Genomic DNA, 263539 nt, shown 5'->3' on the forward strand with positions numbered 1-263539 from the left:
AACCCAATAGCACCCACCTGGCGCACACACACACACACACACACACACACACACACACACACACACACACACACACACACACACACACACACGCACACACACACACACACACGACAGTGGAGCTGCAGTGATTCACCCAGTTGTGAAACAACTGGCTTAAGTAGCTGGTAGAGAAAACACACACACACACACACACACACACACACACACACGAAAAAGTATTTGTGTTCTGTAGATACAATGTTTTGCTTTTGTCGTATTATGGCATTTTACAAATGTCATTACAATGAATGTGCTCACAGCTGTAACACCTCAGTTTGTCCTCAAGGGGGAGACTCACACCACATACAGTATCAGCTCTCAAACACAGCTTGGTAAATTATTGAATGGTATTCATCATGTATGGCAAAGTAAAGCCCAGTTTTATTTGTTCCTGGGGGGGGCGGTCTACGCAGAGAGAGGAAAAACTTGTCCTAGGCCTATTAGTACTATTAGTACTATTAGTACTATAAGTACTATTAGCGATACTTGGTGGTAATGATTGAAAGCCACTTAGCGCTGGTGTATTTACCAAGAGGATCAGTGGCGGCATGGTTAAACAGGCCTGATGGATTAACACACTCCAGTACTGAGACATGCACACCGACCAGAGGAGAGGAGAGAGGAGAAGAGAAGGGAGGAAAGGAGAAGAGAGGACTATATCTCAAAAAATCATTATTTCTCACGTTACAGCACTTAACTTAGTTTAAAAATATAAATATTTGAGGTATTTTATTTGTATTGGTGAAGTGGTATTGTATTGATGACTTTGAGGGGAGGGGGGGGGCGGGGTCATGTCGTACTGCTCTGTAGAAAACAGTTCAGCAGTGGAGGGGATCTATGAACTTCGCGGTGGCAGAGGGCAGGTGGACACACGAGATCCTCGTCGTCACAGTTGATCCTGGAACACGTGCTGCTCGAACGTCTCGGTGCTCTTGGTGTCGGGCAGGCAGGTCCCGAAAGCCTCGAGCAGCAGGTTCTCCTCTATCACCGCCTTCTTGAAGTCCTTGAAGGACACCCTGCCGTCGTGGTCGTAGTCCATCTTCTTGAGCGTGATGTCCACCAGGTCTTTGATGCCCTCGTCCGGGTCCTCGTCCGTGGGCTGCCGGATGAGGCTGTTGTACAGCATGATGATCATCTCGTCCCTGGAGATGAAGTTGTCGCCGTTCAGGTCGTACACGTGGAAGCAGTATTTGATCTTCTCCTCCAGGGTCCCGCGGAGGAACACGGACAGACCGTCGATCCACTCCTTCATGCTCACAAAGCTGTCGTAGTCCTTGTCGAACGTCCGGAACACGCCGTCCATGATCATGTCGTCGGTCATGCCGAAGATGTTGTGCAGGATGCTCATGAACTTGGAGCGGTCCAGGCCGGGGGCCGCTCTGCCGTGGGCCCCCGGCTCCCCCTGAAAAAAGTTGTACTCTCTGATGAGGCACTCCACCTCCTTCTTATTGAAGTGCTTCACTTGCTTGGAGATCTTCTCCGCCAGAGTCTGTATGGACCTTTTGTACACGGCAGACATCTCTGATATTTTGAGGGCGCGGGCGGCCGGGGTGAGGTACATATCCATGTTGGCTGTGTGTGTGTGTGTGTGTGTGTGTGTGTGTGTGTGTGTGTGTTTGTGGTCTTGTTCTATGAGACACTTGTTTGAAACTCTGTTAAACTTTAAAACTGCGGATTAGAAAGGTGTTTCGGTCATTGAAGAAAAGGGAGAGTCTCATGTGCAGAGTCCTACATACTCTTTGATATTCAAAGGAAATTCAAACATCAAAGGGAATCATAAACCCCGCCCCCAAACAGCGATTGGATCGTCGCATCCAGCGAGAGTCGTGACGGCGGAAGTCCAAAAGGTCTGCGCGTCACGTGACTCATGTCGACTTCATCTGGTTCCCGGAAGTTCTTGGCACATAATTCGAATCCATTATTCAGACAGACAGAAACCAGATTTTTGGGTAATTAGTCATCATCAAGTGTAACGATTGTTACGCAACCAGCGTAACAGGCGCATTATCGGAACCTTCTGCTCCAGAGTTTTCCCTTTGTCCTCTTTTTTTATATTGTAGTGCTTATTCGTTTTCATAACCAACATATTGTTCATTTTGATAGGTTAGAAAAAAGTTGTCGATTGATGTTAAAGCTACAGCGTGTAATATTGAGAAGAACTTATTCACAGAAATGAAATATATTATCCATAACTGCGTGTTAGTATGATAACCTGCAACAAAGAACCGGTGGTTTTTCGTCAACTCTGAAGGAGTTAAATATAGTTCCATGAGGTGGACCCGACCTCCGTGCGAGTCGCCATGTTTGCTACGTCGTGTTGAATACGTTTTTTTGCACACAACGGTCCAGAATACGTCGCATTCGCTTTGAATTTTCAAATGCTAGCGGAAACCGGAAATGGAATCAGGTTATTAAATGTAAATATTTTGCCACTTAATTTTCTATTTGTAAATTTTTTTATGAGAAGATGCAGATTTTCAGCCAGTTTTTTTTTATAAAGACAGTCACCAACAAATAAAAAAAATAAAAAAATACTCAACACTGATGTTTTTACAGAGGGGTGTTTTAATGTTTCACAGATTTTCTTTATTCCTTAATTTCTGGGATTGTTTAAAAAAAAAAAAAGTAATCTGTCAATGTTCATATAGAAGTCGTATGTTACATTTAAAATAAAATATACTGCATGGTTTTTTCAAAATATTTCTTGATAAATTATCTGTTAATTTGTTCACACTACCTTCTGTTACGCTTCACAATCATCCGGAGAATCTAATAATTCTAATCTCAAAAATAAAACCATTTCTGATAAATATAATTTCCGCAAATACTTTGTTATACAGCTATGAAGCCAACGAGCTATTTCTAACAAAGATTCAAATCTAAAGGTTCTCCTCAGCTTTGATCATAATTTATGAGTGACACGTAAGACGTTCACCCAAACAGAAGAATTCTGTCATAGCTCTGCAGTTGTAATTACTTTATTTATGTTATTTGACAGTTCTTAGAGATTGAACTGGTAACAGTTCTGTTACGGAGACAAACACAGTATAACCAATGAGATGGTATTTCTTCCGAGTCCAGTGTATATTTCATTTGATCTGTGGTTGGTTCATTAGGAGGCGCCGGTGGCTCGGCACTTCGGCCTGGAGTAGCTGCTTTGGTTGATGGCGTTTTTGGCTGAGAGTCTGACGCAGTAGGTGGTCCAGGGCTTGAGGTCGGCCTCTAGGTAAAAATCACCTTCCACGGTTCTCACTCTCGCCGGCTGATTGTCCTGCTGCCCTCTCTGCTGCTCCTCCTTCACGACGAGCGTGTACTCGGTCGCGTCCTTCACCGTCGTCCACTTCACGTACAGGGAGAGTCCGCTGACTGTTACATTCAGCACCTCGGGAGCCCCCAGGTCTGAGAAGGAGAGAGACGTGTGGGTGATGACTGTGCAGTTGTTTTACAGTACAGAGCTATATCACGGATGATTGACTCGATTTAATACAGCATGTAATATGTAGTGACGTTATAGTTCACCTCCGTCTAAATGGGCAGAGATTAGATTGGACCGCAAATCTCTTCTTCTGCGGGATCCTACTGGACCTGAGGGGGAGGAGAAACGTGTGTTACGAATAGTTTTCAAAACAAACCTACGACAAACTTAGCAGTCAACAAATGTGGAATTGAATCACGAAGAGAGATATTTTTGCAGCGCCTGACCTGTCATGATTCCGTTCGGGTTGCTCTCGCCCACATCGTTGCTGGCCGTCACTTCGGTGGCGCTGGAGTTGAAGTTGGTCAACTGGCAGGAGAGCCCGGTGGTGTTGCACAGCTCGGCGCGGCCTCCTCCCGATGTGCTGTAGACGGCGTACGAGGTGGCGAACACCGACGCGTCCCAGGACAGCACGGCAGCCTGCGCGTTGCCGCCGTATTTCACGTTCTTTGGAGCGCAGGGGACTGGGAAGGAAACGGTAAAAACACTGTTAACACAGGGACAAGTGAGTGTTATGTTTAAAATATGTGTGTGAATCAGATGTTTAGCTCGTTTTTAACTTTAAAGTGGCAATTACTTTTATATTTGTATTCCTTATATCTGTGTAGTTTTGCAGTATATTCTTCTATCTATCTATCTATCAACATTGATATATATTCAGTATTATGAACTGGATGTTACTGCTAATAACAAACCAAACATTACCTACTGCTGCAACTTCACATTAGAAAAAGAAAAAGAATTTAACTGGTGGAACAAGAGTTTATTGAAGAAGTCACAGGAACAGTTATGTGTGTCTCAGTGGGCTTATCATTTACCAATATTGTGCGTCAAAAATGTGTCCTCGAAACAAGACAACAAATTTTTTTCAGCCAAGAAATTGCAAATGATTTGCAAGGATATATTCCCTTTCCTCTAGTGTTTCATACAGTTGTTTTGTCACTAAAAACATCCCCTTTGAGTATAAAGTCATGGGTGAGCACTGTGTAAAGTCACCTGTGACTCCGGTGAGGGCACTGGAAGGTGCGCTGACGCCGGCTGAGTTCCTGGCGCGGACGGTGAGGCTGTAAGCCGTGCTGCAGGGCATAGGGAACTCAAAGTACTTCCTGGGCAGCCAGTAGGAGGAGATGTCCATCAGCGCCCGTGGGTCGTTTTGGATCCGACCACTCATCTCCGCCATGTACTCGACATCGGAGCAATTGACGCTGCCCCACGACGTCATGGCCCAGTAAGTTTGGCCTATTCTCTGCATGCGGACATTCAGAGAGGTCGGAGGACACGGAACTGAGGAGGACACAGACGGTATTTTACTCCCCAGTGGAAGTAAAACAGTTACATTTTTTTGGGCTCTTGAACTTCAGGTGTAGTGGACCATCATACTACTATGAAAATTTGAAATGACAGGGTTCTAAAAATTACTTTTTCATTAAAACAAATACAATTCTTGCAAGTATGTGCGACTATTTCCTCTCAACACTTTATTTTTCACAAATTATGTTCATGTAAACCAAGATATTTCTGCACAACGAACTTATCGGAGTGTTTCTATACCAGCATCCTGCATTTTTTATTTATTTTAGCCCTAATATTTACCTGCTCTCGCCTTCAGAGGAACGCTGAACGAGCTGTTGCAGACGCCGTTGGAGGCTTCCACGGAGAAATTGTAAACGTCTCCGCATTCCAGCCCTTCGAAGGTGCAGAAGAGACCCGTGGTGTCACAGCAGAGCGCGTCTCCGTCCTGGGATCGGGCGGAGCCGTAGTACTTCGCGGCGCCCTCGGTGGCGTTCCAGGACAAGACGGCGGATTTGTTGTGACAATGGATGTCCACGGCGAGACCAGAGGGCTTACAGGGCACTGAGAGGAAAGAGATCCAAGGGGTGGGGCGGGAAACTTCAGAAACCTTTCATTTGTTTTGTCCGGAAAAAAAACAACAAACACGTGAAGTAGAAAATCTTCATATCTGAAACCTGTAACTTATTATTTATCCTAAAAACTACAAAAAAACAGAGGAAACAGAGAATAATTATGAAAGCGAATCTGTCTCACCAGACTCTGAAATTTAAAAGCTACTGAATTTTTTTTGCATTGAAATTATGTACCTGAATTTTTTTGCATCTGAATTCAACCCTTCAAAATTTTAATAACTGATTTTTACTGTTTTTCAATGTAAAAAAAAAATGAAGTGTAACATTTTTAAAATTTTCTTTTCTGAAAACTACTAGTGAAAATCAGTTACTGAAAGTTTGAAGTGTTAAATTCAGATACATAATCAATCAGTGGCAGAAATTCAGTGCCTATTATTTCAGAGTCTGGTGAGACAGATTTGCTTCCATAAACAATCATTCATTCATGCATACGTAAACATTATTATCATCAATTATTATTACAGTGTTTCTGTTGTTAAATGAATATTAAAAGCCTCTTGAAATTCCTGCCAAGAATAAGTAAAAAACAGGAAATGTCTCATCTGGTCTCCACCTGTCCTGAAGGATGACGTGCTGGGCATGCTGGTGCAGTTGTCTCCGCTGGCGGTGATGCTCACGTTGTACGGCTGGCCGCAGTGCAGCTCGGCCAGGGTGCAGTTGTTCACCGAGGTGTTGCAGCTCGCCACGTGTCCGTCCTGTCCCGTGGCCGTGAGCTGGTAGGACGTGGCCACGGGGGAGCGTCCCCACGTCACTTCGGCCCCGTTCTCCTCACATAACTGCGCCACGGTCACATTGTGTGGTGCACAGGGAGCTAGAGAATTCCCCCACAAGCGTTGAGTGAGTTTTGGTTCAAAAGAAACTATCGTATCTGTGAGGTGGTTACTTCAGAAAGCAAACAGCAATACCTGTTTTAATCTTCTTCGGTGGACTTCTGAGGTTGCTGCACTTGTCGGACGAAGCGGACACTATGATGCTGTAGTGCATGCCACAGCGGACGTCCTGCAGTTCGCACGAACTGGAGGAGCTGTTACAGGAAATGAGGGTCTGGTCGTGACCCTCGGCGGTCACCAGGTAGACGGGTGTGTTCACTGTGTTGTCCCACTCAACCAGGATGGCGTCACTGTTGCACTGTGTCACCGCAGTGACGGACGTCAGAGCACAAGGACCTGGACGATGGGGCACATACGATTAGAACTTTGCTCTTGTAAGTTGTTCTTTTTTTCTAAAGATTTCCAAATCCCAAAAATTAGACCACACTTAATACTTTAATTTGAAATCCAATAGTGCTACTTTTATCCAATACGCAGATGGAAGAAAACTTCTAGATTTGAAGTCTTTGACAACTTGATGTTTCCAATATTGAATCGTACGCAGTTTATTATTTAGATCAAAATAGGAGCTCAGAGTAAATCCTGTATCGCAGATGATGATATCAGCAACACCAAAAAACTGGACAGGTGTCCGATCTAGTGGCTCCTCCTGAGTGGGTCACGAGAAATATATTGTTTGACAACGAAACCAAAATTACTTTGTGTCTTCTTTACTTACTCTCTGGAGAATTACAGAATAGTTTTACAGCAAACAATTATTGAAATACAACCATCTGAGATGTTTTATCATGGGAAGTCACTAGTACAAATGCAAGCTGTGATACAGGGTCACAGCTAAACATGGCTTCATTTTAAGGGGGCACAAGCCAGGAAGGTTGGTAAGAATGACACTTATGATGTTTAATGTTTAGTTTATGCATTAATGTGGTAAAATGCTTACGACAAAAGTGACATTTCAAAGATTGTTAGTACACCTGTCTCTAGGTCAAAGGTGGTGCTGTAATTGCTGTTGCAGTGCTCGTTGGTGGCAGTGACGTAGAAGGTGTAGTGCGTCCCGCACATCAGGTCCGGGACTTCGCAGGGAGAGGAGGCGACGGTGCAGCTGGAGTTGTGTCCGTTCGTCCCTTCGGCGAAGGCAAAATAGCTGTGGGCTCCCTCCGCCTCATCCCACGACACCCAGGCGGCGTTGGACACGCAGTCCAGATGGCCCACGGGGTTCCTCGGCACACACGGAGCTGCGGAGGAAGAAATGACCATGTAGACTGGGTACTGTAATATATAAACAGTCATATTCAATTTTTTGAAGCTTGAAGTTTACCTGAGGAGGTCTGTACCACAGAGCTCAGTTTGCTTTCACAGCCATCTCTCACAGACAGCACCGTAACGTTGTAGGTCTGTCCACATGGGAGATCGTTCAATGCGCAGGTGGTGCCGCTCGAGTTACAGTAGAGTTTCGCCCAAGTGTTGCTCACCGCCGCCACGTGAAAGTACTGGGCGTCGGGGTCGGGGGACCAGGACACGGTTATGGCGTCTTCGTCACACTGTGAATTAACGGTGACGTTCTGGGGTGCACACGGGGCTGAGGAGGCGGAGGACAAGACAGGCAGGTGAATACAGGAAACCTCTCCACCCATTTAATTATGACGATAATAAGGTTTTCTCAGTACCTGTCCGCACGTATGACGTGTTGCTCTCCGCGCTCGAACACGACTCGTCCTGGCCGAACACGCTCACGTTGTAGGTCTGTCCGCACCGCAGGTCGTCCAGATCACAGTGGGTCAGCGTGTTGTTACACTCGCTCCGGTGACTCCCGTCCGCTGTGACGCCCACCGCGAGATAAGTCTCCGCTCCGCTGGCTCGCTCCCACGTCACCGCCGCGGAGTTCGAGTGGCACCGCAGCGAGGCCTTGACATTGGTGGGGCTGCAAGGCACTGGAAGAGGGAGGACAGACAAGCGGGACGTTAGACAAGATACTACTGCTAGATAATGTACATAACGTACAGGAGAGATTTGACAATTCACATGTCAGCACCACATTTGAATCAGTCATTAGAAAGAAGAATTTAACCGAATTCTAACTAGATGTCAAACAGCCGTGTTTGTGGTTTTAATTAGCTTGGCGTAGTCAGACTAATACTCCAATGCGTATTAGTCTGGGACCTTTTCATTTTTCAATTTCTAAGCGGCGTTACCAACGGACGCAGACCAAAATGCCCCCGGACGCAATTGGATAGAGCAACAGATCATGTGACATCTGTTGAGCAACGCAAACGTGTCATCAGACGAGAGCGTGAAGAGAGGAGATGTGCATTTAGTCAAATGCCCGTTCATCCACGGAAGCCATCTTAGTCGTTTACAAAAGTCACTTCTCTCCACGTCAAGGTATAAACCCCGCCCATTATCAGATCATGGGTTGTGATTGGACCGGCAAAATTTCTGCCGGAGTGAAATCCCTTTACAATGGAGGGGATCCAGAACGTAGTCTGGCAGAGCAATTGAAATGAGCTCCCAGAATCCATCTGGGTCCCAGGCGACAGGATTTTCTACACTTACCTGACTGCAGGTCGAGGTAGGCGACGCTGTTGTCACACTCGCCGTCCTCAGCTGTCACCGTCAGGTTGTAGCGCTGACCGCAGTGCAGGCCGGGCAGCTGACAGCTGGTGTCGGTGGTGTTACACTGAGTCTTGTGACCGTTGGGGCCGAAGGCTCGCACCGAGTAGGAGGACACGCCCTCCTCTTCCTCCCACGACACCACGCCTGTGTCGTTGCTGCAGACCATTGCTGCCGTTACTCCCTGTGGCACACACGGCACTATACAGACAGACAGACAGACAGAAGCTTTAATATAACCTGCAACAAGTCTTACAGTAGCAACTTTATGAGAAATTAAATCTTGACTTTACATGTGTTGATGTCCACCGCAGAGCTGCCAGCGCTCGTGCACGTCTCGTCTGACGCAATGACGCTGATGGAATAGTTGAGGCCGCACAGCAAGTCCTCGAACAGGCACGTCGTCACGCTGCTGTTGCAAGTTGACGCATAGCCACCGTTGCCCTGGGCAACCGAGGTGTATGACGACGCCCCTCTGCTCGGCTCCCAAGAGACCGCCACGGCGCCGGACTCGCAGACCACCCGGGCCTCCACCTGCCGTGGCACACAGGGCACTGAACGGACACGGAGAGAAATATTAATCGTGCATAATGATCAATATTGGTCCAATAATCATCCGTACAAGTAGAGAACCATAATAATTATTGGCAGAGAAAGCACAACAAAACTATATTGCTTAAATCAGATTCATGATGCGCTCTTCAACAATATCTCCCAATCGAGTCTAAGCGCCAAAAAACTGTAAAATCTGATGTAAATAATTATTCTTCATCGACTTCAAGTAAAAACAATTATCCGTACCGGCTTGTAGCTGTTTGATGTCACTCTGTGACACGTTGCACACGCCGTTGGTGGCTATCACGCTGACGTTGTAGGTGAAGCCACACAAGAGGTCCGGGAGGACGCAGGAGCGCGAGGTCGTCTCGCAGCAGGTTTCGTCACCTTTTGTGGCGAAGGCCTGGACGACGTAGGAGTCGGCCCCCGTGCTCGCTGTCCACTCAACCGTGGCCGTGTTGGTGGCGCAGTCCAGTAGGGCCACGACATCCTTGGGAGGGCAGGGCACTGGTGGAGGGAAGAGAGAGTCACTCACCACTGGGGAATGTTTGCGATCGGCGTCAAGCGGATAAAGTTGTGTACTTTATAGAAAGGGAAAGCTTCAGAGAACATTGGATGCTGCATTCATGCTACAGCAATGAGTAAATATATTTTTATATATATATCATTACATTTTTAGGGTTTTGACTGACCTCTTCTGGCCAATAGTCTACTGTATCTGTGACCACACTAAACAGTTTGTATGTGTGAGGTCTGACATTTGTTTTTATTCATATTCATCATAAAATAGTCCCGATCTTTTAAAAGGAGCAGGTCAGTTTAAACTGAAAATCACAGCAGACATCATCTTCGCCAATCTATTTTATGTGCTTATAATTTATATAATCTATTATAATCTATGCATTTCCTGTTACAAAAAGACATTTTCCCACTATACTATTGCTAAAGGTAATTTGGGTCACATGAAGTTAAGCAAAATCACAAATAAGCTAGAATCTGAAAACTTTTCATATTAATAAAGATCAAAATTACAAAATAATGAAAACGTTTTAGGTGGGAAATGTGAAGTTAAAACGATGAGCTGTTGCTGGTTTGTACTTGTTGAACACAACAGTGAATAAGAATGATGTCAAGTATGTACTGAATACAACCTGTCACTGCAGCAATAGGAGAATTTCAGCCACTATGATGTCACAGTAGTTTAAATCCTGGCACCGCAAACTCTAACTTGAATTTAATAGAAATCAATTAATCAAATGTTGTTTTTGAGACTTCACCTGATTCCAGCTGCAGCCTGGTGCTTGTGGGACTGTCGCATTGCTCGTTCGAGGCGACGACGATGGCGTTATACGTCTGGCCGCACTGCAGGTTCTGCAGCTCGCAGTTGGTGAAGTTGGTGTTGCAGGTGGACACGTGGCCGTTGGAGGAGCGGGCAGTTGCCGTGTACTCCAGGGCCCCCTCTGCGAAGAGCCAGTCCAGGAGGAAGGTGTTGGTGAAGCAGTCCAGGACCCCTGAGGCATTTTTGGGTGTGCAGGGAACTGCGCGAGGGAGGAAAATTGAGGAGAAGTCAATGACACGTTCAGGTGTAAACACTGCAAATGAAATGATGTTATTCCAGTTGTCCTACCTGATTTGAACATTGTAACAGAGCTGGGCAAACTCGAGCAGATATCGTCTTGTGCCACCACCTGGACAGAGTAGGACCGACCGCACGTCAGGTTGGTCAGAGTACACTGTAGACCCGCCGCCTCACAGGAGGAGAGGTCTCCCTGTGTGCTCTGGGCCGTCACCGTGTAGGACAGAGCCCCCTCGCTGGCACTCCAGGACACGAGCGCCTGGTTTGTGGAGCAGGCCACCTCCACATCCACATCAGTTGGAACGCAGGGCACTGGAGAAAGGCACGGGGGAAAGTAGACTGTTGTAACGAGGAGGATCATAATATTATCAATCTGCAGGGATATCAATGTGTGTCAGATTCAAAATACTCTGAGCATTAAAAAAATAGCCTTCCCCCATTTATCAGTTCCTGTAAGACACCTACTGCTTTAAGATTAATGCTAAGACAGTGATCAAGTTTTATTTGAGAACAATTACTCAAAAAGATCTGTTTTCACCAGTTCTTGACTTTTGGGAATTGTAAGATTAGATGATGAGTGAATATCTCGTTTAATTTAATTTATATTACACATCTTTGAGAGATAAAAAGTATTAAAGAGGTACAAGGAGAAGAATGTATGTAACCCACCTGACTGCAGGGTGTCGGCCTCGCTGGGCTCAGAGTTACAGTTCTCGTTGGATGCGACGACGCTGACCGTGTAGTTCTGTCCACAGACGACGTTGGGCATGCCGCACTGGTCGCTGTCCGACCAGCAGCTGATCGACTGGCCGTCTTCCAGCGTTACCGTGGCGGTGTAGAACTCTGTGCCGGCCGAACCGGTCCACGACACCAGGGCGATGTTGGAGACGCAGTCCATCGAGCTGGAGACGCCGGTGGGTGGGCAGGGCTCTGAGGGGGGAAGAGGGAGAATAGGCTGGATTGAAAATGGGGCTCAAAAATTTGAAGTAATATATGACCTGTAGACACATTTGAGATACGCAGATAAACTTGATATATGTAGTGACTATAGTTCAGCAACAGCCTTCATTATAATGTTTTGTATTAGCTGATTTTACTTTCAATACTTTTTATCCAAAACATTATTATGAAGGCTGTTGCTGAACTATAGTCAGTACATATAATAATAAGAAACGAAAAAAAGAGTTATTGCTTTTCAGGAATATTAACCAAATTATTAAAAGCCAGTTTTAAAGAATATGAATAATTAAAATCATTGAAGGAGATAAGAATGTAGTACGTCATCAAATAAGCTTAGATTAATAAAATATAAAGTAACCTTTAAAATTAGGATTTGGAAATCAATTTTTTTTTCAGGGACCAAAATAAGTACGTACCCGATTTGAGCTTCGACGGCTGACTGGGTCGGCTCGTGCACTCGGAGTCCACCGCCCGGACAGACAGGAAGTAATCCTGGCCGCACAGGAACTCGGAGAAGAAAGTCCAGGTGTCGTTCGTGCTGAGCTGCACCGTGTGGCCGCCGTTGGTCTCCGCGGTCACGATGTAGAACTCCGCTGTGTCACTGGCATTCCAGCTCAGTGATCCCACCTGAGGAACCAGATTACAGTCTCATTTTAATCCTGGTTTATTACATAATGAAACTGCCTCAAAGAGTAAAAAAAATTAGACTAATATCTATAATTTGAGACAAAACAGAAGAAAAAAAAAGGAATATTCACCTTTATTGTGCAGTTCAGAGATGATTTCAAGTCCTGGGGTATACATGGTGCTAAAACAGAAGACAAAAGTTTGCTTGTGATTAAGGAAGCAAATATGATTGTTTTCATAATCGAGTAATCTGCCGTTCATTGTATGTATATAGCTATGAATCATTTGATTTATATACAGTGTCAGAAAATCAATTGTTTTGTTTTGTCGTAGCAACAGTTCATCACTTCTTTTGGAGGAGCTAAAACTAAGGAACGTTTGCCATTTTTGCTTAAAAATGTCTTAAATGATTAATCGATTGTCATAATTGTTGCAGATTACTTTTCTAAAAGATTGACTTCGTCTTGATTCATTCTAATCCAACATCTCTAATCTTTAAAATAAAATTCTATAATCTTTCTGTACTGAGTCTATTCATTTCTAATTGTGACCTATAATGTTTCCCTTAGACACTCCAGGTTTTCACTCAACATTGAGGGGAAAAGTTCGGGGAAAACGTTTACCCATCCGTATTGAGGTGTTATTGCTTGGCAAGCTGCTGCACAGGTAGTCGTTGGCGATGACGTGCACGGTGTACTGCTCCCCGCAGTGCAGGTCGTCCCATGTGCAGCTGGTGGTGTCCGTGGCACACGTGTGGGTGTGGCCGTCCAGTCCCGTCGCCATGGCCAAGTAGGATTCGGCCCCGTCGCTCGGGGCCCAGCTGACCGAGCCCAGACTGTCCTCACAGTGGGTGTAGCACTGCACATGCTCAGGGACGCAGGGGCCTGAGGAGGGGGGGGGGGGTAGATCTGTTCATTATCATGAACCCACTGACCAACCCATTCTAGCAGACCAAAAATATAAATGAGTTCACGTTACCTGTCTTGAATGCTTCAGGCAGACTCACGGCGCTGTCGCATCGATCGTCCTGCGCTTTCACAGTGAAGTTAAACAGTTGCCCGCAGGGCAGCTCCGCTTCTATCATCGTCCCGTCGGTTTGGAATGACGTGACGTATCCCAGGTCGCCCGTCGCCGTCACCACGTAGACCGATGCTCCCGCCGCTGCCGACCAATCCAACACCACCGTCTCGTTGTAGCACGACCCCTCGACCGTCAGGCCAGTCGGCTGACAGGGTTCTGGTGAGGGAGGAGTTGGATGCACGTCACATGGTTACACAACATGGCTTCTTCATTGTACCGCTGGAAGTAACTCGATTACATTTTAGCGTAATCTGACAATTATTTTCTTGATTGAATGATTAATCATCAGTTCAATAAATTGTCAGCACAATTTCAAAAAGGCTCAGTGGACATTTTCCAACTGCTTGTTTTGTCCAAAAAGAGATTTCAAAACCCAGAAGTTGAACGAGACGTTAAATGAAAAACGTCATCAGGTTCAGCTTCACTCAATTTTGCTTTTCTTTTTTAATCATTCAACCCAAAACTCCGATCCAATTTCTTGGATTTATTAATAATTGTTGATTGATTCACCTGTGCTTCAGTGATTATTCACTCCGAGTATGAATGTATTACACAGCGACTGCATTGAGTTGTGTGGACAGACAGCGACTTACAGACAAATTAATAAAGAATAAATGAAGTCAATATGAAATGATTAAATCATTTAATTTGTTTGTTCTGGTCTTGTGCCATATTTGGTCCGCTGCATGATATATGTTAGAAAAGCTATCCATTACAAAAAAAGGAACCAAATAAATTACTATTATATCGATAAAATTAGACGTAAGAAAAATGTATTAATTTAATCAGTCATCCAATGACCAAAAGCCCAAACTCCTTAACTGGTTAATGAGTTGACGCCTCGTACCTGTTTGAATCTCCACAGTGCTGCTGGTTTCACTGTAACACTCGTTACCGTATGCGGTAACAGAGAATTTGTAGGTTACCCCACACCGCAGGTCCGGGAACTGGCAGGTGGAGTTGGTGGAGTTGCACTGCAGCGTTCCCATGCTGCAGGTGGCGGTGGCCAGGTAGAGCTCCACCCCCTCTCTCTCCACCCAGTACAAGTTGGCCGTATCGGTCCCGCACGGCAGGTCCACGCCGACGTGCACAGGTTTACAGGGACCTGAACGAGACTTTTAGTTTTAGTATCATAAATTGCGAAAAAAACAAAATGTTTGGCAATGCAGAGAAATGTAAGATCCTTGTTTTGTTTTTTTAAATACAGAATATATGCAGGATCGGCGGGACGAGATGTTGCTCCACTCACGTGTGCTGAAGGTGACGTTGCTGTGTCCCTCGGTCTGGCATTGGTCGCTGACGGTGGTGAGGCTCGCGGTGTACGTCTGACCACACTGCAGCTCAGTGAGTTCACACTGGAGCTCGTCTGTGTCGCACACAGCGCGGTGGCCGTCGGTCGCCACGGCCGCCACGGAGTAGGAGTCGGCTCCGCCGGCCGAGCTCCAGGAGACTTCGGCCGTGCTGTTGTCGCAGTCCACGTCTGCCGCCAAGTTTCCAGCTGCACATGGAGCTGCGAACAGAAGGGGCGGGAGAGACATTGACATGCGGGACATAGATCCAGTTTCATTATTGACACCTTAAAGCTGCGCTGATCTTCACTCCGACAGGTCCTTTGCTCCAAATCAACGTTACCATTTGAGAACACTTAAATTTGAGTACAAACAGTATTGCTCTCCATCTTAGAAGGTAGCCTATGTTTACTAGAATATACTGTACTTTCATCAAATTTCATATGCGTGACATCGTTGTGAATAGATTTGCCTGTTAAAATGTCTGTAAAGACATCCGTGTAATCCCTTATAAATACAATGGAATGTTTTTGGGCTTCCAATTTATTTGGACAGAACATTTTCTGGGTGGCGTAGATGCATCCATACCCATTATCAGAATTTAACGGTTATCTAAACGTCTCCATATTCACAGCTTTTTTGCTCCAAAAGGCTTTTTAGGTGTGCTGAGTGTATTTCAGTTGCAAAGCAAATTAGTTTAAAACCTGTGTTGATTATAGAGCTGCAACAGTTGATCGATTAATCGATTCGTAATCGACTGCTAAATTAATCTGCAACTATTTCGATAATCGATTAATCGGTACAAGTAGTTTTCATGGGAAAGAAAGTCAAAATTCTATGATTTCAGCTCATGTTCATGACACGGGATGTTTTTTTTCTAGCTTTTCAGGAACTCAGCACAGAAAAAATACATTTTGCTTTATGTCTCATATTTTCATATTATCTAATATTTCTCCTTATAGTACCTCTTTGAAAGATTAAATCCGACATCTTCATTAAACTGGAGCAGCGACTGAAGGTACAATACCTGCGACAATCAGAACAGTGCGGGAAGCGCTGCTGTTGTGTGTCTCTCCGACGGCAGAGACATCGGTGTAGTAGACGACTCCGCAGTGGAGATCTTCTACGTGGCAGAAGGTTTCATTGGTGGAGCAGTACAGAGAGTGGCCATCGCGCCCGGCCAAGTGGGCCACGTAGCCCACCGCGCCGAAACTGGCCTCCCACGACACGGTTCCCACGTCGTTCTGACACTGAACACCGGCCTCCACGTTGTTGGGAGGGCACGGCTCTGGGGGCAGAACAGAAGAGGCAGGGCAGGGTTTTTTAATGATGCAGATGTATGATGAATGAAGGAGAAAGAAAAAAAAGGTTCACCAGTTTTCTCACCTGTTGTGATCGCAACCGCTTCGGTCGAGGTGGACACGCCTCGGCACACGTGGCTGTCTGCCGTGACGCTGACGTTGTACGACTGGCCACATTTCAGGGTGTACACTCCACAGTAGGTGTCACTGGTGACGCAGGAGACTGTGAGGCCCTGCTCCGTCACCCCCACCACTGTGTAGTTATCGGCACCGGCGCTCTTGTCCCACAGCACCTGGCCGATAGATGGGCTGTAAAGAGCGGTGACGTGTTCGGGGATGCACGGCCCTGGAGAGAGGACGGAGGAGAGTGATTGGGGGAGTTAACGGAAACCGTGAGAGGGGAAAACAATCCGCAGGTCTCTGAAGGTTGAACATGGCAAATTTGTCTCTCATGATGAGTAAGACGTATGGTTTTAGGCTCCAATGGACTCTCAGGGAGGAAGGGATGGATTATTAACAGATAAATAGAACGTGTACTATGTGAAGATTCAGGATAATTACATATTAAAAGAAATTTCCTTTTTTTTAAATCATTGTTCAAATATAAACAACAGACAGGGAAGAATTAAACACAAGGATGTATTCACAAATTACTCTGGTGTCGCAGTGGGAGCTGAGCAGGTTCTGCAAAATTATCCAGCAATTTTTTTTTTGTCGGAGAACCCTTAAAGCTGACGATGAATAAAAGCCCTCTCACATTCAAGTACATTTTTCCTCAGCTGTATTTTTTTTTTAAACAAGGAGGAAACATCAGTAAAAGTACAATACAATAATTTCAAGCTACTTCAAACACAAACCATGGTGTTTTTCCTGAATTTTCCAGAATCAAATTCTTTTCTAGCATATCAAACTACCTATCAATCTATATTGGATTAAGATACTGACACTCAAACAAGTTGATTTGAATTAGAAAAAGGTAGAAAAATATTCAGTTTTAATAACATTGGATTTTGGCGACTCATTAATGGAAAAAAATTGACTTGAGTACCTGAGTCAGACATTTTCAAATTCCACACAACGTGGTGTCAAGTTATAAATATACATGTAAGCATGCACGCAGCACAGTTTAGCTCATGTATCGTCGCTCACCGGTGACCAGCTGTTCCGTCATGTTACCGACGGTGCTGCACGTCCGTCCCACGGCTTGGACCCACACGGAGTAGCTCTCGCCGCAGCGCAGCCCTTCCAGGTCGCAGGAGGTGTTGTTGGTGGTGTCACAGGTGACGTTGTGGCCCGAGGCGGCGGCGGCGGCCGTCAACAGGTACGACACAGCTCCGTCGCTCGGGTACCACGCCACCGAGGCCGTCCCCGTGTAGCAGTCGAACGCTGCCCTGACGTTTGTCGGCGCACAGGGAGCTGAGAGAGGGACGGATGAGACAAGATGACATGAGTCATTTCTTTGATATGCTTCAAATATATTTCTACACTCAATTACAATCTTGTAAAAGTAAATGCATATCGTAGCGTATTATTAAAAGTTTAACATGAAAACAGTAGAAGTGCAAAAAAGTGAGACTGCAATATCAGTCTTTTACAATTGACATTGAGATATCATAAAAAAACTTATGCACATATTGAAAATTTGATTTAATAACAAGAACTAGAACTAGCTTTTAAGGTCAAAATGCATTTTACCTTGTCCAATAAGTTGTCATAATCCTTAAAGGTTAAAAATCCCCCTTGAAATCCCTTTATTTTGAGGTTAAAAAATGAAAAACAATAACCATATAAACATCTCGACCAACAGAGGGCGGTTCTCAGTTAAGGTGATCGTTCACGATGGTTTGGTATCCGTTACAATTGTGCATTAATTCCCTCTCCATCTCTGTACAAAACTATTCTTTAATTTACAATCTTCCTTCACACATCTGTCACTTGGCTTCTCTTTCCCACCTGCAGCCGTGTCAACTTTGGGAGTGGGCGGGCTGTCGCAGTATCCATCGGAGGAGACCACAGAGACGTGGTAGACCTGACCGCAGCCGAGTCCCGTCACGCTGCAGGAGCCCTCGGTCGTGCCCTGGCAGGTCGTGGTCTGACTGTTGCTGTCCTGCACCGTGGCGACGTACGAGTCGGCTCCTGGACTCTCGGACCAGGACACGATCAGGGAATTGACATCACAGTCCACCGTGGAGGAGACATTAGCAGGCGTGCATGGCACTGGTGAGGAGAGGTGGAGAGGAAGATTAGTCTTTATCATTTTTGTTGTCATAGCTGAAATTTTATTTTGGGAGACTTATACCTGGTTATATTTACAGAAACAGCATCGCATTTAAAAGAATTATTCCTTTTTCTGCTGCGAGTTGGATGAGATGATATCAACAACGGCCAGTTAGCTTACAACCAGAGTATCTGCTGGTTGACTACCGTCAACAATTTGTTTAATTACTCAAACAAGCTATAACCAGCTTTACCATTAAAAATATAAGGGTGGTATCCATCCTCTCATTAAACTCTTTGCAAGAAAGAAAGCAAGAAAAGTTCCCAAAATTTCTAAACTATTCCCTAAACCTGAAACCAAAACAATTTTCCTTTAAAAAAAAAAATTGATTGAAAATTTAAAGTCAGCACATACCCGCCTTGATCGTCACGCTGCCGCTCGGTTTGCTCTCGCAGTCAATGTCCTCTGCTGTCACAGTGGCTGTGTAGTGCTGTCCGCAGTGCAGGTCGGTCAGATCACACTGGTTCTGATGGGAGACGCACTCGACCTCGTGGCCATCGGCGCTCACCGCTCTGACCCGGTAGAGCTGGCCTCCTCTGCTGTAGTCCCACGACATGGAGGCCACGTTGTCGCTGCAGCTCACACTGGCACTGAGGTTCTGAGGAACGCATGGCGCTAAAGGGGGAGAGGTCAAAACAGAAATTATACTTCTGCATCCTGATATTTAAGCACTAATAGTTCTATTTTATTCTCTGTCCCCATTTTCTTGGGACAGGAGAGTGAGTGACATGTACTGTATATACCGTACCTGTCCTGGTGAAGTCCGCCTCGCTCTGGGAGCTGTTGCAGACCCGTCCCTCGGCGGTGACGTGCAGGATGTAGAACGCTCCACACGGCAGATCGGCGATGTCACAGCCGTTGTCCGACGTGGTGCAGCAGCTGGTGTTTCCGTTGAACTCCTCCAGAGTGGCCGTGTACGTCACCGCACCGCGAACGGCGGACCAGGCGATGCTCATTGTGGCGTTGTCGCAGCCCACGGAATTCAACACGTCCCGGGGGGCACAGGGAGCTGGGGAAGGAGAAACCATTTTTGAGATGTACAATTTTTAAAATGAGGTTCCTACACAAACAAACCTCAAATGTTTTCTTTAGTAATTAGAAAAGTAGAGCTGTTGGTACCCCACATCAGCTTACTGCACAGCCAAGAAGGACCCCCAAATCAAAAAAGGGAGCTGCAGTTATTCATTTAAACTGTTCGAGATTTTATTTGAAATTAACATCTCTAGATATTCTAAACACTTTAGCTTCTCCTTGGGAAAAAATTTACACAATACTGATTAAAACTGGAGCAGTAAAATCAGCCATTTCAGGGTGTGTGGTAGATATGGACGGAGGAATGTATTCCAGTCCACCATAGCATCTGTTTTAGTTTTTCAAATTTTACACATAATATTTTTACAGATTCGAAGCATCATGTTTTTAATAATGAATAGATTTTTGGCACAAAAAAAAGTCAACGAACAAAAAGCCATTAATAATGTTTGGAAGAAAAAATAAACACACACTGTACACACTGTAAAGTGACAGTAGCAACACTTGCAGCAAAATATATCTGTTATAATTGCTGAAGGTGTTTTCTTGTTTTCAAATTCATGAATAATAACTGTTGAGATTAATTTCTGGTTGTAGTTTTTCTGTGTATTTATATTTACCCGTCTCAGTCGTGACAGCGGTGCTCGGTGGACTGGAGCACTGCTGGTCGTGCGCCTCCAGGGTGAAGGTGAGGTTCTCGCTGCACTTCAGCTGCGGCACGGCACACACGCCCGCCGACACGGCAACGCACTTGAACGTCTGCACGTCGCCCTGGCTGTCTGTCACCATGGTGACGTAGGCCTCGGCCCCCGCGGGCTCCTCGAACATCAGCCAGGTTGAGTTGGTCAGGCAGTCGATCTCCACCTCTGAGATTTTCGGTGTGCAGGGAACTGGAGGTGATCGGGGATGGATCAGAAAATGTTAGGTACATACATATATATACATAAAAACACGTGCTGTGTGTTAAAATAATGACCAAATACTTACAGAATTCAAAATGCTTAGTAAAATGGACGGTGCATTTAGAGTTACGTCTACGGTCACTATCATTATGAGTAATTTATAATCATGAACTAAAATCACCAGATTGTAAAATAAGGAATTGCCCTTTTTTTAAATATATACATACATATTTAAATATATACATTTAGAAATCAAATAAATGAATAAAAGTTTTTAAAAAATATTAATTAAAGGATAAAACTGAATAAAAAAGAAAAAACAAGAGTGTTAAATAACAGTATTTTTACACCAAAAGGTTTACTGTGGTGTCTTTGTTTCAGTAAAACCAAAACATTATTGATCCTTGCCTGTTGTGATCACTTTCGTGGGGCTGTCTCTGCCCAGACATCCGTCCCTGTACGGCGCGATGGTGACGTTGTACCCTGTCCCGCACTCCAGCGTGCTGAGGTCACAGCCCGCGTTGGTGCCGTTGCACGTGTGTCTTTGACCCGTTTTGTCGACCGCCGACACCGTGTACACGACTCCCGCCGCGCTGCTGTTCCAGGTAACAGACACGACCCCAGTGCTACAGTTGATGGCCTGAAGGAAGGACGGCAGAGGGCACGGAGCTGAGCGGAACAAGTGTGGAAGAAAAAGACAAAGAAGGAGAGGAGTTAAGGTGACGATAAAAGATCACAGGAGAGTAATAAATAATGTGTAACGGCACACAAACCTTTCCACACAAGAAACTGACAGAAATTAGGAAAACAATCCGTAGACGTTCAAAGACAGAATGTATCTCCAGAACTATTATTTTTCTCCAGATTATGAAGAAGATAATAATTGCTTCATTAATTTAAGAAAAACTCTCTGTCCATTTAAACCACTTTCAAATTTGAGTGGATAAGCTCAAACACGCATGTTGGCCAAGGATCACACAGTTTTTAATGTTTTGATTAAAAAGCTAAATTCAAGGTAGCAGCATTTAAATAACAAACTCTTCATACCTGTCTGTTTCACGTCAGATGTACTGTAACTATCACGTGCTTTATATACCTGTGAGGACCTGCTGCGTGGGGCTGTGCGAGCTGTTGCAGGCGTCATCTTCGGCCGCCACTGTAACATCGTAGGTCGCGTCACACTGCACGTTTTCCACCACGCAGTGATGCTTGTCCGTCGTGCAGGTGCTGATGTGACCGCCACCGCTGCTCGCCACTGAGGCGCGGAACCGCACAAAGGAACCCGTCGACTGCCAGGTGACATTGAGGACGCCGGCCCGACAGTCAAGGTCGTTCTGTATGTTCTGCGGCACACACGGAGCTGAGGAGGGAGAGAGAGACCCACCACAGGCGTGTGAGTCCTTGAGGAAAACACTGAACTGTTTGTTGCTTACTTGGATGAACTTCAGATATACTCGAATTAACTACAACTACAGATAGACAAAACATTTGACATTTTATATACTCATTATATTCTCTCTATGGACAACATTGTTATGTGAATTCCAAATTTTATATTTACTTACTAGAGCCCTACAGATATGGATTTTTGGGTTAAAACATTTCCGATACTGACATATTAGCCAACATATATTTTAGAAAAAGTTTCAGATTCCCAACTTGTTGTCATCAAAGCCTTATGACAAAGAAATGTATTGAGGCTTGATATTTTAAAAGTTAAGAGTAAACTTTAAAAAAAAAACACATGTAGAACTTCATGTAATACAGGAAGAAGATGTAAATTTGTAAATGAGTTGTGTCTTGTAATCCCAGAAGGGTGTGTGCCAAATGCAATGGCATGAAAAATATCTGTGAGGAAAATATGTGAACATGTTACAAAAGAATCAGGCCAGCAAGTTTGCAGTAAATGTACATCAAAATTTGAATCAATAACTGATTACAGACACAATGTGCTTTGCAAAATGCTAGCTAATCTGATTCGACATTAAATACACACTGAAAAAAAACAAACACTGAATTTGAGGAGAACATTTCTTAAAGGTGAAATTATCTGTCCATGCAGCAAGATGATTTTACTTGACAAGAAATCTTAAAAAATAAGACAATTTAATCAAGTCAAGAATATACCATGATTTCAAAGATAGAAACAAGTAGATAACCTTTAAAACAAGATAATTAATCTCATATTTGCATGAACAGAACAATTTGCAGTGGCCAAATGTGACTTAATATGCGTTTGAGTGCCTACCTGTACGAATCACCTCAATGTTACTCTTGGCTCCAACACAGTTGTTGTCAACACCAACCACGTAGACCTGGTACTGCTGTCCGCAGGCCAGTGCGGATACCTGGCAGCCGGTGCTGCTGGTGTTGCAGGTCCACTGTTGGCCCTGTGTGTTCTCGGCCACAGCCATGTAGGAGAAGGAGCCCTGCGACGCCCGCCACGACACCAGGATATCGTTGGACTTGCAGGAGGAGTTGACCGTGAGGTGGGTGGGAGGGCAGGGAGCTGCAGGAAGAGAAGAAGAAGAATGGTCGGTCGGGTTATTCACACGCATCGACAAGTTCTATTAGCAAACTTCTTGTATTTCACGTACCCGTGGTGATTCGTTGCCAGTCCTGGGCTGGACTGGGGCAGTTATTTCCCTGGCCACTGACGCTCACCCTGTAGCTCTCCCCACAGCGCAGAGCGGTGATGTTACAGGAGGAGCCGTTGGTGGAGCAGGTCTGCTGGTGTGTTACGGGAAAGGCGTCGGCCAAGGCGTTGTAGGAGCGAATGCCGCTGCCGGGCGTCCAGGTCACCGTGGCTGTGTTGGTGTTGCAGTCCAGCGTTGTCTTCAGACCGCTGTGGGGACAAGGACCTGGACAGAGAGGGGAAAGTAAACACAGTGTCTTTAGTTCAGTTAATTTTGATTCCTGTTTGGATTTTAAATGCACCCAATGAGCTCTTGACCCTTTGGACGCTTTAAAAGGTGAAATTGTCTCTTAACATTTAATATAAATCACAATCCCACTGTAGCTTATTGTTAATAACTTAAGAGATATGACAGAGACTGCATATCTACCCATGGCAAGTGCAGTTCTACACCATATACATAACGTAACTGACTGAAGTGGTGTGACACCTCTAGTACGATGAATAAAACCCTCAAAGTTTGACCTTCTTTCCTGGTCAATGGCAGCAATGAGGGTTTTTCCTTAAAGTTTCTTTTATGTGACTGACGTCATATATTGCTTCCCTGTCCAGGAAATGTTAATCTAATTCTGCATCAAGGAAAATCTTTTCAAATTCAGAAGCTCCCTCTACAACTATCATCATTTTCATATGGTTCTTTTGGGTAAAAAATCCAGTAAAATGTTATTTTTTGCGCGAGGCAGGTGCTGTTGAAAGCTCTGCTTCGTTTATTTTTCCCAAATCTCTTAATTTTTCTCAAGAAAAAACTGACTTTGGTGCTGCTCCAGACCTTCAGAGATCTGCAGATATTGGTGGGTGTTACCTGTGGTGGCAGTGACGGACTCGCTGACCAGACTGACGCAGGAGCCGTGACGGGCCACCACTGTGATGTTGTAGTCCTGGCCACACGCCAGGTTGGAGAAAGCACAGTTGGTGTCCGTGCTGTTACGTTCGGCGTTGTAGCCGAGGCTGCCCCGGGCGTAGGCGGTGTAAGATGTGGCGCCGCGCGCCGAGTCCCACGTGACCGAGGTGATGCCAGTCTGGCAGTCCGCTCGCGCTGCGAGGAAGGTGGGAACACACGGAGCTGGAGGAGGAGAGGAAATTTTTGGTATTCACAGCGTTTTCTTTACCAAACCTCTTAAGCGTTGTAGGCCATTTAGTCAGTAGACATTTTTTGCCCATTTTTTAGAGCCCGACGGATATATCGGTTGGCCGATAATATCGGCCGATATGAGCAGGTATCAGGGCTTATGTTTACCGATATGAAATCTTTTATTGTACAGAGTAGACAATGCAGAAAAAAGTCATTTATGTTCATATTTTAAGTAAAATTTATTATGTTTATATTCTTAATTCAAGTACTATATATTTGGTTGTATTTGCGTTTACTTTTTATTTATAGTTATTTATGATTACGTTTATGGTCAAAATATCAAGCCTCAATTACATTTCTTCGTCGTAACAGGTTTGATAATGACATCTTAGGAATCAATGACAAATAAAATATATATATCAGCCGATGTATCGGTATCGGAAATCTTGTACTCCCCGATATCTGCCGCCCAAAAATTCGTGGCTCTATTTATTATTATTAGTTGACGCTACCTGTGTTGAGCTGCTGGGCAACCGACGGTTCACTGCTGCATGAATTTGTGTGGCCGACCACACTGATGACGTAGGTCTCGCCGCAGGTCAGCTGGTCGAAGGTGCACATGGTGCTGCTGGAGTTGCACGTGGCGATCCCTCCTCGGCTGTCCACCGCCGTCACCACCTGAGTCTGGTTCGGGCCCGAGTTTCCCCAGGTCACCGACGCCACGTTAGTGCTGCACTGCAGGTTCACCGAGACGTTGTCGGGTTTACAGGCGGCTGATGGTTCGAGGGGTAAATTACAGAGGAAGAGTGTTTGATTCATTAAAAGTCATGATCACAAACGACGAGACGTGAGTTTCGTCAAGGGAAGTCGGTAAAAGTAATTTGCAATATGCGAAGCAGTGATTTCATGTCCCCTTGCAAACTATTTTATTCAATATGCTGTAACTCAAGAGGACAACTTTTGTTACCTGACTGCATGCTGTAGTCGGAGCCCTCGATAGTCCCACAGTTGACCGACGATGTGGTGACGACGATGCTGTAGGTGAGGCCACACTTGAGGTTCGCGATGGTGCAGTTCGTGCTCGTTGAGTTACAAGTTGCGCGCGTGTCGTCGCTGCCAATGGCGATGGCAGTGTAAGACCCAACATTGCCAATGCTCCCCCTCCACTGCACTGCGAAAGAGTTGACGTTGCAGTCCAGGTCGGCTACCACCCTGTCAGGCAGACAGGGCGCTGCGGGAGGCAGAGGACACAGGGTCATTTATTCAGTGTGAGGTTCAAAACCAAAAAGAAAGGTTGAGAGTCCAATTCAGACAGTTGCAGGGAGAGAAGCAGGTTTCATTTACCCGAGTTAAACGTCAAGGCGGCCCCCGCGCTGCTGTTGCACGTCGCACTGGAGGCGACCACGACCGCAGAGTACTGATTTCCACAGACCAGCTTCACCGAGCATCTTGTTGTGTTGGACGAACAGGAAACCACGTGGCCGTGGGAACCGGTCACCGTCGCCGTGTAGGAGACGGCGTAGGTGCTCGGCGCCCAGTTCAGCGTTCCCAAATTGGTGCCACATTCGGCACTGGCAGTCAGATTAGTTGGTGGACACGGAGCTGGAAGGTAAGATATCATCATTCGTACATTTTTGCTGTTTTGAAGACCATAAATTATTAATCAATGAAATGAGAGAATAATATGTCAGCTGCTGCCTCAGTCAGACGGCAGATGAGAAACACAAACATTTCCAGATATTAACCTGTTTCAGTTTGTATCGTCTTGCTGAGGGCGCTGGTGCACTCAGAGTCCCTGGTGGCGACCATGAACGTGTACGACTCGCCGCACTGCAGCCCGGTGATCACATGGGACGTCTGCGTCGTGGAGTAGTTGGCAATGGCACCGCCGTCTTCTTCTCGGGATCGCAGGAAGTAGTTAACGCCACTTTCGGGACTCGGGTCCCAGCTTACTGTGATGTTGTTGTTCACGCAGTCTGTCACTCCGGTCACATTGGTGGGAGGGCAGATGACTGAGAGGAACGAAGAGAGGGACATTTTGAAATCATTGTAAATTGAATTAGATTTTTTTGCACATATTCAAGATATATTTCTTTAAAAAAAAAATGGAATTCATCATAAGTAAAACATTTCAGTTACCTCGGTTGATAAGGTTTTTATTGACAATCAAGATAAAACACTAGTCTAACTCTTGGTGCATGTCATTATACCTCGGAACTCGGAATAACCGACCTCCGAGGTGGAAGTATTAACTAATAACTAACTAATTTCAACACGGAAGGTCGTCGGAGGAACTTCCCCAACCCTGACTTTAAAATCCAAGATGGCTGCTCCCTGTGAAAGGTGTAGTTTTTACTGTTTATTAACACCTCTGTCTTATTTGTGTCTCATTAAATTTGTCGTTCTTAACTGTAGTATTGTGCTACTGTCTGTGGGTGTGTTAATATGGCGTTACTATGCATTAAATGCTGCTAAATGCCTTATGATGAACTGGTTTTGCTAACAATGGGCACCAGGCGGCCATCTTCTTCTTCGACTTCAGACCAAATTTGCAAACTGGAACACAATCAACTCTTGTTATTCGGGTGTGACATCATTCCGAGCTCCAAGCTCCGAGGTATAATGAAACGCAGCATCAGTCCACAACTCAAAAATACACATGCAACCACCCCTGACCTGATTGGAAAGTGAACGGCAGGCTGGGTTTGCTCCTGCAGCCCCTCTCGACGGTGACCACTGTGACAACGGAAGCCTCGCCGCACTGGAGGTCCGTGAGGTTGCAGCTGGTTCCGTTGGAGGTGCAGGTGTGGTTGTGTTCATCCATGGCTGTGACCACGTACATGTCCGCTTGCAGGGCAGGGTTCCAGGTCACATGGCCCACGTTGCCGTCACACCGCAGGGCCACGTTGACACTGGTGGGAGGGCAGGGGCCTGTGGTGAAGGAAACACGAGGGGGGGGAAAGTTAGACATATATACAGTTTTTAACATCTAAAGTAGAGCTTTCAAAACCAGCATCTAGCACCTAGCGCTGATTACACACCATGTATTATCATCTTTAGTTAAATACACCAAACTACAGATTTGAAAGAAACCTTGGTGATTTTCTTATTGCATTAAAACATTTACTATTAAATACAAAAAAATTGTTGCCTGACGAGAAAGTGTAAAATGTTAAAGGGGAATTATAGTGGTTGTCCACACCTGCAACGAAGTTGTGCGGAGCGCTGTCGACACCCTTGCACGGACCGGAGAACGGCGTGAGGGTGATCATGTAGGTCTGGGCGCAGTGCAAGTCGGGCAGGTCACAACTCGTGTCGTTGGTGGTGCACTGTTTGACGTCGCCGTCTCTGCCGAGTGCCGTCACTTTGTAGGAAATTGCACCGGGACTTGGTTGCCAGCTCACTGCCGCCGTGTTGTTGTCACACACGAGGGAGGCGCTGACATTCGTGGGAGCGCAGGGGGCTGATGGGAGAGCAAAGAGGGGAAATCAAAGAATGTTGCGGGAAAAAAAGCATCCAAAAATGAAGGGATGTACTGCTTGCATTCAAAACAGGTCAGCAAGAAATGTAAAGGGTTCTTGATCTGTAGTCAAGAAGAAACTTGGTTACCACGTATCTTAGGTTGAACTGACTCTTCACCCACACACACACACACACACAGACACACACACACACACACACACACACACACACACACACACACACACACACACACACACACACACACACACACACACACACACACACACACACACACGACAACCCTCTCTTACCTGTCTGTATCTGTGTCACCCCAGGGACGCTGCTGTTGCAGTGGTCGGCCACGGCCATCACTTCCACGTCATACCTGCGACCACAGAGCAGCGAGGGCAGGGGGCAGTTGGTCTGACTGGAGCGACATGAGGCCGTGTGGTTTCCCGATCGAACGGTGGCGTAGAAACTCTCCCTGCCCAACGTCTCGTCCCAGCTCAGTAGGCCGATGCCAGTCTCGCAGGAGTACGTGCTCTCCACATTTGCCGGGGCACAAGGTGCTGAGGGAGAGAGAGAGGAGGACAGTCGGTTACTAAACACGTAACTTGCGAAACTCAAGATTTTTAACATTGAGTAATGTAAAGTAAAGACAGGTTTAAATACAAACTTACCTGTGACAATCTGAAACGTGCCGCTGGGTTCGCTCGAGCACGGGATTCTTTGTGCCACCGCCTGGACGGTGTAGGTGTGTCCACACTGCAGTGCGTCCAGGACACAGCTGCTGTTGGTGGAGGAGCTGCAGGACGTCGAGTGTCCCAGGCTTGAAGTGGCGCTGAGCGTGACACTGGCGGCGTCCTCGTCCTCGGCCCAGCTGACGGAGGCGTGGTTGGTGGCACAGTCCAGAGAGTGACTCTGGATCACTGGAGCGCAGGGAGCTGGACGCAGGATTTTGTCACACGTCACTCATTCAATTTTTCCAGCATTTTTCTTTTTCTTTTGTGGCGAAGGGCTATCACAATTTTGTATGACCGTGAGAACTTGTTTCTCGCTCATCACTTCTACCATGGTCTTTTTCAAAAACTATTTTTTTTTACCTGTGGTTATATTCGTTTTGGCGAGTATGGAGCTGTTGCACTTCCCGTCCCCTGCAAGTACGGTCACGGTGTAGTCCTCCCCACACTGCAGCTGGGTCAGTTCACAGGACGTGCTGGTGGAGGCGCAGGAGTCCACGTGTCCGCTGGCCTCAGCCAGGACTTTGTAGTGATTTGCTCCGGCGCTGGTTCCCCAAGTCACCGTCGCAACACCAGAGAGGCAATTCAGCGCAGCGGTCACGTTTGTGGGATCACAGGGCGCTGGAGAAGGACAGGGAAGATGAGCATCATCACCGTGCTTATTTTAGGACTTGATAGAAATTATTATTTTCAACTCATGGAATTCAGATTATATGGCATTAAATAAACATCCATGAAAGTGCCAGCAAAATTTAGTCAAACCACTTGTGAAGTTTTGCAGTTCTTATATTTTTCTACATTTGTATTTCTTATATTTTTTATATTTTGTATGGTGTGTTGTGGGCTTGAATGCTTGATGACACATAACTATAAGATAGATTATCAATACTTTATAATTTTCTATTTTGGTCTTGTTCTGTCAATAATAAGAAAAACACAGGATATTATCGTCTCACATTAGCCAAAATGCACATTTACCGGTTCTCGCTGGGATCGCGGCGCTCCGAGAGCTGTTGCACCGGTCGTTGAAGGCCGACACACTCAACGCGTACGTCTGAGCGCACTGGAGGTCAGGGAAGAGGCAACTTCTGTTAGCCGAGGCACAGGAAGTGGAGAACCCTCCTGCTCCCGTCAATGTGGAGATGTAGGACTCCGCACATGTGGGACACACTGCGTCCCAGGACGCTTGCAGCGTGTGAGTGGAACAATCCACGACGCCTTGGACGTTCACGGGAGTGCAGGGAACTGAGAGAGACGTGAGGAAGTAGAAAAAAAGCAGAAAACTGTTTAAATATGAAGAGGGAGATCATGTGCAGTAAAGTTGATTTCGCTGGATTTTCTGCGTTTACACGAAAACACCCGACAAACTTACTGGAATTGACAATCTGCGGGACACTGCCGTGTCCTTCACACGTGCTGCTGATGGCTCTGACCGCCACGGCGTACTGGACTCCGCACTCTAAATTAGACAGCGTGCAGCTGGAGCCCTCTGTGACGCAGCGAAGGGCGGTTACATTCGCGTTACCGCTCCGGGCGGCGGTGGCGGTGTAGTTCACTGGCATGGATCCGGGCGTCCAGCTGATAGTCAGTGTGTTGCTGCTACAGTTCAGAGTGTTGAGCACATTCTGGACAGCACAGGGGGCTGAGGCGGGAGGCAAAGGAGCTGCAGTTAGTGGTTGTTCGATGACAAATGTTAGAACAGAGAAGTGTAGGAGCTGCTGAATCACTTTAAACTACAGTTGTTGATGTTTGTCTACCACTAGGGGGCACAATAATTCCACAAAATACCAATAGATACACTGCTGAAACCATAATTATCCACTTTTTTTTAGACATGTATGAATAAAGAGTGTTTTTTCTGTTGAGACTGATCATTTATTCTTCACTTTGACAACATTACTTGGCAAAACAATGCACAAAAAGACAAAGTCCTTTTAGTAGCTGTTCTGCATAACTGTGTCTTCCCCAGCAGATGGACTTTGCCCTTTCCAGAACAGCTACCAAAAGGATCTCATAATAATCTTTTTGCCAACTAATGTCTTTTGGCTTTGTTGTTTCTGAGGAGGACGAAAGAGATGTTTTTATATATTTTAGGGCACGGGATGCAGGAAGAAGCAAAAGTCCAGGATGAGAATGGCAAAAGGGAGATGGCGACAAGATGAGAAAGAAAGGGTTTTTTTAAAGGGAGTATGTGTAAATAAAAAGAAGTAAAGCGGCTCTCACCAGTGTCATGGACGACGGGCTGGCTGTCGGGACTCTGACAGTCGCCGTCTGAGGCCGACACGGCGAAGGTGTACTCCTTGCCACAGCGCAGACCCTCCAGTCGGCAACTTTGCTGCGCTCCTACGTCACAGGTCACATTGTGTCCGTCTGTGCTCACCGCCTTGCCGGCATAGGACACTGCGTTGGGGCTGCTGTTCCACGTTAACACCGCAGAGTTGGTGCTACAGTTCGCTGAGGCGGTGAGCTGAGAGGGAGGGCAGGGCGCTGCAGAGGAAGGGCACAGAGCATATTAGAGGATAATGATATATATATATATATTTTTACAGTTACAAGACGCAGATTTCTGCTCGTATTCACCTGTCCGCCGTGTCACCGCAGGGCTCTCTGGGCTGGTGCAGGCGTCGTCCACGGCGACCACGCTGACGTTGTAAACCTGGCCGCACGTTACACCCTCCAGGCGGCACGACGTCATGTTGGACACGCATTCCAGGCGACTGCCGTCTTTGTCCACGGCGACGGCGGTGTAGTTTTTGGCTCCGCGACTCGCCGCCCACGTCACATCCACAAAACTCTGGCCACAGTTTCTCTTCGCCACCACGTTAGTGGGCACACATGGTGCTGGGTGAATGAAAAGATCAGATCAGATCTCTGTGTTTAGTTTTAATCTGTTATATTGTGAGTAGCACAGAGAACTGCAGTGCATCGATTAGAGCTGCAACAATTAATCGATTAATAGATTAGTAATTGACTACTCAATTAATTCGCCAACTATTTTGATAATCGATTAATCGGTTCAAGGAGTCTTTATGAAAGAAAAGTCAAAATTCTCTGATTTCACCTTCTTAAATGTGAATATTTTCTGGTTTCTTTGCTTCTCTATGACAGATAACTAAATATATATACATCATCATCTTGTGACATTTTATGAAACAAACTAAGTAATCGATTAATCAAAAAAAATAATCGACAGATTAATCAATAATGAAAATAATCGTTAGTTGCAGCCCTAGCATCAAATGTGGTATAGCTTAGAAGGTTACACCAATGACTTTGGTCCCGGTCAGGGCATTGCAACAATCCATTGTGGGCCCTTAATGCTACCTGAATACCTCTGATATGAGTTGTTGTTTTTTTTAAATCAATGATTATAAGACACTTTGGACAAAGGCGTCAGCAAAATTTATTTAATATGAAATATAATGTGATATCAATTGTCTACACATCAGGGAAATCAATTATTCTCAATTTACAAACCAAATAAGTTTTGCTGTCACAAATAAAATCAATTTTGTCATTATGAATACCAGTGTTAAAAATTTAAGAAAGAATAAATGCAGAATATATATCGAGATATTTATCCCCTCACTGGCCCATTTTGCCCCCAATGACATAACCAGACTGGTGTCAGGTGAAAGACAAACTCACCTTCCCTGACAGTTAAGACTGAGGGGAAACTGACGCAGGAGCCATTGAAGGATGTCACCTTCACCGTGTACTCCAGTCCACAGTCCAGAGTGCCGACGCTCAGCCCCGGCAGCGTGGTGTTGTGGGACGTCCGATTGTTGCCGTCTGAGATCACCGTCATGTAGCCCTCGGCGTTTCTGGACGCGTTCCAGCCGATGGTCAGTCCGCCCGCAGCACAGTCCACGGTGGCCTGCGTGTGGGCCGGCCCACAAGGAACTGGACAGAGAGAATACGGTTTTGGATGAAAATTGGAAGCTGAGAAATTGACTGGCTGTTCTGGCAAGGTGAACATGTAGATCTCAGACTCTACACAGGTTGTCCTAGACATTGAGGTGAGAAAAAAATTGAAATTTGTTAGCTTCAGCCTGAGCTCAGCTTTGACCTGAACACTAACTACTTCAATATAAATTCAATTCAGGGTCAAGATACAGCGGTAATGCAGGGTTGATGTTAAAGTGTCAGTTCACCCACATTGGTATCTTGAAATGATTAGATAAAACTGAAATTGTCTTGGAAGGCTGTTCAAGTTCGCTGGGGTTTTTTGATACAATTTTTATTATCAATTTTTTTCTTGATATCTGCCTGTAGATGCCAGTGGTGGTACTTGATAAAATATTGTCTATTGTGATTTATTTGAACTGTCCCTGGCATTGACTTCATTTTATTCAGTTGGCTTTAATGTTGTACACAAAATATACAATCAAAACGTCTATAAACCCCAAAAATGGCACAGTGAGTTTTTTCTGGGCCCCTGGGTGTCTGAAAGGCCACATTCTGAATTATTTGTACTGTTTGTAGCCTGTAAGTATTTTTAAAGGACATAATCAAGTTAAAGAAGACACAGATGACCAGCAGACAAATGTTCCTACCGGACTCCAAGTAGATGGCTTCCGAGGGGATGCTGGGGCAGATGCCGTCGTGGTGGCGGACAGTGACAGTGTAGAGCGTGCCACATTTCAGGTTCGGCACCCTGCAGCTGGGTGTAGTGGAGCTGCAGCTGAGAAGACCCTGGTCTTGGTCCACGGCGGTGGCGGTGAAGGAGTTCACGTTGGACTTGTCGTGCCACGCAATCTGGGCCTCGTTGGCGGTACAGTCCAGGGACGCAGTGACATTATCCGGTGGGCAAGCAGCTGAAATGAGACAAAGGGAAATGAAGATGCTATTAGGACACATAATTAAATTATGGAAGTCAGAAGCTCGAAGTTTTAATTTTAAAAGCAGGATATCTTGAAAAAAGGCTCTGATCTCTCAGATTTGTTTGTTCGATCCTTCCAGATAAAGATATTGACGATTTAATCCTTAATAGCAATGAAATATGCATATCCCTCCTTCCACCTGTTGTTAATTTGAAAATCCAACCCTCACAGTGGAATAACCCATAAGAAGTAAAAGGAGCATCCTCTCAGTACCTGTCTCTATGGTGACCGTCTCGCTCACCGAGCTGTTGCACATGAAGTTGGAGGCGATGACGGACACCGTGTAGTTGGTGCTGCACTTCAAGCCCTGGATCTTACAACTCAGATCCATGGCGTTACAGTGGTGAATGACGCCGCCGCTGTCCTTCGCCACGGCGACGTAGAAGATCGCACCGGCCGTCATGGTCCAGCTGGTTGTGATGGAGTCTGCGCCACATTCCTTCACAGCTGTCAGGTTCTGAGGAGTGCATGGGACTGACAGAGAGCGGGGCAATTTAAAAATGTATTATGATGTAAAAAGCAGCATTTGAGAAGCTAGAAACAGTTTGCTTGACAAATGACCGGAGTTTCCTCCAGCGGGACTAACGGCGTTCCCTCACCCATCTCAGCCACAGGCCCCAGCGACCTCGGGCTGGAGCATTCGTCGTCGGAAGCTGTGATGTAGACGGTCAAGTACTCTCCACACTGGACGCCGTGTATAACGCAGCTGTTGGACAGCGAGGTGCAGCTGTAGGAGTCGTTGTGTCCCTTGTTGCCGTAGGCCTCCACGGTGTAGCGCAGGGCCCCCTCCGCCAGGTCCCACTTGCTGAGCAGAACATCTGATTTGCAGTCGGATGACGTTTGCATATTCTGGGGAATACAGGGCGCTGGAGAGAGGATAATTAATACAACGATTATGTAATGTCACATTACTTTATTTAAAAAAAAAAAAAAAATCTGCTTATTTTTATGTTTTTATTTGTAATGTCCCAGGGAAAATATAGTTAATTCTACCGTCAATGCCAATTTAGGAATGAAAATGTAAAATCGCTGACACATTTATTGAGTAATTTACTCCTTCGACAAAAGTGTGGGAATAACCTTCATCACATTCTGAATTTTAATTTCTTAGATTAGCAATTAGGGATTACATTAAATAAACAATACCAGTTTTATGCCTGTTGTTTGTAACCATAATACCGTGATGTGAAAACCTCTCAAATGTTTATATCAAATGCTTGTATGAAATATTGCTTTAGCTAATGCTCAGTATTATTATGATGTACTGGTAATCTTACTTTGTACAGTCGCTCAAAAAAACTGTTTGAGATGGAGCGTGTGCATCTAACCACCTTCAGAGACCCTGCAAGCTCTCCTAAATATAAGACTTTTCTTATGTCATACATCTGTATAAATATCTTAGATTCTTTATCTTATTCTTTGTTCTAAATTTTTAAGCTTGTGAATAGGAGTAATAAAATTTGATAAGTGAAGACATAAGCAGCCTGATGGGTTTTCAAATGTTTCCAGCAGAGGGCACTCACACTAAACTGGACAACTAAAGCTCAGTCCTGTATCAGACATAAAACTTATAGACTAAGTTTCAAACATTTTCTTCGAATTAACAAAACATATGGCCCTGATTTAGCTCCATAATAGATGGGTTTTCTTATCAATGACAGGTGGAAAAGAAATTTGTGAAGAATGCTGATTCGAATCTGGATCCATTTTTTAAGGATGTGAGAGGCAAAACCCAACATTTTGCTCTTTGAGTGCTCTTGTTATGGAAATGATATTATAGGATATATAACTCAAAGATAAAAACTCATAATCCCGTAGGATACAGCTGTGTGCTGTAGATATAGTGTGTGTGCGATCATACCTGTGCGAATGTCAACAGTCGAGCTAATCTGGCTCTTGCACTCGCCCGTGACCGAATACACCGTGAAGTAATAGTGTCGTCCACACACCGTTTGTGTGAAGTGACACGAGTTGTCTTCGGTCAGACAGTCCTGGACCACTCCCTGGGTACAGAGGGATCACACAATGTCTTCACATTGAATGTCTTCAATGTCTGTAACTGTACAACACGTACCGTGTAATCTCCAAAATGCAATACATTTTTTTAATAAATTCATAATCTATTCAGCGATCGATGATAAAAAAACAAAACTGTTTAATGTGACCAAAAAGATTTTAATCCCCTACACTAAACCTTCTTTCCATCTCCAATCGCGTAAATCTGCAGCAAGGAAATGAATAAACACATATCCCAAAGAGTAAAACTTTGAGGTCTCTTACAAATAAATGAATTTACATTGAAAAATGTGTCAGAGAAAACATTTTTTGGCGCCAGAATACGATACCTTGGAGTCCACTGCCCTGGCCAGGTAGTAGTCCGTGTTGTTTGTGTGCTCCCAGGTGAAGACGATGACTTCGCTGGAACAGTGTCGCTCCAACGTCAGGTTCTTGGGAGGACAGGGGACTTGAAGAGAGAGAAAAAAGATGTTTTATACATTAGTTGTATGATTCAAAATGTGTGTAAACCTGTTTTCTAAATACCCTCTGCACCATCCATAATCAGAGAGAAGGATAGATAGATGGATAGATGGATGGATAGATAGACAGATAGATAGATAGATAGATAGATAGATAGATAGATACTGTACTGTTAAAAACTAGATAGATAGCGGTACAAGAGAGGTAACAGAAAAAAGGCAAATGGGGTTAAATATCAACATTAAACACAAGCGTCTCAAATCCCGTTTCAGGTTAAAACGCCCTGATACTGAAGATTACGCTCCAGTGTTGCTTTTCACTCTATGAGGTTTCAGGTTCAAACACGAACACAGGCTCATTCTGAGCGGCCCGAACACAACACAATGCGATAAAGACAGTGGCGCTCAATAGACGACCCAGTTTTCAAAGGGAGACACCTAATGATGCACTCGAATAAACGTGTGAACTTTCAGACGCCAAACAAAACCAGGAAGGGGGGGGGGAAATGTTGTAAACAGCTACTCCCAAAGGACTTCTGACTAATCACGATAATCCTTATCCTGGGGTGAAAAACGAAACAAATAGATTTGAAGTGAATTGAATTATAATGAGAAATATGAATGTGGTTATTTTGCCATATTTCGGTTCTGAAAGCTCAACAACAGGCAAATTATTACCATAATTGAAGAAAAAAAAGAATTATGCCCTTTCCCTGTTCCTGTGCCTTTAGGCTTTTCCATAGAGGTCTTTTATCACCAAAGAGTTATTTCAGGTGTTCGCCTCGGGTATTAAATGGCTGTATACTTGACATTCAACGATCACATGTCTTGAAATCTTATTCAGCATCATCCAAGTCATAACAGCTTTAGCGGTACACAATGTGGGCCCCCGTTGGGCGGGGTCGGACAGAGAATCTCCGTCAGGCCCTTTCGAACAGAACAGACCGCTGTTACGTGAGATGAAAGGATTAACTGCCTGCGCAAAATAGACGGCAGGGTGGAGCGGCGAAAAATGTTTGTCATACATAAATTTAGATTCAAAAGTGAATCCTCAGCTCGGTTTGAGTTTGGCTCCTTTCGGTTTACAAACACAGGAAACATTTGATTATTATCTATAGAGAGTTTAGAGAGCTTGGCCAACTTTTCTTAAAACCTGGTGGAGTGGAGTGAATCTTCTTGTATTTACTTTGGGAATACCGGGATTTAATTTATGGATAAACAGTCGGAAAACCACGATCATGATGTGGCCAAGCATTTTTGAAGAATTGAATCAGGTTATTGAACAGTGGGAATAAATGAAAAGCCTGATTCTGTCAGTCAGGCACTGTGATTCAAGGGCGCTGTAAACTGTAGTGGATGCTTTGCGATGCCTTTCAAGCAAAGACAACAATTTGCTTTTGTGCAACAGAGGGTTGAGAGCCACTGTTGCAAACTCCCAATGTGAAGTTCGGACGACGTGAGCATTGATCGGGGTGGTTAGGTTCTAATTAAAGATGTTATTTGATAATATGGAAAATGTGGAATCTCGAAGACCTTTCAGAATATCCCAGCCTCTGCTGCATATGATTAGTTTCCCAACTTTGTCTAAGTGAAAGAAACATCCCCCAGGAGGTTACAAATATTTTCAGTTTGCCTTCCTGCTCCATTTGTAAGATTTTGTGATCCCGTTTTTTTTCCTTCTTTGTCGTTTTCCTTTGTGATAGTAACTTTGTCTCACCCGTCTGAAAAGTGGCCGAGGTGTTGTTCATCATGTTCCTGCAGTTCTCCGATATGGGCGTCACGTTCACCACATAGTTCTGACCGCAGCTCAGTCCGGTGAGCCGACAGCTGGTGCCCTGGCTGGTGCACGTCAGCTGCATGCCATTTTCGCCCATCGCCGTGGCCTTGTAGGAGTCGGCCCCGTACACGGCCGACCAACGCACCGTGGCGGACTGACTGGTGCATGTGTAGTCCACGGATACGGATGAAACTGGTGACAGCTCTGCAGGCGACACAAGCAACACGGATCATTAAAGTATATACTTTGGTTCAGTTTTCACTTGCAGTGTATAGTTAAGACTTGGCAAATGATATCATTGACCAAAAAGGGTTCAGATGAAAAGATAATAATAATAGACTAGTCTACTTTAGTTGCAATAATGTGAATGTGTAAGTATTCAATTGTTAGGGTGGTGATCGGAGAGTTCACACAGACTTTACTATTCTCTGGTTAGGAGATAATAAACATTATTTCTGATAGGGGCTAATACACTGGGAACAGATACAAGTCATATTTCACATAATTAATATACTGTAAAAGGACCAAAAACACCATTGAAAAACATTGGTGTTTTTTCTCACATTTATGTTTACACGACAGCCTCAACAACAGGTGTTTGTCAGGGCATCTGAGTCCTCCCCCCACCCCCCCGAGGATCATATTTTGCGTGTCTGAAAGGAGCGCCTCGGAGAGAATAGCTAAGTTACTGATAATGTTTTTTGGCTCCGCCGACTCACTGTTGGTGGTGTATGTGTAGTTCGTGGGCTCGCTCGGCAACAGGAACTCGCTGAGCGAGGACACCGATATCAGGTAGGTGGTGCAGGGGAGGATGCCACTGGCGTCCATCTTGGTGTCTGTGACGTTGTGCACCGACGGCTTGCTGGTGGGTTCATCGAGGTTCTGGATAACAACCCGGTATATGAGGACGTCCTCCACCGGCTGCCACATCACCCTCGCCGTGATCCGACCAGTCTGTTCGGCTGTAATGTTCCACGGAGGCCGCACCACTGAAAGACACAGACATGGGCACTTAGTTAGAATTATACTACACGTTTTTTTTATATATAATTTGATAACTGTAATTTCTGTATGAAGCAAAGTAAAAGTTTCAGTTTCCAACAAATGTCCGAATACTAATACAGTAAGTGACATGCAGTATGTTGAGCTAAATCACAAAATGCCTCGGAGGTGTCTGGGTTTTGATGTAGTTGCTGCTGCTGAACCTTGTGTTGCCGACATAGTACAATGGAGATGAAAGGAAGCGTGAAAACTGAAAGTAAATAATATCACAAACAATGTAGTCATTTACCTCGCTCCAGTCAAGTTTTTTTTAAGGAACTATTTTCTTCTTAAGAAAGTAGTTCCAGTGGAAACGGGCCACAAAAAAATCGAATAACAGACAGGTAGATATTTCAAAACCTAGACAAATTATCCCAAAACACTCTGCGTGCATTGAACTTAACACTAACACCAACTTACGTAGAGTGAGAGATGAGACACAAGATGGTTGAAGATTGTTTGCCAAAGAAAGATACTCTCATGTTTTACACTCAAAACAAGGTCTACATTTTGAGGAGCATTTGATACCAATATTAAACAGAACTTAAAGATGAATTCGTGTCACTTGTAATTGTAATTGAAGCCTAGTCACTAACAATGCAATCTAAAATAAAACATTAAAATGTCTTGATTGAGTTACTTGACGTCTTGTAGCTTCTTTGGACATTTAAGTTATTATGTGACTAATATTTAAATACTAATACAGACATATAACATATTCTAAATCCATATTATCCACATAACGTTAGTGAACATAAGCAAGGTTTTGGTGTTGAGTGTAGTTGGTCATGTAGGATGCTACACACTGTTTTTGTGTCACTTACGTGTCGTGATGGTCCTCACTTTGCTTGCGCTACCCAGGCCGGCCCGGTTAGCTGTGTAGACGTAACAGTCGTAGTTGGTGGAGGGCTGCAGGTTTCCCACCGCAGCGCTGGTGATGGTGTAGGTGTAGGTGAGGTTGAACTCCTGTCCGGTGCTCTCAGAGCGCACCAGCAGGTAGTAGAGATCCGCCGAGGGCACATCAGTCCACTTGAGAAAGACTGCGGTGCTCGACAGAGGCATGCCGACTGTTATCTGCGCTGTGTCGGGAACTGAGAGGGAAGAGCACGGGAGAAGGCATTGTTCAGGATGCGACATAGCTGTTCCAACTATTTTGATTAACGATTAATCGATTCAAGTCGTCAAAATTCTATGATTTCAGCTTCTTAAATGTGAATATTTTCTGGTTTCCTTGCTCCTCTATGACTGTAAGCTGGATATCTTTGGTGTGTGGACAAAACAAACCATCATCTTGGAATTTGGGGAACACGATTTTCACCATTTTATGGACCAAACAACTAGTCTATTAATCGGGGAAACAATCGACGGATGAATAGATAATTTATTTAATCGTTAGCTGCAGCCCAAATTCCATGACACAATTTGACCCCTGAGGGCACGATAATAACAGTAACTATCACTTTATGTAAACGTTGCTTTCTCCTTTACCTGTCCACGCCGTAGATGTATTCACACACACCATAAAGTAGAACTGGAAGACTTTGAGAGTCACACTATACTCGGTTCCTGGTCTCAGACCCTGGACATTCTGCTCGGTCGAGGCGGCCGACAGGGTCACCACGACCGGCGCAGAATTCGTTTTGTTTTTCACCCGCAGGTCCAAAAAATAGCTCGTGGCCATATTGCTTTTCTGCCATTTCACCAAAATCGACGAGGGGCCCGTGGCTTTTGCTGACAAAATGTTGCACCCTGTAAGAGATGGAAATACGTGGCAGTGAAAACAGCAGTTTGGTTTGAAAGAAGAAACTTTGATATCGAACAGTTTATATTACTACATAAAGAAAAAAAACATAAAAATGATATTAGTAAGTTATCTAAACAAGGACTTACATTTTGTGTGACGTGTTTAGCTGCAGCGATCCATTTTGATTTATACACATTCAATAATTCATTACTTATTTCTTAAAAATAAATAAACTTATGATACTTCAAACAATTTATTTAAAAAAGACTTATGCAGACACTTGTCTGTCAGGTTGACTTACCTTCTGCACTATGAGGTATCTGTAAATAACAAAAACAATATAATCAATATAACATAGTGGAAATATCCTGAGACTACATCACATCCATGTTCTCAATCAGTTGGGGACAAAAATATATTTACCTGAGTCAGAGATACCAATGCTAACGAAAATCCTATGGCTCCCAACAATCCCATCTTTGACATTGACTGCAGGCTTACATTTAGTTAAGTATACAAGGGAGTCGAAGACAAAAGGTGTTCGGGATTCTTTTGAGCTTGAGCCCAGAGTGCGTTGGAACCAATCAGTGTTGCCTAAACGAGGAACAGGCTGTCCCACCAATGGCCACAAGGCAGGCAAGGGCTGCCCTGAGAACACGACGGGAGGGAGGGAAGGAGGGATGGACCGACGGATGGATGAGAGTGGTGTATTTACCTGACGTGAGGATGAAAAAAAAGGTCCCTCTTTCTTTCTACCCTTCTCACTCACACACACACACACACACACACACACACACACACACACACACACACACACACACACACACACACACACACACACACACACACACACACACACACACACACACACAGTTAGTGTAGGGCTGCAACTAACGATTATTTTCATTAATCGATTAATCTGTTGATTATTTTCTCGATTAATCGATTAGTTGTTAGGTCAGTAAAATGTCATAAAATGGTGCAAAATGTTGATCGTGTTTCCCAAAACCCTCAACATGATGTTTTGTCCACAACCCAAAGATATTTAGTTTACTGTCATAAAGGAGCAAAGAAACTGGAAAATATTCACATTTAAGATCTCAAATCAACAATTTTGCACCTTTTTTCCATAAAAACTACATGAACCGATTAATCAATTATCAAAATAGTTGCCAATTAATTTAGTTGTTGATTCCTTATCAATTAACTGTTGCAGCTCTGTCAGTGTGAGAAGAAAAAGAGAACAAAGAACATTATATTGTATTGTATTGAAGTCTGAGGTGATCCACTTTAAACTTCTGTTCAAACTGAACACAGTTGCCTGACCAACATCGATCTTATCGCAGCAATGCCATTGCTTTTGTACCCGGAGGCCACAGTTTACACGCAACTTGACTTTACTGACCTACTAACACGACATCACTCGCACTCGCAGCGTTGGCCCGAGCAGCGGTGTTGCACGATTACCGTCCTCCATTCGTTTTCTCTCCGTCTATTTGTGATTGTTCACAATTGGTCCATAATTTTGTTTCCTCCTCATCCCACCCTTCCCCTCATCTGTAAGTACATACTATACATATAAAAAAATATGAAGGCACATTGCGACTCCACACACGGAAATGTTTCTGCGTCAACTGTTTTTTTGTTTTTTTCCATCCCTGTAAACAATACATGAGAACACAGAACACTGAATGACCTGAACCGAAGAGATAAAGGCTTGGGAGGGGCCTTCCAAGCAAGTGCCACTGAAACCAAAGTCAAGAAGGCAAACTTGGGAATTGGGACTTGATCTAAATTGGATGTCCTGAGAAAAACACATCGGGTTTCTGAGCTGTTACTAAGTTGGGTCTTTCTTAAAAACGGTTAGCTTTGGGTGGTTTAAAGGTGCTTGGTGATTGGATATTTGATGAAAAACTAAGGTATGTTTCCACATAGAGAGACTAATCCCTGAGCTGGCTTTATGTAGGCTACATGCTGGGCTGAAAGGGATCTTTTATCACGGGAGAATAAAGGGCGATCACCTCCGAGTTGCTCGCCGTGTAATAGAAAAAAGGAAGTCAACATGAAAGTGGATACGGGCCATAAAACCTGGCAGGAAACTTTAGCCGCCTGGCTTCAACAATAAGAGCAATTTTGAAGCGCGGTGAATAAGGACAAGCGATGCGAACCACCTTGGTATTTCATTGTATTTTTCATGCGCCTGCGATATTGTCCTGAACTAGACACTGTTACAGGTCACAGGCACTGAACGTCTTGTGATGCAACTTCCCACAAAAGAAAGTCAGGTAAAAGACGCAGGGTCCTGCGCCTGTCGCTAAAAGTTACGTTACGACAAGACACTGAGCTTAAGTCGTATTTTCCTGCTGATTCATTTTGAGGTGTTCTGAGAAAAGACGTGAAACATTATCTCCCAATGCCCGAAGAAGTGGCGAGGCCGAGTGCTCAATCAGTATCACAAGTCATGCGTTCAGAGAATTTCGAACCGATGAAAAAGACAGCGGCAGTATGGCGTTATAGTAAACTCAAAATAAGCACTGTAGAGGAAGATAATATGTCAGTGCGGATTTGGTGTACTGCATTTCACCTTTGTGTACTTTAGATGCTGATAAACTAATGGTTACATGTTACGGACATGTCTAAACATACACACTGATTTTTATTCGACCAAATTTTATTCGTCAAATCACCAAATCAATGCTTGAATGGTTTAGTTCTTATGAAAGTTTTATTCGTTTTTCATGCACGTGGGCATATTTTCTTTTTGAAGGTGCTACATTTGATACAGTCCACAGGTTTCTACAGTGTTTCCTTTCTTTTAATACATTGTACATAGGTGGTCTTTTATATATAGTACACTATTATTATTTTTTATATATATCCCCAATTCCAACAAGTCCTCCAACTCATACGGCAAACTATGTCGTATGTTTTAAAAACAACCATATCAACCATTCCATAAATTAGCGCCTCTACAGGTGATAGGAGGTACGCCGCGATAACTTTTTGCCTCAGAGCCTTGTGGGTCTTTACTGGGTTGATGAGCTTATAAAGGTGTGGGTTACGGTTAGGGATAGGGTGACGTGGTAGAGAAGCAGATTATTTTACAGAATAAAGGCAAAACCATTGAAATACACAAACTTGACGGACTTACCAAGGTCCACCGCTGTTGGTTGTTAGGTACTGTATGTGACCGCTAGAGGTCTGTCGTCATCTGCTCGTTTTTTGGGGATGAGAACAGTCTTCCCTATTCATATTTTTTTGGGGAGAGGAAAATGGGGAACTTGATTGAAGATGCAATCTTCTTCAATTTGATCCTGGAATGAAGAAAGGAAAAGACGGGAAACATAAGCAGGAGGGCAGTTGGATGGCCTGCTCCTCTTTGGGACTTCTTCATTATGTCACTTATCATATGATATCACATGATGGCAAATTATTTTCTGATCATTGTTATTAGTTTTGGATTTTTGGACCCTTCTTTGTTGACCTTTGTTGACACACTCGGTAATGAAACTCAAAAAATCAGTTCCCTCTTCTTTTTTTTCCTCCACAGGAAGTACGTCAACATGTTCACACCCCATTAAAAAATGTGAATGTGAGAGGATCCATCTGATCAGATTACTTATTATACTGTTACTGAACAACTTGCATGGATCACTATGATTCCATGAGATTAAGGCAGATACCTCCAATGAGCCCTCAGGAAAAACTGTGATACACTAGTCCAAAAAAAAAAAAACATACGAAAAAGTTCAAGGGTCTTTGTGTGGTTTACAGTTACATCTTTTGTATTTGATGTTATTTTTGTTGTTAAGCAAAACCAAAAATCATTTTTCTCATTTTTTGTAAAATCTTTTTTGCAGAAAAGCAGAGACTTCACAGAATAAAAAAATGTCTTAAAGGAGACATGTTATGCTCATATTCAAGTCATACAATCCACGGATAAATATATACAAAGTACGTTTTGTCACAAAAAACACGCGAGAATAAGTGACACGGGAAAATTACGCGTTACGCGCGCGAAACAGGAAATGGTTGTCACTTCCACGACGACCATTGGATGAATGCTTATGGTGCGTTCAGGTTCACACCGGACGCGGCGCGAGTAGATCACATACAAAGTCAATGCAAAGACGCAACTAGACGCGAATTTCGCGGCACTGACACGGGCGACGCCAATGGTGCGATGTGCGCGATGCGAATCAGGCGAAAGTCGCGGGGCGTCCGTCGCTCGAGTTGAAGTATATGAACTCGGGCGATAAATTCGCGACGCGATAGCCAATGAGCGTTGAGATCCTCCCTCCGTCACCTGTCGTCAGACTGTCTGTCACTGTATCATGATGGAGGATCACTAGTATGTATGTGTGTGTGTGTGTGTGTGTGTGTGTGTGTGTGCGCGCCAGACCGGGTTGATATTTGCATCGTGGCCGGTTGAAGAAGGACAGGGCTCGGCAGAAAGTGAACGAGGAAGTTGGACACTAGATAGCTAGCTAGCTAGCACAACCACTTTGTGTAGCTTCCCCAGCGGCACTCCCGTCTGCCTATTTCTCCTTCAACAGTTCATGTTTACCTGCGCGCGTGTGTGTCTTTGACTGTATGAGATTTGTCGGAGAAAGTGGAAGGGATTCAACGGGCAGACTTTCGCGCGAGCGACACTAATAAGCACAAATGTTTACTTGCGACCAAACTCACGCGATGCGAACATTCCCGCCGCAAACATCAAGTGGGCGTGGTCTTCCTGAGTTCTTCGCTGTTCCCGATCAGTCTCGTTAATCTCCCGCGTTAAAGCTGTGACTCGTCGTCACGTTGACTTGCCGAACTCACGCTGCCTTGCTCCTGCTCCTCAACATCGCCACCCTCCGTCCTCACCCTCTATTGCTTGGAAAATTATTAAATCTAATAAAAACCATCATTGAGTCTGGTCGTCTGCATTTTGGGTCCAAATTCTAGTTCAGGCCTGAAACACTTTTAATTACAAGAACAGACAAACTGCCCCTGAACTGTCAGTCGCGAGCTGACAACATGATGAACACTGTCCGCTATCATGAGGTGATACAAGTAGCCAATGTATGCACATTATTATGCACCATCCAAGACCGTCTAGGTCTGCCTTTGAGTTGCAGCTGCAAAATGATTTGAAAAAGATGAAATTATTCTTAACAGTTCTCGTAAGCGTAATTAATACATCATTCATATTTTTTATTATTATAACTTGACGAGTGAGCGGAAAATCTGTCTTCAAATAGACTGTTTACAAAAATCATACTGTATCCGTTTGTATCACTGGGTCTGGAAAATGAAGGTAATGCAGAAGTGCCTGAAGCCTGTATTCTCTGGAATGACCAGCAGAGGGCGACTCGCTGGTTGCAAAAAGAAGTCTATGAGAAAATGACTCGACTATATAATAGCTATGGGGAGAAATAACCAAAGTCAGAATTTCAGCAGCACAAAAACAGAAAGAAAATATGCAATAATTATGACTGACATTTATTTTGTAAAAAACAAAACAAACCAAAAAACACACACAAATGATGCTGGGAATTTTTTTAATAGCAGAAACGTGGTTTACACAAGCGCAGTGACACATGATTCTGAAACGTTTGATTCATCCTGAGAAGGAGCAACAGCGTCAGCCACTAACCGTCAGGAGGCTTCTAACTTCGGGTCGGAGCTACGACTTTTATTATAATTTGGTCAATTCTCAAATTAATACTTCTTAAAAAATAAAGGGGCAAAAGGTTTCATGAAAGATGTAGAATGTTGGTTGGGGCAGTGTTACTGTTTTTACTAATTAATTTTCGTCAATTAGATAATTCATTTGTAGTTTGGGGATAAAATCAACTTAAGTCAGTTCATCAGCACAGAATGTCAATTTAGTTTTTTTTCTTTGTGAATAAAATTATTATTGAAAAGAAGCTTTTTCACTTTTACCAAATTCATACCATAGTTTTGTCTTTTTTATTTAAATATACTCCTGTTGTCCGCCTGTCCTTGTTTTTCTCATATTTTACTTCTTCATGTCTGTTTAGGGCACAGCAAAGTTTTTTTCCGGGCCGTCCTACTTTGCTTGAACATTGTTTCAAGGCAGGCGAACACTGAACAATATCGTAAAACATTAATTTCATCATCACTTTATATCTTGGCCAAAAGACAGACGTGCTTATTCTTGGTTAACAGTCGTTCTTCTATGTATTGATCAGCTTGACGAGCGAGGATGAATCGGGAGGAAGTGGAGGATGGAGAAGATGAAGATGGAACGTCTGTGCAGAAGAGGCTGTGAAGACAAAACAACAAATTTCACGTCAAGTTTTGCTGGATTCTTATGTTCAAGGTAGGACATTGACTTAAATTTGACATTAAAACCGCAAAGGGCTCTGCTGCTACAGGACGCTGTTGTAAAAATGAATACGCACTCTGTTACAGTTATTTTAATCATGAAAAAAAGATGGAAAAACGGTCTCACCATGAAAAACAAATACAAAAAACATATTTCTTAATGTTTATACTTTCTCTCTTCGGTCACACACTTAGGTTGTCATGCACCACATGTTTCCATTACTCCTCGGGTGCAAAGATTTTTTTTTATTTTTACTCACCAGATGCTAGTCCACACTTCTCTTCCCTCTGTAAATGACTGAAGAGATTGAAGTGATATTAGAAAAATAAACCATTAATATTAGCGTCAAATAATCAAATAAGTCAGGTTAAAGTTAAACGTGGTAATGTACTCACCTGCGCCAATGTTGCTGTTGGAGCAAGTTACTACAAGAGCAGAGACAATGACACAGACAATAAATAAAATGTAATACAGCTTCATTACTGTGTTTCTGACCATGTCATTCCTGGTCATCTAAAAATATCAAAACTCTTCTGCCTCCGTCCATCGTCTACCGCTTTATCCATTTAAGGGTCACGGGGGGCAAACAACCTTTCACTCTCACATTCACACCTACGGACAATTCAGAGTCTCCAATGAACCTAACCCACATGTCTCTGGACTGTGGGAGGAAGCCGGAGAACCCGGAGAGAACCCACGCACACACGGGGAGAACATGCAAACTCCACACAGAAAGGCCCTGGTTGGTTTGAACCGAGATTCGAACCCAGAACCTTCTTGCTAACCACTACACCACCGAACTCTTCTGCTTGTGCTATGTAATTATTCCAAATAAAAGCCAATAAAATGGAAAATTCCAACTGCTGCACATTTGTAAATCTAATTTTTTAAAAATCTCTTCACAGCATAAATCTGAGTTTTGACTATAGGTTCAATCAGAGATGCAATACATCCCCCATCACCCGACTTCACTGTAGGTCTCCACCGGCCTACCTGAGTACATCCTCTGAGGACAGAACATCCCTTTGCCGCCCTCTGGTGTGAGCGGGGCCACCACCACGTGGTAGATGTCGCCGCACTGGATGTTGTAAACGTCGCAGCTGTTTCCGCCGGGCGACACGGAGCAGGTGTAGTTGCTGCCGCCGCCGCTCTCCACCACCTCTGCGACGTCGCCGTGGCTGCTGCCGGAGCTGCGCCAGGACACCCGCATGTTGTTACCGGCCATCCGGAAGAGCCTGACGCCCGAGGGACAGCAGGCACCTGACAGACACAGAGAGACACAGCAATGAAAAGATTGAAATAATAAATGTATGTGGATATATATAATATAAGGAATCAAAAAATAAAATATGCCCGCTGTGTACATCACAGCCTTCCACAATATGATAAACATTATCCATCTGAAAAGGAGTAGGAGAAGCAAATAGTGGTTTTAATAATACTGATAATAATCAACAAAGATGTTGGAGGATAATTGATCAGCAATGTTTCATTGAAAAGAACATTTCATTAATAATAACAATAAAAAGATAAATTTAGTTGTGTTGGAATTCAAAATATTCACAATATGCTTTTGTAATTTGAATGTATAAGAATGAGTGAAACTTGAATTCTCTGGACAATGATTGAGAATGTTGCTCAAAAATTTTTAAATTTTAAAAAAATTGAGGAAACAGTATGTATGTATGTATTATGTAATAATTAAGCTATGATGATTGCTACTGATTAATATAATTGTAAAAAAAAATAAAATTGATTTGGTTCTGATTGTAAAGAAGAAGGAAATCTATTAAAAAAAGGGCCATCTGTATTTATGTTATTTATATGAAACGGGCATGTCTCTTAAATAATAAGATATTTATTTTCTTCCTGCTCCTTTTCTGTTCATGGAATGCGTATAAGTGTGTTGTTTTGTAAAATAGTTTTTTGATCACCCTGAAAACAACGAAATAAATGTTTACGAAATGAAATGTGTAAGAACTCGACTTTGCATGTGGGGGTACATCTTAGAAAACATCCGCACTCACTGGACGAGAAGCCCTGATAGGTGCAGTCGGCCTTGCGCCCGCTGCGGCTGAACGCCTCCATGGTGACGGTGTAGTTTGTGCCGCAGGTGATGCATCCCATGAGGCAGTGGGAGTCCTGGGCGTGGCAGCGGGCGTGGCCGCGCGGCGACGTCAGCGACGTGACGAACGAGTGGGCCCCTTTGGCGTGGGACCACGAGACGTTGGTCATGGCCTGAGTCACCTGGGCCACCGTCAGATTCAGCGGGCAGCACGGTTCTGTGAGAGAAAGCAGGTAAACGTGGATGCACACGGTCCACAACTGTAGGACCACGGCACTTAACATGTACTCTCTTCTAATGCTTGGATCAGACTTCGACTCAGCTGGCTCCATTCAAACCTTTTATCGCTTTTCGCTCACCTGTCTCCAGAGTTTCAGAGAAGCTGGGTAAACTCTGTCCGGCGGCGCCGCTCGCCGTGACGCTGACCTCATAGGTGGAGCCGCAGGGCAGGTCGGCGATGTCGCAGCCGCTGCCGGTGGTGGTGCACGTGTGTCTGCCGTCGTCTCCCAACGCGCTCACGGTGTAATTGGCCGCCCTGTTGTTCGCCGTCCAGCTGACACTGACGCAGGAGGAGTTTCTCGGGTTCAGCACCAAGTTCGCCGGCATGCAGGGCGCTGGTGGGGCACGGAGGAAAGGAGTGGTCAAAAAAGCTGACTGAGTTTACGGAGTATGTCGATACCTATGAGGGTCAGATTGACATGTTTTCATGAGATAAACAACCCTAATAAATTGCAAATGTTCAAAACTGTCATGTTCCTGTAATCGAATTATTCAAATTCACATTCTATGCCTTTTATCGAAGGTCATCACAAACACATTCATGTAGATTCATGTAAAATCTTCTTTTATGAAACTTAGCTTTTTTCTTTTTTCCTGTTTGTTTATGTTGACAGTCGAGAAAGGCCATGATTCTAAATTGTGTTCATTATTTACTTCATATTCGTTGGTCGGCGTTGTACTGAACCGGAAAAATATTTTGTCCATACGTCCATTAAAGGGGCATAATATTAAGAAATATCTATGGTTAAAGTCCAGTACCACAGCACCACCCCCTACAACCTCAGTGATAAGCATATAGTAGAATTACAGTAGCACCTTCCTGACGGTGTCAACAACAAAAAAAGAGATCATTTCCAAGGTTCGTAAAAGTAGATTTTAAAGCAGAGAAATAGTAATGCACAGGTGTACCTAATAAACTGTTCAGTGGGTGCGTAAAATGCAATAACCCCCAGCTTCTGCCACATACTGGTATTAGGTATTCATCTAGATTACGTGAAATCATTAGTACAGTAATGTACTTCATGTTAAAGTTCCTGTGAGGTTTTTTATAAAGGACTCGATGTTTTTAAACCACTTTTTATGTGAAGCCCAGTGCCAAATGGATTCGTTTGGGGCACAAATGCACAAGTGAGTCGAGGGCTTTTCCCACCCGTGTCTCTGGCGTGAGGTTTGCACGCGCGGTTGCAGCCGCTCACGTCGTTGCAGGGCGTCACCACCACGCTGTAGGCACTGTCGCAGCTGAGGTCAGAGAGGGCGCACACCGGCGCCGTGTCGTTGCACAGCACCACCTCTGCGCTGTCCGCGGCCCGGGTCTGGTACAGCTCCGCCCCCCGCGAAGCCGTCCACGTGATCTCCAGGGTGTCGGTGCTCACCGCCGAGACCGCCACGCCCTCTGGACAGCAGGGCACTGAAGGCGAGACACACGTGAACGCATGATGATGATGATGATGATGTATCGGAATATCTTTCGTGATGACTGGAAATCCCCAAAAAAAGTGTCACCGGTGCTGCCACTTACAGGTGGTGTAGTTGAAGTTCTCTCCCGGAGGACTGGCGCCGGCCTGGTTGAACGCGAGCACCGACATCACGTACGTGTAGCCGCACCGGCAGTGGTAGGTGCAGTTGTTGCCGGTGGTGTTGCACGTCTCCTCGCCGCCGTCGCTCCTCTTGATGAAGGCCATGAAGCCGTCGGCGTGGGGCACCGCGTTCCACGCCAGCGAGCAGTTGCCTCCGGTCGACTCCGCGAGGGCCAAGGACTCTGGTGGGCAGGGGACTGGCAGCACAGGGCGGCAGCGAGTTCAGTTCAGGGCCCCCGGACCACATGGAGGGTGTGGTGGGGATGAGTGTGACCTTTTTGTTTTGTTTGTGTTACTTTAAGATCAAAAAAACTTCAGGATATACTACGTGTTCAAAGACTGTCTGTCATTCCTCTCCATAATTCACTTGAACACTTTTAAGTGCAGCGTTCATTTCATTTCTGTTCTTGTTCAAGTATTTATATTTAAATTTATATTAAGGCTTCTGGTACCAACATTTTTTTTTAATTATTTTTACATCAAAACAAATTCTTGTTACATACCTTATTGCTTTTTTTATTGTATTTTTGTATTGATATGGATCTGTATTTTCTCCTATTCACTTTGTTTCTGTTAACACCCAAATTTCCACTTTGCGTGTCGAATAAAGGAATATCTTATCTCATCCTATCTTATCTCATCTTATCTTATAAACACAAACTATTGAGTTCAATCTTCAAACATACTGGTACATTCCCACGTTTATCACAATAGTAATGTTTTTTTATTAGATGATTAAAGTGTGATAAAAACGTCTGTAGCTAATTATTGTATGTGATAAAAGTATATATTATTGTACTGTAGTTATTACAATCTTCAATTTATGGAATTGATTCAAAATAAAAGAGGCAGCAGGTGAATTTATCTGCTGAAGCACTAGAACATGTTTCTAAAATCTTCATATTGACCAAAAAAATGATTTTCTCATTGATTGCCCATTATACTTAATATTACCTTGGTGGAAACAGAATCCGTTTAGTTTCTAATGTGTCTGTTGTCTGCTGTCATCTCCCAATGAATCTGACTTTTGTGTAGCATTAAAATCCAGATAAGTAACAAGGAAAAAAGAAATTGACAACAGAAAATACCAGCTGGAACTGTTTGGATCTGAATCAAAGCAATTTCTCTGCTACTCACAGGTGATGAAGACTCTGGGGCTGGACGGGTAGCTGGGCCCGGCCACGTTGGAGGCGGTGACCTGGATTGCGTGCACCTCGCCGCAGCCCACTGGAGACAGGCTGCAGGAGCTGGACGTGGAGTTACAGGTGAGGTTCTGGTCGCTCCACACAAGATACTCGACGGGCCCGTGGGCGCCCGGGTCGAGCTCCCAGGACACGGAGAGCTCGGCCACGCCGTCGCCCATCGCCACAGAGACGTTGACGAGAGATGGTGTCGGAGGTCCTGTTAAAAGACACGGACGCAGTGATGCACTAAGAACATACAGGAACACGCGCAAACACCCACTTAGCCAAAACCTACGGAACTTCTCCACTGCATTTCTGAGGATAATATTGTATTTATCATTTATCATATTAATGCTTGGTGGGTTACACCGTTTACTTTGGTACAGAAGGTCAGGGTCCGATTCCAGGTCATCCCAGTGTGGGCCCTAAGGCAAGGCCCTTAGTGCTACCTGCCTCGATGATGCTAAGTCCCTTTGGACAAAAGCTTTAAAAATATATATATATAGTTACAAATAACTTCTTTAGATTTAGTTGTTTTTTTTTACTTAACAGAACATCGATAATTTAATAATTTGAGGATGGGATTTACACTGGGCACTTTTACTTGAAGGCCCTATGTCTCGGATTTATTAATAAAATTGTCTTTCCTCTGATGGTGTAGCCTTCATAGCTACATGTTGCTATCAGCCAGTTCATGTTAATGTCCCGATGTGTCTAGTTTGATCTGTTTGCTAGGAGTCACCAAAGTCAGGAATGTTTTTATTTTAAATTCGTGATTTTAATGTCTCAGGATTCTCACTGACTGGATGCCACAGTTTAGCTGCTCTCTGCGGCTGCAGTTACAGTCAAGCAATTTTTATATTTAACATAAAACACAACACATATAAATCGACAATGTCACACAAATAAGAGCCGTCTGAATCGTGGATGCAAAACTATAACCCTTATTGGGTTTTTTTTACATATCTCTTCATGTGTGATATTAATAATATAATGATGGGTTATGGCGGCAAATCACTAGACACTTAAAGTAACAGCGCCTGTGTGTCCTTACGCGTTGTCTGGTTGATGTGTAAACTGGCCTCTCCCTTTCGGCCCTCGGGGTCCCAGGCGACGCCACTGATGACGTAGAGTGAGCCGGCGTCCAGGTCCCAGATGGTCAGATTGGTGTTGGAGGTGTTGTGCTTGGTGTTGATGTTTGAACCGAGCTTGTACACGGACAGCGTGTACTGGACAGCGTGAGCAACGGGAGCCCAGGACACAATGATGCTGTCGTTGCAGGGAGAGGAGGCGGCGAGCTGAGGAGGAGGCAGAACTGTGGAGGGGGGGAGAGTTTGACAAGTTTTACATCCGTGATGCGTCCTGAGGGGTGAAAGACCGTACCAGTCTGCTATACACACGCCACGATTGTTGCATCAAAAAAAACCTTGAGGGGTAGTTCTCGGATGACAAATTACTCCACAGGGTTGTAAGTGAAGAATCCCTTCAAGGTCCATCCAAGATTATTTGTGTCTGGACGTTATCCCAGTGAAAAACAAATGAACACACACAATGCCACGTTTGTGGATCCTGGTAGAAAGTCCCTCAGTCAACTCTTCTTTAAGTCGAGTCAGGTCACAAGTTTTTTTTAAGAGATGCGAGATGCAAGTCTTCCAGCTCCCTGAATGCCGACGATTAAAATGACTGTAATATTGTCATTTGCATCTCTTAGACCAAGGATATGCTATTTTTCATTGTTCCAGTATTTAAATGAGTCAAATTCTGAGACTTGAAAGTCTTTAATTCAAATTAAAGGCCCTATAATTTTCAGATTTTCCTCAATCGGCCTTTTACTTGTTGTTGAGGTGTTTGGTCCCCAGTTTTCGAATTTGATCAAATCAGACCAGATGAAGCAGATTGGAGTTTTTGACTGTAACTTAAAATCCCCCCCAAAAAAATCCTTGAGGTGTTTATTTACATTAAATTGTTGCTGAGTCACTTGTATTTAATGTTTTAGAGAAAGTTTCGGAGGATTTGAGATTTCAGTCAAGCAGTGTTTCGTCTCAGTTATTTGTGACTTAAGTCTGACTCATGTTTCAGGGTTATTGCCCCAAGTACAGTTATTATTTTCAGTCACAGAGTCACAGAGACTACAAGAACAGAGATTCAGCCACAGCGCCTCCCATGATGCAATTCGTTTCAGACACCCACTGTATGAATATCACCATTGTCATGATGATAACTGACTGACCGGGAGCATTATACCTCTGATGTGTGAACTTAAATCCAATAGCTCGTCCCTTTTTTTCTTAACTGCTATTTCATGGTCTTTGCAATTTGTCATAATGCCTTTAATATCTTATGTAAAGCCCTTTGAATTTCCATTGCTGTTGAAATGTGCAATACAAATTAAAACTGCCTTGCCTTTTATAATTTGAATGTGTACTTTGAATTTGCATGTACGGTATGATATGGTAAAAAAATGAATCAAACATATTAATATAACAATAATTCTTTTGGCTGGTCACTTTAACATGTGTGCATAACAAATGACAAATCATATGTGGGATGGAGATAATTGCTCTTGATCTGTTTTTCTTCCTCTTCGGTCTGTTTCATGAGCAATCAAATCATTGTGTCTGTTGTAGCTAGATTAGTTGGTGGATAATTGATTATATTATTAACACTTCTTAATCAATAATGATAATTACAACAGGCCATTTTGAAGACTAAGTCAGTACCAAGTTTTTACATGTTTTTTGTGAAGACCCTGTTGACAATCAAACTTTTTTAGCTCATGAGGATCAGATTTTCCCCCCGAGGAGGCAGCGGAGGTCAGAGGTGACACCTTTGTTACTCATGATGAGGTCGGCTCTTTGTGTTCGACGGGGTCAGGTGTAGTTACCATACAGGGAGAGAGACCCCTGAGGGACCCTGCTGCATTTCTTTAGAGAGGCAAACCTGTATTTGCACAAACACTGAGAGCGCATTCGCCTGAAGATGATGAGTGCATACATTCACTGACAGCACCGTACATCGTGGCGCTGCAATGGGACAATGGGGCGGATCGGTTGACTTCTGCGGGGCATGGGGAATCGATGACACGAGTGTCCCATGTCTCTCGGAGAATGTGTGACTCACTTCTACACATAAACCAGACCTCTGGTGTTTTTTGGGGGGTTTTTTACCGTGGAATTCATCTCTGAAGGAAAAATACAGAACGCCCCTGGAGAAACAACAACAGTACCTGTCTTTGCCGTCTCAGAAGGGGACGGCTGGCTGCGGCCTCCGCCGCTCACGGCCATGATGCTGAGCGTGTACTCGCTGTACGGCGTGAGGGACTGGATCTCGGCGGGGGAGGAGGACACCGTGTCCTCTCTGAGGAAGCCATTGGAGTCCTGGACGCGTACGATGTAGTGCGTCGCGCCTGTCTTCGAGGTGAACTCCACCATCAGGGTCCTGCTGTCCTTTGGCTTCACTGTCTGGATGGGATCCATCATCTCCGGGGCTAACATGGCGGCAAAATCATTACATTGAGTAGTTCATTTCAAAGTCAAACACAAAATACAGCATGAATTTAATTTCTATCTATCAATCTAGTTTTTAACAGTATCTAGCTACCATCTATCTATCTATCTATCTATCTACTGTATATATATCCATCTATCTATCTACTGTATATATATATATATACATCTATCTATCTATCTATCTCTCTACCTATCTATCTATTTAAATATCTATCTATCTATCTATCTATCTATATATAGCTATCTATCTAGTTTATATCTATCTATCTATTTATCTAAAATATCTATCTATCTATCTATCTATCTATATATCTATCTAAATATCTATCTATCCATATAAATACCTTTCTACCTATCTATCTATCTTAATATCTATATATCTATCTATCTATCTATCTAAATATCTATTTACCTATCTATCTATCTATCTATCTATCTATCTATTTACCCATCTATCTATCTATCTATATATCCATCAATCTATCTATTTATCTATCTATCTATATATCCATCAATCTATCTATCTAAATACCTATCTATCTATCTATTTACTTATCTATCCATCTATCTATCTATATATCCATCAATCTATCTATCTATCTATCCACAGCTTTAGACCAGGTGTCCCTCACCTGTCGACGACTCAACCGTTGCATGGCTCAGTGTTTCCTGGGAACTGCCCAGAGCGAAAACTGTGAACACATAGTCGACGTTGGGGGACAGAGAGTTGATGGAGCCCATCACTATGTTTGGGCCAAACTGTGCAAAAGCGACGGGGCTGCTCGGTGAGCTTTTGGGGGCAACGGAGATCTTGTATGAGCTGGCTCCAGAGACCCTGGTCCATCTCAAAATCATGGTCTTGGATGTTGATGAGAACACGGACACTTGGAAAGCTGATGAGAGGGATGAAAGAAATGGAGACTATTACTGTACATTCTAATCAACCTGAGACATGGATCTTTTACACAGAAGTGTATGATAAAAATCAAAGTTTTGTGCTCGTTCATGCTCATAAATGACAGTGATATTCAGTGGAATTGATGTTAACAGAGAGCATACAGTACCTGATGCAGTCACAGCCTGCAAATATAGAAGAAAAAAACATTATTTAACAATAGTTTTATTGAATTAAATAAAATCCAACTTAATACAGACTTGTTTAATTATTTGGAATGACATTTTTCAATTGCATTATCCTGGTCCTATTTTCCTAACACAATTTCAGTGTCTGAAATTTCAATAAATTCATTTCCATTACTGTACCTGTGAGCATATGCCCAGCAAGACAAACATCGCCAGCCACTTCAGAACGCCCATTCTTCTCGTCTGTCTCTGGAAATACTACTCTCACTGTTCCTCACAGTGTGCAGCTTCTCTTAGATGTTTTTTTTATTTTCTAGACTGCTTCACTCTTTTCTGTTTTATCTTTTCCTTGTGTGTGTGTGTCAGTTGAAATACCTGCATCTGGCCCCTCCCACTGGTTGCAAATGTCCAATCACAGAGAGGCAGAGAGATGTAAGGGGGGGATGAATAGCATGAGAAGGAAACATCTGTAGCTAACGGCATGTTACTCTATATTCAAGGATGTAGTCAAGGAGAGAAAAGTGGCACGAACAGGAGTCAGGATTTCCCCGTGCAGCTAGAGGGCTCGATACAAAACCTTTTCACACTGATATGTTCAGGGTATAAATGTATTTTATAAACTTCTAAGTCATTTTCTTGTTAGACATTTTACTAAATACCAAAGACATAGCCTACAACATGAATCAAAATAACTTCTTCAGATGCTTGATCATATAAATATGAAAACACATTAATCCCTCCGGTGGTTGTGATCTCAGACTGGACCAATCAGAGCAGAGCTTGACAACACTGTCTGATACATGGGACAGTTCATACCTCTGTGGAAAGGATTAAATTTGTATTAATACACAAAACAATACTATACAAGTACATATCATATATAAGGCATAAAAAATTGGTTCAATGTAAAGTTCAAATTGCTTAAACCATCTGCGACTATGAATACTAAAAGCTATACGATTTGAAAACAAAATAACGACACTTAACCTATTAAGTAGGATAAATAGTTACTACTGAGTTTAAATTGTGACAACCTAATAACTGTGATCTAATAAGTCATAAGCCCCCTAATATCTCAAGTATTAGAATATATTACCCAAATTATATCTTACTTATCATTTCATACTTTTGACTAGGCCTAACAGCAACTCCATCATGCAACTATTTTTGAGAATCTGATGTTACAAATGGATGACTGGCTATATCATTTATACCCTTTAAGTCCTAAAACAAAACAAGTCCAATTCAAAATTCCTAGCAATTATCCAACAAGTGAATTGTGGGATTAAATGTGGATCAAATTATTCGCTGTTTTTGTGATACTAAAATCGAAACTAGCCTAAACAGATCATTTATTTTCCCTACTGTACGTACCTGTAAGCTGCTCTGCGATGTTCTGTTGGGAGATCTGTACGTACCTGTAGCCTGCATGTTCTGTTGGGATATATGGTAGGAGGCAAAATCCACTATCTTTGTTTAATAAAATCTCAGAGGACAAAAAAAAGGGGACTTGTGGAGGAAGACGGAAAAAGGATCTTGTGGACAGTCAGTACACGCAAAACCATAGACTGTATAAAAAGGTTTCATTTATTTATTTGTTGGTTTTTACTTTTCATTTGATACTTAATGTATTTAACTGTATGTTTTACTAACTGTTTCGTTATCATTTAAATAAGTCATTTGTACCTTGATATTTGTGAGTGAATCATATTCAAAAAGCGTCGCACACTTGCTGACGCCGTTGACGTCAGAGTGCGACGTCACGCGACAGGAAGAGGTGCGAAAGAGAGAGAGAGAGAGAGAGAGAGAGAGAGAAAAAAACCCAAAGATGGCGGCGGGTTCGGATTACGGGCTGAAGAAAATAGTTTGGAAAAGTAAGTAAAAGTCTGAGGACAGAGGTTTAATTATCCGTTTGAATCAGCGTAACGTTTCTTTTTCAGAAGCGAAAGTGCTTAAAAGTAACGACGAGCTGTTTTTCACGGGTCGTTTCTTCCGCTTTGACTTTTGAATCTTGCGGCCGTCGTCGCTGTTGTTGCCGTTGTTGCCGTTGTCGTCGTCGTTGTTGTTGTTGTCGTTGGTTGTTTGGCGACAGGAGTTTACAAACGTGGATTTAAGGGAAGTGTCGCTGGACGTGACAACCGCAGAATTCACTCGGGGTTAACACACCGCCAGAGGTGTTGTTGACCAACCGCAGCCCGCAGCCCGCAGCCTGGTACGTGCGGGCTTCCGTCCGTCGACACAACCGCCGGTTCGCGATGACGCACCGACACGGACCGAACGTCAAGTCGTGTGTTTCCCCGACGACCGAGGCCATACCTTACCAACCAGGGGAGGGCTACGCTGGGCCACCTGGGTCCACTACTTCCACACCATTCAGTCATAAAATGTGTCACAGATGTCCACCGACGAAGAAGAATAGCACTTGACACTATGGCCTTGTGGTGCTGCAAGAGTCCTTATCGCTGTTTTACGTTTACATTGAGTCGACCGGGTCATGCACTTGAAGTTGATCTCGACTGAAGAGTGCAGCCACCGTGTGACTTCTGCCAAAGTGGCAATGACTTTTTTTTTTTCCTTCTTCTGGTGTGAGCAGTGTTGTTGCTCATGACTCACTCTCTGCGTCTCTTACAGGAATAAAAGAAACCATCATCGCAGACTGCAGGAAGTCGGACGTGTGGAAGGTGGGGACGACCGTCGGCGCACAGTCATTTGATCGCAACTAGGCCTGTCACGATAATCACATTATCGACTGATCGTGCGATACATGAATATGAAATCAATCGTTTTTACTGACCTCAATAACAGCAGTTGTCATAAGAACGAATGTCAATAACAGTCGTTAGTCTCCCTTCTGTCCTCTCGTCTGTTCTCGCCGTATGATTTATCTTTTACTGGTTTGGTCTAGAAAGTGTCAGAAAACATGTTTTTTCCTCAGTATTTCACCAAAGGCAACTTGCTTGTTTTGTCTGAGGCCTAAACACAAGTCTAATCTCTGGATAAGATTTCTCTCAGCAGCAACACACACATCGTGTAGGAGTTGTACCAATGGCCAAGCTCACATGATTCAGGGTCAAAAAAATGTTCTTAAAAGGACGATAATATTGTTAATTGCAATAACTTCAGGGACAATATATCGTGCATCAAAAACTAGTTGTCGTGACAGGCCTAATTACAACAGATCCGACATTTTCGTGGTTTATTCCAGTTGTGCACAGATACTCAAAACATTTGAGGTTCCACACTTCTTTTAATGTGGGGCTCCATTTTGACTGTTCAATCACTAATGATTCGCCATCTTTACAGATATTGATTCTGGACCCTTTCACCACCAAGCTGCTCTCATCATGCTGCAAAATGTCCGATCTGATGTCAGAGAAAATAACAAGTAAGCCTTGTCTCCTATAACAGTGAAACGCATGTTTATTTAGACCCAAGAGTCTGCTAGCTTGTCTGTGTGTGGATGCTTGCTTTTAAAATGAATGTCTTGTTTCAACTTTGTAGTTGTGGAGGACCTTTACAAAATCAGAGAGCCTGTTCCAGAAATGAAGGCCATCTACTTCATGCCACCAACCGCTAAGGTTTGCTATTATAACTCTGTAATGGTCCTCTTGCATTTCCATTCTTTAAAATTGGTTTTCATTCTTTTTCTAGTTTAATCACAATGGGGTCTTTTTTCTGCCAAGCGGTTTTCTGTTATTTTCAAAAAATTACATTTCATTCCCTAGTGTGTGGATGCCTTTATTGCGGACTTCAAGACCAAACCCAAGTATAAATCAGCTTGTGTTTATTTCACAGACTGTAAGTAACTTAACAAACTCAAATCCACTGCGGTAGCCAAATAACAGACAAAAAAAAGACTCAAGGAGACAAGATCAAAATGTCATTGATGTTTCTTTCTTGTCCTGCAGACTGTCCCGATGAACTGTTCAACAAAATGAAGCTGTACTGTGCAAAGTACATACGAGTCTGCAAGGAAATCAACATGTCGTTCATGCCGCAAGAGGCGCAAGTGAGTGGTTGCAGTGTGTGTACTTTTTTCAGAATTCTGCGTTTACTTGGTAGTGAAAGGAAAATCCCCTCGTTTTACTGTTTAAGCACATGTTGTTGTAGACAGGCAGAGATGTGCAGTGTTCTGAGTGCATCTTTAAATGGGTGTAGACTGCTGTAAGCTGTGATATAATCACCTTTCAAACTATGTATTACTGTGGCTTATTATTATTATTATATTGTGGACTATAACCAGTTATTAGGGCCTGAGCGACTGGTGGTGTAGGCCCTATTATAACTGAAGGATTTTATTTTTTTCCCACAATGAATCACAATTCTGAGGGTTTACACATGCTCTACGCGTTGTATAACTTTGCACAGAATTCAAAGGTGGTGGAAATACAGATTTTACGGTGTTCGCTAAATGGGCGATGCAAACTGGCTCAGCAGCGCACCCTAAAGTTGAGCACCTAAATTTCATTTACACCATATTTATATACTTTGGGAGGCAGATGTCTCATGTCCAGACCTACAAACAAAAGCCTCTGGCAGCCATTACCTCATCACCTTTAGTGTGCAAATTTGTAGCATTTTTTGACATTTTGTAATTCTCTTTTGTAACCCTCCATTTCCTCTTTATGCTGTTTCTGTGGTTACTTGGTAGGTAAAGGAAAATCCCTTCGTTTTGGCCTAATGTGTTTTAGAACGTGTTGTTGTAGAGAGGCAGAGAGTTGCAGCGCTCTGAGTTCATCCTGAATGGGTGTAGCCTGCTGTAAGCGGTGATGTAATAGATACCACTTTTATTTTTTACAAGGTTCCCATTTATTTCTATATAAGAGACTAAATAGACCCACATGCTCCTTTTTTTCCATTACATTACTGATTTCTCACAATATTTCTTTTTTTTCCCGCTGGTGTGTTGAATTCTTTTCAGGTGTTCACGTGTGACAATCCCGGAGCTTTCCAAAGCATCTACAGTCCAAACAGTCAGGACAAAAAGAAGACACTGGAGACACTCGCCGACCAGCTCGTCACACTCTGTGCCACGTTGGATGAGTATCCAGGAATCAGATACAAGAAGTAAGCCAGAGAAGATTCAGTTTCTCAGCTAACAACAGTCTTCATTTGACCCTTGTCTAGTGTAACAGGTTATAGATTAAATGCAAAGCCACATAAGAGCAGCCTTTAGCTTTTTATATATTTACATGAAACATGATTTTCTGTTGATTCATCTTTGTTTACATGAACCTCAGCTCAAGTATTGATTCCATTTATTTCCTTGATACAAGCAAGTTGTGTACATTATTTTTTAAATATTAAAGATTATACACTCAGCCAGCCAGGTTGTATAATTCTCCTTGCAAATGGCTTGATTAACTCGCACCGCTGTTGGTGAGACCTCTGTTTTAACACAACTGTGATAATGTCACAACTAGAGACGCCAACATGGAGAACGCAAAGACTCTCGCAGAGCTGGTGGACAACAAGCTGGCCCAACACTACGAGCTGGACGACAGTGGCAAGAAAAAGGTGAGACTCCTGTCGGCTTAACAGAATATATCAAAGAACATGCCCTCTCCTTTGCCCTTAAGCAAATAAAAGTGTTGTTTCCCTTCACCCGAAATTTGAAATGGAAAACGTTTGCAGTTGTTGCTCGTTAGCTGAGCATTATCACGGAAAGCGAAGAACAACGTCAAATATTGTCGTAAAGCAGTAACCATTGTTTTTATAATGTAAAACCCATATTATACAAAGAAAATGAATGTTCTAATTTGTGTGCTTCCCCCCCATCACCAGGGAAAGACCCAGGCCCAGCTGCTGATCGTGGAAAGAGGTTTTGACCCAGTCAGCCCCATCCTACACGAGCTCACCTACCAGGCCATGGCCTACGACCTCATTGATATCCAGAAAGACACCTACAAGTAACACAAGTGCATTTCTACGTATTTTGCACATACATAATAGGCTCATATTAGTTTTTCAGATTTACGCAATACTTTTCTATTTGAAAACTCATCGTCTGGATTATTTTTTGTGGCCAGGTACAAGTCTACAGATGGCACGGAGAAGCAGGCGCTGCTGAACGAGGACGACATGCTCTGGGTGAAGCTGAGGCACAAGCACATTGCTGAGGTCTCGGAGTAAGTGTGCAAAGATCCGAAGGATGGATCGTGTGTGACCCCGTTCATCATGTCCTCCTCACCCCGAACTCCCTGACCCCTGTTTTTTTTTTTCTCTCTCTCTTTCATAATAGACAAATCCCGAAGATGGTAAAGGAAATATCTGCCAGCAAGAAACAACCAGATGGGAAGGTACGATAAGTGCTTTTGTTGATCTCTTGGAACTGTGTGTTTTCATACTTGAAATTTAATTTCTTAAGCATACATTTTTTTGTTTTTGAATTTTCTTTCTAGATCACAATTAGCAATTTGGCCCAAATGATGAAGAAGATGCCTGCGTTTCGTAAACAGCTCACTGAGGTATGAAGTATTGCCCGACCGATATATCGGTTCTCTGGGAAACTTTTTGGATTAAGGACTGAATGTAGCTAACATTATTTGCTCCCTCCCAATGATTACAGAGCTAAGTGATCATTACGTTGCGGTCGGGTGTGGTGCGGTGTTTCAAAACCCTGTTTTCACGTGTGGTTTAAACTAAAGCATGTTTTTTTTAGCAGCACAACTGAATGGAAAGTCTCATTATTCTTCTTTTAATTTTTTATCAAATCATTTGAGACTCCAGTAACAATACGTATAGATTATTAAGCTGATATTTTTCTCCGCTTTTTCTGTCTTGTGTTTCGAATTCTAGCAAACTGTTCACCTGCAGCTGGCCGAGGAATGCATGAAACACTTCTCAAACAACGTGGAGAAACTCTGCAAAGCCGAACAGGTCCGTCTGTTGTCCGTCGTTTGTTTGTTTTTGTGCCGGACATTTTTTTAGCACTTGCTTGTGCCGGTCAGTAGGTGAGGTTTTTGTTCATTTAACAGGTAGGAGGCCTCATGAGTACAAGCAGATCGGCCTGAATGAAGTTTTTTTTTTTAAGCCAGAGAGTGTGATGTTTGTACTGGTCAGCTGGAAATAATGTGGAGATCTTTGAATCAGGGTTCCTACGCAGTGTGGAATTTGATTTTAGTAATTTCCAGGTCTGGATAATTATGGAAAAGAGAAAATTTCCAGACTGAAATCTAAACAGATTTTAGAAAACTAACGATTCCGTCTCAAGTTCACGTGTGACCGCGACAGGTGGAAGGATAAGTCGTTCCTATCAACCGGGCATTATTTAGTTTCCCCTGTTGACGATAAAATACACATTCACCGCAAAATTACTGAGTTTAAATATCAATGTTTAAATATGAAAATCAGTCCTGGAACTGGCAACGTAGGAATTGGAAGTATCAATATTTCAATATCAAATTGCACGTGCATGACACAATCAACTTTCTGTAGAAACCGTGACCTACTGTGTATGAAGTGCAACATAATACCAAACACAGTCAGAATGTAATATGTTAACAGTTGGATTTTAAAATGATTCATTTACATACTATTTACTTGTAGAATAACTTGTAATAATAATTTAGATGATAATTAGAGCTGCAACAATTAATCGATTAATTGAATAGTAATCGCCTAAATGAATCCTCAACTATTTTGATAATCAATTAATGGAAATCGAAATTCTATGACTTCAGCTTCTTAAATGTGAATATTTTCTGGTTTCTTTGCACCTCTATGACAGTAAACTAAATATCTATGGTGTGTGGACAAAACTAAACATCATATTGAGGTTTTGGGAGACACGATCAATGATTTTCACCATTTTTCCGAAATTTTATGGACCAAACAACTAATCGACTAATCGAGAAAATAATAAACATATTAATCAATAATGAAAATAGTCGTTAGTTGCAGCCCTAATGATAATATTTACTTAAACATCTAGCCATTTGTACTCGGACGTCAAATATGGTCTGAAAAATCTACAGAGAAGAAGTGAGATTTGACTCTGGAAAATCTGAAAGTCTGGAATTCTGAAATGGAAAATGTGTAGGATCCCTGACGTATTTATTCCCTGCCTAAACGAAAGATAAACAACGTCTTGTCGTGTAGGATCTTGCGGTGGGGTCGGACGTGGACGGGATGAAGGTGAAGGATCAGATGAGGACCCTGCTGCCCGTGCTGCTCCACCCGTACAGCACCCACGAGAAGGTCCGAGCCGTGCTGCTCTACATCTTCAGCCTTAACGGTACGATCATCTCCGCCACAAGCAGATCAGTCTCCTCTCGCTCTCTGTGCCTTAGCTGTGCTTGAAGTAGTCTCTCTTGCTTTTCTTGTCACGTATTTCTAGTGACCAGAGTTTCTCTTGTTTGTCTGGTTGTTATGTGCAAACAGGAACAACAGACGAGAACTTGAACAAACTCATCCAACATGTCAAGATCGAGGACGAGCGAGAGTTTATCCTGAACTGGAAAGAACTGGGCGTTCCCATCATCACAACGGTACGTGCAGAAGGAGGAAAAGGTCGACCGATCTGATCTTTTCGATTGTTTGGATGAGTTTCTTTATCCTGTGTGTCATTGTGTTTCTCGTTTCATTTCGTTTCATCTGCTCATTTCTGTCAGCGGCTGCATCCACCTCAATATTTTCTCCTGCTTTTTGTTTCCAGCCGAGTCTCTTCTCTCGCAAACCCAGCAGACGGGATCGGTCCCAGGATCAGACGTACAACCTTTCCAGATGGACTCCCGTCATAAAAGATGTGATGGAGGTCAGTGAGGGGGAGATTACCCTGTAGCATAATTTATTCATAAATTATCATTTTGGGCCTCGTCATGCAGCATTTATACTTTGATTTTTATATGCCAATTTATTGGTATGTAATTTAAAGAGGGTATAAATGGGATGAAGGGTAGGAAGGGAAAAGAAAATTAAGTCAGACATGATGTAAGATATTTCTTGCAAACAAGAGTGTTTCAAGGGACCTTGTCGGCCCCAGGCAAAAGACACCTGGGGGCCCTACATGGAACTACCCGAAGTTGAACACCCTGAATTGCGTCCAGGGGCATTTTAGTCTGTGTCCGTTGGTAATGCCTCTTGGAAATCTGAACTGAACGGAGAGGTCCTCGACTAATACGCATTTGAGTATTAGTCTGTTTACGCCAGGCTAAGAATTTAAGGGGGTTAGAAACAAAATTGTCGTTACTGTGGAATAACGTGTGCCGCCCTGCTTACATATCATACATCCAGCTCAATCTAGGTCACTGTGCAGCCACAGTCCCCCGACAATGGAAAATCGTGAGAAAAATGAAGAACAGAACTGTGAAAGCCCCACAGAAAGATGTTATCAGATTCAGGTCTCCCTACAGGCAGCGTTACATATATGTGTGTGTTGTTCGGTACTGCTTTATCCATTTGCAACAGACAGCATCATATATAAGGCACAGCCAAACCACTTGTGTGTTGATCCCCAGGGACGATCCCTCTGTCTCATCATTGTACTGTTTGTACTCGAATACTTATATTGTTTGTTATATGCGTTTCCACATAAGAGGTCAACACAACAAGGTGAGATTATGTTTTTTGTCGATACAGGCAGGATGTTCCAGTCACCTGCTGCATTGTTGAAAGCTTGTACTATAGAAACGGGGATATGTTGAAAGTGGAGTTCTTGCATATTGTGTTTTCAAAATGTTTGCTTGTTGTTTTGAAGCTGGAAGCTGTTGTGTCCGTCTTTCAGGATGCCGTGGAGAACAAACTGGACACCAAAGACTGGCCACACCAGTCCGAATCTCCTGCTGCCTGGAATGGCTCCGGGGCCGTGAGGTAGGTTGTTCAGTGTTGACCCCGACTGCTTACTGCCAAACAATCCAGATTATGTAGAGAGACGATTTATTTAAAAGCCAATTTAAAATGTATTTCTTTGTACGATCAGTTACTCATAAGGAACGGGCGACTGTTGTTTCACTTTCATCTGACAAAATAATCCCAGGGACTTGTTCTACACACTGAATCTCCCCAGTTACACCAGTGCAGACAGTAAGAGTGTGATGAGTTGGCGCCCTCCAGTGATAATATGAGCTACTGCATCTAACTCCTTCTTTGTGATGTGTTTTTTTAACAGGACTTTTTTTCCCTCCATAACTTGAACATGCAGCCAACCGTTATAGTTTCAAATGTGTTGCTTCCCTCCTCCCTCTGCTCCGCAGTGCCCGTCAGAAGCACAAAGCCAGCTCTCAGGACGAACGGCGGAGCGGCTCGCGCCTCATCATCTTCATCATCGGAGGAATCAGCTTCTCTGAGATGCGCTCTGCCTACGAGGTCACCCAGGCCGTCAAGTCTTGCGAGGTCATCATAGGTGAGAATTAGTACCGAGATTAACAAGGGATTATGAGTCAAACCGCATATAAAGTATTTGCATCTTTCAGTATTTTGACGACACTTTACAACTCTGGTTTTAACATCGGTTGTGGACAGCTGTAAGTACAGGTGTGAACAAAAATTCTGAAGTGTGAAGCCTCATTCCTTTAGCTGTATAAATGGGGATGTGTTCCGAGGTTCAGATGTGAACTGCCGAACTCAGCGCTGCCCCCTTGTGGTCGAATGTTGACACCAGGTCTGAACGGTGCCTAACGGTTCTTCTAATACCTTGTCTCCAGGGTCTTCCCACCTTTTGACCCCCACCAGTCTCCTGGATGACATCAAGGCCCTGAGCAAGCGTCCCATGGAGACGTTCACAATAGAGGAGAGGAGCAACGCCTGAGAGGTCTTCCCCCCCTACATCTCGTATCACTCAGCACAATGCACTCAACTCCTCTTCCTGAATGAAGGACCGAAGGGAATTTTTCCATACACTTATCTTTATCATGTTTTCATCCTTGTTTAAAACCTTGTGCACATTCACAGTTAGGCGTGAGGACGAATTCTCTCTTCTCGGCAGATTGCCTCAATTTAAAAAAGCTTTGGCTGTAAGACCGGTGGTCTGTTTGTGGCGTTCATACAAAGCTTGATGTTGACATTTGATGATTTAGATTATATTAAGTACATCTTACTGAGAGACTAACCTGCCTGTGTGTTTGCCCTTTGTCAATAGAAAAAAAAAGTAATGTTACGTGTTGAAAGATCCGAGCAGCTTCCGGAGACCGATTGGTCGTAGGAAGAGAAGCACAAAGTCGATGTATATAATGTATGTAAGCACTGAGTCCCTTTAACACCAGTTCACTGCTGTTTATAAACACTTAATATAATTCTCAAGAATGTTTTTAACATAGAATCTTTAGTTTTTTGTTTTGTTTTTTCATGAATTGAACAACTGACTAATAAAAGGATGAAGTGGTTCAAATGTTTTCTGAGTCGGACGTGATGTTACCTGTATCCACTTCCTATTAACTCGTTCAATCAATGTCCAGTACATTTAAATCTTTGAGTGAGGTGACCCGTTTATTCACGGTCTGATGTTTTCATTCAGCACGATCCAGTTTAACACCGTGAAAATTACTTTCCACACCACACTGACACGCTCGTACTACCAAGTTCGCTCCACCGCAGTTAAAAAACTGTTTGTCTCCTGTAATGCGCAGAAACCCACCCACTCATCACATGGAGCTCACCTATATACATTTTTCTGCTAATGCTCATCCCAGTGTTCAAAATACACTGTTGCAGTTGGTCACCTGTGTACTCCATATACATAAACATATAATGAAACAAACAAAGAGCATATTGTGGCGCAAACATTACCTTCTGGGACCTGGGCATGTTGTTTGACTTTGTATATGGTGAACGATTGAAAAAGTAAAAAGCACTCAATCGCCACGGCTCATCAGAACAGTGACTTTATATTCAAAAAGCTCAACCATGCCCTTTTTATTTACAGAAAAATGTCTTCATCAGACAAGGATCTGGGGGCGTCCGGCATCCTCACTCGTACCTGCTGAAGAGACAATAGGTTGACACAAGGATATTATGAGGTTTCTGGAATGTTATAGATCAAATCCACCTGAATTTTTTCCACCCATTGTTACCTCTACATATGTGAGGCCCCTACACAATACAGGAAGGTGCACATATAGTTCCTGTGTGTTTTCAAAAGTCTTAAAAAAATTAGACTGGTGTTCAATCTTTTAAGTGGTGAGGAGGCTTTGTCCTTTAAGTGAATGGAGCAAGTGCTACACAGTAGGAGGGATTCATGGAAAATTGAATGGAGGGCGTCATTAAAAATGTAACAGAAAGAGTTTATATTGTTATCTGAATGGGGGGGGGTGAAATAACATACATGAAGATGTCTCACACAGACAGCATTTTTCAGGGGCTGATTCTTCGTTACACCGACAATGATCCTTTTGATGGTGTCATGTTTGTGGGAAGGAGATCATATCAGAGCTCATCCATGTGATTAAACTAGAGATTTTGTTTATTTGTTAGCAGGATGATGCAAAAACCACAGAACCGATTTCAACCAAACTTGGCAGAGGGATGGTTCATGGGCCTAGGAAGAATCCGTGAAATGTCGGTTCAGATACAGATTAAATTCTCACTTTTATTTAACTTTAACATTTAGGTTTTCAGACCCTTTTTCTTTTTATATATCTAACAAGACAATCATTGCTTAAAGAGTACGGTAGGTTCATTGCTTAAAGAGTACGGTAGGTTTTATCTTTGTCAATTTATCAAAACTGCAGCAGGAGGAAGGAGCTGTGGACATGAGTCATTGAAGACAATGAATTTTATTATTTATTATTATATATATCATTCATTCATTCATTCATTCATCGTCTACCGCTTTATCCATTTAAGGGTCGCGGGGGGTCGCTGGAGCCAATCCCAGCTAACATTGGGCGAGAGGCGGGGTACACCCTGGACAGGTCGCCAGCCTATCGCAGGGTCACATACAGACACGGACAATCATTCACTCTCACATTCACACCTACGGTCAATTTAGAGTCTCTGCATGTCTTTGGTGTGTGGGAAGAAGCCGGAGAACCCGGAGAGAACCCACGCATACACGGGGAGAACATGCAAACTCCACACAGAAAGGCCCTGGTTGAACCGGGATTCGAACCCAGAACCTTCTTGCTGTGAGGCGAAGGTGCTAACCACTACACCACCGTGCTATTATATATATATTTATTATTATTATTAGGCTTTAACCTGAAAAGACATATATATATAAATATATATATATATATATATTTCTATATATATTTCTACTGCTGTGATGAAAACTGTGTCATCCCACAACACAGGCTGACACCTGGAGCGTCCGGGTCAGTTACAGGAAACAGTGTCAGGTAACACACTGCATGAAAAAGCACACAGGGTGGTCCTGCTTCAGTGATCCCACATAAAAGAACACTTACGTTTAACAAGATGACCCTTCTCTCTGACGGTGACCCACTTTCCTTTTCCCTTCTCCTATTTCCAGTATATTTAATGTAATTGTTCCGTACTGTACCTTCAGTCCGTAACACGAGGCAACAAACAAAAGTGGCTCTATTTGTTGAAGGGGCAACCACCTGAAGCCACAACGACCACAGGTTGAGTCAATATATTTTGATTATTTGCAGATTTGTCGGAAAATTACACTACTGATGTACAAAAGTGTACATTGAACTCATTTGTTTTATAGAAGTGTTTTATCTAATTTATTCAAGTTTCTCCTATGTGCCGATTAACAGTAAACACAGAAAATATTTACATTACATTTCTTTTCTTTGTCTCTGATGCTTTCCTCAAAGTTTATTATTATAACTATTGACTGACACTGACTTTTACATATTCAAGTTATATGACTCATGCTCAACTAATCACATTTAAACTTGTCATTATATTACTTAATGTGAAAATATTGTAACTTGTGTGTATGAATTATTGTGTCTATCAAAGTATTAAATAAAAAATAATGCATAAAATAATAAAATACAATCAATCAATCAATCAAAACATATTAATACATATTAATACATAGACAGTTAAATAATAACTCAACGACTGATAAAAATGCATTCCTATTTGTAAAACGTATTAAATTTCAAAAGTTATAACTTAAAACCATCTTTGAGTTGTGATCATTTAAACGCTATTGCACAATACTCACAAGGAACGACTGAGCTAAAGTTAGCATGACTGAGATTTAGTTTTACGTCTGCGCATGCGTGGGAACTCCTCCACCCTCCGCACAAGTTTCTATTGTTGCCACGACAACCGGCGGTTGATGCGTCAGCGGACTAGTGAGAACTCAAAATCTGACTCTGACTGTTGATGTTGAATTTTCCTCCTCCAACTAAACTCTTCCCCGTGAAGTTCAGTTCGCGGCTGCAGTGTTAGGTCATATCGCCGCTGAACCTCCATTGTTGGCGTTTCCCTTCTTACTATCTTTAACGTTAGCCGCCTACACAACATATGCTAGCTATGTAGCTAGCAACGGCTCTGTGATTGGTCGAAAAGTCAGACTCGGCTAGCCTCGCTTCAACTTTTAAATTCTACCTGACAACAGCAATTAACTTCATTTTTTTCCCACCAAGCGAGGAGTAGGCGTGTCAAGTGTCCTTTGATGGCTCCTCTGACCTCACAGTGAAGACTGCACGGGTCCAGGTGAGTCCGGTTCCAAAACAATGATGCCGACGACCTGTACACTTGTCCCCGCAGCCGCGCCGGAGGAAGGTGGGGGTGGTGGAGGAGGAGGTGGAGGTGTGGAGCCGGGGGAAGGCAAACCAAGCCCCGGCCACAGAGGAGCCCGACGCGGCGAGGAGACGCCACAGGGGCCCGGTGCTCAGGAGCTGGGGCCCCACGGGGACACGTACGAGGGAGACGTCGAGGACGGGCTGAAACACGGAAGAGGGAAGTTCACCTGGAGCAACGGAGAGGTCAGCGAAGATAACATGATAAGATATGATAATCAATATAAGATAATCATTTATTGTAAAAAAAAAAAAAAGCAATAGGTGTGTACAAAATATGAAATATAAATACTATATACAGACGTGATCCTTGGTGAGCAGCAAGAAGAAGAAGAAATTCCACAAGTGAAATCAAGCTTTCATAATCGTCCTGGCCTAAAATGAACATCAGAATATACTTTACTAAAAGTAAAAGCACTAATTATATATATTAATAAATATACATCTGTTTTAAGAATAATGATTATTAGCTTTTAATGAGCCAAAGTGACAATACAACAGTGTAGAAATTACACAAAATTGTCAATTTCTGAATAACATATCATATAATTGGATTATAATTATTAATGCATTTAGGTGTAAGAATCACTTTAATGGTGCAGCTGCTAAAGTTGGAGATGCTTTTTAACTACTTATAATAATACATTATAATTCCACTCTTGATTATATTTTGTGTTTATAATTTGAATAAGTATAAAATAGTATAAATTGAAAATATTGAAGTACCTTAAACTACCTCATAATTATCCTCTATAAAGTACTTGAGTAAATATACTCACTTTCCTTTCCTATCACTTTAACATGATAAATGTTTGGGAAAGAAAATTGTAAGAGCTTTTTTAAAATTATATATTAATATTTGCTATTTGATTTCGCTGTCTGCTCCTTTTTGTCTAGTACTATGAGGGCTCCTTCTACAAACAGTACAGGCATGGGGATGGAGTGTACTGCTGGCCCACAGGCCACAAATTCACCGGCAAGTTTTACCTCAACAGAAGGGAAGGATACGGGCTTCACCTGTTCCCGGATGGAGCCACCTTTCAGGTAACCTGGGTGGATGATGACTGACAGATATTTGGTTAGTTTTTTGTTTTTGTTTAACTTAATAAATTAAATTGCAGCAAACCCCCTCCTCCCTCGTCAGGGTTTGTATCACGTCGGCCTGAGGCTTGGTCCGGGTGTGGTCACTTATCCAGACGGGTCTCAAGATGTGGGTCTGTGGGTGGGGAACCGCCTGCTGAGGCTCTGCACCCCTGTAGAAGAGGGCTTTAGCCTGAAGAACCATCCTGAATATGCCACCTTCATGGACCCGGCTGCCACCACTGCCTCCCTGACTCAGGTACTGCACATGCACAATTGGCTGTCCAGAGCCAAAGGTTTGAGTCTTTTAGAGTCCAGAGTTTTGAAGCCTTGAGTTTTTGCATTTTGACCAGCGCCATCTTGGGATTTTTTTCGAACCAGACGTAGGAGTTGGGATGGGTATGAATGAGAGCTTGTCTACCGAGCGCCCACCTACACCTGCCATCATGCACCGATTGGACGGTACCAGCTGTAAATCACGCTTTATCCACGCGCCAAAGCATACAGTACTTTATCATCTATTTTGACCATAATTTACAAAACGAACATCTCACTGTTTTGAAGAAGACTTGAAACTATAGCGATTAAGACAATAAACTCCTGAGGAAAATAGTTGCTGACGTTATAAATCAAGTCATTTTCTCTTGGACTTCTATAAAAACTGACTTCTACTTTTGCAAACCAGTATGTCGCCCTCTGCTGGTGATTCCAGAGAATACAAGCGTATAGGCACATTCATTTTCCGGACCCGGTGACTACGTAAAATTTTCATATTCAGTTTATGTATTTATATAATTGATTTGAAGATGACACTGTCGTAATTTCGTTTGTTTGCACATTGACAATACATTTTTTGAATTTTTTTATTCGGCACCTTTGATTTGCATTCTGGTGTTCACACAATCAGATTTGCTAGATTATATCCTTAGATATATATATACATATATAGATATATATATATGTATATATCTCTATGTTAAAAAAGATTCTTAATTGACCTCTCTGCTTCTCTCTTCTCCTTATCAGGTTCCCATTCCCAGGACACACTCTGAGGTGAAGCACTACTTCTACTGAACAACTACACAAGCTTTGTGACAGATTACTGAATTCCCCATCCTCATCAGGTGGACGCAGACAGAGACGTGCTCTTAGATGACGATTCTATCTATCCCCCCGGCCTGGAGAGGTTCTCGACAAACGGCGACTGCTTGCCACTGCCCCCAGGCCGGAGGTCAGAGTTGGACCGACACTTTTACGGCGAGCTGTGGGAGCCAGACGTTTGTCCGTACCAAGGCTATGAACGAGACCCACTCTCCAATTTGCCCTTGCAGGCTCGCATGCAGGCTAACGTACACAATCACAGGTCAGACGTACATCACGGAACATGTTGGTTGACAACAAAGAAAAAGACCTACACATCGTGTGCAGGTATAACTGAAAACAGAATTCTAAGGGATGATTCTAATATGTAGGTATCTGTGTGTGTGTGTGTGTGTGTGTGTGTGTGTGTGTGTCTCAGACGACAGGCTGAACATCTGGGCTGGGACGTGGCTGCTGTTCTCTCACTGAACAGGGACAACTTTGGGCCTAAAGGGCCGTTGGAAGTGGACTCCGAGCGGTTGATCCAGCACGCCTCCCGCGGAGACCTGCAGGCAGTTTTTCAGCTCCTCAAGACTAAACTGATCCACCCCGATGTAGCCGATCCACAGGGACACACTGCACTGATTGCTGCCACAGTAACCTTTCTTTTTTTAAAGAAATTTTTTGCCTTTTGTTTGTTGATTCAATTTCTCGCTCCTTTACTGTGTATGAAATAACATTTCATACACAGTAAGTCACGGTTGCTCGAGAAAGTTGATTGTGACGTGCATGTGCGGATTGATATTGAAATATTAAAAACCTCCAATTCCGACGTTAGCTGTTCTAGGACTGATTCTCAGATGAAAATATTCATATTTAAACTAATGAATGTACTTTTAGTCAAATGCTCCTTTGTCAGCGGCAGCCATCTTGGTTATTTACAAAAGTCGCTTTTCCGTCTGCGTTGTGATATAAACCCCGCCCATTATCAGATAATCTGTTGTGATTGGACCGGCTTAGATTTCTGCCAGGGGGAAATCACTTCCCAATGGAGGGGATCCAGACCGTCTTCTGGCAGAGCAAATTTAAATAAGCTCCCAGAATTTGTCTGGGTCCCAGGCTACATGCAACGTGCACTGTACCCACATTTTCACAATTTACAGAACAAAAATAGATTAATTCATAAATCATTCAAAGGTTCGGGGTTGTTTCGGTGTTGTTCTTGTCTCGTTTTAAGTTTCATGCTCCAACTCACCGTTGGTTGTCATCCTCGCACCCGTCAGGTGAACTGCCACAACGGTGTGATCCATCGTTTGCTGGATATGGGTGCCGACATTGACAAGTTGAACTGTGAAGGCATGTCCGCCCTCGCCGTTTGCCACGTCCTCTACTACCCCTTTCAGTCTCTGCACACCACTCTGGTTGAATCACCTGCCAGGACTCAAGTAAGACTGAACTTCATGTCTGATTTTTTGTTGGTCATGCTGGAAGCGGGACTCCAATTCCGATGTTAGCATCTTAGCATTTGGCACCAGTGTTCCATAATCGTGGCTGTAGACTCCTGTAGTCTTGTTTCTGTATCTGTAGATATGTAACTCTGTTTTTCCCAATGTGTCATCAGGTTCTGAGGTCGCCCTCTGCAGGTGGGAGCAGTCCACAGATAATCCGAGTTGACCGCGCTGCAGATACACCGGGGCTTCACAACAGACCTCCGACCTCAGTTGTTCAGTCGAGAGAGGAGGATGTGGACAGAGTGAGACGCGAAGAGGCTAAAGGGGAGAGAGGAAGTGTGGACCGCTCCATTCAGGTGATGGACGGTCACATTGCGGTGGGCACCGTGCAGTGGAAGGAATGTCGCGCCAAGCCTGCAGCAACAGTTCAGGTATATGGCACGGAGGTCCCATCATATGACTGGTTTGATATGTTGGGAATTTGTTGGAACTCACTACTGTCTGTCTGCTGCAGGGCCAAGACGAAGAACCGACCCAGGGGCAGAGCTTTGACTCCGCCTGCTCTGTCAGCAGCCTCACCATCCAGGTCACGGAGGAAGATATGCATCGCGCAGCAGAAGCTCTGAGTCGCACTGGGCTGCCTCAGCACGCCGACACGCAGGAGACTGTGCGCAAAATGGCTGCCATGAAAATTGAGTCAGTTCCGTGCTTCTCCTCTCTTCTCTTCTCTTTCCTTCCCCCCGTGCTTTTTCTGTCCGGGTGATATACTTCACTGCTGCGTTTGCACACACGAGTCTCTCTGTGTGTAAGTTGTATGTGTCCTGTCTGTCTGACCAGACACCGCGCTCGCCTGAGCACCCTGCAGCTGTTGTTGGATCGGGGGGCTGACCCCAACGTGTCCAAGGTCCCAGTGCCCGTACTCATTTTAGCCATTATGGCCGCCGACGCTGAGGCCGTCCAGAAACTGCTGCTGTGTGGAGCTCGTACTGACATGCCCCTTCCACCCGAGGTAGGAATTGATGTTTCACTCCCTCTGGAGGACACAGAGGAACCAAATGAGTTATATCTCAAAAATCCTCATCCTTTTTGTAGAAGAAAGGCCTTTATCCCCTGCATGTCGCTGCGGCGCTGCCTGGGCCGGCAGGTCCCAGAATCACAGAGCTGCTGTTGTGCGCCATCATCGACACAGACGCGCAGGCATGCGACCAGGACGAGATCTTCGAACTGGATAAGGTGCGTGGCGCGTGTTCTCGGACGTACAGCTTCGTTCCGGTCCTCGAAAGTGAACTTGAGACTTTGACTATTTTACAGGCTGTCGCGAACGCTCGTGCACCGCTGAGCTCTGACGAGAGGCCTCATCTCAGAGGAGGAGGCAGAACTGCCCTGCACGTGGCCTGCCAGAGAGTTAGCGACTACACGGTCGGTGCCTGCGCTCACATACACACACCCCATCACTAATATGACACATGATGCCAAAAGACTAAAACCTGTAGCGTGTTGGACAGGTGATGTCCTAGAATGGTATAGGACACGTGTTACATGCAAAAGCACAAGCAGAGCTCAAACTCTGTCTTGTTGTGAGCATTTCATGGTATTTTACTTTTAACACGACTTTCAATATGAAAAACAGCTGCAGGATGTTCAGTATGAGGCAGAACATTACAAGTGTCCCGAGGTTTACTCACAGTAATATTGTTTTCCATTTTTGGCGCAGAATGCCAGCAAGGTGGTCGCCCTTCTGCTCTCACGCAGAGCCAGCACAGATCTCCTCTGGAGTGGACACTCGCCTCTCTCCCTCGCTATAGCGAGTGGCAATGACATGGTAGAGCTCCCACACTCATGCACACAAACACCTACAGTACGAATGTACACAAAACTTGACTTTGTCCTGAACACGCTCCTTTTTCTGTGTTGAGGTGGTGGAGGAGCTGTTGAAAGGAGGAGCGGATCCCAACTTCCCCCTGGGCCGCGGGGTGGGCAGCGCCGTCTGTACCCTCGCCAACATCAACTACCACCTTTGCTGCAACCGACCTAAGCTGGTACTAACTCACACACACACACACACACACACTTGTCTCTCTACAGTTGTGAGGACAGTAGGACTAACCCCTTACCCTTACCTTAGCTAACACTATGACACTTTGCTTCTCTCCGCGTCATGGTATAAACCCCGCCCATAATCAGAGTATCAGTTTGTGATTGGACCGGCAAAATTTCTACCTGTTGGAAATCATTTTCCAAATTGAATGGGGATCCAGACATAGTCTGGCAGAGGAAATTAAATGAGCTCCCAGAATTCGTCTGGGTCCCAGGCTAAAACCCAAGTCTTAACCCTTAAAACAAGCCCTTTGAAATTGTGGGGACTGGCCAAAGTGTCCTCACAGCGATTGGTTTTGAACCCAAATTGTTTCTCACGACTATACAAAGACAAGAATACACACACATAAATTAGGGTAAATGCCCAGGATTTAAAACACTCGTACTCATAAACGACGTATGGGTGTGTTTAGGATGCAAATACTATGAAAAAGAAACTCCCAGATCCAAAGTCCTTTTTGTTTCACATGTTACATGTTGTTGTTGGCTTCCAATGAATCACAGGCTGTAAGCCACAACATTACAGTTTTCAAAATAGTAAGCAAAGAAATATGCAAAACGGTTGAGTCCTTCAGTCATGTGTGTTTGTGTCGTTGGTTTAGCTGGACATGTTAGCCAAGGCTGGTGCCGACATGTTGTTGCCGGTTACCGTGGGCAATGCTGTGGGAAGCGCAGTCGACTACGCACATGACTCCTTCAACCGGGTAACGCACCTTCTGTGAGAACACACACTGCGCGTGTCGTCGGATTCAATAAACTTCATTCACTCTTAAATTAAAACATTCGCGTGGCTGAGCACAGATACACATTCTGCACTATACACATAGTTACTACTATATTACATTATGTATGCATGCACAATCTAATGCATTACAATACCAAAAACTGCAATAACACTTACATGAGTCCTACATTTGTAACGTTTATTTTTGGTTGAGACTGTCAGGTGTTTACCAACTTTTCTGTACTTTTTCAAGCTTTAGTTAGAACTGTAATATATTATATTGTCAGGTAAATCTATATTTTTCCTCTTGCAGACATTTTCAGAGAAAATATTACTCATTCCTGAATCTTAAAGGTGGTCTGTACATGTTATGTTACCATCCAGGACTTGCGTATTGCCAACACTCCCTTCCACGCTCTCAACATGCTGGAGAGGGAAACATTCAAGTCGCGGCGCCACCTGCTGAGCATGATGGGAGATCTGCTGAGACAGACCGCCGGCCAGAGGAAGACAGAGAACATGCAGAGACAGCTCAAGCCAGATGGTCAGTGCAACGCATTTATGGAAGGAAAAAAAAAGATTGTCATGTTGTGTTTTTTGAGTAAAGTGTGTGTATCACTGTGTTCATGTGTATTGTACTAATCCAGCAGGTAACAGCGGCACACAGTGGTTTGTATACACGGGGGCAGATGCCACGTCGTCGAACGAGCCCCTCAGCTGTCAAAGTCGACCGCACACAACAGAAAAACACAGGTACACGCCACCTATTCTTTTTCCCCAATGACCAACAATGAAAAAGAAAACTCTTTCAGGAATCTGTTTTCTCTGTGTGTGTGAATTTCTTTTCAGGAAACCCTCGTTCAAGTTCTGCTACGACTGCGGTCGCTCCGTGTCGGTGAAGCTGACCCCCTGCAGCCGCTGCCACGAGGTCTTCTACTGCTCCACGGCCTGCAAACTGAAAGCTTGGGAAAAAAGACACAAGGAAGAGTGCGTCCGGATGTCAGGTGGGAATCTCCTTCCAAACAGACACAACCCGGCAAAAACCAAAGGAAAATCAAATCCTCCCCCAGGAGCATCGAGCCCAGAAATGACCCCAAAATAAGCTTTTCAACATTTAACTTTGTAATTGTGTTTTGGAATCTGTGATATCTACAGGATAGATTTGTGGTTCGGACTTAAGCTAATCATGTACAACACCTGGGAAAGCTGCTGTTTGATATTGGATGAATGACATTATGTGACAAATCTGTCTCTCTCAATCCAGCGTCTGCTGATGGCATCCGGAGGACAGCTGCGAAATCCTCAAAAGGCCCCAACCTGAAGGAAAACTACACCTTCAACTGACTTTCTCTTATTCTGAGTCTTTGATTTATATATTTACTGACTGACAATATGTTGTGCCATTATCATTTCTCTTTGGAATTTTGCAATGTAAATAAATTGTACTCATGAAAGTTAAAAGTACCCGTTCTGCAGTGAAGTATCCTCTGTAGGCACTGAACCACCACTAGATGGATACAAACACCCTGTAGTTACTGTAGTGAGGCCCAGCCACCTGTGAGAAACAAGACTGGGACTTGTAGACGTGTTTGTATCCATGTGATCTGCCATAAAGTTTTCAGCATGGTAATAAAATGAAAGAGGTAAAGACAAAATTCTCTCCTCAAGCTCCAACAGTCAACTTTTTTAATGTCTTGATTTGATTCATATGTATTCCATTAATATATCTCTCACTAACAGTCACATTGTTCTCTTCTCACACCTGGTGGGCGGAGCTCCACCTTATTTTTATATTTTTTCGGAGCTTCGGCTTGCTGCTGCTTCGCTGTTGGAATGAGGAGGACGAACAGAAGAGCAGGTGACAAGGTGAACGAAAGTGAAAGTGTGTCGGAGCAACAAGTGTTTCTGAGCAGCAGTTTCGGAGCACTAGTCTCTCAACACGGGTGAGTACAGTCGTGTCCGTACATGGGAAACAGGCTTGTTGTGTGAAAAAAACCCTAATAATGACATAAGGATCTCTCTCTCTCTCTCTCTCTCTCTCTCTCTCTCTCTCTCTCTCTCTCTATATATATATGTACACAGGTATTAAAGATAAATTACTTAGGATGAAATATATAAGTGTAAACATTGCAATGAAAAAGATTACGGTAGAAAATAAGTGTTAAGTATAAATAAGACACTGTGGGTGAAGTGTGTTTGAATGTGTGTTGTGTATGTACAGGGAGTCTTTATACAGTGCAAATGTTCAGTGCAGGACTCTCTGTGTCACAGTACGACTATAGTTTCCCTTCAGACCGTCTCTCTGAGTCTTTGTCAATTATTGCTGAATATCTGTAGTTTAAAAGCTTAGTTTCAGTCCGTTCCTGCTTGTACTACTGCTGACTCGGCTCTTCCTGCTGCTGTATTACATTCCATTCCTTCAATCTGTTTCACATTAAAAGATTTCTGCTTGTGAACCAGTGGGCTGGCTTTTTATTGTGAAGCAGCCGGAGGAAGTACAGTGTGCCAGGAACATGGCCAACGAGAACTGACAGTACAGTAGCGCTCACACCGCCACCGAGGCCCAACAGGCTCCTAAGGAAACCACATTTAAAGCTGTTGGATCCTGATTTACTGTCTGATAGTTTTCGTCTAGATCCACGAATTAATCTCTGTGAAATCAGTGAACATGATAAAAAAACAACAACTTCTATCTCACAATGTTAAAGAGAGATTAAACACTCCACCCCTTTGTCCAGATCTGTTAAATCCACCCAAGTTTGTCATCCAGCCGACAAACATCACCTTGGTGGAGGTAAAAAATATAGTATTTAAAATAGACAGAACTTTTCTTTCTGTTTAAACCAAGGTTTGTTTAACATAAAAAAAATGTCTTTTCTTTCAGACGTTACATGCGTAGACATGTCTTCTGCAAACTGCCTGCTGTCTGAAGATGACTTTCTGTGCCCCATCTGTCTGGATATGTTCACTGATCCAGTCTCTACACCATGTGGACACAACTTTTGCCAGCACTGCATCACTACACACTGGACCATGATTGTCCCGTCCCAGTGTCCCGTGTGCAAAGAGGTTTTCTACACTAGACCCCAGTTGAGGGTCAACACTTTCATCTCGGAGATGGTTGCTCAGTTCAGACATGAAGCTCAGCAGACAACCAGCGGCAGCAGCTCAGAACAACACGTTTCCAAAGGAGGAGACGTTTCCTGTGACATCTGCACTGGAGCCAAACTGACGGCCCTGAAGTCCTGCCTGGTTTGTCTGGCCTCCTACTGCGAGACTCACCTGGAGCCTCACCTGTCGGCTCCACGCCTGCAGAGACACCAGCTGATCGACCCCGTGGACGACCTGGAGGACAGGATGTGTCCGACGCACGGAAAACCTCTGGAGCTGTTCTGTCAGACCGACCAGACCTGCGTCTGCAAACTCTGCCCTGTTTTAGATCACAAGACACATGACGTGGTTCTGTTGAAAGAAGAGTATGAAGGAAAGAAGGCAGAGCTGGAGACGACGGGGCCTGAAATTCAGAAGATGATCCAGGAGAAACGAGTGACGATTGAGGACATCGAACGCTCGGTGAAGATCAGTAAAGAGGAGGCAGACAGAGAGAAAGCCGAAGGTGTTAAGGTCTTCACTGCTCTGAAGGAGTCGATAGACAAAGGCCTGAACGAGCTCATGGACGAGATCGAAGACAAGCAGACGACGACGGAGAAACAGGCTGAAGACTCCATCACAGAGCTGGAACAGGAAATCTCTGAGCTGATGAAGAGGAGCACTGAGGTGGAGCAGCTCTCTCTCTCTGAAGACCACATCCACCTCCTCCAAAGCTTCCCATCCCTGAAAGCTGCTCCGACCGCCAAGGACTGGAGGAAGGTCAGAGTCCGTCCACCATCACACGAGGGGACAGTGGCGAGAGCAGTGTCTCGGCTGGAGGAGACGCTCAGTAAAGAGGTGAAGAAGCTGAAGGAGGCTGAGCTGAGGAGGGTCCAGCAGTTTGAAGTGGACGTGACTCTCGACCCCGATACAGCGAATCACTGGCTCGTTTTGTCCGATGACGGAAAACAAGTACACGACGGTGATGTGCGGCAGAGTCTACCAGACAACCCAGAGAGATTTTGTCCTTGTACAAATGTCTTCGGAGAGCAGAGTTTGTCCTCGGGTAGGTTTTACTTTGAGGTTCAGGTTACAGGGAAGACTAAATGGGATTTAGGAGTCGCCAGAGAGTCGATCAACAGGAAGAAAATCAACACTCTGAGCCCTGAGCTCGGTTACTGGACGATATGGTTGAGAAATGGAAATGAATACAGAGCTCTTTCTGACCCTGATGTCCGTCTCTCCCTGACGTCTCGGCCTGACAGGGTCGGGGTGTTTGTGGACTATGAGCAGGGTCTGGTCTCCTTTTACGACGTGGATGCTGCGGCTCTTATCTTCTCCTACACCGGCTGCTCCTTCACCGAGAAGCTCCGCCCGTTCTTCAGTCCCTGCAATGCCGATGATGGTGAAAACTCCGCCCCTCTGATCATCTGCGCTGTCAAGCAAACTGGGTAGATTAATAACTTTAGTTATTATTACCGACGCCAAGGATTTTATGTTTTCACCCCCTGTTTGTCGGTCAGCGGGATGAAAACCTCCTGAACAGTTATCCAGTAAACTTGATGGAAGGATGGAACATGGAACAAGCAAGAATCCAATTAAACGTTGGTTATTGGATCTGGACAAAGGGGGCGGAGACAGGAATGTTTGATCTCTCTCTTTAATATTGTGAAATAGAAGGTTTTTTAACATCACTGATTTCACAGAATAAATCGTGGATCGAGATGAAAACTATCGGACACATTTACTGAGTGATTCTATTCTAGGAACTTTAACGTCACACGATAAGAACTTTCTGACAGTGTTTGCCATGATAGTCTTCATGATTCTGTATGGATGAATATTAATCAGGGTTGTTTCACCGAGGCTCACACGGGTCGATCACATTATGAATGGGTGGTGGCAGAAACCAGAGCAGGATGTGTGAGCGCTTTGTGTTACTAATAAAAATATTTTTCTATCTCTGCGTTTCGTCTTTACTCCTTTGACAAGGATTAAAAATAAACTTGATATTTGGCATCAAATGATCAAAACGACTGGAGAACGAGCTGCGCTTCTTTCATGGGAATCAACAGGAAGCATGAGGGTCAGTGTTTCTGAGTGTGGAGGTGAGCATAGAGACAACACACAATCTCTTCATTTTGTCCTAGAATGGCATAGGACACGTGTTACACGCAAAAATACACAAGCAGAGCTGAAACTGTTGTGGTCATATGGTGTTTTACTTTTTACATCATGACTTTCTACATGAAAAAGGGCAGAGTAATAAACTGTCTGAGTGGATATTAAAGCCTCATGAAAACAGTCAAATATGGAGGATATTATTTCAAACATGACATTTTCATGTTATAAATAATGTTTTCACTTTATTTTGTGAAACTTTAACGTTATTTCGTGAAAACTCATATTCTAATGTAAAACACTCACGTTATTTTGTGAAACGTTCGTTATTTTGTGAAAACATTCACGTTTTTTCATGAAAACTGTCAAAACTTGAGGATATTATTTCAAACATGACGTTTTCATGTTATAATGATACATTTTCACTTTATTTCGTGAAATTTTCACTATGTAAAACTTTCACATTATTTAGTGAAATTTTCACGCTATGTAAAACTTTCACATTATTTGGTGAAACGTTCGTGTTATTTTGTGAAAACTTTAAGATTATTTCGTAAAAAACAGTCAAAACTTGAGGATATTATTTCAAACATGACGTTTTCATGTTATAATGATACATTTTCACTTTATTTCGTGAAATTTTCACGCTATGTAAAACTTTCACATTATTTGGTGAAATGTTCGTGTTATTTTGTGAAAACTTTAAGATTATTTCGTGAAAACAGTCAAAAATCGAGGATATATCAAACATGACATTTTCAAGTTTCCACATTATTGCGTGAAACTTTTCAAGTGATACTGATCCGTTTTTGTTTTACTTCCGCAGCAAGGAACCTGAATCCCTGACACATTTATCTTCATCGCTGTATTGGACTTAATAGCAAGATAATATATAGAGAGATATGTTACTTTTTTTGTAATAAATATGGTGCAACATCCTGATGTGTATCACTTTAATGTCCAGCTGGTTGCTGCTGTTCCCTGTTGCCTTGCATCACGCACACGTGAGTCAGGAGTGGGCGGGGCCACGACTGCACCTGAACGCTGAAGCCTTCCTACTTCCTACTGCACATTGTTCCGATCGTTCAACTGCGACGGGAAACAAAGTAACTAGCTGGAAAAGGAGACAAGTTCGAAAAGGGTGTGAGTCGGAGGACGAGGAGGAGGTTTGTGTCGTTCTTGTAGCAGGTATGAACACGGACTCGGAGGAGCGGGAAGATGAAATGCTCGCGCTCCACAGTATCTTCGGTGCGGAAGAAGAGTTCGTCCGGAAGGAGCCGAGCGCCGCCGGAGAAATCCGAGTGTCGGTGGAGCTTCCGGCAGGATTCACCGTGTCTCTGACGGAAGGTGAATACAAACCGATGATGGCACAACAAGTTATTGACACTGAGAGTGTGGAATATATTCAACATGTGGGAGAATCTCTTTTAGCATAGTACATAATGTCCCTGTCAGTTTTTATACAGGAAAAATACTGCTTTTATATATATATATATATATAGAGGTGGAAACAACACACTTTTTTTCAAGAAACATAAGTTTAACTTCTTTAAAAATGAAAAGTTAAATATTTAAAAAAATAAGATTGGGCAGGTTCCTTATTCAATACCTAAAAAATTATGATTGTTATTATTTAAGAAGATACAAGTTTGTCCAACAAATGTACTTTTTTTCAATAATATTGAAATACGTGCTGTGTTTTATGGCTAATTGTTTTGTCGTTGTGTTGGAATCACGTGTTTTGTACACTGTTTATGTCTTTTGTATGTATTTAGAGGTGACATATTATGCAAAAAAACCAAACACTTTTTCAATGTTTGTGCACATGTCGCCGGCCGACAAACTGTAATGAAAGACGACCCTGTCGTTTTTTGGTGGGCTGGCTCAACCCTACAGCCTGAAGCTCTGAACGACTGGTTCACATTTCTCTCCCACTGTAATGTCACAGTTGGACTCTTTTGGGGGTAACCCCGCCTGCAATCGGTCGACCAATCACAACAGACTGGGCCAGCTGGTCAATCAGGGCAGACTGAGGTTTATCGGGAGGGAGGTGGGGCTAAAAGAAATCCAGGTGTTTTAGACGGAGGGTGAAAAGAGGAGCTGCAGGAATGGGCTGTGTGAGAACACTGATGTCTTTTATGAACATTAGTGCATGTAAACCTTTTCAGGTGGTAACACAAATTAGTATGAAGTAGTATGAACCTGAGTATGAGCATAATATGTCACCTTTGAGAGCGCAATGTTGCAATCTTAGCTATGAATGCTACGGCCCCTACACAAATAAACTTTAAATAACTAGAAGAAGCAAAAAGTGGGCGAAATACCCATTCACCATTTAAATTTTTATTTTTGCTGGTAATATTGATGAATGTTGTCAATGTGTGTCGTAATGTGCCGTGGCCATGCTCGTCTTGTTGTTTTTCTCCCTCAGGTGAAACGGTGAGGCAATATGAGATATTGTTCCTTCCTCCTCTGCTCCTGACCTTTGAACTTCCTGAGGACTACCCATCCTCCTCCCCTCCCTCCTTCACCCTCACCTCCAGCTGGCTCACACGCTCACAGGTACAATCGGTAGAAGCGATGTGGGTCAGCAAAATTTTACAACCCATCATGCGGCGTGTGTGTGTGTTAGTGATTGCAGAGTACGAGTAAAGATGACCTCACTCTTCCCCTCCTCACAGCTCTCTGCACTGGGCTCGCAGCTCGCCGACCTCTACCAGGCCACCGGAGGCGCTGTGGTGCTCTTCTCCTGGGTGCAGTTTCTCCGAGAAGACGCCCTCGGGTTCCTGGACATTCGCGATCGGCTGGATCTGTCCTCAGTGGATTGCAAATCCAATCATCCTCCATTCGTGGAGTCTGATGGAACCGGCCGTGAAGATTTCTTGAAGGAAGGCGATGTTGCGGCCTCCTCAAGCTCTTCAGGCGAGTTAGACTTAAGTGGACAAGGAGCCGCTTCTCTACCGCTTCTCCTCAGACAATCCCCTCAGAGTAAGCACCGAACCGTCCCCGGTGATGTCTCCCCGACTCCGTCACAAGCTCTCCTGTCCGAGCTGCTGATCTACGACGCCGCCCAGAGACAGAGGGCGTTCGCCAACACGGTGTTCGACTGCGGCGTGTGTTTTGTGGGCTGGCTCGGTTCGGAGTGTGTGCAGCTGCACGAGTGCGGCCACGTCTTCTGCCAGTCTTGTCTGTCCGAGTTCTGTAAGATGCAGATAACGGAGGGGAACATACGGGGAGTCAGCTGTCCCGAGGCGTCCTGCGAGTCCTGCCCCACACCTGCACAGGTACAGTCCTGTCGTTGCATGTCGTGGTCGACCTGGGGCAAATTATAACAACTTCATATAGAATGTTGGGAGTTTTCATCCATAACAAACATTCATATTAGGATGAAGATGATATTTTGGTTTTATTAATTTTTTCCGTAATGTGTGAAATTACTAATTAACAATAAGTGGAGTCATTAAAAAATAAAAGCACAATATTGTCCTATTGAAATGCAGACGAAATGTAAATGTGGTAAATGTTAAAAGTAGCATAAAATAGAACGACCATTTCCAATATGCAATGTATAAGCCAACATTCTGTATCTGCAGATCAGCTGATATGATTGGTCTTTGTTAACCTGCTGTTTGTTCTGGATTTAGATGTAGATGACCCGACCTCTCTGACACACCCTTTGCCTCCGTCTGTCCTAGTCTGTGTGTCTATGTTTTCTCTGTTTCCAAAGGTTCAAAGTCTGGTCGGGGAGGAGCTGTTCGGCCGCTACGACCGTCTCCTGCTGCAGTCGACTCTGGACCTGATGCCCGGTGTGTTTCCCTTGAGAGGATTTAGTCTTTATACACCAGGATGACTAGAGATGAGAATATACAGTAGAGTTAGTTCTCTTGGAAAATCCAAGCCTTTATTGCCTTCTTATATATATATATATGTGTGTGTGTGTGTGTGTGTGTGTGTGTGTGTGTGTTGTGTAGGTAGGTAGGGAGGTAGGTACATAGGTAAGAAGGTAGGTAGGTAGGTAAGTAGGTACGTAGGTAGGTATCTACCTAGGAAGGCAGGTAGGGAGGTACGTAGGAAGGAAGGTAGGAAGGTAGGTAGGTACTTTATTGATCCCAAGCTGGGAACAGCAGCAGGTATCACACAACACACCTTATGAAATATATAATATATATATAAAAAAAACAAATGTAAAAATATACGCATTGCAAGACAAAATATGAAGAAAAAAATATATAAAAAATGTACATGTGTATATATATACTGTATATACATATGTGTATATATATAGCTATATACATATACACACGTTCACGTCGCATCCTATCTCCCCTCCTCTCAACATGCAGACGTGACGTACTGTCCCCGGCGTACCTGCGGTTCGCCCGTCATCCTGGAGAAGTCCGGCACCGCGGGTCTGTGCTCCGTGTGCGGCTTCGCCTTCTGCGTCGCCTGCAAGAAGACCTACCACGGAGCGGAGGGCTGCCGGCCGAAGGGGAGCTTGAAAGAACTGATCGAAATGGACGCACACGAAGACAATTTGGACCTGCCGCAGTCACAAGGTACACAAGCGTGTGTGTGTGTTTTCTCAATTTCTCAATCTTTCTAGATCAAACAAATAACTTGGATCAACTGAGGAGACAGTAGTTTGTAGACCGATGAGTAATAGAGAGATTTCTAAGTTTGAACCTTCTGACAAGATGTGTATTTTTTTTTTCCCTCCGTATTTTAAAATGACAAGATATGAACTACAATATATTTAATTTGCTCGGTACGTGTTGTGTGTTACAGCATGGTGTTACAAAATGCCAAAGCTCTCACACTGAGGAGTATGTAATAAATCTGTCAAATTAGATGTATAAGAGCTGAAGACATAAAGCGTGAGTTGTCAAAGCAGCAAGAATTGAAATATTATTTTGAAGTTGAAATACAGGGCTTTTAAAGTGGCCATAATCTAAGAATTTAATATAATATTAGTACAACTTCATCTAATTCTCTTAAATTTAAGAACATATTCCAAAACTATTTAATGTGTAAATAACAACAAGATTCATGTAGTTTTTGTCTGATTTTACTTATTTTATTCCGTGTGTGTGTGTGTGTGTGTGTGTGTGTGTGTGTGTGTGTGTGCCTCAGAGGGGCTGACGGCTCTGTCGGACGACTACCTCAGTGGCAGTGAGCAGAGGCGGAGCCTCCTGCAGAGCAGATACGGCCGCAGGGTGATGAAGATCTTTCTGCCGGACATCCTGAGCGAGGACTGGATCGTCTCCAACAGCAAGAGTTGTCCTCACTGCTACACTAAAATAGAGGCATTTATTTTTTTTGACCTATCAGCGTTTATTTCACACTCATGAGCACCGACACATCTTTGACTTCGATGGTTATTTTTCAAAAACATTGCGTCTTCTCCTTGCGCGTGTTTCACGTTGTTGTCGTTTTTATGTTGCAGAAAAACGGAGGATGTAACAAGATGACGTGCTCTCGGTGTAGACAGAACTTCTGCTGGCTCTGCCTGACCCGACTGACGGGACGGGACTACAGCGGTCACTTTCAGGACAGCGCCTGCTCTATCTTCCAATACGACTTCTAGACCCAATTCAGCTACACTGGCCACCAGCCATGGAGGGAATAGAGTCAATACGTTAAGGAATACGTAAAAAAAATAGGCTTGACAATGCTCATGAATACAAATATGTAAAAAGGAAGTGTTGATAAGATATTTAAACAATTATGATCACAATGTAGAGCCCGACCGATATGGATTTTTTAGGGGTCGATGCCGATAGCGATATTAGGGAGTACAACATTACTGATACCTATACATCAGCCGATATATATATATACATATACATATACACATATATATATATATATATATATATATACTTAAATTTGTCAATGATTCCAAGATGTCGTTATCAAACCTTGATGACAAAGAAATGTAATTGATGCTTGATATTTTTAGGTCAACCATAAACTGTATCATAAATAACTATAGATTGAAATTATTTTTTTTACATATACAACCAAATGAAAAGAAGTTAAATTAATATTTGTCCTAGTATTTAAACATGAATGCACATTTAAAGGCTCATATGTGTTGGCCAATCATATCGGTCGGGCTCTACATTTTTACATTCTATAAACATGAGATGTGAGAAAAAAATTTCTACAGACGTGCCAGGAATAATATTTAGTCGCAGTCAATTCCTAACAGCCAGAAGCATGTAAATGTTACGTTAATTTCACTGTAAGAAATTAACATTTGAAAATAATTATCTCACTGAACAGCCACTCACAAAATAACCCCACGTGTCATAATGAGTTATGACCAGCAGAGGGTGCTGGAGCTTTGCTTTTGGTTATGCGGAAAATTATGGTGCCTTACTTATTCTTTCAGCCATTAATATCTATGCACACATTTATCTACACATTCAGATCCATACATGCATTTGCAGATTTGTTTGCAGACACACAAATCTGAATAAGCACTCTGTGATTGAGATACAGGTACACAAATCTACACACGCACACAAAGGATATTGCCACAATATTGACACTGTATATTTTTTCTTTTGTCTGTGTCTTGAATATTTTTTTGTCTTTGTCTATGTTTCACAGTAGAAACAGCTCAGGTGTTACTGATCAAAAGAATCCTCTAAATCGCCTCGACATGGAAACAAACCGCTGATACGATGATGTGAGGTTTATTATTACTGTTGTGAAATGATCTGGGGTAATAAAACAAATCATACCCAAACACATTCATCAAGAAGTTGAAGTCGGTACCGAGAAGAAGACGTTGGCGGTTTTGCGAGTGTTCTGGCCCAGTGTACAAACATGACAAAACAAAAAAAGATCCACCCAGTGGCAGGATTCCAAGTTTGTGGATCATCATCACAAATAATAACTTCCAACCTGAGGCCAGAAAACCACATTTGAAGTAATCTGTTCGTAATATTGCTTTATATATATATATATATATATCCAGCTGACTGACAAGAAAACTACAAGGGGGCACAGGATCAGCTTTTCTTGGCAGAAGGAATAATGACTTGATCCTGGTTATCAGAGCGGGTGGAAACTAGGCTACGAAGAGAGCCTTCCTCCCTGTGAGCCAATCAACAGCGTCGGCCAACAGAACGGTTATTTCGCCCGGAGCAGTGCGAGCTGTGTGAGAGACAAAACACGAGACACGACATTCACCGTAATAATCATCAACTCGGCTCGGTCGTTTATATCATCTGCATGTTTATTCGTCGGTCAGAAAACACACACACACACACACACATATACACACATATACACAGCCTCAGAAATCAGTGTGTCTGTCATCCGTTCAGTGAGTGAGTGAGTGGTGTATTGGCAACGTTGTTTCAGAGGCACTGAAAGTGTGCTGAGGTTTTTATTCCACAGAGAGTACACGACTATATATACTTTCCTGCAGGGGCGCTGCTAAGGGGGTTTGGGGCCCCTGGCAGTAGGGTGGGCTCCTGAAATCTGTCAGTGTACAGCGGCGCACCATAGACTGTACATAAACGATGTAGACGACATGACAGCTCCAAAAAAAAGTGAAGCCAAAACATCTCAATCCCCCCTGGTGCCTGGCTGCGATATCTGTCATAAGCCCCGCCTCCTCCATGTTTTGAGTACACGTTAAAGCTACAGTGTGTAATATTTAGAAGAACGTATTGGCAGAAATTGAATATAATTTCCATGACTTTATGTTCAAATATGTATAATCTCCTGCAGCAAATAACCAAAGTTTTTTTCGTCAACTCTGAAGGAGTTAAATATAGTTCCATGAGGTGGACCCGACCTCCGTGTGAGTCGCCATGTTTGCTACGTCGTGTTGAATACGGTTGTTGCACAAAACGGGTCACGTGCGTGTAGAATTTTTTCAGACGCTGCTGGAAAACCAAAAATGAAATCAGCGGTGCGCCACCATAAAGTGTCCCCTGTCGGGTGCTCAGTTGGTTGCGGTTTTCAACTTTACCACCAGATGCCGCTAGAAAAGTAAACTTTTGTCCAAAGACGGCTTCTGTAATTTTAAGTAGCTCTGATCAAACTGGTGCACGTTCAAGCGTTCATGGTGCCAGTGAGTTTGGTTTCAATCAGTTATTTGATGCTATAAAAAAGTGATTGACAGCTGAGACTGACTAGCGATTGGTCGAGAGCGTGCACCGGCAGGAACGGGTGCTTTTGGCTTCATTTTTTTTGTTCAACAGGAGGAAGCTGAGACGTGTCGTCCATTTTTTTTTATCCACAGTCTATCGTCCGCATACCAGGATACAAGGGCTTTCACTTGAGGCAAGCGTAACCCAATCCAAATTATTGTTAATGAGGTACACCGCTAGAAACCATTGTAGCTGCCGCACACATGCAATATTTTACAATATTATTTTAGACATTTTGGGAGATCTGCCCTGATTAAGATTTAGAAGTATGAAGCTCGAAACACACGTCCACATTAAAGTTGTGTCCTTTAATGACTTCACAAGGTCTGTCACCTATTTGTTTAGTCAAACGCAGATCACAGAGGTGTCGAATTTTTCTTTCGACATCATATTTTGCAGATTATGGAGTCGTTTTCTTCCACGTCGCCTCACAGTGTTGCCCGTCCACCCTGGTGCGATCAGTCCGACAGCGCAGCGCACGGATAGACGCACTGAATCACAGAAATGACGCTCATCCAACAGCAGCGTTCCACTTCCCACCTTGTAAACATTAAGGATAAAACACATCGAGAGGCGAAATAATAACCACAATGGTAACAAACTTGCGTTCATTTCAAAATGAACAACATACGGTAGCTCAACTTTCTTCATAACAACAGTGCCCTTTTTTTTACTAATAATCGGTGCAAACTGACCAATGCCCTTTTTTCGTAGATTCATCACAGCAGACGCACATTTTCCAACCGACCAGTCGTATATAAACCTCACACTACAAACATTTCTCAGACTCACTGCAATATTCTCTCTCAGCGGTAGAAAAACATGGGAGCAGTTCTTGATGCTGACGTGCTAAAAATTGAACCGGATACAAGATGTACTATTTCTCCGTCCCGTACGGCTAAAGCACTGGAGTTGAACTGATGAACGCGTGGTGCTGAAACACATCAGAGCTCATGAAACAGCGTTGGCTAATAACAGTGGAACCAATAATAATATATTCTGGTCACCGATCGTGAGTAAACACAGTTTGGAGTAAAACAAACAGAAGTCCTACCTCGGGTATTTGAACCATTTAAACATTTTAACAACGACCAAACGGAGCGGTTATGAGCATTGATGCGATCGACAGTGTTGAATATCAGGAAATAAGTAAAGTGCTGAATGCCAAAAACTATATTCAACCCGCTCATCTGATATTGGCCGAATCTTCTTATTGATACCTTTATTTTTCCACAGTGGTTTCTTGATTATTATTTTTTTTCTGAATAGTGTGTTTCACAGCAACAATATCCAACCAAAAAGGAGTTGTGCATGAAAAAAGAGCAGTTTACTCCATTCATTTTAAAATTAAAAAAAACTTGTTTAGAATATGATTTCTGGCTCTTAAATTAAAGCCTGTCGGGTTCAAGGTTCTTTCTTTGAAACGAGTGAAATAACCGTGTTTTTAAAAAGATGCCATTAGGGTTTTTCCGTTTGAAACGCTTACCATATGATCATAAGAGGCTCATAAATATAAATGTAATCTTGCGGCCCCTCCAGTGTCCTTGCCCATACGGTTTGCTGTAACGGAGGGCCGGTGATCTTTGAAACAGAAAGAAAATCCTGTTATGTTTTATGACTTTCCTGTGACTAATGCCCCCCTGAAACACGCACCCCTGTGCACCCCGTTGAGCACAGCGTTGATTTAGAAAGATAAATATTTCAAAAGCGGGTATATTCGGCGCCGGGGGCCCGGCGGCAGCTCGGCCGAATGAATCTCACAAAGGAAAAAAATCAATCTTTTCCTCGAGCTGCTGATCAATCGGGTTTCACACTCAGGGACTCGACCTGCGAGGCGTTCGAGGGAACCGCTGCTGTGTGGGGATCCACAGACACGGGCGTACAGACTGTACCCGGGGCCCAAGGGTGATGGGGGCCCTGGAAAGCCTGGTATTGACCGTTTTTGGTTTGTTCGTAAGTAATCAGTGTCACAACATCAATCAAAAAACTGCCTGAAGACATTGGTTGAGAGACTGAACTATGCATTTTTTACAAAGATAGCGGAGGTTCTCTGAGGGACCCTCTCCCCCCTCACGGCCTGTGAGTCTGTCAGCCGATCTACTGGCCGGCGACTTCGTCATTGCGTCCCCTCAAGGAGGTAAAGTCTGGGTCCCGGAAGAGAGGAGAAAGAGAAGAAAAACAAAGCACGGGGGAAAACACGGCGCCCCCACGGAGACCGCGTGTGTCTCATGCGCTTGCCGACGGTGATCCGCGGCCTTGTAATGGGAGGTTGTGCGAGCACAGTGCTTTCACGTAAGACAAAAGCGTGTTACTTCTAGGAGCTGGACGAGTGCTATTAACAGACTGCAACTCCATCTGATGGGACGATCTGTGCCTCAGCTCTGCTTCCATCAGCTCCTCCTTCGACCGTTCGGATTTGAACCCCAACAGCTCGGTGGGCTGATGTGAAAACCGCAGAGCAATTTTTTGTTTTTTCACATGCCCCCTCGGTTTCCCCTCTCTGCCATGTTTAAATCCCTCAACGCCACAGTGTATACCCTCACCCTCACAGTGCTATTCTCCTGAGTGTCCCTATGTGTTATCTGGTGTGTGTGCGTGTGTGTGTGTGTGTGTGTGTGCTCTAGGGACGAGACGTAAACAGCTGTTCAACTCGACCCACCACAGAGAAAGGCTGGATGCTGCTTTCATTTCCCTTTACAACACATCCAGATGTGTGATGTGACCCGATCAGGCCTTCGAGTTTGTGTGTGTGTGTGTGTGTGTGTGTGTGCGTGTATGTGTGTGTGTGTGTGTGTGCGTGTGTGTGTGTGTGTGTGTGTGTCTGGTGTGTGTGTGTGTGCGTGTGTGTGTGTGCGCGCGTGTGTGTGTGTATGTGTGTGTGTGCGTGTGTGTGTGTGTGCGTGTGTGTGTGTGTGTATGTGTGTGTGTCTGGTGTGTGTGTGTGTGTGTGCGTGTGTGTGTTACGCTGCTCTTGTATACGCTAAAACATGTGGGCATCTGAAAGTCTATAGATGGAAAATATTTTCAACTGCTACATAAGATCTCTTTTGTCTATATAAAGGATTAAAGAATCATCAATTTGTAAATACCTATTTAAAAGACAAGATAAATATATATATTATTTAACTGTTATCTGTGAACGCAGTTGAGTTCAAGGCACAGTACACACTTATGTTTTTTCTCATGTAATGCGTGAGTCCGTCACCTCCGAGGTCTTGTGACTGCACCGTGTTCAGCTCAGCGTCACTCAACTAGAACAGAGAATCGAATTTGATCCAAATGACCAAACTGTTTCCTTCTCAGGATGTTAAACAACCGGATGTTAAAACAACTGGGACCTGGTTCATCCCGGGTAACAAAACAAACAACAACAACAACAACAACAACAACATTTGTCTGAAAACCCCCTGATCCCCCTTCACACTTCAGTGTCCGACCTGGTCACGTCACGTCGCCGTCTGGGCATCGAGACTGATTGGGGGACAATTAACTTGACATGTCTTTTTCCGAACCAGGAGAAACATTCACCAGTTCCCGCCCGGGCACGCGTTCGTTTGGAAAAATCCCATTAGAGGTCGAAAGGACTGTGAGTTTTCCGACGCGTCCCGCACATCTCTCTCCGTTTGGCTCTTTCTTCTTCTTCTTCTATTCTATCTTTTTTTCCCGCTCAGTGGCAGCTTCACAAATAGCTTCTCCTGTCCAAGGGAATAAAGTAAAAAAACAAGATGACACCAGCAGCTTCTTTTCACTGCAGACGAAAGGCACCATCGGAGCGGTGCGGACGCGAACACACGGGGGCCCATAGGCACACACTCATCCAGTGCACACACTTTGTACAGGGTTCCTGATAAGTATTATTAAATAGATTATGATGAGTATTTCCCAATATACACTAGGCCAACGTTAAAAACAATAAGTGTTCACGTACGGCATATTTATAGCTATGATTCAATTTTGAGGATATTTACACGAGACTCCTTCGACGTACCTACAAGAAGAGAAAAGATGATGCGCGCGGATATCGAAAAATCCAATTAATTACCGTGGATTTGTTTTGTACTGTATTTGCCAGACGGCTATCCCAAGGTGGAGTCTCCATAGCCTCGCTCCCCCTGAAGGCACGGACGCAGCCACGGCCGGGGGCTCAAGCCTTTAGCCTGACAGCCGCCAAAGGGGCCAGTAAGTAGGTAAGAGGTTGGCTGAGGCCTGAAACAGCTTCTGCCAGATGATTCTCATTGTGCTTTGTTTAGTTGGTTTATTTATTTTTAAATTTTTTTAAATGAGCAAATAGTACTTTGGATTTGATTTGCCCGTGTCAGGTTATAAAAGGTTGAATTTGCTCCTTTGTGCCCTGCGGTCGCTAAGTGTAAAAAGATAAATAAGCGCACCTGCAGGGCTTCCTCACACTTGCAGGGCGAGATCTGTTCCGACTCAGAGCGTTTGTTTTCTTTCTTTTTTTTTTACTTTCACCAACAATTCCTCTCTCCTGTTATTGTTTCTTCCGTATTTTTGCATTCGCCCCGTGTTCCGCGTCACCTTGGACGGAAAGCTGCAGAGAAACGACAGGTTGAGGTTTATTTCCTTCCACGGTTCCAGCCCCCTGTCATAAAAACTCAAATGTTGCACTGGTTTGTTCCTCAAGATAAGAGTGCGACGCTGACATCGTACAGATTAATCAAATCCAATCCTAGATTCATGCGGCCGAGCGTGCGATCCCTCTAAATAAGCCCCTTCGCCACGGGACGGTACTCGCCACCGGCACCTTCTCCGTCCCTCCTCTTACCCGCCGCCCCCCCATCCCGTCACACGTCCCTTAGCTGTAGCCGAGGTTCTCCATCTCGTGGCGGTATCGCAGCTCCGACACTTTGGCTTTGTGCTGCTTGCTCTCCAGATGCTGCCGGAAGTCCGTCTCCTGCTCGGCTCCGCAGTTGCACATGGAGCAGTAGAACTGTCCGCTGGGAGTCACGCACATGGCCAGGTCCCGGGGGATGCGCTGCCGCGGCCTGGGGTTGTAGTACGGCCCTGGGGTGGGGGGGTGGGGGGCAGGAGAGAGGAAGTTAGTAGCTACACATAAGGAGGCTGATAGTACATCGGCATGTACAGTAGCTCAATTGATTAATCCAATACTCATTGTAGCCGTTACATAAAGACTGTGTGTGTGTGTGTTTGTGTGTGTGTGTTTGTGTGTGTGTGAGTGTGTGTGTGTGAGTGTGTGTGTGTGTGTGTGTGTGTGTGTGGCGGGGGGGAGAGAAGAGGGGGCAGGAGAGAGGAAGTTAGTAGCTACACATGAGGAGGCTGATAGTATATTGGCATGTACAGTAGCTCAATTGATTAATGCAATACTCATTGTAGCCGTTACATAAAGACTGTGTGTGTGTGTTTGTGTGTGTGTGTGTGTTAGTGAGAAGACAGCAGAAAAACAAGATGAGGCGATAGGGAGAGAGACAATAAAGACAGCGAGAAGTCAACCGCAGGAAAGAGTGCAGCTATTCTGGGGTTTGTCCATCAAGAAAACAGAATAACTCAGCAGAAGGTTGTGTGTGTGTGTGTGTGTGTGTGTGTGTGTGTGTGTGTGTGTGTGTGTGTGTGTGTGTGTGTGTGTGTGTAAGAAAGAGAGAGAGAGAGTGAGAGAGGAAGAGCATTGTCTCTACTGTCTGATTTATGCTGTCTCACACCGAGCTGATGTGATTTTGCCTGAGGAAAGATACGGAGTGAAAGCAAGAGATGTCTGATTGACGTCAACGGAGTCTGACGTTACCTTGTCTTGTATCTGTTTTCACACACACACACACACACACGCACACACACACACACACACACACACACACACACACACACAGGTTGACAGAACTTGACCCAGAGACGTCAGACGTTACTCTCATCGATGGAGTCGTGGGACCTTTCCTGCAGCACCAGAGGGGGACGGATGAAGTGCATGATCCAAAAGGTTTAAGTTCTCATTATTATCATCATTATTATTCTTGTGTAACTACTGGGAGAGAGCACTTACAGTAAACAAGCCTGTACAGTGATGATTTTTTTTCCATCGTGATACTCCTGCATATATATGTTTGTGCCTGTTTTAATAAATGTACTCTTTTATACAAACTTCTGAAATGCGTGGCCCTTACATGAAATCAATTTTTTTTTTAGATTCCTTGCTTTTTGAAGACTCAGCTAGAACGGGCCATACTTGACCCCTCCTCACAAAGGCTTGTTGGTCTAGGGGTATGATTCTCGCTTCGGGTGCGAGAGGTCCCGGGTTCAAATCCCGGACAAGCCCACACTGTACACTTTAATGTTTACTACTCGCCAACTGAAAAATCGATATAACAAAAAATCAGTGGTTGGATGTTGCTTAGAATTCACAAAGATTTGATTAAATAAACAATAAAAGAAATATAAATAAAGAGAAGGAATTTATGCAGAATTTTTTTTTAACATTGAAAAACACAAGTGAAAATCAGTTATTGACATTTTAAAGTGTTGGATTCAGATGCAAAAAAAAATGCAGAAACATAATTTCAATGCAAAAAAATTATAAATATAAATATTCATTCATTCATTTCAAAGTCTGGTGAGACAGATTTGCTTCCACAGAATTCACTTACTGTAAGTCGCTCCAGACAAAAGCCTCAGCTAAATGAACGTAATGTAAAAATGCTAACGTTAATCTTCAGTACAGGAGTTCCGTGTGTGGTTGTCTGAGCTTATTTCACTGACCCTCCCCTGACGTCAGTATGTGGAAGAACTGATTCTACACTGATTTATTCTTTTTCTCCATCTCTCTCTGCCCCCCGGGGGCTGTTCATCACAGCTCGGCTATTGGAGTTGAGAATGTCTTTCTGGACAGCCAACCGGACTTGCCAGAATATATAGTTTGTTTCAAAAATGTGCAGAGGATTTTATGGATTCTATCACATTTCATCTGGGGGAAAAAATCCAATCTGAGCTGCTGGAGGCCAAATACTTGTGCAGTTGCTCGCCATGCTGCACAGTTTTAGTGCCAACTGGGGTAAACAAAAATGTCTCGAGGAGCGCTTACATATGACAACATAACAATGCAACAATGCCATTTCATAATGACGTCACCATGGCAACATTTATACCATATGATGGTGAATTATTGGATAATCGAAATAAGCCGTAGATCGTGTCTAATCTTATTGGTTTCATTTCCACCACGTGATCATAAATCACTTTTGATCGACATAACTTTCAGGTGGTGTCGATAGTCTTAGAGGATGCAGAGGTACCTGTAAAAATTTATTTTCTGAAAGATGCATTTTCTGACTTCTTTGTGACTTCTTCGTGACGTCGCTCATCAGAGAATGATACTTTTTTCTGATCGATTTAAGTTTGAACTATTTTGGTAATGTGTTTTTCTGACCAAGTTTTTGTTGATCTTGACTTTGACCTTTGACCAATCAGCTCCAAAAGTTAATCATCGACAGATACTCAATAAGTATAATAATATTACCACTAAGTTTGGTGAAAATCTGTCCTTGCATTGTTGAGTTACTTTGTACAAACACGCACACACACACACGCATGCACGCAATGATTTACATGATCTATACCTCTAAATATCGACTAGTTTATTGTTAATATACTTCTGGATGTGTCACCTGGCATGGAGGCAGGTAGCTGTGGACTGCGGCGGTTTTTCACCAGTTTGTACTCGCTGCCATCTTTCCTGTTTCTTCTCGGGGCCGCCTCGTTGTTGCCTTCCCTATAACAGGCAGAGACGGAGTCAGAACCACTTCCGCTTGGTCCCAAAGGTGAGTACATTCCAAGTATAACCATCTTATATCATATCAGCTCCTCAGAACCCGCTGTGACTTTAGTCGATTCTTCTCACACTGCGACTTGACTTGGAACTAGATTAAGCTCAAGTCCAAGACCAGACGGTGTCATGAGGAACTTGACAAGGACGAGGATGGTGCAGACGGGGGGGGGGGGGGGGGGGGATCTTTGCACAAACCTACATGTGGTTATTGGAATTCTGCAGGGCCTCGGCGAGCCGCAGTTTCTTGCCGTGGTTCTTGCCCTGGTAGTGGGCCTGTGCGACTGCGGGCGAGCTGAAGGAGGCGTCGCACAGCTTGCAGTAGTCGTTCTCCGTGGCCAGGATGACGCGGGTCGCCCCCTTGTACAGCGCCTGCACACACGGGACCGATATACACTGATAACAGCTATTCAGGAATCAAGGAAAGAAAACACAGACTCGCGCTCTTACGTCCAAAACAGTTATTACAGTAGCAGCTTAGGTTGCCTTTTACTTATTTAGTCGTGTGCGAAAAAGGACATTGCAGCTACTGTTTATAGGCCGGGTACAAAATTCCCCGTTGTGCACGTTTTGCGAGATTAATTATCGGTGCATGTTTACTTGATGCTTTCATCCAAATCTGCAACAATGACAGAAACACAAACACAGTAGTCGTGCAAGCTCAGCAACGTGATAAATCCTTTGAGTCTAAGAAAAATCTTGGATTACGATAAAATACCGATTAGACATCCACGCTCAATTCCTTTCTCTTGTCCTTTTTTCTCTTTGTGCTTCTGAACTTTTTTCTTGCTTTTGATTTAAACCTTAGATTTAAGTTTTGGCAGCGGCCTCGAGAGGAGCCGGCTCAGAAAAAAAACAAACTGAGAAGAGACAGAGAGGATGATGTGAGAGTGACTCAGCAGATCCCCACCACCTCCTCAGAGAGAAACGACCTCCATCAGCAGCCACTTCAGCAGGAGTACACGCCCACGTCCGAAAACTAAAACTAGAATGTTTACGCCGGCCGGTCCAGTTCGGGCCTGACCTGTCTGCCTGCGTCACTGTCGCTGGATCCTGAGTTGAGGGCCGTCTGACCCGCCGCGTCAAGGACCTCTGGGATCCTAGTGGCTGGTGGCTGTTGACTGCCCGCGTAGAAATTTCTCAATTTTTTACCGTGGTTCTTCCCCTAGACAGACAGACACATGGGGAGATATAACGTATGTCCAGTATCTTAATCCTGTACATGTGCGGGCATGTGCGAGCGTGTGTTTCAACTGGCCTGGTAGTGAGCCTGCGCCTGCTGAGCGGAGTTGAGGGTAACATTGCAGAGTTTACAGTACAGCGGTTTGCACAGTTCCTCCAGGCCCAGAGAGTCCTCCTGCTCCTCCACCCCCGGCGGAGAGCCCCCGTCCCGGGGCTGCTCACCGACTGGGGCCGCCTGACCCGGAAGACGACCAGGGATGTGGCCCGCCACCGGGGAAGGGATGAGGGCGGATCCCGGGGGCCGTGGGTGCAGCTGTGAAGGGTCTGGGCCCGGAGCAGGTGGGGAGGACAGAGGGCTGGGAGGGAGGGGGAACCTGCCGGCTCCGGGCGCCACCGCGGGAGGGGGCACCCGTGCTTGTGCGGGGTTCAGAGGCGGAGGCCCCAACGGCAGCGTGAGGTCCATGGTTGGAGGCACTATCGCTTGTGTGTGATCTACAGGTGGGGGCCCCAAGGCGTGTGGCATCGGTGGAGGCCCCAGTGGCTGAGCTGGGCCCATTGGAGGGGGGCCTAAGCTGTGTGGTGGTGGGGGCCTTAATGTGTGAGTAGCACTTATGGGAGGGGGCCCTAGAGTCTGCGTGGGCGCCATAGTTGGGGGTCCAATTGCCTGAGCAGGGGAGATGGGTGGGGGCCCGAGAGGCTGCATAGGCGCCATCGGTGGAGGTCCCAGCTGGTGCAGCGAGTCCATGTGTTGGAAAGGCTGCTGGGGATGACGGAAGAGACTCAGAGGAGGCTTCAACATGTTCTCTGGGCCTGGGGACATCAGACGCAACAAAGGGAGGAGACTGAATTTAATTAAGAAATATTACACAACTCTTGACTGCAGTAGGACATGAAGTAGCAATGTCAGTCGGCTGGTTCTTCCACCTCTTTGTCACAGACTGAAATATCTCAACAAATCTTGTTTGGATTGTCATCAACTTTTCACAGAAAAGTAAACCTAATGACTATGGTGATCCCATGGCTTTACCTTTGGCACATTGATTTTGATTCCGAGTGAAGCGTCTAAATAATTACTGGTAAACTTTCCATTAAAACTGGTTCTATAATTTTAACTTGACGCGAGTCTGCATAAAAATACATCATGTGAGATTACTGATTTGTGGGCTTGTCCGGGATTTGAACCCGGGACCTCTCGCACCCGAAGCGAGAATCATACCCCTAGACCAACAAGCCCTTGTGAGGAGGGAACCAGTACGGCCTGTTTTACCTGAGTCTTCGGGAAGCAAAGAATCTAAAAGCGTTTCAGAAGTTTGTATAAAATGAGAAACTTGGCCCATGTTGCTTGTCTTTCCACAAAATTGTATTGAAATCAGTAAATATACTTTGTACTAATCAGATGTAGGATACAAGATTTCCTCCTTAGAAACGGGCACATGACAACCATGACATAGTGTAAACACAATGACAGTTCATTCGCAAAGGAAAGAAAATAAATATGTACTGCAATATTAGGGCTGTATGGCATTGGGTTAGACTGATGATGATGATGATGATGATGATGAGCAACCTTGAGATACTGCAGATTGAAGTGAATATTGCGATTGTCTAACAGACAATGAGAGGGAACATATATCCACAGAAATCCCCCGTGACAAATGTACAGTGACAGTGAGAGACGCACTTGGAGCCCTGAGGGGCTGGAGGGATACGGAGAGAGATGAGGCCAATGGAAAACACATTCTCGGACAGAGGAGCTTCAGTGGACATCAGAAAGATTAGGCTGAGCCTGCAGCGCCATGCATGCGGGACGTTGCACACACACACACACACACACACACACAATCCTCGGGCCGCCCTGATCCAAAGAGATCAGATGAAGATGAAGAGATGAAGTGTGACTGCTCCAGTAGGTTGATGTGTGTTTATCTATGCATGGGTGTATATGCTTATATACCAATGGCTGATTGGTCTGTGTTCATTTGTGCCACTCCGATGCTCAAATTTGTGTGTAAATGTATACGTGTGTGTGTGTGTGTGTGTGTGTGTGAGAGAGCAACCGGCCGACAGCTGTGCCGAACCACACTGTGCTGGAGGCTTTCATCTGGAATCCAATCGGACGCCCAATGGCGGTGATTCATGGACCCAAAATAACACCCGGGGATGTTTGTGTTTCCGACCGCTGCTCGCCGCCCCCACGTGTCAGTCACCTGACCTCGCTGACCTCAGGAAAAAGGTATGCCAACTAGATAAGGCACTGACCTTCTCCGGAGCACCGTCAACAGCAAAATTGGCCGATGAGCGGAGTGTGTTGCTTAGGTAGCAGTTAAAGGGGCGGTAACCGTTTTTTTGAGATTGACTGTTGTTGGTTTTTTTTAACCGCACTGGTTGGGGCTCGAACCCGCAGCCTCGGGCACTGGACACTGACGGGCTAACCACGAGGCCAGAACCCCTGAGTCTTTGCATCTGTAGGTAGCGTGTCTCTTAAAGGAGCAGAGAGCGATTTCGGAGAAAGCTTAGTTTTCTTTACGGGCCCTGGCCAGGCCGCGAACCACGCGACCTCCGGTATTAAAGTCCGATGCACTAACCGCTAGGCCAAAACAGTGGAGTTGCAGCGCCACCTGCAGGCGAGTCTCTTAAAGTGTCGACGAGTGATTTATACAAACTGCCCTCGCATTGCTGTGTGGTGCGGTCTGCACCATTTTTTTGTTTTCGATTTACAGAGTCGGAAACTCACATAACAGTGACAGCTAAAGGTCGGTGAAGAAATATTGGCTGATTTTTACAAAACGTATATTGCTTTAGAATCCCTTACTGCCCCTTTAAGTGATACATTTACTGTTTTCATTTTTATTTTCTGCTGTTGGTGTCGAATGAGACCAAATTTAACAGTTAACTTCGAACGTCATCCAGGAGCCGATCCACTTATCAAGCACTTCACACCTCACACGGGGAGGCAGCGGCCTCATGAGGACGCCTGCACAGCGGTTCAGAAAAACCTCACCGCGGGAGAGCTGACCCTAATCCATTAAGTAGCCCGGAGAAAACACTGTGGTGGCATCGCACAATGGATATGACTGTTACCACATACTGTATTGTCTGTATGTAAGCTGGTTTCCCCAAACTGACAATCGTCTTCACGTATTCACTTAAAGCGTTGCATTGTGCAAAAAAACACCTACTTTGTAACTTTTGTGCATTTGAGTTTTGAGTTGACACGATCAACTTTGCAAGTCGAAATCAGACTTATGTAATATTGCACTGATCTCTGGATTGACGACACAAGAGATATTGTTTCTTAAAGTCTATGAATCAGCCAGTGTTGGTGCTTTCTCTTCCCCCCCCCCCTCCTCCTTTTTCTTTTGCTCAGATCAAAGCTCTTTAAAAGCAAAGTCACAAAACAAAACGTCTGTCCTCCCGGAGCCTGACAATCTCATGGCGTCCGTCGAGAATCTCTAAATAGGCCAAGTGTTCGTTCTCTCTAGAGTTCCTCTTGCCGCCGTGCTGTGGTTGTGTCCCATCAATTATAGAGCAATGAGAAGCACATGCCTCCTGCACTAATTCCATCTGCTTCACTGGACAGCGGATGAGCACCGAGAGCAGCACAGAACAAATATATATAGATATACAGTATATATCTATATATATCTGACTGTACTTCGCAAATGCACGTATCTGGACCGTAACAGTAGTAAAGCCTCCACTTTTTGACAGTTAAAATCTCTCCTGTTATGGAGCAGAACTTTAATAATTAACATAAAGTTAGTGGTATCTCTCCTTTAATGTCATCTGGGCTATATGCATTAGGCTGCTATTACTGTATCTATTCATAAATATACATGCCTCCCTATAGCAAACAAATCTCTAGACATCTAGCTTCTAAAAAGGTGCTGGGAAACAGGCATGTGTGTGTGTGTATATATATATATATATATATATATATATATATATATATATATATATATATATATATATATATGAGAGAGAGAGAGGGAGAGAGCTTCCGTTATCATTATATCTATTGATTACGTCTTTTAATAACCCATTAAATATTTAGTCTTCAGAAATACTGACAAATCATAACTTCCAACGGGGTCAAAAATACTTTTGTGTTATTGCGGCGTCGGACTGATAATGTTATCGCATTTAATTCAACAATTTTCCACCAGCACCATATGCATTTCACTTCCACGTGGCAGGAGCTGGGATCTGAGTGGAGATGACTTTTAACGACGAAAGGAACGTTGCCTTGTGCATTGATCAATCAAACCTGAATAATTTCAAATTTATGACTGTATAAGGCCTCATGCAGGTCACTAAAACTCCACAGAAATGTCAGTTTCAGCAGATGAAGAAAGGTGTATTGTGTTATTGCCTGTCATGTCACCGTCAGCTGTGCAGACCAGCGCGGAGGGGGAGCAGGCAGCAATGACTCAGTTTCTATTCCTTCACTTGTCATCACCGGTGATTGACTGGCTGGCCACACACACACACACACACACACACACCGACTCGAGAGAGAGAGAGAGAGTGATGGAAGTGAACATTGCGCTGAGGCTATGTGCTGTTTCATGTTACAGTCAAAGACATGATCAGCTCCAGCCTGGAGTCAAAGCCTGAGATACAGAGCTCTCCCCCCTAAAAAAGAGGCTGCAAGAGACCATGACAGTATATCTCCATCCCCACCCACCCACCCAGATTTTTGCATCGCAGCGTCCATGCTCCAAAAGAAAAAAGAATGGAGGCATGGTGCAGCCCTGCACAGTATGTTGATGATTCTACACCCAGCTTCCTCTTCTGTGCCATCTGCAAATGTGGTTTTCCTCCATCCCCTTGCACATTAGCGCAGAAGACTGGCTGACAGTCAGGGATGGAGATGGAGATAGGGGATGGTGGTGGTGGGGGGGGTAGATCACACATGCCAAACCTCCTCTCTTACCTGGCAGTCGGGCAAGATAATGGCTGCTGCCGCCGTAGCTGACGGGCGGTGAGGTGTAATGTCTGCAGTACTCTGCGCCGTGGTAGTACGCGGCCGCTGCATCCGCGCTCTTCAGCTGCATCATCGCACTCTCATCCCCCTCTCTCCAACTTCTCCTCTCCAAAGGAGGGAGAAAAAAAAGCGGAAAAAAGGGCAGCAAAGAAGGATGACAGCGCCTCGGACACTGTGGCTCTCACCGGAGGGGGGTGCGTTCTTCCAGAGGCGCGCGTAAATACGCACGAAAGTCAGCCACTCAACACACTCATTCACTACTGGTTGGAAAAAATAAGATGAATTTCAGTGTTCCTATCAGATGTTTATCTTTTTTAATTTTTAGGACAAAACCCCTGCTGAGGCTTCTTTCCTCCACTGCGCCCCCCTCACCTCCCCTTCTTGGTACGGTCCATTTCCGATGCCACCGCTGCTGATTTGCATGGGTGGCAAATCATGACACATTGTGTAACTATGTGGCACCTCTGTGGTTCACCGGCTATTTATGAGACTCTGACAACCTGCTGGGAAAACAAGAGTGTTGACGTGATATGTGCAAACAAAAAAATAACAAACAATATGCTACTGTACAGGATGAAGAAAGGGGAATATGTTTATATGTGTATATATATATATATATATATATATATATATATATATATATATATATATATATATATATATATATATATATATATATATATATATATATATATATATATATATATATATACATATATATATATGTATATATAAGCTTGTAAGTGGCTCTTGAGTTATGATTTTCCTAGGCTGCATTGTTGTCGTTCCTTCTCCTGCAAACCATATAAAATAGTAATAAGATAAAGATATTGCTGATGGATGGATGGTATTAGTTTTGCACATGGGAAATATATTTTTTATATCATGAAAATGAAACAAAGTGTGGAAAAAATTAGGTTAAAAAAAGTGGCAATAAGGAAAGAAGGCAGGTGAAATATGAAAAAAGGAAATGGCAAGGCGTAATGCAATTATAAAAAGATAACCTCATATGAAGTAGATACACTGTATTTATATGAAATTATGTAAAAGCTCATATAAATACCTAAATAATGAGGAAAAATACTATTTAGATTTGTAAAAACAACGAGATAAAATATATTAGAAATAGTAGTAATATCTAATAATAGATCTATGTTAATACATTACTTTCATTTATGACATATTTTCATATCACCTGTCGATAACACTTAAAGTTCCTCTATTTAGTATTTACAAGTCATAAGTTATTGGATTGTGTAAATGTGAGGTGTGATATAAACACATTTTGAGTGTTTATCAACAGTTATAATGTCTTCATCTAAGACATATTTTACGTAATTACAGCTGTTTTCCCATATTTTCATTCATTATCTGGTCATACACCAGCCTCCACTTTTGGTTGCAGAAGTTACGGTTGTTGACAAGTAATTAAATAAACACTTGTATCTGTTTACAACTGCGTGATTGTGTGTCACAAACCGATTATGACTATAACTGAGGCTTATGTCTGCCATTTGTCATTTGTGTCATCAGACCTATTTTTACAACAATGTGATTCTTTCAAGTCACATCACTCGCCACATCAACACATGGTAAACGGACTGTATTTATATATAGCACTTTTCTCATCTGTCGATTACTCAAAACCTTTTTATAATGTATGTCATACTCACTCATTCACTCACATCAGGAGCAGTCGGGGCTGCGGTGGCTTGCTCAAGGGCACTTTGACACAGTCTGGAGGAGCTGATGATGGAACCAGAAAACACAGAGGCAACTTGAAACTAAGACATAACTTCTTACTGTGGACGTGCATGTGGGCTTCGGACAAAGACTTTTGAACATATTTTTGGACAGGACCAGGACTGGACTTTGTCCCCCCATCACAAGTGAGGGGAACTTCAAAGGTCAGTATGAACAAGGAGAATTGATTTTTTTTTTTAATGTTTATTCTTATATTTATCAATTCCCTCCTTCTGGTCTTGGTGCTGTTGTTAAGTGTGTACTTCCCTCCATGGAGATCAATCAAGTCTCCTCTTATCTTTTAATTTGATTTTTTTAAAAACAGGTTACGCCCCTTAAACACTTTTTTTTCTTTATGGACTTTGTTTTGCTAGTTACATTTTGCAATGTGATTATTTCTATGCATTGTGATTATATGATGTGTATAGTGATGGTAACAGTGTGGTTTGGAGGTTTATATTATTCCTGCGGCGGCATGTTGAGGCAGTGATGGGTCACACACACACACACACACACGCCCGCACACACAAACACACACCCACACACACACACACACACAAACACCCGCACACACACACACACACAAACACACACACACACACACACTCCCGCAAACACACTCCCGCACACACACACACACACGCACACACACCCGCACACACACACACACACACACACACGTTGTCGCAGAGAGCAGAGACGACTTGTCCGGGTCCAGCCGGCAGCTCGGCCGCTCCTCGGGTCGGGTCGGATCCTCTCCTCCTCCTCCTCCTCCTCCTCACTGGACACGCTGCCTTTGTTGTCTGTTGCTGCACCGACCCGCAGCAGGAGAGAATGTGTGTTGCCGGGTGTGGGGTAACGGCTGCAGCCACGGACAAGGGGCGCAGAGGGTGACCGACGGACCGACCGACCGACTGACGGGCGCCAGATAACGAGGCTGCTCTGCCCGGCGCCGGGAGCCTCCAACCGGCCGCTGAACCGGACGGCGCTGGGGGGGAAGGCTAGGCTAGGCTAGGCTAAGCTAAGCTAAGCTAAGCTACGCTAACTAGCATTAGCCTGTCAGTCAGACCAGCTCACTCTTAACGCTTTGCGGCGTTGACGCCAACTCTGTATGGGACAGGTCAGTGTGTCACATTAGTAATATTTCAGTAGACATATGGATTTTTTTGTTTGTTGATTGTGTGGTAGTATATATAGCTTTGCCAAGAAAGGGGGGGGGGGGGGGGGGGTGACAGCCAGGCGCAGCATTTAGCCGTTAGCTAGTGAACAAGAGAGCTAGCTAACGGCTAACCATTGACAAACGGGTGGACAGCAGTTTGAGAAGAGATTGTTTGGCAGTGGTTTGACTGGCTACGATCTTGGTTATGTTTAATTATTACATATATATATATATATATATTTATATAAATGTGTGTGTGCATTATTTTATCTGGAGCTCACAGTGTTGTGCAGCTGTCAGCCCAACAAACACCCAACGTTAGCTAACTGCTGCTACTGCTGTAGCCAGCCTGAATCATTTCAGATGCAGTGTTGTTGTTGTTGTTGTTGTTGTTGTTGTTGTTGTTGTTGTTGTTTGTGTTTTAATTTCCTCTCCTCCTCCTCCGCCCCAACAGATATTTCAGTGACAGCGTGAAGATGGATTGAACAATGGAGGGTGGAAGTGTCACCATCACTCCAAAGAGAAGAGGACTTCTCTCTTAGGTATGTTCCTCTCTCTCCGTCTGAAGCCACAGCGAAGACAAATAACATCATCAAATGTTGTAACTGACAGCGGAAATTTTTCAAAGGCTACTGTGTAACACACAAATGACTGGGGCGTGCTCTCTAGAGACATCTCTCGCCCCAAACCTGCCACTGCTGCCCCCCAACGCAACTAATTGTGCTAGTTTGTGTTTCAGTATTCAAAGCCAGCTCGCGCCCGGGCCAGTGTTTTCCCACTCCCCACATCCTGTGTTGTGAGGAGGAGGCTTCCTCTTTTGTCCTAAAGTGCTTGGCTGCATCCTGATCAGGGTCGCAGATCGCAGAGAACAGCTCAACGGGGTGGTTTTGTTTGTCCCAACTCAGGGTTTCCCCTGCATTTTTGTTCTCAGCCGTAACTCGGTCGGACACATTTCCCATCAGCTGGTGGAGATTCATGTCAGAATTTTCGGAGTTGTCGACTATTCCTTACTGCTCTCCTTTGCGCCTCGTTTAGTTCCTCGGGGGCCGTTCAGCAACTGGTCGCTTATCCCGGTCGGGGTTGTTTTGGCAGCGGGGAAAGCCGAGCTGGTCAGGCATCCTTTTCCTCAGCAGCTTCCTGCAGCTCACTCGGGCGCCCGCCGGGAGATCCCCCTGCTACTTCCTCGTCCGATAACCAGACTGAACTGCCATTTCATGCTGCTTGACATAGACGTATGTATGTATGCAGATTTAAGAGCTGTCACGTCTACACGTTGACTGTCAGCAACCTGTACACCCGCTGTGTCATTTGTGGCTGTTTTTCTGTGGACATTACCCAACTTACTCTGGAACAGGAACCCGTTCTTCGTGCCGTCTTAGAAGAGCTCAAACTAGCTCGGTTTTTATTTTTCAACTGGGGGAAAAATGGCTGTCGGTGATCACAGTATTTGAATTGCTGGAGAGAGAAAAATCGGAGATGTCGCCCACAAGTCAGAGGTTGGGAAGCTGACAAGAACACACTTAAAGGTACAGTAAGCGATTTTAGAGAAAGATTGTTTGTTGTTGATTTTTTTTGGACTGCACTGGTCGGGGGGTTCGAACCCGCAGCCTTCGGGTACGGGAGACGGACGGAATAACCACGAGACTAAAGTGCTGTTTTGAAAGGATGTGTATTGTCTTCTACAATTGCTACTACTGGCTATTTCTGTGCCAAAATATCTTGTCATACAGACATAGTATTATATTAATATAGTCCAGACAGCAACTGCAGGCACACGAAGGAAACAATCACAAAACACCGACTTCTCTTTTTGACTGCTTTCCTGAGAATTGTGGTCAGCCATAATTCCGTCAGAAACTTAGGTCATGAAATGATGTTGTAATTTCCTGAAAAGCCCACAAAGACAAATTTTTACCTATCACTTTACTCATTGTTGACTCACGGTGTTGTTTTTGAACTAAAATAGTCGTGTCCCTAATTCCTCAGTACTTCATGACAGAAAGTTGAATGACCTCATCTCGACTGCTAAAATTACAAATTCACGTACGACCAGTAAGTGTTTTCTGTAGCTTGTACACAAACAGTATTATACTTGTTATATTAGCTTTAAAAAGGTGATTGCTAATTATTACTGACAATCCTCTTGATTGCTGGGAGAGTATCACTCAATATAAATGTCCAATTTACCTCAGAATGAAAGTTTAATGTGAAATAAATGATTTCCATCCTGGTTTTGGATATGTGTTTATACAAAGACTGTCACAAAAAACATATTAGTATAAATAAAAATACTAATATAAAAAAAAATTGATAGTGTCCTCTTCTTCATAAATCATTTTAAGTTGACAAGAGTGATTTTTTAGACTCTAAACTTTGGATAGACTAAGTTAACTATTATTTCATCTCCCACTGCTACAAGGGTCGTCCTTTGTAACAAAAAAAAATGCTTTGATGACCTTAAGATCCATCAGTATAAGTTTTAGCTCTTCTATATGCCTGTATTATTATATGCAGAATACTGACGTGACTGATGTAAAATTTAAAAAAATCATATTAGTCTTTATGTACTAACCTGCTACACTGATACAATATCAGTTTTGAAAGATGACATCCTCTCTCTGCAAAGGCTGGGAAGACCTTCGCACAGAGCTGTGTCAAACACATTTCCGTTTACCTTTCATGCCCTTGGTCGATCTGAATGGGCCTTTGTGTGATATCTAACCTTGCGTCCCTCAGACAGTAAATGGACTGAATTGATTTTTTTTTCCACTTCAATTTCTTTTGAATTGCTGAAAAAAACAAAAACTGTGCTGTGATTCAGTAGTTTGAAAAAACTCTTAACCTGTGACTGACCCGGGATGAATGTCAGGTCTGTGAACTCACACTCCTTGTCAATTGTGCAGTTATCATCATGGGACAACTTCTACTTAGTGTTGGATGTGGATGTGAATACAGTTAGTTAGTAGCAAATTTTTCCAGATGTTTTGATAACCAGTAAGTCCCCTGTTATCTGAATGATCAGAGCTTTCAGCCTGTGCGATACACTACGAAAGGCAGAAGAACTTTGCTTCATGACGTTATCTTTCAGGTTGTGCTCTGCAGCGTAACCGTGTGACCGAGGTGGGAGACGGGAGACGATGCCTCCCAGGCCGTCCTCAGGGGAGCTATGGGGCATCCACCTGATGCCTCCCAGGTTTGTTACCCAAAATTCAGTTCATTGTTTTATTGTGTACAAATAAATAATAATAATAATACATTTTTCTAATAAAGCTCTTTACATGATACTCATAGACATTTTACATATTGAAATATAAAACAACATACCAGAAATAATCATACAATAAAATCACACAAAAAATAATCTCAGTTTAAATTTAATGTTATGTTTTTAAAAAAAGATCTCCCAAAGTCCCTGTATATTGATGTTTTTTTATTATTCATTAACTATTGTCATTGTAATATTTATTCCTTACTAAATGTTGCTATAACAATAATGATTATAATCTTTATTTGAATCGAACCAAGAGCTTCACATTAAATAGACATAGAATGAACATTGGATAACATGTCATGATTAATGTAACATAAGATGGAAAATAAAACCAATTTCATAATAATAATTAATATAATTAGGTAGTGAAAATATAAATAGAGTGACATAAGTTGGGCAAAAGTCAATACACAGTTAAGAAATTAATAAGTAAGTTTATCATCAACCTTGTGTGACAATGGTGTATGTGTGTGTGTGTGTCTCTGTGTGTGTAGGATCCTGGTGGATTGTCTGCTGCCCAACGGGATGATCCTGACCCTGGAGTGTCTCCGCGAGGCCACGCTCATCACCATCAAACATGAGCTGTTCAAGGAGGCCAGGAAGTATCCGCTCCATCACCTGCTGCAGGAGGAGACGTCCTACATCTTTGTCAGTGTTACACAGGTGAGACCTTTTTTCTTTTTTTTTACCTGAATTTTAATTAGCAGAAGTAATGGAAATCTAGAATTGCAAGTCTGATGGAACATCCCCCCGACAGCGGTTTATATGAAGGGGAACAGAAACTGCAAGGATGACATCTTGCTGCTAATAAAATAGAAACAACTTATTAGTTTGAGCTTGCAATATACCCAACATATTGGAAGACCGTCGGCTCTTACACCCGTTCCGAAAGTGGAATATTGATCACAGCCTTTGTTTTTTGTTTTTCTGCCTGCAGGAAGCAGAGCGGGAGGAGTTCTACGATGAGACCAAGAGGCTGTGTGACCTCCGACTCTTCCAACCCTTCCTCAAGGTCATCGAACCGGTTGGCAACAGAGAGGAAAAGATCCTCAACAGAGAGATTGGTGAGATACTCGCGTTGGTTCCTTTTTGTTTTATTATTTTGGTTTGGAAAGCGGGAATTAATAGATACTTTATAGCTAAATATTTGCTACATTTTTAGGAAATAATTATAGTTTAATTTGCTTGATACTTTATCTATAGTTCATCTAAATAGCTGCTGTTTTGATTTAATGAAAAAAAATGCAAGATGGTTTATAACTAGTTTTTCTGATTTGTTTGATATTTGGTGAATTTATCTACAGGGTCATTTGGGAATTAAAAAAACCCACATTAAACTTATTCTGATTTTGACATTACAAGCAGAATCAATGTCGAGACCTATTTACACCCTTTTTTTAATAGTTGTTTTGCATGTTATAAAAAAATACAGTAGAAACAGTATTTTACTTTAATCTAAAAATGAAGAAATGTAGCAAACTTCCCTCAGACTCTGCTTTCTGTCCGTCAGGTTTCGCCATCGGTATGCCTGTGTGCGAGTTTGACCTTGTGAAGGACCCCGAGGTTCAGGACTTCAGGAGAAACATCCTGAACGTCTGTAAAGACTCTGTGGAGCTCAGAGACGCCAGCGGGCCTCACAGCAGAGCGCTGTATGTCTACCCACCCAATATAGAATCCACACCGGACCTCCCCAAACACATCTATAGCAAACTGGACAAAGGTGGGTGACAACTTTAATCTATTTATTTTTTTCTCCCTTTCTAACCAATACCAGGGGATGTTTTTTTAAAAGAGAAAAATAAAGTTTATCTCGTTTCTGGTTGTCTGATTAAGCCTATGAATATTTTTTTTGAAAAAATTCTAAACAAAGAAAGGAGGAGGACAACGGGGGGCAAGAAGTTTGACCCTCCCATCAATATTTAAATCACTACTTTGAATATTGATCAATCAATGCATTGATTGAAGTGCTCATTATTCTAGTAAAGCTGTTGTGTGAAGTCATTGTTGTGAAATGCTTGTATAAAGAATCACAGTACTCGATACAGGAGCCTCAGTCCTCAGAATAAATCATGGTGGGTTATTGTTTCCTCTCTTGTTGCTCGGATAGATTTTAATTCATTGATCGATTGCCAATCTTTTTTTTTTTTTGTCTCTCTCATTGCAGGTCAGATCATTGTTGTCATTTGGGTGATTGTTTCTCCGAACAATGACAAACAAAAGTATACGCTGAAGATCAACCACGACTGCGTGCCCGAACAGGTGGGGTGAACAGGAAATGAAGTGAAAACGTCTGCGATAAATTCTTAAGTCCCTTTTAAAATGTTGCTTCACCAGCCTTTTGAATCTGTGTCCTACAGGTGATCGCAGAGGCCATTCGTAAGAAGACCCGCAGCATGCTGCTGTCCCCAGAGCAGCTGAAGATGTGTGTTCAGGAATACCAGGGTAAATACATCCTCAAGGTTTGTGGCTGTGACGAGTACCTGCTGGAAAAGTACGCCATCAGTCAGTACAAGGTAAGAGACGGGAACAAACAAAGCATTACATTTCACCTTAAATGGAAATACAGTCTAGAATTATAGTTTCCACTGTTATTAGATATATTGTCTATGATTTTGGAAACAAAACCCTGCGTTTGAATGTTTGATCCTGTCTGAAGAACAGGAAGCTTCAGGAAGAATACGAAAGCACGCACATGCACACCTGATAATCACTAGGTGCTGGACAAAAGCCCAGAAGACAAGAAATGTCCGCACATTAGGTGATACTTTTTTTTCTTTTCGGGGAGGTAATTAAAAAGTGTTTTGGGAACACGGACATTTCTTCTCTTCTGTTTGATTGTGTCAGCCTGAAAATGTCCCAACATTCACTGGCTCACATCAACTGAAGAATGGGAGAAGTGCCGACCAGATATCCTGACCTAGTTAAATGGACTCAAAGAGAAAGATTATCTGACGTAGTTGGGGGGAATTCTTTACAGACACCCATAAAGTAGCCGCATGTTCTACGTTCAAAATGACTCCAACTCCGCATGCACAACATCACGAGCGCCTGGTCTGAGGCAGCAGCGATTCCCTCAGAGCCAGATCAAAGTAGAATTAGCACACGGCGTCTGTCGCGGTTTCCTCCGCAGTCAAGCTGCTGGAAAACGACCAGCCAACGTCACGACTCAAGGTGTAACTTTACCTGCTCTCTGTCGACTCTCGTTCTGACTGTTCCTCCTCTGTGTCCTCTTCCCTCTAGTATATCCGCAGTTGCATCATGCTGGGCAGGATGCCCAACCTGATGCTCATGGCCAAGGACAGCCTCTACACCCAGTTGCCCACGGACAACTTTGTCATGCCCTCATACTCGCGCCGCATCTCCACAGCGACCTCCTATATGAACGGCGAGGGGGCCGCCAAGTCGCTGTGGGCCATCAACGGAACTCTGCGAATACGAATCCTCTGCGCCACCTACGTCAACGTCAACATACGGGACATAGACAAGGTGGGGACGTGAAGCGCTGACGAGGAATAGTACAGTGTCTGTGTTAATCAGTCAAATTAAACAACCCCCATCTACAATATTCTATACTAACACGCCATGCTCACTGGTGGGAGTAGACTAGGATTGGCTATATACAGTATATAATAGTCTCTCTCATAAGCGGTATATTAAACAAAACTAACATTTGTTTTTGTGCATGGTGTCTCCATCTACCAACGTCCTCACATCCTCTGGAAACAAACGCTCATTGTCCTAGTCTCATGTTAACTTGTGACTTTCAAAAAAAAAAGGGGAAGTAGTTTTGGGCATCTAATGATGGTCTGTAAATGCTGCCATCTTCCAGTCTCAAGATCAAAGATTTATCATGATGATAACGTTTTGTTTATATTCTCCTGCTCTATTCTCTTCTCTGCTTGTAGATATATGTGAGGACGGGCATTTACCATGGAGGTGAACAGATGTGTGACAATGTCAACACACAGAGAGTTCCCTGCTCTAACCCCAGGTAATTCACCACTCTTTTTTAAAGATATTTTTTTGGGCTTTATAGCCTTTATTGACGGGACAGTTGGTATTGTGAAAGAAGGAGCGAGTGGGGACAACACGCAGCAAAGCTCCTGGTCAGAACCGAACCTGCAACTCAAGACTCTGTACACAAGAAAAACTGTTTTAATCCGCCACTTCATCCCTTAAATTCTGGACCTCTTAATTGTACAAATAACACAAATAAAAATGAGATTATACAGTAAAAAATTTAATCCAGAACAACTGATAATAAAACTATAGATAAAATGAAATAAATCAAGAATGGCACCCAAATTAAGGAAACGGCTTTCACTGAAATACTCCTTTAGACAATCGACACAGCTAATTTACTTTAAGCCATCTGAGGCAGGAGGGTAAGTTAACAGTTTAGTGCTGCCTAGTAACACTCAACCGGTGTATCACGTTACTGTTAAACCCAAGTCTTCGCCTTCATTCAACAGAAATACCGTCCACACGTGCACCTGGTAGAACAGTGTGAACAACTGTGGTATTGACATATCTGGAATTCGTTTTGTTCTGTGTCTTTCTGTGTAAATACATTTTGTTGATAAGAGCAGTTCAGTGGGCATCAGAGAACTCTCATTTTAGCTTGAGAAATAGTTTTTGGCTCCTCGTTAATTATCTTCGTGTCCTTCGCTCATCCTCCTCAGGTGGAACGAGTGGCTCACATATGACATGTACATCCCAGACGTCCCCTGCGCCGCCAGACTCTGCCTCTCCATCTGCTCCGTCAAGGGCAGGAAGGGAGCGAAGGAGGTAGGATAGGAAGCAGCGAAGGGAACACGACTCCACATAAACAACTTTAGTTCATAGTTGAAGAAGTAGACGCAAGTGTCCTACTTGGCCAGTTACGGAATAATGATGGAAAATTTGAAATACTTATCCTACTTCTACAATTTGAAGATGGATCTAATTTAAAATGTAAAATGAAAACAGTTCGAATATGTTTACTAAAGGAAACTAATACCTGATTATACAAGAACAATTGTTGTATATAACAGATTCATAGCAACAGGTGTCACAGCCTAAAGATGGCAGCTGGAAGATGACCCTTACATGTCAAAACAATGGAATTCTAAAACACATCCTGGAGGGACCTATATGTATAGGTGCCTCGTGTGTGTGTGTGTGTGTGTGTGTGTGTGTGTGTGTGTGTGTGTGTGTGTGTGTGTGTGTGTGTGTGTGTGTGTGTGTGTGTGTGTGTGTGTGTGTGTGTGTTGGCACATGGACCTGCCCTGCTCTGTATGTCGGCCTGTCTTGAGTATATGTGTCCGAGGTGAACGGGAGCTGCGGTATCATCTTTGGCTCTGTTTAATTACTAATCAGCCACATAGAACATCACCGGACACATAATCAGCTGAAGGGTGAAGAATATGTTTCGATTGTGTAACCCAGAGCTCTAAAACTCATATCGAGGTATTTGACAGCAGAAAAGAAATGATAATGCAAAAATCCCCAAATTAGGGCTGTCAAGTTAGCAAATCACTGCATTGATTATGAAACTTATCCAGAAGTCCTTTGTGTTGTGTACTAGGGCTACAACTAACGATTGTTGTCATTATCGATTTGTTGTTTGGTCCATAAAATGACATAAAATGGTGAAAAATGTCGATTGTGTTTCCCAAACCTCAAGATGATGTTTTGTTTTGTCCACACACAAAAGATATTCAGTTAACTGTCATAGAGGAGCAAGGAAACCAGACAAATATTCACATTTAAGAAGCTGAAATCAGAGAATTTTCACTATTTTTTTTCATAAAAAACGACTTGAACCGATTAATCAAATATCAAAATAGTGGAGATTAATTTAGTAGTAGATTACTAATTGATTAATTGATTAACTTTTGCAACTCTTTTGTTTAATTACCACTAGCACAATATTTACAAATGCTAGATACATACATCAGACATGCAATGATAAGAAGGACTGTCTGTACAGTTTACTCTAGGTTTAAAAAACCATGCGGTGTAAAACTGTTGGCCTGACACTCGTAACAAACACCCACGCTGATAGATTTGTTCTTCCATCTCTCTCTGGTGGAAAAGCTGGAAGAAGTGTGTGTGTGTGTGTCTCTGTGTGTGTCTCTGTGTGTGTGTGTCTCTGTGTGTGTGTGTGTGTGTTAGTGTGTATGTGTGTGTGTGTGTGTGTTTTTTTGTGCATGCATGTCTGTTTTTGTGTGAGTGTACAGTATCAATGAATGCCAGACATGGATATTTGTAACAGACACCTGGTGCTGATTCCAGTCCCCCTGCTGGGTCACGATAGGTTGAGGTCGGGTGAGCGGATGCTCTTTCATGCCCCGTCTGAATTAAAGATAAACACTTCTCCACGGCAGCCCTTTTGTTCCAGCACTTACTATAAATAGGTGCGTTTTGACTGGCTGGCCGTCTAACTCGGCGTGTAACTCTGTCTGCCTCACCACACTGCACTTTGTCACCTTGTGCCATCGCTGCCCTTTGGTGAAGACTCACCCCGACGATCAAGATGTTATCTACAACATTTCCCAGCCTTTGTGAAAAGGGCTTATAGGGATGTTATAGTAGGAGTTGTACACTTAAAATTAGTTTGATAACCTTTACATCTAAGGATGAAACCATTAGACTGTATATAAAAATGAACATAGCCTGTATTCTCTAGAATCACCAGCAGAGGGTGACTCTGGTTGCAAAAAGAAGTCTGTTTCACTTGATTTATAACGTCAGTGAACATCTTCCCGAGTAGTTTATGGTTCAATTGCTAGTTTCAAGTCTTCTTCAGCATAGCATTATGTTCATTTTTTAAATTGTGGTCTAATTTAGTAGGCGGGTTGGCAGTGGATGAGCTCTCGGTCAGACCACGACCCCCCCCCCAAAAAAACAAACACATTACATTGGGCATGTCATTTAAATGTTTGTTTAAAAAAAAGGTCCTTAAAACCATTAAAAAGTGTGGCTGGACTGAGCCTTACATTTTTATATATAAATGTTAACCTTTAAATATGCTTTCTCTTGACTAAAGTACAACTTTAATATATTTATTGAATTTATTGTTTTGTATTATTATCGTGTTTAAACCGATATGGACGTAGAATAAAGAAAGAAACCTTAATGAGACCTCACACTTCATAGTGAGAACACATTGGTGTTAAAATGCCTGTTTGGCTCATTCAATTATTCACCATCTGACGCGTTTGTCTGTTTTGTTTTCCCACGAGATTCTCACATTGAAACTAATTATACTAATAATCTGACAGTCTCTCTCTCTCTCTCTCCCTTCAGGAGCACTGTCCGTTAGCCTGGGGTAACATCAACCTGTTTGACTACACTCACGTTCTAGTGGCCAACAAGATGGCTCTGAACCTCTGGCCCGTCCCTCACGGCCTTGAAGATCTCCTCAACCCCATCGGAGTCACTGGATCCAACCCCAATAAGGTATTAACATCCAAAAGTTAAAAAAAGTACAGGGTTTTTCTTTTGCCTCTCTACACGATCTCTTTCATATGGCGACTGTACCTAAGATGGGGAATAAGAAAGAATTAGAATTAGAATGATCTTTTTTCATACAGGAAAAGAAACAAGAAATATAAGTAGTGACAGACAAATGGAAGCAGTAGTGAACAAGTTAAGCAAAGTGACGCTTGTGCAAGTATGAGTTTGATAAAAAGGCACGATAAAAATAAAAGGCACTGGTTGAAATTTACATTAACAAACTGACTGGGAAATGTATTTACATAGGTAGAATGTCGCGAGTAGTGTCTCGGAGTTAGGGCTTTAGTTTCATTGAGAGTTTCACTGTTTTTGTGAGATTCTGTTATTTACACCATGTGATAAAATTCATTTTCCCATCTTTGTTGTATAGGAAACACCGTGTTTGGAGCTTGAGTTCGACCACTTCAGTAGTCAGGTCAAATACCCAGAAATGAATGCAGTAGAGGATCACGCAAACTGGATCATCTCAAGGGAGCTGGGCTTTAACTACAACCTCTCTGGACAGGTAATAATAATTTGAAGATTGTGATGCTGTTTTAAAAAGAATTTAAAAAGTATTTGTATTGATGTGGCCATACAAAAAGCCCAGTAGTATACAAGAGTTGAAGAACCAAATGAATTAAACGCTGCCCATTCTGAAGTCAAATACAAAGTAGCATTAAAAAAACATTATCAAATACATTGTTACTCTCATATTCTCACTGAAGAGTTTATTATTAACAGAGCTCAAATACACACTTGTGTTTATAGAATATCCACCACCAAGTAGCTTTTGTGAGAAGACGAGGTACATTATTAATTACGGTGTTTGAATTTCACCTTTCATTAGAGCGTTATTGTGCCATGGGATATTCTGACATTGATTCATGAGACCCTGATGTACAGTAATGTGACAGTCTGCCAAATGAGTCGCGATAGTAGCGTGTAAGTAATAGAACCAGATATGTGTGTTGTGTAAGACACCACATGTAATTATAGTTCGGGGTAATTGGATCGTGTGTATGTGAAAACAGTATTGTCGACATTATTGGCTGTTGTGTCTCCTTTTTCCCCCTGAGTAAATTCAGGCCAAATGATTTGATATATGATTATTTTTTTCAGCCCTGCAATTAACTATAAAACTCATTGTGGGCATATACTCTGTAAACTGAATTGGCCCCAACTCTTTGCGCGTGATGCCGCAGTGCCACTGTAATTCACCGTGTTCAGTTATTCATGACGGTGTCGGTGCTCGTGTCTCATCAGATTTCTAGATGACGTGTGTGGCGCGAAAAACGATGACTTCTGACACGGAGAATGTGACACGCGGTCGGAGTTGCTCTGCCGTGTGTGAGAGAACGTGAACATTGAATGTTGGTAAGTGTAATAATCGTGTCTTGTATCTGTTGTGTTTCAGAGCAATCGTGTGGCCAGAGATCACGCGCTGACAGACAGCGACACGGAGCAGCTGAGGCAGCTGAGTAACAGAGACCCTCTTTCGGAAATCACCGAGCAGGAGAAAGACTTCCTCTGGAGACACAGGTGATTTCTCCCAGCATGAAAACATGACACTATGCTTCTTAAACCAAATCACATTTCAAGTACGACTTTATTTAGAGTCATTTATATCATTTTTTTATTCTAAAATACGTTTTGCTTACAAACGAACGACTCTAACCAAATCTGACATGCTGAGTCACACAGTTCAGTTTTAACCATGTCTGCTGCACAATGCGATGCAACACAAGCTAATTATTCCTTTTGTCTTTCCTTTACCAGGCACTACTGCATGAACATCCCAGAGATCCTTCCCAAGATCCTTCTCGCTGTCAAATGGAACTCCAGAGACGAAGTAGCACAGGTAACGCCGTGACATTTAGTTGTTTTAAACAAGCAGTCTAACATTCTTAATTTGCCCCGTGAATGAATGGTTGAGATGTTCCACAAAGTGCTTTCAGTCGGATTTAAAAAAAAAAAAAAAAATTCTAAATGAGACTGCATATAGTATAATTTTTTTTTTTTATTCATTAGAATTTTTTTAATTTGAAATTCTGTTATCCATACGGTATCTATGGGTATTGATTCATATTTCCTTGTTTTGTGTGTTTCCCAGATGTACTGTCTGTTAAAGGAGTGGCCGTCCATCCGTCCCGAACAGGCTATGGAGCTGTTGGACTGTAACTATCCCGACCCCGTGGTCAGACACTTTGCTGTTCGCTGCCTTGACAAATACCTGACTGATGACAAACTGTCTCAGTACCTGATCCAGCTCGTACAGGTACATTTGACGTAGAGTCGGGGGCCTTTTGCTTTCATGGAAATGACCGGTGAAAGGCATGAGGTACAAGGAAATAGATTCGAAACTAAGCGACAGCATGTCTCTCTCTCTCCTCCTGTTCTAGGTATTAAAATATGAGCAATATCTTGACAATCCTCTGGCTCGTTTCCTCCTCAAAAAGGCGCTGACCAATCAAAAGATAGGACATTTCTTCTTCTGGCATCTCAAGTGAGTCGCCATCCAGATTTGCTTTTTTAACCTTTAATGTTTTATGAAAAGTCCTCTTGCCTTCCCTGCCCCTCTCTCTGTCCATCACCCCTCTCTTCTCTTTGTGTCTTTTCTTCCACAGGTCGGAAATGCACAATAAAACAGTCAGCCAGAGGTTCGGGCTGCTGTTGGAGGCGTACTGCCGGGCCTGTGGCATGTACCTCAAACACCTGAGCAGGCAGGTGGAGGCCATGGAGAAACTCATAAACCTAACCGACATCCTCAAGCAGGAGAAGAAGGATGAGACGCAGAAGGTAAGGCGGAGCGGCAACCCGGACAGAAACATGCAAATGCATTTACACGGACACACAGGGGGACATAAGTGTTTTACATTAAAAGCAGTGGCAGCTTTATATAATACTTTAGAAGAAATGTCGTATTTGCAAATTTGTAAAATTAGAATCGAGGAACCATCAGTATTGATAGATAGATGTGTTTGTTGGCACTAAGACTTAATTTTAATTATGTTGCTGTCACTTACAGTATTAAGAATTAAAGTACAATTAGCAACCATGACACACCATGACTCTCCATGTCACTGACCCTGTCATGAAATTAAATATTTTATATTCATAATCATAATATGAATATATTAAAACAACCTGAAAAAGAGATAGAATACAAATAAACAAATGTCTGAATGACTAACCAGTCGCTTCAATTCTCATTCAACCATTTGTGGCTTTGTCTAACACGTGATTTGTCCTCAGAGTTATGAAACCACACGAATGCAGTTGTTTTTAGAAGATTTCTTTTTGGTGTGTATTTAGGTTTGTGTACACACATGTATGTGCAAATGCACATGTTTGTGGTTGTGTGTGTCCCATGAAGGTCCAGATGCGGTTTCTCGTGGACCAGATGAAGAGACCGGACTACATGGATGCTCTCCAGAACTACACCTCTCCTCTCAACCCTGCGCACCAACTGGGAAACCTGAGGTTAGACGCAGTGTGTGTGTGTGTGTGTGTGTGTGTGTGTGTGTGTGTGTGTGTGTGTGTGTGTGTGTGTGTGTGTGTGTGTGTGTGTGTGTGTGTGTGTGTGTGTGTGTGTGTGTGTGTGTGTGTGTGTGTGTGTGTGTGTGTGTGTGTGTGTGTGTGTGTGTGTGTGTGTGCAGTGAACAGACATAAAGTTGGGAAAAATAGATGTTTAGTAACTTGAATTAATTTATGCACAGGTTAGATGAATGCAGGATAATGTCGTCAGCAAAGAGGCCGTTGTGGCTGAACTGGGAGAATCCTGACATCATGTCCGAACTCCTCTTTCAGAACAACGAGATCATCTTCAAAAACGGAGATGGTAAAACACACACACACACAGACAAATGCACACATGACCCGTTAAACCACCTGCTCATCCTCTGTTCAGTCCTACCCTTCTAGAAATCAGCCTGTGACCTCAAACCCAAAATAATATCTGCCTAAATTAATTTCACAAAAAGTGCATCTCTAAAATTAAACGGCAAACAAATGTGTCTGTAAATTTATGCTTAAAATTTGTCTCTTCAGGTAATTTGTTCCAGATGTTTTAGGCTGTACACATCATACTGCACTAACTCGTCCTTGTATTGTGAATCTGTCTTATCTACTTTAACTGTCGTCCGTGTGTGTGTCTTTGTTGCAGACTTGCGGCAGGATATGTTGACATTGCAGATTATTAAAATAATGGAGAATATTTGGCAGAATCAGGGACTGGACCTACGGTACTTTTATCTCAATATTTATATCTCTATTACTTTTTGAGTTTCTTTATTCCCTCCCGCTCTCTTTCTCACCTCAGTGTGTGTGTGTGTGTGTGTGTGTGTGTGTGTGTGTGTGTGTGTGTGTGTGTGTGTGTGTGTGTGTGTGTGTGTGTGTGTGTGTGTGTGTGTGTGTGTGTGTGTGTGTGTGTGTGTGTGTGTGTGTGTGTGTGTGTGTGTGTGTGTGTGTGTGTGTGTCTCTCCAGGATGCTTCCCTATGGCTGTCTGTCACTCGGAGACTGTGTCGGCCTCATTGAGGTGGTTCGCAGCTCTCACACTATCATGCAGATCCAGTGTAAAGGAGGCCTGAAGGGAGCTCTGCAGTTCAACTCCAACACGCTGCATCAGTGGCTTAAGGACAAGAACAAGGGTGAAATGTGAGTTTGTTTGTGGATCTTTTAGAATTACAGGAAACATTAACATGTCTGCCTTTTGTTTATATCTCTTGTATGTGTGTGTGTGTGTGTGTGTGTTTTGTCTTTGTGCTTGTGCAGGTATGACATGGCCGTGGATCTGTTCACGAGGTCCTGTGCTGGCTACTGCGTAGCTACGTTTATCCTCGGGATAGGAGACAGGCACAACAGCAACATTATGGTCAAAGATGATGGACAGGTAACACGCGTACACGCACACCAAACAATTGTCACACATGACGTGTAATACGCAATTTCTCCTTTCATTGATTCTGATTCATGTTACATGCCTATAACTATAATATGCCTGTAAGCTTTTAAGGAAGTCTACACATTTTTAAATTGTTTCAAAAATATTTATGCTTTCCTCGTCTTTTCCTCTGTTTCATTTTCAGTCAGTCAATTGTGTCGGTGGACTTATTAAAACTAAAGTTACAGCTCCTGATAAGACATTTATCTGCTTATTGGAAAAAATATCAAGTGTGGTATTTGACAATGTCATTTGAATTATAGAAGAGAGGCCACGTAGCCAGAGACAGCTTGAATAACATTTTTAAAAGGACTATTCTAAAACAAAATCCTGAAAATGTTTAGATGCAGCTGACATAATTTAAACTTACATTAAAATTTAGTTTTTTTTAAACTTACGTTATCAAGGATTTGTTGTTGTCTAGTATATTTAGAAGTTTATAGATTTGACTTAAGAGGAGGTTTACTTAGTAAAATAGATTTGACTGATCAATGACTTCGTGCTCTGCTGCAGCTGTTTCACATTGATTTTGGCCACTTCCTGGATCACAAGAAGAAGAAATTTGGCTACAAGAGAGAGCGAGTTCCCTTCGTGCTGACGCAGGACTTCCTCATCGTCATCAGCAAGGGATCCCAGGAGTGTGCCAAGACCAAAGAGTTCGAGAGGTACCGCGGCATCCTGCGTCTTTTTTTTCCCTCGTTATTGTTTTCCTTCACCTCCTTTTTGAAATAAAACGACAACAACGACAAAGCGGGAAACGATCTTTCTCCAAAATCGCTCACTGCCCCCTTCAATTCTATTTTTGTCCTTTTCACATTCGCTCTTCTCTGTCCCCTCCAGGTTCCAAGAGATGTGTTATAAAGCCTACCTGGCCATCCGGCAGCACGCCAACCTCTTCATCAACCTGTTCTCCATGATGCTGGGCTCCGGCATGCCCGAGCTGCAGTCGTTTGATGACATCGCCTACATCAGGAAGACCCTGGCCCTGGAGAAAAGCGAGCAGGTACGGTCGGCTTGTCTCGTCTTAATCTGCCGTCTTTGAATCAAGTCTTTCGTCTCACGTTTGGCTTTCTGAGGCTAAACCATTTTCATCTGCTTATGAATCCGTCTATTTTTTTTGCTGCTGTGCTGCAGGAGGCCTTGGACTACTTTATGAAACAGATGAATGACGCTCACCACGGAGGGTGGACCACGAAGATGGACTGGATATTCCACACGATTAGACAGCATGCACTAAACTGATCGCCTGCGCCCCCGTCCCCAACACGGAGTGTTTACTCCTGTCAGCCAGACGCAGCGTCAGGAACCTCTGTTCTGTTTCACAGCACACATCAGGAACAGCTCACTGACGAGGAAAGTTCTCTGCTTGATTTTTCTTTTTTTAATGTTTATGTTTTGTATTTATTGAAACAAGGTTTTTTCTTTTCCTGCAATTTCTTTGGCATCGTCACCTGCCTCTCTGTGTCGTCTTGACGATGCTCTCTGTCCTCCGCTTGTTTTTGGGCGGAGAGAGTTGTCCTCGTGTTTTCCTCGTGTCCTGGTGAAGATGCCTGGCCGAAACTATTACGCTTCTTCTGGTTTGTTTTCTTTTTGGCCCAAGATGATCAAACTGCATTACCAAGGGAATGTTTACCTCTCACGCTGCTGGAAAAACAGAAAGCTGCGAACAAAACGGCAGAAAGAAGATGTTTTCTGCCGAGTGACATATTTGTGCTGCACCGTGGCTCCATCCCAGACAGGAGGCGCTTGGGGAAACTCTTTTTTTAATTTTTTTTTTATCTTATCCCGGCTGAGACGATAGAGGGCACAAGGATCTGTCCGTCGCAGATCTATCTACACGACAGAAGTTGGATGTGTAGTACGGTGCAGGATGATTTGGAGGAAGAAGCACCACTGCACCGTCTTCCGCCGCCTTCGGCGGTGAAGTTGAGCGGATTCGTTGTGAGGAAATATCAGAGCTCGGAAAAAGAAGAGCGTCTGTCGTCGCGTGCGGCTCTGCGGTCTCACGTGGCCTCAATGAGAACAGCACTCTCCCCTTGGGAAAACGTTCGGCGCCGGCGCAGCTTTAGACTCTTGCATAAACTTCAGGGTGATGATGCCGCTCCATCAAAAAAAAATGAGACAAACAAAAAGACAGCACTTAGAACTCCCAGAACAATATTCAGATTTATTTATGTTTCTCTCAGTTTCTACACAGTACTCAGCTCTTCAGAAACACATCATTGTTTGTCTGAATACATTTAATTTAGTTTTGTCGTTTGTTTACCTGTTTGCAGCTTCTTCTGGTTTCCACCTTCTCATGTTCGTAAATTATGACTAATGCTCTTTTTTGCTTCAGCCACTTTTTTACGTTAAACACGTCAAGAGCCCAAATTTGTCTCATTGTGACTTGTTTGCGGCCTTTTTTTTATAAATGAAATTCAAATATGAATTTGTTTTGGCAAGCTGAATGGCAAGAGAGAAAGTGCCAGTCTCATTTATTTTATTTTTTATTTTTGGGAGAAACAGGACCTATTTTAAGCCTCGTCACACGTCTTCCTGTTGATAAAATGCCTCAGCGTCACAGCACAACATTCTACAACACTGCACATCGCTGCGCCCGACAAACTCTGCCTCCGCAAGTTGTAGTTGAAAACAAACACGGCAGCGCTATTCGTACGAAACGCACGGCGCCAGGGTTTTTTTTTTAAAGGAAAAAACGCTTAGATGTGACCTTCGTGACCTTCATCAGGTTTTATTTGTACTGTATTTCTAACTAAGTCGGGTTTGATGAAATCCATCTTCCCCCCGCCCGCGTTAGAATTTCTTTGAAATGTTGACTCATGGGCAAAGTGCATTTCAACGTTTCGTGGCTATTTTTTCTCTGAGCCTATAACCCTGGCTGTATTTGAGCCATGCCTCCTGTTGCCAGATACTGTGAAAGCCGTGCTCTGCACCTTTTATGTTATATAAACGTCAGTGTTTTCTTCTTTCTAACAGAAGCATTTGAGCATGTAGGTTTTACAATATGTTAAAGGTGGTTGTCAAAATCCTTTTGATCGGATCAATATAAAGAGTGGACATAGTTTAGCAAGTGCAGAGCGACAACGGGACCCCCATTCCTCAACTCAATACGTTTTTTGGCCTCGGATTCTTTCTGGAAATGAAAACAAATCCAAGTTCACATCGAGGCAAAGCCAGGGGGGGGGGGGGGCGGGATCAACTGATGGTCACCATCACATTTCATTGGATTACTCCGCGTATACGCCCCCCTGAGTTTAAGATGAGTCATGAAATCTATTCTAATGTTTGACAGGAAGACAAAAAAAGGAAGTATTTTTGACGTATCGCGTGTTTGGCATGTTATAAGAGATGATTAACCCAAAGCAGGCTGCAGCTGGCTTGTTCTCTGAACATGGGTAATTTAGGAATTTGCAGGAAAGGTGCACAGAAAGTTTCCCATGTGCTTCTCTGAGGAGAGAATGTAGTTGGGGCCTGTCGAGCCCCTGACGCCCTCACGAGGGAAGACGTGCAGGGCGAAGTAGTCACCAACCCTTTAATATGAAACTCAATCGTCATCCATGGAAAAAGGAAAGTCTGCACTTTGCCAGTTCAACTGTTTGATTGTATGGAAAAGCCAACGTTGTGTTGTGCAACGGCTAGAATGTATTTAACTGCTAACGTGGAGCCTCACGTGCGCTTGTTTTTTTTTTGTGTTTCAAAGTTTTAGCTTCAGTCCTGTTCTCTCTCTCCGATGCAGTGCCACGAAACTCTCCTCTCGTCCACTGTTCCCTCCTTCTCTCCACGTGCCAAACAAGGCCTGTGGATGCAGTGAAGTACAGTAAAAGGCATATCAAGTCACAGACTTTGAAAAAGAAAAAGGACAAGGTTGCACTTAGAAAAACTTCGAAAGCCTTTTTGTCCAGAAGGCCTCTTGAGGAGGAAAGTTAGCGTAATGCGCACGTTTGTTCCTCCAGCAGCAGAACCACTATGTACAGTGCGATGTACATTAGAGCGGCAACTAACCATTATTTTCATTATCGAGTAATCTGTCGATTACGGACAGGAAATATTCAGGTAACTGTCACAGAGGAGCAAAGGAATCAGAGAATTTTGCCTCTTTTTTTTTCATAAAAACTACCTGAACCGATTAATCGATGATCAAAATAGTTGCAACTTAATTTAGTATTCGATACTGTTCGATTTCGTGTTGCAGCTCTACTGTACATGTTGAAGCAACATTCAGCAGCAGTGTGTTTGTACAGTTACAACAGTTTTTCTACATCTGTGACAAACCTGTTGTTGTCATCCATTATGCCATGTATCCTGTGTGTGTGTGTGTGTGTGTGTCTGTGTGTGTGTGTGTGTGTGTGTGTGTGTGTGTGTGTGTGTGTGTGTGTGTGTGTGTGTGTGTGTGTGTGTGTGTGTGTGTGTGTGTGTGTGTGTGTGTGTGTGTGTGTGTGTGTGTGTGTGTGTGTGTGTGTGTGTGTGTGTGGACGTTGTTTGGCAGGAACGTTTCAGGGATAAGGAAACCTAAAAAAGAAGGGAAACTTTTCTTTCTTTTTTTCACTCGTTAATGTTTTACTTGAAATGTCATGAATTGGAACTGCAGTTTTGTTGGTTTAGATTTCAGATGCGGGGGAGCAGTATCTATGTCATACTGATTGAGAAAGCGTGTCTGTGTGAGAAGCAAAGGTTGAAGCATTTGTGTACAGGCTTGTTTTTGTCTGTTGCTGGTCAGTGAACGTTATCGATGCCACCGTTCCACATTCACGAGTGAAGTAGCAGCGAGTTCTTGAACTGGCGCAGGACTGATGCTGCGTCCAAATCGGCTGAATCAGATGCACTCGATTTTTCCTCCCTCTAATTCCAAGGCTTCGATCGCCTCATTTCTCTTGCTGTCAAATCACACAGGTCCACATCAACACACCCGATCGTCACTTCAACCGGTTCCGTCTCGCCCAGCCGCCGGCGTAGACTGTACAATGAGGTTTATCGAGAAGTTTCAAGTATCGATGCTCATATTCATCATCGTGCCTGCTGCTTCACCAGTGCTGAGAAATGCTGATGGATGATGAGTTACAGGAGAGACAGAGGAGAGGGGGATCATCCCTCCCTGCGAATACAATCACACAATCTGACCCACGATTTCAGTACAAGCAGGTGGATAATAATAACAATAACGTGAACTCCAAGGAAGACAGAAAAAATGACCTTTGTGACGCTCGCAGTAAACTGGCGTTTCTGAGCGACTGTCAGACAAGTTTTTTAATTCCTGGGGGTTTCTCTTCCCGTTTGTTCACCTGATTGACAGGTGTCTCTATGATAATTAGTGGGGGGCGGGATCATTTCTCAATAAACCAACAGTTATGGACTGTTCCCTTTCTGAAATATTTAAACACAAATTGTGTTTTGAGAAAGCCTCCGAATGGGCTTTGGACAGAATTTACGCTAAGGGTTTCAAACTACTTGGATCAAAGAGCAATTACGACGAATCCTTGAGATCATTGATCGTTTGTGATCAGTTTTTCTCCTTTTTTTTTCTCAATCGTCCCAAACTCTCACTTTCACCACCATTCGTTGACTGAATGGTCTGTGGCTTCATGTTCTTTTCTGTTTATGCAGTTACTGTAAACTGTGTGTCACTAATACAGTCATTGTCCATAACTGCGCCACGCTGTCAGAAACCTTAACCTATACTATGAATGAATGTACAACGGGCCAATGTATTGTTTTTTCACAGCCTATACCTGCATGAGATTGGGTCAAGATGAAAACTCTTCTTCTTGCTATATTGTTGTTTTATAAAATATATATACACACATATATATGTATATATATATATATATATATATATATATATATGTGTGTGTGTGTGTGTGTATATATATATATATATATACACACACACACATATATATGTATATATATATATATATATAATTTAGTCTGCTATGCAGCCATACAGATGTTTTTTATGAATTAATGCCTTAATTTTGCTCCCTGTAGGAACAGTTTTTCTAGGACAAATTCATTCTCACGATAACCTGCCTTTTCTTTTTTTATTTATACGTGTTATATTGTGTTTGATTTTGGCTCCCCGGTCACAGGGTAAAGGTTTGTACCCTGACCGACTGACTGGTCGTCTGATTGTTCTGTGAAGATGTACAAATAAAGATTTGTTAAACATTCACCCGGCTGTGTTTGCTCCCGCACTGTCCCACCTCTCGCAGTTTGACGTTACAGCAGGCCTCTTGCTTTGTTGAAAAAAGAAATGTTTAGTGTAATTGGCAGTTAAGTTGTTTTTTTGTTAAGGTTTGTCTGCAATGTTCAAGTATTATCACTTAAATTCCGGATTCTTTCCCCCAGAGTTCACACTGTTAATCAATATCTCTCTATATTCTGGGAATTGAATTTCCTGGAGACGCCGAGGACTTTCAGGAGCTTCTGCTGATGTCACTTGATAGGAAGTGGTTTTGTTTGACAGACCTCTAATTATTGATCCCTTAAAAAAAGCTGCAGTCTCTGAAGACGATTTGAAGATCGAAGTACTGTGACATCTACAAGAAAAAGAGTTGGAAAAAAGCATTTGAAACCAGCACAAAGAGCCGTTTTATTTCACTTCCTTGCAGATTTTTTTATCTCTACTAAATTGACACTGAGGGGAACTTTCTCCTCCTCACTCAAAACAGCAAATTCATACGATGAACAGTATAATTGACCTCTGTCATCATTTCAGTCCTTATTTTTTCCCAGTGCTCTCTGGGGCTGCGTTCATAATTTTCATATCTGCATAACGCCCCTGAAGAGGTTCCTTCCCAAAAAAAACCCCACCCAACAAAATGCAACTAGAAGACTGATCTACAAAACAGACACAATCTGTGGATGTGAGCGTGGAAATGACTTTGATCGTTAACCGTGAGAGAATTTATGCCAGCATGTCTGTATCCCTGAAGCCGGCTGTCGGCTGGGAGGAGTCCGCCTCAGGGGGAGCCTCCGTCGCGGCTCCAGGTTGAACCGGCGCCCCGAAGGGTTTCCAGGGCTTGGACGGGCAGTGCAAGGGGTGGACGCCCACAGCATCTGCATATCTGGCGGTCATGGACACGTCGGGCGAGGCGGACGGCCGGGGGGCCTCGGTCGTGGTGTCCTCCTCGGACGACTCCTCTTTGGCTGAGGCCTTGGAGGGGGACTGTGGGGCGGGAGGTGGAGGTGGAGGTGGAAGAGTGGGCGGAGGCGGCGAGGCGTAGGGGCGCTCGTACAGAATGTGCCTGAGTGGAGACCAGCCGGCGGGACGGCGCCTGTTGAGTATCTGAGGGGAAAGGGCACAGGACGTGGACGAACAGGTGAAAAATGCGGTACTCGACATGAATTTGATATCAAATTATTATTTATTAGATTTATTGAGGTTAAGTGGAGCATGTGAATATGTTTAACATTATATAGATGACATTTTTATGGTACTGACACTCTTACTGCCTAATACATTATATACTGTATATTATAGATAGATATATATATATATATTTATCATAGAGAGAGATAGATACTGATATTGATCCCAAGCTGGGAAATTCCAGTGTTAAAGCAGCAGGTATCATTCACACAACGCACCTCGACAAAATCTAAGAAATACAAATGTAGAAATATAAGAATCGCAAAAAAATATGAAAGATAAAATATGTAGCAAATAAGTAAGTGGAATTTTGTCTTTGGAGCATTCTTCAAAAACCAGGGTAGCAAAGTGCTGCACACTTACAAAAAGTCAGAATGAATGATTGAATAGAGACACTGAGCACAAAACCAGGCAAGAATACACCAGAGCTATAACTCGAGAGCGGCTGTGCGGCTGTCGATTGGATTTCTAAAAAACCTAAAAATGTCTGCGATTAGTTTGACTGCTGTGTGAAAATTGTGTCTCACCATGGGGGGCATTGGACCTGCTGTACACTCTATCCGGGCCTCTGGGGACTCGAATCTCCATGGAGCTACATCCACCGTAGAGTTACAGTATGACAACTCCTGCAGGCGTGAACACACACACACACACACACACACACACACAGATGTGTCAAATCGAACAAGACCACAAGAGATCGAGCAATGTCAGCGGCGACGTGTCTTTTTTTCCTACTCACCACGTCCTGGTCATTAGGGACACACAGCTCGTTGAGGTCCGTGTGTTCGGCCTTGGCGCAGGTGCTCTTCCTCATGTCAAAGGTCACCTTGAACCTGAAACCTGCGATCACCTGCGAGCGACGGATACATGTTCACGCACAGCACAGTGGGTAGAAAAGGAAGGGCCCCCTGGCCAACGTCCTCTCGCTACATTTCCCCCTGTCTCTCTCTCTCTTACCTGTCTGGTGGCCTTGCCAACACTGTTCAGGGTGAACAGGTGAGTCGAGTTGGAATTGGCGTTGTACTTGGAGATGGAGGCCGACAGAGGCACCTTGAGGTCCTCCGAGTTCTCGTCAATCGCCTCCGGGCAGCCCAGACAGGACGCCTTCTCTGGGGCGATGTAGCCGTCTGCAGAGGAAGCGAGAGGGTGAAGGACAAGGCAACGCGCGGCCCACGAACGCAAGGCCACCGCAAATGTTGGTGCCTTCATTGTCATCACCGCCGCTCCATGTTCACTGTAACTTTGCTGCTGGGGATACTGAGTGCCCCTCAATTAAGAAAGAAGTCAAACATAATCAACTGATACAAATAAAACGCAATATTCAATGGAATCAAATCGGATCAAGTAAATAATGAATTGGAAATATGCGTCAATACAATTTGAAAAGATCTACCAAATACGTAAGTGAGCGAGGTGTGATGGAAAGACCCTGGGTTAAATTAAATCATGAAGTCATCCATTTGATTTTGTTGTAAATAAAACCTACAAAGTCTTGCGATAGCTCCAACACGACCCACGACGTCTGCTAAGCTCACGTCTCTCTATCGCCAGATGTTTTTCATTTTGACCAGATTTCCCACAGCCCTCAAAGGGCTTGATGTGACTTTCTTTCATAGGCACCGTGCTGTCATAGCTACTCCGCTAGACCTGCTTATGAAATTGTCTGAAATCATCCTAATCAGGCATAACTGAAATGTAACAATGATTATCATCAGCGTATACTATATATTTGCCTTCAGACACAAAGTCCGGACATTTGCGTTCTCACATACAGCCCCTCCCGAAAGGTTCAGGAAAGTATCCGGACTCTAGTACATGTCTGAAAGCAAATTATGTGATAATCCATGTTAACTGTTTTCCTTATAATCTATTTCAGCGCTGCAGGTTTCAAACCACAACGCTAACTTATACTTTAGCGGGCTACAGATATAAATGTGGCGAGCTCAGCCTTACACACTTACAAAATCCTTTCGGGAACACACACACAATCTGTTGAGTGGAGGCGGAACCGTCGGGCCGGTTGGGCAAACAGATTAAAGTCTAGACTATGCCGCTGCCTTTTTATGGTGCGATGAGGGGGTTGATATATGACACAATCGTTGTATGCCGTACACCCACCAGTGTACATTTACCTCAATGACTCACTGTTGACTGAATGAGCAACATGCCCACAGAGTCAGGGTGAACACAGATGAACCGTGGAGATTCTCATTGCCACATGAGGTTCCGCAGTTAGTCTTAAACTAAAGCCACAGTGTGTAATATTCAGAAGGACTTGTTCACAGAAATTGAGTATATCGTCCGCGACAACAAAGCAACAAAGAACCGATGTTTTTTTCGTCAACTCTAAATGAGTTACATATAGTTACATGAGGTAACGTTGCAAACCAACTGAGCAACTGACAGGGGACACTTTATGGTGGCGCACGGCTGATTCCATTTCCCGGTTTCCGTCAGGCGTCTGAAAATTCAGCGCGAATGCGACGCATTCTGGAACCGTTTGGTTCAACGACCGAATTCAACGCGACGTAGCAAACATGGCGACTCACGCGGAGGTCGGGTCCACCTCATGGAACTATATTTAACTCTTTCAGAGTTGATGAAAAAATACTGGCTCTTGGTTGCGGGTGATTATACATGTATGAACACATAGTTATGGACAGTATATTCAATATCTGTGGATAAGTTCTTCTAAATATTACACACTGTAGATTTATGCAAAAATGCTCATTCTGGCGGCGCTCGTGTCATCGCTGTTAGGAACACCAACCCAAAGAGTTTGGTTAGCGACGTCATCCTGTTCATTCGTGCATTTCATTGGTTCACTCACTCACCGAGGAAACAATCCACCTGCTGAGTGTCACTTGCTGTGTCAGTCACGTAGACCGTGGCTTTGCATGTGAACGGCCTCTGGAAGGAACAACAGTACAGAAGATGATTAGTGTTATGTACGATTACAATAGAGCAATTCATTACAATACCAACTTATGAATAAGAAATAAGTCATGAGAAATATCATCCGCTCTAAATGTTCCAGTGCACAGGAATCTGCAGCTGAGTTTTACGCCAAGAGTAATTTACAGTGGAGTTTTATTCTCTGGTGTTTAATACTAGAATAAAAGTATTACAACATGAAAAAAGTGAATAAATAAATAAATAAAACAAAACAAAAAAGAAACATGAACTTCCTGGATAACGTGAACATCATTCATCACTACCTGGCTCCCCTGAAGCAGATAGTCGCACTCTGTCCAGTGTTTGCTGCCCCCTGCTGGACAGTTGCTCCTTCTGCTGGTGAACTGCAGTGAATACATGGAGCCAGTGCTGTTCTCTAACTGCAGAGAGACACACACACACACACACACACACACACACAAGCACGCACACACACACACACACACACACACACACACACACACGCACACAAATAGATTACAGATACATTCAAAACATAGAATGAGCCAAATTTGGTATGAAGAGATCATTAAATATGTGATCAGAGATTAAGAGAGCAAGTACTGTTTTTGTGTATATTATTTCTGTATATTATTTGCCCCTTTATTCATTAATTCTTTTTTTTTTTTTTTACAGTTTTGATAACAGCTTTATATGAAGTGGTTAATCCAGTTTCAGCTGTGAAATACAGTGGAGGCGAGTGCAACAACAAGGGGAAAAGATGGAGGCCACAGGGACTCTCCAGTGTGACGGCGGAGGCCAAGCAGCTCTGGTGAATTTGCACGTTGTTTCAGTGATCACTGTACCCTGGAGGCTCCTAGTATCTGAAAGAGCGCCAGCTTGTGTCCAGACCTCAGCCGCCCGTTGTACGCGTGCAGGGCGCTGCTGACGGGCGCCTCCACGGACGGGTCGTCACACAGGAGCAGGAGGTTGATGTGGTGCTCCAGGCTTACTGTAGATGGTTCATAATAGACCTGTTTTTAAAAATGAAATTATTAGCTGGAGACTAGTCTGAACTCAAACTGCTAAGCTGCAACTAAATGCATTCACCCACAAGTTGTTAAATGCAATTTTGGGGTACTTTTACTCGCTTCGATTATTTCCTTTTTTTCCTGCTATTTTTCTACTTGACTGAAATAAACATCACTGCGAGCAGGTCAAAGTCAGATTGACACAATGATCCAAATCTGTGACTGTCGAAAAGAAAAATGATCCTGCCTTCAATCTAATATCAGAAATAAGTAACTGAGTGCATTTATTCGAATACTGTGGTACGACTCAAAATGAACAAGTGAAATTTAGTTGATTATTCTCATTTCAAATGCTCAACTCATTCTCTTTATCATAATACTGTACACACATTCATCAGACAGCTACAGTTACAGGTTAACGTGCTGTAATCAAATACTGCTACTAATAATAATCATAATTTCTTTCTCTGTAAAGGACCATTGAAAAACACAGGTAGAGAGGGCTTTCACAAGACACGAATGAAGAAATACAGGCAAACAATAGGAAACAATTAACAACAAAAGATCAAATATGAGAAAAAAAAATGCTGCAGGCGAGAAAATACACATAATAAAATATAGTCAAATAAAAACGTCAGTCAAATATTAGCCAGTTTTCAAAAGTGGAAGGTGAAATCAGACCCCGCGTTCTGAAAAAGTGCACAATTATTATTATTATTATGCACAGCTGATACCCATTTCAGCAAGACACAGTACCACATATTATGCAATAACGCTCGCACTTCCAATGCACAGACACATTTCACGCTTGGCGTCGGCCGATTCTCGCGAGCATCCGAGAGCAACGCCAGGGGCCCGCGGCCTCTCACACTCCTCCACTCACCTGCAAAGAGTCCGAGCTGTGGAGGCACAGCAGGCCCAGCACACACAGGCCCAGTCCACTCCTCATCGTCGGATCCTGACGGACGTCTGGCTCTGCTCCGCAACAAAGCACAGCAAAGGCAAGTTTCCCAACCAGTCGAACACTTCCACCGACACGTAACGTCAGTGCACTCTTTCGCCGTGCGAAGGACCTCCGACCGGATCGATCGGAAAATTCCTCATGTGGGGCAGAAAGACTTGAGCGCGTTTAAAGCTTTCGGAGGTCGAATGTAAAGAGTGGGTGGGTGCAGGAAACCTACAGTGTCTGAAGGGCGGAGGGCCGGTTGTGGATCCTGCCGAGCTGGAGGGGGAGAGAGAGAGAGAGAGAGAGAGAGAACCGGACTCCTCTCCACGCGGGGACGCACGGCTGAGTGAGGTTCTCCTGGAACTGTGGGCGGGAATCCGTTGGAAGGATGATGATGAAGAAGACACACACATAGAGGACGGGAGGGCACAGAGGACGCACACGCACGCGCGCACACACACACACACACGCACACACGCGCACACACACACACATTGATGCTCAGAACGCCCAGTCGGTAAAAGGAGAGAGTAAATGTTTGCTTTTCTTGTTTGCCCTCCTTCCTGTCGAGTCAGTACAACAGAGAGAGAAAGAGAGAGAGACGGAGAGGGAGAGAGAGAGAGAGAGAGAGAGAGAGACAGAGAGAGCATCTGAGGTGATGAAGTAATGTCTCTTATTAGTGACTAAAATACAAAATTCTAACTGTATGTGTTTAGGAGGCCACTGTGTGTGTGTGTGTGTGTGTGTGTGTGTGTGTGTGTGTGTGTGTGTGTGTGTGTGTGTGTCTGTGTGTGTGTGTGTGGGTGTGAGTTTTGCGTGGTCTAACTGGTACTTTGACCCCGTCGACCTTCGGCCCACACCGCTCTGATTTCCCCACCGCTCCTCAGGGAAGAAGAGGTGGACCGCGCTCAGACGTTACATCTCCGCATGTATACACTGTGGATTTATACACGGTATCGCGCAGACGTCCTGGTGTTTGCTTTTGTCTCTGAGCAAATTGACGGGCGTTCACCAAGTTCACGGGGGGGGGGGCGCGCACGGAGGTCAGCTCACCCGCTGCAGACGAGATGACAACATTGACAGGGTCTTAGTTCGTGTATGTGCCTGACAGGTCGTTGGCTCCGTTAACATCACTTCACCTCCGTCGTGAAGACAGATTCTACATTTTGTCGATGAATATAGATCTAGGTGCTGCACGGTGGCGTAGTGGTTAGCGCGTTCGCCTCACAGCAAGAAGGTTCAGGGTTCGAGTCCCGGTTCAAACCAACCAGGGCCTTTCTGTGTGGAGTTTGCATGTTCTCCCCGTGGATGGGTTAGGTTCATTGGAGACTCTAACTTGACTGTGTGAATGTGATTGTTTGTCTCTGTATGTCGTTGTATGTGGCCCTGTGAGGGTTGAACCCCGCCTCTCGCCCAATGTCAGCGACCCTTAAATGGATGGATGGAATATAGATTTAAATAATGGGGATCCTGTGAAAGTACATAGAAAAAAGGACAAAGACAACTGGAATCAAGCCACTGACCTTTACCGTCAAACCGATACATAGAATAGAACCCACGGGGTCAACACAATCACTATCAATTCACACTGTCAAGTATGAGTTCTTTACACTCAAGTAAAGAACGAGTCTCCTAAATGTACAGTACTGTGATTACAGGATAGTACCGAGGCTTTAATAGTGAGCTCGGGCAGTTTTCCGGATGCCGTCTGCTTGTTTTACGTTGACCCCGATCTAGTGCTGCGGTGTGCTTTGTCTCAACATGCTGCCTATTACCTACGAGAAAAGCTTCGTATACTTTGCGATAACTTCATCGAGTTTTGTCTGTGGACACTCCCATTCGTCCAGGTCCTAGTGATCCACAGGGCGTTGAAGAAGCCGCTTGAGACGAGAGGGTGAACCGTTGTCGTCTCTGCCCCGCCTGCTGCCTGTGACGCCTCACTTCCTCTGCAGGGTGTCTGTGGGTCTTTCTGCTTCTTTGTAGGTGTCCAACAGTTTCACACTGAACCAGCGAAGTGCTGCTGCAGGCGGCGCCCGTGCTGAACCTCCACAGTCTGCTCGCCTCTCTTCTCCTCCAGCCATGGCGCTGAGGGCCCTCGCGGGCGGATGGTGCCTCGTCCTCCTGGCTGCTACGATTCCAGGTGAGTGACCAGAATCAGAATCAGAATCAGAATCAGAATTGTCTTCACTGTCGTTGTAAGTGCGGACAATGGAATTGAAATGCTCTATGGTGTAAACATTAAAATACAAAAAACACACAGTATGATAGTATTGCGTCTATCCACTCTCTCTGTGGCTCAGGGTTTGTCTTTATATCTCAAGCATGTCAGTATTTAATGGAGTTCTTTCACTGGGGCATAGTTAAGATCTGTGCGAAATCATCCTCTGTCCCTGCACATGATTCCATAAAATTAAAAGATAAACTGAACTCACCGGGACCCGGGTTTCTATGCCCCACGTCAATGCGCACGTACAGTACGTGACGCCGTGCGGCGCCCAACGTATTCTGTAATTTTCATATATCTTTAACATTTATACTGTTGCATCCGCACGAGTCAGCTCTGGTTTCCTGTCTCGCTCGGTGATCGTTGCTCGTGTGGTCTCTCGTGGTCCCACACACACACTCTGTCTTTTCTCACGCTGTGGTTTCAACAAACAGATGATATGACAATGATCAGAGGCCATTTTCATATATATATATATACATATATATATATATATATATATATATATATATATATAAATATGTTGAGAATGCAGATTGTGAGATAATGTGAGTCCATTCGTTTTGCCACAGTAGTTTTCTTCAAGCTGTTTAAAAGAAAAAAAAATCATATGCCATTGTTAAAATATTGTTTTTGTGATACCTTAGTTACTATTAACTGTAGACCAAGGCTTAAAAAAACATATATATATATATATATATATATATATATATATATATATATATATATATATATATATATATATATATATATATATATATTTATTATATAACTACATAAAAAAGAAACATATTTTAGTTATTCGTCGTTGATAAGTAGACAAAGCTGAGAGTGATGTGATTTTTTAAATTGGTTTTTTAATGTTTTTTTGAGACATTTGACATGTTTAAGATTCGATTAAAGCCCCAGAGTGACCAACTGCCCCGTGGCATCGATCCCACAGGAGCTCCAGAAGCCTCGGATGCACTGGATGTCACATACTTTGATTAAAACCATTTTTTAAAAATAGGATTTGACTTCACTAAGGTGCAATTTGCAGCTAAAGCTCAGGCTTGAACCCAATTTTGTAAAAACATAAAAAATAAAAATAAAGACTACAGGTCTCTTCCTCCGCCAGGCGTCCATCCCCAGGGGAACGACAGCTCGGTCCAGCCGGCGACCGACTCCGGGGCTCAGATCTACCGGCCGGTCCTGCAGCCGTCTGAGGCCACTCCTCCCACAGGTACACCAAAAGAGACAGGACAGGATCTATTACAAGAAATGAAAAGAAAACGCACCAGGCAGGTCCTGCAGCTGATCTGGTGCGGAGGGAATCACAAAGAAATTGAAATATATATATCACACAATTGTGTCCAATGTCAAATTCACATTACAGTTGGTAGTTTCGTGTGTGTGTGTGTGTGTGTGTGTGTGTTTTGTGCACAGGGACGTACACGCTGAAGAGCCTCGCTGGGACAACCTGCATCAAAGCCACCATGGGAGTGGAGTTCGTCGTCAACGAAAAGAGGGTTAGAGGCTGTGACTGGCTCAGCGTTTTGTGTGTGTCCGTGTGTGTGTGTGTTAGTGTGTGCGTGTGTGTGTCTGTTTGTGTGTCCGTGTCCGTGTGTGTGTGTGTTTGTGTGTGTGTGTGTCCGTGTGTGTGTGCGTGCGTGTGTCTGTGTGTGTGTGTGTGTGTCTGTGTGTGTGTGTGTGTGTCTGTGTGTGTGTGTGTGTGTGTGTGTGCGTGTGTCTGTGTGTGTGTCTGTATGTGTGTGTGTCTGTGTGTGTGTGTGTGTGTGTGCGTGTGTGTGTGTGTCAGTGCGTGTGTGTGTGAGTGACCGCTTTTTGCATTTTAGCCCTTTCTGCAGAAAAGCGTGTGTTTGTGTCAGCATCTGTTTGTGAGGTGTTAAGATTTGGTTTCACTGTACCGACTCAGCTTTAAAGAAAACAGAAAGACAAACCCTGGTCCACAAAACAAGAAAACATTTGTCCGTGTTAGTGTGTAGATTCATGCACTCATACTACATGTCTCCAATAGTCGATTTTTGCACAAATCGAAGAAGACGGTGTCCGTGTGGAGTAATCTTGTTCTCCCGTGTGCACTCAGAAGACCTGGTATTTCAACCTGGACCCCTCCAGGGTCAAGAGCAGCGGCTACTGTGGCAAAGAAGCTGCCGTTCTCTCGCTCACGCTGCCGGACAACGGTGCCAGTCTGCAGCTCACCTTCAGAAAGGTGCAACACTCTTCACACTGTTTACTCTTACTCTGTCACATGTTCCACATAGTGTCTATTCTAATTTTCAAGGATGTAAATGGCATAATATGGTCACAGATTACAAAATGCATGTGTAGAAAGGCGTAATATGGCACAAAGTCCACAAGAGTATATTACAAGACTCAGTAAAGAAACATCATACATTTAGTTAATTTCCAAAATGCCCCCAAAATATTCAGAATGTCTGTAAAAATATGAAAATAACAGTTTCCGTCTTCTACTGCTGGAAAGGGTTTAAAAGTTCAGTGAAAGATATTGTAAACTGTCCAAATCATCTTACAGATGAGCTGTGTCAAGAAATCCAAAGTAACAAAGGTTTCACATTCCAAAAATGTGATTAATATAGTTTCTGCCTCCGTTTTGTTTCCATTCAAACGACTGTACTGTCTGTCGTAGTAAAAATCATTCCTTTGTGCAGATCATTCGTGAGTCCTCCAGGTTCACGTCTAGATCCCAAATTTCAGAACAAAAGATTAATTTATGTTTGTATCATTAGGAAAAATGTGCATCAGGTCATCATCCAGTGTTTTCTCAATCAATGTCTCTGTGTTTGTCTCCAGGAAAAGAAGATTTTCTACATCACCAAGCTCACCGCTCACTTGTTTCCTCTGCCTGTTTGTCAGAAATGTGCCAGTAAGACCAGACGGACAATGAAAAAGAGAAAACATATATATATAATACAATATATGGCTATTTCAATTTCTAATTGTTTAAAAGGAATAACCTGCAGACTGTCTCTGTTCCGTCCCAGATAAGAGTTACTCCGGCTTGTTGGACAATGACAAGTTGTTCCAAACGGCCAACGGTCACAGCTTCACGTGCAAATCCGAGAATCTGCTCCTGATGTCGTCGGAGCTGAGCGTCAAGCTGGTCCCTCTGAAGATGCAGGCGTTCACTCTGCCCAACGGACACTTTGGAAAAGGTGAGAGACTGAACCAGCCACTCAACCACGGAACCAAAGATTCTGAATGAAAAAAAACGCTTGTCAGCCAGCTCAAAGAAATTGAAATTGGTGTTTGTGCTTCGTCTCCGGTGGTCGAACCAATTAAGGACACGTGGAGTAAATAGTAAATATATGCACCTTGTTTTTTTCCTGCATAAAAAGATTTACGCATTCATTATTGTGCTTTTGGCTCGTTCACTACAGTTGGGTCAGGTTATATTCTTGTCTTTAAAAAACACTTAAAATCTCACTGAAGAAACTCTGTTCTGTGAATTGCAAACTCTTCCGTGCTTGTCAAGATTTAAAATCCAATATTAGGAAATAGGAGATTAATTATCTTGATTTAAAGGTTATTTACCTGTTTCTATATTTGAACTTATCATAGTTCACTACTTAGAATACTTTTGAGAATGAATTTCTAGAATGAACCCAACTTATTTCAAGATTTCTTGTCAAGTAAAATGATCTGATCTTCTTTTTTTTTACATTTAAAGTGTCAAACGCCATAATACACAAAATACAAAAATCTACAGCAAGAAACGATTCAAATATGGTCACAATCCATGCTTTTGTATGTTTTTATTTTATTTTCTACTGTCTTTATTGCAGTAAGAAGGAGAAAGCGATGCCAGATATAGTTGATATGAAAAGCCTGGACATACATTTTGATGATTTCGCCCCCATTGGATGTTTAAAGACCAGTGTGAACATGGTGCAGAATGGTTTAGTTTCATGACAATAAAACCATCAGTGTTGTCTAGCTCTGCAAAGTGATGAATGATGGGAAACTACATTTTGACATTTCACTGAACACCTGCTCTTCCATCAACTGCTCGTCCTCTCCTCGACCCTTCTGTTCTCTGTTATCTTTGTTTCTCTCCTCTGTTTCAGAGCTGGAGTGCTGGGCCGATTTCAACAAGCGGGTCATTCCCATTGTCATCGGGGCCACGGTGGTGTGTCTCATCCTGATCGCAGTGCTGACCTACCTGTTCATCAAAGACCGCCGCAGACAAGGCTACGAGCGGATCTGAGCTGGAGATTTTAATCCATCCCAGAGAGACTTTTATAGGCAGTTATTGTCACAGACAGCTGTCAGATGTCTTCTCCGTGACTTGTATTTGACTTTTTAAATTCCACAAAATGTGTGTCATGATAACACATAGAGGCCAAATATCACCAGAAATGCCAAAAGTTATCGTTTAATGTATTTATTTGACTATTATTTCATCGACTTATAACATTAAAAAATGTTTCACATCCTCCTTGTAATTTGTGTGAATGTCACTGCTTGTAATACTCTGAATTTGTTGTATGTTCAAAAAAAGCGATTTAATGAAAATGAGAACAGACTGAAAACAAAATTAGGATGAATTGTACACAGATGAAATCCATTGTCCATTCACATGTCTTAGCATCTGTTGAACAAATGTGTTTAAAATTAAATTTCTGTTTTAGAATGTTTTCCCCCAAGCCACTCTTCTTGTCAATAAAATAAAAAATTGGTGTAATTATTTGCAAAATCATTCTTTATCAACTCTAATTCTGTGGTTGGATTATGAGAGAAAGAAAAAACATTGCTCACTTACTACTTGTGTGCCCCTGTGGAACGCCCCCCTCTACTGGCGGTTTGTGGTCACTGCAGTTCGCTCCCCACCTCCATATTCCCCTTTCTCATTGGCTCGTTGACGCTACGAGAACCGGGAAAGATCAAAAATGATAAAACGTAATATTAATCTAGTGAAATACTGTGTATTCGTCTATATTTGGGTATTTAAACCCCCAGATATGTATCTCTGATTTGAGTTGAGTGGTCAGCTGTGGTTAGAACAGAACCAGGCCGAATTTTAGGGTATTTTTTATTGAATTATCACTTCGCCTTTTTCCCCACGGTTCAGCTGGTCAGTCAGCTAGTAAGCTAGCCAAGCTAAGCTAGCAGCTAGCAGCTACCTCCAGCAGTTGGCAGCCATGGCTGCAGTCATCCTGAGTGTCCCCACTCTGCAGGGCCTGAGGATATTCTCACAGTGAGTAACATCGGACACTGACTAAGTTATAGTCTAGAAACGTCGTTGACCAACCGCTGATGTAATATTTTGCTCGACGAAGCGGAGCAGCGTTCTCATTCGACTCAGCTAACCAGAGCTAACAACATTCACTCTCTTGTAGCTTAAGATTGTAAATAACTGGTGGGTGGTCATTACTTTAACTAACCCGGAACAAAGTCATCATGTTCTTTTCTCAACTCAACGACAACGTGTTGTTATAGTAGGTTTTTTTTTTTTAATTCAGCGAACTAGTGAGATCAGACGTGAGCAAGGTTAAATAAAGGTAGCTAGCAAGCTAGCTAAGCTAATGCTGCTGCTACAACTCGCTGCACTGTCAGGTTTATCTTCACAGTGACTGTTGTGTCTGTTCTGCCCTTCACATCTGAAGTCATTGACTCTCTTGTCTCTTGTGTCTGTGCAGAAAACTGTCATGGGCCAAAGGAGGCGTGAGGCTCGTGTCAGGAGGTGAGTACAGGAGGACCAGTGTCACCACAACAGGAAGAACCAGAACTGCAGTAGAAACATCTGCTCACTTTCCCATATTATCACAATGTGTGACTCGCTGCTACTCGCGACATCTCGTGATATCAATCCTGTAAACGTGTGTGAAATCTGCAGGCCTGTCACGACTCATCGTACCATACGTGAATATGAACTCTGTCATTTCTATTTATCTCAATAACAGCCATTGTGAGATAAGATAAGACGAGTTTGACTTTATTCGTCCCCACAATGGGGACATTTGGGCATCGCAGCAGCAAAGAGGACAGAAGAATGTAGAAAGAAATTAACAAAAAGGTTAAGTATGTACAAAATATAACAAAAATTATAACATTAAATAAAAAAAGGTATATAAGTACTAGATACAGAGCAGTAGTAATAGTTGCACATGGAGACTAAATAAAAATATTGCACAGTTGGTTATTGCGCTTTAAGTGTATCAGTGAATTATTTTTTTTACAATGGTTGAGTCCTGTGTGTGTGTGTGTGTGTGTGTGTGTGTGTGTGTGTGTGTGTGTGTGTGTGTGTGTGTGTGTGTGTGTGTGTGTGTGTGTGTGTGTGTGTGTGTGTCCTGATTTGGCACAAATAGAATAAATAAAATATCCTCCACTGTGGAACCCAAACCAACGTTTGTTTTGATCCGGATGGTTCTGTTGCATTGATGGTTTACAGCGCTTTCTGTGGTTACATTAAATATTTTTTGAGTTAGTCAGTTTTCAATCGATATCTACAACTACCTTCTGACAGCTGTGAAAACTGTGTTCTCTCTCCAGATGTGCGGAGAATAGAGAAAGTGTTGATCGCCAACCGCGGAGAGATCGCGTGCCGCGTGATGCGCACGGCGAAGAAGATGGGCGTCCGCTCTGTGGCGGTGTACAGCGACGCAGACAGACACTCCATGCACGTGGCCATGGTGAGAGGAGCTTGATTCGCTTTGCACCGTGATTTCAGGTTTTCTGTTCTTCCGCTTTCTTTCTCTGCGGCGGCTTTAATAGATCCAGTGAGGCGTTGTGTTGGTTTCTGAAACTGACCATTGATCTTGTTTTTGTTTTTCTCGCTGTGGTTGTTTTTTTCTAGGCCGACGAAGCCTACCACATTGGTCCTGCGCCCTCCCAGCAGAGTTACCTCTCCATGGAGAAAGTTTTGGAAGTGGCCAAGATGTCGGGATCACACGTGAGTACGCCTGCGTTAAGGAGACATTTTTAAATACGTATTGGATTATAACTTTCAGGTCTTCTTATAATCCTTTTTAAGTCTTCTCATCATTGCGCAGGGGGCACTTTTTAAATCTTGTGTGTGTGTGTAGGCTGTCCACCCTGGCTACGGCTTCCTATCAGAAAACACAGAGTTTGCAGAGGCGTGTAAACAGGAAGGCATCATCTTCATTGGGCCTCCTTCCTCTGCCATTCGAGACATGGGCATCAAAAGGTGAAAAAACACACACAGATAATATATTAAAAAAATATTTATAATATCTCTGTTAGTCACAAGAGTAGAAGAGTGAATACAAACATGAGAAGGAAAAAATTCTCTAATAACTTGTCTTGTTTTATTGTCCATTTTCAGCACATCTAAACACATCATGTCAGCTGCTGGAGTGCCAATCATCGGCGGTTACCACGGAGAGGACCAATCAGACAAGAGGCTGCAAGCGGAGGCTGCTCAGATCGGATACCCTGTGATGATTAAAGCAGTCCGCGGTGGAGGAGGGAAGGTGGGAGGACGCGACGAAGCCTGATGACTTCAAAACAGATTGAGTTGAGGAAATAAGATTAACTCTGTGTGTGTGTGTGTGTGTGTGTGTGTGTGTGTGTGTGTGTGTGTGTGTGTGTGTGTGTGTGTGTGTGTGTGTGTGTGTGTGTGTGTGTGTGTGTGTGTGTGTGTGTGTGTGTGTGTGTGTGTGTGTGTGTGTGTGAGATTAGGGGATGCGTATCGCAAGCTCAGACGCAGACTTCTTGGAGCAGTTGGAGTCAGCGAGACGAGAAGCCAGAAAGTCCTTCAACGATGACGTCATGCTGGTCGAGAAGTTTGTAGAGGACCCCAGGTAAAGCATACAGACACACACACACACACACACACACACACACACACACACACACGCAAAAAAACACACACCAGTCACTTCCACCATGTTGTAATTTAAAATAAAATGTCCCTTTTATGTCTCTGTCCGTCTCCTGCAGACACGTGGAGGTCCAGGTGTTCGGGGACATGCATGGTAACGCTGTCTATCTGTTTGAAAGAGACTGCAGCGTCCAGAGGAGACATCAGAAAATCATCGAGGAGGCACCGGGGGTGAGTCCATGACAGTGGACTTGTGGCGCTAAAAGTTGCTGGAAATGTGCATCAATCAGAACTAAATATAACGGAACATTCAATCACACCTAAGTTTAACTTTTAGTTAATAATACTACTACTCCTACTCATTATTATCCTGGAAGAGGAGATACACCAGCATCTTTTCCCTTGCTACCGTGGCGACAAAAGCTGGAAAAAAACTTTGCATTCAAAGTGAAGTCCATCTGTGTTGGTGGACTTTACTGCGGCACGTGTGTTGACTGAGGAAAATCTCCTGGATACGAGGACTATGATCGCGTGAAAATGTTTGAAAACACTGTATCTTCATACATTTCTATATGTTTTACATTTTTCAGCCTGGTATAAGTCCTGAGGTTCGCAGGAAACTTGGAGAAGCAGCAGTTAAAGCAGCCAAGGCGGTTAACTACGTCGGGGCAGGTGAGACACACAAACACCGACACACATCTCATCATTTGACCTCAAACTCAGAACACACAAACAGAAGAGTATGTTCACACCGTCCTCTTTCCTTCTTCTTTCCGTGAAGGTACGGTTGAGTTTATAATGGACGCCAATCATAACTTCTACTTCATGGAGATGAACACCAGGCTGCAGGTGGAACATCCCGTCTCCGAGATGATCACTGGGACCGACCTGGTGGAGTGGCAGCTCAGGGTGAGGGGTCGGGGGGAAAAGAAGATGGTGGAAAGGAAAATATGTTGTGAGGCTTGGTGTTATAAGGATTTTGCTTTGTGAAAAATCCTCCAGGTGGCAGCAGGCGAGCGCCTCCCTCTCCTCCAGGATGACATCATCTTAGGGGGCCACTCGTTCGAGGCCCGCATCTATGCCGAGGACCCGAACAACGACTTCCTGCCGGGGGCGGGGCCTCTGCTACATCTCTCCACCCCTCAGCCGGACCAGTACACTCGCATCGAGACGGGAGTCAGGGAAGGTGGGGGAGTCTGGAGCTCGCTCTCTGTCCTGCACACATCCATATCCATCCACATCCATAAGAAACACTTTTTTAACAGAAAATAGATTTTCACCTTTCTGTTGTCACAATAGTATTGTAACAAATATCAAGAAAGACAACATTTTATAGGAGAGGATTAGATCTTGTCCGGTTCAGACTGTTCTCCATCTGTTTACTAATCCCTTTTCTCTTCATGAGAAATTCTCAATCGTAGATTTTACAACCACCCAAACCAGGGCTACAACTAACAGTGATTTTAATTATCGATTAATCTGTAGATTTTGAAATGGTGAAAAATGTAGATTGTGTTTCCCAAAACTCCAAGATGATGTTTTGTTTCGTCCACACAACAAAGATATTGCCAACTATTTGTGTGTGTGTGTGTGTGTGTGTGTGTGTGTGTGTGTGTGTGTGTGTGTGTGTTTTTTTTCAGGGGACGAGGTTTCGGTACACTATGACCCAATGATCGCCAAGCTTGTTGTGTGGGGGGAGGATCGATCGGCTGCCTTGAAGAAATTGCGGTACTGCTTACGACAGTATAATGTGAGAGAGAGACACACACACACACACACACACACACACACACGCACACTCTGACCTTGCTCTTCATGCAACCTAAATATGTAAGATGAATGTATTTACTGAACTAAGACCCCCGAGTGTCACTTGATTAAATTATACGACTAATAGATCTTAACATATTCATTTTCTTTGCGTCCCCTCTGACAAACCTGTCCTTCAGATCGTGGGACTGAACACAAACATAGATTTCCTGCTGAGTCTCTCGGGACACCCGGAGTTCGAGGCGGGGAACGTGACCACCAGCTTCATCCCGCAGCACTACGCCGACCTGTTCCCCGCTCCCATAGCTCCGTCCGGGGCCACGATCTGCCAGGCGGCCCTGGGTCTGGTGCTGCAGGAGAAGAAGAACACGCAGGAGTTCACTCAGGCCTCCACTGGTGAGAGACGACATTTTTTACTTATCAGGATAAAGGATTTCAAGCGTTTTTGACCTGACAAACATTATGTTATACTAAGTGTTCGTGCTGTGTTTGATTTTCAGACCCCTTCTCTCCGTTTGGCTCCAGCAGTGGCTGGAGAAACAACATTCAGCTGAACAGAAATCTGACGCTGCAGGTAGGAGATAAAAGTAAGTGCTGGTTCCTACTGTTGGTCTTTACTATCTCCTGGTGAACTGGAGGAGAGGGGAGGTAGAGAGGGGAGGAAGAAAAGATGGAAAAAGATGGAAAACAAGAATCCTGATCGACATGAGATCCGCAACGCTCCCCTCTTGTGGACATTACTTTTTATTTTTTTTTAAATACTAAAAACACAACTGTTCACTAAGGCCTACAATCCTGTGTGTGTGTGTGTGTGTGTGTGTGTGTGTGTGTGTGTGTGTGTGTGTGTGTGTGTGTGTGTGTGTGTGTGTGTGTGTGTGTGTGTGTGTGTGTGTGTGTGTGTGTGTGTGTGTGTGTGTGTGTGTGTGTGTGTGTGTGTGTGTGTGTGTGTGTGTGGGTGGGTGGGTGGGTGGGTGGGTGTGTGTGTAAAGCGTCCTTGGGGACCTTGAAAGGCACTATAAAAGTGTAAGTTATTATTATTAATAAAATCAGACAAGGTTAAAGGCATTTTTTCATTCGCTGTAGTTTATGGCTGCAACTAACAATTAATCTCTCGGTTATTTTCTCGATTAGTTGTTTGGTCCATAAAATGTCATAAAATTGTGTAAAATGTTGATCATGTTTCCCAAAACCCTCAAAGGTATTTAGTTTACTGTCACAGAGGAGCAAAGAAACCAGAAGATATTTAAACTACTACTACTTCTACTTACCGATTAATCGATTATCAGAATAGTTGGCGATTACTAATAGATTAACTGCTGAAGCTCTACTATAGTTAAATTTAAGATTACCACTTCCAGCTCCTGAACACGGAAATTTATATGACAGTTCAGAAAAACTATTTATTAAATTTATAAAAATGTCGTAGTGTAACTTTTCTTTAAATCCAAGGTAACAACCTCGGATTTTTATTGCCCCACAAAAAAGTCTGACACCCAAAGATATTCAGTTCAAACTGTGTGTTGGTTTTCATACGCAGCTGAGAATCTGCTTCAGTTTAATGTGTTTGAATTATTAAAGTTCAGAGCGACTTCTGCTCTGAGATTGAGTTTGCTAATGAAGTCACGTTCATGACTCAATGTTTCTATTGAAATGTCACTGAAAGGCCCAAAATATCCTAACCCTGAGTCCAGTGGCTGCTGGTGTCAGAGATGATGATGTTGTTTTACTTTGTCTTTATTCACTATTCTATGAATCTAAAACTTTTCTTCTTGTCCGTGTCTCTAGAAGTCGATGTGCTGATCCAGTACAACAAAGATGGAAGCTATAATATGCAGGTGAGCTTTTTTTTACTGCATTGCAGCACCTCATTAACAATCCATGTTTTAGTTTCTTAGTGATTTTTGATGTAAAGGAAAAAAAAAAGTTTTTAAAATCTAGTTTATATCTATTTACTTATTTAAAAACATTTTACAGTAAAAGTTAACACTTATAATAAGTTAAAATAAAGCAAATACAAGAAGAGAAATGTACAAAATTATTGATTAACCATTAATCAAATCACTTTCAAACGGTATATGGACTTAATTATTACATCTCCTCATAATCATCATATCTATTTTTTCCTCTCTCAGATTGGTGAGGAGTCGCACCACGTCACCGGAGAGGTGGAGATGGAGGGCGGAGCTTCGTTCCTCCACTGCTCCGTCGACGGAGAGAAGTCGCGCCCAAAACTGGTGATGCTGGACAACACGGTCCACCTGTTCTCCACCGTACGTCAAAACCATCACAGGCTTCTCACTGTAACGGCAAAAGATTAGCATTTGACATAATCCTAAAGTGGTCATGTCTCGTCTTGTTCGCACATTGATCGACGCTTATTCCCACCATCAAGGAACAGAAATGTGTGATTTGTTTTTGATCTAAATTTGGAAATAATTTCAAGTTATTGGAGAAGTTAAATGTTGTCAAATTTCTCTTTTTGTTCAAACAACATTCATTTTAGTATCACAGATGAAGCTAAACTGCCTAAAATCGACATATTCACATATCTGAGACTATTTGGCTCATCATTAAAAAATATATATATATTATTACATTAATATTTATTACAAACTAAACAATCTTATGTGTTATAGTATATTAACTTCTCTTTGTCAGCCTCCGCAGTCTTTAAACTATAAAAAAATTAAAAAATAATCTGGATTTGATTATTACTTGTCACTTGACAGATGATATGAAAGCTGTGAATCCGTTCGTTCCCCAGTTAATTAGAAAAGAGAGATAAGAGAGAGAACATCCCTTCTCGTGTCGCTCGCTGCTCAAAGTGACATCGGGGGAAATGAAAAGCTGTTCACATCCTGTCGTGATCTGTCTCCTCTCCTCTGCAGGAGGGAAGCTCCCAGGTGTCGGTCCCGGTGCCCAAGTACCTGGCAGGCGTGAGCGGCTCCGGGGCTCAGGGCGGAGCCGTGGCCCCCATGACCGGAACCATAGAGAAGGTGAGTGTCTGTTTGTCGTTGTCAGCATTTATGAGCTGGAAAAACTGCAGTGGATTTCATTTTTTAATCAATAATACATAAGCCCATTCTATGTACAGCTGTGAAAAAAAGCTATTTACACTTTTCCTCAGAAGAGAAACATTTAAAAACATTAAGACATGTCGTTTTAAAAGCGATTTGTTATTTGCAGCTTTTACCACAAGATGCCGCCAAATATTACACACTGTAGTCATTAATTTTCTTCATGAGGACACCCTCTGATATATATTTTTTTAATCTAAAACAATAGATATCTGATGCTGGCAGCCAGTGTCGAAGCGATAAAGAACACGCAGGCCGCCATGTTTTAAAACGGGCGGTAGAAAATTAAAATTTGACAGATGGACGAAGGCTGAATATTGTCCCATCCCGTGTGTTGTGTTCAGGTGCTGGTGAAGGTCGGAGATAAAGTGGCGGTCGGAGACGCGCTGATGGTGATGATCGCCATGAAGATGGAGGTGAGCGGCTGCTCCTCCTCACACACTCACAGCGTCACCTTAAACCAGTTTAAATCGGCGGTTCAAACTGACACACACACACACACAGTTGACTTTCTGCTTGTTTGTCTTCTCGCCTCCGCAGCACACGATCCGAGCGCCCAAGGCCGGCGTGATCAAGAAGGTTTTCTTCAGCGAGGGCTCTCAGGCCAATCGCCACGCTCCTCTGGTGGAGCTGGAGGAGGAGGGGGAGGGGGAGGGGGAGGGTAACGGGGACGGAGGCAGCCAGTGAACGCATCGCATCGCAAGCAACTACACATACAAAGAGACGGGTGGAGGAGGGACCGACGTAGTTACTGTGAGCGACTGGAGCGTCCAGCTGTAGATGTGAAACAGTGCGGATCATGTGTCCGAGTCTGGTTCAGTCTGGATCGATGACAAGAAATTAATTTGAGACTATCCAACACTAAAAACAGCGACCGGAAAAGTTCCTGAGTTGAACTTGAGTCACCACAGAAATCTGTTTGTGTCCTTCTTCGCGACAGAGTTCGGCCTTTTCACGCCACCTGTATTTTCTGTTTCTGCTTTTCTGTTTTGTATTTATTCTTTATTTTTGCTGTTAGATTTAAATCAGGCTGGGTTTTTTTCTTCTTTGTGTTTAAATTAGTTCTATTTGTCTTTTCTCTCCTGTTTGTGTTGGTTTCTGTTGCTGGTGAGGGGTTCTAGTCGAGGACTTGGGGAGTTGTTCAGCTACAGTTTGATGCTGTTGACACAGATTTTCTTTTTTCTTTTCTTTTACACAAACACAGACAAGTGACGAAAGAGAATCCATGTGTATTAAATCACATTTGAGCCAGAAGATATTAAGTCGGTGGGATTGCAAGTGAGAAATTTGACACAAAAAAATGGCAGAATTAACCTTTAGCAGATTAGGAATAGTTACTGATAACTGTCTCATTTCCACGACCTTAAAAAAAATTCATCTTGGATTATGCATTATGGATTTATTGTCACTGCCCAGTGAAAACCATGTACATTATCTAAAAAGTTGTTACACTCCTCCTCTTGTGGACTTATTGTTTATTCTAAGACTCTAACAATATTTAAAAATGCCTTAAAACAAGACTGATTTTCTTAATCAAAAAAACCTGATACTTTGAAGCAGTGATATATATTTTTTTTTGTGAAAATATCTTATGGTTTGCATTTCAAATTCTGTCCTTCCAGACTGACCCACAACTCTGACCTTTGAGGAAAAAGAAGGATTTTGTTTTTGAGACTCGGACGACGTGAACCTCTCTGACTCTGTTCTCACTAACTGCTTTGAGGCCTTGTAGATTAAAACTGTTCATACAAACAGGATCATTTTGTAGATATGTACGACTGGTGATGTTTTTTAAATAGATGAAAATGAACTGATCTGAGACTGTAATAAAATAAAATGTTGTCAAAGTAGACGCAGCCCTGAGCCTTCACTGTCTGGAATAAGGGAACGCTGTTACTAACTCATGCAGTGTGCTTGTGTGTGTTAGTGTGTATATATATATAATTGATATATATATATTCTTCATTCATTCATTAAGGGGAGTCGCTGGAGCCAATCCCAGCTAACATTGGGCGAGAGGCGGGGTTCACCCTGGACAGGTCGCCAGCCTATCACAGGGCCACATACTGAGACGGACAACCATTCACACCTACGATCAATTTAGAGTCTTCTATGAACCTAACCCCATTCTGCATGTCTTTGGACTGTGGGAGGAAGCCGGAGAGAACCCACGCAAACTCCACACAGAAAAGCCCCCGTTGAACCGGGATTCGAACCCAGAACCTTCTTGCCGTGAGGCGAAGGTGCTAACCACTACACCACCATGCAGCCTATATATATGTTTATGTTGTGTGTATATATACACATACATACATACATACCCATACTAAATTTAATGCCGCGACAGCACAAGTAATAAAGAGCCAATTGTGACATCTTTAAAATACTTGATTCAATTTAAACGACTTGTTCACAGTTCAAAACCCAAAGATAATGAATCTACGATCACAGCTAAAACATAGAAAAGATGCAAATCCTCACAGTTGACAAGCTACAGGACCGGTTAATAGCTGATCTATAAAAGATTAGTCAGTAATCAAAAATCTTAATTGATTTTTCACTCATTGAAAATCTGCCTCCTGGTAAAACAACATTTAAATCGAGCAGCTCTTTTTACCTCATCATGTAAGAAACTAAGAGAAACTTCAGTTTAGTGGATTCATTTCTATGATTTCCCAGATACAAAGTCTTCACTGTTTTTTCTCTTCTTCATCAACTACATGGAGATTTTCTTTCCCCTCCCCGGGTCAGTTAATGTCAACTTGAAATGAAGTCACACTCCAAAGACTTTGTTTCTTAAAAATGTGTTTTTTTTTAATTTCGTAAATAGAACAGCATCTTCATAAACATCAGCTATAATAAGACAGATTCGTGGACAAGAGGAGGAAGAGGACAGACAAGACAGAGCAACTGAAGAGGGATGATGATGGTTTACTAATCACGCGGTGAAGCCTGATTTACTGAAGTGGAGGACGAGGACGAGGAGTCTGACAGGGAGATGCTGAGTCACAGCGCTGAACTGATCGGTTGACATTTTAATCTAGACTCCTGTTCTCGGCTGATCTGATTATGGGAAACCGTAATTTGATTCAAGTCTGCGAACAGCCGGCGAGTTCCTCCTCTGCACTGACGTCACCAAATGGGTCTCATGGACATTCTGGGTGAAGATTGACAGATTTATGTTCACTGAACAGTCCAGGACCAAATATCACAGACAGTGGGTCGTTTTACATATAAAAGCACAGAACAAAAGTTTAGACTTTTCATATTTCGGAGGAGAGACACGACCTGATGCTGGACTTTCACATATATCCAATATACGGCCGGGAAGCAGGAGGCAGCAGCAGTAGCCGGAATTCAAACAGCTCTTCAGTGTCTTAAATAAGATTCAATTAAACCAGGATGGGTCTTCTGATGGACGACACTGTGACAAAATATTAAATGATCTTTAAAAAAAAAAATTATAATTATGTGGCTGAGTAATCTCCTGCTTCTAGAAATAACTAGAGGTAACCTGAACACTGCCGCTGCGCAGGTGACATCAGTGCTTCAGAGAATCAGGTCAAGGATGTATCCAATTTCACATCTGAGCTTTAAAAAAGATGTTTATCCTTTTGTATCCGTTTTCTGCAAATAAATTAAAATAAATTATAGAAAAATATCAAATGAGTGCTATTTGGGCCCCAATTACATAAAAAAAAACATGCCAGGGCCAAAAAAACAGTGTTCAAATTTATTATTATTCAACTGAGAAACGAAGATTATTATCATTAATTAAATGTTACTCAATCCTGCTTCTTTTCAAAATAAGCTCATTCATTTCCAGGTTTTCATTTTAAAATGTTTTTTTGTAATGCCCCTTTTAATCAAGTCAGTATTTCTGTCAATGAAAAATAAATAAAAAACATTTTTATTATATGTTTTGGTATTTATGTGGTCGTCATGTATCTCTTGTAGTTAATTGTAATTTTTAATGTCAATCATATAACTTCTACTTGTCACACTCACTGTCTGTATTGCCGCACATGAATCATCATCAATATGACAAGTGAGGTGATTACGTTTGTCTTTCTTCAGCCTCGAACACTTTGGGCTTCCGTAGCTGAGCACAAGGGGGCGTCGGACCCTTTACCACATATGGAAGGTTTAATAAAAGACGCCGTTGATTTTTTCTTTATGGAATATGAATGAGTCTTTCTTTATCCTGGCAACTTTTGATTCTCCTGCATCGACTGATCGTCGTCTTCTTTTTAATGTTTTCAAGTCAAACTCTAAAGTTAGAGGACTTGTGGAAGAACAAGTGCTGTCAATATTAATGCAGCAAAGGAGGAGATAAACCATAATCCTAGTTGAGCTCCAATAATGCTGGATCCTAAATTTCCCATAATGCAATTAAAGCTTGTCTTTTCTTTAAACCTCCCCTGCCCCTTTTTAACTGCCCTCATCTTCTCACCTTTCAAAGTCCACACTCTTGAGTTTATATTAACAGAGGGTTTTCCTCATATTTTTCATATGTCGAGCCAAAATCACAATGTTTCACAGGCCGGGCAGTTGTAAGATTGACATATAAAAAGGCCGTCAAGTGTAGAATCGGTGGATCGGCCCTTTTCAAACAGCATTGACAGGTCGTTTTCCCAAATCCAGGTACAGATCACAGGTGTCTCAGGTTCATCCAAGTAGACATTTAATATCAAATGTGAGGTCAAATGGTTAAAAAGAAAGAAAGAAAGAGAAGAAAAAAGATTTCCTGATTAAATATGGGGAGAACGATGACCAGTATCTGTTCTGTGAAAAAAAGGTATTGTAACATGAACTTCCTGGTTACCTCGGAGCTTCAGCCTCCTGATCACAGATCAAGTTTAACGTCTTGGGGGAGAACAGATTTATCGATATGCAAGAAAGGTGCGACAAAACACAGAAAAAAAACAAAAAACAGTACTGCAACAATAAATATACACTTTTGTCATTTGTACCTGTGTGAACAGAAAAGATATCGACAGGGCCCCAGGTACAGTGAGCATCAAACAACGTATCGTATTGAAAATAAACATCGAGAACATTGAACTCAGACTACGATGAAACATCCCACGACGCATGAAGTGTATCGCTCGCCACTGTGTGGTTCGTTGATGTCAAGTTTAAAACGGTTGTCTTGGAGACGGTTTCCACCTTTCGCTTCTCTCACCTGGATATTCTCCTAAAATATATAGATTTTCCTACTTTTACATCGCAAACACACATCGAAGAAAGAGAAACACTTGACGTGACGACAAAGCTGCTGCTGCTGCTGCCGCCGCCACACACACACACACACACACACACACACACACACACACACACACACACACACACACACACACACACACACACACACACACACACACACACACACACACACACACACACACACACACACACACACACACACACACACACACACACACACACACACACACACACACAAAAGTGAATTCGATTGATGTCAGATGAGCAATGATTTGAGAAGCAAAAGGAAATATGATTTTTGATATGTGACTCATGTGCAAACGCTCCTCTTTTCCTGTTCATCTCTTCTCTCGAAGCTGAATCATATATATTCATATTCATCTGATAAATCCATCTCTCCGGAGATAGAGACATTCTGCCGTCTGGTGCGACGTGCGTCGGCCGCGATTTGGTAAAAAAGCATCTCGCCATTCCGTCTCGCTGAAATCAAAATGGAACCGTTAGCTGATCGGATCCTCTGTGGATCACTTTTAGGACACTAAAAGGGGGATTTTCCACTTGGAATTGTGTTTGGACAGATGTTCTGATATCCGTGACGTCATGGTCTGAAATGCCGAGATGCTTTTAACGAACCAGGCCGACGGGGAAAAAGGCATTCGACGGGAACATAGTACAAAGTGACCACAGGCTCCGGCAGCTTCCGTCTGCGGTACCTTCAATAAAATAACCTCTCGAGAAACGTGTATGGCTTTTTAAACAGACCTCCCATCTGGCGTCCTTTTAGGGAGACGGACGCCCCGGTGCTGTCGGAACGAGAGCAAGCAGCACGAACAATAACAGTATAAGCTTCTGTACAGTCAGGCACAAAAATAAACACTTTTCCTGCGAAACTCCAGCCGGAAAATCCTTTGGTCTTTGGTGCCACGGTAGAGACGAAAGCTCCGCGTACGGCTACGGAGCCGAGTTGTCGTCGGTCCGAGGGGAACAAGGTCGGCAGAACTCTTCTGGTTCTGGATGCTGCGGGGGCTGTGCGGGTGGGCGGTGCAGCGGAATCGCAGGAGGCTCGAAGAGACAAAGAGGTTTTATGGAAACAACGCGACGACGACGACGACGTCGACCGACATGCCGTCGTCCACGTAGTCCGACTCTGTTGAGCTTCCCGCTGCTACGCGGATGATCCTGGTCTGCGACGTCGAACAGGCGACCTCGGCTCCTGCGGGCGGGGAAGGTCAACGTGACCAAACCAGCGGGGTAGAAGGCTGCTGATGCTGAGGGCGGCCGGTCGTCTGATGCCAGACCACCAGGAGTCTCTGTTCTCTGGCTACCAATGTGCGGGGTCTTATTAATGCCAGCTGCGAGAAATAAAAATATGTTTGGGAACTGACTGCAGGAGGGAGGGGCTCACGTGGGAGCTGCTTCAGTACGACTTCTCTAACCGCTTCTCAAGGTATTGAATTTAAACGTTTTGTCGGATTGTTCTGCAGGCCTCAGTCCTATAATTGTCGCTGCTCACATGCTGACTTGATGGTTTTGATACAGGAGTAGGTCCACGGGTGTTTGCTTCGTGTCGTGCTGGCCCATCCCACTTTTCACTTCCTTTGAAGTCGCCGCTCAACCTCATTCCCCCCCCCGAGAATGTGCGACGTCACCGGGCAACGAGCCGAGTCCTTTGGTTTTCGAGCGATGCGACGCTACGGCTCCCGTTTCGAGTTCCGCGTCGCATCGAGCTGCAACTGCGTTGAGTTTAAAAATTGAATGTACAATGGTGGTGGCGGCGGCGGCGGCAGACGTGTGAGATTCTGGACGAATAAGCAGAGTCGCGGCTCTGTGGCGCTACGGTCCGCGGGACCACCCCGGGGAGTCAGCAGTGGGTGGCCTCGATGGGCGACAGCGTCAGGATGCTGCGGTCGTTGGAGTAGAAGTTCTCGCTGTCGCTCCAAGACCTGAAAACAGGGCAGCAGTGACCGAAGGGTTAGGACACTGTCGCAGTGTGTGTGTGTGTGTGTGTGTGTGTGTGTGTGTGTGTGTGTGTCATTAGCTAACACACCTTTTTCCAAAGGACAATCTACACAGCGAGGGTGGAGGAAGCAGAGGAGAGAGAAGAGTGAAGGATGGAGGAGTGAAGAGTTAGTAATGGGTGTCATGATGTTAGTGATGAGCGTCTCAAGTCTCTCCTCATTAACGCTCGGGGTTTTTGTTTTTTTTACATTGTTTACATTTGATCCGGTTAGTTTTTTTTGCGGGCGCACTGAAGATAAGCTGCCTCAACTTCCTGTAATTGTTCCGAACCATCCGAAAAATGTTTTCAAACATGTCCGTGGTGCGGTTTGATCCGAGACCGAGATCGGAACAAAAGTTTGTTCCATTGGTCCGAGGAACCTTTCAACATTGCGATTTTGATTCGGACCAAACTGAAAAGTCCAAAGGTCCGAAACCAAACAAGGCAGGCGTGAAAAAGAGAACTGCAACAGTTAATCGATTACTAAATTAATCAGCAAAGGAAAACAATCTCTGATGTCAGCTTCTTAAATGTGAATATTTTCTGGTTTCTTTGCTCCTCTATGACAGTGAACTGAATATCTTTGGTGTCAGGACAGAACAAAACATCATCTTGGGGTTTGGGAAACGCGATTGCCATTTTATGGACCAAACATCTAATCGATTTATCGAGAAAATAATCAACTGATTAAATTGATGATGAAGATAATGGTTAGTTGCAGCTATAGTGAAAACCTTTCACGCATGCAATTCTGATCCGGACCAAACTGAAACGTCCAAAGGTCCGAAGCAAACAACGTCGATGTGAAAGAGCCCTAACTATCAATCCAGATCTATCAGGAGGAAGTTAAAGTTAAAGACCATGGCAACTTAAATTTTCAATCAGTAATCCTGGGCTCTACAGGAATAAACTATTATCAGACAAAGTTAAAATACTTTCTGTTATTTCTGTCATTGGTTTGAGTGCCGTCTCCTGGTTGTTGACTACTTCCTACTTACAGTCCTCAGTTGAATTAGATGCAGATTTAAAATCAAGAAACACACCAACAGATGAAATATCACGTGTACTTTTGACAGAAGCGTAGGAAAGTCATTATTCAGGGTCATTTAGATCAATAAAGATATTCAGTGACAGCCCGTCGGTACAGTGAGTCAAAAACAACGGTGAAGGTTGTATTTCGTGAGGATGATGAGGAGGGACTTGAGCAACCCATGGATATAAAAATCAACAGAAATCAACTCGTGATGAACAAGCATCAGCAACATTCTTGCCTCATAGTGTAAACATCCGCTCTCACGACAACCAGGATCAGAATCAGATTTTTCTGTTTCGCTAAAATATGAATCCCAAAGTTCAGCTGGCTATTTTAAACATCTTAAGAAAAATAGGTACAATCTCCTTCCACAACATCTAAATACATGTATATAATATATAATCTATGGAGGTATGACAGGGAACAATCTTTGTCTGTCAGCTTATCAAACTGTCTCTCCTTTGGAAAACCTAGTGCAAAATGTTGTCATTTTAATAAACCGCCCCAAACATTTTCACGCTAGACCAGAAACAACAACAACAACAACAACAACATCATCATCATCATCATCATCATCATCATGCACGCGTCAGGAAAAAGGCACAGCTCGCTGCCACTGCTCGAATCTAAAAGTTAAAGGTCACAACAAAATAGACAAAAACCATTACCGCACTGACTCACATCAAAGCTGAACCAGAGCCAATGATCAGAGCTTCTGCCTCAGAGCCGCGGCAGGGAGGAGACGGAGACGGAGAGAGATTGTGGTTCCACAGCAACAACCCCAGAGCGAGTTCAAACACTTCGTCTGTTCTGACTGCGACACCTGACCGTCACAAGACCGACCGTGTGTGTGTGTGTGTGTGTGTGTGTTTCACAGCTGAGAATATGACGACGGTATAACGTCAGACTTGTTGATCTCTTTCATGTCTGAATGTCAGTCGATCTACTCGTGATCTTTTAATTGGACTCTGCTCTGTAGGATGAAGACAACCGTTTTAAGACCTGGTTAAACGTGAAAACGAGGCCACGCGGGGACTGTCGTCAGGCTGACGATGACGCAAACGGCGGTGTGTCTCTCTCTCTCGTGCTCGGGCTGTCTACCGGGGCGATGAGGTCAGACAGGAACGTCTCGGTGCCAAAACCACCCTCGCTCCCCGGGTGCAGGACGGAACAAAGAGGACATTAACGTAATGAATCTGGAAGGTCGACGACAGCGACATTAATGCCGATTTTTAGACACAAAGGGACAACGGACACAGAAGGGTAAGTGCAAGTGTGTGAGGGGGGGCACAAATACATACATACATAAGTTTACATTGTGTACAAAATACCAAAGGCAACAGCAGCCCCCATGCAACAACACAGAGTCTGGGCATCCTTGTTTTGTAGCCGGTAGTGGACACGGACACCAGAGGGGGTTTAGGCAGATTTGCCGATAAGATAATTTCATTATGAAATGTGCCGCAGTCACAAACTCTCTGGACTTTATCAATGTCCCGTCCGTGTTTGTTTGTTCAACTTCATAATAATGCTGCTGACAGCTCCCTGCACATTTCGTGTTCAGGTCGTGTTGAAAGGTTCCATGAAATACTCAATGCTTTAAGACATTTCAACAAAGTTTTGTGTTCAGAGTTTGTATTATTCTAAATTTTGACAATTTTTTTTGTTTTACTGCAGACAAATAATCTGCCTCTTAGATTTGTAGTAATCGATATCGGTCAAACCCCTGACGAACACTCTGGGTTACAAAACAAGCACGCCCTCTAAAATTGGCCTCTTCTCAGAAGCACATATAAGGCTTCAGGTTCCAGTAGAAAAAGACAAACAGATACAGGAAGTAGCAAAAAAAAATAAAATAAAAGAATACCCCAACAACAAACTGAGACTACACTTCCCAGCAGCCTCTCTGGTTTAGGATGTGGTCTCCTTGTGTTGGGAGAAGAAGAGGAGGAGGAGGAGGAGGAGCAACAGATGTCAGACGGCAGCTGAATCTCCATTCGATGACTTATCAATAATTCTAATGAATCCAATTAGAGAACAGATGTTTAATCTTAAATCACAAAAACAATCTTGAGCTCGTAGAAGTTTGTCGATTAAATAATCATGAAGGATGATTACATCTTCAGCTCACAGTGAATGCTCAGCGTTTTTTAAAAAGGTCGTACGTAGAATTTGTTTGACATCTGCACGGAGACTCAGCTCCCCGGATGTGACAAGGACACGAGGGAATCTCTGTCGTTCTCTGACTCCTCTCATCCACGTCTGTTCCCGCGACAACCCCGGACAGCAAGTCAAGCAGCCAGCTACAGTTGGGCTTCCAATAAATATCAGATTAATTATCTATATTTTTATATACGTTGCTAATATGCTTGCTATATATGTCCCTTCCAGTCACTAAAGCATGTTATATAGGACTGGGGAGGGAGGGGGAAACACCCCCTCACCCCTATGGCAGTATCCTAGCATTAAGGCCAAATGTGGGAGTCGCACGAGTCGCTCGATCGCTCTCTGTGGTTTTCTGTTTTGTTTCATAATGAACCCCAGAAGGTGACGACTAGGTGGGAGGAAGGGACTGACACAGGTAGGTGTTGAGCGGTAAAGGGATGAGGAGGTGTAGGGAGGATAAACAAGGAAAAGAAGAGGAGGGGTCAAAACAAAAAGAATTGTGCTTATGTTCATTGTTTAAGTTGAATCCCTCCAGGAGAAGAAATCGACAGCTGTTTTTTGTTCACTTGGAAAAATCTAATTGGTTGTTTTTTCAGGCCAAGGTCAGAAAACGAATCAATCATTCCCACAGGAAGAAACTTAATCGTATATGTAGAGGTAATTTGACTCCGAAGGGACGAGAGCGGTTTCCTCTAACTATTAAAAAGAATATTCTGCGGTGCCGAGCATCGATCGAGGAACACTTAACAGAATAAATATTCAATCGAGGAGGACACAAAGTTTAAACTGATCAGAAGTTGTGTAAGATATTCATTATTTATACCAGGGCCTAGTAAACCTTGTTAAATTTACAATTCTTAAATTAAAAAAAAGAAAAGATTTCTCAGAGAGCTGTGGTGACACACGGGGGGAACAATGCATCCCTTGTTTTACCTGCATGCTTTCATAACATCTACGAACACACACACACACACACACACACACACACACACACACACACACACACACACACACACACACACACACACACACACACACACACACACACACACACACACACACACACACACACACACACACACACACACACACACACACACACACACGCGCGCGCGCACACACACACACACACACGAAAAAACAAACATTCACGCCCACGCCGAGTTTCACGCACAAAGAACAAGAATGCTACATCTTCGTTACTGATCTGATCAATACTCAAGAGTCCCAAAGCTGTTTTGGTGAAGAGAGTATTGATTGCTCAGCAGAAAAGGGGCCGATCGGGAGTCAATTAATCAATGACCCCACACACACTCTGGGATTCAGGTAAAAAAAAAAAAAGAAACAATAAACAACCGAAACTGCCGACTGAGCAGAACGGGAAACTGTGAACTCAGCGTGCCCGTCTTTAACGCTGCACAGGGCAAAAATATTCTATGGGGAAAAAAATAATAAATCAATAATAAAAAAAATAAACTTGTTGAAGTTTTATCCTCCTTTGTCACAAAGCTGAGCTGCAGCAGAAGACAGACATCTTGTTTAACTCTCACTGCCATGCAGCAGCAGCAAAAATGCTAAATTGCTGTTTGAGTGCAGTTTGAAAGCTAAGTCACAGCGACCACTTGCTACGAAGCATTTATCATATCTCTTCAATCACAGGTTAAATACTAGAGCTGTGTACAGTACACCCACATTTGGTGTTTTGGCTCATTAATGATTCGACTTCGCTAACCAAATGTCTGGCTTCTTCTCGAACAAGAGGAAACAGCAGCGCGACATGGTCAACTTAAAGCTATTAAATCGAAATAATAATTGACATTTAGACACCGGTGTCGTCTGTTAAAGTGCATCACAGATCACACAGTCTTCCTTGAAACCTGGCGAATCAGGCGAACTCCCAAACTTTGAATTCAAGGTAACAGAGGAGACGGACAGGACAGAACAGAACAGAACAACAGACCACAGCATAGATGATTAGGGACAAAGACACAGGGGTTAGTAGACAGACTGGCCCTAATGTAGGTGCTACACAGACAAGACAGGGTTACAAACTGTAAGCATGATACTGACATCTGTTGGGTAGAGCCCGACAGATACGTCGGTCGGCCGATATGTCCCAAGTGAAAAAGCCCAGGGACGGATCAGCAGAACTAATAAATCGCCTCCACGAGTCTGAGAATATCAGGAAGGTTTTGCTCCTTAAATGCGGTATCGGTCGGGCTCTACTGTCGGATGCCTTTATATATATATATCTCCATTCTTTTGGCCTCAATACAATAACTGGGACACACATTTTTCCCCTGACAAGGCGGCCAAAAACATCAACATCTGCATGCTACGTCGACGGCAATGGGGCGTCACAATCTGTTCAGTCATTGGTCTCTTATGGTTTTGGTTACAAGGCGAAAGTGATATTCCTCTGATCGTATACACTATGAGGTGAAGAACGTCAATCTGTCGACTTAATCTAAAAAGGTCCAGCCTGTTCCAATGTGGACTTCTGATATCTGATAGTACAGTTCATAGTGGTTCGATCCACACATCCTCAGCCTCCAGCTGTTTTTCCCCAGAGTCCTGCTAAGCCACACCCTTAACACCAGTCTCTCTATGACCCAGATCCCCCCACAGCCGTATGCTGCTCAACCTATTACAAATCGTAAACAGGAAAAACTTACAGTTTCGTTGTGGCCCCGTTAGGGCCTAGAGCAGTCGGGACTGCAGCCTAAATTTTAGAAACCGAGAGGTGGAGGCGGATCGTCAGGTTTCGTAACCATTGTTAGTAGGCTTCGCGGTCCTCCCCACCTGTTGTTGCGGCCGGACGCCTGGCAATGGCTGGCACCGGCCTGGCACTGGCCCGTCATTTGCTCCAGGAAGCGGGCCAGGCGGGAACAGCCGCTCTGCCCATGCTGGTAGCAGCACAGGGACTCCACACAGCTGAGGGTCTCCGCGGGGGCTGGTAGAGACTGGAGGAAGGTTGAAGAGGAGAAGGTAGAGGAGATGAGAGAGGACAAAGAAAGAAGAAATGAATACCAAACCGACACAGGTTGACTGTCACACTGTGGGAGGAGGATGAGGGTGAGGGCAGGATGACGTATAGCATGCTGTCACGAGTACAATGATGTACAGAACAAAAACATCGAAACATGCCTCACAAGGGGTTGAAATGCTGCAAATAAACACATGAATCATAACATCAGTAAAAAAAGAAAGAAAAAAAAAAGGTGCGACCTGCTGACAAGATTATCCAAATCCCACTGTATTCATATGAGGCCTTAAATTAGGGACACACCAACGCGACGTCAAACAACTCTACTTGTCTGCTCTCGCCTCGTACGTTTGGCTGCGTCAGGCAAACAAAAAAAAAATTGTAACGGCATCCGATCCATATCCCGCGGCACAAACTAACCGTGAGCCAAGGCCAGTCGAGCACATTCATCGACAGAAATAAAAAGCTGAGCTCCTTCACTTCCTTGTCGTTTACGTGGTGCGTGATAATCTACTCTTTGCACTGATTGGATGATTTGTGTCCTGGGATTATAACTGAATAAAATATGTGGTATTCTCAGATTTCAGGAAGTCCAATCAAATGTCTTGGGACCAGATCCAGACTATAACATCTGTTTTTAAAATAAATACAGAATGCTCAAGAAGGATTTTTCAAAACAAGACAGCATTGTCATCATCTATCCAGATCTTTCTGTTTTCATGAACGTGAAAACCGACACAACGTATTGTCTGTACGAATGCAGAAGTTGGCAAGAAATCCGACTGGCAACGGAAGACGAAGCTGAATAAATTTGCTGCCTAGAAACCTGAAGGATCAGGTGGCTGTGTTGATCTGAGTCAGCACCCGAGAGAGGAGAGAGGGAGAGAGACAGGGTGTGAGCGAAGAGCAGAGAGACGAAACAGAGACCAGAGAGTGACGTTACACTCATCTGCATCTTGAACTTGCCATATTCTTTTTTTTTTTTTTTTTTTTTTACAGCATAACAGGACGTCTCAATTTTAGATTTAACCTCAGGGTAAAGTTTGTGACCCATCTGGTCCATAAATCCGCATAAATTCGTCCTTTTTTTTAATCAATTACAGGCATCATTTGACTCTCAAGATCAAAACTTTTTAGTCAAGGGTACAGCAGCTCCCTGTCTATCTCTGTGCCGCCCTATGAAAAAGTTTTGTTAAGTTTGAACAACTCGGAGAGCCAAGGAAAATCTACAATGCTTCTTCGAGGTCTAGAATGAAGACGTCACATATTTTGAATATGTGCTTAGTTGGAAACTTTCATATTTGATCATCCGTAGCCAAAACTTGCTCCACTTTGTGGCTGGATGTCTGTGTTGACCCCTGTATATTCCACATTGCTTTTGGCTTGTGATGTTGCCGTTGTTACTTTTCCTCTGCAGCAGAAATTGGAGACACTGTTGGCACGAAACCAAACTCTTGCGCTCCTGGCCGGCAAACAACAGAAAAACACAGACGGGGCCAAACTGAAATTCGAAGTATGCTGGCATTGTCAGGCGTCTCTGAAGAAGACTGTAAAATGCATGGTTTTTGCTCTTCATTATTACCGTGTTTACAAATGTATTCCTTGTTACTGCATCGCAAGAATCACCACAGCAAAGAGAGAAGATGGGATTATTTTCCAAACCCACAGAAAGCAGGGACTGAAAACCAGCCAATCCACAACTGGAGCCACGGATGGTTATGTATCCCAGACCGGTGTTTATCTGTTGGTGAGGCGTCCTTGGTGTTTTTTTGACCACTTGGGAGATAAACGCTGATGGTTTTTCATTAGCTCCAGGATGAAATGCTATAACCAACAAACGATATGATTAACAGTTCTCGAGCAAACTTGGGTTTTCTGAGAAAAAACAAGATGCCTGAATTGAAGAACTGTCCAGGGCCTCAGTGAAAGCTATATGGCTGACATCATCCACTGGCTGATTTATCACAGTCGCTACACAGTTCAGCTACAATTCATGTTTCACTGTCCTTTTATGTAGCACATGATGTTGGTTCAGAGCAACATTAATGTTTGGGTTTATAGTTATGATATAAGGCACAGACAAAGCCTAAGAGCTCTGTGTAGAGAACATAAAACACTGACAAATCTTAAAATTATAGAGAGAAAAAAAGATAAAAGAACTAAAAGTCAAACTTGAAATGCAAAAAGGATTTTATGAGATATCAAAATACTCACTGAAGCCGACAATGTAAACATCATTCGGACGTCAAAATGGACGAACATTACAAAATATGGTGGGAAATGGAAGACAAGGACCTCGGCATGCCAACAGCATTCTCCCTCTCTCCAACCTCTGAACCTTTATAGGACTAGTAACTGTGAGGGCAGGATTTGGGGGGGGGGGGGGTCGAACATTTATGGGTAGAGGAAGATTAGGTTATTCATGCAAGGGTAAGGATGGGTGATTTGGGGGGGGGGGGGGGGGGGGGGGGGGTTGTGCATTCATACAGGAACTATGACAATAAGAGAGACATACAGGAATAATATTTTTTACAGGTAGGGGCATACAGCCATGGGGGGAGGGGAGGGTGACCACGGTGCAGGTTGTTTTATCCACCAATAAGGGCTGCAGAGGGATGGTTGGTCCTCAGGCGAGGCCATGATGCCGGAGAAATTCACATTGCGATGGGAGTGAAGCACATGTACGGTACTACCTAGGGGAGCAGGGGTCTGGGCCGGGGGCAGCAGGGGGAGGATAAGCAGCTAGCAGGTGCCAATTGTCCTCCCCTGGGCTCCGCTGGGCTTTAACAGGGTCATATTCTGGGCCGACTGAACCCTCACCCTCTTCCATCTGAGGGACACAAGATGCTTACAGTGAGCCCCGCTGGCTGGTCGACCATCTCAACCACCAGTCATACTGTTGGGGGGTGAGACATCGACATGGCAACGCAACCAGTAAAGCCAGCCTGGTCACTAACCGATCACACGGCAAAACATATCCAGTCTTAAGTCTCATATTCAATCTCAAAATCTCTGTAGAAACAAGTCAGTTCATTTTTTGTGGATAGGATCTAGGCCTGTCACCATAACTACTTTTTGATGCACGATATATTGTGCCCGAAATTATTGCGATAAACAATATTATCGTATTGTTTGATACTGAATCACGTGAGCTTGGTCGTTGGTGCGGGTGCTACACGATTTGTGTGGTGGCTGAGAGAAACGATATTCAACATTTTAGAAAAATACTAAGAAATACATATTTTCTGTCATTTTATTCCCCCAACCTGTGATTTATGAATCATACTAACAGAGGAGGGGACAGAAGCAGCGAGACTGTAATTATCGTGACAGGCCTAATAGGATCAGATAATTCCTCGTTCTTACAGAATATTCTAAAAGCAAGTGTACGTCTTAAAACAAGGCCTCGTTTATAAGGATTCTTGATTTGAAGTATCCACTGGCATTACCTTACATTTATGTTTTTAGGACTCGACATAAGACTAAACAACCAAAGTTAATGTGGATATGCTTCCTAAGTGCTGCTTATTTACCGACGAGTGGATGTATGAGTCAGTTAGTGGTCAGTCTGTGCTGCACCGTGGGGAGGCAGTTAATAGAGGGCAGTTGTTTTGACCCTCACTCTCCAGTGAGCTCGACAAACACAAAGACACTTATTAATCCTGGTCACCTTTCTTTTTTTTCTTTTTTACAGCTCTCCACAAGTGACCTCACCAACGAGCTTTAACATAGACGCTGCACATTAATGTCTTATTCCCCTGCTGCAGAATCGGAACCACGATTTAATTGGGAACTGTGAAAAAGTCATACATCACTGCTGGGGAAGAGGTCAGACGCATAATTCGAGTGGTTTGATGAGGTCACTGGAGGAAGGGGGGGGGGGGGGGGGTGTTCTCACGAAAGCAGAGACAATTTAACACACTGGTACCAGTAAGCTCAGAAATAGCAGTAAAATGGAGCAACACATGAGCAGAAAGAAGCTGCAGACGTCCCAAATGTCTCAAGGGGCTAAAGAGTCCTTCTCGCGCAGATAAGAGCAAAAATCTATTAGTGTCCAAACCAATAAACCTGCTCAGCTACAAGGTAGGAAGGCATCACAAAGGGGCCTTCTGGGTACCTTTGAGATTAATTCCCTCTAATCTAATTAGGAATAAAAGAGAGAGAGGTACCGGAATCCCCTCCGGCAGATCTGAATAAATTGCATTATGCCGCACATGAACCCGGTGAGAGCATCTTGTGTAGTTCTACCGATTCAACAAACAAATTACTCTTTTGCATAAAATGCTTTGCTGCCTTCCTTATCGTGACGCACATGGGCTTCTGTGATGCACAAGTCTACAGGTTGTTTCTGCTCAGTGACGTTTGTGGGATCATGGGACCTGCATGTATATTATTAAAAGCTTGAAATATAGATTTAGTTGCCATTTTATTAGGGTTCATCTAGCCCTGTAATAAATCTCACCTTTACAACGGTTATGCTTAGTTCACCTCCTCCCTTCACTAAAGAAAGCTCACATTTTTGTGTACCATGATTCTTGCGGGCTGTTAACTACGATATCTACTATGACGACACATGATCTTCGAGTCATAGCTGTGATAATAACACAGGGGTCTCTCATGCTTCTAACGGCACCAAATCATGCTGCTGTGCCCAGTCTTGTTCTCTGGGTCTGCTTGAAAGAACCATGCAGGTGGTCAACACCGAGTCAAGGAGGGCGTTCTCAAGCGGTGAAACCGATCTGCGGGCATTCGTCAAGATTGACCATGCTTTAGATAGAGGGAGTGGTTTGGTGGAGCCGCACCATGTGGCTGATGCAGATGCAGGACGTCACAGTCAGAACGATGCTTCTTGAATTATAAGTCAAACCACAAATACAGTCCCTGCATCACAATATCGTATAATGGGAGCCAGGGGAGCAGACGAAATGAAGTCAGGGAGGATTCCAAGGCGATTTCACAATTCATTCATTCATCTGTTAGTTCATGCAGTGGAGGGAGTGATGACAGCGCCATGCTGGAGCAGGCAGTAAACCTCTGAGGGCTCATTCTCTATGTCAAACGACACGCATGCAGCGGCTGAAACGCTTCATGTCACATTCTCCTGTGTCGTCTCCGACAGCCACAAAAGGCCCAGATATGTTTAACCCATCCCCCCCGATCACGGAGAATGCTGATTGGCTTGTCCAGGGCATGCGGTCACAGACAGACATTGCAATTTATAAAAAAGGCGAGTTCCATCACTAACAGCACAAGCCATGGCGGTGAGCGCCACTGCCGGACCAAATCAAGTCCAGACCTGGGACGAAGAACATCTCAGTCTTACGTAATAACAAGGAGTGCGTATTCCATAAAGTAATGTTGCGAGATAATCGATAATCTACAACGTAATCTTTAAACAAAGACTTTTTAAGGGAATGATATTTGTAAACTATCTTGACGTTTAAGCAGGTATATTTTATACATAGTTTTGACCACACATAGTTAATTGTCACTGTATATATGACAAATAGAGGTATGTTATATGGTTTATGCAGAACAATAATCTGCAAACACATTTCTAATCTAATCGCATATTTTTGAAATACATTTTAAAGCCTTAATGTAAAATGTGTCTCATTAAAGGTTAGAAATCAAAGAAAAAAAAATGGATGGACAAAAATTTTGGGGCAATTTTTTTTTTCTCGATAATTCGTGTTGGTAATTTGTCAGGCCAAAAACACCAACAGTTTCTGTTTCTGGCTTCTCAATTGAAGGCCTTTTATGCTTTTCTTTGCTGTATACGATAGTAAATATAATCACTAAGTTTACTACGTGACACGCATAGACATGATTTATTGATTACTTAAGAAAATAACTGTTAGGCGAAGCCCTAAAATGCACAATTTCAAACAAATGGATCAGAAACAAAATTTTGAGTGAGTATCATCAGTGCTGGGGAAAAGGATAAGCCAGTACACAGCAGCTGAATGTTCACAAAAAATACATTATATTGATTCATGGCGAAATCTAATGATGAGAAGAATTGTTCCTGAACTAAGCACTCCGGAGATACTTGTTTAGTTTTAATTGATTTTTTCTTTTCAGATGAATTTCAAGCCCAGGGCTGAATCAGTCTCATTTCCTTCTACCTAATTTTGCCCAGCTGGCTCTTGGCTCTGGACAGAGGCTGCAGAGCGATGAAGTCGTCTCCTATTGCCACACGGTTGGAATACATCTACACCAGGGGGCGTAACACAAGAGAGGGCCGGAGGAAGAACACACAGAAAAAGACACACACAGAGATGTTAGAAATCTCTCTCTCTCACACACACACACACACACACACACACACACACACACACACACACACACACACACACACACACACACACACACACAGAGAGAGAGAGAGAGAGAGAGAGACAAAACTGGACAAATGTTGGAGCAGAAACAACAAACACAGTTTTTCTGAGAAACAAGGATAGTTTAGAGAAGAGGAAAGCTAAAAATGTAAATAGTCTCCAGCTGGACATATCAATACATCAACAGTGCAGGTCTGCTGACAGGTGATGTGTGTGTGTTTGTGCAAACCGGAGCAGAGGTGAGTCATGTGGTGTGTGCATGAGGATGGAACCATGCTGTTTGTGTGGAGCAGTGGATTACTCGTGACCACAGACTCTGCTGAGAAAATAATGAGCTGTTGAAACTACGTGAGTCAGAACATTTTCTCTCTGTCTCTCTCGCTCTCTCTCTGTCGAGAAGTTGATATAGTACCTTGACTTTTTGGTTTATATTCTCCCTCCAGGCTTTTGCCGCCTTACATGAAACATAATTTAAATTTTTGTGATACGAGTGTGTTTGGAACCTTTGAGCCATTTACTTTTGAGCCTGCAGACCTGACCGAAAACACAAACCTTTGGAAATGGATATTTAGCATTTCTATCACAGTTAGTATTAACAGGAGGTAGACTGTAGAGCTGCAACGGTTAATCAATTAGTAATCGATTACTAAATTAGTAGTTTTCAAGTAGTTATAAAAATTCTATGATTACAGCTTCTTAAATGTGAATATTTTCTGGTTTCTCTGCTCTTTAAACTTAATAAGACAGATGAATCAATAATTAAAATAATAATTGTTAGTTGCAGCCCTACTAGAATCCAATTGGACCTATTGATCAGTCACTAAGCCATAGTCAGATAAAACAATGCAGATTTAGGTCTATGATTGGTTCTCATACTCACACATTCAAAATTGCTATCGAGAGCAGAGATGCACAAAGGCAACTTTGGAGAAAATCAAAACATCTGCGGTACTCAGAGTGAATTCCCCAGAAAAATGCAGCACAGCAGAGGAAAAAAGCATTTCACTAGACTACAACAGTGATTTGTGAACTGCTGTGGACAAGAGTGACTACAATGGCGGTTGGAGTCAGGCCAGAAGGGTGCAAGACAAGTCTTATTAAATCTCAGACAGTTTGAAAAGAAGAAACTGTCCTAGGAAAAAAAGAGTACTCCACTTTGGAACAATTGTGTTGGATTTTCTTTACGAAAGCTTCCCAGATTGGCAAAATCCCTCTCTGAGGGAATCCCTGTGTTACCTGATTCTTCTGTGTGCTGGTGGGCTGCAGGTGTCGGTAGAAGACCTTCTTCACCACGTCGGGAAAGAGGCAAGTTATGACGATGATGATGATGGCGAACCAGGCAGAACCGCTGGATAGCAGCTGCATGAACACAAAGTACATGTCCTGGGTGTGGAGGAATGGCCTGAAGGGAGACGGAAGGAAAAAGTGGTGAGCTACAGTACGGCAGAAGAAGGAGATAGAACATTTTTATTTTTTATGCTTCTTATCAGTGGTTATAATTGCAATTTAATCTTCCAGTTATTCTACTGCATGTCCACTGGAGAGTATGTTCTACCACATGTAAGTGTATACAGCCTCTGCACAGTTTTGAAGAAGTGAGAAGCTGCTCTTACCAGATGATGCCTCCGTAGAAGAGAGAGAAGATGAAGTAGAAGGCGATTGAACCCCATGTCACAAAATGGTTCATCCACGTCCAGAAATGAGTCTCTAAAGCGAGCTGTCAACATAGACACACACGACAGTAAAACAGTGAGATGGCGACAGATGAGGTCTCAATAAACTGAAGCGATCTGCCTCAGTGCTGTAAAAGAGACCTTGACCCAAACCCCTGACCAATAATCTTCTCCTATTAATGGCCACTGACATCATCCTAATACTTCACACCATACTGTAATCCGTACTGGCACTGAAGCAAGGTCGTCTTAAAAAAAAGGTTTTAATTGCAAAATGACTTAAAAGCTCAGAGAAGCACAAGCATCCATACAAAGATGCATTTCTGGCGACCTAATGATGTAGGCCCAACACGTACAAAGGCGTTTCCTTTGATTTAGTCCCCTGACTCAATCGAAAAATATAAGGGTCTTCAAAATATTCTTAAGTAGGTATTAAATAACATCCGAAAAATTATAATAAAAATAATAATAAAAATTAAAAGTCAATTGATGACAATTAAAAAAACAAACCAAAAACATTATTAGTACAAGAATAGAATATCTGGTTGTGAAAACCTGAGATGAGGTATAACTCACCTTTAAGGTGACAGTGATGACCATAACTGTGAAGACCAGCGTTCCAAACGTCCAGTTTCCAAACATCTATGAAACAGTAAAAACAGTAAACAAGTTAGGACAACAATCAACAATATCACATTGAAACAACAAAGAAGAAGAGCGTTACATCCATATTGCCATTTCCAAAGTAACGGCAATATAACGATATGGTAACATATCCTAACACATGGTTAAAATCATTCATGTGCCACTTGTGATTTCATCTTCCTGAAGTCAAGAGCAAACTAATAAAACATAATATGAACAATTAGAATTTCACCACAATTAATAATGGAAACCAAGCAAGACACTTAATGATTACGGATTCCATTTAAAACAATGTAGTATTTCTGAGCATGAATTATAACCAGTAAAAAAACATGATGAGGAATCTTCCTAATCTCATTGAACCCCCCCCCAAAAGAGACATGCATTGAGCTGTAGAGCAGACTCTTACCAACTGCCTGTTAGCTCGCAAGATCTGAAGACATGCACAGCGTGAAGGCAGAAGGAAAAGAAACCAAGAAGAGAAGTAATCAACAAAAGATAGAGGAACAAGACAAGCGAGAGAGAGGCCTATACCGAGTGAGTGTTTTCTGAAATACCAAACTTTAGACAGAATATGCAGCGGAAAAGTAAAAGAGAGGAAAACTGATGTCACATGAAGAACCAGAGACACAGTATAATATGATAAGAAGAAAAAGGTCAAATTACAAGAAGGAGAACCAGTGAATGACGTACATGCTAAACATACTGTAAACGAGAAGCACAGGCTGTTAAACAAGGAGACAGAATGGGAAGGAGAAGAAGTAACTGCAGAAATCAAACCAGCTGCAACATTCTTCTAATACGATTTTGGAAAAATATTCTCAGCTGGGATTAATAGTGCACATATTATGCTTTTTCATTTTTTCCCCTTTCCTCTAGTGTGTCATGTAGTTTTTTCGTGGGTGTAAAAGGTCTGCCAAATTTTAAAAAAGGGAGCTTCTCTGTCCGACAGAAAACACTGCTCATGAAACGCCTCGAATCTGAATATGAGCATAATATGTCTCCTCGGATACTGAGTAAAAAACTGAGTAAAACCTCACTCTCTCTCTCATACACACACACACACACACCTGTCCATTGCCCATAAGTGTGGTGTCTTCTCCCATCAGGATGTACGATCCAAAGAAGAAGACGAAGGCGTGACAGAAGCCCAACAGGGTCCAGTACAGGAAGGTCCGAAAAGACAGCAGAGAGTTCCTGCTGATGTCCCTGTAGGACACAAACATTTTTTTCCCCCTTAGTATCAAAGTTCACTATAACATGTCACCAAGATGAATAAATCCATAAAACGATAAAAAAAAAATTATGGGCCACATAGAATCCACATAGCAGCAAAAGAAAACTTTGTTTTTCGCTTGATCCTAACTACATGTGGCATCTAATTTCTATCGGCCAACTTTGCTATTGGAAGCTTCTCACAACAAACAATCAAACAAACGGCAGCCTTACCTGTACAGGCCCGGTTTATTCTGCAGAACGTGTGGGTGGACCAGCTGTTCAAACAGACTGTACACCAGTATGGGCAACGAGGTGAAGCAGATGTTGTACAGTGTCAGATAAACACTGTCGTACAGAGTCTGGGGTGGACACAACACAGCATTTCACTCAACACAAACTTATTAGCTAAAGTGGCTTTTCTCTGCTCATCTTACCTAATTACAATTGACATATTATAGGTTATAGTGAAGCAAAGCTTCTTTCTGTAACCCTACACTGTTTTAAGTCTAATATCTCATCATCGTTTTTACAAACATTAACTTTCAAGCTCGAAAGTTATGTCACATAAATATTAACGAGCGGTTAAGTGAAATCAGAGATTCGACAGCAACTCAACATGACTGAATCTCGATGAAAATCTTTCGAAACTCATGCGTACATGATATCAAATTTAAAAACAAAAATCAGTCAAACATACTAAGAAGATCTACTGACTGTTACAGGAACAAAACAACGATGATATATGAAAACGTGAAAGAGATAAAGATACTTACTTGTTGTGAAAACAAACAGAAGAACTGGTATAAAAACTGGGGTGTAATAAAACACACATTCTAGAAAAGACAGAGACAGAAAGAAATTGTAAAGGCACTGCAGTGAAAGGAGACGTGACTAAAAGCAGTCTTGATAAAAATCCTTTTTTTGAGCTCACAGAATCTTGTGTGTATTCGAATTAATACATTTAAACTCAAAACAGCCGTGACTTCCCTACCTTGTAGAAAAAGTACTGTACAAGCGTAGCTATTCGAATGTAGTAGAAGTGACCGTGGACCAGGAGGAGTTTAGCCAGGAACTTAAACCTGGCAATTGCATAGTCACTGTTTCGCACGGCCTGACGACCCTCCTTCCCCATGATACCTGGAGAAACACACACACACACACACACACACACACACACACACACACACACACACACACACACACACACACACACACACACACACACACACACACACACACACACACACACACACACACACACACACGGAAGATGAAACGGAAAACAAATACAGACCAGTACTAGACAGTGTGTGTGTGTGTGTGTGTGTGTGTGTGTGTGTGTGTGTGTGTGTGTGTGTGTGTGTGTGTGTGTGTGTGTGTGTGTGTGTGTGTGTGTGTGTGTGTGTGTGTTTACCTATGCCCACATGGGCTTCCTGTATCATACTGACATCATTGGCTCCATCCCCAATAGCTAAGGTGATGGGTTTCTCTGGAGATGTTTTGAAAAGACGTACCACCTGGACAGAAAAACATGATTTCTGGATTGAGTAAAGGTAGAGCAAAAGAAAGAGGCGAGACCGTCACAATGACAGTCTGCGTTTTAGCTCATGCACTGAAATTGATGCGACTCTTTTTATTGACTACCTTTGCCTTCTGCAGTGGCGCCATGCGGCAGCACAGCACGGCGGAACAGTTTTTACACACTTCCATGAAGAGCTTCTCGTGCTTCCTCAATGCCAGAGACAGACTGGCCCCATCCACGACCAGGCCGTGCTGTATGACATGGTCCTCCTTTATCCTGGGAACAAGTACGGCAGTCAGAAAATAACAGGATAGAAGAGATGGAGAGTAAGAACAGTGGGTAGGGGGTCACAATGGCGCTAGGGGTTTTCTCCCCATCACGCAAAGGCAATGTTATTTGCTGAACACAGAGAATACAGGTTAGCTCCAGACTCTTTTACACTGAAGGAAGAGACAGTGTGGGAGATTAATTAAACGAATAGCGTCAAAATAAAACTTTAATGTTATCAGTACACAATATTTTTCAAAAAGGAGAATCACGCTCTCACCTCCTGTCCAGTCGGCGGAGCTGCTCGGCGCACTCGTTGTCGGAGCGCTGCTGCAGAAGCTCCAGGATGTTCATGGTTCTGTGGAAATGGCCACAGGACAGGCTGACGCTGACCGCCGTCTCGTGTTTGTCCCCCGTCAGCACCCATACTTTGATCCCTGCCAGGCGCAGGGCCTCAATGGTCTCCTGGACTTTGTCTTGGAGTCTGAGGTGGGGGGGGGGGGGCAATAAGGAGAGAATATAATAAATAATAATAAACTCCATCAGCATGTTCCATGTACATTATTGTGAAAACACAAAGTGTCCAGCGATTCATGTTCAAAATTAAATTGGGTAAAGGAAATTTAGGTGACGTAGCTTGCTGGCTGGCTGCGTGCTGCTTTTGTTGCTGTGCACTTAATGTGGTCACACCCTGGAGGCTTGTTAGTCAACTAGAGTTCTCATTATTCATGAATTTAGGGTGTAACTCTACTCTCTCCTGAAGCTCTGTTTATTGGATAGGTAAAGTCTATGAGTATGGACAAACCTGTTTTAAAAAGTACAAACAAAACAAATGGTGAGAGTTATAGGAAGTTATAGTTTAAAAGACTTCTTAAACAGAAAAAGATCAGACTGAAGGTCATTGACATTCATGTTTTTTTTTTTCTCATTATCTATTTCTGATGAAAGAGAGGGGGGAAACTTTTTTTTTGTTTTTACAGTATCCATCATATTTCTGACAACAGTTCTGTATACCACTATGATTATCAGATTTACTTTACACATACTGGACTGAAAACATTGCCTTGTCTTCCTTTGATTCTGAAGCCAAGAAAAGAGAGAGAGAGAGAACTTTCCCTGATAGTCGAGCAAATCATAGCATAATGGATGACGTCATGCAGTCAATGCTGATTTGCTGAAAAGCAATGACGTTAGTGTACCAGTTTAACATCAGAAAAAGCACATACGGAGAGAGAGAGAGAGCAGAGATATAAAGGGAGAGGAAGAAGCGAGAGGCTTATGTGAGGAGCAGATGGCAAGCGGATGTAAACTCGTATCAACATTCATTTGCAGAGGAGGAGTCTCCGTCTCCCTGCAGACTATAAGTTGTTTGTTTGCTGGAGATTCTCCTGCCCACTGTTAAACCATCTGTTCCTGTTTTATATAATGCCCCACTTTTTATATTATGTTTCACATTATTTCAAACGAGCATACCTTTAACATTTATTTTAAACAATGATAATTAGATTTAGTAGCTGCACTTCACTTCTGCAGCCACTGCAGCAGCTGCTTTCTTTATAAAGTACGTGATCTTTAAAAGTGAGATTTTCTAACAACAGAAAGTTAAAAAATGCACATGAAGCACAAACAGTAAAACATTAATTTAGCAAAAAATTGTTAACACTAACCACCAGGAAAAATCAATGTAAAGAACCAGAATTCTCCTCAATAATAAATCTCCTCTTGTAAAAAAAATACTTCTGCTTAAGACGTCCACTGTCTCCATCATCCTAATTCGACTGCATCAATTTTTCATAAGCATTTAAGAGTATTCGGAATATTTAAAAACTACTTTAATGTGTGTAGCCATATTCACGTACTCCTTTGACTCGTATGCTACTGCTGCCTGTTTGGAAGGCAATGACAAGTTGTGAAGCTTTACTTATCGTATTGACCAATCCAGTATTTAGTAAGAGCAACAATAATATATTCAAAATCATTTCGTACTTGTCCTCCACCCCCGTTGCTCCCAGGAGCTGCAGGTCTCTCTCCGTGTAGCTGAAGGCCTCCTGCAGGCGCTCCTCCCTCTGCTGCAGCGCGGTGCGGGCACTGTTCAGACACCTGTCCACTTCGATGTACTCCTCTGGGCTGAAGTGGCGACATGCTACCACCAGGGTCCGCAAACCTTTCTACATTTGGGAGGAGAAGGGAGGGTGAGGGGCAGAGAAAAACAAAAAAACAACAGGGCGCATAAGAAAAGATACAATGACATGAAACATATCGGTGAAAATGAAAAAAAAAATTGCGGGTTTGTGTGGAAAGGAACGCTTCATTTGAGGAAGTCAAGAAGACATGGACAGGATGAGAAGAAGAGAAGGAGAGGAAATTTAATTGGACGGAAGTAAGTAGAGAAAGAACAGAAAAAACTAATTATAAAAGCTCGGCTTTAAATCATGGGGACCAGCCTGAGGTGTAGACGACCACAAATCAACCCTAGTCCTGAGCACTGACATCTGATTACATGATGTGGGAGCCAGATATGCACGTGTGTGTGTGTGTGTGTATGCGCGCATGTGTGTGTGTGTGTGTGTGTGTGTGTGTGTGTGTGTGTGTGTGTGTGTGTTCAACTGAAGAATTTACAATCCAATGTGAACAGAGAACGACAAAGCCAAAAGTAATTACTGCAATGCTGGGAAATGTCACACAGTAGTGAAATGTGTTTCAAGACGTATTTCCGAGCCAGATATTTAAATCTTTCATCATAACATTCAGGACGAATATTTCAGAGGACATTTCTCGGAGGTTGTAAAATGGAGTTCCCGGAGTTCTCAATCAAAGTATTGACTCAAAGTGGTGTAAAGGTAATTTCATTTAAAGGAATAATTAGAGAGATATAGTTGATCAGTGTAGGGAACATGAACACGTCAGCATGTTACTCCTACGACTCCAGATCATCTGCACATTCGCAGAAAACATATTTTCTGCCACATAGTGAAATAAAGAGGCAGCTGCTGAATAAGTTTTTTATGTCATGTTGTTCACTGAAATAAACTTTTTTGCTGACCATTACCCACTCAACAGTAATCTCTATTTTCTAAAAATATTTTTTGAATAAATGATTCCTCACCAGTGCAAACTCATCAACGTGCAGTCTCGTCTTCTCTATCTCCCCACTGGTGGTGAAAGGCAAGATGGCCGACTCTGCTCCCTTGGTGAACAGCACTTGGCCTCCTTTAAGGTCAAGACGGCAAAGAGAAGGCACAGAAAAGGGAGTTGTACTTGAGAAAACACTCTGAATACAATTAAATTATGTAAATCCGTAAATATGCAAATCCCAATACAGAATAAACAAATTAACATCTATTTATTCATTTACCCCCCAAAAAAAGCATAGTGGTAGAACATGGTGATACCTGAGGGAGTCTGTAGGATGACGCTCATCCTCCTGCGGTCAGCATCAAACTCTAACACATGCAGCAGTTTATACCTGAGCAAGAAAAGAGAACGTTAACTTCACTTTGGACACAGTGCACAGACATGGCTGTTTGCATCATGCATGTTTTTGTTGCCTTAGTAGTGTATGCCCAATGTTAAATGTAATAATTAAATGAAAAGAATTGCCACTTGTTCCACAGTCTTGTACTTAAATGACTGAAAACATGGATTGAACATTTTGAACTGAGGTTTGCCGTAGACAATGTTAAGCCTCACTTGAAGGCTGGTGATCATAAAAGTAAAATAGTTTTTGGAGTGTTGACGTGATTTAAGAGACGCACGGGGTGAGACGTACTTCTCTGACTGTCCAAATGTTTTGATTTCCATGGTTTCTCCACTGCAGCGGGTGAAGGCCACTCCGATTCTGAGGAAAGAGAAGATGGAGGTTAATGACTCGACCTTTAAATACGAGTTGAACAATCAGATTTGGAGTTTAGAACGGTTTGAAGGTAAGAGAGCCTTTAAAGGACAAAAAAAAAAATGGAGTTATAGCCATTGCCCTCCCCCTCAGGCCATTCCAGTATCGAGTTATTAATCTTTCTCAGGCTCAACAAGGGCCGATGCCTACAGTTTATGTTCATGTTCATGCTGAAGGAAAAAGGTTGGAAAGCCAAATGGAACTCATTGTGAACAAATAGAAAACCAAGACTCCAAACAATCTACAACGTTCTTGTTGTAAAACAACAAAACAACAACAAAGGTGCCAACATGTGAGTGTTATATCTACCAGTGATTAATAGGGTAACTGGTTTGAAAACTAGAGGCCAGAATTATTGATGTAATGCAACATTAATATCCTGACTCATCAATCCAAACAATTTAGATTCTGGGTGCTACACAGCCACATTTATCAAACAATTTGTGGTGGGGTTTAAGCTCCAGCTTCGTCAGCAACACTTTCTCAAACTGGTATAGTAGATTCTGGTCACATCCTATTAAAGTTTTTTTCCAACCACCCTTCTTCACATTAAAGTCGTTTTATTTCTTGGACAATATAAATGAACAACAGGCGAGTAGGGAAAAGGTGCCACTTTATATTTGGCCAGCAGTCTGAACCTCCACGGGTATTTTAACGTCCCTGAGCGGCCGACAGTCAGGAGGAGAGGTAGTACAGCACGTAGACTTTAACCTCATGTCAACAGCCAGGATTTATATTCGTGCAATCATCCAAAAAAAGGTGTAGAAATTGTGACGGGTGCTTTTTTGGCTTCAATAAAGTCCAAGTTTCTTACACCGACAGAACAGACTGAAAAAAGCAAACACTTTACTAATAGTTTTTCAGAGTTTCGTTTTCTTCCAACTTTTGGAACCCCAACACGGAAAATGAGGAAAAAGCTGAAAAATACAAATTTCCTGTTGTGTAATAATCATAATTTTTTTCTTTTTCTTTTATTTGTACCTATTGTCAACAACCCCTTTCATCCACCTGTACATTTCCAGGTTCCATTCAGATGTCAACCTATGTACTACTTAAAATTTTCAAAAGAGGAGAGGTCTCTAATGTATCCTCACCTCTTCGCTGCCTCCACTAACGCCTTCTCGTCCGGGGAGGAGGCGTAGTATTCCATGTGATTGGAGGAGAAACCGTTTGCATGGGCGAATGGGTCTCCTCCCCCGCCCAGGCAGTCGGGCTGGTCGTAGCTGATCTGGACCGTGTGACACAATGACACCGCCTTGAGAAACAACAACTCCTCGCCCATCTGTACGGAGAGAAAAACAGGGGAAGGATGAGGAGACAGAACCGTGATGAATTCTACACATTCTGTACATAGACAAGAGGCAACTTCAAACTGAGGATGAGTTTGATTTAGCTGAAGAACTGTGATTACCTCTATCGTTTTTACAGTTAGCGTATTAGTCTAATTATCTATAGGTTGGTATATCGCCAAAAAGGAAAAAAAGAGATTTGCGGCTATGTGTCTGCCAAGAGAGAATAAATGTCATTATTGTATATGCGAGTTACCAGCTGAGGCAAAGAACCATCTGGTGAATCGTCAGTCATTCCCTCCGGTACCAGTTTGCCATTAACCTCCCGGTACTTTGTTCCGTTGATTGAACATTCGCGAAACTGCATCTCGTTTTCAGTTAGCGTACCCGTCTTATCTGTGAAAACATACTCCACCTGGGGAACAGAAACACACAATAGTGCAGACAGTTTGTTTATTCTGCTGCATCATTGGAAAATGCCAATAAAAAGATTTTGAAAAAAAAAGGAAACAAGTTTGAGTGGTGAATAATCACACAAACATAATTATGTCTGTAATTAAACGTTTTGCCATATGTTAATTAGCTCATATATCTGAACACTATGAAAAAATAGATCTAATTGAAAAATTTTTTTTAGGTATGAATGACCTTAGGCCTGAGAGCTTTATCATAGGTACAGGTCTCATTTTCTGATACAGTATATCCCTTTTATAATACTTAATTTCTATGTTTATTCCTTTGTCATACGTGTATGTGCATGCCTGTACTTCTTGTCCATACCTGCCCCAGCTCCTCGTTGAGGTCGGAGGTGTTGACCTGAGCTTTCTGGTCGCTTTCCTCGTGGTAAAGGTCCAAATCCCAGCAAATGAAAAAGGAGCCTAGGAACTTCTGCATCTCCACGGTGACGTAGAGCGAGATGGGGATGATGAAGTTGTAGAGGACCATGAATGCCAAGAAGTCTGAGATGAACTTCAAGATCTGAGGGAGGCGGGAGAATGTATCTTGTTTTAAAAATTAGGATTTTTAACGCGAGGAGAGCAAACCTGAACTTAACTTTGGTGAAGCTAATGTTGACAAGTTGCATTGTCATAAACTTTAAGGAATTATCAGTATCACAGTATCAGCAGCTACTCAAAAGTTTATGAAGTGTTAGACCTTGAATTCAGCTCTGAACCAACTTGCTTAACAAAATAAAGAAATTAAAATAATATTATTAGGCTATTTCTGATGTCTACCTGTCGTGGGAATAAAGTAAAAACAATTTTTCTTGCTATTTGTTGGACATTGCAGTCGTTCAGCCTTATATTTAGACAATTTTCTGACTTTTTAAGGGTCGGCAGATTCTCTGGACCTGTGACGAAGAGAGACGCCGGCAATTGGTAAAAAGGTACAGACTGTAAACGGGGCCAGTGAGTTTCCGGGGCAACTGTGATACTTAAATCTAAAAACACAGCCATTTTTTGTATTGCCATTATTCCTTTCCCCATCTCCAGGGAGCAGGGATGGCCACTTTACAACGTAGACTTTTTGTTTTCCTCTCAGTCCGAATACAAAGAGGCTGCTTTTCTGTGTGACTGATTAGTGTTGGCAGGCGGGCGGGCTGATGGGTTGGACACTTTCCCAGTGACACGGCACTTCCTCTATTATACCTCGTCACAAAAACACTAAACTACCAAGCCCAATTCTAGGTTTCTGTGTGTGAAAGTGTGCACATATGGATTCAAGCCTTTTTGTTTGAGAAATCATCCTTTGTTGTAAGTGGAAGAAAGTATTTTTTTCAAAAAGGAGAGAGAAAAACAGAATGTTGGCAATGTCTCTGCCGATAATAGCCTGCAAGGCTTACAAGAAACAAATCAATAAAAATCTGTTACTCTTGACGTTCATTACAAAGCAGACTAACCGGACTGCTGTTTCTCTCTTGCTCCGTCTTTTGGTTGTAGAAAGGCTCGTCCCACTTGTCCTCGGCCTGCCAGGCGTACTTCAGGATGGTGCTGAGGATGGCCTCGAACAGCAGGATGCACAGGTAGATGAGCAGGAAGGTATTCATGGACCTGACACAGGAAAATGTTGTAAGTTCGATTAAGCACATCTGGAAAAGAGCGATAACTCGCTCACGTCCGATAGGCAAAGGGGGGAAAAAAAGTGCTTACTTCTCCACCGCAGAGCGTTTCTGGGACTTGCACTTATAGTTGAGCGCCATCTTGGACTCCATCCCAGTGTAAACCGCCACACCTACAACATCACAGGTGGTTTATGAGACATTAGTTCATTAGACCACAGTCCATTGGCTCTAGTTCTCCATGTTCTCCAGTTACAGCAGCGTACACAGTTCACTTTAGTCACACTTTGGGACATTGCTGTAAAAACCTGCAGATCAAGGCCCTTTTCATATTTAGTCTTCCAGCACAGTGTTCAGTCAACATAAACAGACTTCAGTTATATGGTATTAAGCGACCTGCCCTTCCCATAATGTCCACAGAGCTTAGCCTCGTTTGTAGCACAGCAAACAAAGCTAATTCACAGCCCTATCATGCTTTTAATATCCACTGTAATTCAGCAGCAACTGCTACATCAATGAAGACGTTTCTCTCTCTCCATTCAACTGGAATCTAGATCTATGTAGCCGCTTCCTTCTCGGGTGAATGTTTTGGTTCAGAGAACTATTTACTTTTACTTCTTACTGTGCGGACTCACCAAAAATCTCTTTGGTATTTTTCAACCTGGCGCCTCGCAGCAGCAAATTCTCTGGACCCAGAGGTCTGACATGAAAGAAGACAAGAAAAATATGAACACAGAGTAAGACACATGTGCACTAACCCCAAAAACACAAAACAAGAGACAGTGGGAACTAGATTTGAACAGTGCATGAGGTTAATAAATCTTTTGGATACATAATTAATAATTTTCTTTGAGCTAAACCTCGTCCTTGTCCTGCGGTGACACAGCCACACGCTGCTGATTGAATCCCTTATAAAAATCTTTTAAATCAAATGTGATTTTCGAAATATTAGGGACAAAGGGACCGAAAACTCTTCTAAAAGTCTGCAAAGTTCTTGAGAAAATTCAAACTGACATACTTTTGTGTTTCACCCTCTTCCCCACAGGGCAAGTCTGTTGATCAATATTTTGGCCTTCTTGTATAATCCTGTTTCAAGTGTCTTTAGTTCCTTTAGTTGCACTAATGTAATTATTAGCTAAAGCAGCTGGATGAATCGGATCTCACCTGACTATCTCCTCCCCATGCTGAGTCACCGTGATCCGACCAACAAACCTAGAAAACACACCAAACAAATTTCAGCTGAGTGGACTGAGACAGACAGACACTGGAAAATATTGGAAAGGTTTTAACATTCACGACAACAACCAGGTTAGTGTAAAGTCTGTATTCATACACAGCTGTTAAGTAATCATATGTCTCCCCCATACTACATATTTCAAATACTTTCTCTCAAGTTTTATTTCAGCATCTGGAATCTACGTTGACATAAAAAAAATACATTTCGTAAAGCAAAGGAAACTGACAGATTCAGACTTAAAATTTCAGTTGCAGCTTGACCTTTATTTTGAAAACAAAGATGCATTACAACATTTACAGACCTTCCTTCTCATCCTACTGCAACTCTCCCTTACCCTCATCTGATACACATGTAATAACCTCATTAGAAATCTTGTTAATTGAATGCAACCAAATGAGGTTTATCTTAAACCCTGATTGAACAAACTAGGTTACTTGTTGACGTCATTGTGAAGAAACCAGATTACTGCAGAAAGCCGACAACAGTTTGGTTGGTTAATTGCATTTAAATGCAGGAAGTGTAAAGAGACATAGTGCAACTAGGAGAAGAGGGGGGAGGGAGAAAACTGCCATTGAAACAAACTGCCTGATCTAAAAATACATGCATCGATCCTAATGCTGAGATGGACACGAGGTAGAGGGGTTGTTGAAGAGGTGATGAAGCCATCGCACTCGGTCGTCCGTGTCACAACACAAATTTGGCTGGATATTTCTACCGTTTATAAATCTAGGTGTTTTTTTAAAATGGGCTCTAGAGACACTAGAGCAGGGTCCTTCAGGGGAAATCCCGAGTGAAATTAGGAAAAGTTATTGTCCTAAATTTACAGTTGAACAGCTACGAAATAAACAAGTATATGACGCGTCTCAAAGCAGAATATTCATGTCAAATATTTTAACATGGGTTAAGTTCGGAGGAATATACTTTTGTCAATTTTGAGTGACATCATCACACTGTACATTTTTAATGGAGGGGATAACTGTACCTGTACAGGTCGGCGTCTGGTTGTTGACACTCAACCACGGCCTGCAGAGCCTCCAATTGGGACACTGACTGACACACTGCTGTCTCCCCCACTGAGTAGTGGGTCTACAAACATAAACACAACACATGAGTACAGTAAAATGTTGGTGAGAGTGAATTATTGTTTCAAATGGGACAAAAATAAAGGTTTCGGTTTTGAATGGGAGGATTTATCACCAAAGTTCCCATTGGGATTTTGGCCCTCTAACCTTCTACAACACCCTAGTGTGAGACGGATTTGCTGAACTCATATATTTGGATATGTGATCCAATGATACTGGCGCTGCAGTATTTCTTTTATTTTTGGCAGGCTGCGTTCAGGTGCTCCTGAAGGAAAAACTACACGATGACACCCTGACAGCGAGAGGAGGATGCAGCACCACTGCAGTATCATTGCACTATACAGTATGTAAACAGCTGCAGTCGAGACCAACTTAGAAGTATATCATAAATGTACATATATTGTTCAAACACGATTCTAGGCTAAAAAAACAAACCTCTTACGTAGTTTAAATAAACTGTAGCAGAAGCAGCAGGATACGGTTAAGAGGGAAAATTAAGCTACATAGCTTCTGGCAAGTCTGGGGGGGGGGGGTCGGGAGTATAATACACTAATCGTCTTTTGCGTTATTCGTGTTGCATCATTTGAGTCGCCCAGCACTAGGTGAACGAAATTCAGGTCTACTCGCGTCTTTGCATTGGCTTTGAGTGTAATCCAATCACACGAAAAATGTGCTCTGAGTTTGGTGTGAGGTTTTGGTGCTGAAAATACTGACAGAGGTCTGCTAGTCTCAATGAGGCTCTCTCCGTGCTAACAGCTTAAATATGGGTTTCAATCAGCTTTACTGTATATTACAGGAGTATCAGCACATCATCAAACCCCTTAATCTGTACATCACCGCTACCATCACTGGCAAGTCGATTCATAAACCCCATTGGCTGCAGTGCTACAAGACAACGAGCTAAACAACCTAAAACGTTTCTTACTGAATGCAACTTTTATTCATTTGTTCACACTCCGTTTTTAAAGTGGAGCAACCAGAGTTTGCAGGTTTGATTCTCAGAAGTGGGTTTGGACAAACAGCCTCTTTCACCTTTTAGTTTTCACAACACTGACTATATTCTCAAAGCTAACACGCACTCGGACACACGGACCTTGAGGTTGGTCTCTCCATCGAGGCTGGTTGTGGTGATGTGACAGGTGCCGTCTGCGCGATCTGATGACAGCAGCACCAGGTCAACGGGGAAAGTTTCATCTTTAGCAACACGGACAATGTCCCCGACCTGGATGGACAGGCAGGAAAAACACACAAACACTCAATATAATACACTGTTAGTCAAATTATAAAGTTATTACTCCCTCCTTCATTAAATCTTCTCATTTTGCCTAAAATGACACCAAGCTATGATGCAGTTATTTGAAAATATAGCCTAAAACCTAAAAAATATATATATAATTATATGATATAAAAAGTCTTGTTGGCATTTGCATTTTAGATTGTCCATGTATTGTAGTTCATTCTTTTTTTAGCAATACAACCGCACCACACCCTCTTTTATGCGTTACAAAAATCTGCTAGGAAGCTGCATAATTAGATTTTTGTATATGGATAAAAAGTAATAAATTTTCATTGCCAACATTGAATTTCTAGTGATACATGGCAACACCTTCGTGCTTTTGTGCCAAATCAAGTCTTTCACTCCAGATGACAGAGAGATTCCTGTCTGTGACGGAGTTTTAAGTGACTATTCACACAACATTCCATTCGTGTTGGTTTGTGCTGATGCCTCAGTATCTGCGATGCGTACACAAGAAACTGTGCTCTTTTCATAGATTTTTAGTTTTTCGTCCTCTGTGTAGTCAGGTTCTACAGAACCACCACTCGCACCAGAAATGTAACGGCCATGCTAAAGTGAGTTGTGACTTTTGTCAGTGAAAAGCTGTTTTTAGGTTCTTTATGCTACAGGTTTTTTTATACCATCTCACCCTGATGTTTTTAGATCTTGTCTGGACCAGGCTCCCGCTGCGGACCACGAACACCGGAGCCCCGTTCACCTCGTTGTCCGCCTTGTGCCTCAGCCAGTCCTCGTAGCCCTGGGGAAAACATACGCTCAGCAACCAACCAACCAACCGAACGGAGCGGCTCAAAGCTTCCCAGTGGAAAACAGCTTTATTACTGAACAGTGGTCACCACTGATCAGGCACTGATCCACTGAAGTGATTCAAAAGCTTTTTTACATCAGTTTATAGATCCACTGACTAGACTTGGATATGGTACTGTACACACCTTAAGTTACTCATTTCCAAACACAACAAACTACAAAGAGGAATCTACTAGTGCTGCAACTGACGTTTATTTTAATTATCGATTAAGCTGTCAAATATTTTCCCAATCAAACGATTAGTTGTTTGGTCCATAAAATGAAAAATGTCCATCGTGTTTGCCAAAACCTCAAGATGATGGTTTTTTTTTTGATGTTGTTAGAAACCAGAAAATATTCACATTTAAGAAGCTTTTTTCCATAAAAACTACTTAATCGATTAATTAATCGATTATCAAAATAGTTGGCGATTAATTTAGTAATCGATTGCTAATCGACTAAGTGTTGCAACTCTAGAATCTACCATGTGCTTGTTCTCTCACCTGTTTTATGGCAGTTACTGTGATCACAAAGAAAAGAGGCAGGCCGCTGGTGATTGGGGAAGTCGGGGTATCTATCATTAACTGGAAAGAGACAAATGCAGAGGAGGGGATGTCAACAAACTGGTTGTGCAGTGGATTTAAATAAGAAAGTTCAATCAGAAACACCCGTAAGAGCGGGTGTGTCCTGCCAGAGAGAACACAGTAAATCTAAAACGTCAACAGAGAGAGGTAGTAGCTGATGTGTCAAACAGGAAATCTACACAACTTCCCTCAAAGGTTAACTGTCACTTTATAACTACACGCACGCACACGCACGCACGCACAGGCAGGCTCACCCACACAAAACATTTCCGGTACCCGACACGCCTCAGCTTTCTGAAGCTAACATGAGTCAGTGGTTGAAACGTTCGTTTTAGAAGATGATCCCACACATGTTTTACCCAGATGTGCAGTGGTACAAAAATAAAAGTTAGTGTTTTACATTCTTTTAAAAATAGATTTTCAAAGGTTCTGTAAGCAATTTTTGTTTTTATCGAACATTATTATTGAGAGAGGCAGGAAATGAGAAGGCTGTGCAGATGACATATTGAATTATCTTTAGATTAAGTTCAACCCAGATAGACTTCGATAGCTATGATCAGTTGAGACTGTTCAACTCCCCTGATTGACTTACAGCCATACTCTAATCAAACCACAGATGTATCCTGCCCCTCGTAAAAACAGGATTGATTTCCTCGACTACTGTATAAATAACCGTCTCTGAGGTACTGGCCCCCTTTAGCAAACGCTTGACCACAATAAAATACCACAACAACGACGTCGTTTCTACGATTCCCTAAATTTCCACCGCAACTCAAACGAGGGGAGACGCTGCAGTTACAGTTTATGTGGTGCAGAGAAAAAGCAGCAATGCTGCAGCTAAGGCTGAGAAGAAGAAGAGGACTGATAGTAAGTAAATGTTCTAAATATATATATATATATATATATATTATATCAGTCTTGCAAATGAGACAAGACACACACTCAGGTTCAAGAATACACACAATGTATTTAAATATAATAATAATGTCGAGAGCAATAATGATTAAAAACTGACTAACCGCCAGTAAAAACAAAACATTAAATCCTCTCTAACTATAATAAGGATCTGCATGAACTATAATGACACCATGATTTTTCTTTACTTGGCTTGTGAGAGAGAATTAGAGGGGTGGGGGTGGAAAAACAGTTCACAGCAGTTATCTAGGAATCCATCTACTGCTCAAAATGGCCGTCTAAGAAAACGCCAAAGATCATAATGTCAAAAACAGAAAGAAGCACTGTTTACAGCGACTTGAGACTAAGCTGACTTCAGCTTCACTGACAAGCCGAGTGGGAGAAAAGAAAAGAGTCAAGACGATTTCTCTGGCTTCAATGGCCAGGCCCAAATAAATCGGGAGAAGTCGGCAGAAAGATTTGAAAGCCAAATCCTAACTTCACCACCGGCTGACTGATGCAACGCGAAGGGCCCCGACGGCCCCGGGACGGCTGCAGAGTCACACGCATTACTTAATGTGTGGGTGTAATGTCTTAATACAGACGCAGACCTGTCTCTCTGTCGGGCCCTGAGAGTGGAATGAGTCAGGCGCTCATATAGCCAAACAGACACTTGTATGGTGGATACGCACATTTCGTATTTTAGGGCACGAAAACTGAGGACACACTTGAACCATCAACGAGAATGTGTACCCGCAGTGAGGAATAGTGAGCGATTGTGAGTGTTTGTACCTGTACAAGGAAGATGATGAGAAAATAGAAGTTGGCTATTCTCCTGAACTGCTCAAACAGATTCTTGGGGACAAAGTTCCAAATCGTGTACTGAAAGAGAAAAACAAAAAATACATTTAGGGTATATTGAAATAGGACGAAGACAGGTTTTATGAGGGGTATCTGCAGATATCATCCAGCTTTTCAATATCAAATGGAATAGCAATGAAATGCATGAGGCAGGAAACCCAAATCTTATTTCTTGGCAGTATTCAAAACTATAAATCAGATAAATTAAGAAAAGGTAAACGATGAATTAGATTTAAAAATCATCTGTGTAGTATTACACAAAAACCATAGTATCTTACATTTCCATGTCATGAAATGGCTGAAATCAAATAAATGCAGAGCTGGAGCTAAACAATTTTTGGTGTTTTTCTCCTCAAGGGATTTATCCTCAGACGTTTTCATACGTTTCAACGTTGCCCGAGTCCACAGCGCACATTTGAATTCCAAAATAAAATAAGAGATATTAGTGTCAATTAACAGGAAGTTGACGTCCTGAAATTTGTATGACCTCAGAGGAGCTGCTCACTCGCTGCTGTGACTTGTTTTCGTTTTACCATTAATTTAAATTCAATCAAAATCTGACAGCATGGTCTAGAGTGAAGGACGTCTTAATAACTTGCTATTAAGGTGAAAGTCATGCCATTAATATACAGAAGAGTTGTCTTATTTTTACTTGAGCTGTCTGTCTCTCAAACAGTATGACTAATAATCAATTTAATCCTAACCGAGGTAACTTAACTCTACTGTCAATCATTTTATCTACTGTCTAATCAATGACTCATCGCTGCTGGTGGCAGGCGGTTGCCTCTTTGGATTATCCTTTTGTTCTGCCGTCTTCTAACTGAAATGAATCATCTCACGACCATAAAAACTTCTTCTCTGACTTGATCCTGTTATTGACAAATGGCGCTTCACCCCTCAACTCTATGCCACTACAGACAAAACTTTTTTTAAATGACATGTCAGAAAATTTGACTTATTTTCTTCTGACTCGTGCAAAATGTCATCGTTCATTTCTTTTAAAAAGTCAGTTGATATTTAATTAAAAAGAGAAAAAAAAAACACAGTGCTTCTATCAGTTGTCTGTTTTTGCACTTGGTTTTTGTGGTGGATAATGCAGAATTTGAAATGTGATATGGCAGTAATGTGAAGATTCATGATGCAAGTTGACACATTTTGCAGATCTGAACTTTTACTTCCTTTTAATTAAAAGACAATTAAAGACAGTAAAAGAAAAATATTATTGCCTCTGACGGATTAACATGAAATCCGAAACTGGCTCAAGCAACAGTTGGTACCTTGGATGAGATGATCCTGTTGTCTGCAAAGCGCTGGGGTACGTAGTGGCCATGCTGCGGGAAGCGGTTTGCTACATAAATCGTTCTGGTCTCGCTCTGATGAGGAGGGTCGAAGCCCTGAGGGAGGGGAGGAAACAAGAGACGAGAGAGAGAGTGGAGGGAAGGAAAAGAAAGGGGGGGGGGGCAATGGAAAGGGTGGAAAAGGGAGACATGCAGGTTATTTACATTCAAAACAACTTTTAGTACATCACTTCTATGAAAGTTATTTTAATAAGTAGGGCAGTGGTGCGGCACCTTAGCACAAAGTGTTGATAAATGTGTCTGACCTCTTTTCATGTACACTGTTATTATGTTATATTAATGAGCTTCTAATTTGATGACCAAGTAATTGTTTGAATCATTTTTCCAACTAAACGCTCAACATTTTTCTAGTAATTCTTCAGAAATTTAAAATACTCTTGTGGGGAGTCTGGAGCTTTGGTTTGTCAGAAAGACTTTTTTTCTCTCCACGTTTTCTTTTTGCAAAATAATGAATTAAGAAATCTTGATTTTAAACAACAACTATATTATTCCTTGGTTGCACCCCTACATTATTAAGATAACGTATTACTAATAATAACTGCTGTTAGTGTAAAAACACAAATAACAGCCTGTGAAATACTGTTTTCATTGTCATTTCCAGATTTATAACATTTAAAAACTAACTGACTGGAGGGCAGAGTTATGGCTTGTGGTCCAGAGGCTCAGTCATTTCACACTGTTGGCATTAAAGAGAAACCTGACTCACCCCTGTAAGTCAAAACCATACTTAAATCCACTTGAGGCAACAGTTTGTGTCAAACCCCTGACCTCATGAAAATAAATGAAAAAAAAAAGAAAGATTTGTTTGCCTATTGCAATTTCTCATAACGGGAACATATGCACTCTTTTATCAAGTCCATGCCGAATGAATCAAGGCAGCAATAGCTAGAAGGTCAATCTATTTCATCCACTAACCCAAACTGGTTGGCGGTTCGATCCCTGCCTTCCCCCAGTCCGCATGCCCTTGTGTCCTCGGGCAAGACACAAGGGCTGCAACTAACGATTATTTTCATAATCGATTAGTTGTTTGGTCCATAAAAGGTCATAAAATGGTGGAAAATGTCGATCGTGTTTCCCAAACCCCAAGATGATGTTTTGATTTGTCCACACACCAAAGATATTTAGTTTACTGTCATAGAGGAGAAAAGAAACCAGAACATATTCACATTTAAGAACACACAGTGTATGAATGTGACAGAAAAAGCGCAGCAAATAGCAGCTCTGTATGTAGTGTGTGTGTGAACGGGTAAATGTGACTTGTGCTGGTCAATACGACTAGAAAAGGCGCTACAGTCCATTCGCTTTCCAATTTTAAAAAAATCACTTTTAAAAATAAAAACAAGTTTTTTCCAGGATTTTCCATTTCTACAACTGAGTTATTCTTTTCCACTCGGCTCACAGCTTTCTAAAAAAACCCTCCATGTGACCTTTCTCTGTCGTTTACCTCCATTTGTTTCAGACGGGTTTAGTCAGACTTCAGCGCACAGCTAATGGATAGAAGCGGAGTCAAAACCGTGGCTACAACTGGATGAACCACTAAACATCGACTCGTGGAGCCTTAAGCCGCCGTCCCAGTCGGTCGTGGCAAACGGCAGCATTGTGTCAACTGACTGTGAATTCCCCACCTGGCAAAGGCAGCCAACCAAAGGATGTTCCCACAAAGTCCAAGTAAATGAAGGAACCCTGATTAAAACCTCCAAGTGTATCCGGCTGCTGTCTTAAACTGTGATTAACAGAAGCCTTAAAAAAAAAAAAAAAGATCCTACATTTAATTAAATCTTAAATCTTTACTTTAATTAAAGAGTCACAGGTCATCGTTTCTGGTAAAAACCTCACAGGAAGAGCAAAGTTTACTTTTCTTTTTTATCAGTCTTTCAACACAACTCTGAATTTTATCATCAGAACCTTTTCTAAAGGAAGTTCAACCGAGTGGTGGGGGGCACGTCTGGACGCCGGGCTGTATGCAGCCCCACGAGACTGTTTCATCCATGTTGCTTTTTTGTAAATACAAAAAAAGGAAAACGTATCACGACAGTAAGTCTTTAATGATAAATAGACTCCAAAATGTCCTACATGGTGGCTAATCTCCAGTGTCCTCTCAGCGGAACTGGATGAGTTGTACGGGAAATGCATTTGGATAAAATGAGTTTGTTTTTTTGGGGGCTAGGAAGCTGAAATTCATTCAGAAGAAGAATTTGTGAAGAACAGCCTTGTTGCCAGCAGACAAAGTGAAATTATCGCCAGTTTGTTGAACAAAAACACTGAAAAGACCCTTCAAGAACCAGTTTTTTTCTCTCTGGCCGATGATGAAACAACAGACAGGACGAATACCCCCCAACGTGCCTCTTTTGAGGGTGGGATAGATTACTGCAATGTTTGTTAAGAGGGAGACAATGCCGCGTTTGCAAGCCAGGAATGTTGTGGCTAGTGCAACTGATAAAACCGCATAAGCCTGCTAGGAAGGACATTTGAATATTCCGAGGAGTTTGCAAAAAAACTCCTGCAGGCATTTGGTGGGAGGTTTCAGAACACAAACATTAAACAAAAAGGAAACGGAACATATTTGCCAGGCCGCTTAACTGTGGAAGCAGCTCGTGTGCCTGACGACCTACGACGTGAAATCGTTGATCTGCGAAAAGCGACGACAAGCTCAGAGCTTCGCGCGACAAACTTCCCTTCTGGCTCGAGTTCTAGAAACTTTGCGTCCATTTTCTATGGAGACGGAAGTTCGCATTGCATCTCTGTTTGGGACGACCTAATGTTTTGAGCGTTTCTTTTTCAAAAGGGGACACTTGCAAAGACTCGGTACTGATGATGACACTACTCGAAGCTGGTTTTGGTCAGTCCGTCTTGAGCTGAACCATCTTATAACAGACACCTGATCATTTAGTATGGCTCTAAGGATGCTATTGGGATAGCCATTGATGGAGGTCGACGAGGGTTAATTGATGTGATTTTGTGCAGTGAACAGGCACGGAGGGGGGCCGTGTAAATTTCTACCTGCCCGGAAGTTAATTTCTACCTGCCCAGAACAGGAGAAGAAAAAAAACCTAACGGGTGCGATGACGAGAGAGAGAGAAAGAGCAGAAAACAGCAGGGCGGAGAGAGCTGCAGAGAAACAGCCCCTACAATGAAGCAACACACTAAATCAGAGGTCTCTCGCGCTATCTCGAGAAGAGTCAAAAATATAAATCGATGAGAAACACTGTTGTTTGTCAGAGGAGGACAGATTGTCTCACTCCCTTTCTCCACCCAGTGTTTCAGTCCGTCAGGTTGCTTAATCATTCATTTCTTTGCAAACGGTAGCTTAAGTTAGTTTAATTGGTGGCTGGTTACACACACAGTAAACCTTCTTGTGAAAGTGTAACAAAGGTGTGGGATTGAGAAACGTAGGTAGGAGCCGTGTAAGAACTGCAGTGAGAACTGCAGTGCCGCTTTAATGAAATAATAATTATTGCAGCTGTCGGTCGCAAAAAGAGGAACTAGTGATTTCTACCTCAAACGGAAAATAATTAAAGAAAAGTCTACAATATGAGAGTCTCTGTGCTAAGACCTATCCCTGAATCGAAAGCCTGAGTCTTGTGCTCCACTTCGGGCAGCCTTTATTAAAAGACAGTAGATCATTTTAGGGCTGCAACTCCCGATTAGATTCATTATCGGTCAATCTATAGATCATTTTTTTGATTAGTTGTTTGGTCCATAAAATGCCATGAAATGGTGAAAAACGTTGATAGTTTTTTCCAAAACCCCATGATGGGTTTGGTTTGTCCTATAACCAAAGATTTTCAGTTTACTGTCACAGAACAGCAAAGAAACCAGAAAATATTCACATTTCAGAAGCTGGAATCTGAGAATTCAGACTTTTTTCCCGATTACTTTAAGTACGTGACCGATTAATTGATTATCAAATTAATGGGCAATGAATTCAGTAGTCGACTAATCGATGGATTGTTGCAGCTCTACATTATATTATTATTATTATTATTATTTCATGTTAGTGCACGAACCCCTCCTTGTATAACCGCTGGCCCTGCCCACGTTTTGTGAAGCGAGATGGCTGCAGCTCCGATCGCCAGTGATGGAAAACATCACACTCAGGGCGGGGGCGACACACATGTTTGCCCCTAAGGCCTTTATCACATTATGGCTTCTTTCAGAGCACACAACACATCAATCACCTGCCAATTATGGTGCAGTTAAACCAGAAACACCGACAGCCTACAACAACACTGCCACACCGCAGCTAGCACAGCCCTGAAAGAAGTTTGAATTGAAAGCACACCAGTGATGTGAATCCAAGTAGAAGACAGTGCTGCGATGAAAATGTAAAGAAATGTTGCTGTCCTTATGGCAAAAATATTGCATTGCGGCTTTCTCTCGTTCATGTCCCTATCAATTTGCAGGCTGACAGGTAATTACTCCCTGCATGACGCCTCCAGGTCCCACACGGTGCTTTGTGGGAAACATTGCCCTGAACAAAAAGCCAGGGAGAGACGGAACCAAGGCATCACAATAAAGGCAAAAGCACCGAGTGGTATTATAGAAGCATTTAATCAACTGGGATGAGCGAATCGGAGATGGAGATGGAGAGAGAGAGAGAGGGAGAGATCGAGTTGCATAAAGATTATTGGTAAAGACGGAAAGGCTGCGGAACAAAGAGGAAGAGAGAGAGAGAGAGAGAGAGAGAGAGAGAGAGAGAGAGAGAGAGAGACACTGTCTGTCTGTGTGTTTGACGGTATTACTGATGACAAGAGCAATACCAACATGACCATAGGCGTGCCAAACAAATATCTAATAACACGTGGCATGGAATGAAAAGCCAGAAGCAAGAGCTACAGACGATAAGGAACTGGAAGGTTTTATCACGGGTGTCATATATATAGACCAGCTCCTTATCAGATGTTTTCCTGCTTTATTACAGTTAAACGGACCATGGGGATCACTGCAGCGATTTCCAAGAAAGATCACACATTGAAACTGTAAAAGTGTGGGACATCCTAACAGGCTAAGATACGTGGTATGAACACCAAACAACATACATCTTCATAATCCTCTCCATTTTTCACTTCTTAAATTATTTCAATCTGACATGAAATTGTTCGTATGGAGTGAAACTTAAAGTAAGGTAATTTATAAAAATGAACATTTCATAAAATTGAAATATCTTCTCTCTTATTGCATTGAGGCCATATCGCAAAACTCCCATGTGAGCCATATCAATTCTCGCTGCAGGAAAGCTTATCATTTGTCAAGCATTGCCTTTCGGGAAATAAAACTTAAAAACAAAAATAATATATCGCTCATATAGAGTTATGAAAAAAAAAATGTAACCGCGGTGGTTGGAAAGAAAGATATTACCGCCGCACATTCCCCTCCTCCCTTCTCCTCCTCCACACGGAGCTATGTCACCAGAAAGAAGCTGATAAGCAACGCTGAGAGAATAAACACCTGTGCAATAACTTCCAGCTGATATTCAGGTCAGACAAATGCCCCCGACAGACTTTTTCATGAGGCCAGATGCATGTTAATTACATTTTTTAATTAATAGCTAGGCGGGTCAGTAAAATGGGATGGGTCAATTGAACGGACAGTGGACACTAACTCTCTGTGGTGCTCTTTTAAAAAAATAATAAAGCTCAGGACAAAACTTTAAAAGTAGAGAGAAAACTTTTTTTTCGTACACGCAAGAGTGGAGGACTTTAATAAGCGACATGCAAGTTCAATATTGAGTACAGGGAGCTCTCGTGGGAGCTCAGACACAGCTCTGCACTGATTAAACTCACTGGCTGTGGTGACGTCAACAGTTTGGCCAATGTGCCTTATCTAAGAATATGCATTCATTCATTCATTCGTTCATTCTAGAGCTGCAGCAGTTATTAATAAATTAATTGCCAACTATTTTGATAATCGATTAATCAGCTCAAGTAGTTTATTCTTTAATTTCAGCTTCTTAAATGTGAATATGTTCTGGTTTCTTTGCTCCTCTAAATATCTTTGGTGTGTGGACAAAACAAAAACATCATCTTGGGACATTTTTCACCATTTTACGGACCAAACAACTGTTCGATGAATCGGGGAAATAATTGAGGGATTAATCGATTATGAAAACAATGGTTAGCTGCAGCCCTAATTCATTCATTCATTCATTTAGATGAGCAGGCTCACGCAGCCCCTCTACCACTCACACCACTTTCATTTCTAGTGTCTGTCAATGCAGGTTCTTAATATCCAAACATTGACTTTTGACAAAACCTAACAAAAAATTAAATACCATAAAACTCGTATCATATAACCAGTAGAGGTGCAGCAGTAAATCAATTAGTTATCGAATACTAAACTAGACGCCAACTACTTTACTAAATCGATTAATCGGTGCAAGTAGTTTCGATGAATAAATAAGTCCAAAATCTCTGATTTCAGCTTCTTAAATGTGAATATCTTCTGGTTCCTTCGCTCTTTGGTGTGTGGACAAAACAAAAACATCGTCTTGGGGTTTTGGGAAACACGGTCGACATTTTTCATCATTTGATGGACCAAACAACTAATCGATTGAATGAGAATAATCATTAGCGGCAGCCCTAATCCATTCATTCATTCATTCTTTCAGTCATTCATTCTACCATTCACACCACTTTCATTTCTAAAGTATGTCAATACAGGTTCTTAAAATCAAAATTCTACTTTAACAAGCCTAACAAAAACAAACAAACACCCCAAATCTCCTGTCATACAACCACCGAGTCCCAGCAGCACGAGTGAAACACAAATCAAACATCCCAGCATGACGACAACACGAGTCAGTCTACTGTTACTACGTGTACTGGAATAAAAAGAAATTCGATCATAATCAGGTGAGAGCTAGTTTCCTTGTCGCCTGTCGATGCGTCACCATCACAATCGTGTTTGTAGGCAAACAACAGCTGATTACAGCAAAAACACGACGCTCCCTGGACATGTGTGTGTAATCGATCTTGGGTCATTGTGGTTAAGTTGAGACAATGAAGACATCCACACGGCAGCGATTCATCATTAAAGGCGTAGTAAAAAGTTAGCATGACATGAGAGAGAGAGAGAGAGAGAGAGAGAGAGAGAGAGAGAGAGAGAGAGAGAGAGAGAGAGAGAGAGATGGGTCACTAAGTTTTCAGGCTTCAGACAGTTCAGGCTACAGGTCGTGCCAGCTGTTGGTCCCAGTGTGTTGGTTTTCTGGACATGAATAATAAATAAGTACAATAAAACGAACTGTGTGGTTAACAGTTAGCTCTAGCTATAAAAAAAAAAAAAAATAGGAGAGGAGTTAGCTAACAGTAGTTCAACTTTGCCAAGTTTTACCCTGTTAGCCAGCTAGCTAGCTAGCTAGCGTTACCTTTAGTTGTCACAGGATATTTTCTCTTTTTTTTTTTAAATGATGGGACACGATTCATTTGTAGTCAAGTCAATTGGAGCATAACTTCAAATTAAACTTCCGATTCAAACTCAAAGCTGCTCACAACTAGTTGGCAGAGCTAACACAGCTAGCTAGGAGGGAGGGTGGCTAACGACGCGCTAACCTACACCTGGCTGCGAAACAATGTTTCAGACACATTGGCGGCAGCTAATTGGCTCAATGACCGGAAGTGTGTTCAGCTTTCAGTGCGATAACTTTTGTATTTACGTGGCTGTTGTTGTTGTTTTGTGTGTGTGTGTGTGCGCGCTAATGGAGGCTAACGTTAAGAGAAAGGTGAGGGAGCAGGGTTTTATTACCAGCTGCTGTCGTATCCACCGTAACATCCTGGCGAGAAGAAGAAAAAAAAGGCAACCGTTCGAAGTGGCGAGCACCGCCGCTAGCTCCGCGCTAGCGAACTAGCTCCTCCGACCAGAACCGGTCCCGAAGCATCAAATGTTTCCGCCCCCGGTCGACGCGGCAGCTCCTCTCGGTCGCATCACGCGACCAGGTCCGCGCAGGTGGAAGTGTGCAACACGACGAATCCGCTCTCTCCCATTCCGCGGTGATGTCACGCGAACGACGAGCCCCCGGCGAGAGGAGTGACAGACGGCGGCTGGCCACGGAGGAGTCCCGGCGAGCTACGCACCGTCGCAGCTCTGCCGCCGCGATCAGCTTCCACCACCGCCCCCCTCCGCCAGCAGCTCTGTGCGGCGGACAGGCTGCTCTCTGGCGGCCTCTCCACGCCCCCTGCCTGCCCGTCTGTCTGACTGCAGCCACTGAGGAAGACGATGGAGTAATCGATCAATCGATTACTAAATTAATCGGCAACCATTCTGATAATCGATTAATCGGCTCAAAGTCAGAATTCTCTGGTTTCAGCTTCTTTAATGTTGAATATTTTTCTGGTTTCTTTGCTCATCTGTGACAGTAAACTGAATATCTTTGGTGCATTTTATGACCTTTTATTGACCACACAACTGATCGATTAATCAAGGAAAATAATCAACATACATCGATTATGAAAATAATCATTGGTTGCAGACCTAATAGATAGATATATATGATCGATAGATATGATAGATAGATAGATAAATAGATAGATCTGATAGAAAGATAGATATGATAGACAGATAGATAGATATGATAGGTAGATAGATAGATAGATATGATAGATATATAGATGATACATAGATACATAGTGGAGCTGCAACAGTTAATCGATTGATCGATTAATGATCGATTACTAAATTCATCTGTAACAATTTTGATAATAAAGATAGATAGCTACTTTATTTCTTTAAGGTTATCTAGAGCTGAATGACTCCAAAAGTATAGAGATGTGTATTTTGCAGTGCGACTATAACTGCTGAACTTCACTGCGTTGCAAGCTGCTAATACCCCAAAAAGTAATAAAGCAGGGCTCGGAGTCATATCTGGATCGCTGACTTGGCACTTTTTTTTCTTCTTTAAACTGGTGTATGGTACTTTTTGACTTACAGCCAACAGAGTGGAGACTTAGTTTCAGATTTGTTTAAGCCCGGAGAGACTCTGTTTCTAATCTCCTGGGGCACGTCCTATAAATGAAAATGTGCTGCAGGGGACAAACTAGTCGCTCACACGTTCATTCATTCACAGGCCTTTGCTCAGTCAAGTCCTTTCCTTCTCTTTGATTGATTGTGTGGCCCATTTTGAGGGTGGAATATTCTGAAAACATTTGTGCTATTTATTTTAAGAGCAAGGTGAATCTTTTATGCATTTGCCTGTTATTCCTCCGTTTCTAAATCCCAGCAGCAATGATCTGTGGTCCTCCACTTGTTCCCAGGATTTTCTCTTGTGAGGCATCTCACATAAAGTGAGGTCATCCGAGCATTAGTGGCACTCTCTCTCCCCGTGATGAAGCCACTCCTGCCTCCTCGGAGACTCGGCTGCTTGTTCGTCCCCATCAGTCGATAATGTACCGGGCGACCTCCCGCAGGGAGGAGCTTGAATATCTGAGCACCAGAAAAGGGTTTGGCTGTACTGTGCGACTTTCTAAATTGATCTGTGTATATGATTGAGAACACCGAGATGTGATGTCTTCCTCCATCACTGGCAAGAGAAGCGAATGGCAGATGATAATGATCCTGTGTGAATCAATGTGTTCCAGCAGCTGTAAAACAAATCTGAAATCTGCAGCTGCTCAGCAGTTTCGTCCTCTCTTTTCTGGCATCTTGGATGAATGAAAGAGTCAAACATACATTAGGTTTGCTCCTTAAAAGTGCAACTGTGACTCAACTCTCTCCCGCTCAACACCCTCCGCCTCCTCCTGGCCTCTCCTTCGTGAAATCCTCCTCTAAAGACCAGAACAGACAGTGGAGCTAAACCGAACGCCACCGACATGCTCTTATCTCCAGGACTGAGACAGCTTCAGGCCGCTGTGTGTGAGTCAGCAGAGTGGGGGCAGTGACTGTGCCACAGTGCTTGCAAAAAAACATCTTGGGTTAGAGACCCACTCATCTATCATTGTGTGTACAGCAGCCAGTGTCACGCCGATTACCGGGGATGGTTTTCCTGCCCGTGTAACCAGTAAAAGCAGAAATGTCCAAAGAAAGACAGCTTCACTTTACCCTATGCAAATCCCGCGGCTAATCCGCTATCTGTCTGTGTTTGTACGCGAGCCCAGAAACTAACCCATATACCCATGTGACTGTCAGGATGTAATCTCGAGGTTTCACTGACTTACATAACGCCACTGCAGCAGCAGCAGCAGCATCTGGACGCTCCCATCTCGCAGGATTGGAGGTTAATATTTAATGATGAAAGGCCTGCAGTGATGTCCGTGATGTCGGTGTGTCGAGATAAAAAAAGAAAAACCCGTACGAATCTAAAAGTAAACTTTCTTTTTTCAGGGACTGAGGAAATCCCTCCCTGGAAGAAAGACGGTTATGAGACGATTAAAAGCACAAAGCATATCTCCATATACAGTGTGAGCAAACATTCAACCTAATCCCTCTGGTTGGAGTTTATTATAAAAAAAATACATCTAATCCACAGATCCTCTCCTTATTGTTCGTGTCATGAGATCACGCAACACACATTATATCGGCCAAATTCATTTCATTTACTTTATATGCTTCATTAAGCCTGAGTCATATTATAGACTCTGGCCACGCACAGCCGCCGTCAGTTGAAATATGCTGTATGTTTAATATCTTCCTGCCTCAGACAGAAAGAGCACCGGTCAGTGATCCATGATGCCCTTGATGTCGGTGGATGATGGTGTTATACCAGAGAATGTCTGGTTGCCTTCCCAGCTTTGTCTTGAATTCACCCTCAGTTCTACACAGGGATCTTGCTCCTGTCAAATGAAATGCTCAAGGCTAACAGGTTGGAATTCCATCCATCCATCGTCTACCGCTTTATCCATTGTATGTTTCAAGTAAGATATGCAATTGGGTATAATTTACAATTTATCAATTTCAGTTTAAAAAGAAGATAATATGAGTCCTGCTTGCGAAAAAATAAAATCCACAACCTTAAAGCTCACATAGGTTACATACTGAGGCAAGTGTTGCTTCTTGACACATGGATGCCCATCAGAGTTGTCTCCTTTTTACAGATTCTGACATACTGTACAATTAAATGCAAACAGAGGCTGATTTTCTCCTCTCCTCTCCTTTCCTCTCATCTCTTCTCCTTTCCTTTCCTCTCTTTTCCTTTTCTCTCCTCCCCCTTCCTCCCTCCCTTCACTTCTCCTCTCTTCTTTCCTCCTCTCCTCTCCTCTCCTCTGGTCGGTGTGGATGTCTCAGTATTGGAGTGTGTTAATCCATCAGGCCTGTTTAACCATGCCGCCACTGATCCTCTTGGTAAATACACCAGCGCTAAGTGGCTTTCAATCATTACCACCAAGTTAACATTAACCCCAGCACAGCTAATAGTGCTTATAGTACTTATAGTACTAATAGGCTTAGGACAAGTTTTTCCTCACTCAATTTACAATTAATCTTGGAAAAAAATTAACAAATTAAATGTGGCTTTACTGTGCCATACAAAATTAAGTGGTGTACTTTACTTTTCATAATAATGAACATTAGTTTCCCAGACAGGCAGCAGTGAGTATTAACTGCAATCGAAATTAAATAGTTAATTCTCGATGTTTTCTTAATGATAGAAATAATTTACTGGTCTTACTAGTCAATAATTTACCAAAGAACAATCTGTGTGTGAGATCTGATATGTGGTGTGAGTCTCCCCCTTGAGGACAAACTGAGCTGTTACAGCTGTGAGCACATTAAATGTAATGCAATTCTTAAAATGACACAAATGAGACAATAAAAGCAAAACATTGTATCTACAAAACACAAATGCTTTTTCTATACGTGTGACAATGTGTGTGTGTGTGTGTGTGTGTGTATGTGTTTTCTAATCGGTTACTTAAGATTCCAGGTCACAACTGGGTGAATCACTGCAGCTCCACTGTTTTGTGGTTGTGTGTGTGTGTGTGTGTGTGTGCGTGTGTGTGTGTGAGTGCGTGTGAGTGTGTGTGGCCCAGTGGGCGATATTGGGTTTCCTAAGGAGCTATTAATTCTTCACCTAACACCCTGACCTCCTTACTCTGTGACCCAGACGGACGGAGAGAAGGCAGCTCTTCATCCACTTCCCTTTACAGTATCACCCCCCCCATAAAATAAAATCAAATACAGTTGATGATCACTGTTGAGACTATGACAAAAAAATAAAATCTGATCTGATATCATCTCCTTAGGCTTTAGGAAATCACGGGCATCATACAGTATGCAAAACTAATAATTACATAATTGGCAGAAGTTTTGACCTGCTGGTGGCACTAGACGGAAGTCAGCGGCTTGCCAAATGTCAGTGGGGTTCATCATCTGGGGATCCTGAATGTCTGAGCAAAATTTCACCAGATAAAGATGGAAGTGATCCAAAGTGACTTTAGACATGGCAGGAAAATCTCTCTTTTACTTCAACCACACAACTGACATTAGTTTGGCAAAAACCGTCGCTGTACTTGGAGGAAAAAAATAAAATAATTGTCGACACGTAATAACAGCGCCCTCTAACGGCCGGCGGCGGCGGAGCAGCGATCGACGTTAGCTCAGAGAACAGTAGAAGATGGAGCCGATGTTCAGTCCGCCGCTTCACCGGCAGCGACACCAGTTTGTCATCGACTTTGTGAAGCGGAACAAACCCCTGAAGGTAGCCGACGTCTTAAAGTCACTTTTACATTTTCTAAACACTTGAGTTTTAAAGGCCGAAGTCAAAGCTAATCCGCCACAGCTAACGCTAGCGTCACTTAGCTAACGCTAGCTAGCTAGCTAGCGACAAACGTTTTGTAGCATCAGCGGTTCGTTGCTAGGCGTTGCGTTCATTTCCTGTGGTTCATTTTTTTACAAACATGTTTGTGCCTGTAGAATAAAAGTTTATTGATTTTTTAAATGTCCTCCTCAGGTGTTGGACCTGGGCTGCGGCGAGTGTAGCCTCCTGAAGCTGCTCAAGTTTCACCATGGAATTGACCTTCTGGTCGGACTCGACCTCGACGGGGCCAAGGTCAAGAAAAAGATGTATGTACTTGTATGTGTGTAAATGAAAAATGATACTTGATCACTTTTTTATAGTTGAAATAATAGTTTCTAACATTTGAAAGACTAAACTACTTATTGTTAAATGTCAATTGACATTTGGACCCACAATGAGCAATAAGCCCTGGATGAATAAAATATTGAAATGAAAGTGTAATGTATTTAACTGTGTTGTGGAAACTCTGCAGTTTATTAAATAACTTATTTTGTTGACGTGAAGAAGCTACTGTAACCACTGAAGCAAACAAATAAGGAAAAAAACACACCTTCACAGTTTTTCTTAATTTGCATTGTAAAATTGCATAAACATATAAATACAGAGTTACACATACGGTTGTTTACATGCCTTCAAGGAAAGGCACTTTTGTATTGTTTATTTGCTGCAGGGTCATATTTGACTCATTTAAAATGTGAATGTAAACGAAAAAATATTTAATTTTCCTAAACCTTTGCAGGTATGTTTACATCAGACCCCCCCCAAACACATTTCATGATTCAACACAATATGATCCTATCAGTACACTGAAGGTTGATAGATTATTTAATTGGATCATATGCCAGTTTTATTGTCATTAAGTCTGGGCCACATCACCACAACAAAAACAACAACACAAGCTTGATCTCAATTTATATTGTTTCTCCCACACCAACTCAAAGTTTGTAAAACTACAACAAATAGTGATTTCTGTGCTAAATTATTAATTATCGTCAAACTTAAAAAGCAAACAAGTTGCCTTCATCAAAACCTAATTTCCATCCATAAGAGGTTGAAGAGTTATAATCAAGGCAACAGTTGATCTGTGACTCCACCTTGTGTGTCTCGTACTGGTGTTTACACTCTTCTTCTTGTGCCCTCTGTCAGGCATGCATTAGCTCCCCTATCAACGGACTATCTGCAGCCCAGTTATGATCAGCTGCGCCTCGAGCTGTACCAGGGCTCCGTCACACAGAAAGACGCCCGCTTCAGAGGATTTGATCTGGTGACCAGCATAGAACTGTAAGTGGCTGTTCAAGTGTGTATATATATATATATATATATATATATATATCTTTTCCCCTCCTTTTTTGCTTTTTCCCTGTGTCGACTTCATCGCTCCATTTCTCTCTGTCCCCGGTTATTTATCACCGTGTTTCCTCCCTGGGTATCTCAAGCATAGAGCACCTCACTCTCGCGGATGTGGAGCGCTTCTCCGAGGTGGTGTTTGGTCACATGACGCCGTTGGCCGTTATCGTCAGCACCCCAAACTCTGAGTACAACCCCCATCTCCCCGGACTGGATGGCTTCAGGCACAGCGACCACAAGTTCGAGTGGACCAGAGCAGAGTTCAAATCCTGGTACGGTACGCTCTTTTTAAAGATATGTTTTTGGGCATGATTGTTTTTTAAAAAAAATTATATGGAGAGTGTTAATGAAATTGGTAGAGACAGGGAACTGAACCAAAACCCCCTCAGTGCCGTTAACGCTCCCTTCTGGAACTGAATTTCGTTAAAAAATGCCGTCACTCACCAGGGCCCTGAAGGCGTGTGTGGAGTTCGGTTATGAGGTGGAGTTCACTGGCGTTGGACGGGCGCCGCCAGGCCTGCAAGAGTGCGTCGGCTTCTGCTCTCAGATCGGGGTCTTTCACCGGCTCGGGGGAAGAGGCGGCGGCAACGTGTCGCTCAATGATGGTGCAGAGGAAGTTTTTTTTCCGTATACGCTGGTGAGTATATATTTAATTTAGTAGATTACTGGTTCGGAAATGTGTTGGAGGTCTGATGTACTGTAATCGATCTTGAGCTTCTCTTGATTATCCGTGTTCACAGGTTTGATCTGTGTCTGTGTGTGTGTTTCTGTGTCAGCTGTACAGTATAAACTATCCCAGCCTGCGCGACAACAACATCTTGCGGAGGGTCCTGGTGAGCGAGGTGTTGTGTTGGACAGAAGAACTGAAGAGTAGATGGATGGAGGAGACGACTAAGAGGAATGAGGGAGGAGGAAGTGGAGGAGGAGGAGAGGAGGAAGGTCTCTCCAACCATGTACGGAGTGCAGAGAAGCTGACAGGTGAACAACCAACAGCAGTTCTGAGTTCCTACATGAGTTTAACAAGTTTGGTTCAATCAAATGAAAAGTGAAACTGACAGTCGTAGGGAGGGTAAGCTGACGTGCTTGTACTGTTTATTGTAGGTGTTTTTGATTAACTTGGTAAAATACATTTTAATGCTCCCCCCCCAAACAAATCAAATCTCACATCTACTGTACAGCGTGTGAAATGGAGATGAGAAATCCAGTGTCAGAGGATCAGGAGGAAGAGGATGAAAGAGTATTTTGGACCAATGGCCAAAGACGACTAGAGTCCCGCACATCGTACAGGTGTGTTTCCGTAAGGAAGGTGAGGTGGAATAGTGTTGCGGCGGTAAGTCTGTAAGTAAGTTTGGACCTGGATAGGATATACACTGTATGTGACATCTGGATCTCCTGCAGGCTGTGCTGGTTTTTGGATGTTGTGGCACTGTGTTGTGGATGTGGATCACGTCGGCCTCACCTTTGTGTCTGTGCTGGCAGCAGGACTGTGTCTGTACCTCTGGACATGCTGTGGTCCTGCTGTCCCAAAGTCAGAGCCCTGAGTGGAAGCGTGGGGAACCTCAGACGTCTGCTGATGGATGAACCCGAAGTCAAGCTGAACCCAGACGGTGACGCGGTGCTTGTAAATCATCAGGAACAAGGTACGGTGGCCACTGGATCTGTTTGTTCTCAATAAATGTGTAAAATGTGAACATTAATGTTGCAGAAGGAACTAAATGTGTTATGTGAAATGTGAGTGTTATTAAGCAAGTTACTTCTACTTACTACATTTCTAGTGACTAGGGACATAATACTTCACTAGTAGTGAGTCCATGTTTGTTCTTTCTTCAGAATAGACAGTTTCTTGAACAATTTTAAATGCCAGATTTTTTATGGTAATTTGGTGCTGAAGTGCCAAGTATTAACTTTTTGTGAAAACTACACTGAAGTATATCTTAATTTGAGGAGGAAATGGCTGGTACTTGAAATTATACAATAATCGAAATATTCAGACCTTTTTTCTCGTTAAATTATGACTTAATATTCACAACATTATCACACTTTTTCTCTAAACTTTTGACATATATTCTGGTAAAAAATAATGACTTTCTCGTAAATATATGAAGTTTATTCTTGCAAAATGATGACATTTTCTACTAAAATTATAACGTTTATTCTTGAATATTATGACGTTATTTCAATTTTTTTTACCTTTAAGTGACCCTAGTACTTGTAATACTTGTTGTAAATCATTACATTACAGCAGTAAGGTTTGTCCAGCTGATGTCGCCATTTTACCTTTACATTGGGTCGATAGTGTTGGTTCACAAAACTCTTTACAACAAAGATTATCGCACTTATAAAACCAAAGCATCATCAACTGACTTCACTCTCCGTTTTCCTGCTCCTCTGCTCAGACTATGAATCTTGACAATTCTGTGGTTGTGACGCTGGTCGTGCGTTTGTTTTCAGACCTTGAAGAGGAGGAGGAGGATCGTAAGGATCTTGAGGACAGCGGGTTTGCAGAGACCAGGCAGAGCTCCGACTCACCTGAACAAAAGGAAGTCTGGGAGGAGAACGTCCCACCTGGAGGATGCAGCTTTAAGTAGGTCACATGTTCGGATTGAACAAGGAAAATTCGAAGTTAAGCAAAGTCATTCCCTGACGGACAGTTTGCAGTGAAAACTTTGGCGTTTGGACTACAGCTTTTTTGTTTGAGTTAAAAAAAAATGTCTTAAGGCAGATATTTGAAAATAAAATATCCATTGGCCTTTAAAAAATGAGTACTGACTGAAAGCCACTTACACAAACCAAATAAAAAAAAATCACAATACATTTAAATGTGTGATCGCTGTCCTCCGGTTGAAAGATCGATACACGCTGAAGCGTTGAGACTGTTTTTATTCAGTTCAGGTACACGTTTGAAGCATCCAGTACACTCGTCGAGGAAGCAAAATGTTGGTCGAAAAAATACAAGTCTGTGACAGGAAACACTGGACAGTGTCAGAACGGAACGTCACTTTACAGGAGAATATACATTTTACAGTTTTATAAAGACAACAGCTTCACAGAAGAGAAGAAGCAACCATGTTTGTAACAACATGTTGGGTACCGAGATGAATGTACCTGTGTCACACAGGTGTGTATATGTGTGTATATATATATATATATATATATATATATATATATATATATACGTGATTTGAAAACAAAAAGATCAACAAAAATAAAATAAAAAATTCCAATGGTTGATATTTGGTAGCCATAATTCATACACTTAACACCATCTTAACTATGTAGTGTGGATTTTCCCCCCTCCCAAAAACCCCCCAATATATTTTGCAAAAATATGGCACAATATCACCAATTCAAAGTTGTCAATTCGACTCTGATTCAAAAACAATGGCGACAGAATCCTACAGATGTGATTTCCAACACAGGAACATTTAAAACCATGCTGAAATCAGAAAAAAAACACAATGACAACATTGATTTACAGTAAATACACTGAAGTCTGAGCAGGTTACTGCTTTTTAACAGTTGGTAATGAGAAAACAAAATGCCTCGCTACATGCTAACTAGGCAAGCAAAAATAGTTCCTTCAGCGTGGAACAAATGTTGACACTAAAAGATGGCACGGTATAAAATTAGGGAGAAAAAAAAGTCAAGTGTCTGCACGCACGGAAGCAAAAGGGATGACGACGTCTGAATCATGCAGAACGTTAAAAAAACGGAAACACTGACGTATAGTTAAAACACCATACACTGATGCCGCCTGTGCAGATCTTTGATATAACACGTATATAATATTTAATCCGGCAGAGGGAGTGTCCCCACCTCTGCTGTGGGTAATGACGAGAGACAGAAGAATTACAGATACTGTACAGTCTGTTCACTAGTTATGATGTGTCTAAAATGGTCTTTAGTTTATGCATAGGCCTGACAAGCTCCCAGGTAAATATCAGCGTGTTGTGTCATGTACTTTGGCTAATTTGCTCTCAGTCTAACAAAGTGTGCACTTAATCCTCATACTAATTAGAGCCCGACCGATATGGAATTTTTTTGGGGCCGATGTCGATATTAGGGAGTACAAGATTCCCGATACGATATATATATGTATGTATATGTGTATATTTTTTATTTTTATTTTAAATCTGTCAATGATGTATTTCTCAAACCTTTGACAGAAATGTAATTGAGGCTTGATATTTTAGTTTAACCTTAAACTTTATCATAAATTGAATTTACAAATACAACCAAATAAATAGAATTTGAATTAAGAAAATAACAATTTATTTTACCTAAAATTTAAAACATAAATGCACAATTAAAGGCTCATATCTGTTGGCCGATAATATCGGTCAGGCTCTAAACATATCGGCCCGTTACTTACATGTCTGTGAAAGGCTAATATTGGTTGGGCTCTAATATTAATGCAAATCGTCTACATGGATGACACAGGATTTTAAAATTGTTGTTATCTCAAATGTCTTTCTGCAGCACTATATGTCAATTAACTGATCGCTCGAGCCGTTGCTAAGAGACACACACGTACAAAAATTACTGCATTACTCTGGGTCTTTTTTTTTTTTTTAAACACAGTTGCTTTAGTATTTACATGGCAGTGGATTACTTAATCTAGTCCTTCGCTGTACTGTATATATACGACCGTATCTATATATATATCAGTTACACATTATTAATGAAAGTGTTGATGCATCAATAGGATCTTTTGATTTGTTCACTGAGGCGAGCGTCCCGCTCAACGGGGCTGAGCTCCGGAGAAGTTTGTCGAAGAAGCGTTGCAGAGCGTTGTCATACTACAGATGTGCACCTGAAACACTGGGAATTACATACGTCCTTTTCTATAGCATATTTATCATAGGAGACCCTGTTCTATTCTAATCAGTATTTACTTCCCTACATTGGCAGAGAGCAGCAATTTACAAAAAGAAAGAGGTTATATGCATTAAAAAAAGGCTGCGATTATTTATCATCTAAAAGCTGTTTTTGACGGAAATTCTTCTTTCCAACAGTTTTATATTTGTTAATATGGCGAAGCACATTTGAAAAGGTCATATTTGGCTCTTTGACTATATAAACCTTGTCACTGCATTTTGCCTCATAGCGCAGATTAATACTGACGTACCACCCTCCGCAGATAAGAACAGGGACCTCTGTAATAATTACATGTAAGAAAAATGGTCTTATTCCCTCAAGTTTCTTTTTGACTGTACCAACATTTGAGATCCTACATCCCTCCCCTCTTTCAAGATAACAGGATAACTATTACTACTAACAAAAGTAGTCTTAACACAAAGCAGACGCATTACCACACACACACGCACACACTTTCTACATCCACACAGCCAAAAAAGCTCAAGTCTCACGCCTCGTCTTTGCAGTCAAATATTCTCACTTTCAAAAGTTGTCAGGGTGCCAACAACTGCAGCTTATAGGCAAATATTAAATAGGACGTCCTGTTTGAGAAGGAAGTCAGAACACAAACACAGAGACACAAGGAATGTATTGAAAACACATGGCGTACTCCTACAGTGTAAAATGTCCCTTTGTTTTAAACACGCCCGTCCTCCTGTTCCTCCGCTAGACGTGAAAGGTTAATGGTTTTTTCTTCCAGTTTGTAATGAGTCGGTGTTTGGATGCTGGTTCACAAAGTTCTTATGATCTACACCCAGAAAGAAAGGAAGTGAGCAACGTCTTGTTACTTACTACTTTAAACGTCTTGGAACAATCTGGTCAATGTTTCACACTTGGTGACCGTCCAACTCTACGGAGATGTGAACACAGGAGGGCGCTGTTGTAATGTCGGCCGTTCACAGCGAGCGATGGAATCAGACCTGGGGCCCATCAGGTAACGAGCCACAGGAGGAACGGAGATCGCCGTGAACACGGGCTTGTTACAGAGGCTGCGGGTCTTAACGCTTCATCACCACCTGCTCGTACGCCCCGGCACCAACCCTAGGGGGAAAAACAAGATTTAAAAAAAAATCAAATTACAAGGGAAAGCTCATCACGTAGAATTCTTGTGCCTTATGAAAACTGCACTATTTTACTATTTGAAGACTCCTGACAAGAGCAAAACCAGTGAATTGATTCTTCTAATAAGTATTTGTCTGTACATCCAAAGCCTGATATATACTACAGCTTACTCCTGGGTTATAGATTTACATTATTTTCCAAAAACACATCTGGCCTGCCATGTGTATTAAACCACAGCTGAAAATATGCACTAGATACTCCTGTTTGACTGATGTTTGCTAAAAGCTACCAACCAGTGTTAAGAAAAATATTTAGCATTTTTTGTAAAAACAAAACAAATATATATATGACCAAATTCATTTTTTACATCTTCAGTAAAAAAAAGAAAAATTCGGCCTTGGGGCTGAGCACTGCAGATATGTTTGGAAAGCCATGATGTATTGGGCAACAGACTTAATGCATTGTTGATTTTAATGTGATGTGTTGACAATAATAAAAAATGGAGCACAATACAACACTTTTCCCTTAAATAAAATATGTTTTATAGAGTCCACTTAACTAAACTTTTAACACTTGTGATAGAGCAAGAGAGTAAATGTCCAATTCTCAAGTCAAGACATCACAGACTCTCGTTGTGTAAAATAAATGCAGGTTGCCAGGGTTACACTGACTGTCCGCTAACAACAAAAAAAATTCATTAAAAACTAGACTCATAAAATGAAAATTCTTCTGGACAGCACCTGTTGTGCACGTCCTCCCATTCCAGCCACACGGACGAGCAAATCATGCAACATGCCTTCTTCAGTTGAGTGTAGTGAACTTGTGCGGCTCACCTGGTGGGGAGGTGATGGCTTCCAAGCGCCGTACTTCCCCCGGGCCCCACAAACAGACGCAGGCCTTCCTCTGAGAAAACAGAAACATTCAGTGCGCCGCAGAGAGCAACCGCATCCTCCCGTATAATACCTGTGATGAGGAGCAGCCAGTTGCTAGGCAATCTATAAATAATCGTGTATTGAGAGCAGCTTTCTTTTTCAAGCTTTGAGCAAGATGAGACCTTGGAGGAAGAAAAAAAGAGACACCAAACAAACGATGCCCCGCTCCTCAAAGTACAAATTCTGACTCATCAGGCGACGGAAGACTGGCAAGTTAATTATTGTGCTATGCAAACAAGCTGTGTACTTAACTACTACTTAGTTAACTATTAGTTTGATATGACTTGCACATTTAATAAGTTGATTGTCATCGATTTGTATAACAACACATTTAATAATCGTGTCAAGCCTCATTTACAGCAAACGTTTGCTGGTGTCAGCCTCTTAAATTTAATATTTTATGCTATTGTCTGATTTTTAACATTCTTGTGCACCCAAGTCCCAAGGGCACTTTGCCACGAGGACTTGAGGAGCTGGGGACGGAATCACTGCCGTCATAGTTAGTGAGCAACCCGCTCAACCTCCTGAGCCACAGCCTCCACAAATATAACATGTATGACAGTCTAAAATTTAATTTCTCTAAAGAAACCCCAACAGAACAAATCTTTAGACATGTTGATACTGAGACTATAAAAGCAACTCACTGTGTTTTATAAGCCCCTTTTTATACAGAACTGTGAGGCGGAATAAAGGCGCAACAATCCGCACTTGAACGGTCTGTGGACAAGTGGCCGTGTTACCTTCAGCACTGGAGTCCAGGAGGCTGGGTGTGAAGTCTTGACTCTGAAGGATTTTTTCCACGACGTCGTCCGCGTCCACCCGCGTGTCGTCCATCCTCTTGAGCTGAGACTCCATGGAGTCTTGTTTCACCGGGTGTCTTGACGGGAAGATGCAGAGGAGAAATCATTTATAAGTCCATTTCACCACTAATGGTGTTTGTTTCTTGAACTCGACATTTCACTTTGTGCTGATCGCGGATGTGGTCAAGCAGGGAGCCGGACGGCGACGCCCGTCTTAGTCCGACTCGCTGTCGCCAAACATTTGGTTGCAGCCACACACTTGAATATAAGTACTACATTATTACATGAGTACTCCGCACTAATGGGTCAGACCACACATCTTCAGCTGCACACTGGTAAGGTTTTGTGACTGTATCGTGCCTGGCGCAGACGTGGTTATGGTCGTTGCGACTGGTAACTACTAACAGTTCATTAAAAAAGCCACATAATGAAACCACAAATATTGTTCCACTGCTCTTCCTCGCAGCTTCTTGAAATGTCACAGGTTTCAGGTATGATTCTGTTTATTAACCCCCCTACAATAACTTCCACTACATTTCATCCTTGTTGTCTACAATGAAAAGTTTGATTCACTGACTGCTTTTGCTTTATTCAATAGTACTCTGACAATGATAACATCTAGATTTACATTTCTTCTACTTGCCAAAACTACCCTAAAACACTCACCTGTTGAGTCGTTCACAGGATGAGGCACTGCGAACCGGTGTGCCTGGTTGGTTGCTAGTGGTGGCGGCTGCGGCGGGAACCGGGTGCTCGGGCAGCGCAGGACAGGGTCTGGACTCCCGGTCCCGGTCCTCGCTGGGTTCCGGGATGCTGCCGATGCCCGTTGAGGCGCTGCCCACTGAATGGTTCCTCCGGTGGCTGAACTCCGACATGCTGGAGGAGCGGGAGTGACCGGTGCTGTAGCCTGCGAGAGACGGACAGTGGTTTCTTTACGATAGGGATGCATTGACATTTTCAGATTAACTGAACCAGTCTCTGTAAAAGTCGGTTAAAAAAAATCTTTGACCAGCAGCTTTTTTTATGTTTTGCGTTCTCTCCTCCCATTAGGCTAATGCAACTTTGTATTGGATTGTAATTATAAGTAACTGTATACTCTATGAAATTATTCAAGCATTCAAGAAAAGAAGGATGAACGATATAAATATTACACATTAATGCAGTAAGGGCACCAGTAGTTAGAGGTGCATTTAAGCATTAATGACAGAGGATGAATTTAATATCATATGAACATTAAAGTCTAATTATTGCTTTAGTAAGTCAAGACAAATGTAGAATAAGATACAGATTTTCTACATAAACATCAAAATCGAAATATTAATTCATGAATCGACAATCAGCCATTCTTCTACCCTATTACATTTTCTTGTAAAACCTATTTTGCTGTCCCGTAGACATGTTTTGCAACTGACATCATGTTTAATGATTTAGCACTTCAGTAGAGTCCCACAATCACGTGCATTGAGGAGCAAACTCCACTCACACTATAACGAGGTTCAAATGAGCATTCAAGAGTTGCATGTGGCAGGAAATACATCTTCAAATTCAGAAGGCCATTAGAGCCGTTCTCAGTGCATCCCCCCCACTTCCTGTGATCTTTTATTACAGTCATCCGATCTGCCTGTAATGGAAACTCGAGCATCGGCTCCGAACTGTTGTGCTGGAGTGACAGTGAAAAACATCAGTCAGGAGGTTTTTCTCCGTTTGACCTTAAAAACATTTTCTCCAGTCAAAGTAAGGTTTTAGGAAGACGAACGATTAGTGTATTTGAAGCTGGTAGCAACTAGTTTAGTAGTCTATCACTCACCAGGGAAGCTTGGATAGTAACACGTTATATTTACTATATACAATTCTAGATTTTTTTTTCAAACTCTCTCTTACCTGAGAGTTTGGACTGCTGGCTGGCGTAGCTTGATGTTCGGGAGTGGCCGCAGCCTCCGAGCTCATCTGAGACGATCGGACACTTCCCTTCGCGACTCTCTGCTGAATCAGAAAGAACAGAAGAAGAAGAGGCAGACGGGCGGATGACAAAGGCCTGAAAAACTGCAGTCATTTGAGTGAAAACACAGTAGCACGTGTGCAGCCTTAATCATGCTTCATTTTGTCGTTGGGAAGAAACTAGGGCAAAAATCAGCTGTGTACTTATTTCATACCAGGCTCCTTCTTGTGAAAAGTCTGTGGTTGATTGTCTAAAATTAAAAACAGCAACACAGTGATACGTTTGAAAATGAAGGTTAGAATTACATAACCAGAAACTTCAAGCCTCAGAAACTAAATAAAGAACATCGTGTTCTATGAATAAGATCTCGTCTTTCTTGGCCAGACAATTTTAAAAGGAGATCAGAGACAAAAACCCCAGTTACGGTTGCATGTAGACAACATGACAACTGGCTGCCAAGTACAACAACAGAGAAACCTGCCCCCCCCTCCCACACACTTCAACTCTGCTCCCCTGAGCTAATGAGCGAGTGTGTCCACAGTTGGCGAATGCAGCATCAGTTTTATGCTCGGACTGATAAAATCACATTTAGAAGATTGGCTGAGAATCACAGAGCTCAGGCAGTTCTGTAATCTAAAAGAAATCATGCAGGAGATGCAATCTGTGACTGAAGAGGAGGTTTCTCCAGCTGAGATGGAACAGTTTGTACCACAGTGTCTTAAGGTTGAGCCCTTTTTAAAACACGTGGAGCAACACAAACACGTGCCAACTGATTTCATGTGGAATAGCCAATTTGGCAAAAGACTAAACTCCCCCCCCCCCCCCCCATATATTGGTAACAAAATATTTCATATTTCATGTATTTCTAAAAAATCTTAGATCTTTGATCCCTCAAGTGAACTTTTTTTTTTCTTTTTTACATCTGTCAAAGTAAAAAATTACCATAAAACTATTTTGTAAAATGCAATAAACCAAAGTGCAATTATCACTTCCTGACACAGGTAGTTTGTCTGAAATGCAAATGTTCCATTCCCCCTTTCTTCTGCAATTAGCTAAAAACGAAGAATCTTTCATTCGTGTGTAGAGTTCAAAGACTTATTTTGTGCAAAACGATTAAGGTAAAATTTATCAACGACAAAAACTACTGATTCTAATATTCGTTTTCGACCCACTTATGGAAGAATGTAGGTTTCAAACGGACATACTAATCTATGGGCTGGCAAAATATCTCCCGTTCCTTCTTCTCCTGTAGGATGAGGAGACATGAAGTTATTAAAACAAAAATGATATTTGGATAATGGACCAAACCTCTGATCACACACACAGCGAGGACGTGACGATGCCGACAGGAAGGAAACATCGTCTACAGCAGACAAACACACGTGTGGTGTGCACCCCCCCCCACAGACATGCAGACCGTCCTATTTTTAACCACGTGCGAGCCCACGGGGTCGGAGCAGATTGTAGCTAATCTAAAAGAGAGCTAGTTTGAATTATACATGAAAGAGCTGCGCTACACTGAAGCGTCCAGGAGGAACAAGCGTTCAACACTGAGATGTGCTCACGCATGAACGCGCACACCGAGCAGAAAGGTGGGAGACGAATGTAGCAGAAATTAAACAGCTGGGAGACAAAATATTTTCATAACAGTGGCATGGGAGATAAATAGCGTTTGCACGAGGCAGAAGTGCATCCAACTGTAGAGATATTGGTGCACACGGAGAATCAGAGATGGGGCCTTTGATCAAAATCTGCAGCTCAATTTGAGAACTTCATAAAGTTGGACCAACGGCACCACGATCACAACATACGTCAGGAGGCTGCCGAATCAAGCGTCATCAGTAGAAGACATTCCCCCCCCCCCCCCGGCACTCACAAAACGTGAAAGAGCAGATCATTAGATTGTATCGCGGTAACCCAAAGTCGTAATATTTCCCTCGGTGATAAAGAAAATCTGATCAAGACGCACGCATGGCTAGTGGCCAACTCCTGCCGAGTTGGTGTGTGGGAGGTAATTGAGTCGGAGCGGAAAGAGGATTTTTTTTCCGGGCAAAAGTTGGAATTATTCTACAAGTATAATGAACATTGTTATTATTCATCGATTGATTTAAATACAAAAAAACCCACAACACTTCAGTACCAGATCTGAACCTGAAAAGGTTTCTTGCAAAAATATATCAATTTAAGTCAATTTTTTTGAGTCTTACTCCGAAAACAAAACCCCATTCTCACTTTGAGTCAAACTCTTTGTGATCGAATTACAGGAAAAAAATATTAATTTCATGAAACACAAAATATCCAAAGGCACCAGTCCCTTACCTGATAAACACAATTGTGGCGTTTGCAACTGGTTTTCTTTTTCGAGTGCTGCTAAGGAAACAATACGGTTTCACAGTTGGCGGTTTGAGTTCAGCAACCAACCTGTGGTTTGAACCGACAACTTTCAGATTCAGTCTCTTCCTTTCTCTTCATCGCCATTGGCTTGATCTGCTGTCTGAACAGCAACATAGCATAAAACACTGACTCTACAGTTACAACAACAATGCAATGAAGTAATATTGAGCGTGTTAACTGGTGCCGTCATCTTGCTCTACAGTGAGCTGCCTCCAGCTCTGCAGACGGGTTTGTGTCTGTTTCAGCCTTGTGAAAATCTAAACTGTAAGGAGTAGTATTATAGGTATATTTTAGGTTTCCTCCAAGTTGGAATGAACATATCTTAAGGCAGTTGCAGGGAGTGGATCGGAAAACAGTACGGTAGTTGCTTCATTTGTTGGAAAAACTCCAGAAGAAACAGGCTACATCATTCTTTTTTTTTTCCCTTTCGTTCTTTCTTCTGTAAATGTTTGGGAAAGCCGATGACATGACTAAGCAGAGCGGAGGAGTGTAATGTGGCGAGGTCGCTCTCACCAGAAGAGCCTTTCTGCGAGTCTCCCCCCCTCCTCTCCTCCAGCAGGCTCTCTCCGTCTCCCTGGATCCCGATCACAGTGGCCGTGGAGGGAGGCCTGGCGAAACCGGGACAATGACAAGAGTTCATTTTCCTTCTGGTTGTTGCAATGTGTCAGTTACCATTATTATAATGCGGTCATAAATATTATTATTAGTATCCTGTGTCGATCCAAAGGAAGCAAAGCTTAGTGATAAAAGACAAAAACAGGACAATGAGAATGAAGTATTACATAAACGTAGATTAATTAGGCGGAAGACAATACAGGTCATAAACTCTGATTGTTCCGAGAGTAGCACTAAACTAAGGCCAAAATTAATACATAACATTTATATATTTCATTATGTACATATGAAATAAATGACGACACAGCCTTTGGCATAAACATACAGGCTACTGAATAATTTTTAGGTCACATTTTACCATTGGGTAAAGCAGCATTTATCTCTCTGTACTGATACATATACTACATAATTAAAAAAAACATAATTATACTACTACTACTCTATAGTTCCTCTCCGTCTTGACTGCACCTATCAAACTAAGGCATAACATGCCTCCCTTTACTTAGTTTACTAGTTTTACAGTCAACAATTTCAACAGACAGCTACATGTCAGCTGATGAGAACCCTGACTGACCCAATACAGAATCGACTGCAGACGACACCAGATTTAAAGGCAGAAAAACGGCAACTCACGTTTTAAAACAGGGATCTCCTGACATGAGCTGAGTACTGATGATAACCTAGGAGAAGAAAAAAAAAAAAGATATACTTGTCAACCGGTTCACTCATTAGCATTGCGTCTTGGATCCAACATCAAGAAAGAAAAGGTGTTTTGGTTCAAGCAGATCTGTGCTTCAGTGCTCGATGAAAACTTGGAAATTCTACAAGTCACGGGAGAACTGCAGATCAATCAACTCATCTTAAAAATCCAAGAGAAATCTGCACCCACCAATTATTAAAAATGATTTTTTTCAGTAGGCGTTTTGTCACACATTTCTTCCGCGGATAACACTGCTCTCCTTCGATGGTTTTATCTCTGGCTGAAGTCTGATGGACTATCTAGGCACCAGGCCACTGTTGTTGTTAGCAGCGATGCTACATGTTTTTGCAAAAAACATTTCCTTGGCTCGTTCCCAGTTGAGGATAAATACCACGCTTGTATTCAAAACATTAAGGTCCCACTGAAGAGGTCAAGTCACGGTACTTCATGGTACAGTAGCCTCAGTGTTACCTTGAGAATGGAGTTATCCTGACGGGTATTTTTGGTATCGTAGCCTTCCAGCAGACATCTGCGGGTTGTATTCCCTGAGCCGGCAAACTCTGCTAAATTCAGATCTGCAAAACCAAGCTGAAAGGAGACAGAATGACAGGGGGGTGAACTTCGTTTCCCCTCAGGAGACTGATCTTCAGTCCGGTCAGCAATGTGACAATCTCTGGATGTAAAAAGACGCCAGAGATATTAACACGTCTTATAAATCACTTTTTCCTTCAGTGACGAGCTTCTGCAATTTTAATATTTACAGAAAAAAAAGAAAGAAAGCACATAAGAAGAGGCTCAGTAAATAATTACATCAGAGCGGTTAAAGGGCGAACACGTGACACAATGAGCCAACCTGCGGGCAGTGAGGGCCATCTGTCTGCTACGGGCTCACCAGGCCATCTACATCAATATGGATGATTACTGTAAATCTAGGTGACCTGGAGGTTGGGATGGAGTAGGGGAGTTGGATAACAGAAGTATGTGAGCATATGTTACCTTTGCGTATGCCTTCCCCCCCTTCAGCTCCTGGAGACGAGAAGCATAAACATTAGACATGAAATGTCACATGTTTTTAAACCTTAAGTCTCAAAGCTTCATTTAAGCATGATTTAGATTTAAAAAAGATGAGTGATCATGTGATCTGCCTGTCAAACGTGTTTGACATTCAACTAAATCTCAAAACACTTGGACGGGAAATGAACGTTACAGGTTTCGCTGCAATCGGATAAAAGTGGAACGATATGTAAACAGTGAGTCTGCACAAAAAACATGCATAGGTCACTTTTCACACATGAACTGGCATTCAAAAAAAATAATGCAGTGATGATGTTTGCATCTCATCCATAATTCAGGGTTACACACTGTTTTTACAGACAGCTACTGGTGTAGAGATGAAAATGAAGGTGAAAGCTTTTATTACAATAATTTGTTCAGGTGTTTTGCCAATTCCCGTCATCATTTTTTGAAAATGATGATTGAGATGATGGTTTACTGTATGTGATAAATTATTGCGTGTGGGCGCTACAAATAGCCAACGCTGTGTGTAACAGTTGTGCACAATGACAGCTGCTCCTGTGCGTTTCTAGATCTAAGTGGAAATGAGGCTCGTGCACTTGCACAATGATTGGGATTTGCAAAAATAACAAGACATACACGCGGCCTCAAAACATCACTGAACGAATAATAATGCATTTCTGTGAACAGACAGTTTTAGTAATGGATCTACAGAGAGATCTATTCATTAGGTCCAGGAAACAATGAGGATATACAGCAAGTTCGTTCTGAAAAGCTCGTTCGGGCTCATTGATTTCCTCGTCTTGTTTTTACATCAGTTTTTATCTCTTCCTGTATATTTTTAAAGGTTATGTAACGTGACATGATTAAACTGCACAGAGCACATTCCTTTTTAAGGCTAAAGGTCAAAGGAAAGCAAAAGAGAAAAGATTTCACATCGATAAGTCTGTTTTCTTTTCTAAAACTGCAGTTTAGAAAAATTCACACCAGAATTCATGTTACACTGACACGACCAGCGGAGTTCATTTTTGCACCTTTGACCCAATATTTCTCGTCCACATGCGAAATCATCAGTTAGCGGATCTTAAGTTCATCTGTATCTGAGACCCCGGTGGAGCTCGGCAGCCAGATGCTGTACCTTTCTGACAGAGACACGACACACGCAGGGGTCCAGGACACCTGTCCCCGCGTTGGCACTCATCTTGCAGGGGAAAGAGAAGCGCTTCCTCCATCGGACACAGTTGGCCTGCACCGGCTCCCTGTAACAGGACAAACAAGCGCGTTCAGCACAAGATTATCACGCGTTTGCCGAGCATGGGGTCGAATGCTGCAGCTTTGTGGAAACGCCACGTATCAGATGAAGCTTTTCAGATTGAACGGACAGAAATAGACTGGGAGGGGTCTTGGATTTCATTCCTCGCGGAGCTCGATCGGACGAATAAAGCCGCTCCGTATCCTTTTTCCCTTCGGAAAAACTCACACTGTAAAAACACTGATTCACGGTTTGGCCCGGTATCGGAATCATCCAGCATCGCATATTGCACAATGTGCAGTAAAGCGTAGTGAAGCGATAGTTAAAATGTCTGCAATTTGGCAACATTTCATGCTGGAAAGTGCTGCGTTACGTGGGCGGAACTACTTTAAAGACGTGGTGTCGGCACATTGGCTGATGCCCGATTCGGCATCTTCGGCAGCATCGGGGGCATTTTCCGATACTGGCGTCGTAATCAGAACATGTGGGAAAGGATTGTTTATTTCTGTTAAAGACAGTTGAAAATAAACAGACCAAACCCCCCCCCCCCCCCCCCCGATATAACGATAAGATATCAATCCTCAAGTCTTTTTTTGGTACCGAATGAAATGTGTCCAGAGCACAGAGGAAGTTATCGGTCTTAGACAGCTGGAGCTGGATATCTGAGCGGTTTTATCATCTTGTTTACTTGCTCTCGGATCAGATTAGTCTCTGCTTCTTCTGTAAAATGGGTTTTTGAAATTAAAGTTCATATCCGGAAAAGTTGGTTACATCTTGTACCAAGGAAATGAACAAAATGAACAATCGAGACATTTCAAGCAACACCCAGCTCTAATGGTGCAGCACTATTACCCAACATTACACACTGTGCTCTGATGATTTCTTTTTTTTTTAGTGATGATTTGATTTTATTGCAGATTTTTTGGACCATTTCCTTCCTCGTCTTCAGCCCAGTTCACATCCCTGAACCGTAGAAGTTAATTCAATTAGTGTCAACATCACTGTTACGTAACAACGAAAAAACCACTTGGTTTGAATGACTGCCGGATTAACCGTCCCGCTTAAAGCCCATTGATCCAAACTGCCAATATAGGCCTGCGCGCTTATCCTCAGATTCTTCTAGTTAACCTACTATATGAACTCATAAATCAAAATCCTGTTCTCCACCGCGCATTGATTCATTGAACTGGCCAACTCAAAGGTTACGCCGGCGGGTGTGCCGGGTACTGGGAGAACGATCCGTCCTCCGGCAGCTTGAAGTTCAAGCCTGCGCTCGGTGGAAGGACGAGACGAGGACAGTCAGTGTGTGTGTGTGCGTGGGCAGCATCACGATACCACAGATGGCCTCTCTTTCACCGGCGTCGTCTCCTCTCCCACTCAGCTCTCCGACTCCCTTCTGTTAACAGCCCACACGCCATTCATTTCAATCCACTCTGCTGGGTGTTAAATACGAGCAGAGCTGACGAGTGTCCTCTTTAACACAGTAGGACTCCAAATTCATAGAGCTCCAGCGATATGGATTTCTGGGGCCTGATGCCGATATCGTTATTAGGGAGTACAAGATTCCCGATAACGCAACATTGACCGATATATTTGTATGTATGTATGTATATATATGTCTTTCCTTTAAATCTGTCAACGATTCTAAGATGTCGTTATCAAACATTTTTGACAAAGAAATTTAATTGAGGCTTGATATTTTAGTGTAACCATAAACTTTATCATAAATAACTAAAATTACAAATACAACTAAATTAATAAGAGTTGAATTAAAAAACAAACATTTATGTTTACCTATAGTGTATAAATGCACATTTAAAGGCTCATATCTGTTGGCCGATAATATCGGTCGGGCTCTAAACATATCCACCAATATGTCTGTGAAGGTCTAATAGGACGATATTATCGGCCAACCGATATATCGGTCGGGCTCTATTAGAGAGTACAAGGAATACATCAGCCGATTTATATATATCTGTCAATGATTCCTAAAATGTCATTATCAAATCATTATGACAAAGAAATGTACTTGAGGCTTGATATTTTAGTTTAACCATTAATTTTATCATTAATAACTATAAATAAAAAAGGAAAATACAATCAAATATATAGAACTTGAATTAAGAAAATAAACCATTTTTTTCCCCGCAAAATATAAACATAAATGCAATTTTTTTTTCTGCGTTGTTTATTCTCTACAATAAAAGATTTCATATTGGTAAATATAAGCGCTGATACCGATTTGTCTGTGACAGTTTAATATCGGCCGATGTTATCGGCCAACCGATATATCGGTCGGGCTCTGGAAATGAAGTGTTTGTCTCTGAAATAGTGACAAAAAAAGAGCCTCACACTGATGAAGTGCTCATGACACGAGACTTAAACGATTACCGGGGTGTAAGTCTCGTGATTACTGTTGAGATCCACCGATTGACGATTGTTACACAACAGCTTTAGTATTATTTTTGAATTTTTTTCTGAAAAGCGAATCGTGTGATCAGTGTTTTACAAACTCTGACTTCATCCCACAGGCGATACAGTTCCAGAGTTTGAACTCCCCGCCAGCTGGACACAGTTTGCTTCAGAGAAATTCTGGCTTGATTACAGGTACTGTGGCACGCGGCAACAAAATCCTATTAGCGAGCGTTTAGTAACGCCGGGTTTTAGGCACAGGCCCGAGCCCGTCGCTCTCGTCTCCCTACGCGGGTCAGATGTGTTGTTACGAACTACAGCTGTTCTCCCTTTTTGAAGGCGGCTGCTCTCAGACGCAAACTCTCACAAACAAACAAATCTATTCGACTTGGATGCGACGCGGCGCTTTTCCTGCGTCGAGCTGCGATTGAGGACAGAACCGAGTCGGGATTTTCCCGCAACATTTTGTATTTTTCTGAGAGGTGAACTTATGTAACGGGGAACCGAAACAATGGTGCGGCCCCGATCACAGACCACACCAAAGGAGAGATTGAAAAAAAGCTCGTAAAACAACAATCCCCGCTTCCCTTTACGTTCACAGTTGGGGATGGCGCGCGTGTCGGAGGTCTAACAAATCAAACTGCGGCCGAAAAGAAATGTAATTTAATCCTCTCAGACTTGACGGGCACATCTTGTTCTGAGCAAAAATCCATAGGCAAAGACATAAAACAGCAGAGAGCTGGAGCTCCATGAGGGGCAGAGCAGGATGTTTTAATTATAGCCAGAACTTCATCACGTCAGGGTTGTGGGATATGTGCGTCTTCGCTTGTACGGCTGCTCGCATGTGAAGAAGTGCACAAAGCAAAAACTAAAACGACCCTGATGCCGTGACCCTACTGTACAAGCATCCGGATCCAGAAAGTCCAGCACAAAGCGGACCTTTTCCGTTGGGCCATCTTATAAGAGCTACTTATAAGAATGCTTGTTATGTAACCGGGGCGAAGCCATCTAAATCCCTTCAGCCAGCCTCCCTCCAAAACAATGATTTTCCCTTCATCCGATGCAAGACGCCCGTCTAATTCACGTACGAGTGAAAGCTTTATCTTTTCTTTTTTTTTTTTACAGAGGAGGGAAACTGTCTCCGCTCGTCTCAACTTGACAGCGACATCGGCGTTGTCGTGACACTGTCATCGCTGAATAATGGGCACAAGTCGTTTCCTTTCGTGCCGAACGATTTGGTTAAAAAAAAAAACAACAACCTCAAAGCGTAGGCAGGACGTTCCAGTTGCTCTGGTAGGTGACAGACGTGGCGTCTCACTCCCCTAGATCTGCTGCAACAAACTGATCGGCAACCATTCAGTCAGCGTTCGAGCAAAGATGTCAAATATTTTTCAGTTTCTCCAGTTTGATGCTATTCTTTGCAACACATGATGGTAAAGTGAATATCTCACGACTTTAAAGTGTCGTACAGTTAAAACAGGAGGCCTTTTTGACGATATGACACTGCAGTTTGCAGTTCCTCTAGTAGGCGACAGGCGCGGGGTCACACACTCCTTTAGCGGTGCAACGAACTGACCGGCAACTGTTCAGTCGGTGGTTGAGCAAAGATGGCTAATATTTGCTGTTTTCTAGTTTTTCCAAGGTAGATGCTCTTCTTGGTCACACATGACGGTCAGTTTTACAATTTAAGACTGTTGGACAGAAAAGAAAAAAGCGCAACATTAAACAATATCACATTACAAGTTGCAGGTGACAGACGTGGCGTCTCACACGGCAACGAGTTGATCGGCAACTACTCAGTATATTTGCTTTTTCTAGTTTCTCAAGTTGGAAGCTCTTCTTTATCAAACACGGTAGCAAAACGAATATCTTCCTGATATTTCTAAGGCCTATATATGTATATTGTGTATACACAATAAAAATAAATAAATAAATATATTTTTTTTCATCTTTAACTGAATATCTTCCTGATATTTCCAAGGCATATATATGTATATTGGGTATACATAATATACATATATATATTGTGTATACACAATAGAAAATAAATATGTATATATATTTTTTTCATCTTTGCAATGCATAAGCCACACTAATGACTAATGCTTTTAAATTTGTTCACATCAAGAGTGTATTATTTGACATCAATATTCCCTATCAGACACTTTTTTGGGGCCTTTTTTTCCTGATTATGTTCATGATTTCAGAGACAGCTGTACAATCAAAACACATCGGTCTGTGGGAAATAATACAGAGGCTAAATCGACTGTAATTTACCGTCAGCCCACAGATACAATAACGACTGCATGATAACCAATAGCAAGTGGTCTTCTCACTTGTACAGTACATGATCCACACCAGACCAGATCACACACAGCTACACAGGAGCCTTTTTTGTGTGTGTGTGTGTGTGTGTGTGTGTCAGTGATGTGACAGACCCATCAGCTGTCTGCCACACGGCCCAGCCGAGGAGGAGAGGAGAGGAGAGGAGCGCCCGTGAAACTGGAGCCAAGATGTCGCCGTCGCCAGCTCCCAGGTGAGCGCCGCTGCGCGCGATGCTAATGTGATGCTAATGTGATGCTAACACGGAGCTCCCAGTGCTACCTAGCTAACGCGGCTGCGAGTGGACGACAAGCAGTAGCTCGTTCACGCTGCACACCGTCACAGCGGAGCAGTCACGCGTCGTGCCAGTTTCACCTGTTGGCCCAATTGGCTTGTTTTTTTAAAAAAAAACAAAACGGACCAGGCGCCGCGCTCACCGGGACGACTCCTCGGAGAAGCCGCCGTCCAGCAGCCGCACTTTGCAGAAGAGGACCCCGTTGACGAAGGGGACCGACGAGAGCTCGTCCAGCTCGAAGTCCACCTTGAACTTGAATTTCTTCTTCTTCATCATCATCAGATCCATACACACACACACACACTCTCACACACACACACACACACACTCACACACGAGACTCTCAGCGCCGTCGAGGATACGATCCGCTCCCGGTCCCGGTCCCGCCCGCCGCCGACATTAGAGCCCCATCGTGTTGTGAGAGGACGGACACGGCGGAGTGGAGTGGAGGAGTGTGTGTGAGACAGAGAGAGAGAGAGTGTGTGTGTGTGTGTGTGTTGTGGGAGGGAGGAGGAGGGCGGGCGGTGCTGGTGACAACAGTCACGTTCACTGACGCGACGAAGGAGAGCGACGAATTTTCAAAATAAGAGTGTTGGTCTTTGGCGCTGCAGCGGGACGATAAGATAAGATATAGCTTTATTCGTCCCACAGTGGGGAAATGTGGTCATTACAGCAGCACAGTGGACAGAATACAGCAGAAATAGCAGAATATGGAAATAAAAGCTGTATGTATGTACAAAATATAAATATTATAAACAGAGCAGTAGCAATAGTTGCACATGTAGAATAAATATGAATATTGCACAGTTGGTTATTGCACTTTTGTACCAGTGAATTATTCTTTACAGTGGTTGAGTCCTGTGTGTGTGTGTGTGTGTTTGTGTTTGTTCTATTGAGAGCAGTGCTGGTTGTACAGTCTCACAACAGGAAGGAGCCGGGTGCTGAAGGAGCTGCTCGGTGCAGAGACAGTGTCCTGCATGGGGTGGGAGTCGTTGTGCATCAATGATGATAGCTTTGCTACCCTCCTCCTCTCTCCCACCACCTTCACTGTGTCCAAGGGGCGTCCCAGGACAGAGCCTTTCTGATCAGTCTGTGGAGAGGAAGGATAAAAACAAACTTAACCACATACTTATGTAAAGCTTCACATCATTCTGACTCTATATATTCTGTTCAATCTGTGTATATTCTGCTTATATATATATATATATATATATATATGTGTGTGTGTATATATATATATATATATTCCCCCCTAGTGTTTATAATGCATGTTTACTTAGCTATTATTTTTTGACTGCTGTTTATTAGGAGTATCTTATCTTATCTTATCGTATTCCAAATAGGCCTCAGTCATATCCATATCATAAATAAACACAGCTGTCAGTATATTAGGATTATCTGGTTGAAAGTAATACGGCCCTGCATTGCATATTATTGCAATATACAAAGAGGTGTGTCTGTGAGCCTAGCTGATTTTCAAGGTGTGGAAGAAATAAGATGAATATCGGTGTCAACATATCACACCGCAGCTGAATCAACAACTATTTAACACAGTTTTTAAAACATTGCATTAGTTTTAGTCAGGTGTTCCTAATAAACTGACAAATGAATGAACATACTGGCCTGTAGTTGGGAATGTACATTGTTTAATTCAACCTCTCAGTGAAACTAATCAAAACTAACTAGGGACGCATGATTGAGTTGACTGAAGAAGGTGATTTCTTTCTTTTTTCTTTTTTAAGTTTCGTGCTTTTATTTCGAAATAAGCATGAAGTCAACGGATGTAGGGAGGTCAGCTGTTGCCTTGATTGTAATTTCAAGAAAGCCCGCCTTCTCCCTCGATCGCCCCCTGGCGGCCACGCGAGAGAACAGCGGCACAGATTCATCACGTTACGACAACAAAGTGAAACCAGCTGCAGTTACGTAACAAATTTCGCCATCTTGTGGCTGAATGCTGCAATTGCTACGAAAACGAACATGTAATGCACTTCTCAAGAAAAAAACACTATCATCTTATGAAACCATTTTTATTACAAGAAATCTGCCACTTGTTATTCATCTTTGTTTCCCTCTGGATTATTAATCAATAATCTATTAGTCCTGCACAGCAAATAGACTACTACTAGTAGTAGTAGTCTACTACTCAGGCCCTAATAATAATGACAATATTTTAAAAGACTTATAGACTTTTTTCAAAACCTTATTTTGACCTGTTTAACTGCACTTTTTAAAAAACATATATATATATATATATATTACATTTATCACTTCTTTATATTGCTATTATTATATTTGTATGTCTTTATATTACATTACATTAATTTTGATGAAGCTTCTGTCCAAAGCGACTTACAATCATTTATGTAACATTATCAAACATTATATGTTGGAGCAACTAGAACAAAACCAAAGTATTTCTGTGTCTGATTTTATGATTTGGAAACTCTGGGATCCACATGATCCACATTTTAAAACTTATACATAAGTTTGTAAAAAAACCTTTTATAATATCTAAATAATATCTTCCTTCAACCACAACCTCTCTCCCTCCTCTCGCCTTCAAAATAAAAGCCCCCCAAATTAGAAACTTTTTTGGGGGGACATGGTTTTGCCGGGAGCAGCTGTCAGTCAGATTCCTGTGGGTATGACTCACTGAAAAAACACTATAGTCACATTGACTTTGAACCATGGAGCCCACTATGGGGGGCAGGGATCATCCTGCATTTATGAAAAGCTCGTAAAATTATACATACATTTAAAATAAATAGAAAGACACAACTTTTTGATGGAAAATATCAAGTTAGTGCAACTTTTATCGTAAATGAAATAATTAAGTGAGCAGAAGCAGCAGAGCAGAGTGTGTCGTCGTCGTTGAAGGGTGTGTCTCTGTGGTGTGTGTGTGTGTGTGTGTGTGCGCAGTAAAAGAGGAGGTTTCCTCAGGCGAACCGAGCGAAGAGAGTCTCCACCCTTTTCTTTTCTCCTCGGAGCTTTCAACCTACCTCATCCGCCAGCAGCTTCTCCTAAACCTCCATTATAGATATATATATATATATCTATGTATAGCTCATTTTTTATCAGGACTTTTTCCGCGACTTCTCTTCCAACCTGCTGTGCGTAAATCTGCCCAAAAACCGTCCGGCGGCTGGAAACCAGAAGTGCCAAGCGCAGGAATCAGCTCGTGTGCGCGCGCCTCCGTGTGTGCACTGCAGTTGAATTGCTCTGTGTGTGTGTGTGTGTTCCTGTTTGGATCTGTCGAGGCCTCCAGCCATGTACCAGGCCGCGAGGAAGCTGTTCCTCTCGGAGTGCCAATGCGCCGACGACGCGTCGCGGTCCTACGAGGCGCTGTTCGCCAAGCTGGACGCCAACAAGGATGGGAAGGTGGACGTGTCCGAGATGAAGGCGGGCCTGGCCGCGATGGGCATCAGGACCGGGGCAGGAGCAGCCAAGGTACATGGAGACAGTGTGCAGACACACACACACACACACACACACACACACACAGGGGAGAGAGTTGTCAGAACGTATTGTGTTGTGTTGCAGTGCCACATTCATGAAGGAAGGGTGCAGCTCCTCAGTGTTGTTAACCTTAGATAACCCTGAGCTGCTGCAGGCCCCAGTTGTTCTCATCTTCTGTCCTAAAGTAGTAAAAGGTCCCAGAGGTTGAGATAATATCTTCACACTTTGTTTTTTAAAAGTCTTGCAGCCAGTTAATGTAACTTCGGCAAGTTGATTAGAAAAAGTAGCTTCGACTCTACTTTACTTTACTTTATTGCTCCTTCTCTACATCTGTTTCTCAGTTATAGTCCTAAACACTGCACATGTTAGATTTTCAATCAAACACGAGTGACTGTAAATATGGCCGACGTCTTGTTGCAATGTCACTTGTCCAGAATCGTCATCCACAAGGTCCATTTGTCAGAAGAGATTTCGTGAACCTGATAGATGCCTGATAGGTTGTCATGGAAATGTAGACGTAAACGAATGAGGACAATCTCATCATGGACTCAATTAAGTATCGCAACTCTGCTGCGAGCACTTTCGCCTCACAGCAAGAAGGTTCAGGGTTCGAGTCCCGGTTCAAACCAACCGGGGCCTTTCTGTGTGGAGTTTGCACGTTCTCCCCGTGTGTGCGTGGGTTCTCTCCGGGTTCTCCAGCTTCCTCCCACAGTCCAGAGATATGTAGGTCAGGTTCATTGGAGACTCTGAAGTGACCGTAGATCTGAATGTGAGAGTGAATGGTTGTCCGTCTCTGTATGTGGCCCTTTGATAGGCTAGCGCCCTGTGATAGGCTGAAATCTTGATTTCATAACTCTACATGATCAGGGAGATAGAAAAAAAGAAGATATTTTTTTGCCTCAGTCTCAAGTGAGAGGCCCCAGCTGTAATGCACTGAACGCAAATGTGCACCAGCCTGTCTGCTCAGTGTGCAACAGATCTCACTGAAGGCCGCCTCCAGCTCTGTACTGTACCTGAGAGTGTGGAGCAATTCCTGTCTTCCCAGGTTGAATAATAAAAAAATAAAAAATAAAAATATAAATATATATATATATGGACCTAATCCCATAAACTCGAATCATAAACATTCCCTTTCACTAAGAAGTATGAAGAAGAGGGAGGGAGTTCATTATTTCCATGCGCACGTTTTGTCTTAATGGTTTAAAAGCATTTCCCCCTTTGATTTCCTCACAATAAATTAATGAGAAAAAGAGAAAGAAAAGAGTGGATGATGACACAGAATGTTGGGGGGGGGGAAGCCATTTAAAGGGGCAGTACGCGATTTGAATCCAATACATGCAATTTCAGCCAATGTTTCTGTGTCCAAAATCGCTTACTGCCCCTTTAAGGAACTAAATCCATGAATGACTGGGTTCTTTGACAAGGCTAAAGTTCAGTTTCCTGCAAAAATAATATTCAAATTCAAGTTGAAACCACCACGAGGGACTTTCAGAAGCTCAAGTTGAGTTTAATTCTCCCTTTCATGCTTATATCTCAGTAAGCGGCCGCGAACGAGCAGGGGCCTGTCAGGAGCACGGTGGGTGGATGTGGGCTGGCGGGTTGAGAAAGAAAAGTCGCACCCGAATTTCACAAAAACGGTCTCAAAGTTCGACTTGGAGCCGGGTGGTCCCGCCTTCGGTCACCAAGTGATCCTGCATTCCTCCGTCTCATCGGTGAGGCTAATGACTTGAGCGGTGTGAGTCCGGGAGGAAGGGTTGAGGAGGAGGAGGAGGAGGAGGAGGAGGTCACCAGGTGCCATAAAACACGAGCTGTCTTCATCCACGAAACTATGACAGTAAAAATGATAAAGAGGTAATAAACGTGTGCACTGGGCCCCTGTTCGAACTTTTAATTAATCTATAATCTACATAGAATAATCCATTGAACTGGCATGTTATATTAGTCTGATATTTCTGTCTATTCATTCATTGCCGCTTGGCTCATATCACCTGTCGACCTATGAAACAGGTCGATAGCAACACAGAGGTTTAGGTTTCGACAGATCCTGAATCAGCACATTTGCGTGCGACATCGTGTGACCGTCAGCGTAACCGGACAGCCGGATGATGTTCAGGCACAATCTTCAATCTCCCGCACAGCACAGTGTACGATGGAGTGGGAAAACGTCAAGAGGCAAATTAGTTTAAACAGTATGAACAGTATAAGAGTGAGATAAAGAGGGATAATAGGGCCGGGTCACACAGGGAGTGAGTCCACACGAAGAAGCGTTTCTCTGCATTATTCTGCCTCCGAGTGGCGGAAACGAGCATCTGCTGTTGGAGGAGGCGATGGCCGATGCAGACGCCGCACGGCGCGAGCGAACCGGACTGATGACATTTGTGTTTGTTTACCTTCTTTTAGAAAATAGTTTCTTCCGGGGACAAAGACCAAGATGAAGGGCTCGACTTCAACGAGTTTTCCAAGTACCTCAAGGACCACGAGAAGAAACTGCGGCTGACCTTCAAGAGCCTGGACCGAAACAACGACGGTGTGGCCACGCTTTGCGGAATCCAGCAAACTTAGACGAATTCATGTTGAATGAATTCACCTGCTGAGGGATTCGACATCCCCATGCCATGTCAGTGACGAGGGGCGTTTGCTGACGTGCGTTTTGCATTTTCCACAGGTCGAATAGACCTGTTGGAGATCAAGCAGTCACTGGCTGATCTGGGAATGGATATCAGCAAGGCCGAGGCCGAGAAGATCCTTCAAAGGTATTTCCTGCCTGTTTTATAGATATCAATACTTTTTTTTTGTTGCTCTGCCACCCACGAGAGTACAGTGTATCAGCCTGGGCCCCTGGATCACAGCATTATGCCCCAATAATCTCAAAATCCTGAAAGAAGGTAGTTTGAACGTGTTTCAGCGCGTTGACGTTGGGGACCCGTGCGAGGGACTGATAAGCCGTCGAGGGTGAAATGCGGCCGGGAAGTGGGCGGGTGGTGCGTGATAGCGAGTCGGTGAGACGGTATGTTAACATGTGGGAGCAAAGATCATCGGTGGGAGAGAGTGTTGTCTTGGTCCCGAAACATAATGTTGACATGAATTATTGTTTCGATATTTTCATGCCCACGAACCCGAATGACTCGCACACGTGAATGTGGAGGAAGCTCAGTGATGTATATATGTTGCGGGCTGATGTAGAGATGCGTAAGCTAAATATCTCCCTGGGGTTTTTTTTGGAAACACGATCTCCATTTTTTTCACCATTTTATGACATTTTATGGACCAAACAACTAATTGATTAATTTCGAGAAAATAATCGCCAGTTGCAGCCCGAGTCGTCGTCGCCGTCGTCAAACCCTTGTGCAGAAAACAAAGGTAATTGAGGTTAATAATTTAACAGTTCAACCAAAAACTTTATTATAAATAACTGTAAATAAAAAGAAAATACAAATCCAACCGCATATGTTGATCTTGAGCGAAGAAAATAAACATTCTTTTATTTTAAATGTAAAATGTAAATATACGCGCACTTCTTTTTTGCATCGTTTCTGTAAAATAACAGCTTTTATATCGACGACTATGGATATGAAGATCTGATTGGTTGTGACACTCATAGAGGAAGCTGTGGGATCTACATGTGTGTGCAGCAGCTTGTAGTACGAGGCTCACTTGGAGAGCAGGCAACAGAATCAAGGTGAAATATGTTTTAGCTGTTTGTAAGTGGAGGAAGAATGACAGTGTGCAGCAGCACAGCACATGTTTCATATCGTCTGCGATGAGGACGAACTCAAACACGACACAGTGAGTTTGGATCCCGTTCATATCGTCTCAGTCGGCACGTTTATGTATTTGCATAAACAAAGTTTGAAGCTCACGTGACAGCGAGACCTGGAAAGAGAAGTGAAGCCGGATGTGCGTGACTGTGCATCACACTGAAGCATTTGTTTGAAAAAAAACCCCACAGGATGATTGATGAGGGAGTCACTCGGTTGAACCGACACAGAGGAAGGAAATGAGACTGAGGGCAGAAGAGGATAGGGGCTGACGTCGTAGCCATATTCTCCTATATTTGTTTTAGAACAAACAAAAAATAAACTCGGGAATCAATCTGTTTTTGTGTGGTAATCTATTCTGGAATGGGACCCTATAAATGATAAATTATTACATTAATAATGTTATATATTGCGTTTCTTGTGATCCAAGTTGGATTCCGGTTGGTTGGTCAAACGTCTGGTCCGATGTCACTGGCTGCTCTCGTTCTGTTTGGGATTCACACTGCCGCTGGTTGTGGACCGTCGTTGCACTTTGTTGCAACATAAAAAATGAATGAACGATGAACAAATTTCTGTGCGTCAGCTGATCCGAAGCTCAAACGTACGTTTCAACAGACAGGATCTCCAGATCTAATCATCCCAGACTTACAAAAAAATTCATTTTCCTCCGTTAATCTTTTATTTTATGTTTTTTTTTTTTCTTTTTGCGCAGCATCGACGTGGACGGCACCATGACTGTGGACTGGAATGAATGGAGGGAGCACTTCCTGTTTAACCCGGCCACCAACCTGCAGGAGATCATCCGCTACTGGAAGCACAGCACGGTAAGGGAGCGGGCACGACTCGGTGTGTGTGTGTGTGTTTGTGTGTGTGTGCGTGCGCGTGCGTGCGTGCGTGCGTGCGTGCGCGTGCGTGCATGCGTGATCACTTCAGGAGTCTGGACACCAATTGGATGTTCAGGTGAGAGTGTGGAAAATAGGTGTTGGTTGTCCAGGTCTAGGGTTTAGGCCGTGTATTTAAATCAGAGGTGGGGAAATTTAAAATGTTCATAACATTTTCCGAGGGCCACACCGGCATATTAAAAAGTCACAGCAGCTCTTTGTTCTTGCACGATAATACTTGTCACAGCGTGCGTTGATCACAAAATGAGGAGTTCCTCCCTCGTATCAAACTAGGCATTGAACTCTGCACAAAAATCACCAGTTGAGGTTCATCTTTGTTGTTCCGTTGCCAGCCAGAGAGAAGATATCTTTTTAAATAAAGTGCAAATCATATCTTGTTTAGCACCTTATGAAAATCGGAGAGTCAAAATATGATTTTTTAATTCACGAAGAACAGTATTTGTTAAAGGCAGCAATGTTTCCGTCCGTGTTGAAGTCGGTAGGCGTGCTACTGTCGCTTTAAGAGAAATTCCTCCCCGCGTGGCTTTGAAGTTCAGTCGGTTCAGTTGAGGCTCGAGCGGCGACCGAGCCACATGGTTTTCTTCGTACTGCACTTTTCTGATGAGGACGACTTGATTCTGAATACTCCTGTAAGAAGTCCGGATGTGACAAACTGTGGAGCAAGTAGTTAGTTGCTCGACTTGCTCGCACATTGGTTCATCCACTTCTCCAAAGCCCTTACACGTGTAAATAGAGCACAAACAACACGTATCATCATCATCTCCTGCACAGCAGCCGCATACGGGATCCACGAGGTCTACAATTGCTACAGGGAAATATAGACTCGATGCATAAGCTTGTAATTATTTACTTCCTGGATCATACGCTGCTGTCCAGAAGATCGGCGATAGGCGGAGTAAACACCAGACACCTTGTGCCGTATCAATAATCCTCTTGCTCCTTCACAAGTTGTCCTATTATATATTTTAATCATAGTCCTGCAAACTAGGCACACTCGCTTGCCTTTTGCTTTTACGAAGCAAACAAACGTTGGGAAGCACTGCAGTCTGCACGAGGGAGGTGAGGTCCCCCCGCGGGCGTGTGCACGTCTCACCCTCTGCCGCGTCCGGGGGCGCACATGCACGGAGTGTTGATCAGGCAAAGGGGACGTGCACAGTCCAAAACAATGGCCACAACTAAAGATGGAGCCGGGAAAAAAAAAAAAGGCCTGTCACGACGATTACGTTATCGACTCGTCGCGCGATGCATGAGTACCAACTCAGTCGTTTTTATTGGCTTCGATAACAGCTGTTGGGTTTGTTGACACGAGAATCCAGTCCAGTGAGTCTCGCCGCTTCTATTCTCTCAACTGTTCTCGTCCTTACGATTAATCAATAACTGGTTTGCTCCATTCAAATATCGGAAAATATGGATTTTCTTAGTATTTTTTCTGAAGGCACCGTGTCTTCAAGTCGTCTGTTTTGTCTGGGCAGCAGCAACAAGAGTCGCGTTATACGGCAAGCTCACGTGATTCAGTACCCAAAAAATGTTGTTAAGATGACATAATATTGTTCATCGTGATTGGCCTAGGTACGTTGCAAAATGTTTTGTTTTTTGGGCCAGAGTGTTTTCATCACGTTGACCTGCAGCGGCGTGATTTTCGACTCATTTGTTAATGTCTCCCTCTGTTTTCACGAGGTGATGCTGGTGAACAGGTGTTTGTTTTAAGGTACAGTAGAATTTCCCAAATTCCCCTTTTTGGGAAGCAAACAAATTGTCAACCTTCGCTCTGGAGCCGAGTCCTTTCCCCCGAGCAGGTTGAGCGATGCTCTCAAATAGAAAAATGAAAAAAGAAAGAAATCAGAAGTTTGGAAACAGCCCTGGAGGCCAAACGGTCAGAAAGTTGTGAAAGAGATTTGTCAGCCGATGCCGGATTAGGCCCGAGGACTCTGGCGACAGATCAGCAGCTCGACGTCAACAGATTACGTTCATTCGCTTTCAGAGGAGAGGTGAGAAAAATGAGGGAGAGAGAGTTGGAGACGGGGCACGACGACGACGACGACGACGACGACGGTAGTTTGTAACTCCTGAACAAGTCTTTACAGTACAGGAGCGGGCGTTGACACTGAAGAAGAACCTTGACTTGACTTTATCATGATGACGTTTTAACGGGGAAAAGAAGGTTGCCTATGAACGGCGAGAATTAAAATGGACTTGTTTTATTTGTAACAACGGTGATTGCGACTGTCGCCATGCCGACGCAGAGATTTCCCGGTCTGGTTCTAGAAATGTAAACGCTGACAGAAATCGACGTTTGTCTCCTAAACTTTCAGCTTTTGGTTAAACTGATAAAAAAATATATATATTTTTAGATGAATTTTCAAAAGTACACTGTTGGCTGTGTAGAACTAATCTGTGACTTGTTGCGTGCCAGTTCCAGTTCCAGTCAATGGCTAATCTCTGACGCTTGTTGCCTCCGTCCACTGGCACAGACCTCCGGGGTTAAATAAACCCGTTGCTGCTAAGCTCGGCAGAGATGAGCTAATTTCAGTCTAACCTGTCGGGGGGGCGGGGGGGGATTAGCTCGTCCGTGGGATTGGGACAGGTCGAGGAGCGAGGACGTGAGGAGGGCGAGATGAGTCGGGAACATCGATGGCAGCGAGAGCTCCCCATCGCCCTCGCGCCGGCGGTTAACGGCCACAGCGTTGCTCCTCGCCTCGGGTGGCGGGACTGGTGCTGCAGACCCTCGGCCGTCTGACCGGGCACCTCGTTGGAGTCGTGCGCAAAAAACCAAAACAACAAGCATCCAGCTCAGCCGAGGAGGGAGTTTGTGTGCGAGCGGCGGATCAGCAGCTTTCATCGAAGGCGTTGCGATGGCCGTGGCTCTGCTGCCGCCTCAGCAGGAGCAGCAGCAGCAGCAGGCCAACTGGTTTTTCCTGGACTTGGAAGACGGTGGGGGGATCTATGAGGTGGAGGTGGACATGGTAGGTTTGTGTCCCACCTGCTCATGAAAAAAAAAGAAGAAATGTCAGAGATTTGTTTCAAGGTAATTTAGAAAGAGCGTCCCCCTTATGTGTTTATTCCGACCAAATTTAAAAGGATCCTGAGCAAAAAGAATTTGGTTGGTGTCGTGTGGTTTGAGCTTGGAATTAATAATGACTTATGTATTTGTTGTTGTAATTTGTTGAAACTCTCAGATTTTGATAATGCTGTTGTCCTGAAGGATCCATTATTGGACGAGCTCCACTTAATAGTCACGCGGACTAGTTACTTTTACTTCGTCCAGCATGTTTCCCCTCAGTGTACTGAGAGTGGACACAATAACACAAACACCCAAGTCATTTTATTTCGATCATTATAGATATTGTGGCCTATATTGTTTTCGTTGAGGCCGCAGCAGCAATGGGTTGATGTGACTTTCTGACTCTGAGGATGTAGTCGGTGGTGGAGCAGTTGCATTGGACTGAACTACGAGGTGTTACCTCCTATGTTGTCCCCCCCTTTCTCATTCATGTACAGAAGATGAGCCATTATAATGCAACCAATCACAATAACTCAAACCAAGCCTCCCTGGGGATTCTGCCACTTAAATCTGTCTGAATTAAATTGCTGCAGACGTCGCATGTTGCAAATGAGAGAAAACCACATTTCTGTTGCTGAGACGACCGCTTTTCTAAAAATGCTGTGCAATGATGTAATTAGTTACGCAAGATTTTGGATGAAGACGTGCGCGCGTGTGTTCGTGTACTAAGTCCGGGTCCTGACAGGCTTCAAGTTCAAGGTGAAGCTGTGACTCACCTCGGACAGATGATCTTTGACGGCCCGCCTTTGTGGAACGAACCCACCGACTCGGCCGCCAGTAGACATCGAGGAAGAAGTCGATGTCCAGAAGGTCGACCCAGTTGGCACAGTAATTGAATGAATACCTGTGTGGTGTACTTGTACTGCGTCGTGGGCAGGTGCTGGACATCGGGGACAGCCTCTCCATCCCAGATGAGTTCACAGAGGAGGAGAAGACGACCGGTCTGTGGTGGAAGCAGCTGTCGGCAGGGGCCATGGCCGGCGCCGTGTCCCGAACAGGAACCGCCCCGCTGGACAGAATGAAGGTCTTCATGCAGGTGGGTTATTCTGAATCCGTTCACTTCATGAATCGTGAATCGGTGTTGAGTTCTGAATGCGTTCATTGGGTTCAGACCAATGTATCAGACCAAAAAAAGACACAGTTAAATCAAAGCCATCAGCATAAAAATGACAGCACATATCATAATATTTGTGTTGTTTGCTGCAATGACACAGAAGTTATGTAGGTGATAAACCTGTTCTTCATTATTGTTGTCCTGCTGCCTCTAATAATTCTGTGAATATTTCGTATTTTCTTAATACAAGTCCTTTTCCCTTATTTTTGACTTCACAGGTTCATTCTTCTAAGAGCAATAAAATCAGCCTGGTCGGCGGTTTCAAGCAAATGCTAAAAGAAGGAGGCGTGGCGTCTCTGTGGCGAGGAAACGGTGTCAACGTCCTGAAGATCGCCCCGGAAACGGCCATTAAATTCACGGCCTACGAGCAGGTACACTCGGTTCACTTTTCCCCGATCGCAACAGGACGAGAGTGACGTCAGCTGAGGTTTAAGTGATTCTTGACATGCCTCGCTCCCGTGTCACCGTGTTCCATCAGTACAAGAAGATGCTGTCCAGTGAACCGGGGAAGATCCGGACCCACGAGAGGTTCATGGCCGGATCGCTGGCCGGAGCCACGGCGCAGACCGCCATCTACCCCATGGAGGTGGGTTAGGAACACGGAGGGTCTCTGCCGTGTCAGATACACAGACAAACTTCCACTACGTGCGGAGACATGTGCCGAGTGTTGAATGTCTCAAAGAGCTGAAAGTGATAGCATTTCAGAGAATATTATATATTTTTTGTGAGGGTTACGTTCATTGTACTTTACTTGCGGGCATGGTTTGCCGGCTGTCATGATACCAGATTGAAAAAAATTGTCAGATTGCGATTATCGTGGCCAAAAGGATTAACGATGACGATATTATCACGATGTCTACAGAAATTTAGAAAAACAATATTGTCAATTTCATCTTCATCATCGTTAGTTGTGTGTTATATCGCATTTGGGCAAACGCATGATGCTCCAAATGCTACATTCTCATTCAGAGTGATCATAGATGGAGCAGTTTTCCCATTAATGTGTTCAATTATAATTATTATCAAATTTTCTTAGTATTAGAGTTTCATGTCTGCATATCCCGCATACAAGGACAGAAACACACACACACACACACACACACACACACACGTGTCCTGCGGATACAGAAACAAAGCAGCGGAGATCAGAGATGGCACCCGTCTGTTTCGGCCTGAATTTCGTTTTTCGCGGTTTTTAATGAAACTTTCGGTCCAAACTTTGCAAATGTACATGTACGGTTATGTGATACACATTTGCTGCTCTCACATGGGGGAGACAGAAGTTTTTGATTCACCACGAAGTTATAATTATAAATTATACTCTAATAACTTATACTTACCATGTGTGAGCTAGAAAGTTAATGCGCAACCATGGAAAGAAACAAATGATTTAAGTGGTGCTGGATCGATTTACACTATATTTGTGTGTGTGTGTGCGTGTGTGTTCATTTAAAAAAAAACTATGATTATTGTCAATATTGGACTATGGCTTAATTTGAAAAGTAGTAAAAAAAATAGTACAGTTATCTTTCCCCAGAAAATAATGAGAGTTTATTGTTAGAGTGGAACAAGTAAGCTGTTTTTTGCATCAATTTCATCTTCATGATAAAAAAAAAGGCTGAATGAAGTAAAATATCTAATGTGAGGACAAAATAGAGGACCACACTGGACCCAGCCCAACAGATTTTTTTTTGGGGAGTATAATATATCACATAAATGAATATAGCACTCTTTACCTAAAGGTCTTGAAAAGTGACTGTGAGAGGGTTAGTAGTTTTCTCCTTCACCGAGAAAAGAGGCCCGAGTCCAAATGCTGCCTGGTGAATAAGAGGGACGGTTTCTGTGTATTCAGGTGATGAAAACCCGTCTGACCCTGGGGAAGACCGGACAGTACTCGGGCATGTTGGACTGTGCCAAGAAGATCCTGAAAAAGGAGGGCGTGAAGGCGTTCTACAAGGGCTACATTCCCAATATTCTGGGCATCATTCCCTACGCTGGAATAGATCTGGCGATATACGAGGTACGTGGTGTTAAAACCAATCTCATCCGGAAATGGTTTGGAAGTAGACCCTCTTCTATCTTACACGTCTTACACACACACACACACACACACACACGTGCTGTCATATCCGTCCATCCGTCCTCAGAGCTTGAAGAACCTCTGGTTGTCCCGCTACGCCAAGGACACGGCCAACCCCGGGATTCTGGTGCTGCTCGGCTGCGGCACCATGTCCAGCACCTGTGGCCAGCTGGCCAGCTACCCGCTGGCTCTGATCCGCACCAGGATGCAGGCGCAAGGTACGATCTACCAAAGCTCCTTTCATAGTAAATGAATTGAAGAATCCGTCAACTTTAAATTTGTCACCGCTTGGCCAAGTGCTCACACGATCTTCATTTAAAAAGTTTGATATGTAAATGGAAAATGGAATTATTGAGATACAATGCACGTACTTCAAAATTGTATTTAAATACAGTTGAGGAATTGTACTTTGTGACATTCCACAACTGGATATAACCTGTACAGCTAAGTTAAAAAAAACCAAAGTAAACTCGTATCAATAAAAAAGGCTCATTTATCAATTTCTTATTTGGATGGTGCATTGTCGGTGGACAGGGAGTTTAATTATTGCACAGGAAAGAGGTGCTGAGATGGCTCGAAAACTTTGAAGAAAAAATAATTCCATCCATCCATTGATTGTGCTTATCAAGTCGTGATACTCTGCATTGTCCGGAGGTGTGACATCTCTTTGGTTTGAGTGGCTCCGTACATAAATACCTTGGATTTAAAATGAAAAACTGACTTTGAGGTTGAAGCGCTGACTTTTCCTCTTTTAATCCGAGGCCATTTAAAACTTTTCCTTTGGAAATGATATGAGCTGTGAAACTCTGTTTGAGAGGATTATACGTCAAAAAGAAATCCTACTCTGTTCACCTTGTATGGAGGTAAACTCTCTCAGAACATCCTCACAGCGGGTCACAGATTTTTAATATCGGCTACAGTTTCATTTCAAATCCATTGTTTGAAAAAAAAAAAAAGAATATAATATGTTATTAAACATCCAGAAAGGCCACAGACGGTTTCAGTTTCCCCTTCATCGGCTGCTTTTCCTCTCTTCCTCGCCCAGCGTCCCTGGAGGGCTCCGAGCAGCTGCCCATGAAGCGGATGGTGCAGAAGATTCTGGAGAAGGAGGGCTTCTTCGGACTCTACCGCGGCATCCTGCCCAACTTCATGAAGGTCATACCGGCCGTCAGCATCAGCTACGTGGTGTACGAGAACATGCGGTCTGGCCTGGGAATTCAAAAGTAGGGCGGCAGAGAGTCATCCGCGCAATGCGGCAATTTTTTCGAAAAAAAACACCCCTTCCCCTTTTCAGAACGTGTTTACGTGTAGGCCACCGTCTGGTCAGAGAGAGCCACTGTAGAAGTTTCAAAGTTGTTTAGAAAAGATCCTGCAGCACTCGCGTAGTCGGGCTGATGAGAACTAATAAGACTTCTACGGTGTTTTTCCGTCTGTGTGGCGTTTTTGGTTTTTTTTGTACGACGCACTCACAGATTTATTTGTGCACTGTTTTTGGGTCTACGGACTTTTTCAAACCACGGACACTCGGAGAGGCTGTTTTTCTTCTTATCTCAAGACTTTCTCTGCTTGTGGTTTAACTGTTGGTTAGAGTAGAAAAGTCAATGAAGTCATTCTGAGCGTGGGTCTCGTTGTTCCTCTGATGTTTGTCCAAGAAGCACCTTATTGTACCGGTCTGGGGGAAATCCAGGTAAGTGGAATAACATGATTCTTTTCTTTTTTTCTTTTTTTTGCCGTCCGTTCTCTGAGATTATCAAAAGTAGTCAGACCAAATGTTGAGAGGGAAAAAAAAAAGAAGTTGCAGAAACTCGTCCAGTTTTAAATATGTCCCCTGAATATTGTGTGTGTGTGTGTGTGTGTGTGGGGGGGGGGGGGGGGGGGGAATGTGCATTGCTGCGTTTTCACATTGGACCTTTTCATTGCTGTGTTCAGGACGGGTTCGTCTCCTGGGGGAAAGGGTTTCACTCGAGTGTTGGTCCTCCCTTAGGTGGGACAGATTTGTATTCACCTTTTCAGTGCGTTTGGTACCCAGGGGAGTAAATGTGCCTTATGGGGTTGTTCTCCGACGTCCGTGGACTTCACCCGTCCTCCACCCTCACTGCATCTTGCCTTTCTTTTCCAATGTTTGGTGAATTGGACGAGGCAATAAACACACTTTGAATATAAAGGAGAAGATGAGTGACTTTATTTGTAGTCTGAACAGCCTCGTGTTCGGTTGTCACGTTTGCTGATGTGCATTTGATCCTGGAGGCTTTAAGAACAAGATTACTCCGGGTCAGGTCTAATGTAATAATACCCTCTTCCCCTGTGATGTCGGTGCTCGTGACTTCAGCCGTCTGATCCGAAGCATTTAGGAAGGACGCAGTAAGAGAGTCTCCGCTGATTTGCAGGACTGAACTCGGGAAGGGACTGAGAGGAGTCATCCAGTTCCTGCTGGGCAACTCTCAAAACGTATAATTTGAATAAGGAACTAATCATCAGCAAACATTAAATGTGTTCAGAGCTGCAACAGTTAAACGATTAGTAATTGACTATTGTGATAATTCAATAATGGTTTCAAGTGGCTTTGATTAAAAAAAAAAAAAAAAAAAAAAAGAGTCAAAATTCTCTGATTTCAGCTTCTTAAATGTGAATATTTTCTGGTTTCTTTGCTCCTCTGTGACAGTGAACTAAATATCTTTGATGCGTGCATTAAAACAAAATATCATCTTGGGGGTTTTGGAAACACGATCAACATTTTTCACAATTTTATGGACCAAACTACTAATGAGTTATTCGAGAAAATAATCAACAGATTAAACAATAATGGAAATAATCGTTAGTTGCAGCCCTAAATGTGTTCCAGCTTTAAGAATACTTCGGTGCGTCCTCAAAAAACCGACATATTTAAAGCATCATGTTGAAGTCTGGTAAATGACTTTGAAAACAAGTCAAAAAATAACGTTTATTATTGGATAATTATGTACATTTATTTGATATTTATTAAGTGTGGACTTTTAGCTTCAGCAGTTTCAGTCCGTTTTAAATATTTTCCTTCACTGTGTGGGATTTTGAAGATCTTTGACTTTGGCGACCCCTGGTGGTACAATTTTAAATCAGTTATTTATTGTGAAAGATGTTAAAATCGTTAAAGCTCACACTCATGTTTTCTACCGTGTCTTTTAAATAATGGTATGATGTTGAAAACAAAACTTTACAAGTATTACAATATTTTATATTATTCAATCTGAGAAGATGATCTTCTCTGGGAATAGTCCACTCATCACGAGAGTACCAAATAGAGAGAAAAATGCCACAATGGTCAGGACAGAGCGCAGAGCTTTGAACCAGCTGGGGTAAGTGGGGAGCAGAGAGAGATCGTAATGCAATGCCACTCCGTGTCCCATGATCGCCATAGTGGTGGCGGCAACGATGTTGTCGCTCATCAGCATGGCCGTCCAGGCCAAGAGGGCGGGAACCACACTGTTGGCCAGGTTGATCCAGTCTGGCTTGCCTGGGCTGCTCTCGGGAAGAGCGAACCCCCAGCGAGCGCCACCCAGAAAGGACAAGATGGCGGCGCCGTAGGCCAACTGCGCAAAGGCCAACTCTGGGTAGAAGCATTCAGTCGCAGCCATGAGCATGGTGGGGGACACGAAGGGGATCAGCCCGGCGAACCCCAGCCACAAGGCGGGTTTGGGTCCGTTCCGCAGGTCCTTCATGTCGTAGCGCAGCAGGTCCAGCTCTCGTGGTGGAGGTTCCGGCTTAGGCCGCTTCTTCAACCTCGCGGCGGAGGAGTGGAAATGTCGCTCTCTTGCTAGAATCGGAGACTCGTGGATTTGAGTCCTCGGGAAGGGCTCGGTCCTCCCGACGCCGAGGACAGCGGGAGCTTTAAAAAGTCCCACGTCCCTTCCTGTAGGTGGCAGCCTTGCTGACGAGGCCCAGCAGGTCTGCAGGGAGCCACATCCTCCGTCGGGAGCCCCTCCGGTCAGGGCTGATGTCCAGCATCTTTGTGGAGGACCTGCCCGGTGCAACACCTAAGAAAGAAAAAAGAAAACTCTATTTCTCTCTTAAAATGTGTTGACTAATGTTTGGATGTATTGAAAATTGCGCTTTAGAGGATGGGATCATCACAAATGGGTCCTTTACCTTTCGGGCTGCGAAGGTGCCTTTTCTGAAAATGACGGCGAGCATCTGTAAGGAAGTGAAGGTCAGAGGTCAGGTTAGACGGACGGATATGAGCAGTTTTACCCCCATAAAAAGAATCCAGTCCACTACAAATACAGACGTAAAACAATATTTGATCTGTAAGATTTCTAAACTGATGACTTGGATGTAACAAATGCTAACTATACAGCAGTAGTATGCGAGTCCAATATATATACCCGTGTTGTACTAATTCAAAATCTGTTCCTGGTTGTCGCCTGACATGGTTACGCCCTCTCCAGGTGGTCGGGACCGTCGACGAGTGGTTGTAGCTGCCTGGACGTAGCGGACAGAACTAGATGACTATTGTCGTGACATCTTGTCCAGTAAAAGCTTTTTGTAATAAAAGAAAATAACAGCGGCAGAACGCGTTAATTTTATGACCCATGCGGCTTTCCATACCTGGATCCCGCTAACCTTACGCTAACCGGGCCGAGCCACCGCGGCCGCTGACACAACAACAACCACTACGTGAGCGAATTAACAGCAAACGTGACACAACTCGAAGCCTTTAACGACATAAACCCCATTTATGTAAAGCAAACACTTTTATTACCAGTGTTTCAGGGTGAAACCTTCATACTCCAGAAGCTGTTACTCGCGAGGGTCAGGCCAGCAGCTAGCTAGCTAGCTAGCCGACTTTGAGCTGGTGTCGCGGTTAATCTCTTCCGTGTTCGACAAGAATCGTCTCCCTGGGTTTTTGGTTCCACTTCTTTTTAGTTCCACTCCATCGTCTTCTTCTCCTTCGTTAAATATTTAAGGTTTTTTAAACATGTGCCTTAAATAAAGTTGCGTTAAAATTCCAAAAAGTATTCTTCTTCTTCTTTTATTCCACATTATAATGTGTACAGAAGGGGGCAAGGTTTTGGGCTTAGTGTTTTATACCATGTTAAGTTGTTTTTTTTAACTGAATTTATTTAACAAAATAATGCTTCATGTCTTTAAATTGCCCCAAAATAATATATATATTTTTATCTTTAGATTTGCATTTGTGGATGACGTACCACTTTAGATTATATGTTGTGAGCTGAATTGTTTATCTTCAGGGATACATGTCTTCTTCTTCTTCTTCTTCTTGTTTCACTGGCGATTTGCAACCATGTGGAGCATTATGTCCACCAACTGACTTAATCAATTACTACCTATATCCTTGAGAATAATCCTGTGTTTTGAAGATAGATTAGTACATGTGGTTTTTAAAACAGACTTCCCGGAGTTAGCTCCTAATAGTATTTCTTTAGGTCCATGTGTTTGATTCCTCAACTTTAGTTCCACGACAACACATTCAGTCTAAAACAGTCGCATATGCAACTTTTTAAAAACGAAAACCTTATCAGCTGCCTTATTGATGAACGGTTGACGTTATTTGTTATTTTATGACATGTATCCCTGAAGATAAACATTTGAGCTCACAAAATCATCTAAATTGGTACGACATTCACAAATGCAAATCTAAAGATTATTAAAAATAAAGTTTTTATTTCGGGGCAACTAAAAGACATGATTAAAAAAAACAAAAACACTTAACATGATATAAAACTCCACTAACCCTCCCCTATTCTGTACGCCTTGTAATGTGGAAAAAAAATTCACATACATTGAAATGAATAAATATTAACAATAAACAAATAAGAGAATAAAATCATCATTAACTCATAAGACCATACACTATCAACATGCTTGTTTGCACAGATTTGAAGAGTGTGGCCCAGTGCTAAGATGTATAAAATAGTAGGTTGATTTTTAAAAACCCAAATAAAAAAACATACCAACTCATCATAGATAACCAGTACTGTTAATATGATAGTGCATCTGTGCAGTCTAGTCTCTTTAGTGTCTTACCTATACATTTTTGACAACTTGACAATTGTATTCTTCTTGGCGACTGTGACATCAAATTTTCCTCCAGCAAGACACTTAACCATGAATTGCCTCTGATGTCTCTTCGGGCAGTGTATTCTTCTGGGAGACAGCATCTCACATTGGCAAAGACTGGGAAAACCTCAAGGGCTGATTAGGAAAAATGGTCTGCTTGTTTTTCATGGCACATAGCAATCATATCGTTAGTTGTGTAAGAATATTCCGTTATATACATCCATCAGTTCTCCTATATTGTTAAAAGTCTCTTTAATCTGAGAAAACCTTTTTGGTTTATTGAGATAAAAATAAAGAACAAAAGCAAAAAAAAAACAACGAATCCACACAAGGTAACTTTGCTCAAACAAGAAGTATTTTTAATTCGATGCATGCTAGAAAGGGCAGAATTTGCATTTATGAAAACAGTAATGTATTCACAACACAATCTTAAATAGGTTTAAACTTATTATAAAACAAATGCTAGAAGGAAATAATTTACTCTCCAGAACAAACTGAGAATCTAAACATATATGTTATTTCATTGTCAGTGTGTTTTATGGAGTCGTTTGGCTAGACATGCATGGGCATCCGAAGCGCACTTGATAGTCATGACACCTGGCTCCTTTCTGGTCTCGGTTGCGACAGACAAATCCTTTAGTTGGACTGTAGCTGAAAAATAGAAAATTTAAAGCGGTTAGTAATTCATAGAGATCCTGAAAAAAAAATGCACATGCTTTGCAGAAGGAAAATCTGTTCATAAATTTTTGTAGTATTAGACATTTTTCTAAATTACACCGTTCTTGCCAATCGCTGGGGACAACACCACGGGTCCCCGTCTAAACAGTCTAATTTGACGCATAGTAAAACAAGTGATAAAACAGAAAAACACTGCTGTTATTGTTTGGACATTCACTTATATGTTAACATCTATTTGTGTTTTTAAATAATGGGGTTAAAAACTGCCAATTCATATAATACCGGTTTTATCTGGTTAACCCAGACACTAAATTTTAAAGCTGTATTACTACGACCGTTATCGTCATCATAATTTAAGTTTATGAAGTGTTTGCCATTGATTGTTCAAATAAAAAGACCCACTCCTGAGCAGGAGGCACATGTTATGTGTACAAACAATCTAGTGTCTTCATTAAGAACACAATGGGCAGATTTTCAAAATTCTGAAGTATTATAATCAACTCACATGAAGGCCGCCTGCCCCGTCGAGGTGGCTGGGGTTTTTGTGTCCGTGGTGACAGCATCTATGTAGAGAGGCCTCTCACAGATTTCTCCTGGATTCTCCTTCCTCAGGTTGCTCAAGAGCTCCCAGTCGCCAATTCCACTGGGATTATCCCGATCAAACCACTTTGTCCAGCACACTGGCCACAGAACAAGAAGACAGAAACAAGATGGCTGTTTGAGTCATCAGACTTTTTGCACGGTGGATGTCAAGCGGCAAAACAATTAACATTAGTATGGCTTTTGGCCATCGTTGTAATTGACCCTTACCTCTCTGACTGCAGAAGTCAGTGGGACACATGTAACGAACACGGTAATCATGGCACTTTCGTTGTTTCTGGTCAGAGTTTTTACAGATGAATCCTGTGGTTGTGTCGGCTCTGCAGGAGGACACAAGGGAAGTTCAGTCTCGCATACACACCGATGTAGCCCTGCTATTGCTAATGATATTTCATTAATCTGGTTTTATGGTCTACTGATAAAAACGTGGGCGACATTTTTCAACTACCTTCTCCTAAGAGATAAAAGCAAATCAGGCAGATTTAGAAAGGAGGCATCTGCATAATCTTCTCATGGATATACAGTAGAAAGACTAAAAGGAAGAATAATGCAATATCTATTACTGAGTCAAATTTGATCATTAAAAACATAAAAAACACTTACACAGCAATTACATCCCCTGTTTCGGCAACACTGAGTCCACATGTTGTTTGGACCTCGATCTGAAGTGGAGTGTTGCAGATCTTCTCTTTGTTTTCATTGTGCAGATCTTTAAGTAACTCCCAGTCCCCTGTTCCAGTAGGGTCATCTCTATCAAACCAGTCTGTCCAGCATTCTGGACCAATCACACAGAGGGGGACACATAAATACTCACTGTACTGTTGCAACAGCTCTTAAAATGAATATAATCAAGGAATAAGATTTCATGTGAAATATGTGCATGCTTCATAAATGTAATTAAAGTCTACTCACGAGTGTTAAGGGCAGGCTGTTGATTGCATCCTGGTCCCTTGACTCTATGTTTGCGGCCAGGTCTGTTGGGATTGCTGGGACTTTTCTTGTTACCCGAGTTGCCGGGCATTTGTTTGTCACAGGGCTTCTGGTTCTTTCCTGGTTTGGTGGGTTTGCGACTGTTACACAGGTTTTGGAGTTTGTGCCCTGGTTTGGTGGGATTTTTCTTGTTACCCGAGTTGCCGGACTTTTGTTTGTCACAGGGCTTCTGGTTCTTTCCTGGTTTGGTGGGTTTGCGACTGTTACACAGGCTTTGGAGTTTGTCCCATGGTTTGGTGGGTTTGTGACTGTTACACAGGTTTTGGAGTTTGTGCCCTGGTTTAGTGGGATTTTTCTTGTTACCCGAGTTGCCGGGCTTTTGTTTGTCACAGGGCTTCTGGTTCTTTCCTGGTTTGGTGGGTTTGTGACGGTTACACAGGTTTTGGAGTTTGTCCCATGGTTTGGTGGGTTTGAGACTGTTACACAGGTTTTGGAGTTTGTGCCCTGGTTTAGTGGGATTTTTCTTGTTACCCGAGTTGCCGGGCTTTTGTTTGTCACAGGGCTTCTGGTTCTTTCCTGGTTTGGTGGGACTTTCATTGTTACCTGAGTTACCAGGGTTCTGGTTGTTTGTTACCAGGGTTCTGGTTGTTTCCCGGATTGGTGGGTTTGTTACTGTTATCTGTGTTTGTGGTTCTGTGGTTGTGATCTGGATTGGGGGGCTTGTCTCTGTTTCCTGTGTTTGTGGTTCTGTTGTTGTGATCATCTGGATTGGTGGGTTTGTCTCTGTTTCCTGTGTTTGTGGTTGTGTTGTTGTGATCTGGATTGGTGGGTTTGTCTCTGTTTCCTGTGTTTGTGGTTGTGTTGTTGTGATCTGGATTGGTGGGTTTGTCTCTGTTTCCTGTGTTTGTGGTTGTGTTGTTGTGATCTGGATTGGTGGGTTTGTCTCTGTTTCCTGTGTTTGTGGTTGTGTTGTTGTGATCTGGATTGGTGGGTTTGTCTCTGTTTCCTGTGTTTGTGGTTCTGTGGTTGTGATCTGGATTGGTGGGTTTGTCTCTGTTTCCTGTGTTTGTGGTTCTGTGGTTGTGATCTGGATTGGTGGGTTTGTCTCTGTTTCCTGTGTTTGTGGTTGTGTTGTTGTGATCTGGATTGGTGGGTTTGTCTCTGTTTCCTGTGTTTGTGGTTGTGTTGTTGTGATCTGGATTGGTGGGTTTGTCTCTGTTTCCTGTGTTTGTGGTTCTGTGGTTGTGATCTGGATTGGTGGGTTTGTCTCTGTTTCCTGTGTTTGTGGTTCTGTGGTTGTGATCTGGATTGGTGGGATTGTCTCTGTTTCCTGTGTTTGTGGTTCTGTGGTTGTGATCTGGTTTGGTGGGTTTTTCTTTGTTACCTGAGATACCAGGGTTGTGGTGGTATTCCGGATTGGTGGGTTTGTCACTGTTTGTGGTTTTGTTGGTGTTGAGTTGCCGGGGTTATGATTGTCACAGGGCTTCTGGTTCTTTCCCGGTTTGTTGTTATCATGTGGTTTGGTTGGGTTTCCCTTGTTCCCTGGGTTTTCTTGGCTCTCGTTGCTTTCCTGACTGGTGGGTTGGTCATTTTGACATGGCTTTTCGGGTTTGTTGTTATCATGTGGTTTGGTGGAGTCTCCATTGTTATCTGGGTTGCCGTGGCTCTCGTTGCTTTCCTGACTGGTGGGTTTGTCATTTGTACTTGGCTTTTTTTTTGTTGTTACCTGAGATACCAGGGTTGTGGTCGTTTCCGGGATTGGTGGGTTTGTCTCTGTTTCCTGTGTTTGTGGTTGTGTTGTTGTGATCTGGATTGGTGGGTTTGTCTCTGTTTCCTGTGTTTGTGGTTGTGTTGTTGTGATCTGGATTGGTGGGTTTGTCTCTGTTTCCTGTGTTTGTGGTTCTGTGGTTGTGATCTGGATTGGTGGGATTGTCTCTGTTTCCTGTGTTTGTGGTTCTGTTGTTGTGATCTGGTTTGGTGGGTTTTTCTTTGTTACCTGAGATACCAGGGTTGTGGTGGTATTCCGGATTGGTGGGTTTGTCACTGTTTGTGGTTTTGTTGGTGTTGAGTTGCCGGGGTTATGATTGTCACAGGGCTTCTGGTTCTTTCCCGGTTTGTTGTTATCATGTGGTTTGGTTGGGTTTCCCTTGTTCACTGGGTTTTCTTGGCTCTCGTTGCTTTCCTGACTGGTGGGTTGGTCATTTTGACATGGCTTTTCGGGTTTGTTGTTATCATGTGGTTTGGTGGAGTCTCCATTGTTATCTGGGTTGCCGTGGCTCTCGTTGCTTTCCTGACTGGTGGGTTTGTCATTTGTACTTGGCTTTTTTTTTGTTGTTACCTGAGATACCAGGGTTGTGGTCGTTTCCGGGATTGGTGGGTTTGTCTCTGTTTCCTGTGTTTGTGGTTGTGTTGTTGTGATCTGGTTTGGTGGGTTTGTCTCTGTTTCCTGTGTTTGTGGTTGTGTTGTTGTGATCTCGATTGGTGGGTTTGTCTCTGTTTCCTGTGTTTGTGGTTGTGTTGTTGTGATCTGGATTGGTGGGTTTGTCTCTGTTTCCTGTGTTTGTGGTTGTGTTGTTGTGATCTGGTTTGGTGGGTTTGTCTCTGTTTCCTGTGTTTGTGGTTGTGTTGTTGTGATCTGGATTGGTGGGTTTGTCTCTGTTTCCTGTGTTTGTGGTTGTGTTGTTGTGATCTGGATTGGTGGGTTTGTCTCTGTTTCCTGTGTTTGTGGTTGTGTTGTTGTGATCTGGATTGGTGGGTTTGTCTCTGTTTCCTGTGTTTGTGGTCGTGTTGTTGTGATCTGGTTTGGTGGGTTTGTCTCTGTTTCCTGTGTTTGTGGTTGTGTTGTTGTGATCTGGATTGGTGGGTTTGTCTCTGTTTCCTGTGTTTGTGGTTGTGTTGTTGTGATCTGGATTGGTGGGTTTGTCTCTGTTTCCTGTGTTTGTGGTTCTGTGGTTGTGATCTGGATTGGTGGGTTTGTCTCTGTTTCCTGTGTTTGTGGTTCTGTGGTTGTGATCTGGATTGGTGGGTTTGTCTCTGTTTCCTGTGTTTGTGGTTCTGTTGTTGTGATCTGGTTTGGTGGGTTTGTCTCTGTTTCCTGTGTTTGTGGTTCTGTGGTTGTGATCTGGATTGGTGGGTTTGTCTCTGTTTCCTGTGTTTGTGGTTCTGTGGTTGTGATCTGGATTGGTGGGTTTGTCTCTGTTTCCTGTGTTTGTGGTTCTGTGGTTGTGATCTGGATTGGTGGGTTTGTCTCTGTTTCCTGTGTTTGTGGTTCTGTGGTTGTGATCTGGATTGGTGGGTTTGTTTCTGTTTCCTGTGTTTGTGGTTGTGTTGTTGTGATCTGGTTTGCTGGGTTTGTCTCTGTTTCCTGTGTTTGCGGTTCTGTGGTTGTGATCTGGATTGGTGGGTTTGTCTCTGTTTCCTGTGTTTGCGGTTCTGTGGTTGTGATCTGGATTGGTGGGTTTGTCTCTGTTTCCTGTGTTTGCGGTTCTGTGGTTGTGATCTGGATTGGTGGGTTTGTCTTTGTTTCCTGTGTTTGTGGTTCTGTGGTTGTGATCTGGATTGGTGGGTTTGTCTCTGTTTCCTGTGTTTGTGGTTCTGTTGTTGTGATCTGGTTTGGTGGGTTTTTCTTTGTTACCTGAGATACAGGAGTTGTGGTGGTATTCCGGATTGGTGGGTTTGTCACTGTTTGTGGTTTTGTTGGTGTTGAGTTGCCGGGGTTATGTTTGTCACAGGTCTTCTGGTTCTTTCCCGGTTTGTTGTTATCATGTGGTTTGGTTGGGTTTCCCTTGTTCCCTGGATTTTCTTGGCTCTCGTTGCTTTCCTGACTGGTGGGTTGGTCATTTTGACATGGCTTTTCGGGTTTGTTGTTATCATGTGGTTTGGTGGAGTCTCCATTGTTATCTGGGTTGCCGTGGCTCTCGTTGCTTTCCTGACTGGTGGGTTTGTCATTTGTACTTGGCTTTTTTTTTGTTGTCACCTGAGATACCAGGGTTGTGGTCGTTTCCGGAATTGGTGGGTTTGTCTCTGTTTCCTGTGTTTGTGGTTGTGTTGTTGTGATCTGGTTTGGTGGGTTTGTCTCTGTTTCCTGTGTTTGTGGTTCTGTGGTTGTGATCTGGATTGGTGGGTTTGTCTCTGTTTCCTGTGTTTGTGGTTGTGTTGTTGTGATCTGGTTTGCTGGGTTTGTCACTGTTTCCTGTGTTTGTGGTTGTGTTGTTGTGATCTGGATTGGGGGGTTTGTCTCTGTTTCCTGTGTTTGTGGTTGTGTTGTTGTGATCTGGATTGGTGGGTATGTCTCTGTTTTCTGTATTTGTGGTTGTGTTGTTGTGATCTGGATTGGTGGGTTTGTCTCTGTTTCCTGTGTTTGTGGTTGTGTTGTTGTGATCTGGATTGGTGGGTTTGTCTCTGTTTCCTGTGTTTGTGGTTGTGTTGTTGTGATCTGGATTGGTGGGTTTGTCTCTGTTTCCTGTGTTTGTGGTTGTGTTGTTGTGATATGGATTGGTGGGTTTGTCTCTGTTTCCTGTGTTTGTGGTTGTGTTGTTGTGATCTGGTTTGCTGGGTTTGTCACTGTTTCCTGTGTTTGTGGTTGTGTTGTTGTGATCTGGATTGGGGGGTTTGTCTCTGTTTCCTGTGTTTGTGGTTGTGTTGTTGTGATCTGGATTGGTGGGTTTGTCTCTGTTTTCTGTATTTGTGGTTGTGTTGTTGTGATCTGGATTGGTGGGTTTGTCTCTGTTTCCTGTGTTTGTGGTTGTGTTGTTGTGATCTGGATTGGTGGGTTTGTCTCTGTTTCCTGTGTTTGTGGTTCTGTGGTTGTGATCTGGATTGGTGGGTTTGTCTCTGTTTCCTGTGTTTGTGGTTCTGTGGTTGTGATCTGGATTGGTGGGTTTGTCTCTGTTTCCTGTGTTTGTGGTTCTGTGGTTGTGATCTGGATTGGTGGGTTTGTCTCTGTTTCCTGTGTTTGTGGTTGTGTTGTTGTGATCTGGATTGGTGGGTTTGTCTCTGTTTCCTGTGTTTGTGGTTGTGTTGTTGTGATCTGGTTTGCTGGGTTTGTCACTGTTTCCTGTGTTTGTGGTTGTGTTGTTGTGATCTGGATTGGGGGGTTTGTCTCTGTTTCCTGTGTTTGTGGTTGTGTTGTTGTGATCTGGATTGGTGGGTTTGTCTCTGTTTTCTGTATTTGTGGTTGTGTTGTTGTGATCTGGATTGGTGGGTTTGTCTCTGTTTCCTGTGTTTGTGGTTCTGTGGTTGTGATCTGGATTGGTGGGTTTGTCTCTGTTTCCTGTGTTTGTGGTTCTGTGGTTGTGATCTGGATTGGTGGGTTTGTCTCTGTTTCCTGTGTTTGTGGTTCTGTGGTTGTGATCTGGATTGGTGGGTTTGTCTCTGTTTCCTGTGTTTGTGGTTCTGTGGTTGTGATCTGGATTGGTGGGTTTGTCTCTGTTTCCTGTGTTTGTGGTTCTGTGGTTGTGATCTGGATTGGTGGGTTTGTCTCTGTTTCCTGTGTTTGTGGTTCTGTGGTTGTGATCTGGATTGGTGGGTTTGTCTCTGTTTCCTGTGTTTGTGGTTCTGTGGTTGTGATCTGGATTGGTGGGTTTGTCTCTGTTTCCTGTGTTTGTGGTTCTGTTGTTGTGATCTGGTTTGGTGGATTTTTCTTTGTTACCTGAGATACAGGAGTTGTGGTGGTATTCCGGATTGGTGGGTTTGTCACTGTTTGTGGTTTTGTTGGTGTTGAGTTGCCAGGGTTATGTTTGTCACAGGGCTTCTGGTTCTTTCCCGGTTTGTTGTTATCATGTGGTTTGGTTGGGTTTCCCTTGTTCCCTGGATTTTCTTGGCTCTCGTTGCTTTCCTGACTGGTGGGTTGGTCATTTTGACATGGCTTTTCGGGTTTGTTGTTATCATGTGGTTTGGTGGAGTCTCCATTGTTATCTGGGTTGCCGTGGCTCTCGTTGCTTTCCTGACTGGTGGGTTTGTCATTTGTACTTGGCTTTTTTTTTGTTGTCACCTGAGATACCAGGGTTGTGGTCGTTTCCGGGATTGGTGGGTTTGTCTCTGTTTCCTGTGTTTGTGGTTGTGTTGTTGTGATCTGGTTTGGTGGGTTTGTCTCTGTTTCCTGTGTTTGTGGTTGTGTTGTTGTGATCTGGATTGGTGGGTTTGTCTCTGTTTCCTGTGTTTGTGGTTGTGTTGTTGTGATCTGGATTGGTGGGTTTGTCTCTGTTTCCTGTGTTTGTGGTTCTGTGGTTGCGATCTGGATTGGTGGGTTTGTCTCTGTTTCCTGTGTTTGTGGTTGTGTTGTTGTGATCTGGTTTGGTGGGTTTGTCTCTGTTTCCTGTGTTTGTGGTTGTGTTGTTGTGATCTGGATTGGTGGGTTTGTCTCTGTTTCCTGTGTTTGTGGTTGTGTTGTTGTGATCTGGATTGGTGGGTCTGTCTCTGTTTCCTGTGTTTGTGGTTCTGTGGTTGTGATCTGGATTGGTGGGTTTGTCTCTGTTTCCTGTGTTTGTGGTTCTGTGGTTGTGATCTGGATTGGTGGGTTTGTCTCTGTTTCCTGTGTTTGTGGTTCTGTGGTTGTGATCTGGATTGGTGGGTTTGTCTCTGTTTCCTGTGTTTGTGGTTCTGTGGTTGTGATCTGGATTGGTGGGTTTGTCTCTGTTTCCTGTGTTTGTGGTTCTGTGGTTGTGATCTGGATTGGTGGGTTTGTCTCTGTTTCCTGTGTTTGTGGTTCTGTAGTTGTGATCTGGATTGGTGGGTTTGTCTCTGTTTCCTGTGTTTGTGGTTCTGTTGTTGTGATCTGGTTTGGTGGGTTTTTCTTTGTTACCTGAGATACAGGAGTTGTGGTGGTATTCCGGATTGGTGGGTTTGTCACTGTTTGTGGTTTTGTTGGTGTTGAGTTGCCGGGGTTATGTTTGTCACAGGGCTTCTGGTTCTTTCCCGGTTTGTTGTTATCATGTGGTTTGGTTGGGTTTCCCTTGTTCCCTGGATTTTCTTGGCTCTCGTTGCTTTCCTGACTGGTGGGTTGGTCATTTTGACATGGCTTTTTGGGTTTGTTGTTATCATGTGGTGTGGTGGAGTCTCCATTGTTGTCTGGGTTGCCGTGGCTCTCGTTGCTTTCCTGACTGGTGGGTTTGTCATTTGTACTTGGCTTTTTTTTTGTTGTCACCTGAGATACCAGGGTTGTGGTCGTTTCCGGGATTGGTGGGTTTGTCTCTGTTTCCTGTGTTTGTGGTTCTGTGGTTGTGATCTGGATTGGTGGGTTTGTCTCTGTTTCCTGTGTTTGTGGTTCTGTTGTTGTGATCTGGTTTGGTGGATTTTTCTTTGTTACCTGAGATACAGGAGTTGTGGTGGTATTCCGGATTGGTGGGTTTGTCACTGTTTCCTGTGTTTGTGGTTGTGTTGTTTTGATCTGGTTTGGTGGGTTTGTCTCTGTTTCCTGTGTTTGTGGTTGTGTTGTTGTGATCTGGATTGGTGGGTTTGTCTCTGTTTCCTGTGTTTGTGGTTGTGTTGTTGTGATCTGGATTGGTGGGTTTGTCTCTGTTTCCTGTGTTTGTGGTTGTGTTGTTGTGATCTGGATTGGTGGGTTTGTCTCTGTTTCCTGTGTTTGTGGTTCTGTGGTTGTGATCTGGATTGGTGGGTTTGTCTCTGTTTCCTGTGTTTGTGGTTCTGTGGTTGTGATCTGGATTGGTGGGTTTGTCTCTGTTTCCTGTGTTTGTGGTTCTGTGGTTGTGATCTGGATTGGTGGGTTTGTCTCTGTTTCCTGTGTTTGTGGTTGTGTTGTTGTGATCTGGATTGGTGGGTTTGTCTCTGTTTCCTGTGTTTGTGGTTGTGTTGTTGTGATCTGGATTGGTGGGTTTGTCTCTGTTTCCTGTGTTTGTGGTTGTGTTGTTGTGATCTGGTTTGCTGGGTTTGTCACTGTTTCCTGTGTTTGTGGTTGTGTTGTTGTGATCTGGATTGGGGGGCTTGTCTCTGTTTCCTGTGTTTGTGGTTCTGTTGTTGTGATCTGGTTTGGTGGGTTTGTCACTGTTATCTGTGTTTGTGGTTGTGTTGTTGTGATCTGGTTTGGTGGGTTTTCCTTTGTTACCTGAGATACAGGAGTTGTGGTGCTATTCCGGATTGGTGGGTTTGTCACTGTTTGTGGTTTTGTTGGTGTTGAGTTGCCGGGGTTATGTTTTTCACAGGGCTTCTGGTTCTTTCCCGGTTTGTTGTTATCATGTGGTTTGGTTGGGTTTCCCTTGTTCCCTGGGTTTTCTTGGCTCTCGTTGCTTTCCTGACTGGTGGGTTGGTCATTTTGACATGGCTCTTCGGGTTTGTTGTTATCATGTGGTTTGGTGGAGTCTCCATTGTTATCTGGGTTGCCGTGGCTCTCGTTGCTTTCCTGGCTGGTGGGTTTGTCATTTGTACTTGGCTTTTTTTTTGTTGTTACCTGAGATACCAGGGTTGTGGTCGTTTCCGGGATTGGTGGGTTTGTCTCTGTTTCCTGTGTTTGTGGTTGTGTTGTTGTGATCTGGTTTGGTGGGTTTGTCTCTGTTTCCTGTGTTTGTGGTTGTGTTGTTGTGATCTGGATTGGTGGGTTTGTCTCTGTTTCCTGTGTTTGTGGTTCTGTGGTTGTGATCTGGATTGGTGGGTTTGTCTCTGTTTCCTGTGTTTGTGGTTCTGTGGTTGTGATCTGGATTGGTGGGTTTGTCTCTGTTTCCTGTGTTTGTGGTTGTGTTGTTGTTATCTGGATTGGTGGGTTTGTCTCTGTTTCCTGTGTTTGTGGTTGTGTTGTTGTGATCTGGATTGGTGGGTTTGTCTCTGTTTCCTGTGTTTGTGGTTGTGTTGTTGTGATCTGGTTTGCTGGGTTTGTCACTGTTTCCTGTGTTTGTGGTTGTGTTGTTGTGATCTGGATTGGTGGGTTTGTCTCTGTTTCCTGTGTTTGTGGTTGTGTTGTTGTGATCTGGTTTGGTGGGTTTGTCTCTGTTTCCTGTGTTTGTGGTTGTGTTGTTGTGATCTGGTTTGGTGGGTTTGTCTCTGTTTCCTGTGTTTGTGGTTGTGTTGTTTTGATCTGGATTGGTGGGTTTGTCTCTGTTTTCTGTATTTGTGGTTGTGTTGTTGTGATCTGGATTGGTGGGTTTGTCTCTGTTTCCTGTGTTTGTGGTTGTGTTGTTGTGATCTGGATTGGTGGGTTTGTCTCTGTTTCCTGTGTTTGTGGTTCTGTGGTTGCGATCTGGATTGGTGGGTTTGTCTCTGTTTCCTGTGTTTGTGCTTCTGTGGTTGTGATCTGGATTGGTGGGGTTGTCTCTGTTTCCTGTGTTTGTGGTTCTGTGGTTGTGATCTGGATTGGTGGGTTTGTCTCTGTTTCCTGTGTTTGTGGTTCTGTTGTTGTGATCTGGTTTGGTGGGTTTTTCTTTGTTACCTGAGATACAGGAGTTGTGGTGTTATTCCGGATTGGTGGGTTTGTCACAGTTTGTGGTTTTGTTGGTGTTGAGTTGCCGGGGTTATGTTTGTCACAGGGCTTCTGGTTCTTTCCCGGTTTGTTGTTATCATGTGGTTTGGTTGAGTTTCCCTTGTTCCCTGGGTTTTCTTGGCTCTCGTTGCTTTCCTGACTGGTGGGTTGGTCATTTTGACATGGCTTTTCGGGTTTGTTGTTATCATGTGGTTTGGTGGAGTCTCCATTGTTATCTGGGTTGCCGTGGCTCTCGTTGCTTTCCTGACTGGTGGGTTTGTCATTTGTACTTGGCTTTTTTTTTGTTGTTACCTGAGATACCAGGGTTGTGGTCGTTTCCGGGATTGGTGGGTTTGTCTCTGTTTCCTGTGTTTGTGGTTGTGTTGTTGTGATCTGGTTTGGTGGGTTTGTCTCTGTTTCCTGTGTTTGTGGTTGTGTTGTTGTGATCTGGATTGGTGGGTTTGTCTCTGTTTCCTGTGTTTGTGGTTGTGTTGTTGTGATCTGGATTGGTGGGTTTGTCTCTGTTTCCTGTGTTTGTGGTTCTGTGGTTGTGATCTGGATTGGTGGGTTTGTCTCTGTTTCCTGTGTTTGTGGTTCTGTGGTTGTGATCTGGATTGGTGGGTTTGTCTCTGTTTCCTGTGTTTGTGGTTCTGTGGTTGTGATCTGGATTGGTGGGTTTGTCTCTGTTTCCTGTGTTTGTGGTTGTGTTGTTGTGATCTGGATTGTTGGGTTTGTCTCTGTTTCCTGTGTTTGTGGTTGTGTTGTTGTGATCTGGATTGGTGGGTTTGTCTCTGTTTCCTGTGTTTGTGGTTGTGTTGTTGTGATCTGGTTTGCTGGGTTTGTCACTGTTTCCTGTGTTTGTGGTTGTGTTGTTGTGATCTGGATTGGGGGGCTTGTCTCTGTTTCCTGTGTTTGTGGTTGTGTTGTTGTGATCTGGTTTGCTGGGTTTGTCACTGTTTCCTGTGTTTTTGGTTGTGTTGTTGTGATCTGGATTGGGGGGCTTGTCTCTGTTTCCTGTGTTTGTGGTTCTGTTGTTGTGATCTGGTTTGGTGGGTTTGTCACTGTTATCTGTGTTTGTGGTTGTGTTGTTGTGATCTGGATTGGTGGGTTTGTCTCTGTTTCCTGTGTTTGTGGTTCTGTTGTTGTGATCTGGTTTGGTGGGTTTGTCACTGTTATCTGTGTTTGTGGTTGTGTTGTTGTGATCTGGTTTGGTGGGTTTTTCTTTGTTACCTGAGATACAGGAGTTGTGGTGGTATTCCGGATTGGTGGGTTTGTCACTGTTTGTGGTTTTGTTGGTGTTGAGTTGCCGGGGTTATGTTTGTCACAGGGCTTCTGGTTCTTTCCCGGTTTGTTGTTTTCATCTGGTTTGGTTGGGTTTCCCTTGTTCCCTGGGTTTTCTTGGCTATCGTTGCTTTCTTGACTGGTGGGTTGGTCATTTTGACATGGCTTTTCGGGTTTGTTGTTATCATGTGGTTTGGTGGAGTCTCCATTGTTATCTGGGTTGCCGTGGCTCTCGTTGCTTTCCTGACTGGTGGGTTTGTCATTTGTACTTGGCTTTTTTTTTATTGTTACCTGAGATACCAGGGTTGTGGTCGTTTCCGGGATTGGTGGGTTTGTCTCTGTTTCCTGTGTTTGTGGTTGTGTTGTTGTGATCTGGATTGGTGGGTTTGTCTCTGTTTCCTGTGTTTGTGGTTGTGTTGTTGTGATCTGGATTGGTGGGTTTGTCTCTGTTTCCTGTGTTTGTGGTTCTGTGGTTGTGATCTGGATTGGTGGGTTTGTTTCTGTTTCCTGTGTTTGTGGTTGTGTTGTTGTGATTAGGTTTGGTGGGTTTTTCTTTGTTACCTGAGATACCAGGGTTGTGGTCGTTTCCGGGATTGGTGGGTATGTCACTGTTTCCTGTGTTTGTGGATCTGTGGTTGTGATTGGGTTTGGTGGGTTTTTCTTTGTTACCTGAGATACCAGGGTTGTGGTCGTTTCCCGGATCGGTGGGTTTGTCACTGTTATCTGTGTTTGTGGTTCTGTTGTAGTGATCTGGATTGGTGGGTTTGTATCTGGGTTTTCGTGGCTCTCGTTGCTTTCCTGACTGGTGGGTTTGTCATTTTGACTTGGTTTTTGGGGCTGGTTGTTATCATCTGGTTTGGTGGAGTCTCCCTTGTTACCTGGGTTTTCTTGGCTCTCGTTGCTTTCCTGACTCGTGGGTTTTTCATTTTGACTTGGTTTTTGGGGTTTGTTGTTATCATCTGGTTTGGTGGAGTCTCCCTTGTTACCTGGGTTTTCTTGGCTCTCGTTGCTTTCCTGACTGGTGGGTTCGTCATTTTGACTTGGTTTTTTGGGCTGGTTGTTATCATCTGGTTTGGTGGAGTCTCCCTTGTTACCTGGGTTTTCTTGGCTCTCGTTGCTTTCCTGACTGGTGGGTTTGTCATTTTTACTCGGTTTTTTGGGTTTGTTGTTATCATCTGGTTTGGTGGAGTCTCCATTGTTACCTGGGTTTTCTTGGCTTTCGTTGCTTTCCAGACTGGTGGGTTGGTCATTTTTACTCGGTTTTTGGGGTTTGTTGTTATCATCTGGTTTGGTGGAGTCTCCATTGTTACCTTGGTTTTCTTGGCTCTCGTTGCTTTCCTGACTGGTGGATTTGTCATTTTGACTTGGTTTTTTGGGTTTGTTGTTATCATCTGGTTTGGTGGAGTCTCCCTTGTTACCTGGGTTTTCTTGGCTCTCGTTGCTTTCCTGACTGGTGGGTTTGTCATCTTTACTTGGTCTTTGGGGTTTGTTGTTATCATCCTTTTTGGCGGGTTTTCCCTTGTTACCTGGGTTTTCTTGGCTCTCGTTGCTTTCCTGACTGGTGGGTTTGTCCTTTTTACTTGGTTTTTTGGGCTGGTTGTTATCACCTGGTTTGGTGGAGTCTCCCTTGTTACCTGGGTTTTCTTGGCTCTCGTTGCTTTCCTGACTGGTGGGTTTGTCATTTTGACTTGGTTTTTGGGGTTTGTTGTTATCATCTGGTTTGGTGGAGTCTCCCTTGTTACCTGGGTTTTCTTGGCTCTCGTTGCTTTCCTGACTGGTGGGTTTGTCATTTTTACTCGGTTTTTTGGGTTTGTTGTTATCATCTGGTTTGGTGGAGTCTCCCTTGTTACCTGGGTTTTCTTGGCTCTCGTTGCTTTCCTGACTGTTGGGTTTGTCATTTTTACTCGGTTTTTGGGGTTTGTGGTTATCATCTGGTTTGGTGGAGTCTCCCTTGTTACCTGGGTTTTCTTGGCTCTCGTTGCTTTCCTGACTGGTGGGTTTGTCATTTTGACTTGCTTTTTGGGGTTTGTTGTTATCATCCTTTTTGGCGGGTTTTCCCTTGTTACCTGGGTTTACTTGGCTCTCGTTGCTTTCCTGACTGGTGGGTTTGTCATTTTGACTTGGTTTTTGGGGCTGGTTGTTATCATCTGGTTTGGTGGAGTCTCCCTTGTTACCTGGGTTTTCTTGGCTCTCGTTGCTTTCCTGACTGGTGGGTTTGTCATTTTGACTTGGTTTTTGGGGTTTGTTGTTATCATCTGGTTTGGTGGAGTCTCCCTTGTTACCTGGGTTTTCTTGGCTCTTGTTGCTTTCCTGACTGGTGGGTTTGTCATTTTGACTTGGTTTTTGGGGTTTGTTGTTATCATCTGGTTTGGTGGAGTCTCCATTGTTACCTGGGTTTTCTTGGCTCTCGTTGTTTTCCTGACTGGTGGGTTTGTCATTTTGACTTGGTTTTTGGGGTTTGTTGTTATCATCTGGTTTGGTGGAGTCTCCCTTGTTACCTGGGTTTTCTTGGCTCTCGTTGCTTTCCTGACTGGTGGGTTTGTCATTTTGACTTGGTTTTTGGGGTTTGTTGTTATCATCTGGTTTGGTGGAGTCTCCATTGTTACCTGGGTTTTCTTGGCTCTCGTTGCTTTCCTGACTGGTGGGTTTGTCATTTTTACTCGGTTTTTGGGGTTTGTTGTTATCATCTGGTTTGGTGGAGTCTCCCTTGTTACCTGGGTTTTCTTGGCTCTCGTTGCTTTCCTGACTGGTGGGTTTGTCATTGTTACTCGGTTTTTTGGGTTTGTTGTTATCATCTGGTTTGGTGGAGTCTCCATTGTTTCCTGGGTTTTCTTGGCTTTCGTTGCTTTCCTGACTGGTGGGTTTGTCATTTTGACCTGTTTTTTTGGGCTGGTTGTTATCATCTGGTTTGGTGGAGTCTCCCTTGTTACCTGGGTTTTCTTGGCTCTCGTTGCTTTCCTGACTGGTGGGTTTGTCATTTTGACTTGGTTTTTGGGGTTTGTTGTTATCATCCTTTTTGGCGGGTTTTCCCTTGTTACCTGGGTTTTCTTGGCTCTCGTTGCTTTCCTGACTGGTGGGTTTGTCATTTTGACTTGGTTTTTGGGGTTTGTTGTTATCATCTGGTTTGGTGGAGTCTCCCTTGTTACCTGGGTTTACTTGGCTCTCGTTGCTTTCCTGACTGGTGGGTTTGTCCTTTTTACGTGGTTTTTTGGGCTGGTTGTTATCACCTGGTTTGGTGGAGTCTCCCTTGTTACCTGGGTTTTCTTGGCTCTCGTTGCTTTCCTGACTGGTGGGTTTGTCATTTTGACTTGGTTTTTGGGGTTTGTTGTTATCATCTGGTTTGGTGGAGTCTCCCTTGTTACCTGGGTTTTCTTGGCTCTCGTTGCTTTCCTGACTGTTGGGTTTGTCATTTTTACTCGGTTTTTGGGGTTTGTGGTTATCATCTGGTTTGGTGGAGTCTCCCTTGTTACCTGGGTTTTCTTGGCTGTCGTTGCTTTCCTGACTGGTGGGTTTGTCAGTTTGACTTGGTTTTTGGGGTTTGTTGTTATCATCCTTTTTGGCGGGTTTTCCCTTGTTACCTGGGTTTTCTTGGCTCTCGTTGCTTTCCTGACTGGTAGGTTTGTCATTTTGACTTGGTTTTTTGGGCTGGTTGTTATCATCTGGTTTGGTGGAGTCTCCCTTGTTACCTGGGTTTTCTTGGCTCTCGTTGCTTTCCTGACTGGTAGGTTTGTCATTTTGACTTGGTTTTTTGGGCTGGTTGTTATCATCTGGTTTGGTGGAGTCTCCCTTGTTACCTGGGTTTTCTTGGCTCCCGTTGCTTTCCTGACTGGTGGGTTTGTCATTTTGACTTGGTTTTTTGGGCTGGTTGTTATCATCTGGTTTTGTTGGGTTTCCCTTGTTACCTGGGTTGCCGCTGCTCTCGTTGCTTTCCTGACTGGTGGGTTTGTCATTTGTCCTTGGCTTTTTGGGCTGGTTGTTATCATCTGGATTGGTGGGGTTTCCCTTGTTACCTGGGTTTTCGTGGCTCTCGTTGCTTTCCTGACTGGTGGGTTTGTCATTTTTACTTGGCTTTTTGGGCTTGTTGTTATCATCTGGTTTTGCTGGGTTTCCCATGTTACCTGGGTTGCCGCTGCTCTTGTTGCTTCTTTTTTCTTCATTCATACCTTGGTTGCCAAGATTGTTGTCATTACCCAAGATGTATTGCTTCTGTGTGTTACCAGAGTTGCTGAGATTCTCGTAGTGATCTGGAATGTTGTGTTTGTCATTGTCAGTCAAGTTGGGCTTTTTCCTGGACGGAGTCAGTTTGTAATCTGCGTTGGTAGGTTGCTGGTTGTGACCTGGGTTAGCAGGCTGCTGGTTTTTGAAAGGGTTTGTGGGTTGCTGGCTTTGAACTGTTTTGGTAAGCTCATGGTTGCCAACTGGGTCCGCTGGCTTTTGGTGGTTGTTTTGGTCAGGATGTCGCTGGTAGCTCCCTGGTAAACCAAAAAAGTTCTCAGATTATCAGATGACGATGTTTACCTGAATGTAGAGTA

At 43.1% G+C, this 263539-nt stretch overlaps 18 protein-coding genes, 1 long non-coding RNA gene and 2 other non-coding genes across 42 annotated transcripts; 11 read left to right on the forward strand and 10 right to left on the reverse strand.

Annotated features, from left to right (window-relative positions):
* Window positions 1-757: 757 nt before the first annotated feature.
* On the reverse strand, window positions 758-1762 carry LOC118318566 (EF-hand calcium-binding domain-containing protein 1-like). The gene has a single exon (XM_035648348.2). It carries the CDS (start codon window positions 1607-1609, stop codon window positions 929-931), a length of 681 nt encoding a protein of 226 aa, XP_035504241.2. The 5' UTR covers window positions 1610-1762; the 3' UTR covers window positions 758-928.
* An 822-nt stretch (window positions 1763-2584) lies between these two features.
* On the reverse strand, window positions 2585-40688 carry LOC118318565 (mucin-19). Its single transcript, XM_035648347.2, has 58 exons — window positions 40675-40688; window positions 40118-40378; window positions 39454-39720; window positions 38308-38577; window positions 37529-37792; window positions 35680-35798; window positions 35196-35337; window positions 33934-34200; window positions 33548-33808; window positions 33008-33268; window positions 32100-32354; window positions 31032-31292; window positions 30675-30938; window positions 29824-30093; window positions 29430-29696; window positions 28815-29072; window positions 28392-28655; window positions 28023-28280; window positions 27452-27712; window positions 26926-27180; window positions 25995-26261; window positions 25594-25851; window positions 25217-25480; window positions 24762-25022; window positions 23980-24240; window positions 23080-23343; window positions 22731-22991; window positions 21579-21842; window positions 20891-21151; window positions 20201-20470; window positions 19297-19557; window positions 18903-19163; window positions 18224-18487; window positions 17420-17686; window positions 16356-16616; window positions 15997-16257; window positions 14930-15190; window positions 14528-14785; window positions 13579-13836; window positions 13224-13484; window positions 12732-12781; window positions 12390-12600; window positions 11683-11943; window positions 11065-11325; window positions 10715-10975; window positions 9684-9944; window positions 9176-9436; window positions 8826-9083; window positions 7940-8203; window positions 7591-7851; window positions 7247-7507; window positions 6348-6608; window positions 5996-6253; window positions 5111-5371; window positions 4514-4801; window positions 3745-3981; window positions 3562-3627; window positions 2585-3441 (listed from the first exon to the last, which is right to left on the reverse strand). The coding sequence occupies exons 2-58, from the start codon at window positions 40308-40310 to the stop codon at window positions 3155-3157; spliced, it is 14169 nt and encodes a 4722-aa protein (XP_035504240.2). The 5' UTR covers window positions 40311-40378; window positions 40675-40688; the 3' UTR covers window positions 2585-3154.
* Window positions 40689-45899: 5211 nt separating this feature from the next.
* Window positions 45900-58957, reverse strand: LOC118317995 (fibronectin type III domain-containing protein 7-like). Its single transcript, XM_035647242.2, has 15 exons — window positions 57779-58957; window positions 56585-57222; window positions 56386-56401; window positions 55954-56214; window positions 55039-55299; window positions 52867-53127; window positions 51766-52029; window positions 50571-50825; window positions 50202-50459; window positions 49132-49386; window positions 48735-48989; window positions 47701-47967; window positions 47103-47132; window positions 46967-47004; window positions 45900-46644 (listed from the first exon to the last, which is right to left on the reverse strand). The coding sequence occupies exons 2-14, from the start codon at window positions 56636-56638 to the stop codon at window positions 46973-46975; spliced, it is 2469 nt and encodes an 822-aa protein (XP_035503135.1). The 5' UTR covers window positions 56639-57222; window positions 57779-58957; the 3' UTR covers window positions 45900-46644; window positions 46967-46972.
* stxbp3 (syntaxin binding protein 3) lies at window positions 58161-67734 on the forward strand. The gene is made up of 19 exons (XM_035647245.2): window positions 58161-58278; window positions 59036-59085; window positions 59708-59789; window positions 59906-59982; window positions 60130-60202; window positions 60313-60413; window positions 61326-61471; window positions 61828-61921; window positions 62189-62313; window positions 62434-62532; window positions 62646-62703; window positions 62806-62871; window positions 63203-63283; window positions 64505-64640; window positions 64787-64893; window positions 65061-65159; window positions 66129-66214; window positions 66598-66746; window positions 67048-67734. The coding sequence occupies exons 1-19, from the start codon at window positions 58233-58235 to the stop codon at window positions 67149-67151; spliced, it is 1779 nt and encodes a 592-aa protein (XP_035503138.1). The 5' UTR covers window positions 58161-58232; the 3' UTR covers window positions 67152-67734.
* A 2789-nt stretch (window positions 67735-70523) lies between these two features.
* ankmy1 (ankyrin repeat and MYND domain containing 1) lies at window positions 70524-78963 on the forward strand. Of its 6 annotated transcripts, XM_047336889.1 has the most exons (20): window positions 70524-70617; window positions 71036-71253; window positions 71965-72111; window positions 72212-72406; window positions 73174-73200; window positions 73272-73510; window positions 73667-73883; window positions 74511-74672; window positions 74849-75109; window positions 75193-75374; window positions 75516-75687; window positions 75771-75911; window positions 75990-76097; window positions 76393-76500; window positions 76595-76717; window positions 77378-77479; window positions 77884-78043; window positions 78147-78252; window positions 78349-78503; window positions 78764-78963. In XM_047336889.1, the coding sequence occupies exons 1-20, from the start codon at window positions 70539-70541 to the stop codon at window positions 78841-78843; spliced, it is 2982 nt and encodes a 993-aa protein (XP_047192845.1). In that variant the 5' UTR covers window positions 70524-70538; the 3' UTR covers window positions 78844-78963. The 6 variants fall into 6 exon arrangements, 4 of the variants coding, with proteins under 4 accessions (XP_047192845.1, XP_047192843.1, XP_047192844.1 ...); XM_047336887.1 differs by having other exon boundaries at window positions 75771-76097; XM_047336888.1 differs by having other exon boundaries at window positions 75771-76097; window positions 78150-78252.
* Window positions 78964-79110: 147 nt separating this feature from the next.
* On the forward strand, window positions 79111-82551 carry LOC118317998 (E3 ubiquitin-protein ligase TRIM21-like). Of its 2 annotated transcripts, XM_035647244.2 has the most exons (3): window positions 79111-79442; window positions 80238-80293; window positions 80384-82551. In XM_035647244.2, exons 1-3 carry the CDS (start codon window positions 79333-79335, stop codon window positions 82042-82044), a joined length of 1827 nt encoding a protein of 608 aa, XP_035503137.2. In that variant the 5' UTR covers window positions 79111-79332; the 3' UTR covers window positions 82045-82551. The 2 variants fall into 2 exon arrangements, with proteins under 2 accessions (XP_035503137.2, XP_047192848.1); XM_047336892.1 differs by lacking the exon at window positions 80238-80293.
* A 1175-nt stretch (window positions 82552-83726) lies between these two features.
* Window positions 83727-88375, forward strand: LOC118318000 (E3 ubiquitin-protein ligase RNF14-like). The gene is made up of 7 exons (XM_035647246.2): window positions 83727-84057; window positions 85142-85272; window positions 85392-85994; window positions 86438-86516; window positions 87054-87266; window positions 87841-88013; window positions 88154-88375. Exons 1-7 carry the CDS (start codon window positions 83901-83903, stop codon window positions 88292-88294), a joined length of 1497 nt encoding a protein of 498 aa, XP_035503139.2. The 5' UTR covers window positions 83727-83900; the 3' UTR covers window positions 88295-88375.
* A 1559-nt stretch (window positions 88376-89934) lies between these two features.
* On the reverse strand, window positions 89935-105302 carry zmat3 (zinc finger, matrin-type 3). 2 transcript variants are annotated; one of them, XM_047336948.1, is made up of 6 exons: window positions 104786-105302; window positions 99926-100659; window positions 99692-99832; window positions 98870-99039; window positions 98510-98613; window positions 89935-95903 (listed from the first exon to the last, which is right to left on the reverse strand). In XM_047336948.1, the coding sequence occupies exons 1-6, from the start codon at window positions 104907-104909 to the stop codon at window positions 95695-95697; spliced, it is 1482 nt and encodes a 493-aa protein (XP_047192904.1). In that variant the 5' UTR covers window positions 104910-105302; the 3' UTR covers window positions 89935-95694. The 2 variants fall into 2 exon arrangements, with proteins under 2 accessions (XP_047192904.1, XP_047192905.1); XM_047336949.1 differs by lacking the exon at window positions 89935-95903 and adding an exon at window positions 95915-96785.
* trnap-cgg lies at window positions 97093-97164 on the forward strand. The gene has a single exon. It is a non-coding gene; the product is annotated as a tRNA-Pro (tRNA).
* trnap-cgg lies at window positions 101011-101082 on the reverse strand. The gene has a single exon. It is a non-coding gene; the product is annotated as a tRNA-Pro (tRNA).
* A 1920-nt stretch (window positions 105303-107222) lies between the features above and the next one.
* On the forward strand, window positions 107223-129603 carry LOC118317994 (phosphatidylinositol 4,5-bisphosphate 3-kinase catalytic subunit alpha isoform). 5 transcript variants are annotated; one of them, XM_047336670.1, is made up of 26 exons: window positions 107223-107699; window positions 108193-109264; window positions 110827-110931; window positions 111504-111672; window positions 111947-112073; window positions 112520-112729; window positions 113174-113268; window positions 113367-113522; window positions 114250-114495; window positions 114915-115000; window positions 115692-115797; window positions 118300-118452; window positions 118880-119014; window positions 119906-120030; window positions 120268-120349; window positions 120602-120766; window positions 120891-120994; window positions 121116-121287; window positions 121865-121971; window positions 122208-122329; window positions 122654-122732; window positions 122975-123145; window positions 123263-123380; window positions 123945-124096; window positions 124272-124434; window positions 124566-129603. In XM_047336670.1, exons 3-26 carry the CDS (start codon window positions 110876-110878, stop codon window positions 124671-124673), a joined length of 3207 nt encoding a protein of 1068 aa, XP_047192626.1. In that variant the 5' UTR covers window positions 107223-107699; window positions 108193-109264; window positions 110827-110875; the 3' UTR covers window positions 124674-129603. The 5 variants fall into 5 exon arrangements, with proteins under 5 accessions (XP_047192626.1, XP_047192628.1, XP_047192629.1 ...); XM_047336672.1 differs by having other exon boundaries at window positions 108193-108280; window positions 108478-110931; XM_047336673.1 differs by having other exon boundaries at window positions 108193-108280; window positions 108774-110931.
* Window positions 129604-129998: 395 nt separating this feature from the next.
* Window positions 129999-136075, reverse strand: kng1 (kininogen 1). The gene is made up of 9 exons (XM_035647247.1): window positions 135914-136075; window positions 135616-135707; window positions 134568-134735; window positions 134025-134141; window positions 133641-133716; window positions 131764-131933; window positions 131546-131656; window positions 131331-131429; window positions 129999-130719 (listed from the first exon to the last, which is right to left on the reverse strand). The coding sequence occupies exons 2-9, from the start codon at window positions 135679-135681 to the stop codon at window positions 130339-130341; spliced, it is 1188 nt and encodes a 395-aa protein (XP_035503140.1). The 5' UTR covers window positions 135682-135707; window positions 135914-136075; the 3' UTR covers window positions 129999-130338.
* LOC118318004 lies at window positions 130658-135825 on the forward strand. The gene is made up of 3 exons (XR_004795589.1): window positions 130658-130753; window positions 134398-134533; window positions 135528-135825. It is a non-coding gene; the product is annotated as an uncharacterized LOC118318004 (long non-coding RNA).
* A 1164-nt stretch (window positions 136076-137239) lies between the features above and the next one.
* LOC118318002 (lysosome-associated membrane glycoprotein 3) lies at window positions 137240-142610 on the forward strand. 2 transcript variants are annotated; one of them, XM_035647249.2, is made up of 7 exons: window positions 137240-137818; window positions 139020-139124; window positions 139328-139410; window positions 139992-140114; window positions 140717-140789; window positions 140908-141078; window positions 141991-142610. In XM_035647249.2, exons 1-7 carry the CDS (start codon window positions 137758-137760, stop codon window positions 142128-142130), a joined length of 756 nt encoding a protein of 251 aa, XP_035503142.1. In that variant the 5' UTR covers window positions 137240-137757; the 3' UTR covers window positions 142131-142610. The 2 variants fall into 2 exon arrangements, with proteins under 2 accessions (XP_035503142.1, XP_035503141.1); XM_035647248.2 differs by having other exon boundaries at window positions 137258-137818; window positions 139989-140114.
* Window positions 142611-142848: 238 nt separating this feature from the next.
* Window positions 142849-152403, forward strand: mccc1 (methylcrotonyl-CoA carboxylase subunit). Its single transcript, XM_035647243.2, has 19 exons — window positions 142849-143120; window positions 143563-143606; window positions 144416-144555; window positions 144720-144815; window positions 144949-145070; window positions 145209-145356; window positions 145565-145686; window positions 145826-145937; window positions 146297-146378; window positions 146488-146615; window positions 146709-146892; window positions 147347-147456; window positions 147656-147872; window positions 147977-148063; window positions 149262-149311; window positions 149609-149746; window positions 150365-150472; window positions 150898-150969; window positions 151094-152403. The coding sequence occupies exons 1-19, from the start codon at window positions 143065-143067 to the stop codon at window positions 151238-151240; spliced, it is 2163 nt and encodes a 720-aa protein (XP_035503136.2). The 5' UTR covers window positions 142849-143064; the 3' UTR covers window positions 151241-152403.
* Window positions 152404-153341: 938 nt separating this feature from the next.
* atp11b (ATPase phospholipid transporting 11B (putative)) lies at window positions 153342-199148 on the reverse strand. Of its 3 annotated transcripts, XM_035646907.2 has the most exons (31): window positions 198706-199148; window positions 190885-191001; window positions 189539-189628; window positions 187772-187852; window positions 187114-187221; window positions 186282-186410; window positions 185089-185192; window positions 184034-184081; window positions 183505-183569; window positions 182961-183042; window positions 182711-182861; window positions 181591-181788; window positions 181067-181225; window positions 180616-180803; window positions 179399-179467; window positions 179022-179095; window positions 178736-178839; window positions 177616-177797; window positions 175910-176113; window positions 175485-175638; window positions 175255-175357; window positions 174832-174977; window positions 174614-174673; window positions 174072-174199; window positions 173693-173831; window positions 172554-172619; window positions 171918-172021; window positions 171541-171706; window positions 163780-163940; window positions 157827-157844; window positions 153342-157722 (listed from the first exon to the last, which is right to left on the reverse strand). In XM_035646907.2, exons 1-31 carry the CDS (start codon window positions 198730-198732, stop codon window positions 157641-157643), a joined length of 3507 nt encoding a protein of 1168 aa, XP_035502800.2. In that variant the 5' UTR covers window positions 198733-199148; the 3' UTR covers window positions 153342-157640. The 3 variants fall into 3 exon arrangements, 2 of the variants coding, with proteins under 2 accessions (XP_035502800.2, XP_035502801.2); XR_004795548.2 differs by lacking the exon at window positions 157827-157844 and having other exon boundaries at window positions 163653-163940; XM_035646908.2 differs by lacking the exon at window positions 157827-157844.
* A 4109-nt stretch (window positions 199149-203257) lies between these two features.
* henmt1 (HEN methyltransferase 1) lies at window positions 203258-207847 on the forward strand. Of its 6 annotated transcripts, none has more exons than XR_004795668.2 (9): window positions 203258-203587; window positions 203840-203952; window positions 204833-204967; window positions 205123-205305; window positions 205481-205670; window positions 205810-206011; window positions 206212-206339; window positions 206432-206673; window positions 207485-207614. XR_004795668.2 is itself a non-coding variant. In XM_035647796.2 (9 exons), exons 1-9 carry the CDS (start codon window positions 203504-203506, stop codon window positions 207619-207621), a joined length of 1395 nt encoding a protein of 464 aa, XP_035503689.2. In that variant the 5' UTR covers window positions 203261-203503; the 3' UTR covers window positions 207622-207847. The 6 variants fall into 6 exon arrangements, 3 of the variants coding, with proteins under 3 accessions (XP_035503689.2, XP_035503690.2, XP_035503691.2); XR_004795669.2 differs by having other exon boundaries at window positions 203261-203587; window positions 206513-206673; XM_035647796.2 differs by having other exon boundaries at window positions 203261-203587; window positions 206212-206320; window positions 207485-207847.
* A 1728-nt stretch (window positions 207848-209575) lies between these two features.
* fam102bb (family with sequence similarity 102 member Bb) lies at window positions 209576-226204 on the reverse strand. 2 transcript variants are annotated; one of them, XM_035647799.2, is made up of 11 exons: window positions 225830-226204; window positions 220545-220665; window positions 219389-219418; window positions 218864-218980; window positions 218326-218372; window positions 217591-217685; window positions 214626-214727; window positions 213411-213651; window positions 212685-212821; window positions 211846-211915; window positions 209576-210991 (listed from the first exon to the last, which is right to left on the reverse strand). In XM_035647799.2, exons 1-11 carry the CDS (start codon window positions 225973-225975, stop codon window positions 210949-210951), a joined length of 1149 nt encoding a protein of 382 aa, XP_035503692.1. In that variant the 5' UTR covers window positions 225976-226204; the 3' UTR covers window positions 209576-210948. The 2 variants fall into 2 exon arrangements, with proteins under 2 accessions (XP_035503692.1, XP_035503693.1); XM_035647800.2 differs by having other exon boundaries at window positions 214626-214724; window positions 225830-226200.
* Window positions 226205-228634: 2430 nt separating this feature from the next.
* Window positions 228635-242222, forward strand: slc25a24 (solute carrier family 25 member 24). The gene is made up of 10 exons (XM_035647237.2): window positions 228635-229134; window positions 231544-231670; window positions 231809-231896; window positions 233614-233725; window positions 237742-237900; window positions 238197-238349; window positions 238457-238564; window positions 239831-239998; window positions 240126-240276; window positions 241104-242222. The coding sequence occupies exons 1-10, from the start codon at window positions 228955-228957 to the stop codon at window positions 241283-241285; spliced, it is 1428 nt and encodes a 475-aa protein (XP_035503130.1). The 5' UTR covers window positions 228635-228954; the 3' UTR covers window positions 241286-242222.
* Window positions 242223-242985: 763 nt separating this feature from the next.
* On the reverse strand, window positions 242986-244927 carry LOC118317992 (transmembrane protein 69-like). 2 transcript variants are annotated; one of them, XM_035647238.2, is made up of 3 exons: window positions 244794-244927; window positions 244181-244225; window positions 242986-244068 (listed from the first exon to the last, which is right to left on the reverse strand). In XM_035647238.2, the coding sequence occupies exons 2-3, from the start codon at window positions 244223-244225 to the stop codon at window positions 243277-243279; spliced, it is 837 nt and encodes a 278-aa protein (XP_035503131.1). In that variant the 5' UTR covers window positions 244794-244927; the 3' UTR covers window positions 242986-243276. The 2 variants fall into 2 exon arrangements, with proteins under 2 accessions (XP_035503131.1, XP_035503132.1); XM_035647239.2 differs by lacking the exon at window positions 244794-244927 and adding an exon at window positions 244417-244688.
* Window positions 244928-246485: 1558 nt separating this feature from the next.
* On the reverse strand, window positions 246486-249057 carry LOC124850935 (cartilage intermediate layer protein 1-like). The gene is made up of 5 exons (XM_047336837.1): window positions 248303-249057; window positions 247994-248165; window positions 247601-247710; window positions 247296-247470; window positions 246486-246763 (listed from the first exon to the last, which is right to left on the reverse strand). The coding sequence occupies exons 1-5, from the start codon at window positions 248409-248411 to the stop codon at window positions 246649-246651; spliced, it is 681 nt and encodes a 226-aa protein (XP_047192793.1). The 5' UTR covers window positions 248412-249057; the 3' UTR covers window positions 246486-246648.
* Window positions 249058-263539: the final 14482 nt, after the last annotated feature.

This window comes from Scophthalmus maximus, chromosome 13 (genome assembly GCF_022379125.1).
Source record: "Scophthalmus maximus strain ysfricsl-2021 chromosome 13, ASM2237912v1, whole genome shotgun sequence".
Classification (NCBI taxonomy): domain Eukaryota; kingdom Metazoa; phylum Chordata; class Actinopteri; order Pleuronectiformes; family Scophthalmidae; genus Scophthalmus; species Scophthalmus maximus.

Excerpts from the sequence above, each read along its gene's own strand:
- LOC118318566 (XM_035648348.2), bottom strand. The coding sequence starts at position 1,609 with ATGGATATGTACCTCACCCCGGCCGCCCGCGCCCTCAAAATATCAGAG.
- LOC118318565 (XM_035648347.2), bottom strand. The coding sequence starts at position 40,310 with ATGGCCACGAGCTATTTTTTGGACCTGCGGGTGAAAAACAAAACGAAT. Across the intron at positions 17,687-18,223 it reads CAAAGTTGACACGGCTGCAG|CTCCCTGTGCGCCGACAAAC; the intron begins GTGGGAAAGAGA and ends TCCCTCTCTCAG. Across the intron at positions 13,485-13,578 it reads GCCTGAAGCATTCAAGACAG|GCCCCTGCGTCCCTGAGCAT; the intron begins GTAACGTGAACT and ends CCCCCTCCTCAG.
- LOC118317995 (XM_035647242.2), bottom strand. The coding sequence starts at position 56,638 with ATGGGCGTTCTGAAGTGGCTGGCGATGTTTGTCTTGCTGGGCATATGC. Across the intron at positions 48,990-49,131 it reads CTCTGAAACTCTGGAGACAG|AACCGTGCTGCCCGCTGAAT; the intron begins GTGAGCGAAAAG and ends TTTCTCTCACAG. Across the intron at positions 47,968-48,734 it reads CTATCAGGGCTTCTCGTCCA|GTGCCTGCTGTCCCTCGGGC; the intron begins GTGAGTGCGGAT and ends TGTGTCTGTCAG.
- stxbp3 (XM_035647245.2), top strand. The coding sequence starts at position 58,233 with ATGGCGGCGGGTTCGGATTACGGGCTGAAGAAAATAGTTTGGAAAA. Across the intron at positions 60,203-60,312 it reads TTGTGTTTATTTCACAGACT|ACTGTCCCGATGAACTGTTC; the intron begins GTAAGTAACTTA and ends CTTGTCCTGCAG. Across the intron at positions 61,472-61,827 it reads CCAGGAATCAGATACAAGAA|AGACGCCAACATGGAGAACG; the intron begins GTAAGCCAGAGA and ends TGTCACAACTAG.
- ankmy1 (XM_047336887.1), top strand. The coding sequence starts at position 70,539 with ATGCGTGGGAACTCCTCCACCCTCCGCACAAGTTTCTATTGTTGCCAC. Across the intron at positions 72,112-72,211 it reads CGGATGGAGCCACCTTTCAG|GGTTTGTATCACGTCGGCCT; the intron begins GTAACCTGGGTG and ends CTCCCTCGTCAG. Across the intron at positions 72,407-73,173 it reads CCACTGCCTCCCTGACTCAG|GTTCCCATTCCCAGGACACA; the intron begins GTACTGCACATG and ends TCTCCTTATCAG.
- LOC118317998 (XM_035647244.2), top strand. The coding sequence starts at position 79,333 with ATGAGGAGGACGAACAGAAGAGCAGGTGACAAGGTGAACGAAAGTGAA. Across the intron at positions 79,443-80,237 it reads GCACTAGTCTCTCAACACGG|ATCTGTTAAATCCACCCAAG; the intron begins GTGAGTACAGTC and ends CCCTTTGTCCAG. Across the intron at positions 80,294-80,383 it reads CAAACATCACCTTGGTGGAG|ACGTTACATGCGTAGACATG; the intron begins GTAAAAAATATA and ends CTTTTCTTTCAG.
- LOC118318000 (XM_035647246.2), top strand. The coding sequence starts at position 83,901 with ATGAACACGGACTCGGAGGAGCGGGAAGATGAAATGCTCGCGCTCCAC. Across the intron at positions 84,058-85,141 it reads CACCGTGTCTCTGACGGAAG|GTGAAACGGTGAGGCAATAT; the intron begins GTGAATACAAAC and ends TTTCTCCCTCAG. Across the intron at positions 88,014-88,153 it reads ACTGCTACACTAAAATAGAG|AAAAACGGAGGATGTAACAA; the intron begins GCATTTATTTTT and ends TTTATGTTGCAG.
- zmat3 (XM_047336948.1), bottom strand. The coding sequence starts at position 104,909 with ATGATGCAGCTGAAGAGCGCGGATGCAGCGGCCGCGTACTACCACGGC. Across the intron at positions 99,833-99,925 it reads AGGCGCAGGCTCACTACCAG|GGGAAGAACCACGGTAAAAA; the intron begins GCCAGTTGAAAC and ends CTGTCTGTCTAG. Across the intron at positions 95,904-98,509 it reads GCTACCTGCCTCCATGCCAG|GGCCGTACTACAACCCCAGG; the intron begins GTGACACATCCA and ends CCCCCACCCCAG.
- LOC118317994 (XM_035647241.2), top strand. The coding sequence starts at position 110,876 with ATGCCTCCCAGGCCGTCCTCAGGGGAGCTATGGGGCATCCACCTGATG. Across the intron at positions 111,673-111,946 it reads TCTTTGTCAGTGTTACACAG|GAAGCAGAGCGGGAGGAGTT; the intron begins GTGAGACCTTTT and ends TTCTGCCTGCAG. Across the intron at positions 123,381-123,944 it reads TGGTCAAAGATGATGGACAG|CTGTTTCACATTGATTTTGG; the intron begins GTAACACGCGTA and ends GCTCTGCTGCAG.
- kng1 (XM_035647247.1), bottom strand. The coding sequence starts at position 135,681 with ATGAGGAGTGGACTGGGCCTGTGTGTGCTGGGCCTGCTGTGCCTCCAC. Across the intron at positions 133,717-134,024 it reads ATCTGCTTCAGGGGAGCCAG|AGGCCGTTCACATGCAAAGC; the intron begins GTAGTGATGAAT and ends TGTTCCTTCCAG. Across the intron at positions 131,430-131,545 it reads TCCCTAATGACCAGGACGTG|GAGTTGTCATACTGTAACTC; the intron begins GTGAGTAGGAAA and ends TCACGCCTGCAG.
- LOC118318002 (XM_035647248.2), top strand. The coding sequence starts at position 137,758 with ATGGCGCTGAGGGCCCTCGCGGGCGGATGGTGCCTCGTCCTCCTGGCT. Across the intron at positions 139,411-139,988 it reads TCGTCGTCAACGAAAAGAGG|AAGACCTGGTATTTCAACCT; the intron begins GTTAGAGGCTGT and ends GTGTGCACTCAG. Across the intron at positions 140,790-140,907 it reads TGTTTGTCAGAAATGTGCCA|ATAAGAGTTACTCCGGCTTG; the intron begins GTAAGACCAGAC and ends GTTCCGTCCCAG.
- mccc1 (XM_035647243.2), top strand. The coding sequence starts at position 143,065 with ATGGCTGCAGTCATCCTGAGTGTCCCCACTCTGCAGGGCCTGAGGATA. Across the intron at positions 143,121-143,562 it reads GGCCTGAGGATATTCTCACA|AAAACTGTCATGGGCCAAAG; the intron begins GTGAGTAACATC and ends GTGTCTGTGCAG. Across the intron at positions 145,687-145,825 it reads AAGTTTGTAGAGGACCCCAG|ACACGTGGAGGTCCAGGTGT; the intron begins GTAAAGCATACA and ends CGTCTCCTGCAG.
- atp11b (XM_035646907.2), bottom strand. The coding sequence starts at position 198,732 with ATGTTACGGTGGATACGACAGCAGCTG. Across the intron at positions 187,222-187,771 it reads CAGTAACTGCCATAAAACAG|GGCTACGAGGACTGGCTGAG; the intron begins GTGAGAGAACAA and ends TGTTTTCCCCAG. Across the intron at positions 176,114-177,615 it reads GCAACGGGGGTGGAGGACAA|ACTCCAAGACAAAGTCCAGG; the intron begins GTACGAAATGAT and ends CCCCCACCTCAG.
- henmt1 (XM_035647796.2), top strand. The coding sequence starts at position 203,504 with ATGGAGCCGATGTTCAGTCCGCCGCTTCACCGGCAGCGACACCAGTTT. Across the intron at positions 204,968-205,122 it reads CTGGTGACCAGCATAGAACT|CATAGAGCACCTCACTCTCG; the intron begins GTAAGTGGCTGT and ends GGGTATCTCAAG. Across the intron at positions 206,012-206,211 it reads GAGTGCAGAGAAGCTGACAG|CGTGTGAAATGGAGATGAGA; the intron begins GTGAACAACCAA and ends TCTACTGTACAG.
- fam102bb (XM_035647799.2), bottom strand. The coding sequence starts at position 225,975 with ATGGATCTGATGATGATGAAGAAGAAGAAATTCAAGTTCAAGGTGGAC. Across the intron at positions 218,373-218,863 it reads AGGATAACTCCATTCTCAAG|GTTATCATCAGTACTCAGCT; the intron begins GTAACACTGAGG and ends TTCTTCTCCTAG. Across the intron at positions 210,992-211,845 it reads AGCCATCACCTCCCCACCAG|GGTTGGTGCCGGGGCGTACG; the intron begins GTGAGCCGCACA and ends TTTTCCCCCTAG.
- slc25a24 (XM_035647237.2), top strand. The coding sequence starts at position 228,955 with ATGTACCAGGCCGCGAGGAAGCTGTTCCTCTCGGAGTGCCAATGCGCC. Across the intron at positions 233,726-237,741 it reads GCTACTGGAAGCACAGCACG|GTGCTGGACATCGGGGACAG; the intron begins GTAAGGGAGCGG and ends CGTCGTGGGCAG. Across the intron at positions 240,277-241,103 it reads CACCAGGATGCAGGCGCAAG|CGTCCCTGGAGGGCTCCGAG; the intron begins GTACGATCTACC and ends TTCCTCGCCCAG.
- LOC118317992 (XM_035647238.2), bottom strand. The coding sequence starts at position 244,225 with ATGCTCGCCGTCATTTTCAGAAAAGGCACCTTCGCAGCCCGAAAG. Across the intron at positions 244,069-244,180 it reads GCACCTTCGCAGCCCGAAAG|GTGTTGCACCGGGCAGGTCC; the intron begins GTAAAGGACCCA and ends TTTCTTTCTTAG.
- LOC124850935 (XM_047336837.1), bottom strand. The coding sequence starts at position 248,411 with ATGCCCGGCAACTCGGGTAACAAGAAAAGTCCCAGCAATCCCAACAGA. Across the intron at positions 248,166-248,302 it reads ACAGCCTGCCCTTAACACTC|AATGCTGGACAGACTGGTTT; the intron begins GTGAGTAGACTT and ends TGATTGGTCCAG. Across the intron at positions 246,764-247,295 it reads ACGGGGCAGGCGGCCTTCAT|CTACAGTCCAACTAAAGGAT; the intron begins GTGAGTTGATTA and ends TCTATTTTTCAG.